Source organism: Grus americana, chromosome 2, assembly GCF_028858705.1.
Source record: "Grus americana isolate bGruAme1 chromosome 2, bGruAme1.mat, whole genome shotgun sequence".
NCBI classification, from domain to species: domain Eukaryota; kingdom Metazoa; phylum Chordata; class Aves; order Gruiformes; family Gruidae; genus Grus; species Grus americana.
The window spans coordinates 91,251,272-91,510,564 of record NC_072853.1 but is presented as its reverse complement, the minus strand read 5'-3'; the positions used below and the strand labels follow the sequence as shown (position 1 = coordinate 91,510,564).

Here is a 259,293-nt window from a genome sequence, read left to right as displayed (position 1 = left end):
GAGATTGTGGCAGTAGTAAAACCACTGCCACGCCATATACCAGAACTGGCCCGGACGCATCTCTTATGCCGCGCAGGGCTCACCACACTCCGTCATGGCTCCTGTGGTCTGGCAGCACAGGAACAGCCCAGCTAAGCCGGTGCTAAATGGAGGCTTTTGCAAACTTCCCCTCTTCCACTTTTCAGGACTAAGCTCCTGCATTCTTCACTGGCAGCAAGTGCAGATCCACCCCCCTGCTAACCCGCAGTGTTGTCGGAAACTCTTTTAACTCAAGGGTGCGGAAAAAGGATGTGCTGGGGGTTGGGGACAGTATACTCATTTCTGAGAAAAGACAGGAATAAGGGGAAGTTTTCGACCTGTGGCATTTGCCACTTTATCACAGGAATCATCGTCCCTGCAATTTCAGAAACGTTGATTTTTGAGGTTGCAGTGCTCAGAACTGCCCTGGGAAATGTAAACACTGTATGATGACAGCTTTAGGTAATGAAAACATCTTCTAACAGGCAAACAGGGCTGCCAGCCTCCAGAAGGGAAACATGTACACAGCCTGGAGAACTACTGCTGCAGCTGTACTGCACCTTCAGGTTGGACAGCCAAGAGAGGTTTGCCTATTTGACTCTTTTATTGTCCTGCTCCTGTCTGTTCTTGCTCAGTTATCATTCACTCTCATTTCCTAGACTTTCTTTCCTCGTATTCCTTGAGAGTGAAATCACTTGATTGATCCCCATAAAAAAGGCAGCCTTCTTTACTATGTAAATAATTACCCCTCTTTATGTGGGTTAATTAACACCCTTATGTGTGTTTTCATATCCTTTTCCTGTAGACATCGTGCATACAAAATTCTCTTTGGAGTCACTTGAGAACTTATGAGGGGCTTCGGGAAGGTTGTCCAGAGAGGTGGTGAAGTCTCCATCCTTGGAGATATCCAAAAGCCATCAGGACATGGTCCTGGGCAACCGGCTGTAGGTGGCCCTGCTTGAGCAGGAGAGGTGGACCAGATGGCCTTCAGAGGTCCCTTCTGACCTCAACTGTTCTGTGAGCTTTTATTTCAAAAATGAATGCAGAAAAAGTCCAGTAAAAAGAGGTCCTAAATAGTGCCCTCCTGTATACATAATTATTGTAATCAACTCCCTTTCTAGAGGTGTCCATGAGAGCAGACTCCTGTCCTTTTCCCTGACTGAATATTCCTACTGTTATTATCATAAAAACCAATGCTACTAATAAAAAACCACACAAAAAGGTCCAGGGCTCATGAAAGGAGTACATGTCACATCATTCTTCCAATCGGTAAGATGACACTTTAGATGTAGGAGTACATCTAAATAAATAACTGAAGACAAAGCTGCATCTAGCATAAGCTTTTTATATAATGCAGAATAGCACAAAGGCAAATTCAGTACACATCACTGGGGAGAAAGTGGTACAGTTATCAGTAAATAGTTATATTTGCTGCAAATAAGTGTCTCCTACTTGGCAGTTGCTACAGGAAAGGGAATATCATGGCCAGGTCTCCACTGTGCAAAGGATTTGCCACAGCTACAGGACGCAGGTAAGGAAAATGTGTCTCTAAAGCACGTCTCTGCTGACCAGGAGCCAGCTGGCCAGGAATCAAAAAATACAGAGCAGGGCTACTCTGTTTTTACTGGCAGTTACTGAAAATTGTTGCAGACAGTTCTCCTCAGACAGCAGCATACCAATTCCACCTTTGCGAAGGCAGGCGGGTGCTGTGCTCTACTACATGGCTGGGCTGGGGAACCGTGAGGAATACGGGAGCATAAGTGGGCATCGAGGAAAGAAAATATTGTTCATATCCAGTGAGGTTAAGGCAAAATTTACTCCTATTCTGGATTCAGATCAATATTTGCAATTCAAGGAGCCTAGCAGCAGAGCATCCAATTGATGGGTTCTAATCTAAACTGCTTGCAGTAATTACTTTGAAATACAAACAGGCTGTCAAAGGATTAAGAATGCATTGGGAAAAAAAATACTATTTCTAATTTTTATCCAGGTGTTTCTCACAATGTTAGAAAATGGCCCCAATACTAAGGTGAGCAGAGTTTGCCAAAGAAAAGAATAGTATTGGTAGGATTGTGCCTAATAAAGAATAAGAAAGGGTGGTCGGCCATAAACACCTCTGTGAGAGGAAGAGATCTCCTCACAATGACAGCTCCTGTACCAGCTGCTGCTATGGTGCCTTCCTCATTGACTTCCACATACGTCTTATGGACAACATTTGACATCACCAGAGATTTGGAAAACGACATTGCAGAAAGATCAGCTTTTGATTCAGTGAAGATGTCGGTCATCCCCATTTCTTGTAATACCTCATTGAGGTCAAAGGTGCCTTCGAGCTTGAATCGGGGGAGGTATACCTCCACTCTTGTCTCAGACATGTGCTCTGAAGAGGCCCACAGCATTAAATTTTCATAGGTCATTGTGCTTTCAATCTAGAAGATGGGGGGAAAAAAGAGCTTAAAAATAGGTGGGCAGCTTTTAAAAGTTTAGATCTTTACCCAGCCTTACTTCAGACAACCAACTTTAAGCCATAGTCCGTGTTATATGCTGCCTTACCTGCTCCAGCCCGCTGGTAGATCCATCAGCCATGTCACCTGGCAGCAGGATGATCATGCTCAGTGACTTCTGAGCGTAAGGGAGTTCAAGGACCTGAGCACCCATCTCCTCAATGTAGCCTAATTTAAACATGCCTTTCTGATACATCATCTGCACAGGTTTTTTCTCATTCTGTTTAAAAGAAAATCATACAGTCACTTAAGTAATACAGCTCTTAACATTTAAACTTACTATAGGTGTAATATCAGCAGTCAGGGTTTCAGCAGTAATTGTTGTTAGGCTAGACATTTTTCTTTATTTTGTTGCATCTACAGTGACACACAAAACATCAGCTTTGCCATGCATAAATAAAGGTGATAATTCTGTGAAAAAAAAACAAAACAAAACAAAACAAACCCCAAACAAACAAACAAAATCCTGCAACTGACCAGATAGTGAAGTTGCTTAAGAGTGTTACACATCCAAACAGGCTGATGCTGCTTGGATTTGCAAGTCATAACTTGGACTGGGATACGGAAGAAATAGCACTGCAAGAATCGGGCTGTCATTTATCAGACTGAATGTTTAGACAGGAAGCAATGAATAGGTTAAGAACAAGATCATACCCTTTGTCGGGCGTGATCTTCTAGGTCTTGTTATCTTGCCTTTTTTGTGATGGGGTTGTTTGAAAGCTGCATAAAGGCTCAAGTTTCCTTTTACAGTTAGCTAACTTCTAAAGCAATGAAAGAAGGATTTTGGTAGATGACATACATTCAGGAAAAAGTCCTGCTAGTATTGATTAGCATATGAAGAAAAAATTATACAGCTTCTCCTTATCTCATAGCTTCTCCTACTGCAGCAGTGCAGCAAATGTTCTCAGCTATAGACCATTGTCAACATCCATATTCAAAGATATATTTAAAGTCACAAATATAAGTACCCAATATGACAGTTTCTTACCAATGTCTTAACGATGGAATGCAACATAATAACTAGAAATATATGTTTTTCTGACATTTTCCTTTGAAATGTGAGAAACACTCAAAAGAGACTTTTTCCCATACAAAGCTCTTCAACTGAAGATCAGACCTACACCTTTTGGGGTTTTTTCTTTTGTTAGGGATGAGATCTAACAGAATATTGGCACAACGTATGCAAAGACGACAAAACTGAATTAAATGAAAGTAAATGTTTTTGATTGTCTCTTTTGATAATATCTGTCAGACTTAAAGGGCACACACAATACTCGGAGGAATGTGCTTGTTAAAGAACTAACTTTGCAACCACGTTGACAATACCTTAGTTAAACAATGAAGGTTTTAGTGATGTCCCTACGGCAGAAGAGAGGGCTAAAAATTAAAATATATGTAAAATAAACTTTCACACATTGCAAATTCTATACATAAACTGAAATAACCTATAAGAATTTCTCCTTTTTCAAATTGCAACTGTAGTTTTGTAGTTTGTTACTATCTGGCCTAGGGGGGTTTTTTGTCCGCTTTAATGTCTCAAACAGGTAGCTAATGTTAAAAATTATTGAACATATAAATACCAGGAGGACTCCTTAGAGCCTATATGAAACGGGATGTTCAGATTCACTTCCATCCATGAGAACTATCTGTAATGGCTACTATGTTCAAAAGCGCTAATTCGGGCTAACACTTGTGCTTTGCCAGTCATCAAAGCAAGACTCTGACCCTTGCACATTTTTTCAGTAAAGATTACGCTTTTCTGTGAAGAACCCTCCTGCCACCTCTTCCCAACAGGAGAGGCAGGTAAAGTTCCCCGCACGCCCGCACCCTGCTCCCAGAGCAGCTGAGCCCTGGGCGTTATGCTTCTGTGATACGCTTGCTGCGATGCCCGCAGTGCCTGGGGTAAATAATGTTAAGATTTACAGAATGCAGATGTACCTGATTCAGTTTAAAATCTCTCTGTACTGTTTTTTTTTCCTCAAACTTGTGTTCCCAGGATGCTTTGAAGTAGATCACATTCGCCAGCACCAGCATTGCGTCTGCGTTGATCACACCAGGAGCGAAGAGTTCCTTGATTTTACCTAAAGGACATTTTGGAATACGCAAGTATTTGTTAATTGTTATTAAGACTGAGATTGATTAATTGTTATTACAGCTGTGGACTGAGACTCAATTGCTTGTCTGTGAACTTAGTTTTGGAGAAACTTAGAAATCCAGTTCTTTGTTTATTCAAAGGACAGGGAAATATAGGCAAACAAACAGCAGATTCCTCTGCACTGTTACCAGCCAGGCAGGACAGGGGGGAGTGAGGTCACCAAATGAGCCAGCTCTGGGCTGTCAGTGACAATACATACGTGCCAGATGACATTAACCACAGGGAAGGAGGCAGCACCATTAATCACGTTTCAGTTTACATAAAGGCATCTTTCCCTTCGCACCAAGCGCAGCAGTTAACCACCAGCTCCACAGCTTTTGACTTCCCCCACTGAGGCTGAAGCAGGAGTTAGCAGGTCCCCAGGCTTCATATGAGCACCCAGAGCAATGATGGCTCCTAACCTTGTGCAAGGTGGCCCCTGAACTGTCAATCCTCTTATTGGGAGCTAACTGGGGGTTAACAGCTCTTTCCCACACCAGTCACTGGCTGCTCTGCCAGTGCAAGGACAGGTTTGGTCAGGAGATGGGCAACTGAGAAATTACAGAAGCCTTCAAATCTATTTGCCTGTTCCCCAGTGAGTTCTGGTTCAGCCAGAAGATTTAGAACATTCTCATCCTGCTGCTACTGCAGCTCTGGCAAGACTGAAGGAAAATGACATATATCACGGTTGAGTCTAATCAGCAAGAGCCAATGGCCCCTGCCAGCCAGTTAAGGGCAGGAGCTGATCAATTGTCACTCCTGATAGTGAGTCTCGCTGGTGGTCACATCTCTCATCTTTGTGGGCATTGCTCTACACATAGCCAGGTCCTCCACAGCCCCCCCCCACCCCGCCCCAGACTGTTCCCAGTCTCACCACGAAGCTCACAGCTTCCATCCCCTGCTGTCCCATATCTGCATTTGTGGCTGTTTGCAGAAGCAATTTGTCTGGTCAAGCCTTACAGGTATTATTGCAGTTATCATGCCAGGCATAAGGGTGGGAATACAAAAGTATTTGACAACAAAGACACCTTCGTTTCAGAAATAATTAAGCTGATAACCTACTTTAATATTTCAAGAGGGAATAGGAAGACAAACTGTCTTTAAACAGCAGAAGACTGAACACCCAGAAACATGAACAAATCTTTGCTTTTCACACCCTCAAATTTCTTTTGTTGAAGCAGTGGAAGAAGGCAGTGACAGTATGGCTATGGGTTTGCTTTGTTTTACCTTGTGTCTCACTTTCAATCCAAGCGTTAATTTTTATCCTGGCTGCTTCAAGAGCACCCTTAAAGTCCACTGTTTGCAGCATTGCTCCATACAGTTCCTTAGTGCACATTAGAAATTGCTATAAAGCAAAATAAAGATTATGAATTGGTTGAATCTCTTAAGAACTTACTACCTTTTGAAAGAAACCAATACTTGGAAAGTGTTTTAGAAATGGTGAGGATCCTGTTGACACCCTAAGGCAAAATTCGGCTTTGGAAACATCAAGTGTTCAAAGTTTATTCAGAGAATCTTTTTAGAAGAGATAATTATTCTATTACATAGGTGAAAAAGTAAATAAGTAAAAAGAAAGCCATAAGAAAGAGTCTTCCCATGGAGAATTGCATACCTGAGGTGAGATAAAAAATAAAAAATAGAGAAGATGCAAGATGTGTTGTTTAATGCTAAAGTATCAACAGAAATAATTGACAGAAAAGCAAAGATGTGACTAGCAAGTTATTCATACTAGGTAATCTAAAGCCCACTCTGTCATTCAGTAAGAAAGGAGCAGGAAGTTCAGCACAGCAGCCCTGCGCACAAAACTATAGAACATCCCGGGTGATAAACCCTCTCCAAGCTTGCTGCTGCCCCAGCCATGCCACTTGCAAGCCCAGAAGTAAGTAGTCTACAGACAGCTTGAATAGGCCATTTTTGGCTGCAGTCGCACCTCTGGCTGAGTGTAGACACATGCCAAAAGTGAACAGACTCCTGGTTTATTTTTGCTCTATAGCCATTGATATCCACAGGGTGGGTTTTTTTAAACAAAAGGATTGAAAGCTGACTCTCTCGTCTCTTTCCCACCAGCCACAGGAGATACGGCTCCAAGAACTACATCAAGTGCCCCAAAATGCACATGAGGGGGGCAACAGCGAGGCTCACAGTTGCAGGGAAGCTTGAGGTCAGGGCCACAGCAGTTAGCAGACACAGGTAACTTACCTGCTGGAGTTCAAATCCTTGTTGTATAAAGAGATTGTTGGCCAGGGTTAAAACATAGCTTTTGCCGAGGTCTTGTAGCTGTAAAAGCAGTGCCTGGAAGGCTTTGTGGTTAAGGTCCCCGTCCTTGTTGCACTAGGAATATTACAAACACAACAATTATAACGATTCCTCCATATAGCTTTGGTTGTCAATTGGCATCCTGATTAGATTACACTATAGGGCTAATTCCTGTTGTAAAGATTTTTAAATCCAGCTAGTCTAAGCCAGACCCTCCTTCAGATGAGATCACTGAAGGCTTTGGTATTGACTTCATGGAAGATTTGGCCCTTAATAAGGCGACACCTTGTATCAGGCATTTCCCAGCGGATCAGGCAGATTCTCTGCGTGTGATCTTGACTCCCTCCAGTGGCAGACTCCAGTGCTTTATACCCAGTAACTCACCGCGCAGTGACGAGAAGTCTCCTGTGCTCCCCACCCAAGGACGTACCTGTGAGGGGGATGGCTGTCTTTCCTGGCTTTGTTTTGGCTCCATTTCTGGGGCTGCAGTCTCAAGCTCAGACCTAAGGCTCATTCTTCCCGCAGCTTTCCTGACATGGAGCACCTGCAGTTGAAGATGCCAAATTGTGGCAACTGTAACTGGGATAAAAACATTTTCCTTGTTTAAAAGATTTGCTATGCTGTCCTGGATAAATGGTGTAAAGTTATGAAAGATATTTTCTCAGTTTCAGTCAGGCTGAAATGGCAGACTTGAAATTGTCAATATATTAATGTTCAAATTCACATTTCTGTATTAGCAAACCAAGACGAACTTGCACTTAACCCCTGAAAATGTTCCTCTCCACTACCTCAAAATGTTGAAATTTATTGCTACAGTTACCTTAAATTTCAAAACAAAAAGTTGCTTCAGTTAAAGAGACAAAAATAGCTTTCTTCGAAAACATCAAAACTGGCTTTTTTAAATCACCCTTAATCTTTGCATCAACTTAGGAAGTATATCAAAACTGCAATGCTCTTAATGGAAATCAGTGCTTGTTTCTAACGTGTAAATATCTCACCGAAAAATTTCCAGCAGCTTCTCCATTGCAATAATGTTGCATCATACATAGACTTAATCTTTTTTACTGAGGATACTGGATCCCCGTTGCTTTCCTAAAATAAGCGAGAGTCCCTGTGCATTGGGTTTATGTGGCAAGGTTATGGTAGTCAGGGGGCTGCAGGGGTGGCCTCTGTGCAAAGAGATTGGGGGGGGGGTGCTGCCCCCATGCCAAACAGAGCTGGTTCCAGCCTACTCCAAAATAAGTCGAGTCTGCTTTGCCGTGACAGTAATTGGTGAGCGATGTCCCTGTCCTCATCTTGACCCACAAGCTTTTTTATCTTATTTTCTCCTTGTTGAAGCGGGGGAATGAGACAGTGGCTGGGTGGCCACCTGGTGAACCCACCACACGCTGGGAACCTTGTGAGGAGGGCAGGTCTACCTCGGCTGCGGGTGACCCAGCAGTGACACTGTGCACATGGCAGTGTTAGGCTACGGCGGATGAAGATCTGCCAGTACAGAGCCAGCTACTGACAAGAACCTCTTCTTTAGGATTATTGGTCTTTTACTGCTCATGGGCACAAACAAGAAAAGAGAAGAAAGATTGTAGAAAGCAGAACTTGCACTGCAGAGAGTAAAGCCGCAGTGATCGGAGGGGTGGCCGCCTTCACCCCCTCCCTGCCCACCTGGGTCCCTGTGAGCTCTGCAGGGAAGACATTTTAACTCTTGAATGTCATAAACGGTAAGTGAGCTGGTGCTTCCAGCCACCAAGGTGCAATCACTTCAGGTTCCTGCAGCTCTTCCCACTGCCCACCCAGACTCACGCTCTCAGGATTCTCGTAGCAGCCACGAGAGGAAGCACCTGCTCATTATTTTGAAACAAACTCTGATATTCTGGCAGCAGGCTGGGGGATATGCAGAGTGCCCTGCTGCGGTGTATCGCCTCCACTCTTTCAGCTCTTCTCCATGCTCCTGAGCCTGCATGGGGGCATGGTGTGACTCACACAAGCATAGAATCATAGAATCATAGAATCACAGAATCATGGTTTGGGTTGGAAGGGACCTCAAAGACCATCTAGTTCCAGCCCCCCCTGCCATGGGCAGGGACACCCTCCACTAGACCAGGTTGCCCAAGCAGATGGCAAGGATCACAGTGCACCACACACGACTGCGAAGGCAGCACCTGTGTTTGTATTCGTGCTTGTTTCCTGTGAGATCCTCACACGCGTGTGGTGCTAGGACACCCAGTGTTTCCATTAAGGGAACAGCAAGCAATGTGGAAGCATCTTGGCATGTTTCATTAATACTTACTTTCTCTATCTGAGCGGCAGTGTTGTTTTTTGCACCTAGATGGACCAGGGCCAGGGCAACAGAGATGCTCATTGGAGAGAAGATGATGTTTGTGTCCTCTGCATTTCTGTTGAGCTTATTGTAGAGATCAAGGCAAAATTCAGTAATTGGTCTAGAAATGGAGCTCATCATGAAGCAGCTGCTGACTGGGAGCACAAAAGAAAGAAGAAATTTAATGCATCTTGTTGCCCTGCTCAATCACACTGTGAAGCATCTGTCTGCCCTGAGACTGTCCCATAGCTGCTAAATAAAAGTTTGTAAATTCTGAGAGTTTGAAACAGCACACATCTGTCGGTCCATACCACACAGCAGGAGCGAGGGCACAGCAGGTCTGGAAAAGGGACCCATGCTCACAAAAATTTTTCTGCCTTATCCCATGGTGTATCTTATTTCAGATGATAGTATTGAAATCAGTCAACTGTAGATTAACATTTTTCTTCTCCAAACTGGTTTGATGTACACTGTTATATCAATTCTTTCCTCTTGTAACAACATATGATTAGTGACAGAAACTTGTTGACAGAAACTACATCCACATATAACCATGTCTGGTAACCAGAGTTGTAGTATGAGGGTTTCAAACAACAGGTTTATAAAAATAAAATCACTATTAATTAAATGTTTTCATATATGAAAAAGGGTCATTAACAGCTATGGAGACTGAACTAAATATGGAAACATGAGCAGTTTGAAATACACTTTTTCCTTTCTCATGAGTTTTCCAGGAGTCACAAATTCAGGCAGGATACACAATTAAAATTTCCAAACAAAGCAATAGATCAACAGCTCTGAAAAGAAGTTTCTAAGTTCCTGCTCAATGATGTGAGATCTGCGTCACTCTTGTACTAGAAACATAACAGTCGGAGACCTTTCCCATGGGTCATTTATATTAAATCCGCTCTGCTAAGAACAAGTTGGGACCAAGTTCCAGCTTGGTCCTTGCAAGCAGGAGGCCATCTGGAAAAAAAAAAAAAGGGGGTTTAGAAACTCCTTTCCTGTCCCATAGGAGAAGAATTGTAACGCTGTTGTGTGGATACCAGTGGGATCACGCAAGCCTTTCTGGAATCATTATACTCAAAAAACCTCACATCACTCTCAGTGTCAAGCAAATGATATTTTAGACAGCATACCAGAAAAATGTGTGAAAAGCAAAGCATACACTCCTGCCTGCTTGCAGACATAGAGATGAGTAGCTGTGGCCTGTGTTCCAGAAAAGTGCTTTATTTAGGGGAAAATACACAGGCACAGTATGGAGAGAAAGCCCTCGCGTCTCCCACAGCACAGATCTGGCTGGCTCTAGCGTCCAGCCTGCATCGGGACAAGGGTGGGTCGGGTCCATAGCAAGCTGCCAGAACCCCTCTCTGTTGAAAAGGCGGGTGAGTGCGCAGCCGGGGGGTTATCGCCCCTGCCCACAGCAAGCCATGGCACAGCAGGTGCTCTTTCTCAGCCCTGTGCCCCCCCACCCCCGGCTGCTGCAGCCTGCAAGGCCAAGTTACGTGAGGAGCTCCAGCCTGTGTCCCCAGAAGGCTAAGGGTGGGAAAAGGCTGGTGCAAAGCTGAACTTGAGGATTTTTCATCAGCAGAGCCCTTTTGCAGCCTGTCCTGGGCTGTCAGCATCCAGAAGCCACTTTGAGAGAGGTCTAGAGCCTTGTTGGGAAGAAGCTGCCTGGTGCCGGGGACCCCCATCCCCTCCCAGCCAATGCTCCCCTGCCACCCCATTCACACACCGAGGCCCCAGATCTTCTACCACAGCCACAGCCCACACGCACAGAGCCTGCTCTTACTCCAAGAACTACTCAAAATGTCTTGCGTTGTCCTCAGGGATGCAGAGCGCACGCTGCCTCTTGCTCAGCCGTGAGCCAGACACAAACTTTGCATGAGAAGCCGCGGCTCGGGCGCCAGAAGTTACCAGGACGTAGAGAGTGGATGCGGCTCGGCTGAGACGCAACATTTGTCTGTGCAAACCATCTTAGCCCGCAGCAAGTGCCAGACAATGGGAATGAGCTCAGCCCGCAGGAAAACAGACTTAGCCTAAGAGAGATTGCTGCAGTGTCTTGGAAGAGCTGAAAAGTCAAGTTGCTGAACATATCAAGGTGCCATGTGTGGCAAATGCAGATGTTTCTTGCATTTTGACTCACTTGGAAAAGCACAGCAATAATCAATGCTTCATCATGTTTCTGACTGATGGTCTGTGGAAAGAACCTGTGATGCTGAAAGGAAAAGCTCATATATGTTTCATATGGAGACGTTTGTTTTACCCTGAAGTCCAGAAGTACTTCACATAAAGACCCAATACAAATGGACAAAACAGAGGAGAAATACCCAAACGGTTCCCCGAACAAATTAAAGATGAGTTATATCTCATTAATTCTGAAAACAGCTGTTCTAGCTCTGCTGTTTGCGTCTTTGTATGCTTGTGTCTTTCATTTTCCTTTTAATAACACAGTCATCTTACCACAAGAAAAAGACATTGCACTCAATAATCATTTCTCTTTTCTTCCACCTTCATTACCTACTATCCAGAACCTTCTGAAAACAAAACTCAGCGCTTCTTTAGTGCTGAAGTTTGTATTGCTCCACTTCCACACCTCTTGAAAGATCTGAAATGGAGCTGTGAAATCATTCACAGTGAATGTAGGTCATAAGGCATATTGTAGGTGTGCCCAAACCTCAGAACAAGTCAAGGAGAAAAAAAGAGTTAATAAACTTCCTCAGAAGGAAGGAGACACCTCCACCCCACCCTGCAGGGACAGGACTGACTGCCAAGCGTGGAGGGAGAACCCAGGAGCTGGGAACAAGTTCTAAAGGCAAGTGCCTGGCGTACTGAGGTGGCCACTCCTTCAGAAAAAGCAGCAGATTGTCCTCAAGGTGACATCCAGGTGCAAACACTATGGCCAACTCCATGGTTTTGTGAGTGGGAACTGCTTAGAGAGCTGCCCTGGAAACACAAAGCAAGGGAGAGGAGGCGTGGGCTGGTGGAGGGACATTCTTACTGCAGAATGAAAGGATTTAGTGAACTTTCCAAATCTAAATTGGGGTGGGCACAAGCATATGAATGATTCCACACCATAAAGCCATGTGAGTAACCTGTATAATCATTCAATCAGTGGGAGTTTTGGAGTTACTGCAAGGACGGTGGAGTTTGGAGAACACCTACATGGTGGACAATGAATGGTAACGTTACTTTTAAAAGCACTTGGAGTGGTAAGGAGAGGAGATATAAGATCAAAAGAAGTGTTCCAGGAGGATCATAGCTGCCGTTCTGCACTAGCCAAAGTATCTGCACTGAACTTTAGCAATAGTGCAGAGACAGCAAGCAGGGTTGGGGCTTTACAGCTGCTGAAGGGAGATGCTTTGCATGGTGGTTCAGCAGCTTTTGACATGGTCCGGCAGATGGAAATTGCTGGTGCTGTTGTATGTGAGCAAGAAGCTACCCAGGAAAAGACCTTCCTTCAGAAGAAACCACTGTACACTACAGACCTTGTAAAGGTGACAAACTTCTTCCATGGCTGTGTGAAATGAAGTACGCTCCTTTTCTATAACTATTCATGATCTCTTCTGTCTTTACAGTTTGTTTTCGGCTAAGGGTAGATGAAATCAAGACAAAAACTCTCAAAGAATAAAAAGTTGTGGTCAAAGCTATCATAATTAATAGGTGTATTAGATTATATTCTGCAGTCAACAGGAGGAGGCAGTAAATAAGGTGGGGAGGCTAAGAGAGCTGTAGCCTTGTTTTTAAGGTAATTCTATATTGAATACAAGGTAAAGCAAGAAGGAACCTGTTTTCCCTGATGCCACATGATAATTCCCACTGCATGTTTTACTTGTTCAATCTGCCTCCCATTAAGGTGCTTTAATGCGCATTCATTTCTCATACACAAAGGAAGACAGAATTGGCAGAAATTATATGTATCTATCCTAGAAAAGGAGTGCGTGCCAGACAATACTGCCTCCTCACATGAGAAATCGATGATTGGTAGAAGTGACTTCCTTGTTTTTCATGACCATTCCTACAAAAAGACTTTTCCAGGTGTTTCTGTGCTGATTTGGACAGAAAGGGACAAACAACCCATAGGAAAAATTGAATTACCTACAACACAGAAATTCTAATCATCCCTATGTGACAGAAAACATTTCCAAAGTAACAGGCTTTAAATTAAAACCCAATACATTTCAGTACAAAATAACTTTTCAAGGGAAATGTTACCAAGTTCATTTCCCAAACAACGTAGCCTCTTAGGCTGCTACTTTTATGCCAGGAAGGGCTTTTTTTCTGAACCGCTTTTATTATTTTGCATCAGCACCTCCACGAGGTACCTTTTCTACCTCTTTCTAGGCCAATTATTCCTGCATAAACAGACACAGCTGTACATTGGCCTGTCAGGGTGGCTGTGACAAGTTATTTGCTATGCTGCGCAGGCTTCTCGGCAAGCTTCTAAACGCCCTTGCCAAACCCAAGAGCTAATATGTTGATAGTGAAAACTAGCATCCCCACTAACAAAACCAAATCCAAACACCACTCCACCCTTCCTATTTTATATAGTCATTGTTTAAGAACATAAACAATCCCCCGGCAACGGGGATCAGGGTACAGAGGAAACGCCTAAGCACCCAGTCAGAAGAATTGCACGCCCTCTCTCTCGTCTTGTGAACATTTCAAGGCTTTTTCTTGTGCCATGGAAACCAGAGTAAAGAAGGGAAATTAACCTGTATCTCCCACTTAGTGGGTGAGTTTGCCCAGGCCATCAGCACCATCACTTCATGTGAAGCCCATTTCTACCAGAGTGGGCAGAGGTGCTCTGAAAGAGCCTGCCGCTCAGCCCTTCTGGGGACAGGGGCAGAAAAGCATCTGCTCTCTGGTATAAGCTGCTGAGCTGATCAGTCTTGTGGCAATTAGAACTTTCTGGATGGGCACAGAGGTCCTGGGGAAATTTCAGATTCAAAAGTCTGTGAAATTTAGGCAAGAATCTTTAGATTCATAGCTTTGGACATGTGTTCCAAAATTCCCCATCTACGTCCCACTGAAGACCAGCTCCTTTTGTGTGAGCTCTTGAGCCACCTTAATTTTAGCAGTGTGTTTTGCTGCCTGCAGCCTGTAAAGGTATCTCCCCCTCTGTCCCATCTGTAAACATGACGTTTACTTTACCAACCTGTTCAATACTTTGGATCTGCCAAAAAAAACCCACAAGTTATTTTGGGGGAAAAAAAAAAAAAAAGAATTGTTTACCTTCTTGCCTGAAGAGGTTAAATGAAGAGCACAACAGCTGAGCTCTGGAGCACGTTCTTGTGAATACTGTATTACAAAAATCTCCCACTCTTGTGGGAAAGTTCAGCCTCTAACCAATTGTTGATGATAGCAGCATGTTGCAAGTTAATGCAAATGTCATCAACATGAAGTTTCCTGCAAAGACTGGGAAACCTATATCTAGCAATATGCTAATAGTATTTCTCTCAAAGCTGCCCAACAAGTTTAGCAGGCAATATCTGCTGGCAGCATCTCCTCATTGCAATGCCAAGCCACCCTCAGCTGGAACAGTGGGCATTAACCCTGGAGATCCATGGCTGTACTGCTGCGTGTGGTCCCTCATGAATTTGGTGGAGTCTTCCTGTGGCACAGGGGTGTGAAGGGTTCATGCCAGGATTCAGAAAAGCCTTGTCTGGAGCTGAGCTTGCTTGCAGAGATAGAGCAAATGAATGGGAAATGCATGAGCTTTATATTGCCTACAGCCATCTCTCTCTCTCAGGTAAGGAGTCGGCTTTAAGCGTATGGAAGGAGCTTAATTAGAGAGGGGAAGAAGTATTTCCTTGAATTGTAACAGGAATCCCCAGCCAGGGGGTATTATTTTAAATTGTTGGAGTTAAGAATAAAAGAAGACCGGGAGTGGCTGATCACATAGGTTATGTCTCCAGCATAAAGTGAGATGGAAGTAAAGAGATGGGAAGCACGGAGCTGCACCAACACGGTGTTCAATCTCCCCTAATCATCACCACCGAGCTCAGGTGCAACACTGGGCTATGGCAGCTGGACTCAGCGGTCAAAATGACGTCCTCTAGGGTTGTATGTGGCTTTGCAGCCCTGAAAATCTTCTGTCTTTCCTTTCTCACTTCTTCTTTCTTCCCACAAAGTATAAAACTGGCTTTGGATTCATAGGATATTTGAGGGATCAGACATGGTGAGGGGAGAAAGGAGGAAAGAGGAAGAAGCTGTCCCAGCACCATCTTGCCCTTTCCACAGTTCCCTTCTAGCGCTGAAGCTGGGCCACCCTCTTCCTCAGGCGCAGCTCCCACCAGCTTTGCTCTTCCCTGCTCCTCTGCCAAGGTCTCAGCCCAACTGCCCAGGCTCCACTGCTCCAGAGCCCATCTGAAAAGAGGGATTCGTAAACAACGCAAGACACAATGATAAAATGAGTGTTCTTGTTGCCCCTATTCTTTTCCTCATTTTTTTGCTTCCATTTGCCATTCACTTCTTTGTTCCTGCTTTTCCTTCCTTCATGTTTCTGTAGTGTTCCTTAGTCCACCTCCTCAATTCTTTCTGTCTCTTTACGTTGTTTTTTTTTAAATTTCTTTCTGCACATTGCCTTATCATGTATCTTTTCTTCTTCTGCCTTTATGAGTCCTAGCCTCTTTTCAGTGACAGTATAAGTATTTTTTAATATCTTTCAAGGCTTTCCTTCTTCCAATCTCTGTGCTTTCTCCCTCCCTCCTGTATTAACATCATTCCTCCACTGATTTATTTTACCGGTTCTGCACATATATTCCCTTAGAACTCCCTTGACATCAGTTTAACTGCTTTGCCTCAGGAAATGTTAATGTATGTGCAAATGCTGTCTTTTCTTGGCCCTTAGGATAGTATACTCAGGATTCAGAACTGTACCACTTATCCAGTGGGGGCAATTGGCTCTACATAGCATTTTTCCAGTTTCAAAACCAAACTGCTCTTCCCCGCAAACAACTTTTGTTACCACAAGGCATTAGGATGTATCACTTCTCTTCTACAAAATGCTGGGAGCAGGAAGTGGGCAATGACTGTGCAGCTGAGCAAGCGATGAGATGACTAGACTCATAACACTGCAGTTTGCAACTGCCTGCAACAGCCAGCCACGGCTTGCTTTTTTCCATCAGGGCTGTCACCCATCACTGGAGAGTAACGCTCTGTTGAAAGGTGAGGTGGAGCAGCTTGGCGATCTGAGCAAGTCCTCAGCTACATTCACTTTCTCCATTGTAACCAACGCCTTTCAGCACGTAAGTGTTCCTATACACAAAGCTCCCACACACGTTTTCCCATGTCCTCCCATGCAATTCCTTGCCCAAGTCCCAGAGGCCAGCATGGGTGGAATCACACAATAGACTGTGACAACATTTCTCACACCAGCAGGAGCCTTACTGATACTTCTCCCTCACATGCCGCAAGATGGATAGGTTTCATACTGGGACTGGTAGAGAGAAGAGGCAGAAGTGAAAAATAAACCTGAGCTTTTCGTGTTTATAAATGACCAATAAATGAGTTTGCCTTCTGTAGACTAAGACAGCTTTGTATCTCTAACATCTGCTTGCCTTGCATCGGCTGGGATACCTTGGCATTAGTCAGGAGGTGGAGAAAGATGCGCCCCACCCTGAGGCAGGGTTTCTGCTCTCATGGGATAACCCTTCCTGGCAAAGCCACGGACAAGGAACCCTTTGAGAAGACACGCTTAGGTAAATTTGCGTGGATGTGCTAAGTGCTCTGATCAGCATTTAAACGGAGTATGAGCTGCATTGAATGAAGACTGGCTCCTGGACTGGATCATTTTCAGAACTTGAACAAACTGAGAACGTGATGTCTGAGCTTTTCTCCTTCAGGAAGTCTCACCCAAGAAAAAAAAGAGGGATGGGGCAATCTGCCAGAGGTTTTCATCAGTCTAGCAGACCAGCACAGATGTAGCAATAAGCATGATGCAGCCTGCACACCTGGAACTACGTGACCAAGAGTCAGTGCCCAAACACAAACGAACCGCACAGACTATAGGCAGCTAGTCCATCCTGCCTATGCATGGACTGCCCGTGCAGCTGCTTAGTCAGACGTCAACCCCATGTGCAATGCCCTGACCCACCTCCTATGGGAGAACCAGGAGAAACCACAGTGATGACAGCTCTGGATAACTCTGACCCCAGCCTTCAAAACAGATCAATGATGGGTGTGTAAAACATTTCCCAGCCATTCAGCCATCACTGAAGTTACTGAGCTGGTAAAGATCTTTGCAGATGATTCCTTCCCGGATAGGATGGGCTGCAAAGTAGTTGTTATATTTTGCATTTTTCTTTTGACTTCTATCCATGTATCAGAACACCTGATGCATATCAGCAAAGACCCCCAGAGGTCTGCAGGGACTCACCTCCCACTGTTTTTGGTGGAAGTTAGTCCCCTCTGTACCTTCAAAGGTATGGGTCAATGACTCCAGTTATCCCTCTAATATCAAACTGTGTTAGAGCCCATTAAAGGTTCACAGAGGGAAAGAAACTGGTAAAACCACTTAATCATTGTGACTAAAGGCTTCTCATGGGTTGGCAAGGTCAAGAATCAAAACAGAACTCCTGTCTCCAAATTCACAATTAACCACCGTGCTGTTCTCTGGCGTTAGAAGTATGCAGATTAGGGGTCGCATGTTCCCGTTTAGAAATCTCTTTCCGGTTTCTTTCAGACCTGAAGCACCAAGACGAATTCTCAAGTAACATGCTCCCATTTTTTGAGGCTATATAACTGAATTCTCTGTATATTGTGACGAGCTAGTAACATAGTCAATACTGGGAAATATCCTCACGCGGTCCAGAAGGGCAATCCAGACATTGATTTAGTTCTTTATTTTGACTTTGTGGCCTAAGTCAATCTGTTCATTTCCATTCCTATCATTTATTGGAGGTCAAGAGTGAACACTGACACTGTCAGTGAACACACGAGTGAACACACAGACGGGCACTGGAGGTAATGCAAACATTTGACACGGGTTTTATAGTGCTTTATTCTGAACAGTAATTAGGTAAACCAGTACTGAACATATGCAGCAGGCAGTCTTTAGATAGAAATGAAATCTGATTATCATGATTTCACGTGGAATTTGCAGACTGGTAATTACAATGTTAATCTCACTCAGGTTGAAGTCCTTATTTCTTTCTCATACCTCAGATGTTAAGTAATTGTGTGGAGTCTCCTTAATGCTGAATCCAGAACTAGAAATGGCAGATAATCTGTGCATGAAAAGTGCAACACTTCCGGTATTAATCCAACTGTTTTCTATCCTAGAACTGCGTAACGTTCTTTTTCTCAGGATATATACAACAGGGCTCCTCATAGCTGCAATGAACTGGTCCCCTCTTCCATGTCTGAAGGGTAATGAGTCAAAAAATCCCACGCAGCAGAGTCCAGCCCCCCCCGCCCCAATCTACAAACTGACGTAGCTGATGCTGAAGAGTCTTCTGGGTATACATTTTGTCACCATGACTATTGCCTCTTGCATCCATAGGTCTCGGTGCAGCTGCTGTTTCACAGATGCAAGCGCTGATGCTAGACTCAATTGTCTAGCTATGCTGCAGAACTTGGGCACTGTTTCACTGGGCAGGGTCCAGCAGGGCAGCGTGGACCACCAGAGTGCAGCCAGGTACGAGGGGAGGGCTATCACACCACATGTCCACATCGTCCCCTTCTTGGCAGGAATCCACAGAGCGTGGGTTACGAGGGAGAGTGGTTTGGCTAGGGGGCAGGAATGTAGCTCTTCCTCCCAGAGCCCTTTCCAGTTCCTGGTCTATCTAAAACAGGCTCTCAGTTCACTTCGTTTTGGGAAAAAGATGTCACAGAGGAAGAAAATATACTTGATGCTGAGGCTGGGATACTTCTCAGTAAAATGTGATGTGTTCTTCACAGTGGGAGTCCTTCAGCTTAAGGGGATGAAACATAAGGAGATAAACTAGTTCTGCTGCATATGTAGAGTACATTGTATTACCCAGTTGATATATGAGCCTCTTAGATTTCCTTTCAAAGGTTATAGTCAGGACGCCAAGCTTTACAGGAACATGCACCACCATAAAAGTAATTGTGCTTTTTCACAATGAATACGCCCTGCTTAAGGGGAACAGAATCGGCCTGAAAGAATCACATTGCGAGTTTTGTTGTGCCTAAACAAAAAGATAAATGGATGGTCAGCTTTGAATTCATCTTTGTGTTGCAGAATCCGATATCCTGGTACCTCTCGGGACTCGCCACCTTGTTCATTTACTTCCAAAGAGACTTTGTGGATGATCTTTGACAAAACCACACCTTTTGTCTCACACATCTCAGAGAAATCTGATGCGGTTTCATTGAAGACATTTGTCATTCCCAGGCTTTCCAGAAGTGGCTTCAGGTCATAATCACCTTCCACACTAAACTTTGGAAGAAATACATTCACTTTGGTGTTGGCCATCATGCTGGGATTGGTCCACTGTAATAATGTCTCGGGGGTGAGGGCCTTTTCCAGCTGAAGACATAAAGGAGCAAAGGAAATTAATGAGCAGTCCAAGGAAAGAGAGAAAAAAAAGAAAAAAGGCCATTTCTGAACTTCCCACTCCTATCAAACCCAAAAAAATAATGTCCAAAAGGCAACCTTTGCTTTTAAATTCATAACTGTAGCATTCAGGGTTGACAAACTGTCAGTTATACTGATGTAATGATTTAACTCATGTGACAGGCCTTTGGAGCAACTCCACTGAATGCACATGCTGTGACTACTATACCCTTACAAGCTTTTGATAGGCAATCACCTCAACAACCATAGGAAGGAACCTGAGAAAGACAGTCCCGACCCAGATTACACCTGGCTGACTGGCGGATCCAAGTCTTGATTCCTGACCTTAGACAGTAATGAAATTGCTGGTAATTGGGACAGAAAAAGACTCCAAATTGAGTGCCTGATCTCAATCCAACATGCAGATGTTTGAGCAATTTTTTAAAAACTGTGGAGTGAGGAGGCAGAATTTGGGGCCACAGCAAATTGGTATCAGGAATGACCTCACTTGCATTTTAAGAAACACATGTTCTGTAATTTACTCCTACATAGAAAAGTACCTTACAGCTGCAAGGGCAGAGTCCTCCTGCACTGAAAATTTAAGGCCAGTTGCAAAAATTACAAAGGAGACTTGCATCATCGTCTGTCTCTTAATTCTTAAATTTTGAAGAGACATGAAAATATATTCTAGAATTTCCATAGAGAAATGACACAAGAAATAGTTGTTCTTTAGGAAATGCCTTATTCTTCTTCAAATTTTTGTGCAATTGTAATAAAAATGGCTCCTTTTCAGACAGCTCTGCTCAAAATTAAAACCTAGAGAAGTGTAAGACCTTAAGCAAAAGAAATCACAGATACATGCCAACTGAAAAAAATGAGGACACCAGTCAGCACTATTGAGTACCCAACAGTATAAGTTTAAGCAACTTACTATAGCAAGAACAAAAAGCTTGAAATTATTTTTTCGGGCCAGATTTTCAAATAAATGCATATTCCTAAAGTGCATCATGGGCACCTTCTGCACTTTACACTGCCTTGTGTGTAGGCCTTATCTAAAACAAAGCCCTGTTCATGACCTCACACTCAGCCACAGTGGAAATGATGATGTCACAAATATGACATCAGGAACAGAGAAGCAGAATGAGAAGATAAATTCACAGGAATTACTTTTTGTTTCCTTCTACATAGCATCTAAATAAGAAAAACCTTCCATAAGCACGTAAAAGGGCTGTTTCAAGAGAAGCATCATACCAATTTTTTTTTTTTTCGCTCACCTGTTCTAAGCCAGTGGTCTCATCTTCAATCTCTTTGGGCAGCAGAATGAGCATGCTTATGTGTTTGTTAAGGCATGGAAGCTCAAGGATGGCAACATTTAATTCTTTTACATAGCCCAGACAAAAAGTAGCTTCCAGATTCATCATTTGCACTGGTTTAGTTTCAGTCTGCAAAACATAGATGAAACAATCTAGCATTGCTTTTAATTCACAACTAAGACAGTGAGAGGGGAAAGTTTGTAAGCTTGCATGTAAGTGGTACATCAAGTTACCATCAGAGAATTTGTTGGCTTTCATAGGTAACGAAGCCAGCTTTAAGAGACCCTTGTAGTGAAAGTTGATGGCTCTCTACAGTGGGCAGCTTTCCAAAGAAAAGTGGAACAGAAGTCTACTTAATACAATAGCAACATATTGGGGATGTGCCTTAAAAGAGAAATTTACCTAATATTGGTGGCCCTTCGTGCCTGTTTCACTGTGTGCTACAATCTATACTGTCTACAGGGCATCGCAGTGCCAGTAAGCGTAAAGCACTGAGCACACCTCAACAGTGAAGGTCAAGCTGTTCATATGAATAACTGATATTTTGGTTCAGGAGCTGAAACAGAATAGGAAGAAATTTCAGGCTTACCTAAAGCCATATGTCTTTGTTTTTCATGAATGAAACAAAACAACACTAAACAAAACTTATTTCATAGGGAAATTTACAAACTGTTCTGTTCAACTGGAAACAAAAATTCAAATTCAGCAGAAAAATGTTACTTCAGAAAAAAAAAAGAGATGTTTTACTCAAAAAATTTTAGTGTCGATTGTAAAATTTTAAAAAATTCTTTAGCCGAAACTGGTGGCTGATGTGGTAATTTATGAGTATTTTCAGTGAACTTGAAGCTCCAACTTTTCTTTCATATATATATACACACATATACATATATATTTTTTGAGTATAATGTCTTTATCTCACAAATGTTGCCCAGCTTTTTATCTTGGTTTAAAACTGACTGTCTGATGACAATGTTCCTCACTGTTCACAGAATCCTGAAGGCAAGAGCCATGGGAGCTGCACCCACTTGGACCTAGTGGCTAAGCAGGGCTGATGCACAGAGGGCTGCAGCCTGACTGGAAAGAGGGAGCTGGATGGGGCGCCATCCTTGGGGAAGGAAGCACAGGGCCAGGCACTGAAGAGGTATACTCAAAGACACCTCATGCACGTAGATGTTTCACTAGCTCTGCCACCATGAGAAATGCAGTATTTTGTGTTTTACGTCCGCTGGTTTTGGGATGCAGCCTCCGGTACAGGGTGCAATCTCTTGGAAGCAGCTGCCCATGAGAATGTGCATCCCCTTGTTGCAGGCAACGGTGGCTTCTGGTCACTTGTACGCAGCTGCTCTTGTCTAAATATACTAACAGGACAGTCTGCTCTCACACTGGGCCTTTGAAAGATGGATGTGAAAGCACCAGCAAAGTTTTAAAACATGACAAGCAAATTGGTTTCGGGACCCTCTCAACAGCATATAAATTTAGATAGAGAACATAAGAATGCCATAGCAATAACAAACATTTCTCATTTTCTCTTGTTGGGATTTCCTTAGGTCAAAGTTTGCATTTTCTTGAGTGGAAACAGTACTTTTTTTTTTTCTTTGATGAACATACCTTGTTGACTTTAAAAGGACATTCTTTGATCTCTGCCTCTGGGAACTTCTTCATCCAGTTTGTGACAAAATAAGCTGCATTAACTAGAAGGATCTGAGTCTGGTCACTCACACTATCTTCATTCAAAACATTCTCCATTTTGCCTATGAACAGGTTTAAGCTGGTTGTTAGTACAATACATTATCAACATATCAATTGCTTCAACTCAATATGGAAACACTTCACTCACTCAAAATATTTGTGTCCTGCACTTCATAGATAGATTTTAATTCTAATGGAAAATTCCAAAAAGAAGCACTTACTTAAATTAAAATTGCAGTTTAATGTTTGAAATGGGATTTGGGATCAAGACAGATCTTCCAAATGACATTTTTTTCTTGGCTTATATAGCATGGAATCAAAAACATCTCCTGCCTTTTTTTAGTTCCTTAAAGAAGGTGCTGAGTTTTCAGTGGAATTCCAGAGGTGTAAGCAAAAAAGCATTTGCCATTTGGAGAGCCAGACTTGAAGATTAGTTCTAGATTAGCTGCTACTCATTTCTGGAGTGATACATGAGAGTACAATAACCAGAATAACAAAAATTACTGTTCTGATTACAGTTCATAACTAAATACTGCCACGGACTTCAAAAAAGAGTATGGAGATGTTGTCCCCCTCCTTGCTCTGTTTTAGACCTGTTCAAGCACTGCCTTAAAAGACGCTGAATTCAGAGCACTGGTGAGGCAACTGCACGAATTGCACGGGCAGGGCAAGGTGCTTCACATGGGCACCTCTGCCAGCCTGGGAAGGACCAGAGGTGACTCACGCACCCATGTTTGCATTTTTGTACCGCACGAGGGCAACAGGCAGCAACCGACCCCAGAGCCGCCTGTGCACAGGCTGCAAATAGGCTCAGTTATGGGTGCTGGCCGGACCTCTGCCCCCGCCACAGCGACTGGGCAGGGTCTGCCCCGAGACCCTCAGGGTCACTGATGTGCATCTCCTGGGACTCGGCCCAGTGGTTGGTGGCTCAGCGGAACTGCGGGAAGTGTCCGCAGCCCCATTTCCAAAGGAAGGCGCCTCCAAATAAGAGCTGCACATCCACGTGTGGCACCCTTGCTGGCGAAAGCAGCAAAGCAGCTGAGCCGAGCCGTGCTATTAATTAACTGCCTGAAATTCAGAGTCCAGCAAATACTTCTCATTAGAGTAAAACTTTTAAAGGAAACCAAGGCCTGGGTTTGATGTATTGATGTCAGGTGTTTGTGAAGCTCGACAGCCAGGAGCTGTCGTTCTCTCAAACTATCTTGCTGCAGTCAAAGCTGTCAGTAGCTTTCCCCAAGGCTAATGCAAGATCAGTCTCACATTTCCACCTTCAGAAATGCTGCAGTAGTAAAGTTAGTGATTTCAAAACAGGCTGACGTGTCTAATCCTCGTGAATCCAAATAATAGGTCTAGTCCTATTGCTTTCACTATGTATTTTCTTCTAAAAGCATTAGTAAAGATGTATCACGAGGACAAAGACCTCTTTCTTCAAAGAGGCAAACATCACCCCCAAGGTTAAGCTGTACTCACCATCAGTTAGCTCTGAAAGAGATTTGTTGATCTTCTGCCGGGTTTCCTCAGTTTTTTCTTTGAACTCCACTAATTCCAGTTCAGATGGAAAAGGCCTCTTTGTGGAGTTGACAAAGTCCTGAAAGACAGAAGGTACCACAGTCATCCTTGGTTAAATGCCATCCACTCAGTGGCTCTTTACACAGCCTGCAACAGCAGCGTCCTGAGCTTCACCATGGGGTAGTTGGGGAGTTCATCATGATGGGCTGCTATCAAATAACAGCAGGCAACAACCAGGATGGACAGTTGCATTCAGTGCATCACTACCAAGGTTGTCTTCAGTCCAATGGTGTTACGTCAGCAGCTAAAGTAACTTTAATATTGCAGGAGTGACCACGTTGCCAGAGCTTGAAAGGATAAAACAACCCTCAGTCCAGGCCTGGGTAAGAGAAAGGACTGAGATAAAGGCCACACACTGCTCACGTCATGTCTGTCCTCACCAGATGAGATGTTTATTGCTGTGGATTGATATGGCCCTTTGCTGTGGCAGAGGCTAACAGCAGGCACTCTGATTATAGCATCATTTAAGCATGCTGAGTTTTCTGAACATCACTTTTAGGCTGATGTTGTCCTTGCTCGGGGCCCTATTCAAAGGCAACTTGGGGAAAAAAAGGAAGGAAAAAAAAACCCCCACCCCACATTTTTCTCAGTTATTTGCAAGGTCCATAAGTTACAAGGCCAAACAACGCCTTCCTCATTTGTGTTGTTTCAATAGCCAGGCTTCTGCCTCCTCAGACAGGTTAAGAAAACTACAGCTTACGCAGTAATTACTTGGGTGTGTGAACTGGACACACACTTGCACCGCCAACTTTTTGTAAAACTCCTTTTCGCTTATACTTACAATGCAAACACCTTGATGTGGCATAGAAGTTATGTTGCATTCAAAACCTGCTAAGCCTACTGACCTAAAGCATATTAATGAAAGAATTAGAAGTGTTGTAATAGTTGCATAGCTTGGGGTCAAGCAGCACACTCATCCTCCTACAAACCTTTATGGCAGCAGAGAATACTATGTTGTTCGTCATCTGAATCGAGTCAAGTAACCGCCAAAAGTGAGATAATTTATTTTAAATAACATTGCAGTCTGACACCATAACCCATCAAGGTGCTGGTCAAGCAATTCATAGCACCAGGGCTTTTCTGCAGTACTTACTGTGGTAGGATTAAGGGACTTGTCCACAAAGAGCCGTTTGACCATTTTCAGTGCAAAGAAAGAACTGAGTTTGGAAACATCTGAAGTTACTGTTTGAAACCCAAAAGAAACATCTTTGACATCTTGTAAATGGAGTACCTGTTAAAAGAACATAATAAAATACTGAGCATCTTTTTTTAGTTTATTATCTAAATATTCCTAACAGCTTAGCAAAAATAAAAGGCTAGTTTGTGACCAGAGCTGTGGCTTTTCATATTTAATCTAGCAACATGGCTTCTTGCAGTTGTTACTCAGAAATCATTTATTTCTTTGACATCCTCACATAAATCTAAAAACCTGATCCTACCGGAACTTTAACCAAACAGATTTCTTCCCTGTGAGCAGTCCAAAGAAATCAATAGACCTGTTCATGCTGGTGATATGGCCTAGTTGATTAAAGCTCTGTAGTATGGAGTCATAATGCTTTCACCAAACTTACAATCCTGTCCAAATACCTGGAGATTTTAAGCCAGATAAATGAGGGTCCCGTTTAGTCTCCTTTCTACGAGTGGGCAACACCTTTAAAAATGCTTAAAAGATCATCAAGTTTTCTCATTGCTGTGACTGATACATGACATCACACAATATTTCAGCAAAAGTTGATCAGATAACTATGTCTGTTTTGGTAGACAAAGTATGAGCCGGAGGTAGGGCTGCTGAGCCACACATGGCCATCTCTCAGCTCCTGGCAATGACAAGTCCAGTTCTAGGAAGTTCTGAGGTGATCTAAGGCTCGCTGCTTTTAGGCACCAGAAGTGAGAGGTTCCTGCTGGTTTTGTTTGAAAATACAAATTGAACTTCCACGCCTGCATATTGCAGGGCCTTCGATGGCGGCTGTTTCATTACAGGCAATTCTTTCTCAAATTCCCGCACAAGGCACAGCAGGCACCAGCGACCTTCTTTTCCCTTTGTCCCTCACTCCTGCTTTCTCCCTGAACACATCATCTTCACAGGCACAACAAATTGCTGCCCTGCCTTAGCCACCCCTCAGTATCCCCCCGGCTCCTTGCTCAGTGGGAGCAGAAGGAAATAAGCTCCCAAGGACAAAGCAACAGTACATGTCTCATAGCCAAACTCCACAGTCATTTCCTCAGAAACAACTTTCTCGACTTACTTCCTTTTCCTCCAACACTTTTACTTCTTAGTTTGTTAACTGCAGAAAACACTTCTGCACCTGGGAACTATGTTTGGGGCGAAAGCTACGCTACTGCAACTTCTCTACCTGGGACAGCTTTTAGCACAAGTTTGTTAGCTGATATTCCAGAGTAAGACTGCCAATCTGGCTCCTTTAGTATCTAGTATTTAAAAGCCAAGCATGAACTCAGGGGCACGCAGAAGCTAGAAGAGACGTGCAAATTAGGAGATATTACATTTAAAAACATACCAAGTTCTCCTTAGTATCTGTCGTCAGCACTTTTTATATACCACTTGAGAAATACGAAACATAAACGCGCTTGTGTAACAGAACTCCATTTGTGGATGTGTACGTTAACTTTTTATGGGATGGTTCAAAGCAAATTGCAGACACAAGTGAAAACAAAATTAAGTGCAGGTTAATATTTTGAGCTCTCCCATTAGAAAGACAGTGCTTGAATTTTGAAGTGGTGAGGAAGTTGCAGGATGACATTTAAATTAAAAAAAACCCTAGAGTTAATTTTTAATTTTTTTAAAAAAACAATTCTGTTTGGAAAAATCTGCAATGCCTAGAAGATCTTCATAGATATATCACTGTGTAGCTCTGTGAATACCACAAGACTCATTGTAATCTGTGGCATGAGTCGGGGCACAGGAGGCTGTGCTCGGGGATATCTTCAGTGAAGGAGGAATTTCCAAAGGAGAGAAAATGTATTCAAATATGTAGAATGTCCTTCAGAGCAAGGTGATAATCAGCATATAAATGCATACTGAATTTGTTTCTCATTCACCTCTAGGTAACTGCAGAAACCGTGGGCACCCTCACTGGAACTATGCAAATCTCTGCTCACACAAAGGCAGCAAAAGAGGCTGCAAGGCTGCCTCTTTGCACCAGAGAGTGAGCTTGGCAAACTGATTGCATCATGACTGCCATGCTGCATCGCGGTGTTGGAAACCCCTTGAACACCATGAGCTGCTTGTAAGGAGAAACATTCACGTTGTGTGCTCTTCTACTGCATTAGCCTCTTCTCAGCAGTGTTGCAGGAGAAAGGGGAAATGTCAGCGACGGAGCTACTAAGCATACTTGTTCTTTACAGACAATGGCAAAATTATTTCCAATTGTATAAAGCTTAGGCATTCTTGAATAATGAAAAAACATCCAGCAAATGCAGTGATCTTAACTATGACTTGCAGCCACAATCAATGCTATGCTAAATGGAGACAACGTTTTAATGCAAATGTTGAGGACTCTGCCATGTCCCCTTCCAACTTGCACATGTTTGAGAAAGCTTTTTCTTTATGCCAGATTTTCAAACTCCTTTGCTGTGTGCAGCCATGGAGTGTGGAACCGTTGAGAAATTTCAGATGGATGGTTTGAAGCCTGGCTTACAAGGGAACCAGACCTCCAGTAGAATATTAACAAGAATAAATAAGAAAGCTACCTCTAAAAGCCATATAATTTTGCAGCCACGGAACAGGATGCTGACAGCTTACCTGTTTCATCTGGTCTGCAGTATCACCTTTCGCAGCTTTATATGCCAGAGCCAGAGACGTTGACGTACACAGTGGGGCAAAAATTATATTGGCTGTTTTGTCCTTCTCACATAGTTTTTTGAACATATCAACTGCAAAGGCAGTGTTTGCTAGTTGCAGAGCATCCATCGTCATCCTGAAACAGAAAAGGGAAAGGAGAGGTGACTCAGAGTGTAATTCTAGCTTCTGCTGTGGTGGGGCTGGGTCAGAGCACTGAAGGAGGCTAGATACCAGTGTGGGGACTGGGCAGCTTGAACCTTGGAGAGGAGAGGAGAGGAGAGGAGAGGAGAGGAGAGGAGAGGAGAGGAGAGGAGAGGAGAGGAGAGGAGAGGAGAGGAGAGGAGAGGAGAGGAGAGGAGAGGAGAGGAGAGGAGAGGAGAGGAGAGGAGAGGAGAGGAGAGGAGAGGCAGACTGAGCACGCTCAGCTTCAGAGCACGTTGGCAGTTCCTGAGGAGCAGGGAAGGTCTCATCCATGTCCAACCAAGGAAATGCGAGTGGTTCAGTAAAAGCCATCATCTTCAAGTGACAACTGGCAATGCCATGTGTTACATGGAGCCAGTATTACCAGAAGCACTTGGGGAAATCTGGGTAGGTCAGGGTAACCCATGCATATTGAGTCAAATTGGATCACATATGAATTTAATCTATTTTTAATTGATACTCTTAAAATGTGCCAACTTATAAGGTACTTTGCCTATGCTCTGGGTTCTCCTGGCTCTCAGACAGGCCTTTAATAGTCTCATAATGTTTCCTGTCTCTTGCTTCATGGTTAATTGTTCATTAAAGCTTTAGCTTTGGTATATGTCCTTCCTCTAAGGGATGATTCCCCATTCTCCCTAGCCTTGCTAGAAGTCTCCAGAAAGCTGTCTGGTCCTGTAGGTTGAGATTGTCCTAGAAACTTAAAGGAGGCCTCCTAAATAAATACTTGCTGTGTGCCCACTCATCACTTGCACTGGCTTAACTGCAAATATTTTCCTAGCTGTTCCTAATAACTGCAATTGCCGCAGGGCTGTTAGATTATCTCTGCAGTCAGGAATGGGATGGGTGGTGCCCAAAGGACAGTTGCTGCAGTCCATGCTCTGGGAAAACCAGGGAGTATTCCCATCTTCCAGACTGCTTTCACATACCTGAAATTGCACTTTGGTGTAAGCACGTTTGTGTAAATTCAAGCTAACAAGAGCAAACCACAGAATTCCAGTCAATAGCACAAGTCTGGCTTTAGACCTGCAAGCACAGAGAAGACGACCCCTTTGGCATAGTGAATTTGACACTGCTCTGCCCTCAATATCACGTATCCCTAAAGAAAAAGGCAATCTGTTAAAATTGGTGTTAAACAGCTCCATCAAAGCCATCGACAGAGACAGAAAGAAAATGGAAAAGATGAATATTGGGGAAGACTTCAAAAGGCATAAGATTTCACACAGAACCTAAAAGGTGTGTCCAACATTTGCTCTCTCCATGAAAAATGGCGAAACAGTGGAATAAATATGGTGTGGAGAGGTGATTTTAAAAGGTGTGTTCTTATCCAGACACATAGCCATCTGCATTTGCATTTCAAGCTCTGACACTGAAGATCTAGGAGTCCTATTTTATCCTATTATGAAAAGGAAAGTCAGTTATTTCTTCCATTGGTAGGAGGTTTGCTAATCTTTTGAGAAACACCTTAAGCATAGGGATTGCTCTCCAATAACGGACTACTAAATACTGCAGTCTCAAACATTTTCTTACCTAGTTTGTATCATTTGCATCCTAGCCAGGAAAGATCTCACTGGGTGAGAGCAGCAAGGTATGAGAAGACAGAAAGGGGGAGAGGGAACACATGGGTGGGGGGGAACTGTCTCCAGTAAGGTACTTTTCTTGACCGTTCACTCTTATCCTGGTTGGGAACAGCATTTTGAATGAGAACAATCTCCTATTTGAGTGCATGTGTCATACTGCCCAAACTTAGCTGAGCATCTGACACCATTGTACAGAGACGCTGTGGAGCAATTGTGGCACTTGACAGTAGTGAATGGCTTCCAAATAGTCTGTGGTATTTATACATTTTTATGGGAGTAACAGAATGGGTGCATAATTTGCCTGTGACACAGTAGAGAAAACATTCGGATTTACTCATAAGGCCTGTATGATTAGAGAAGGCCTTTTACAAAATAAATGTCTTTATTTTTATTTTAATTAATTCGTACATGTTCTTGAATCTATTTGGTAAGGTAAGTGGTTTATTTGGCAACTGGTTTGTTTGGGGCTAAAAGCTGCTGTGTGAAAGGTTACCGAAATGCATTGCACAATCTAAGTAAAAAAAAAAAAAAGATACTGGCATAAAATCAAGGCTTTTTAAATCCATGTTTGAAAAACACACCTAACTAGCACTGCAGTCTCGCAAAATGTTCTGACTGTTGGTATTAGCAACAAACTGTTTGCTAACAAATCCCTTCCCACTGGGGGAAAAAAAATGGAATTTGTCTTCAGGAGGGGAAACATTAAATGTGTATCACTGAGGAAAGTTATCCCCACATAAATATATAGAGAAGTATGCTTTGCATGGGGTCCGGCCGGATTTGTCCATCTTCTTGTAGCCTGGCAGCGCCCAGCAGCTGCTTGGTAAAGAGAGATTGCCCATGTGAGATCCCATTTTACAGTGTCAGCTGGCATCAAGCTGATGTCAGAGTGAGGTTCAGGAAACGCGTCTCAGAGATCTTATGGGTGTAAATGGAGAACTCAGCACCAGCACAACACTGCAACCATCTGTCTCATCTACGTAGTCACAATTTCTCACGCATGAAAGCAACTAATTACCAGAAAAGTCAAGCTTGCCAGAAACCATGGGCTCAGCACACACCTTAAAGGAGGAGAGCTTTAGGCAGAACAGTGGCAAAAGACAGTTAAAACAAATTTGAAGGACTGAGACTGCTGCTGAGGGAGTAATTTGGAACAACAGAGGCAAAGAACAAAAGTAAAATCATCCTTTAAAATGCCTCTCTGCAGTTGCTCATCCCAGATGTGCACCTTTGTGACTGTGCATGTCTTAAATCAACTCCTTTGCATAGGCTACTATCTTATCTTCCCCATTAACTCAACCATTCACATATGAATACACAATACATAATACACTTTGTCTCCTTTTTTTTCTCTCTCTCCCCCTCCAGCTAAAATTTGAAGATTTGGGTCAAGTACCAATTTCCCAGTATTTCCTACTGAGGAGCTGGTGGAAAATTACTCAGAGAATCAAGAATGTGTCATTCGACATCTACCGCCCTCAAGAAGACAAACAATATGGAGAATCTCACAGTGCAGAATGAGGCATGCAGCTCACCTGAAAAAAATCTTATTTGCCAGCGGCGTAGAATATCATTGTTTAGTGCTGGCTGGCCTGATATTATTCTACTTAGGCCTCTGGATCTTCCTTACAGGCTAGAAAGCAATATGCAGTCAAAACCACTTAAAAATACTTCTTGTTCCTTTCAGGCTTAATATTGCAAATGCTGTGCTGTCATCCTAACATTAGTATTTTCAGTTATATTAGCAAACCTAGGGTGATTTTAAGATGTGTATGCACTATCTGTGTTTCACTTCCTTGGGTTGCAAGAGATTCAGGGTAAGGAAATCAAATAGGAAATTTTGCAAAAGTAAATTAAACTCTTCTTCGTTATGCCAGAGAAAAGAGGTACCATGACTTAGAAACTTTTCCTGGTAACTCTGATATTGTTCATGTCGGACTTTCTACAAAGTTTCTATCTTCCTTTCCAGTGAGAAAAACAGGAGGTATTTCATGTTGAACCTTTTATTTACCTTTTGTTCATCCAGTTACTGCTGATACTCTCAAAGCTTCTTTTGTGCTGAGTGAAACTATTTCTGTTAGTGGTAAATCTCTTTCTTTTAGTGCTACTATTGAAATAATGCCTATTCAGGGCACTTTGTTTGAAAAAAAAGTTCGGTTTCACCCTTAACCTTGAATGATGGGCTGGATAGTCAAGAAAAATCTCTATTCCATCATCTTTTTCAACTGCACCTGGTCAGTCAGTCCTTTTCTGCTCCATTTATTAATGATGTTATGATATTTAGGAGCTCATGACATTCATATTCTTGAAAGGAATTTACTGTATTAAATATTACAAAACCTTCAATGTCGTTAAAGCCTTGAGTGTCCCAGGCCTTGTGAGCCCATTAAAGCCAGTTCCAGTCAAGTGAGAAGCGTTTGAGGCTCGCATCAAGAGGAAAGCCTATTAGCTGCCCATTAGCAGTCTTAGAAACCAGACGCAGCTCCTGAGTCAGTAACCACAGGGAACCCTCAAACAGGGAGGAGTCAAAAAATTGAAAATGAAATTTTAAAAAGGCCTGTTGCATGGATTCTTGCTGAGTCCTTCCTTTCCCGGGAAAGCAGTATGTCAGCATTTCCAGAGAGGCCCGCGGCACTGGGGCATCTTCCAAGCACAGGTAGCTTCTGATCCACCCAGCTTTGCTTAAAACTGTGACTCTGCCACAGTGTTATAGCAACACTTTCAGATACAGAAGGGAGCTGAAAGGCTATAGAACCAGTTTAGAAAAGCCTGGTTTAAACTTGTTTATTGGTATAAGACACCGTTTTTGCTTAGACACTCTTGAATGCAACCACAACAAAACAAAAAAAAACCCCAACAGTGAGGCTTTGTGTGCTATCTGCTTACTAAGAGAAAAGCTAAATATAGCTTATCTTTTAAAAATATAATCAGGAGATTCAGCAATGTCTGTGTGGAAATGTCTGAGAAGTCAAGTTAGCTATATGGTAGGAATAATCTGATAAAGCAGAACAAGTAGTTATTTTATTCTTGTCTCGGTTAAGCAGTCCTTCCAGGAGAGCACACGTGTGGCAGATAAAGCACGAGCAGCGCTGGCCATCCAGAGCTGGGGGGATGTATTGGGTTTACAGCTAAGGAGCTCTGAGTGCCAGTGCTGTAGTCTCTCTGGTTCAAACAAATTTCCACCAAGAGGATAAATAACATGAAACAACCCACATGCATGTTTCACAAGTGAGGCATTAATCTTTGAAACTAGCTCAAGTATTTAACATGACCCCACTTCAGCTCTTACTCAGCAAACACAAAAATATAAAGAAAATAAAAGACTTCCGTGAGCCTTTTCTTCTTACTTCTACACAAATGACAACTCTCCACCTGGCAGGCTACCTGGCTATGCAACAAGGACACAATTTCCTCTGAACAAACATTTCTTTGAGGAACGCAAGACATCAGACTGACGTGGGACCAGAGTGTCTCGTACGGTTGGGGAAAAAGTGCTGTCAGTGACATAGCAGGGAAAGTCACTCCAGAAAGGAAAGAGAGAAGCCAGCCACACAATAAGCTTTGTTGTACATCAATAGCCAGTGAACTCTTCAAACTAAATGGTCACACTGAAAATAAATTGGTAATTACTGGACCTAAGTTCCTGCTCTTCACTTTAAACAAGTGCGGATTAGTCACCTGATTAATAAGTCAAAGCAAACAGAGCAGAGCATACACACCGCTGCAGAAAATGCAAGGAATAGTCCTCTGTTAACAGGGACTTACAAAGCAGTCTAAGTCCTACATTGACACATGGAGCACTTTGACAGCATCACACACAACCTGCTTTTTCTAATACAGGGAAAGCCATTTGCAATAAACCATAGGAAGTATAAATATTTTAATAATTCCTAATGCCCTTGCTGTCTCACCTGCCAGATCCTACTCACCACGTCCAATGAATCTTTTCAGGGGAAGAAATGTAGCATGGCAAATGCAGCAATTTGGGGATAAAACAAAAACATTGTAGTTTGGGAAGGCTTTTTTGCTCCTTTAATTTCACATGATATCTTTTTTGCACAAATTTACCCATCTCACTCCCTCTGCGTGATTATGCTTCACAATGGAAATTTGTTAACTATTAGTTAGGTATTAATTAAAGTACGAGAGAAAGAAAAAAAGCTGTACTTACTTTGCAAGGCTATAATCCTGGTAAACGAATCAATGAAATAGGTACAGCACGAACAACTAGCCACCCGTGGTGAAACCCTGCCGAGCAGAAGACTCTGTTACCTTGCCTGCTCATTGACACCACTCCCACTTTCCCAACCTTAATTTGTGCACGCACACACCCCTTCTCACTGTCTCCTTTTTTTTTCCCCCCCTTAATCATTCTTCACGGCAACTCCTACATTGGAGGAGCAAAATGATTCACACCAGAGCTGTCTTTGCCTGCCCAGCTACTGAAGACAACAACAAGCTCTGGCAGGAAAGAGCAGCCTTTGTGCGTTGCCTTCAGCAAGCACAGTACAAAAGGCACCAGACAAGAATGAACGAAGACTCCTGAGGAGAGAATATAGGAATGGATGAGCAATTGAAAGACCTTCTGAGCAAAACCAGTGCTCCAAGTTACATTGGAACTGCTGCTATTTGCACAAAAACTGTAATTGTGAAAAAGATGCCCAGGAAGACAACCAAAACGTATAGGAGTGCATGGCTGGGCACTTTGCATCTGTGTATACATTAAGAGAGTGTCTTAACTCTGTCTTTGTAAGCGGTATATGCGTGCATTTGGTTGCCTTAAAAGCCCCAGGCCAGACTGGAGCTAACGCTCAAGGAAAAATATCTGTCTTTCTCATTGCTGTAAAGCGAGAAGTTCCTCCCGTAGCAGCCAGGTCCTCTGCAGAGGAGCAGCCTTCCTCACTGCTAGCTGTCCCCAGAGGTGGGAGGGGAACAGAAAGTCCCATCCCTTCACCTTCAGGATGGGGACCACTGGGTTCGTGTCATACTGTCCATGTTACTACTGATGATCGTGATGGAGATGGAAGAAGAAAGCAAGAGAGAGGTGATGGTCTATTTTTATTTGAAAGACGTATGCCATCCTTAGCAAGGAAGAGGTGGCCTACCCCTGCTCCACACCATTCCCCCGTCGGGCAGGAAAGCCACCCACAGCGGGGAACACGAGCAAGTACTCCCTGGGAGGCCATGGCTACATTTCAGTCCCCATGAGGAAATGGTGTGCCACACCACAGGCACAGCTCAGGGTCACACCCCCGTAACCCCTGGTGGCCCTGCATACTTTTAGGCTACAAAAGATAAATGCAAGATAATTGAGTTTGCTTTCAAGTTTGCAGTGCTGGCATGCCTGGCTGCCCAAATGAAAGGGCTAGGAAACAAAAGAATGTTTTAACCAACATGGTGCCTCCTTGGTGAGAGTGGGAATCGGGGACCTGTTTTCTCCTTCTGGAACGACACGTTATTTGTGTTGCTTTGAGCATAAATCACACCACGCCACGGTGTCCTGATCAGGTCCTACCCATGTTTCCTTCCAGAAGGCTCCTAAGCTCTTTTTACCCAAAGGAAATTCTATTTTACTTTCTGCTGTGATGCAGATGGGGTTCACCTTCCATCATTACCAGACAGCAAATTTAAAATTTGTATGCTTTGCCATAAGTGAATTCATAACAAAGACAGGGTGTGGATATGTTTAAGCAATTCAAATAAGATACAGGCCAGCTGGCTAAACTGTGCCATCTGAGCCATGTTCTGTACCTAATTATGCCTTCTGTAAGAGAAATTTTGATGAAAATCCACAATCATGTTGGCTGCCAGACTCTTCTCAGATGTCTGTGGGTAACCTAAAGCCAAACATTACCGTCTCTGCAGGAGAAAACTTTCCTTCAGACCCAGGTCTACCAAGCTTCCGGATAAGCTGCAGGGAGGTGGACAGCAACCAGGCTGCCTTAACAGAGACAGCACAACTCACCAGATCCATTTCCTTCCTAGTGACAGGTGGGAAATACAGATAGACGTAGGTGCATCAGTTTCTGGTAAAGGCTGGAGAATGGAGAAGGGAAAGGACTCGACATTGCCAAGCTGAAGGTGTGTAAAAATCACTTACCCTCTACTAGGTAACTGCTCTGTGATAGCTGATGTGATGGCACTACATAGCTGTACAGAATCCTTCAGCCTGACCTAGTTACTGCTGAGAAATTAATTATTTCTGGTCATGGTGCCATGAAACTGATAATCAATGCTGCAATTGCGATGCTACAAATGAAGGAGTCCACACTGGCACTGGTAACAGCGGCTCAGAGGGCAGTCCTGCTTCCCCTGAGAACAGATATTTTGGGCTCATTTGCTGTTGGAGGGAATGTTAAAATAACTATGAATTCCCAGTAGCTTCTTACTCATTTTTATGGGAATTCTTGACATATGACTGATTCTTACTTATAGCCCAACCAGGAAGATGCGGAAAAGCAGAAAATGCTAACCTGAAAAGTAAAAGATGCTTAACCTCAGGTAGTTGAGGTTTGCAAGGGACAAGAAGTGAAGCAGTTCTCCCCAAGTCCAGGAACACTCTTTCTCAGTCTGGCTGAATGACAACTACTTGCATCAGCTTCCCCGTCTCCTGCATTTACCTTTCACTAAATTAGTATTGTTCAGTTTAATCTCACAGTATTTTCAACACATACCTATTATGACCTGTATTTCTGTCACCAAGTTAAAAAAAATAATAGAACCAATAACAGGATTTTTCCTTATAAAAAAATCAAAACTATTTTTAAGCCCCTTGTGAGCTGGACACCTCCTACTGTGATATTATCTCAGAAAATAAGGTAGATAAATAAGGTAGAAACAACGGGGGTGTGACGTGAAACACTTTGAATATTAAAGTCTGAAGCCTTGTAACACATACAAGTTACAGCCTACTGACAAAGAAATAACTGAGCTCTTGTCCTCACTCTTCCAGGTCTTCAGTAGCCCAAGGAAAAACCCCCACTAAGACGTTGCTGGATGCTAGGATCCAGCAGTTACATATGTGTGTCTTCATCTATGACCCGGCAAGCCGGACAGGCTTTGTCGCAGAAGGGGTGAAGCAGCCAGGTGACTCTCCTGTTACTCAGCCTGCTTTTGGCCCTTGCTCCCCCAGCTCCCCCCGGCACTCCCTCTGAACACCTCCTAGGAACGCTACTCCTACACGCTGCTGGAAAGGAAAGAAATACAGCCCCCTTCTCTCTGCTCTTTGAATGAGCTCATTTGCGGGGAGGGAATACTCCTGCTGCTCAACACCGAATGGAGAACTATTTCAACTATTTCAGAGACTCAAAGCATCTACTGTAGTTTTTTGTTTTTTTTTTTAAATTCCCCCAAACTCACTAACACTCAGTGCATGTCTGATTGCAATTAATGCTGTCATGCTTTGGAGACCACATGGGAAATCACCTACAAGTGGGACCAAATAATGAACAGAACAAACTGGTGCGTTCTTTCTGCACTGCCAGGCATGAAAGCTCTTCTAATCAAGTTACAGCTCTCACAGTAAGCTTTGGATGTTGCGAGGGAGCCAATGAGGTCATCTGTGCACTTTTATTTTGATTCAGTTACCTACAATTTTAACAAAACTATAAATATTCAAAGGGTAAGTCTGCAGTGTCTGTAAACAGGTATACACAGCAGAACTTTTCACATTCCTCACTTAACATGAGTCTAGATTGCTATTTAGCAACAGGAATAAGCCATACCCAAAATATTTTTCATTTTCATAAGAAATGCTAGCAAAGATCAGACAGACATTTATAAACCACAGGTTAATTTGAAGTTAAAATAACACAATAATAAAGTGTTATTCTATGGTTCCATTGAGAAAGACACAAACTGAACAGCAACAAGCTCGCTCTCTCTCTCTCTTCTCTTTCTTCCCAAGGCGTTTGCACTGATACGCATAAAGGATGGTGTCATATAGCAACACACTGATTCAACATGTATGGCAGCAATACAGTTTTCTTCAGACATGTCTGCTGACGTAGAAACATTACTCACTGGTGATTACTTCTAATAATGGACAGGAAATTAATTTCTCATATTTACATGTGCTAACTTTTGAGGGTTTTTTTAGTGAGGCTGTTCTGGACTGGGATGTATGTTTCATTGGGGAAAAAATTAAACAGGCAACCAAACAGCTGAGAGCTTTCAGTGAGAACAAAGCCTTTCATCTGGCAAATGGGAAATGAATGATCCCACGTGCTGGAATCAGGTTGTTGAGGATCAGACTATTTTCCCTAAAGACGTTGCTCCCAACACTTAGAACCAGGCATGATGCTTGGTGTAATACAAATAAATCGGCTTAATAAAGAGATAGATTTGACTGACTACTTAGAAGAGCCTGTGAAAATAGCCTCTCAGTATGACTAGGAAGTCAAAATATAAGGGGAAATCCATCTATGTAAAAGAGACAAAAACCCCTGACACATTAATCTGAAACTTTATCTTTTCCCACTGTACAAAGACTAAGATCAACTTCTGTGAAACAAAAGCAGAGAGACAATGCTTTGGATTAATTACTTCTCACTAAAGCATCTGTGATCCACTCCTTCAAGGAAGAAAAGATTTTGAACCCATCCCCATGTGCACTGCTGGCTCAGGGTGCCATCTCATGGGGACACAGACAATATTCACTTTCCTTTGCCACCGATGCCCGGTTACTGCACTAGGTTCCTTTGCCAGGCTGGAACTATGACTCAAAATCACCTGGCTTACGTTTGTCCCAGAAAAAATGCAAATTCACTCACATTTGTCAGGTTTCGTCAGTCTTTTTTTCCCCATTTAGTGATATTTTCAAATCTTTGAAGTGCCACTCCCTAGTATTGTTTTGGTGAATGGATTCACTTTATCGAAACCACCTTACCACAGGAGTAGTGCTACTGAGGATGCTTTCTCTACATATCCACAATTTATTGGGCTTGATTATAGATCTGTGGAGGACCTCAACTAGTGAATTACTGGCAGCGTAATAATCCATCAGTAAATTCCTAACTGAGCATAGGAGCAATTTTAGAATTATCCTCCTTCATCTAGCAAAACAAAATCGCTATGGGGATAGGATTGCTCCTGTGACTAGGTCAATGTGGAAACTCTAAAGAGAAAGGAGATCACATTGACATAAGTTAAGGTAGCAGAAGTACCTTTCCCAGGGGGAGTGAAGGGACCAAGCAGCCCTCTCTCTCAGACACCAAACTAGTTTTAACTCAGAGCTTCAGCAGTTTCTGGAAGGGATTACATGACCTTCGCTGCCCACCGTAGCACACCTGGACCCTGGCACACAGCTTCCCTTCCAGCTCTGTGTTTGTATTACTCCCTAAAGTGTCTCTGTATAATGTACAGGGGAAGGGGGTATGAGAATCAGGGATTTTTTTTCCTCTCTTTCTTTTATCCATTGTCATCAGTAGATGAGTCACTTTCTTCTGTAATCCAAGTAGTTATGTGTCTGCGTGATTCATGTGGGTGAAGGCACACACTTTCCCAGTTGCTTAGTGCAGTTTCACAGCCTGAACATATGTGTATTAAAGGAAAATAAAAGCTTAAAATCAATATTTGCTGCAGATTTCACTGAAAATGGGTGTGCCTTCACAGGCTGAATTTTCTCCTGTTGTGTGTTTTCAGTGGAGGATGGAGTGAAGGCCTTTGTTTATCCTTGAATGCAGCTAAAATTAAGTGTGAACATGTTAATTCTTGCTTCTCCAGTTGGTATTTGGCAGATCTGTTTAAGGCAACCAAATCACAGTGTGCATTCTTACGCACTACCTGAAGGAACACACCCTGAACATTGTCTGTATGATCAGTAAATTACAGAAGTTATACCTGCAAACCTATCTTGACTTCCAGACGTAAAATTTACAAATAATGGTCCAAAACTCCAGCTAATGTAAACTGATTAATGCCTATGAAAGCAAGGGAGCTATTTCTATACTCAGTAGTTGATTCAGCTCATATCGCTGCTAACCCGGGACCACCAGACTTGCATCACAAAATACATAGAAAAGAATATTATATGAGCCTGTAATAGGAAAAGCATAAAAAGATGGGAATTGTAAAAAATGATTCTATATTTTACAAAAGAAAGTGCTAGGACTTGACAATAGAACGCTTCCTTTTCACTTTCCCAATTACACTTACCCAAGGGATAGGTACCCTACTGAGAAGTAGCTTTCTTCAGTCCTTCAGAGATCTAATGGTCCCATTAAGCTCTATGGGGAAACTTCAGAGGATACTGCATGCATATTCCAGCAAGCTAATAAACTTATTAGCACAATAACATTAACATTTATATAACAGGAGTAGGACGTAAAGACATAATTAGGTCTATAAGAATTTGCAGTAATGCAAATACCTATCCATCTGTCTATCCAAGGTCAAGATTCAAAGCCCACTGTGAAGGCACCTACCAACTTCAGCGGGTTTTGTGTAAAATAGGGCAACAGACTTGTTAATGAGAATTGTATTGAAAGGTGTGGAGAAAGTGTAACACATGTGGAAGGATTATAGACAGCTTATGGTAGAATAATAGCCTGGTTCAAAGAGCTTCCTGTTTAAGATGAAAATTATTCTGCTAACTGTGGCTTAGATGGAGAGAAAGTTAAATGACTTCTCTATCCAGTTTCTGCTCCTTTCCATATGAGACCTAATTAAAAGGCTTAGGCATTAATAAAGAGGGATCTAGGAGGGAAATGCTAGCCCAGAAATCTCATGTAGACTAGACTGCAGTAGATGCACAGCCTGCTATTCCTAGTACAGCTGCTGGCCTTTGGTGGTTGTGGGACTTCCTTGTGCTCCCTCAAGCCTGCATCAGTGAGAGGCACAACAGCAAGTGACTTAGCACTGCGGTGTCCATCCCCCAGTACACCACCATTGCATCTTCCGTGCTGCAGAAAGAAGGAACATAGTGGTTGGAAGCCACCTTGGATGGCCTCATTTCTTCCTACCCTCTCATGAATTAAAGAACTGTGAGAGTTCCTCTGTATTTAAGGTCTTCTGCAGTTTTGAAGCAGAGAGCATGTTTAGACCCTTCTAAAAATAGCATTTTGAAGAAAATGACAAGACAAACCACCATTCAGATGAAAAAATATTTGAAGGAGCTGCAGTATGGTCTAGTCCTTGACCAGTTCTCTTCCCTTTATCTCCTTATTCATTCAGACTGCAAGTCCTTCAGTAATATTGTAAACACTGCTCTCTACAGTCACACAGGCAAAACACTTTTAATTTAGCATGAGAATAAAGTCCGCTGGAAGCATCAGAGGTAGCACCTCAGTTTAAAAACTTACTCGTGCAGTGTGACTCTGTTTTGCAACAGCTAAGTTCATTTATTCTGCTGTATATTGGAATGGCAAAAGTTATTCCCCTGTCATCTGTGTAAAGGAGTCTGGTAAGACTTTTAAAAGTACCTACTGGAGCAGAACTGCTTTTCTGCTTCTCATTGCCTAACACAAATTAGGTATCTGGTACTCTGGCAACAGCAACCCTACAGGCTTTCTATTGCACTGGAGAGCAGATTCCCGGAAAGAAAATCTGGGTCAACTCACAGATTTGTGTCTTTTTAAGACAGTGAGACACAAGCTGTGACAACCAGCTGGCTTGAACTCTTGCATAACACAGCCTGTAGAACCTGATCTACCAATTTTATGAGACCCATGATTTCTCTTTGGTTTACAGCATATATTTTTGAAAAATCTGGCAGTGATTAAAAAAGACCCTCAGGTGATGACAGCGTCTACAGTATCCTTAGGAGTTGTTACAAAGATCCTACAGGTCATCAAAATCTTAAATAAAGGCAATGCCAAGCAATCCAAAGTGCACAGTCCAAACCTGAAGATTTCTAAACTTCAAGAAACATTGGCTGGTGAACATTTTTTTACTTTTTTTAACAGTAAAATCTCTGAAGTGAGTAGGGCCGTAAGGCTGTTAAATGCTGTGACTGTGAAGACATTTCAAAGAAAAATGCTGCTACACCAAACTCAACAATGCATAGCACAAAATCCCTCCCTGAACTCATATATGGGTACAAGAGTCGGCAGTTCCAGCTGGCAAAATTGGATAGCTTAAATGAGCATGAGTCAACCAATACAGCCCTGAAGCCACATCTGCTCACTCGTGCATGCAATCATCATCAAAGAGATTTTATTCCATTCAATCTCAACAACTTAGCAAGACCTAAGATATGAAATGCTATGCAGAGAAGACCTAGGTGAAATGTTTGTCCTTGGCCTGTATACAGAATGCCAATATGAGTGTCCCCGTCTGCTGGGTTAATAATGGGGAAAGGCTCAGAAATCCCCAGACTTACGCTATATAGGGCAAATATTACCCTTGAAGAGAACACAGGCAAAGCTAAGAAAAATATTGTTTCAGGTTTCATTTTTGTTCCTGACAATTTCTGCTGGTACTTATGTAACAGTAGAAAAAATCCTGAAATTCACTATGCTAAATGTTGTTTAAAAACATGGAAGTAGTGGACTGTATATTTCACAATTTCAGAAAATAAGCTACATTTTTATTTCTGTGCTTTGTCAAAAGATCAAGTGAACAGCTTCAAAATCTGCCCTCAGTTACATCTGCAGCCATTTTCGCAGCCTATTTTCCTGATGTGCTGCATTAATCTCATTATGAAGTATAGGTGTATACATCTGGTGTCATTCCGTTGCCTAGAATAAAGCAATTTAGTCCAGAAGATAACACATTTCATACATACATTTTTTTCTACAGAAGTAGAGTGAAAATTAACATAACTAAGAAATCCAAAGAGTTTACCTCAAAATATACAAATTTAAATTTTCTTTTCCAGTGGGGCACAACCAGACCCATCACTGTACTATGCCAGGAAATATATTGCCATCATCCACCACAGGCTTTGAATGTCTTTCCAGTGAAATGGATGAGCAAGATCAAGGTCTACCAGCAGGCTTCACGTTCTCTTAAGCCAGACTGTAAAAGCAGGAGACGGAAGAGGAAATGTCAGGTTTTGACTGCCAGTTTTGCAGAAGTAGATGATTCAGCCTCTGAACTTGATTTAAATCAGATTCTTCACAACAACCTGTGACCCCCCGGCCCTGCTCAGCCGGGGCTGTGTCTGACCCCAATTCCCCTCGTGGGGACTGACCCTGACCGCCACCCATGGGCCCTGTCCTGGTTTCAGCTGAGAGGATTAATTTTCTTCATAGTAGCTGGTATGGGGCTATGTTTTGGATTTGTGCTGGAAACAGTGTTGATAATATAGAGATGGTTTTGTTATAAAGACATGTTTTTGTTGTTGTCGAGCAGTGCTTACACAGAGCCAAGGCCTCTTCTGCTTCTTGTACCGCCCCGCCAGCGGGACGGCTGGGGGTGCACAAGGAGTTGGGAGGGGGCACAGCCAGGACAGCTGACCCCAACTGACCACAGGGATATTCCATACCATATGACATCATGCTCACTTTATAAGGATCTTGGGGGAAGAGGAAGGGGGGGGCGCGGCAGCGTTCAGAGTGATGGCTTTTGTATTCCCAAGTACCGTTATGCGTGATGGAGCCCTGCTTCCCTGGAGATGGCTGAACACCTGCCTGCCCATGGGAAGTGGTGAATGAATTCCTTGGTTTGCTTTGCTTGTGCACACGGCTTTTGCTTTACCTATCAAACTGTCTTTATCTCAACCCAGGAGTTTTCTCACTTTAACTTTTCCAATTCTCTCCCCCATCCCAATGCAGGGGAGTGAGCGAGCGGCTGCGTGGTGCTCAGCTGCTGGCTGGGGTAAAACCATGACACCCAGGGAGGTGCCCGATGCCCAGGGCTGGGGCTGCCCTGGTGTCCCCAGCTCCCCTGCTCCTGGCTGGGGCAGTGGGACGGGCCATGATCATGCCCTGACTCACCCGAGGAGCCACCTCAGCTTAGATTTGCTCAAGAACTGATCATTCCCACACAACAAAATCTAAAACCGGTGACCGGTGGCAGCAGCAGTAGGTTGTCCCAGCTGCTAACTGCTGGGTCTGGTGTGCAGGAAGGGGCAGGTGGCATGTGGCCATGATGTGTGACCGGCAACACTCAGGTGGGGGAAGAGCCAGCATGGAGGAAATCCCTGCCCAAAGGCCACTTCTCCCACCTCTGTGCCTATGCCAAGCCTGCAGGCTCTCCTAGAAGGGCTGGGTTTGTCCAGGGAAGCCTCTGCTTCTCCCACTCACTGCTTTTACCTCCACAGACACAGGGGAAGGGGAAGGTGGGAAGGGGACACGTCAAAGTGGGAAGGTTCTGGCTTTCAAAGCAGGGCTCTATTTTCCTTCAGACCAAGGGCTCTGAGAAAAGGATCCCTGGCCTGTGGTGGAGATGCTTGCGCTGACACCTCAGGCCATGGGATGGGATACAGAGTCTGAGGACCACTTACTCCTCAAAATCCAGTGCTTCAAGTCTTGCCCTGAAGCTCACCCTTACCTCTAGTGCCATAGATGTAACATGGCTTTATTTTGGCTTCAGCCTTTCTGGTCCTGAGTACAGCTTTAACTCTTTTTCTCCTGGGCGCCATAGCTACACAACACCCTCTCTACACCCAGAGTCCTGAGTGCATTAGAAATAAGGGCTCTTAGGACACAGCCCTCCTCCACAATGCTGGTGTGGTTTCACTGCTATTAAAAGTGGTTATGGATGGCAGCCATCCACCTGGGAATACTGTAGCAGCAGTATTCCCAAAGGCACTACGTTACAGGCAGACACATTCCCGAGGACAGCTGGTGGCTTGGATCGCTTAGAACAGCAGTGCTCCTGCTTTTTGTCCCGACGTGTTTCCCAGTGCAGAGGAAGAGGCTTGCAGGGCACGTGGCCAGACTGACCCTCTATGCTCAGCACGGCTGCGCTGCACGTCCACGGAAGGTCCAGTCTCAGGTGCATGAGCTCATTGTGTGTACACCAAACTGGATCAAGGTAACATAATGGGATTTAGACAACCTCAATTTTACTTGCTAGTTTTGTTACTTACAGCCTTTGTTACCTAGGTCAGACTGATCTTTCTGTATCATTTCATCAGGTAGAAAAATATAGAAAAATAGAGCTTATATTTTCCTGCCTTTCTTCTCTGCCTTGCCTATCTGCACTGTTGAGTTCTCTAAGGCAGTGATTTTCCTTAACTGCATGGCTCTCATGTCATCTAGTCAATAGCGAAGTCTCACTCTGACACTAACATCAGTTATCCCTAGCTACTTCTCAGCTGCCACAGTAGAGGAAAATCACAGATTCAAGGCCTGGCCATGCCATGGACATGATTTGTTTTATTCATGTATCCATCTATTCTTGGTCCAAGGTGCTCACACAACATACAGTGTGGACCCCTTCCTTCCATACCAAGAGATGGTAGCTGAAGCGTTCTCCATGACATCTTACTCAGCCTTAAGAAACACAGGAGATCATGTGTGCCTGGGCCACCAAATGTCATAGTAATATGAGTAACAATGCCCCAGGCGATTAGGAGATGGGCTTAGCTGAGGCAAATAGGTACCTATATTAACATCTCTAATATGTATGTGATGGGCTGATCCTAGCTGGAGGCCAGGTGCCCCCCAAAGCTGCTCTGTCACTGCCCTCCTCAGCTGGACAGGGGAGAGAAAATATAATGAAAGACTCCTGGGTCGAGATAAGGACAGGGAGAGATCACTCACCAGTTACTGTCACGGGCAAAACAGACTCAACTCAGGAAAATGAATTCAATTTATTACCAATCAAATCAGAGTAGGATAATGAGAAATAAAACCAAGTCTTAAACCACCTTCCCCCCACCCCTCCCTTCTTCCTGAGCTCAACTTTACTCCCAATTTCTCTCCCTCCTCCCCACAGCAGCACAGGGGGACAGGGAATGGGGGTCGTGGTCAGTTCATCACATATTGTCTCTGCTGTTCCTTCCTCCTCAGGGGGAGGACTCCTCACACTCTGCCCCTGCTCCAGCGTGGGGTCCCTCTCAAGGAGACAGTCCTCCACCAACTTCTCCAACGTGAGTTCTTCACAAACTGCTCCAGCGTGGGTCCCTTCCACAGAGTGCAGACCTTCAGAAGCAGACTGCTCCAGCGTGGGTCCCCCACGGGGTCACAAGTCCTGCCAGCAAACCTGCTCTGGTGTGGGCTTCCCACAGGGTCACAGCCTCCTTCGGCTGCCTCCACTGCTCTGGTGTGAAGCCCTCCATGGGCTGCAGGTGGAATCTCTGCTCCCCCATCAACCTCCATGGGCTGCAGGGGGACAGCCTGCTTCACCATGGTCTTCTCCAGGGGCTGCAGGGGAATCTCTGCTCCAGCACCTGGAGCACCTCCACCTCCTCCCCCTCCTTCTGCACTGACCTGGGTGTCTGCAGAGTTGTTCCTCTCATATCTTGTCACTCCTCTCTCCAGCTGCAATTGCTCCTGGTGGTTTTTTTTTCTTTTCCCCTTCTTAACTGTTACCCCAGAGGTGCTACCACCATCGCTGATGGGCTCAGCCTTGGCCAGCAGCAGGTCCATCTTGCAGCCGGCTGGCATTGGCTCTGTTGGGCATGGGGGAAGCTTCTGGCAGCTTCTCACAGAAGCCACCCCTGTAGCCCCCCTGCTACCAAAACCTTGCCACGCAAACCCAATACATTTATTTTCACTACATTTAAGTGTACACAATCATTATGATATGGATTCTTAGAATATGGTAACACAGGAACTTTAGCATTGGGGAGTATTAGATAATATGACTGCACTTATCCCTCCAATTGCAGTAATACCCTTGACGATATTTGATTAGCTTCTCAGGAATTAATCTTGATGTCATTACTCAGCATTCAGCCAGTCTTTTCTCAGGCAAAACTAGCTGCAAAGTCAAATTATAGTAGGAATACTGTTTGAGTAAGACTTAAGCAAGGAGAAGAAGATTTAGCCTGTTATCTGTAAAAACATAAGTGCCATTTCTGATTTTACTATTTTTTTAAATCTCATACACATTTGCAGAAACCAGTTTGTTTTTTCTGGAATTTCAGAAGCCAGCTCAGTGTGACTGGAGAGGTATTTACTACTTACACATCTGTGATGTTATATTTAACTTTTAGACCTAGGTCTAAAACAATAAGTACATTACAGATTTGAAAATCATAGGTACAGATGACATGGCCAGAAATATTAGTGACAGGAATATATCTGAGAACACTCTGTTACACTAATCAGAATCAGAAGATAAAGACAGAAGGGAAATGATATCCGCAGGGGAGTAGTGTGTTTTAAATAAAAAGGAGGTTAAAAGTAGACCAAAGGCTCCATGATGGCAAAACCAACAGTGAAAGGATAAAAAGGATGTTTTTGCCTCATGCTTTGAAGATGGAATAACAATGCAATGGATATATGTGATTTACCACACAGATATTTCTTGAGCACATCACACCATTGATGCTATGCTTGAATCCTGATGACAACACAGCTATAATGTTCCTTTAGAAATCATCAGCTCTCCAGTCACTTGACCAATTCCAGTCGTCCTTTGTGACAAACTCAGTAAACGGCAACTTCTCCACCATCTCTCTTTACCATCTCATTTCCCAAAGCCTGATTACATGACTTAATCTTTGGTACCTCATGTCTTTTCACATTTGCAATCGAGCCAAGGAGAGCAGCTATTACTGACCATGCCTAAAAAGCAACCAAAGCATCCTCCAGCACACGGATATATGAGGACACCTCCCAAAATAACCTGCCAACCAGATGACTTGAGGAAGAGATTACCAGAACCTTCCCAGGTACGGGGGTGACTAGGGGTGTGCTTTTTACCCTCTGCCCAGAACCGGCAGTCTACTGACAGTATCGAACAAGTTCAGTGAACTATTTTATTACAAAAAATCATAAAGTCACACTGAAATTATTAAGTCAAATTTGCATTCTGGTTACTTGGAGGTAGTTGGGAGAATGGGGTTTATGAATCTGGTGAAGTTTCCCAGATAGCCCTTCTGGCCCTAGAGGAATTACAGTAGCACGGGGGAAGGACGTGGCACTAATTTAGCAGACGTCCATGAACCTACGTGGCAACTTTACAAAACTGGTTTATAATTTGCTATGTGTTCTGAGTCGCTTCCTCCTTCGTACCCTGCGGGCACCGCGCGTTACCCGAGTTTTATTACTAACCCGCAGGTGAGCAACACTTGGCTGCTTATGACCGCGTCCGAATTTATGAGGAGCTGGTTCTGTGAACAGAACACGCAGCACTCCCATCAGATTACGCAAACACAGTGCCGCTGAAGGCAACCGAACCTTGGGAAGGGGCAGAGGTGTAAAAAAATGTCTTAAACTTAGCGTGGGGGGGGGGGGAAGAACTTGACCCCAAGCCCTAGCAATGACCCCTTAGCACGTCACAGGGCGACGCAAATCCTCAGCCGCGCCGCTGGAGCCCAACCTGCTCCCGAAGAAGGTGCGCATGCGCAAAGCGCCCTCTGCGGCCGGACGGGGCTCCCCGGCGGGGCGGGGCGCATGGTACTGACGTCAGGCGACGCGCGCTGGGAGGTGTCCGGAAGCGGAAGCGTCGGTGTGCGGAAGTGGAAGCTGCGGCTTCGGTTCTGTGGGCGACGGCAGGGGGAGAGGGGCTCTACCACCGGCAGCCGCGGGCCTACGCTCTCTTCTCCGGTCTCCTTCCTCCCCTCTACCGCTCCGCTATGGCGGGCACCACCGGCAACCTGCAGGTGAAGCGACGCCGGCCCTGCCCGGGGCGGGGCGGAGCCGGCAGGCGGCGGCGGTCGGGGGGCCGCGGGCAGGAGGGAGCGCGGTTGGGGGTGTCCCCGCCGCCTGCCCGCCCGCGGGGTGTCCTGGGCCGGGCCCGCGGGCAGGGCGGCGGGGGGACAGGGAGCGCAAAGGCCTGCTGCTCGCGGGGCCGGGGACACCGGCGGGAGGGCCGCGGGCTGCCTCTGTCGGCAGGCGCAGCCGCAAGGGGGTGTCGGGGGGACTCGGCTTGGGGCTCGGAACTAGCAGAGGCCGCAGGTTAATCCGCTCATCAGCGCTGGCCTCTGCCGGCGCCAGGTTCCACGGGACGGGGACCAGCCGGGCAGGCGGCCCCACTGGCCCTGCGGGACGCTGGAGCAGCGGGGCCCGATGGCCAGCTGGGAAGCGCTGTTGCCTCTTGTGGTCTCGCGCATGGTTTGGCATGGGTTTCTTCTAAGACTACTGACTGGGAAATCCTTGCCTGTTCTGTTTGCATTAACACTCAGTTGGGGCAGTATAATCGGTTCTGCGGCTGGTTGGCAAAACAGATCCAGAAATTACCTGTGTTAAAGATCGTAATTTTTTCTTTAGTTGCTTTGAACTGTGTCAGCTCATTCTGGCTATGTAGTGCTTATACTGGCAAAGTTGGGGGAGATATTGCAGGGCCTAGAATAAGGAGAATGAAACCTGTTTATACCAGTATTCTTCCTGAGAGCCATGTTCATCAAGCTATCAAACCATAGCCTGATACAGTTTGTGCCTTGCAGTCAGTTAGAGCTGGTCATCTGTGCCCTAGTTCATACAACTTTCTAATAAGTTATTTCCTGTTTGATAGCAGTGCTCTTCATCACTGTAACAGGCTAAGATGCCTGCTGATGTCATGAAGTACTAGAGCTGAGAATCTAATACCCAAGTAATAATCTTCTGGGTATTTACAAAAGCAGAGTATACCATAACTAGTCAATACAGGATCTAGACTTTTTTCTATTTCAGAGGAGCAGGGCTGCAACATGCCCTGTTTTCTCACAGTTCTGTTTTAGCAGGTGATCTTTGCTATTTAATCTTTGGGTTTGCTGTCACATGTTACACTGCCTTTGTACTGGATCCAAGAACCATTGGACTGTTCTGTGGTAATTTAAGTCATAAAGGGACTTAAGAACTTTAAGAAGAAAATAAGTTCTTTTTTGGGTTAGTTTTTGCTCTTTTGCTGGATTTGAATGGTGCATAGAGGGGCTTAACAGAGCCATCACAAGGTGAGCAGCAAGGAGGGGACTGCCCATTCTTACGTGGTAAACTGCCTATCAGCTCATGACTTCTCCAAAAAGGAACAACTAAGTTCTGTTCCAAAGAAACAGATGCTTAAATGTTCCAATACTTGCTGCAACAGAGCTGTAGAATCTGCTTTATTGGATCATTGTTTTTAAATAAATTACTCTTTGATTTCAGGTAGATCTGATGAGATAAACTTTGCTTCCAAGGCAGCAACACAAAGCAATAGAATGAGAGATTTTGCTGTTTATTCTTTAATAAGAATAGCTTTGTTTTGCCTGAAACACATCAGAGTGTCTGGATAGAGGCAAGAGAATGTGCACTGGGTTGTCTAATGAAAACTCCCTACTGCAGTTGAAGTTCTCCACCTTGCTTCCTGACATTACCATAATCATCCTGAGCATACTAACAATGCTTAGGGAAAGAAATTGACTGAATGTGGAAAAATATGTGTGGGGGCTATAGAAGATTTAGTTAGTATTGGTTAACTCTGCCTAACCAACTGCCTCTTTTTAAACTTGCATGAATTAGTCACTCTGACTGACAGTTTTAATTGTCCTGAAGTGGTATAGGCATCCCAAGGAGCAAAGTGTAATAAAAGGTAATAAGCACTTAAGAGCAAGGGAATAACGGTGATAGCAACAAATCCACAGGCAATAAGATGGCTTAGACCACAGTCAGTTTTATCTGAAACTAGCTCAACAAACAAATTAAAAATCCATCCATAACTTCTCCTAGAGCTTTTCTTGATGCTTGTGATTTAGGTATGTTTTGTGTCTGGGTTCTTTTTTTTTCTCCCCTCCTATTGGAGTGGTAATTGAAATTTCTCACTTGGATGTCAAAATCTTAAATCCTTCTAGAGAAGTTAAACAAATAGTCTTTGAAGGTGTCTCCCAGCGTAGGATTGGAAGAATGATAGTGCTAGTTTTAGTGCATTGTAATCACATACTTCCTATATTGGCTCTGCTGTTGACAGGATTTACTGATGTCATCAGTCATAGTTCAAAGTGTCTGGGTCTGTGATAAAACGTAGAATGGATTTCCAAATCTTCCCATCATAAATGCAAGAGATTGGTAAAGAAAACTGCATAGGCAAACCAGTAGTAGTTCCAGCTTAGTACACGGAAACTTGCTCTTCTCACTTACACTTTTTTTGTGTGCTAGTAAATTTCATCAGTTTGTTAATCACTGTTCATAAAAGGATAGAAATATTGTGTCATGTACAAAGCACCACCTGAGACTTGCAATCAATTGCCTTCAACTTTTTGAGGTAAATGTTGATGAGCAGAAAAACTGCCCATCAAAACCAGTCAGAGCAACAGCTTAAAGTGTCTCTTTGATTATGCAAAATGCTCTTGTGCAGCACTTAATTATTTGCTTGTGTTAACAGAAAGCAATAGACCTTGCTAGCAAGGCAGCACAAGAAGATAAAGCAGGAAACTATGAGGAAGCCTTCCGCTTGTACCAACATGCTGTGCAGTATTTTCTCCATGTCGTTAAATGTAAGTGTAATGTATTGGATGGTTAAGTAGAAGTTAGTAGTCAAATTGCACAGAGTAGTTTCTTATGTTGACATTGCTATTTAGATTTTTACTTTCATCATCAGCTGATACTTGCTAATTGTAGTATGACTGAGGTCATATATTTTGCAGCTTTTGCCTTTACTGCGTTGTATGCTTGCTCCATTCTCATAAGAAATCAGATTACTTTTTACTTGTGGTTCGGTTTAGGATTTTTAAAGACAGGAGGGCGGGGGTTTGCTGTCTCTTCTCTGGATTTCTGTAGCAATGTTTCAGGCTGGCCACTGCGCATGAGGAAATGTGACAATAAGTACAGAGATCCCTGTATTTCTGTTGTGTTGAAAACAACGTGTTACACAAGAAGTCTTTGTTGTATCTATGGAGTGGTTTTTTGCTCCTTAACTCATGCTGCTTGCCTTTCTACAACCTTTCTGCTGGCATTTTTTGCTCCTTAATGTCATAGTCTTGCTGTTCATCTTGGCCAACAAAATGTATGGGATTTGTATGTTGTAATTTTTCTTCCCTTTCCATATGCTCCTAATTATTATTTTATGCATTTCTTTTCACACTTCTGTGTACCTTGCGTCATGTCCATTGTTTGTATGCAAGGAGAAGGCTTTCTTAATGTAGGTACAGCCCTGATCTAAGTGGGCTAGGGTTGCTCACCTGACATAAGCGCACTTACACATCTCCGTGATTTGAAAAAAACACTATTTATAGTCACTTAGGACCATTTGTGTTTATCACTTACTATCCCTTTATATCTTATGGACTTTATCAGAATATCACTTTCTGTGCTTTTAACAATACTGATGTACTTTTGGAAACTTAACCTATAAACCTAACATTAAATTTTGATTGGTGATTTGAAATACTGTAATAGTGACTAAGAGCAGTGTGGCTGTTGAACCACACCTCACGTTTTCAGATAATTTATGTAAATTTTTCCTTTATGATGTGAACATCTTTTAAAATAGCAGGCTGTGGAAAATTAAAGTATGTTTCTAAATAAAAATTGCTCAGCACAAGCAGCTTTTTGATAAGGTATTTTAGAAGAGGATTTATTAAGACAATGTATAGCAGTTGAAAGGCTCACAGAAAAGCTTCCAGTGCCATTGTCCTTAATCCTTTACAGTCAAATTTTAAGCCGAAGCAGTGTTCAGGTGTATATTTGATTTCTGATAGGTCATAACATCCTTCCTGTCACTTCTTCCCATGGTATAGTGGAAAAATACGTAGTTGCGATGTTTGGTTATGTGGTGAGCCTTGAGAGAGCTATATTGATAAGATATAAAGATGACAGAGATTTAGTCTTTCTTTCTGATTGATTCACATGTGTTTTGCTGTTAACAGAGCATTGTTTCTCTTCAAACTCTTAGATGAAGCACAGGGTGATAAAGCAAAACAGAGCATTAGAACGAAATGTACAGAATACTTGGACAGAGCAGAAAAGCTGAAAGAATATCTGAAAAAGAGAGAAAAAACTGCACCAAAACCAGTTAAAGAGTCTGGTCCCACTGATGGAAAAGGGTATGTTTTTGGAGAAGGTAAAGCAAAATACTTCCTGAACTCAGATTATTCTAAAATTCAACTCTTCAAACATCATTTTAACTAGTGTTTTTGAAATGCTTCAGATGACTACTAATGCTGAAATACAGTGGGCTAATAAAGTAAAATAACATGAGTTAGCATCAGGGGCATTTCTGTGCTTGTTTACTGAAATGTACAAACGTTTGTATAGGAGATTCGCTGACAAATGAAAGCCATTTCAGACTTAACACATGATTATCAGATTTAATGGCTGTGAGCCTGATGACTCTTAAAATTTTCCTACATTTAAATACTTACTAAGTAGAAAATAAATTCAGACTGATGATGGCTGTGGCCTAGTTTTGATATGTCTGACCCTTCATAAGAGGTGCCAAGCTCTATGTAGGGTGAAATTCTGTAAGATGGACCGAATCACTCTAATGCCTTGCTGCTGCCTAGTCTCTCCACTGCTTTCCTTTTTTGCTGTTAGATTTGTTTTTCGTTTTGCATATCAGAGAGCTTGAACAAGCAGAGCTACCTGAACAAGCAGAGTCTCTTTTGCATTTGCTGCTGCCTTTACTGGGATAGGAGCGAGGGATGGTTCAGGATGATGCCTTCTGGTGGGATTGCCCTTTTCAGCAGTCCTGAACAGCTAGAGTTGCTCAGTTGTCTCTTGAAACTTCACTTGATTTTCAGTCTCCTTCATTGTCTACTTGTCTCATCAGTTTTATTTTTTGAGCTGTGCTGTGTTGTGCTGGTTTATAATAGAAGGAATTGGTAATATCACAGAGGCTACATGTATTTTCATGACCTCCACTCCAGTTGTTCACTATCTAGTCTCTTTTTTACCTTCTTTAACTTGCAGTTTCCTTTGTTCTAACAATACAAGGGTGTAGAGTTTCATAGTACTAGATGGAATTGACTGAGTCCTGTTGCAATTCCAGATAGGGGATAAGTGCCAGTGTGTACAAATAAGCCATTTTAGCGCTTTCATGTTGCTAGATACAAGGACTTCTGTTTTCCAGAGGCTGTCTCAAAGCACATAGAAGCGTGTTAAAAGGGCTTAGACTCATAAGAGGAAATTGAGAGGGTGAGGAGGGTGGATTAGAAAGGACGTGGTGTAGAAAAGCGGGGGTACAATGTTGTAAACTTGTAGAGATCTGAAAGCATCTCAAGGTTTCTTCCATTCCTCAGACTAGTCGTTTTTCTGCTTTTTGCATTCTGATTTTTATCCTAAGACAGCAGTCTCTTTTATTGTATTTCAACATTTTTTTTCTTGTTTCCAAATCAGGAATGAGAGTGATGGGGAAGGGGAGTCAGAGGATCCTGAAAAAAAGAAGCTACAGAATCAACTTCAAGGTAATTTTGAAGCATCCTTTCCTTTAAATAGGAGTGACTTCAGTCAAGCAAATTCCTATATTTTTGCCACCTACATTTTATGGATTAACTTACTGTCTGTCAGTGGCTCAACTAGTATGTGCTCTTCACATACAAAAGCATAGTCTTTATGGAAATATGGGTTTGTGTGCCATGAAGCTATATGGTTACTACATTCAAATTTATCTCCTGTACCCTGTCCTTCGTGTTAATATTTCACCATTTATCAGCATAGCATTTTCCAAAGGGAGAAGTTGCAAGATTCCAGGTAGCTATTGGCTGAACTGAATCAGTATTTTTCACTCTTAAATGCATTAGAGTATTGCCTAGAGGCTAAAGTAACAGACATCATACAAACAGTGTAAGCAGGACCATTTTCACAAAAAGCCTTGTGCTCAAGTTCAGGTGTTGAGAACGTGGATTCTTGGCTGTTTATAGTAACCGGCAGCATTTTCTCATATGCAGTGATGATGCTCTTCCAGTTGAGTAACATAATAGTTTGGGGTTTTGAACTCAGATGCTGAATACAGTGATGCAACGTATAGCAGCTACCAGTAGTTTTGTACACAGGAAAAAAGAGCCTTTGTTTGATATTTACTACCCTTTAATGGTGAAGAATTGTTCAGAGCATCCCTGCCAGAAGGAAACTGCATTGTTCTCCCTATTTTTCAGTGTAACAAGTATCAAATTCATTTACCAGATTTCTGCGTGTGTAATTTCAGGAGCTATTATATAATATTTGGAAACTGTGCCATGCTTTTTCTACTTCTCTACACATTTATTTAATCCTATGCACAGTTCTATGGAACAGTTTCCTATATTTTAAAATGACAGAAAAAATGATAGGCATTGGACTCTTACACTGTCTCACTATAAAGACTTCATTTCTTCCCACATGAATCTGACCTTCAGTTCTTACTTCAAGAAATAGTTTCTTGCACCCACCATTTCTTTGATACTTTAATAAAATGACAGCGTTCTTGCTTATACATTTGATTGCTTGAAAGTCTGAGGTGTGAGATCCTTGGTACCTTTAAATGTAACACAGGAGTCTGTTACTCAGATATGACAAGCTCTGGGCAGCCTTCAAATTACTCATCTTCATTTTGCTTCCCAGAACAGCCACAGAAATTTCCTGTATTTAATTTTGCTGCCTTGTTACTCTTAGCTGACTTTGCCTTCTGGAACTTTCATAAATCTATGGGTATTTATCAGGATTTTTAATTACAATAGCAACTTGGTTTATTGTGGGAGAAGTGATCAGTAACATTTAGCCTGGATAGTAGTTGTGGATCTGTTGTCATGTACTCTTGTTTAGAATTTTAAAGGCCTTTTGCACTCTGTTGCTTAATCTTCCAGCTATTAATTTACACCTATAAAATTAGGAAGCCTATGATTTCAGTTCCATTTGTGTCCTGGTACAAGTGGTCTTTTACAGTGCAGTAATTTCAGTCACCATGGTATGTCTGGTGCAGATAACTCTGATATTTCAACTTTGAGATAATCTCATGTTCCTATCTGAACTGTTACCTGTTTTACTAATTATTTTAGTGATGGAGCCCATAGTTCAGTTTACTTTAAGAAAAACTGAATCTAATCAACCTATCAGAATAATTTAATGCATTGAGAATGGGTGGTTGAATTAATTCCAGTATAGATTAGATTGCAAGCTAAGACAGTTTGCAATCAACTTTCTCTACAACGTTTTTAACAACTTCAACAATATGATGTCGCTTTTAGACTCTAAATTCCAAATTGTTAACAATTGCAATTGTTAACAGAAATTGTTCCTTCTGATCTGATGGAGAAGGAATGCAGCAAAGGAAAAAATGTCAAAGGAGATACTTAGAAAGTAAGCGTTATTTGCTTTACTCATTAGCCAGTGAGTAACAGTAAATTTTCAGTCCTGTAGAAGAAAAAAAAAAACCTTTAAATTACCTCAGAGCTCGGAAGGCATAAGTTGAAAGTTTCAGGAAAATAGCTGGTGAAAGCCAATTGTGAAATTATTGAAAGCCCCTTGTAGAGAAATAGGTCAACTGAAACTTTCAGTGTGTTTGAGTACTTAGATAAGCATTGGGTTGGTTGGCATTTGTTCATCTGAGAAAATTTCTCTTACCCTTTGAATTTGCTTTGGCTAGGATTGCAAGAACTAGTAATCACTAGCTCAGATCCAAGTTGTACCATCTAAAAGTAGTCAAAACAAAATCATTTTCGCATGTCAGACTAACCAATCTGAAGTGGAGGCTAAATTACAGCTCCGTTGGCTAAAATCAAGCTGAACTTGTTGATTGAACAAGGTGAGACTTGGTGATAAACTTTGAAAGAACATGGCTAGACTAAGAAGATACTTCTGCAGCTAAGCAGGCTTCATCTAAACTTTCTGATGCTTTCACCATAGCTCTCAAAAGTCATTACCATTAGATGGTCCGACTATTTGCTGCACACCTGGAGATACTCAACAAGTTTCTTCATCTGCTGGAGAATCTTAAAAATCCTGGGCGAGTGCAGCTATGTCCAAATTTTTCAGGAAGTACAATGGTGATTCAGTGAGGAGATGGTGCCTGGGAATCTGTTAGAGAACGTGCTCATCTGTGACTACTAAATGCACATTTGCTGGTCAGTCATGGACTAGCTTTGACGATTGCAGGGCTTCTGTTAACTTTCTAGTAATCTTGTTATCTGTGGTTTATTGTGGTAAAACAACGCGACAGATTTCTGTAGCAATAACATGCATTTGACTAACAGTGTTCAGTGTTTATATCTACTTAGAAATGCCTTGGTTTATTCAGTATGGACATGGGCATAGATTTCTTAACTTTTTTTCTTCCAAAATGGAATTTATCGAAGCTGCGAAAAGATATATGCAGCACTAATTTATACAATCTTTTCTTATAGGAGCAATTGTTATGGAGCGACCAAATGTCAAATGGAGTGATGTTGCTGGCCTCGAAGGTGCCAAAGAAGCACTTAAAGAAGCAGTAATCTTGCCCATTAAATTTCCGCACCTGTTTACAGGTCAGGATTACAGTATTTATTTGCTATTGGCCAGTCAGGACCAGTACTGGGTTCTGAGAAGAGTGTTATACCAATGTATCAGAGACTCAAGCTGAGCTCTTAGCAAAGACATTGTGATCCATCTGATAGAAGTTTCGTGGGTAGATGTGGAAAACCTCTGAGTAAATCAGAGGAGCTTCATCAGAAAAATAGATTCAATCTTTGTACGGTATTTTGAAGACTGCTGGTTTCTCTCTTGCAGGAAAGAGAACACCCTGGAGAGGGATTCTCCTGTTTGGACCACCAGGAACAGGAAAGTCTTATTTAGCAAAAGCTGTGGCAACAGAAGCAAACAACTCCACCTTCTTCTCAGTATCTTCCTCTGACCTTGTCTCAAAGTGGTTAGGTGAAAGTGAAAAGTAAGTTGGAGTTGCCAGAGGTCCAGGAAAACATTGGCAAGAAGAAATTAATATAGAGCTAGATAAGTCGCTGTAAAAAAGTTGAGGGAAGGGTCATGTCTCTCTTTAAAAACAAACTTCAGGTGTTTCTATGCTTCATGCTGCAGTGCCATGTAAGGATATCATCATGTGCCGCATAAAACTAGCTCAGAAAGGCTTCAGGAGCATGATGGAGCTCATTCCCTTTCTGAACTCAGCTGTGATTGCATGCTACGTCAGTGTGAAGTGCCTCTTGGCATCTCCCTGCTCATCTGTCCCAGCAGCTGTGCCGTTCACACGTGGCATTTCTTTGTCCATATGGAGGTGTTTTTATTTTATCCTGATTTCAAACAAAACCTGGAAGGCATAAGACTTGCAAAAATGGGTTGAAGGAGAGGAGCAGCCATGAAAGAAAACTTCATGGTTCTCCATGTTAACTCTTTGTTTGTTACTATGTGATATATGAAGAAGACGAGGAAGCCCGAAGTGACATGTTGGCTGCAGTCTAGAAGTGCAGGAATTTGTTCCTCTAGGCTTCCGATGGAGGTTTCCTGAATTAAGAGAAGACTCTGGGTTTGTTGTACAGAAAGGACTTTCATATGGTGAAAGTCCTTGTTAAAACCATGCTTTAATAGTTAGAAGTGTAGGACAACTGAGCAACACTAAAGTTGATAGGATGAGGAAGAAAGACCATTAGGTAAAGTGTTTGAACTGGGGTTTTTTCCCTGAAAGCTGAAAATCTTAAGCTGCTTTTCTTCTGTTGCAAAAGGAATACAGAACTGGAGTCCAGCTTGGCATTTTTTCTGTCTGACTTCATTTGAGACTATTGCTGGAGATTTAGTGAAGAATTTCCTAGCATGTTCCTATTTATTTTTCTTTTTAACTTAGTAAAATGTGTTAACAAGATACGGCTAGGTCTTTTGGGTTGGTTGGTTTTGGTTTGGGTTGGTTTTTTTTTTTTTTTTTTTGCAAAACAACTTTTCTTGTCATACAAAAAGTACTTAGTAAAGTTGTATAAAGTAAATGTACATGTTATTTCTTACAAAATATCTAGAGTTAATCTGATTAGGTTACAAATATTAAATGAGAGAAAGTAATGTTCTTTTGAATCTGTCTAGAGTGGTGGTTTTGTGTAGTCCAGGCTGTTTTGTGAAATATAAACCAAAAAAGGGCTTTTCTTGCAAAACCATGCGTGGAATACTCCAAAATGTTTCACCTCCCTTTATGCTGGGCTGTCTCACTCAGTATAATGCTGAGTCTTGGAGCTGGAAGAATGTTGTATCTTTGAGTAGCTTTATGTTAATACTTTTTTATATTTTTTTTTTAGCTTTCTGTAAAGGAAGTGACTGTATCATAATCTTAAGTTATGTGTTTTTACGGTTGTAATCATTAAGATAACTGAAGCTGTTTCTTTTTTTAAGATTAGTGAAAAACTTGTTCCAGCTTGCCCGAGAAAACAAACCTTCTATTATCTTCATTGATGAGATAGATTCCCTCTGTGGGTCAAGAAGTGAAAATGAAAGTGAGGCTGCTAGACGGATAAAAACGGAATTTCTAGTCCAGATGCAAGGTAAGTTTACTTGGTTTTCAGAATCGGTCAAAGGAATTGATATGTATTTTAAGTTGCATGAGAACACTAAAAAGATCTGTAGTTCCACCCCATTAAATTTAGATGATAAATACAGACTGTTTTAAAATGTCATCAAAATGAAATGAATGATTTCTGCCCTTATATAGGGGTTGGTGTTGACAATGAAGGAATCTTGGTCCTAGGAGCAACAAACATACCCTGGGTTTTGGATTCTGCTATCAGGAGAAGGTATGATGGCTTTTTTTTTTTTCTTATGGTATGAAATTTGCAACTGTTGTGAGGGTTCAGTCTGAGACTACTTGAGGTAGTAATACAACTCATGTTTGCAGACATAGCCAGTCTTCTACAACTCAGTTCCGTGAGATGGACTGAGCCAAACTAATAGCCCCTTGCCCCTTTAAAGACATAGGTTGTTCACTCTTATATTGAGGTGTTTGATCTTTTGGTTAGCTGATTGTGCCTCAGCAAGCAGAATAGTATTCTGTTTCCTTGTTGGTTGGTTTTCTGTTGGGCTTGGGGTACAATGTACAAAATACGCACCACAGAAGGGCAAGAGGAGGTAGAGCTTTCCTTTTCAGCTGTTAGCTCAAGCTATTCAACAGTGTTATTTCATGGAAAAGTAATGTTATGTTACACAGAAAGACCATGGTTTTCTACTGGTCAGGCGTAATTTGTGATCTTTCAGTGCATGTTTTAACTGCTCTTTTGTAGATAAAGGGCTTCCATACCTGTATCTGATTAGCTGTGTCTTTCTTTGAGCTGCAGAGCAGCAGAGGACAAATACAGCTGTGTGACAAGTATGATTATGTTGTGATGAGGACACAGCTTGAGTAATGGTCGTTTTTGTAGGCTAAAACATTACTTTTTTGTGACTGTCACTGACTTTTAGTTATATACATCATTCAAGCCGGCCATATGTTGATTAGGGGTTGGACCAGGTGACCTCCAGAAGTTGCTTACAACCTGTATGACTGTAGTTTTGTATGAGAGAGATTTAGAGGTGAACGTGTTGCTGAAAATTTCAGGTTATTCTTGAAATTCCAGCTGTGGGGTCCACAGTACAAGACAGGCATGGACCTGATAGAGTGGGTCCAGAAGGGGACCATGAAGATGGTCAGAGGGCTGGAACACCTCTCCTGTGAAAACAGGCTGAGAGTTGGGGTTGTTCAGCCTGGAGAAGGGTCCAGGGAGATGATGTTGTTGCCTTTCAATATATAAAAAGGGCCTACAAGAAAGACAGAGAGATGTTTGGGGTTTTTTTTTACCAAGTCCTGTAGTGATAGGACATGGGGCAATGGTTTTAAACTGAAAGAGGGTAGTTTAGATTGGACACAAGGAAGACATTTTTTTTTTATTATGATGAGGGTGGTGAGGCACTGGAACAGGTTGCCCAGAGAAGCTGTGGATGCCCCCTCCCTGGAAGTGTTCAAGGCCAGGCTGGATGGGGCTTTGGGCAACCTGGTCTAGTGGGGGGTGCCCCTGCCCATGGCAGGGGGGTTGGACTAGATGATCTTTGAGGTCCCTTCCAACCCAAACCATTCTATAATTCCCTGCAGTGGGAAACAGTAGCTCTCTAACTCCTGTCCATAAGACTTAAAGGAACTTGTACAACAAGGGTAGTAATCAAATTAATTTTTCATGGATTTGACCCACATTGTCATGTATATCAAATTAATGGTGTTCTACAGAACTTGGAGTCGGTCTTATTTTGTTGGTGGGAAATAATCCCTGCTGTGAGAACAGATGCTGCTTCAAAGGAAGAACTGCAGTTATCAATGTTTTCTACTGATAACTGTGTTGAGAATATGACTTAAAATTTGCTTCCAACTATATTTTCTTTAATTTAGTTGGACACTGTAGAAAGTGGTTTTGTCAGCTTGTTATCAGGCAAGCTATTCTTTGAGTGTGAAAACTGTTCAAATATACTTCAACACTCAAAGACTTTTTCCCCTCATTTTTTTCTTTTAAAATACAAACTTTGCTGGAGAGAATCTGGAAAAACTTCAGTCTGAAGAGATCTTTTTCATGACAAAGTAGTAGTTTAATTCTGATATTAGCTTATACTAGCTACAGTATTATTTATGAGAACAGGTTGAATATTTGCCTTAGATTTTTTTTTTAAGGTTTATAATACTGAAACTGCTTCTTTCTAATATTGTCAGGAACAATCTATGTACTTATTTTCATAAGCTTCTTTCCACTGTGCACCTGCATGAGCTAGCATCTGTGGAACATTCTGTGCTTACTTTTTTAAACCAGGTTTGAGAAGCGTATTTATATTCCTTTACCTGAAGACCATGCCAGGGCTGCAATGTTCAAACTTCACCTTGGGTCAACTCCAAATCTCCTAACGGAATCAGATTATCGAGAGCTTGGAAAGAAAACTGATGGCTATTCTGGTGCAGATATAAGCATCATTGTACGTGATGCACTGATGCAGCCTGTTAGAAAAGTGCAATCAGCTACTCACTTTAAAAAAGTAAGTAGGAATCAAAAATTTTTTGAGTTTTTTCATCTCTGAGAACTATCTTAATTTAAAAATTCCTTGCAAGTAAACTGAATTTGGCTTTGGGTAATGCTGCATGCTTATGAATGTCCTTTGTATCAACCAGGGGAGAACTTTTTTTTTCCTTCCCCCATCAGTTTTCCTGTAAGTCTGGTGAATCTAGTTTCTGGGTATTCATGCTGTGTAATCCAAGCTCTGATGACTCTTCATGTTTCTAGGTAGTGTTAAAAGCATTCAGTTTGAAGTTTGACTTAAATGGGAATGTTACAGAGGTACTTTTTTCTGGATCAGGTAACATGGTTCTTTGTGTTTTTCTAGCATGTTGAAATAAATGCTTTCCTCATCCATATGGGAACAGGTGGATTATAATTATGCTTACTTGGCCTATTTTTTAAACTGAAAAATTAAGGTTCTTGTGAAGTTCTGGTAAAAACATTGAATCAATGTTACTTGCAACAGTAAAGATGCAAGACAACTGAACAAGGTTTGTGTTTCATTGTTTGGGCAGCATGCAGCATCCTATGGATGCTGCTGTAATGTGAAAACCAGTTTACACTTATTTGGGTGCACTCTAAAGAGACTATTGAAACTATATTGTTTGGCTTATATTGCAGTTACCTCTATATACTATGCACTGACTTAAGAAACATTTATTCTAAATGTTTGGATCTCAAAAACTTACCTGACAAAGAACCAACTAGAGTTCTTTAGCACCAATCTAAATCCATTAAATCTGGGAATGCTTTTCCCCCTTGGGAGAATTTGCACATATGGGTCTTGTTCAATCAAATTAATTCCAAATACATACAATATGTATCAGTTAAATAAAATTATATTTTTCCCATATAGTGTTTTTTTTTAGAGTAGACCCAGACTAAAAGTATTTTTTGTTTACACTTTTACTGCAAACTTTGATTTTACAGAAATATGTGTATCGTGGGTGAGGATGGGTTAAGGTATTCTGCAGAGTTTTTTGCTGCTGTGAAGGGAAACTTTCAATGCTCCTTGAAAGAGTAGGTTTGGGGTTGGCTAAGGCATGAAAAATTTCTGATCGTAAGCTGTCAAGAGATATGTACCATGTAACTTGTGTTAGCAGCAGTTCATGGTCATGTCAGTTACAATTTTTTTTTTACTAGTAACTCAGCCTGACTTAAAAGGGTTAAGGGCCCTAAACTGAACAGCTACAGTTATTTTGACTTGAAGGCAGGCTCTTTTTTCCAATGTAGTTTCTTCCAAGGAACACATTCAGCTTAAGATTTGAAGAGAAAGGGGGCAACTCAGCAGTAACAGTGTGTTGTAAAGCGTATTTGTTTAAAAATCAGCAGTTGTTTTGATACATCAAGGGTTTTCTAGATGCTTCCTTCCCTTAAGCAGTTATGCCTGAAGTATTTATCCATTGTTGACTTTTAAGTGACAATTACATTTCTGGCTATAGGGCTGTTACCTTTTAGCCTTTCGTTCAACTTTGGAAGAATCTGAGGCATGTCTCAAGCTACCATGAAGCAATGAAATAACCTCAGTTATCACAGTTTGCGGAGTAACCCAAAAGCAATTCTTACCTCTTAGCTCCTTTTGCTCCCCCCCCTCCAAGGAAGGGAAAAAACCCCACAACTGCAGTACTTTTGAGGGCTATGACATAAGGCAAGTTGATTCCACTTGTGTTATTGGTACTTCAGTTGGATGTGATTTCCTATTTTTATAAGCAAAATCTTAGCTTTATTAATTATTTGCATCATAACAGACAACTTGCTCCAGTTAAATGGTTATGCCTCAGTTATTACTAATTTATTTTAAACCATTCCTTGCTCTCTGTGATGCTACAGGTTTGTCAGAGTGCATTTTGAGTATTACAATCTGTGCTCTTCAGCATTGTGCTTTAAATGTGGTTTGGAATAGCAAATTCCAGTTCTCTGCTGTTCAAAATAGCCAGTTAGTATGCTGTCTTTTTCAATCTTTGCATATGTTTTGAGTTCCTGTGAATGTGTGATGCTTCAGGTAACAATGAAGGAAAATAAAACTGTGGGTCCCAGATAATGTGTGGCAGACAGTGAACAGAGACACCTGGTGCGGCTTTTTTGGGTCTGTCCGAGTGTCTGGAGGGGGAAAAAAAAAAGATATTTTCTGTTCTCCCACTAGATGGCCCTGTTTTCTATCCAGTGATGCAGAGGCGGTGTCAGGGTGCTCAGAACTTTGTAGTGCGTATGTCAAAGATTAAAAAGCCATCTCTTGCTTCCTGACTTGAGGGGCACTCAAGGATAATTATTGAAAAGATTTTTAGAAAGCTGTTAACCAGTGATGAATGAACTCTCAAAGTGATCAGGGACTAGGAAGGGTGGTCTTCTCCAACCTCTCCTGGCATGTTAGTTTTCCACAGAAATCCTCAACCTTAGGAGGAAGTGGCTCCTGGGATTCGACCTGATGTGAATTTAAGTATCTGACTACAGCTGCATGTTTTCAGAGTGAATGATGTTGGTACATTTATACAATTTCTTTTTCACAGGACATGTGTTCCCAATGGATGGGACACCTGCATAAAATCAAGGAATGATTTTGCTCTAAAGATGCTGTTCAGCTTCTGGTTTTTGTCTTTAAAATTGTAACTCCTGTAAACTGAGTACTTTCTTATTTGTAGGTAAAAGGACCATCAGTGTCTAATCCAAATACAATGGTAGATTTGTTCACCCCTTGCTCTCCAGGCGATCCTGAAGCCATAGAAATGACCTGGATGGAGGTTCCAGGTGATAAGTTACTGGAACCTCAAGTTTCCATGGTAAGTATTCTTCTGTAGAATTTCTTTCTTGCTTTGCAGAACTCTGAAAAGACTTTAAGGTAAAGCCTCTTTTTCAAATGGTTGTGTAAGGCAATCAGATGAGTCGTTTGTTTTCAGAAATGCTGGACATACCAGATAACGCTTGAATTACCAACGTACGGTGCTACAGTGTGGCATGCTTGTGGGAAAAGCCAGCGCTCTATCTCTGATAAGCATTTCTTATTGTTCATGTTGGCTGGCGTGCAGCTGCCAGCTCCTTTCATCCATAGACAGCATCTGGCTCTTCCACTGTTCTTTCACTTGTCTTATGTTAATTTAAAATCTTCAGAATCCCTCTCCCATGATATGTTTCCTTCCCATCACCCTGTAGCATTAGTATTGATACTAGGAAATGGAAAATTAATTCAGTGTAAATTGGTAAGTGTTGTGCTGTGGTAAATATTGCCCATGAAATAAATGCAAGCATAAACAATAAAATGTAAAAAGATGGTGGATGTAATGGTAGTTTTTGTTAAATTTCATCAGAGGTGATACAATCCTTTCAGCTGTTTTCTTTGTGCATGTTAAAATACTTGCTTTGGTCTAGGGAATAAAATATGTCATTTTAAGACAAATGGAAATTTTAGTTCACTGTTTAAAAAAAAAAAAATTGCTGGACACTCATTCTGTATTTTTTTCCCCAAGAGCAACAAAAGAAGATTCTGAATTTAAGTAGTAGTTTGAGGGAAGGACTTGATATCAAATCTGCGCTGTTGTCAGTTCTTGTGTGCAAACACAAGCTGTGATGAATGGAAGAAATCAGTGTATTTCATGGGAATCACAAACCTCTAAAACAGTAGACGCTGCTTTGTAAATATAACCATCGCTATATTTCAGAAAAGAGTATGCATATTTACATACTGAGGAAGCACAAAAGGATGTATGCAGGTGCAGGCTTGCCCTAAAACTTCTGCCTGCATGGTCTAAGTGGATTTTTAATGTATCTTTCTTGAAATTAAACATAACAATTCCTTGTATGCTCCTAATGGTGCCTGGGCTCTGGTGCACTATAGCTGCACAGGGGGTTGTTTCAGTGTCCGAAATCAGTTCTTGTCCTTAAAAAAAATCAGGCATTAATTCTTTTGAGGCAGGGTGTCTCTAGTCTGAGACAAATCTTAGGTCTAGAAAATCATGATGTTAACTTTTGGTTTTAATTTGAATTTTATAATAATATGAGGTGTTGGGCATCTACTTTTTTCAGTTGGCTAGGACTTGATTAGTTTTCTTGCCCCTTCTTATTCAAAGGGTGTATTAACTGCTGCTTTTAAGTTCAGAGGCCTGTGATGTTTCTGAACTCTATTTTCTGGTATCTAAATATTTATCTAGGAAATTGACTGAATTGAAGAGACAGAAATTACCAGTCATGAACAGTAAAATTTTGCTAGAGATGAATCACAAACTACTGTTCTATATTGTTGGACTTTGAAGAGTACATGGGAACATCTGATTATTTTCCACTTTAAACTGCTGTAGTTAAAGATGGGTTGCAAATAGTAGCGGACCAAAAAAAAGGAAGTTCAATTCTTTTCAGTAAAAAGAGATGAATAAAACTCATTGAATGGATGAGTGGCTTAAATCTGAGGTTGTGACTGTGTTATTAGAAACCTCACTGACAACTGTCTGTCTTCGCAGGGTTAAAATGCTGCCTCTGTGCAGAAATGTTTAGGCTTACTTAAAGTTTTGTGTAAATAGGAGTTCCTATGGTCATCTTGTTTTAACAGACTTTTTCATGCATATTTGTCTTGGTAACAAAATTGTTAATAATGGTACTATACTTGTTTCTGAAAACACTTGTTTTCTTTTTTCCTTTTTATTTTTTTTTTCCTGACAGACCGATATGCTCAGGTCGCTAGCTAGCACAAAACCAACAGTTAATGAACAGGACCTGGAGAAGCTAAAGAAGTTTACAGAAGACTTTGGTCAGGAAGGCTAAACCCAAAGATAATGTGGAGCATTAGAACTTTTTTTGCTTTCTTAAGTATTCTTGTGTCTTTATTGATGGCACTTCAAATAAATGCCAATAAAATCACTCCTTTCTTACTTTGCAGAAGGAATAGAAGATACCTTCGCAAAGACCCTTAAGCTTTTATATTGTATTGTTTTCCTCAGATGTCTATTAAATGTCTTCTATTGAAAAATAATATGAAAATACAATTTTAGGGTGAGACAGCAAAGTGATGTGGTAACGTCTATTAAATACTAGAAAACTTTGATTAGTTCAATTTTAGGTATTATATTAGACCTGGGTACAAGTGAGTTTTAAACTCCCAGTAGGCTCAATAAACCCTTTTTTGAGGGGTGGAAGAGAACATACTCGTTGGGTGTTTTCAGTATCAGTCAATCAGCCTACATATTAATTGCTCTCATTTCATTTCGAAAAATGCAACAAAATTTGCTAATCAAGCATACTGCAAGTGTGGTTTCGCTATTAAAGTAAGAAAGAAAACACTGTGAGGATAAGATTACATGGGCCAGTACTTTGTTTAAATACTGATGAAACTGATATTTGGCTTTTTCTGCTTTGCTGTGTTAAAATTTTGCCTTAAACAGCAAGTTTTTTGTTTTAACCCTTTACTAGCTGATACACATGCGTCACTATGCAATTTAGCAAAAGTTTGTTCAGTGCAGGTATCTTGGAAGGTTTTTTGCTGGCTGTTTTTGTTTTTAATCTGGATTTACTTTCTGCAGGAGTTTGACTAAAGTTAGAAAAAAGCATTAGTACTATCCTGTAAGATTCCACATGTCAGGGCTGGCAAGGTATAGGTAGTCTTTGGAGAATGTATGGGAGGTAATTTGGGAAATAGCATACTTTCACATGCGAGGAGAGTAGGACAGATGTTTTAGCCACAGACTTTTCAGTGATAAATTAACTCGGAACCCTACTGATAACTATTGCATATAGGTTACATCAATTTAGTGCTTAAACTTTGAGAAAAAACTGGCACTTTAGTACAGAAGTAGCACTTCCATTGATCTTTTTCTGAAGAACTACAAATTGAGATGTGCCTGAATGTAACTTACAACACTACAGTGTCAGCATTGAGTTTGTGCCTTGTAAGTTTGCACTGGCTGTAGATACAGAATATTGTTAGGATACCAAGAATACTCTATGTTCCATTCTCATTGTACAACTCTATCCTGCATATGCTTTGTTTAACTTGCATTAAAAGAAATTTGCACATTTTGTGTGTATGTTCTATGTACATATACACATATATGATCATCTTTGGGGTTTGGTTTTCTTTATGTACATATTTGTACTTTATAAATCATAGGATGGGTGAAATTTGCTGTACTTAAATGAAGTGTTATAGTACATCATCAGCTGTGTTCTTTGAGTATTTCTTCAATGTTATGTTCAAGAATTTACTGCTTGATTTTTTTTTTTAAACTTTAGTTTCTGTCTAACAGCTAAACAAAATATTTAGTTAAAAATTCTTTGATCTGCAAGGTGCTGAGATTTTGTTTACTAACGTGATGAAACATTCTTTCCAAAATCATTCAGTTACACACAGCTTTACCTTTGTCTTACAATGGAATGTGTAAATGTGAATCGGTGGACTGCAAATCTCTTTCTGGACCTTTGAGGGGATGAAGGGGGGTGGGGGGAGAAATTCCGGTGTAGGTGCAGGCAACTATGGTTAGTAAACTCAATCCTTGTTGCAACAAGATTGCTTTTCCTTAGTTGCCTCTTGTGAACACTTTAGAAGTGAGCTACATACTGGCAGGGCTCTCACTTAGAAGTTGGAAGCTATTCTCTGAACTACTTGTCTCTTGATCTTTTTAAAATGAGAGTCCTTACTGCAGTCTTAAAATTCTCAGGAACTTTTTTTTTTGTGGTAGGCTGATTTGTCCTATGGGTTTCCATAAGCTTAACTGTGTAATCCCTTATCTTTAATGTAGAAGAAAAGTATACTGTATGTTTTAAAACTACATCTTGCTGCTTGCTCAGTTGTGGGATGACATCTGTAACAGAAGCATTAATGTTTGATGTTTAAAGTTGTTTTTAGAAATACATTCCAAATAAACATTGCTGCTTAGAATTGCAGCTACAAAGACAACTTTTTGGTTTGCTGTCTTTGTAAAATGGGAATAAATGAATATATATCATGGAGCTAAGTTATCCCAGAACAGATGATAGCCAAATGGGGGGTGGGGAGTGGGGGGCTGCGAAATCACTTTTTAGTTTTCAGTGTTAATTGAAAATACTCTAAATTAAAGAATTTATGAAAGTTCATGTTTGCTATACATAATCAAAACCTCTGTAAATACTGGATAAATTAGTCGTGCATTTTTCATAAGTCTGATGTATGACTCATCTTTGGCTAGTTAGCTTAAAATCGTTTTTCCTGACTGCTGGTGTTACTGCTTACTCTGACTGCAATATGAAAAAATGTCATTTTCTTTCCTTCCTGTGGGTAAAATAGTTTTTCAATTAAATCAGTCATATATACGCTGCTTGTGTTTTTCACAGATGGTTTCTTCACATTGACATTAAACTTTGGATTTCCTGTCACTTGTTGTATACATCTCAATGCATATACTCATAGGGTTAGAAAAGCTCAGTAAACTGTTGTATTTTATTTTTTCCCCCCATTGCCTGACTGACCTTAAACTCACTCCAGAGTCTTGTTTCTTCCCTGATTTACCTGTCAGCTTTGTTTTGTCATTCTCTAGCACAAGGAAAATGTACAAACCTCCTTTAAGGTGGTTGGTTGGTTTTGTTTTTCAAATTATCTGCTGGTCTTGGAATATACGTTTGTTTTAATTTGCGGAGCAGGACACATGTAGCTGAGGCAGATACTTTTGAATCAGCTTTTGCTCCTGTTCCTGTCTGCCAGGGGTGTCTGGTCATAGTTTGCCCTTTTTGTCAACCAAAGCAGAAAAGCTGCTGAATGTTCTCTGGTCAGATATTTTGATCTACTTTTTGTGTTTATTTAGTCTTCTTCCTAATGATATATTTGGATACTTTTTCATGTTATTTCTGAGGATTATCTTGACAGGAAGCTTTCTAATAGCTCTGAACCTGTTGAAATATGCAGGAACATATTTATTTTGCTGTTTACTCTTCCCTTCCTCCAGAATGACAACCTTGTTTCATGATTAGCTTCCATGCATGGTTTTGGTCTTAACCAGATCCATCCTAGTAATCATGGTTGAATTAAAGCCGTTCCCCTAACTTACGTAAACTATTGCAAGAACTTGGCAGACTGTTTCCTACTGTGCTGTTTTTCCAACAGATATGTAATTCTTATCAAAACATTGTTCCTTTTATTCTTGAGCAGGTAGCTTTTGTTGCAGCTCTTGTGGCATAGCTTCAGTGCTTTCCCCTTTGATTTTTATTAACAATATTTTAATCTAGCTATTCTATTCCACAAATCCTCTGTCATCATAATTAGCTGTGTAAAAACTCTTAATTGTTCGCTCATCCTCTGTCCTGGCATTTGCATACTGACAGCCCGGGTATTAGATAAGCTTGTCCTGTTATTTGTCTTTTGGTCCCTATGACCTAATTACAATTCTTCCTCCGTACCTCTGCGTGTACACACACACCCCCCTTCTGATGGTAGCTTTTTGACTAGGTGGCTGTTTTGTGCCATTTTTTGTATACTCACCTTTGCAGCCTTTATCCTACCTAAGAGGCTCCAACTTGATGAATGAACGCTCAAGGATACTCCTTCCCTTCATCTCATCAGCTCAGTGTTTGGGGACGCTGGAGTCCATCTGTCCGTACCATCTGTGCACGGTACCTGCCATGGGTACAATCTGCTAGTCTTTTGCAGAAATACTTGACGTTTTAGAGCTCATCTATTTGGACTTCTCAACCATCATGGAAACAAAATACCATGTCCTATCTGCATCATAAGCAGGAGGTAAGTTCTCTTGTATAAAAAAGCTTTGGTTGTGTTTTGAGACACCGCCAGGAAATAAGTCACCGACACCTGAGCACAGGCCTGATGTTGATAATGGAGCCAGGGTTTTCTTTCCTGCTCAGTGACCTATTACCAGGCACCGTGCCATGGATTGGCAAGACTTGCTTTTGCCTGCCCTTCCTCCTCCTCTGCTGCCTCAGCTAATTTAAATCTAAGCTATTCAAGGCAGGGACTTTGCTTTCAAACATGCTCAGTGTCACATGTGTTCTGTAAACTATAAACAATAATTTCCTCTGACTCACTCTGACGGCTGATGACTGTCGACAGGTAATTTGTTACAAAAATCTCATCTAGAGTAGTTGTCTTCTGCTACTGCTCTGTCAGTGTCTCTGCAATAACGAGTCAGCTAGGTGAGGAACTGAGAAAGTTGCTATAAATATCACCATCTCATACAGGAAATACAGTGGCAAATGAGGACTGTTACTTAGAGCTGCGTCTTGGGCTCTGGAAAAGTCGAGTGAGTCGTTTGCCCAAGAGAAAGCTAGGAAAAATGAAAATTCAAACTACACAAATTCAAATGATCATTTTTCCTTCCTTCCCTCCTTGCAGGCTGGAGCACAGGCTGCAGCTGGGAGGATCTGACCTGTCAAGGCTTGCCTTTTTTTTTCTTTTCTTTTTTCTTTTTTTGGTAAGATTTTAGAAAATCTGGAAAAGTAGCTGATTGCTGTTTTCAAATGTGCCATTTAAAATACCAGTTGAAATGCGCATGCTCTTGCCTGGCCGAGCTTGAGCTCACTTGGAGTTTTAATGATGTTTTAATGAATTAATCACAGCCATGAATTGCTCTGTACACTACCAAACAACAAAGCCATTACTGGTTTTTTGTTTTGTTTTTTAATCTTTACACCTGTTCTTGTTTTGGTGTGGTCTTGTGTGTTCATGTCTAACCTTGCTCTGTTTCTGTAATTTAAAAATGTTTTCTTTTTTGGTTTGTTTTTACCTGCCTGAAAACCTCGTGTCGGTGATGCAGTATTGGCACCAAGCAGGCAGTTTGTCTGCCTGAGAGCAAACCTTGTGCAGCTGCAGCGTGGCAAGAATTTCAACGGGAGCCACGGGGCCTGCTGACAGAGCCTAAAACCTTCTCTCTGCCCTTGGTCCTCACTGTCCCTTCACCAGCTTCAGCACAGAGAAGGGACGCCCGTGTAAATAGATACCGTCATTGCCTAAATCAGAGGGCTGTGATACACATGCGTAGCCATATACGCGTACATCCAGTGCTCGTAGCTGTGAGGTACCTGCTCGTCCCAGGTTTAGATATGCTCAGTCCAGCGGGGAACAAACTTGTTGGAGCATTTGTGGAGGGTTTTTTCTGGGAGGGCGTAGTGGTGGTGCTTTTCCTGGGCAGCCTGAGGCTCTACAACAGGTAAATGCATCCACCGAGATGTGTGCGGGGTGAGACGCCAGTCTGTGCCTCAGATCTCCTGTAGCTGGCACAGGGTGGCCGCGGACTGGTGAACAAGGACGGTGATGCCGATGCTCCAGGCTCCTATGGGTTTTTGTCCTGGTTTTGTCCTACTTGTCAGCTGCGTAACAGGGTTTCCAACAAGCTTTGCAGCTATTGGGCTTATTCTCTTGGGCCTTCTTTTGTGTAAAGCCTGCTCACTTCACTGCAGTAGATACTGGAAATGTATGATGTTTCTCAGAAGAAGAAAAAGGTTTTGATCAGAACTAACCTTTGATGTGAAAGGTTAATTGGCAATCTATGCCTGCCTCTTTCCTGTTGCTTTTGAGTAGTATGCTCTTTTTTCGCTGTTCTTTCTAATTTTGGTTTCTTCCTTTTTTTTTGTCTGACTTACCCTCTGTCCTTCACACCTTTTTTTCTCAAATGGAAGATGAGGCACCGATTCCTTTCTAAACCCTATTTCAAAGCTCTTTATGTTTCTATTCCTCCAGTGTTTATACCAAAGCAAGCTTATATGCAATAAAGCAAAAGCTGACAGAGTGTCTCTGATTTCCCTTTTTCCCTTCAAAGCAACGGGGCACATTTGTACATGCTGTCCTTTCCCTGCTGACAGAAGGACGGCAATGGGCTGTGCTGTTAGAGGAGACAAACTTAGAGGACTGCAAGCAACTCTGCTGTATTTGATAGCAATGCAAGGGGGAGAAGCAGCTGAAAGTGGAAGTTTCCTTATTTTCAGCAAGCTATTTTGTACTTGTTTCTTGGTTTAGAGGTGGAGAACTGGGCTATGTACAAGAGATCTTCTAAATTTCCATTGCGTAACAGCAGCTTCTCTGCAGCACATGCCAAAGATAATTTATCAGGGGCTGATAACAAGGGCAGATGTTGTGTAACTGCATCCAAGAAATAAACACCAGCCTCTTGCCAGTGCTGTGTATATCCAGTTTGTTACCTGGAACTGGAAACAGACTTAATTTGTGTTAAAAGATTGAGCAAAGTTCTCTGAATTGCTTTGAAAGAGAACCTGACATGAACCTGGAGGAGGTAATTTCAGTTCGTCCAGTATTTTTAAGAGCGCGGCAACACAGCGAAGAGCAATGGGAGAGTACGAAGCTCTCTCAACGCAGCAACGTGGGGAAGGGCAAGAAGCTCTAGACACAAGCAACATTGTCAATGAGAGGCACAAAGATCTGGAGAGCAATGCGGTAGCTTTAAAAGCACAGAAGCTACCCAAGGAGATCCCCTACAAAAGGTAAGGTTGTGAGACACTAGAGGCCTACCAAGACTGTGAATCATTAACTCAACCTTTTGTAATAATCATATTATCATATGAATGTGGCATAATAGGCATGGCTTGACTGAATGACTTGGGGGTGGGATAATGGGTAGCTTAATCCCAAAGCAGAGCAAACTCACGAACGTTTAGGACCTGTCAATCCTCAAAGGTTACCTAGAGGTACGTGTTTCCAAAGGCACGGTATAAAGCACAAAATTATGCCTATTTTGGAAAAACAACAAGAATGGCTTGGGTAGGAGCAACTTCACCACCAAATTGCTGAGCAAAAATCAGGTAAAGTGAAAGAAATAGGCCAGAAGTTGCTGGAAGTACAATCACAAACATGTTCCCTATCTGGCTAGAAAGTGAAACCATTCATGAAAATATGTATCCAGGAAGGTGGTAATGAGAGAAATAGGGAAAGACTGCCTCTGAGGAAAGGCAAAACGTGATGCAAACATAGCTCAAGCAATGTAATAGCTTTAACAGGGATTTCTGAAGGACTTAATTGAAAACAGCCAGGAAAGGCTTCCTCCTTCAGCTGCCCACCTAGAATTGCTACCTGAAAATCTAAAGCCATATAGTGACCAAGGAGCTAATTTCTCCACAGGTGAAATTCTGTATTAAAGCTCTCTTTGTCACTGTATCTGTTGCGTAAAGGGTGTGAGTCTGACGTGTGGCTGAGGGAGGCCCTCCCGTTGAGTCACGAGGTTCAGAAAGGACCCCCTCGCTTTCTAAACTCCTTCTCAGAGAGGAGCCTAGGTCCAGTCTTAGTCCCAGACTTGGTCAATGCTTATGTCTAAAGGATTATAGGTAGCCACATACCAGAGTTAACGTTTGCCTGTCAGAGCCCCCTAAAGGACTGCCACTGAGACAGTTCCGCAAAGTTGGAACAGACAGAAAGTTTATTAAAGCGACAGATAGAAAGAGTTCAGAACTGCCATTGATAAACGCGCTCACTGCGGTAGCGCTAATGTATGATTATAATGCCAGCAAAATGCTATCCCGGGTATTCTCGCCAAGAAGGTGAAGTCACTAGTGCTTACCGAGAAGCCATCTCTGTCTTGGGTGGAGGAGAAGGAGCACAGCCCATCGACTGCCTCTTTGGGGTCTTCAATTTCTTTTCTCCCCCCCCCCCCCCCCCCCCCCCCCCCCCCCCCCGCCACTATCTTTTATACCCCAACCTTAGCTGTCCCCTCCCTGGGGTGATGTTTAACATGATTTGGGTGGAGAGTCAAGTACTGTAGTCACATACATTTAGCATGTACTCCTTTTAGCTCATTAGCATATTTAGGGGTGTCAACTTTACTATTCATTTCATGGATAATGAAGCAAAAGGTCTCACTCTGGGCACCGTGGCCTTCAAGGTTCTCTGTAGAAACCATTTATCTGCTTATTCCACATTCTTTAGCCAAAACAGGACTGTCCTGCCACTGTAAAACTCCCTTGTTTGGCTGCTTCTCCTGCCCGCCTTGCGGATCTCCATCCACAGTGTTTGCACAGGAGATAAGTGGACACCAGCGTTTTCAACCTCTTATGTGCAATTCTCACAGTATTGAACATGAGCTTAGGGATGGTAACTGCAAGCTGCAGCAGCTGCGGATTTCCTAGGCAGGTAGGGAGCACGGGCAGGTGCAACCATAGTCATCTTCACCTTACTTTTCTCAGAAAAAAGAAAAGAAAAAAACCAAACAAAAATCAACAAAATCCAGTATTATGTTACACACATGCACTGCAGGTTTGTTAGACAAGGGGGTAGTGAGGCTTCTTAGGTCTGCGAGACTCTTCCCTTTCTCTCGTTATCCAGTTTCCCAGCAGGAAGTAGGTGCCACTGCCCAGTAAGCACAGCACTGCTGTTGGTATTGGGACCAGCGCTGTTTAACATCTTTATCAGCAACGTGGACAGAGGGATTGAGCACGCCCTCAGCAAGTTTGCCAGTGACACCAAGCTGTGTGGCGCAGTCAACACGTGGGAGGGAACAGATGCCATCTGGAGGGACCTTGAGAGGTGGGCCCGTGCGAGCTACATGAAGTTCAACAAGGCCGAGTGCAAGGTCCTGCACATGGGTTGGGCAATCCCAAGCACAACTGCAGGCTGGGCGGAGAATGGATTGAGAGCAGCCCTGAGGAGAAGGACTTGGGGCTGTTGGTTGATGAGCTCAGCATGAGCCGGCAATGTGCGCTTGCAGCCCAGAAAGCCAACCGTGTCCTGGGTTGCATCAAAAGAGGTGTGACCAGCAGGTTGAGGGAGGTGATCCTGCCCCTCTACTCTGCTCTCGTGAGACCCCACCTGAGGTCCAGCTCTGGGGCCCCCAACGTAAGAAGGACGTGGAGCTGTTGGAGCGAGTCCAGAGGAGGGCTATGAAGATGATCAGAGGGCTGGAGTACTTCTCCTATGAAGACAGGCTGAGAGAGTTGGGGCTGGTCAGCCTGGAGAAGAGAATGCTCCAGGGAGACCTTACAGCAGCCTTTCAGTACCTGAAGGGGGCCTACAGGAGAGGTGGAGAGGGACTGTTTACAAGGGCACGTAGTGATAGGACAAGGGGGAATGGCTTTAAACTGAAAGAGGGTAGATTAAGATTAGATATAAGGAAGAAATTCTTTACTGTGAGGGTGGTGAGGGACTGGAACAGGTTGCCCAGAGAAGCTGTGGCTGCCCCATCCCTGGAAGTGTTCAAGGCCAGGTTGGATGGGGCTTTGGGCAACCTGGTCTAGCAGAGGGTGTCCCTGCCCATGGCAGGGCGGTTGGAACTAGATGATCTTTGAGGTCCCTTCCAACCCAAACCATTCTATGATTCTCCCCTTCTGTCCCCCTGAAGCATAGATTCCCTGTTGAAGCACAACTTCTTTGCTCCTCCCCAGATGGCAGCTCCTTGCTTTATGCACTCAGCAGTTCAGCTCTTCCCTAGTACACCAGGGAAAGGGGGCAGCTGCTACCAGGATGGAGAAAGGAGTGATGGCATCCAAGTTCACTGGCAAAGGAGGGGAGGCTCTACCACAGCGCTGAGAAGTGGAAGGCTACAGGGGGAAGCCATGGAAAGCCAAAGCAACTCCAGAGAAGTCTGACACATCACATCTTGAAATGCAGTTATTGTAAGAATGGCTCTACCAATTTTAGGGTGAAGACCTTCAAAATACAAGGACTAAGCTTTCTGCAGTAAAGACTACAGCCTACCTGCTATTACAAAAACAATCACTTTTTATTAGGAATCAAAACATCCTCGTACCCGGCATTCAAGGTAGAGTAATTAGTGGAGAAAATCATACTTACTACACCTGAGAGGAAGGAGATTTTGGTGGAATTACATTTTCAAACTCACCAGTCTGTTGCTTCTATTTGTATCGTGCGTTTTCCTGTATGTGTTCAATCATGGTGGCCCAGGAGTAGGCTTCCAGAGGCTGGGTGCGATATGGTGGTATAAGCAGTAAGGCGACAGTGGTATTGTACAGCCTGTCGTGGCTTCTGGGTCAGGCAAACACATGCGTCATGTCTCCATGGATTCATCCGGTCAGACAACGGTTGTTATCGATTGTGTTGCATGTGCTGGCTTGTAACATGAGCTTCCATTGCAATCATCTGCTTAAATACAACTTTTGAGGCGATATGAACAATTTGAGCATGGGTGCTCTTATGTTGAGAGACAAAGTGGGTATCCCTGTGTGAAAAGCCCGTGTTCACTTCTTATAGATACTTAAAAGTTTTAGCACTAAGCTTTCTAACGCAAAGGACATCCACAGCCTGTTCCTCCTGTGCCCACTGCTGCCCGCTTTCAGCAGTACTTGCTCCAGTGTGATTTCCTGGCCACCTGAGGAGAGGGAAGCTGCTCAGCCTTCTCCTCCAACCCACGATCCACATCATCGCTAGGAATATTTAGCAAGCTAAACAAGTTGCTTATTTCCAAGTGTGAACAGAAAATTGTTCCAGTGTGAACTCTGGTGTAAGTAGGTGTACCAAATGAAAAGAAACGCAGATACTAAATTAAATACAAGATCATCTCGGTCACAAGTCTAATTTATGCCTTTTTAAATTACACAGTAGAGATTTCCTTTTACTACTGGGTTGTCATTAATTTTATTTCAGTAGATCTATTGCTCAATATGCAAAATATCAGTACAGTTACTTCTTCAGCATAAAATAATAACAGATAATCATTCATAATTTATGAGTGGTTAATTTTGGATACTGTTTTACCTTTTTTTAAAACAGCTATGGCAAACATATTCAATAGTTACATAAGCTTGAAGAACAGTGTGAAGACAAAAAACCTGATTTAAACAGTGCTTTCAGCATTTGCGTTCCAGTGCGCTCATCCCAAAGCAGCTGCAGAAGACCTGGGAAACTAGGCTGGTGGCTGGGCTATATATGTACACATCACCTGCAAACCTGCAACACTGTGTTCAGTTTTGGTCTCCACTATACAAAAAAGATGCAGATAGGCTGGAGAGGGTCCAGAGAAGGGCCACCAGGACAATCACAGGACTGGGAAGCCTGCCATATGAGGAAAGGCTGAGAGAACTGGGTTTGTTCAGCCTTGAGAAAAGAAGGCTTAGGGGAGACTGTATCACCATGTTCCAGTACTTAAAGGGTGGTTACAAAGAAGACAGAGACTGTCTTTTTACAAGGAGTCACATGGAAAAGACGAGGGGTAATGGGTGCAAGTTACTCCTGGGGAGATTCTGACTGGATGCAAGAGGAAAATTTTTCACAATGAGAACAATCAACCATTGGAATAATCTCTCCAGGGAAGGAGTGGATACCCCAACGTTGGACACTTTTAAGATTCAGCTGGACAGGGTACTGGGCCATCTTGTCTAGACAGTGCTTTTGCTAAGAAAGGTTGGACCATATGATCCTTGAGGTCCCTTCCAACTGGGCATTCTAAGATGCTATTAAAAGGACACTTGTAATATCAGCTATTTGTGCCTCAGCATTACCAATTCACAAATTTGTTTCAATGTTTAAACAACTACTACTCTGATTCTTTAATTGCCACACTTTGGTTCATACGGAGTATCGCCACTTACAATATTGTTATTGTAAGTCTGTTGAAAGATTTAAATTAACAAAACTGAGGAAGCAGAAAACCACAGCTGCAACAGCTCTTATAGTTTGGCTGCTTACATCTACTTCTATTGTATTCCCTCTCCTTCTCTAAACACATTGCTATTGTATTGAAGCTTCTTCTAAAGATTAATTAGCAAAGCAATGAGCATGTTTTATCCCTTCTTTTTCCCTCCCAATCCTCAGGGTATACACAGACATTGGTCAGCTTGCTTTTTAAAATTACACACTTTGTGATGTTACTTATGAAGGTCAGATTAATTATTGCTTTAGGTACAAGTGCATTTTGGACTGGAGAGCAATGATGTTTACGTTAGCGTTCAATTTCCAGTTCCACAGTCATTGAGAAAACAGTTCTATAGTAAACAATCCCCTTGTGCCAGGAATGCATTTCCTCTGTGAATGAGGTCACATGAGATGAATACTAATCAGATAACTCGGGGAGGGCAAACTTTAGTTTCCATTGGCATACTTTAAAACAATAAAAAAAAAATCTGCTGGGGGAATTCACTTGTGAATTATATGCAGTTCATAAGGTCTTCACCTTTGATTATACTTTTTGCACAGAAATATGTGACACTACAATCCGGAGAACAAAACAAGAGCAGACATTATCAAAGCTGCATTGTCAACCCCAAGGTTGTAAGGTGGCCTCTTAGCCAAAAGAAAAAAGCAGTATGGTTTTCTCTGTGCAATCTGTTATAAGGGACCTCCACATTAACCTAGAAGGGCTTTTAAAATGTGGTAAGATATGATCATAACTGTGACTGATCAGGGCCATATCATGTGTTCAAGGCTTTTAAAGGCCCCCTACCAATATGTTTAACTTTCATTTTACTAGAAATTTACTGCAGATTATTTCTTGCACCCATGCCCTCACCTCACCTTGATGTTGAGAGTGATACTGTATTGTGAAAGACGGATTTATCTCTGTCTGCTTTGCTTTATCTCCATACTGCTGACATTTGAGCTTTGAAAGTCTCATCGTCTTCTGCGATGGAAGTCTATAAATAGTCTATAGTCACTACCTGATTAATCTCCTCTTTTGTGTTAATTTAATATTGTTGGAAAGATAACACATACAGACTGTCCTATGTGTAAAAGAGGAAATGAACATATTTGCTGCTTTTTCCAGTCCACATTTTATTTTGACTTCTGCTAACAATATAATTAACATACTGCCTTTTCTTAGATGGATCACTAATCAAGTTCCATTGTTGTCACTGCAGCAGCTAGCACGATTTCTTCCTCTCACTTCCTCATACCTCTGTGTCTGCAGCACTGAACTCAAAATGCCACCAAAGACATATTCTGGGTCAATCCCATTTCAGGACTAATTCTTGGTTTCTCATCCTTTTACTACATCAAATTCAGGTTCTTTGTTCTCACCTTGAAAACTGCATAATCCCTGCCCACATCTCTGTTCCCATTTCCGCCTACTCGCTACTTCTAATCTCCTCTCCAATATTATTTTCACACCCTTCTGCACACCCTCTTGCCTAGGGGTTTTTGGTTTGGTTTTTCTTTTGTCAATTATTTTGTACAAGTCAACAACTGCATAATAACTAGTGAGAAAAAGTAATTTATGGGAGTTTTCAGTTACAAATAATTATACGTTAAATTAAAAAGTATCAAATGCAGACATTTATACTGAATAAATATCTAAATATCTAAGTCAAATATATGGAATTATATTATGTGGACTGCTCTGGAAGGGCTTTTTGTTTCTTTAATCTTTGTTCTACTACTATACCTTAAAGCTGAAAACCATGCTTTTATCTTTTTTTCATGCGAATAACACAAAAAACCTGTAGTTTCACCCAGCAGGGAACAACATGCTGGAATAAAAAAAGGATTTAGAACAAGGGAACAGCATTAACTCCAAGTGCAGCCAGCAGAAACCAGTGGAGCTCAACCGCTCTGAAAAACCGAGTCTTGCAGAATCCACGTCTGTTTTTACTGGAGGCGATGATGTAAAATAGACTTTAAAACCCGCCCGTGATAAAAAGTCAGTTAATTATCTTTCATAAAACGTTTATGTTTTCTACCTCACTGGCACACGATGTTTTCCCATACAAGGGAGTACTCTCTGCTTTCGTCCCTTTCCGAGTGTGCGTCGGAGAAACGGTCTGACACCTCTCCACCATTTTAATCACGCCAATTGGTAACCTCAGGCAACGTATTAAAAAGTTTGTGTACAAACAGGTGCTTAATATTCGAGACATTTCTGTAAGCACAGGAGGAAGCCAAGGTAAGTGCTCAAATACTGCCATAGTTAACCAACATGACTTTTTTTCCCCTTCCTCTCCCAAAACTGGCGTTTATTGCCCCGTGGAAGGGGCGTGCAGGGCCAACCCCGAGCACTCCACGGCCAGCTGGCGCACACCGCCCATCTCCTGGCCGACGGCAGCGGCGAGCCCACGGGAAGGGGGACGCCCCCAAACAGGCCTCTCGCTAACAGCCGGTACCTTCACAAGGGACGAGCTTTTCTGACCAAAGCTCTTCCTCGGACACCTCCGGAGAAACCTCCGCTCCGCCCCCGGGGCCGCGGTGCCGGCCAGTGCCCCCGGGTTCCCCCCCGCCTCACGGCTCCGCAGGCCAGGGCACCCCCCCCTGCCCCGCCCCCTTCCTTTCGGCGGGAAGCGGCCGCCCGCCCCACGTGACGGGGCAAGGTCCCCGCCCCTCGGGCAAAGACCCCACGGGGAGGCAGGCGCAGCGCTGCCGCTCCGCCCGTAGGGGGCGCCCGCCCGATCGCTGCCTCCTCGAGAGGAACCCTCTCTTCCCCGCCGCCCTTTGCCTCCAACCATGACCCCGAAAACACCCTCGGGCTCCAATCTCCGAACACCGTCCCGCCCCCCGACCAATCCGCGGGCACCTCCTCCTCCTCGCCGGCCAATCCTAACGCGCTGGCCTGCGCCCGCCTCGGCAGCCAATCATATCGCGGAGTGCCGGCCGGACTCTTCTCGTCCTCCTCCTCGCTCGCCCCGTGGCAGCAGCTTCCCCCTCCCGCCAGGTGCCGCGGCGCAGGCGGGTGGCTGCTGCTGCGCCGGGCTGCGGTCGGCGCCCCCCTCTTCGCAGCAGTAGCTGCCGCCTGACGGGCTTCGCCCCCTGCTCGCCGCGACCCTTCCGCGAGCGCAGCCCGAGCCATGCTGCTCCTGGCGGTCGCCTTCATCGTGGCCTTCGTCCTCCTCCTTTACATGGTGTCGCCGCTCATCAGCCCCAAGCCCCTCAAGCTGCCTGGCGCTCACGTTGTGGTGAGTGAGGCGTCCCGGGGGGGGGGGGCTGGGGGGGAGGTACGCGCTGTGCGAAGAGGGGGTCTCTGTCCCTTTCTGCTCGGCGCCGAGCGAGCGGGCCGTTGGCGGGGCGCCGCCGCTCGGCCTCGGCGCTTTCCCCGCCTCGAAGAGGGGGCTTCCGTGCGAGCCGCCCTCGGCTGTTCTGTCCGTTGGGCCGGGGCGAGGGGAGGCCGCTGCCGCCGAGGTGGGCGCGCAGCGCTGCGGGAAGGAGCGTCCCGCTGCCAGCCAGGCTGGCACCCGGGGGGTATGGCGGCGTTAGGGACCCCCGCGGGGGAGGCCCCGCTCCAGGCGGGGTGAGCGGAGGAAGCCTCTCGATCACGGGAACGGCGGGCTGCAGGCGGCGGGGGAAGGGAGGGGGGGCTCCGGCAGAGCGGGCGGGCGGTAAATCCCTGCAGGCTGGTGGTGTTCGGCGGCCCCCGGAGGCGGGCTGGTGGCAAAGGCCCGCGCTGGGGAGGCTCAGCGTTAGCGGTGCCCGCTGGTGTGCAAGGAATCTTGGCAGCTGGCTGCAGCACCCCAAGCTACCAAAACATGGGAGCCACAAGTCCGAGTGATAAGGAAACGACCTGTACTGATGACTCTGCCAACCGCTGCCTCTCGGTTGGCTTAAGGCGATCTTCTGAGTCACTAAAAATGCAAACTATCTTCAGTCTTAATGTTGACTTTTTGAGACAAGCCTTTTGTACTCTCGAAGTTATCGGTTACCTTGACTTTTGTTTTCTTGTAGCATCTCCCAAGGTATTTAAGTGGGGTGTGCGCTCATAAACAAAACCCGAAATCTAGTTTCCTTGGTCTAAGAAACAAGTCGGATGTGATGAAATGGGAAGACTAATACAAAGGAAGTGGTCAGATGGCACTCATGCACCCTTTTTGTTTTTAAGTAAATAGGTATTGATGTCTATGAGCAATATTTTGACTGTAGTCAAGATGATAGAAGTAAGTCTTTAGAAGAAAGTCTTCAGAAGAACATACTGTTGAAAGAGTTCACGAGCAGTTACACCACTAGAAGGTGTGTGGCTTTGTGAGGGAGGAAGGGGAACAATACCCAGGTGCTTTCAGGTTGATCAAAAAGTGAATTTGGATGCATGAGAGCAAGTGAGTTAAGTAGTTGAAAGAATCAAGATCCTAGAATCAGCTCTTTTAACTTAGCTTTAAATCCTGAAGGTATGTTATATGCAGAGAAGCTGTAGTTTACTGTTTGGTTAAATTTGCTTTTAAGGGGTGGGTAGCACTTGCAGATGCGCTTTATTACAGGGGGAGTTTGGGATAATCCAGAAGTTAGACCTTTTACGTGCAAGTGAATTTTCTTAGCTACTCTAAGTTGGGGGGTTTTTTGAGCTCTGTTTGGTGCCTGTTTTGTTTTGTGTTGGGTTTTTTATTATTATTTTGGAGCTCCTCTTTGGAGGATGGAGCTGTCCCCAGAATAATTTAGACCTGTCCAAGTTGCAACAGTATTCCCAAGTTGCTTTATGCAATAGGTGTTACTTGGATGCTGTAACTGGCTTTACAGCATCATATACTGTGTGAGGTGTGTTCAAGCTTGCGTTAAGGTTCTCTGGTTATGGCTCTTCCCACAGAAGTAATGCTTGTTAAGGAGGAACCCTTCAATAGTATTTTAGGAACCCTTCAATACTGTGTAAAAGCAAAGGTGAAGCAGGCTTAAGGGCCTTCTGTGACTTTTATGCAGAAATAGAATAGCGAACAAATAAAAAGTTTAATGGATTTTATTCCAAAATTTTGTTGGTTTGTGGGTTTTTTTAAATATATATATGTAGTGTTTGTCTCAAGTTTTGTCTGTTCTTTATGTGCTTAAAAGCTACCATGCTGGTTCTTCTAATCAGAATGGTTCATTTAAAAAAGTTCACATTGAAAATTGTGACAATATTCTTGTTGGAGAAACCTCCCTATTACCACTGCTGCTAATTTTATTAGCAGTTTAAGCTCAATTTGATACAAGCAGAAGTTTCACAACCAGTATTTCTGCAAGTCTTATAAAATTAGGAGTCCAGCTAGAGAAGTAACTATATTAATATATTGATGGATGAAAAGACTGTAGATATACTTAACTTGATAATACAAATCAAAATCTACAGGTAAACAGTTTTATTGGTGTCATCAGTGGCAGAACTACTTGTTTTATTTTGACTTTAGTTATGCTCTTAAAGTATTCATGCAAACTAATGAAATATGGAGCAATTGTTTCAGAGTTTGCTACTTCTTATATTTGCATATGCTGTTAATAACATTGGACGCTTGTATATTTGGATTTCAGATTTTCTAGTGTAATACATAAGGAAAAATACTGGTTGATTGTACTGTAAATCAAAAATCTTGTTCAGGGGGGCTTTCCATGTTGTGTGTGTAAAGTGAATTCTTCTGTCATATACTGGGAGTAAGTGTTCTCTGCTATTGAAATGACTGAGAGACTTCATGAAAATATTTAAGGGCTATAACACTATCTAAGGACTTCTTTGAAGTCTTCCACAGAAAAATATCAAAATCTGTTTAAGTGTTCTGCATATGTAAATTCTTTTCTAGTTTATGATTTGATTCAGATAACGCTGTAGATTAACAGTTGGTAATCTGTCAGGCCTCAGTTAAACCCAGTCTCGAAATAAAGAATAAACACCTGCAAATTGCATATTTAGCTGGTTAACCCCCCTCAAGAGGGTAAGTGATTACTACTGCACAGTAAATATAATTTTACAATATATATTTGAATAAATTGTTTTTCTGAAGCAGAAAAAGTCTTACCTAGAAACTCTTCTTTCTGGGGGGCCTGTTGAAAGTGTCATGAAAATATATCTGTTAAATTTCTGAAGGAAGGTCATTGGGCAACTTCAGATGCTATTACATATAAGTTACTGAATTTCAACTTAAATCAACATTCTATTAACTTTTAATCCTTCATAAAAAGTGTTTCTCTGCTCCTAGCAGTTACGGTTAATAGATGTTTGAGTTACAGCTAAGTAACTCACTCTGGCTGCCTTTTGGGATAGAAATTTGAAGCAGAGAACTTCTGGTTATTTTCTGTCTGTCCTCTCCTAGAGTCGTTCGCATGATGGAAGCGGTTGCTGTTAGGTGAGGTGTGCTTTCTGGAGGAATCATGATCATAGGAGTCTCTCTTTCGTAGGAAAGAATAGGACTGCTATTAAGAGTGAGAGTCTACAGAATTCCAAATAACTAATGGTCTAACCTGGTGGGTTTTTTACCCCCTCCTCTTATCTGTTGTGTATTTTGGTGACCCCACTGAGCACCATCAAATAAAAATGACTTCTTTGCTATCCAGTTGGCTCAAGCATCAGGTTTAGCTTATTTAAAACAAAATACTTTTTAGATGTTTAATGTTATTTGCTTTGTTTCTATCATGACTAGGAAAGTGTTCTCAAATAAAGGCTATAAAAATTATTTTTGTGCTCTAGAGCTGCTGCTTCTTGTGCTGAACTTCTCCGTGCTTCAAAGTCCAGAAGATTATTTTATACATCTTTTATTTTGCCATTGGTTTTAACTCCTTTCTTGGGCCTCAGGCTACATATTAGGACGCATCACCTATTCTGTGAGAATAAGCTATTATTTTGGTAGCTGGTTGTAATAGTTAGACAGGAGAATGAAAATAGGATAAGGCAGTCATTGCTGTTCCGTGTGCATCATGCTCACTTACACCACATTTAACTGCTCTTTGTCAGGGATGTTACAACTGCCTGACACATGTTCTCTCTGTTCTTTTTTTCCATTTCTCTACAAAGGTACTTTGCTTGATGAAGCAGAGTGCAACAAAAGATGTTGGGTCAAAAGCAGCCTTCTGTAAATTTCACGAGTGATGTTTAGAAACTGCCTTTGCTGAAATACCAATGCTAACCTTCCCCCCCCTTGTCTCAGCCTGAATCTTTCTAAAACCAAGTTGAAATTTCTGTGAAAAAAACCCAAGATCTAGGTGATATGAATGCAGTTTATCAAAGTTGGTGGACTAACAATGACAGGAAATGTAAAGATGTTCTCTTGGGACTGTCTCCCATTCAGATTGAAAAGGGCCTTTCGCTTGGACATCGTTCAGGATGATCATGCCAAATCCATATCCATAAGGGTCATCTCTAGTCCAGAAGTAGTTTCACTGCTTCTGCACAGAGCCCAACTTGATAACTGTGGTCAACTTTAAGACGGCCAATCTTGGTGTCTCAGCATTGTAGCTCTTGTGTTGGGACTGATGTGATCTGTGGTTTGGATGCATCCGAGTGGTTCGACAAGAGGTCATTTTGAGTCTAGTCAGGCAGACTAACCACTTAGTGATTACAGACATGTTCTGTGTCATTGGAACTAAATACCTTCTGTCAGAGCACTGTCTAAAAGCATGAAGTCAGCTTGCATCCAGTGCTAAGTGAAAGTTAATAAGCTGTGTTGGAGATATACAGTATCAATCAAGTCTTGATTTTGAGCATTACTGATGACAGTTCTGTCAATTTGGAGTTGGACTGTTTCATGAATGGAAGCAAATTTCCACTGTCTCAGATTTGAAAGTCAAACACAGCAATTCTCTGCCTCACCCCAACATTTCCATTTATCAAGGGGGAAATAAACCCTATGATCCTTAGAAGCTGGACTGTGTTATCAAGGATCATAGCTCGAGAAGTTGGAGCCAGGTCTATTTTAGAATAGTTCATTTGGTACCTGTTCTCAAATACAGAAAGAGCTCAATAACATGGCTCAAGGGCTGGTAGTGTTGCATTCTGAACATCTGAATTAATACTAGAATTTAATTGTCTCTTCCTGTCTCTTCAAGAGATTAGTCTGTACTTTGAGTTGCTGTGACCAGATTTTTATTTTTGCTAACTCCTCTGAACCTGGGTTACAGTGAAATTTAAAAACAGAATCAGTGGCAATTCAGATGTCTGGAACTAATGAGATGCAGTAGCACTGTAGAACTATTAGCCACAAGGGTAAGTAACCATGAGAATGTCTTGTTTAATAGAGTAGATGTGTGCTCTTCCTTTAATTCTGAGCATCTGTTAGTAACGTACCTAACAGACTTTGTAGATTTGCTTAGGCTAACTTAATTGTACCACAAAGCAAAGTTTTCACTAGTGTTAGCGATATTTTTTTTTCTATTACATTAGCATTCATGGTGAATGTTCCTGGAAGATGTGCGTATTAGTAACAGCCTCCCACCTAAATGCTAAGGTTCCCTGCTAATTGATATTGCCTTTTGTCACTGACCTATCTGATGTGAGCCTTATCCAGTGTTCTTGGGTGTGACTGTGAATAAAAACTTCCTTTTCCCACTTCTTGCATGACTTCAGACCTTGTCCTTCCGAAATGAATGTTTGTGGCTGACAAGCCAGAGGCTTGGTGCCAGTACCTTCACCTTCAAAGAATTCCTCAAGTACTGTTGTAGTTGACTTGTTTGTGATACTCAGCAGTTTGTGCAGGTAGCAGTCAGCTGTCTCTCTGTGCTATGCCAAAAATTGAAATTGGAGCAATCTTCCACGAAGATGGATTAGTTCATCTGCTGCTGTACCTGCTGCTGTTGAAAATCTGTAGAAGCAGTTCATGAGTGCTGTGGAAGTGAGGTCTGCCTGAATGTTATCAAGCTGAGTCTTTTAATCTTTTCAGAGATGTATTGAAATCTTGCAAGCTATTTTGGGAATAGAGTAAAATTCTTAACTTCTTTCCATCATGAAGCATTAAATTAATTCTGGGGTTCTGCTGGAGTCCCAAATTGTTAACTAACACTCACACTCTTACGGACTTCATTTACTTTGAAAGCAGTCATCCTTGGTTCAGAACACTACAGACCAGGCTTCACATTTCTAGAACAGGACATGCATCTTGGAGTCATCCTCAAAGGTTAGTGTAGTGTGAAGTTAATCTTGCAGAGAGAGTCAGTCAGAAGCTAATCTGAAGCAGCTATCTCCTAATAATAGAGGAAACTTAAAGAGCTGAAATTAGTTTTTGTGAATGCTACACCCATTCTTGGCCCATTTGTGACAGCAGCCAAGCCAGTTAGAAACCATGGACTGTCATGTAAATTTTTGTTTGCTGGGATTATTTGACTTACATGAAGCTATTTTTGAAAGTTAGTGATAAAATACTCATATGAAAGAAGAGTTTAGTGACTCATGGGAATGTACTTCTGGCTTTACTGCCTCCAGGAGCAGAATTTTAAGGATAATGCATTCTGAAAACAAAACTCTGAGGCATTGGCAGATGAGGAGACAGCACAAGGCTTTTGACAGGGTGCGTAGTTAGAGATTGGGGATCTTTGCTCTCCCGCGAATTAGCTCAATGCCTCCATTTTCTCATACTTAAAATGGAGGTGATCTTTTACTTTCTCTGAAGCCTTTTGAAAGGTTTTGATAAAGAACAAAAAATTACGATTTCCTGAACAATTGGAATTGCTTCTTTTTCCAGTTATTAGGAAATCTGTATTTCAGAACTCATTTCATCAACAGATTTATTTTTTTTACAATAATGGTTGCTAGGCATTTTGTTCCAATATCTTCTCAATTATAGCCTCTTAATATGCTGTTAAAAGAAAATTAAAATTATTTGGGTTTATAAGGAAGATACATTGTTTGTTTAAGGACCGAAGGCACGCAGGCTTAAATGAACAAGTCATCTAAAGGCATGTGGCAGACAGGCAGACATTTTTATTTTAGTCAAAAAGAGAAGTCAGGATTGTTGTCTACATAAGTAGGTTTATTGAGGGTAGTGAGAGAGGTGCTAAGGTGACTTTAACCTGTATGTTAGTATCGCTTGGTAGTGTATCCTCCTGCAACATATGATGCAGAGCTGTAGTCATGACCCTGCATTTGTCTATAGATGAACTGTTAATTCCCTGTTTATGTATGAGATTATTCAGTGTTACAGTTTAGAGGAGGAAGAAAAGGTAATGGAAGTTTAGGTGCTGGCATCCCCACAAAACTGGAATTGTGGGATGGCACAGACAGTTCAAAGTCCAGACTGGGGAACTGAGAAATACTGTACAGAGGGCCAACTGTTGAATTAATGGATTTTTTTTTAAATAAGAAAGAAGGTATTTTCCGTTTAGGCTTACATGATGATATCTTCAGCAGGCAATCTACAATTGTTAATTTTACAAATAAATTCTACTGTGACCGGGTATGGAGGGGCAGTATATAATTGTATTATTATGGCTAACATTAATAGTGATTTCATTTCAAACTTTTAACTACTTCTGTGTTTAAAAATAACCTACAGAACTTAGTCAAAAGCATGTGAGAGGAGCCCATGTAGGTCTAAGTGCGCCTGACACAAGAAAATAAGCAAAAAATACCACTGAGGTAAAACTGGTTTTGGATATAAACAAACACTCATTGATCTATTCAGATCTTATTTTTCATTCATACTCAATATGTAAACTAACTTTAGCGTGTCTTCTGTATTCATACCTCATTGGGTGATATTTTAATCCCAGTATGTTTTCTAAATTTTCATTTTATTTTACTCTCATCATATGGGAGAGGGGATACGAATAGTGGACTGACACTGCTGTTTTCAAATAACTTTTAGGTAACTGGAGGCTCCAGTGGAATTGGAAAATGTATTGCTATTGAATGTTATAAGCAAGGTGCTTTCATAACACTTATTGCACGGGATGAGGTAAGTGTATATGTATTTTTAATGGCTAAACTCTGTTCACAGCATCTGTATAGGAGGGGAATAATTTTGGAATTTATGCTTATTCATACTTTCTTCAGTATGTATTTTAAGGGGATCCTAAGCATTTCAAATTAATGTATTTGAAGAGGAGACGTGGCTGCTTTAAGGAGTGTAGCCCAACATGGAATTTGTGATTAGCTTGCCTTAAAACTCTGCCAGTGCTATCGCTTCTGTTAATGGCATTCATTATTTCACTGTCTAGATCTGTAGCAGAGGACAAAACCAGGAAAAACCCTATATTCTTTAAAACTGTAGAATTTCCCTACAGTAAGTGACAACTGGGGGATTAAAAACAACTCTTAAAATTCACAGCATATTTTGGTGTCTAATCAGCATTATATCATACTTTTTGCCAGTGAAAAATTCTTCATCGTGACAGCTTTGGAAGAAAAAGGATTGCTTTGTTCTTTTTTTAACTAAGAGGTATTCAGAATTTAGTTGGAATGACTCTGTTTTCATAATGGCTTGTTATTTTATTTGTAGAGAAAAACCAAATTATTCAGGAAACAAAAGCACTTAACTTTTTTTGGCCTTGGTCCCAGCTGTCTTTGATAATGTACTTACACTTGAGAACTTGTTTTGCATAACCTTGAATGCAGCCAGAATTAACACAATTTTTCTTGAATATGACAGTTTGAGAAAAATTAATATCTGCAGTCTTAGGTGCTCTGTATAGTTATGTGAAATAAAAGTATTAACTCTATTATGGAAGTCATTACTGGCTTTAGAAGATGAAGTGAAAAACAGATAAGCAAGTTCTGGTAGCTGGATGGAGTTCATGTTTTCGTCGTGTGTTCATAAATCTGTAAAATGACAATAGTAAAGTGTTATAACTAGTTGAGGATAACTTTCTGGGGCTTTAGGAAATGTTTTTGAGCCTTACTGAAATACTCAAGACTTACTGCTCTCAACTGCACTGCTTTAGTTGTTCTTGTATCCATTTCAGAACAAGCTGTTGCAGACAAAGAAGGAAATAGAAAAGTATTCTGTTAATGACAAGCAGGTAAGATCACTGCCAACAGTGACTGTTGTGTGTTTTGTTTAAGATAGTCACTACAACATAGTTTAGTAGTCCTGTCTAAAAAAAAAAAAAAAAAACCAAAGCTGTTTTACAAAAATGAGTGACGACTTTGGTATTTTTTAATTCAAATACTATCTGCTTACATGAGATGTTATGAACTCTGCTACATTTGATATTGCCTAGCTAGTGCATTAACCTGCTTTTCTTAGAGAAACAGATCGATGTCTTCAGTTGTAGGTGTAGTATGTTTTTTTGGATAGTTGCAACATACTGTTGCTCGGTAAGCGTTTGCATTCTTCAAAATGAAGTGGAAGAACCAAAGTTTTCAAATCTCTCATTTTGCAATTCATAAATACAGTGATTGTCTTGGGAAAGAACTTTAGGTAGTTGTTTCCAGGTTTAGTTCACTACATCATACTTGTATTCCTTTTCCTGGCAAAGTACTGTAACAGATGCACAAGGTAAATTTGTGAAGTTCTGAGACTTCTAAACACTGAAGCTGCTTTGAGTAGATAGTGCTCTCGTGCATAAAGGCACTGTTTCAGAGCTTGTGAAGGTACTAGCTTAAAATAGGTAAGCTTGCTATGTTCAAAATATGCAATTTCAAGAAGAAATGCTAAAATTATTTTTCACAGTACTAATAATCAAGGGGAGAAGATGAACAGTATTTAGACTGTTAACATCTTTGACTTCTCCTTTCTTGTATTCCAGAACTCTTTTGTTACTTTCATGATTACAAATACAGGCAATTTAATTGTCTGTGAAAAGGGGTTTGACTTGATAAATTGGATATTCTAATGAAAAGAAGCAATGGAAAAAGCCAAATATTTGGAGGCAATAATGTTAGTACAAGCTAATAGAATCTTATCTAATAACCGAAGGTATTAGGAAAATTTTCTGTCTTCACTTCCTTATATTTTTGTCAAATGGCTCAGCTGATTCTTTTTTTCTGTGCATGCTGCCTTACTCAGATCAATTTTATTTGAAAAACTAAGCCATTTGAGGTGAGGAGAAACTATATTTGGCCATCAGAATAAATAAACAAAGTCCGATAACTTTCTTTTAGCTGCTCTAGTAATTTCCCAAGCTTAGCATTAAAGTCAATCTCTTGTCAAACACTGTGTCAGGATGTTCTTATTAAAGTCTGTCCAAGCTTGATAGATGTGAACTTTTTTTAAAAAACATTACTCGGTCCATGTTCGTAAGAGTTTTGGTTAAAGTCTCAGAAGGTACCTTCAAGATTGAGAAAGCTCCAGTGTGGACTGAACAGGACTTCTTTTGCAGAAGCAGTTTTAGACTTGCACTTTTAGTCTATGCTTAACTTAAGCATAGACAGTGGGAGCAATAGGCAGGCTGGCTCTTCTGTAGCTAATGGTGGGCTGTAGGCAAGGTCACAGGGAAGCCTGTCTGATCTAAATGCAAAGAACAGAACTGTAAAAAGTGGGGAGTCTGGGACAGAGTTCACACTGGAACAGCAGATCAGAAGCTGGAAATTGAGGGTAGCTGAACCGAGAGAAGCTGTACAAAAGGGTTGCTGAAAGAGTGTAGTGAAAGATGATGTCTGATATGGATCACGTACACAGAGACTGTTACATTTACTAGATGTCGAGCTAAGAGGCAAAGATTCTCAGGAAAGATTACTTTTTATGTGAGTATTTCTGTCACCATTCAGCTCTTGGATATATGCATGAAACCAGGTTGCATTGACAACCAGCATCTGGCATCTACATACATTTTAGTGTTTCACTAGGCAAATGTTCTTTTAAAGACGTCTGCATGCAATTTAGGGTGCTGACAGTGCAGCCTTTGTGGGTATAGGTGTGCAATGGAACAAAATCCTTGCCCTTAGAGAGTTTTTTGCAATATTTATTTAATACCTTTCCTAATATAGAATATTCTGAGATACTTCACTGGGAGTTGAATTGATCTTTTATTGTGAAAGTTTTATTAATGATCCAACACCATGCAATATTTAGAACAAAAAGTGAGGAACAGGGCTGGGGATATTAGACAATTGCTGGCAGCATAGTCTGTATCCTAGGCATGGATCTATAGTGCATGCTCTGGAGTGAAGGTAATCAGTATATTGTAGCAGAAGAAAGAACATATGATAATAGAAGCAAAGAGGTGAATTGTATAATGTGACAGTAGTCAATAAAAGCTGTGGTAGTTCCTGAGTGTGCTGTTCACAGTATGAATAACTAATCTATGCAATCTGATATATTAACCAGCTGCACCGATTTTGATACAGAACTGTGATTTATTTTTTTTAACCACTGATCTTGCAAAGACATCCGGATAATAAAGCAATGTTGGTTTTGTTCAACTGCTGTTTTGTTCTGAAATTTATGTAAAAGATAAATATTTCAAAAATGTAATAAATGCCCTAAGGGGAGATGCATGCAGATCCACCAATAACTTGCGCCACAAGTTTACTCTGATGTCCAACTACACACAATGCTGGGAGGCAGGAATAGCCAACCTGCTGTACAGGAATGGCAAGCAGATGCTGTTTATGCAGCTAAGAAGTGTTGCATTCTGACCAGAGGCAAAACTGACAAATGACTAGCTGCCAAAGTAGCTAGTTACACTGTGGTAAGCTTTTTTTTTTGGTGTGCATGTGTGTCCAGGTGCTTCATAAGTGATCATGATGATACTTGTTACAATTGTTGATGACTTGGTTTTGTTTCACCTCAAACCGATTTTAAATGAATTGAACAAAGTAACAGAAAGGATAGAAATTGGAACAAGAATACAGGAGTCCCTCCTTTTATTGTGATATCAGATTGCTTCCCCTTTCAAGATGATGAATTGCCTTGAAGCTCTACTGATGGCTCAGCAGACACAGTAGCTTATTTGTGAATACATGGCCAAGCTGGAGTTTGTAGTGATCTTAGAGTTTGTAAGTAGTAACCCAAAGGCGGTGCTTCCTTTGGCCAGAAGTTGATTTGGAGGTGCTTCAAAACATAGATTCCGAGATCATCTTGCTGAAAGTGATTAGTAACTTTCGAGAAAAAACAGGCTCTAACTTTTAGCTGTGACAAAACTTAGGTATCACTGTCATCTGATTTTTTTTTTTTTTTGTTTTCCTGTCCTGTCTGTCCTACCCCACCCTGGCCCAATGCTTATTTTCATTTTTCTGTATCTTTCAAACCAAACCCCGTGATCTCTGGTTTCCAGACAAGGAGTAAACATATACAGCTTACTTCACTTTGTAGATATTTATGACACTGTGCAACTAGTCAGTTTCTCATAGAATTTTTATTTTACTGTTCTCCTTTGCATGTTCCAATTAAACAGTATCCAACTAAGTCTAGTACTACTCTTCAAAAAAACCTTTGAAATAAGTGCTACCACACTTTGGCTCTGGGTAGTGTGCATTGCCAGTGCTAAAGTTAGCAGGTTTTTAACACTTGCTAAACTTTGGAAAAGGGTTTTTTTCTGGGGCTTTTTGGTTTTTAGGGGTTTTTTGTGGGTGGTTTTTTTTTTTTTTTTTTGCATTGCTGATAGTGTTGTTTCAGAGCAACACTCTGCAACTGTGCCTTTCTATGATGTGGAGAAAAAATCTTTTTCCTTAAACATGAGCCTAAGCCTCACAAATGGTTTGACTTGTGTTTAGTGCTGATGAAAGTTAAATGTAGCACTGTAGAATTTTGACTGCCTTAGAACAGTTTTTACTAAACTTTATGTAAATAACTTGGGTCCTAGTGTGTCTTAGTACAGTAAATTAGAAATGATATTTTGCCCATGAGCAGCTGCTTTGAAGATCCTGAAATGCTTATTTGTTCTTAATATCTTTATTATATTAGAATGTGTGTGTGAGGGGGAGGAGCTCAGAGGGGGCAGGGATTGCTTTCTCCAGTGTGGGAGAAGTGCAAAATGTCCTGTCAAAGAGATTTCTTGTTTTTCTGAACATGATATGTCACTGGGTTTTGTTTCATTTTGAAAGGCTTGGAGTCAACAGTTATTGGACTTACTGTGTTGTGAAAATGTTCTTTCACTTTCCTTTTCTAGGTTGTACTATGTATTTCTGTTGATGTATCTAAAGACTACGAACAGGTGGAGAATGTTCTAAAACAGGTGAGGAGGTAACTGATTCACCTATGTATTGTAAGAAGCTTATCTCTATGTGATGTATTTCTAATGGAAATAGTTTCTTATAATGATACTGTGCTATAGGAAGGGGTTTTTCCTGCTAAAGAACATCTTGACCTCTATGCCCTCTTCCAGGCTCAGGAGAAGCTAGGGCCAGTTGACATGCTTGTAAATTGTGCAGGAACATCGGTTACAGGAAAATTTGAGGATATTGAAGTGAATTCTTTTGAAGTAAGTAATCATACTTTTTTATTTTATTACATGATGATTTCTTATTCAACCGTTCTGACAATTAGATTACATTCTCATGTCTTTGCAGACTTTGTATGAATACTGATAACCTTGATTTGTGATACATTCCAATTCTGACAGCTATCTTTAGATTTGCAAGGATTGCTTCTAATTTCTCACCTAACTTATCAATCCATTGATGGATCAGAATAGTGAATTCTCCCTCTGTGACAGAGTCCTCAAGATGGCAGAAAAGCCTGGCATGTATTTTTATAGTTTAATGCACTGTGAAAGGCACTGAATTTCACATGATCTCATTTTTTTTTCTAGTGAAGATTTTTAGATATTTTTAACCTGTTTAAGAAAAATTTGTCTGTTACCAGTGTTAAGCTCTGAGGTGCACAAGTTGTTTGCAGCTTGAGAAGCTGCTGCTCTGATGAAAAGACCAAAAAATTACCCAGACCCTCTGTATTTTGGTCACTTCGTTCCCACAGCCCTCAGGCCCCCAGATAACATTGACTTATTTGAAAATACTAAATAGGCATAATTTTATAATAAATTTGAATCATCCATTCTATTGCTTGTATAGGCTATCAATTATGTTTTAGGTCTTCTAGAGAGGAAAATTAAAGACTTTCCCTTATCCATCAAAGATTAAAATCTCTGAAATGCGTAAATACATAAAATTGTTCCTGTTTCCTGTTTTAGAAAGCTTTTTAAACTTTCCTTTCAGTATGTTTTCATACATAAATGGATTGCTTCCTGGACACTGTTTAGGTTAGATTTTCCCTCAAATGTTATTCTTATTTCCTTGAAGGCCATATGGTTCACAGTATTATCAGTATCCTGGATGCTATTAAGACATGTAGACAGACTGGATTTCTTTTGGCTTGAAGTGAGATTTTTAGTTATAAAACAGTTTATAAAGCTGTAGAATAGAAAACAATTGTTGTTTCTCTTGCCAGCTGATAGAACTACAAGTCTACTGAACTTCATTGTTACAGCAGACTGAAATAGGGATTTTTGATAAATAATACCAAACAGCTGAAGGATTCTGAATCTGTGGCTAAAACACCATATTAATTTTGTTTGTACAGAGACTAATGGCAGTCAATTATCTGGGTAGTGTTTACCCGAGTCGAGCAGTAATTGCTACGATGAAGGAACGACGAATGGGAAGGATTGTGTTTGTCTCATCTCAGGCTGGGCAATTAGGCCTGTTTGGTTATACAGCTTATTCTCCAACAAAGTTTGCTCTTCGAGGATTGGCTGAAGCACTGCAAATGGAGGTACGTGTGCAATAATTTCAGTGTTCTTGATTGTAAACAAAAATATTTTTTTTAATTAGCAGCACAACACATTTTCATTTAAATAGCTCTCTTTTTGTCTTGTGCAGCACTACTGATGTGTGCGGACACTGATGATGCGTGTGCTATGTTGGCCCTTTTTATGGCAGCGGTACAATCCTATTGCTCTGCAGTTAACTAGGCTGATCAATTGCATAAGAGGGAATAGATTGACTCTCTTCCTAGAACTGAAGATGACCCCATGTGCAGACTCTTTTTTAATCTTTTATTTTAACTTAAAGGACTTGGACTTTAAGTCTTTTGAGTAAAAGTCTTTCTCAAGGCTTTAAGTGTAGATTGATATTGAAGATCCTGTGGATGCATGAGGGGCAGGCCCGTGTTTCCCAGCTTGTGAGGCCATGGTAGGTGGTATGTGAGCCATAGGAAACAGTAAAATTTGCAAGCTAGAATTCGAGGATTGTCCACAAAAAAAAAAATCGTGTTGACAGTGGTTCACCCTTCTAAATGTTGGTATCTGTGAGCTTTTTATAGAGTGATGATCTAAGCTTATGCTTAAGTCAAGACTGAAAACCAAACAAACACATTATTCAGTAAAATTACATTGGTAAGTAAATTGTAGTAAGACAGGTAAAATTGATCTGAAAATTACTTCCCTTATTCTTCTGTTAATGTATGTTTTAGTAGTTTAGTGTTTATATATTAAATGTCTATGTTTGGATCTAGACCCTTGAATAGTCCCTGTTGTTACCCTCTTCTGTTCAGTGTAGTTGATCAGGATAAGAATGTGGGGTAACACTGCCTCTAATCACTTCTAGCCTGCCAAATAGAACAATGTGACAGCAGGGTCTTTCTTCAGACTGCTGACAGATACTTTTGTGAAGACTGGATTATTCAAAACTAAAAATAGGGTGTTTATAGACCTGTGATGTGATATTCCAGTAAATGTTTTCAATGTTTCATAATATAAATAAAAATGCTTAGTGCTTTACAACACTTTACCTTAGCTCTCTGAACATTTTCATTAAAAGCTTCTTTATTTGTATTGGAGTGCAGATTTACATTGTAGTTTCTCAATAGTAGAGGAGTAAGATGTGTAATTCTGTGACACATACATACAAATCTATAATGAAGTGCAATCCTTGACGCGAGACCTTCCATTTTTCCTCAAATTTTCTACTTATTTTTTTGTCTCCTTAGACTTTGACCTCTTGCAAGTTAATACTGTGGGTTGAAAAGCCTTGTGACTTGAGTATACCTCTTAAAGATATCAAATTTGAGTTTTACATTTTTGTTGGGTTTTTTCCTCATATTTGTCTAGCAGTGAAAATATGTTGACACAAACAACAACAAAAAAGCATGCTAATAAACATCAGTGAAAGTCTTTTTAGCCTCGTGTTTATGAATGCTGAGTACTGGCGTTTGGCTATGGCTTAGCCTTTTTTTAAAATTGAAATTGGTAAAATTATAGAGCTAAACTACTTTCATATTCCTCCTAAATGTCTTAAATGCTTAGATTCATAATTTACATCAAATGCAAAATTTTTTAGATATTCTTCTTAAAAAAACAACACAACCATGTCTTTAAAATATTTGCTGTTTTGCTTTCTCATTTGACAAAACTCTGAGTCTTGCAAGTGCTGAATATGAGGGTGACAACACTAGAAGCAATTTAAATTCACGCTTGCTGTATTTCTTCAGTACAAGAGAAATTGATGAAGTTGAGGGACATGTAAAGGCTGTCAGTATTAAGATAACACTTACTTTTGTAAAATACAGGTAAAACCTTATAATATCTACGTAACGGTGGCCTACCCTCCAGATACTGACACACCTGGCTTTGCAGAAGAAAGTAAAACAAAGGTAAATTGTCCTTCAGTAATACTGTAATGTTTTTAAAGCTTCACTTTGTAGTAAGCAATGCATTTCAGATTTCATTCACTTCTGTAGTACTTTTGAAATCAGTGCATATTAAGATTTTAAGAAGTAAACACTTCAATTTTATCAACTTAACTAGTCAGAGTTAAATAGGCTCATCTTATGCATTTTATTGTTCTGCTTTAAATGGAAGAACTACCGACCTTTATCTGAAACACTGCAAAGTCTTTCTGCATACAATTGAAATATTGTTGTGGAATGGTAAACTGTAAACCACTATTTGTTTTGATATCAAAGCTTAGAGCCAAAAATAAAATTCCTATTTTGTGTCTTTGATAATATGCCATTGTTCTGATAGATGTGATGGATCAAAATAAACCTTAGTTCCTTCAGTGAAGTCTGCAAATTAACCATGCTGTATGAATTTATGTAAATAATGGTTGATTTCAGCCTGCCTTTTTCTCAACATGTCATTAACTTTAGCTGTTGCTCCTGAACAGCTGCTATATTTTTTCCCAAACTTAGAAGTATTATAATGTTGACAACCTTATATCTCTTTCAGATTTGGTTGATACTGGCCAGTAAGCTCAAAAGTACATAGGGGTTATGAGATGGAGATCTGATGACATAAGCCATGTCACTCTAGGAAAGCATGTAAAAGGTGTCTGTATGAGGTTTCTGCTGGCAAAGACACATTACAACAAGTTGACTTCCAAGCACTCTTTTCTTTCTGATTTAGTGCTGTTTTCTCTTTATCATCAGAACCATCTATCTTAAGGTATTGAGCATTTAAAAAGCTTGCTGTGCAGTTAGCTCCATTATTGCTTTATTTGTTAAAAGGACATGAATGACAAACATGCTTCTAAATAAAGCATATTTTTGCCATTTCTTTTTCTAACAGACCAGATTTGGTGGGATGGGGTTTTTTGGGTTTTGGTTGCTCTCTTTATGAAAGAAATTGTGATTGCTAAAATAACTGCCATAATTGCTTTCTTCAAGTGAGGTAAAGTGACATAAATGCTCTAAAACACAAAGAAATGAAATGCAGTGATGGGTTTTGGTGGATACCAGTGTTTGGAGTTCGAGAATTTTTTTTTTAAATTGTTTTGTAGGATTTCAAAGTATTTCAGGCCTATCTTTTACATCATTTCTGGTAAAAAACCATAAGAAAACTAATACAGGTGTTGAGGAGACATAGTTTAAGCATTTTGATAACTTCTACTGACAATAAAATACTTGGGGAAAACCCCTAACTTTTTCATATTTTATTAGTAGTAAAATATAAAAAAAGTACTACTCAAGGAAAAGTTGGCATTTCCCTTCATAAAATTAGACTGTTATTTATAAAGGTGCTTTTACCTTTTTTTAAATGGATGTTTTACGTGACAGTATGATACCACTTGCTAACAGTGATGTCATCCATGACAAAAGACCCAAAACCAAAATTTGACCTTCATGTTTTTCTCTCCTGTGTATTGTTAGTCAAACTTACATTGGTGTTTTTCTGCTAAAGCCCTTAGAGACAAAGCTAATTTCTGAAACCTCATCTGTTTGCCAAGCAGAACAAGTCGCCAGAGTTATAGTCAAAGATGCCATTGTAAGTAAATTATCTTTTTAAAGTATGTTCTGCATTGGAGGGACTAGGATCACATGCAGTGCTTGTTTAAGACTGTAAGACAACAGCTAAGCTAAATGCAAAATCAATTTACACAAAACAGTACGCTTTGCTGGTTAGTTTGAACAGGAAGTATTTTCTATATTCTTGTTTTGTTGCTGTGCCCACAAATCATTTTATATGATCTCTTGGAACTGAAAAGTATCTGAAGTTGAACATTAGACAGAACAAAATGATGCATTGGTATGATGCAATGTCTCAAAGGCAGATTATGACTGACTTTAAAGCACTACATTCTATTGAATTTTTATGTATCAAATACCATTTGTCTAACCTCAAAAGCTTGTTGGGCTATCTTATTTTTCTTGAAGATGAGATCATATAAAAATAATTTTTCAATAAATGAAGGCAGTCTAACCTTTTTGGCTTTTAATGTCTTAAGTATGTGATTTATGAGTGATTAAAATACATAAAATTGCACTCTTCGTGTTTAAATGTGTATTGCCTTTCTGAGGAGTTTTTTTAAATGTTTTATGCTATGGAATGCTTACATACTTAATAAAGCATCTCAGAATGGAAACAAACATGACAGTTCATGTTCATAAAGCACAGCAATTGAATCCTAAAATCTGTAACTGTTTTACAGTTCCAAATACGCTTGATCTTCAACATGATTTACATCTACAGCAGGTGTTCACTTGTGAAGTTTTGACAATATTTTCACAAATACAGCACATAAACACAAAATTATGTCTGGTTTTGGGGTGGTGAGTTTTGAAAGCAAGTATTATCTGACATAGTATTCTGCTTTGGTGCTTAAGGAAAACTGATCTCTTTAATCTTAAGCATCTGATATTTCTATACCATGCTTTCCAGCACTTTGAATGATATATTAGTTCAGACATGGTCTTCATGCACTCAAGATATCATCTCAGAGACTAAAATAGAAATTAAAAGGTAGCTCTGTACTGTAGGAACTCACAGTCCTCTCAGGTGTGTGTTGGGAAATAACTAAATCTCATCCTCTACTACTTTGCATAGATTCACTCCTAATCCTGATTCAGGAACACCACCTCTTCTGTTCACTTCCCCATTCCATAGATTTAGTCCTGCAATGGTTCAGAAAGTCTGTTTTCCAACGTAAAGTCTGCTGAAAATGAATGGGGGAAGCCTAGGATTCAGAGCTATAGAGCTGCAGTTTTCCTGGTGTCTGTCTCTTCTGCCAGCTGAACTGCTTAGCAGGCTGTGTATCTCATGGTTTTGAGGAGGGCAGATTAAAAATTCTTGATGTAGGTGGAGGAGGACCGCTTACCCAGCATTTGAAATACACTGCCCTGCGAAATCTCAATGCAATAGCAAGCTAATTTTAACAAAGGGCAAGCAGTATTTTATTCTACAGTTATAGCGGTGATAGGTGATGTGACAGAGTTAGGGTGTGACTGTCTCTCATACATTTACCCATGGGGAGACGGTTGTGCATTTTCTCCATCAGTAAGCATGCTTCAATAGGAAATTTAGAAGAAATCTGCAGTAATTTAGCATACCTCTCCCTAAAGAGAGATTAGCTTCCTTCTCCATTTTTAAGTGAATGCCTTTTGGAATGTTGCTGTATAGCACAAAATATTTTAATATTCTTAATTGTGTTAATTTTTTTCTACATAAAAATACTTGTTGTTAGTGACATCAATCAGCAGTATTAATCAAGAATAGCTGTTGAAATAAGACACATGATGATTTGCCACAACTGGGTAAATTACTTTTTTCTCTTCTTAATTGCTGTTTTCCTCTCATCCAGCAAGGGAACTTTAACAGCTCAGTTGGATCAGATGGCTACATGCTATCAATATTGACAAGTGGAATGTCACCAGTCACTTCTATTACTGAAGGTCTTCAGCAGGTAACATTTGGGAAGGCCCTGTAGTCACAATTTCTTATAGGTTAAAATACTTTAAAACGTAGAGCGTTATGCAAACTTCAATTATTTTTTCATCAAATGGCTGTTAACGCTGTGGAGACTTGGGTTTAGGAAACTGAAGGAGTATTTTCAAGTTGAAGGAGCAAGTTGGTGGGAAAGCTAAGATTGCTATTTGCTACTCAGTCCTGAACTGTTACATAGTTATGATGGTTTTCCTGAGTTTGTTTTCTTGAGATGATATAATATACCTGCCTGGAACTCTTTTATTTCACGAGTAAATAATATGCTGCAATCTGAGATCTTAAATGAAATGAAATATGTTTCTCTCTATTTCCAGGTTGTTTGCATGGGCATTTTTCGCATCATTGGCCTGTTTTACCTAGGAAGTTTTGACAGCATAGTTCGTCGCTGCATGATGCAAAGGGAAAAATCTGAAAGTGCAGATAAAACTGAGTAATCTTTACTTTGAATTGAAAGAAGAATGTCAAACAGTCCTGGACAGCTTGCTGCTCAAGTGGGACTCAGTTTTTCTTCTGAAGGATTTAGACTGGAAGTACTTGCATATGTGACAGATGAGTCCCCCTAAGAGCTATGAAAGAAGACAAAAGTACAACTCCAGAAAATGCCAAACTATGCAAAAGTGTGAATGAGGATTAGATATTTTTTGGGGGTGATTTGAGTTGGAGAGAATTTGGGGAACTTGTAAGTGATCTGCAGAGTAGATTTTGAGAATGGACTATGTGTGGTAATTCTGGACAAATGCTTAAGTTTTCTCACTTTGGTGCTTATGGACAAAATAAGTACCATGACAGACTGGGCTGAAGTAGATTGAAGTCCCCTGAACAAGTTGGTACCTTTTGCTAACGTTTTGGGACTGTTTTTAATTTAGAATGTTAACTTTTCCTTTGGCCAATCTACAGATCCTTCTGTCAATGACAGCTTTCCATATTCTATCCAACATGCAACTGTGGAAACCTTAAGATGGCAGATATATTTGTATGATCCAAGCTTTCTCAGTCTGGGAGTAATTAAAAAGTATGGTTTAATATATGCATACTTTCTAAAGGGAGATGAAGAACCCGTTCCCACAGAGAAATGCTAGGAGATGTGACTGGGTCTGTAGCTCTTCTAGCCTTTGAAGTACATTGTGAACAAAAAAAAAAGTATCAAGTGTGTTGATTACAACTTTCAGCATTTTAAGCCATTGAAATAATGTACAATTTTTGCAGATACTTACTTTTCCTTATCTGCCAGCTTTTGCTCTGGAAAGGAAAGTAGCTTAATGCTACTGTTATGCACATTATTTTTCAAAGCTGCAAATGATGAGCCAAACCAGTAGTTGATGATAGAATCAATTGTAATTAAAATGCCAGGCTCTTCCAGTAGCAGGAATGTAGCTTTTTGGGGCAGGGGGTCTGGAGGGAAAGTGGCATGTGTCAGAATGGCATTCCACACTTAATTTTATCGCTACATGGAAAAACTTCCACGTGACAAGAAATTATTTAAAATACTCCGCTTCTATGCCCCACTTCTAATTTGTTTCATTTACATTATATGAAACAAGGCTGCTCAATAACTGCTTCAGAATACACAGAACCCAGTGGTTGTTTCTAATAAATCTTAACACTGAAAAAGCTTGATGAATAACAATGATGTTTTAAAGGGTGCACTATATATACTGTTTATTTAATGGACCACTATAGCAAGTGCCTTGTGAGCTGCTTTTTTTTCTCAAAAGCTGCATATTTTGTATTTGTTAGCACTGCTGTTTTTTCAATGTCACATTTTTCATTTTCAGTCAGTACACTGAATCTAAAATTACTCATAAAACTGGGCACTTTCTTGAAAGTAATATTTCACAACAAAATAGGCGAAATTGATTGCTTTTGTTAAGATATTCTCTACGTCTATTTAAGAAGAGGTATTCAGTTAAACTGAGATGAAAAATACTAGGTTGTTAACTGGAAAACCTTTAAAATGTAATTTATTAAAGCTGTCTGTTCTCCCTTTCTGAATTTGGTTGATCACTTTTCAAATTTTCTTCACATAGACTAAACTTTAATACCTGGTTCACAAACATGTATTTTGGGGAGCGTCACATTGGTACTCTCATTTTACGTGGTTAGAGTTTTGTTAGATGACAGACGTTGAGGCATTGTTGAATTCTTCCCAAAGTCCGTGTTTTAGGTCCTGCCTCCTGATCTTGTTTAGATATGTGAAGTTGTGCATGCCTAGAATATAATACTAATTTTGAGAGTAGAGTGTATTCCTGCATTTTTAAACAGCTAGGCTTCAGTGCAAAGAAATCTAGTGTGCATATGTGTTTCCTGTGCTGCTTAATGAGAATGACATAATGGAGCATTTATCCTATGTCCATTGTCAACGTTGCTGTGTTTCTTAAAGCAACATACCAATGCTATTTGGACCCTATTACCTATGTTAATTCTTATTTTGATGCAAATCAAATACTCCTTTGATCACCTGCAAAAGATACCAAAATAGGTGAATGGGTTGTGCTGTAATTTGAAAGAAATGCTTATGGAAATGACTTGACATCAACACAAGCTTAAAGGTTAGGACTTAAAACCAGTAACACTTTGGATACTTGAATTTTTGGATCTTCAGCTTGGAATGTTAAAGGGTTTGCATTTAAGAAACATGATCCAGAAGGCCAGAGCACACACAAAACACTATGGCAGGTGGGCCTCTTTAAAATATTTCAGGTTGGACATCTTAGGTCCCTAATCACTCATTCTTGACTGAAGAGTCCTCCGAATAATGTCTGATAGAATTCAGCACAAGTGTCTGTGAGGGAGGAATAAGAATACTCATTGAAAGTTACAGCCCTGATCTATAGAGGCTTCAGTTCACACCTAATTTTACATAGTGTAAGTGGTTGTATTGACAGTAAAACTGGAGGGTGAACCGCTCGGCAATTCTGGAAATTGAAATGAGGTAAGTTTTTTCTGAAGAAACAAGGAAAGAATAATCTTTTTCAATGTTCTAGTTTCTGCTGTTGCAATTTAATGCAGTTAACTTTAACTGATACACTTTTCCAACTATTTTATTGTCAAGACATAGTAAAATGTCAACTACAGCAACCTTTGGTGTAAATCTTGTTTTCTTATGCACATTCTCTATCTACCAATGTACTCATTTAAAGGTCCAATATTAAGTGAAGGAGATGCCTTGTAATCTTGTGGAAAAATGTTTAGCAGCTGAAAAAACTATTTTGCCAGTTGAAATGTTACAAAACCTCTGCATTGAAATGTTTTAGCAGTGTATTAGATCTGTGAAGAACTTAAAATAGGCTTTATTACTTTTTGTCAAATTTGACAATAATTTAATCACTTGTGCCATATCAGTTGGTGTCTTGTCTCGTGTTTTCTTGGTCAGTCTTAAAGATTCGATTTTTGGCTTCAATAGTCTTCTCCATTCCATGTAGTTTCTAATGACTGTCTGCTTTAAATTTATCGTAATTTACATATAGTTTACTTCACCAAGGTGTTCATGTGCAATTTAAATAGATTTAATATTTTACTAAGAACAAAGATATAGGTAAATAAACTTTATTTGCTGTGAAAAACTTTAGGCACTTTTAAATGGTATATAGCATTATTTGTAAAAAGAAACCTTGTGCTTATTGCTTCATCATTTTTGTGCCAGAACTGTAAACTAGTTTTCATATTTTATATTTCTCAAAATAAATGGAGAATCAACAAAGCCTGTAACTTCTAAATTCTTTGAGGGGATGAAAAGCAGTGGATAAATTCATTTGCAGGGTTTGGTGTTTCTCTTTTTTTTTTTTTTTTTAAATCTGGGATTAGTTCAGCAGGATCCTCTTGATTTTGTAGGACAGCAGAGGGGGCAATATATTTCTCCATTTTAGCAGCTTAGGGCAGAGGTGTACAGCAGATGAAGGATGTAAAGAATTCAACTGAATATTGTTGGCAGACCCAGCGTCATCAAACCATAATGAAAGTGGGATTAAATTGACCAAATCTGCCTTTGTTGCAGGCAGTGCTGCCAGCGTAACTAGTGCTTGTGCTCTCTGGAAGTGGTTGTGAATCCTGACGAGCCAAGTGATGCTCATTCTTCCTAGAGGAAAACAATAGAAATAGTAATTACAGTAACTGTCTTTCTGTACCACCACTGAGCAGGCAGCTCTATAGAAAATCAGTGTATTATGTTCCAGGAGGTAGGAGGGCTTGACAGGATAGCTTGCTCCAAGGTGACAGCAGGGGAGAAATAGCCCTGAGATAGTTATTCCCAAAGTAAATCCAAAATCACAGAAGTTATATCTTTTAGAAAGACATTAAATTATCAGAGCGCCAAAATCAAAGATGGATTTAGGAAAGTATGTGCTATCTAAAATGTGGTTTAAGGCTGGGGGGCTGCTGTTTATCTTAGAATGTTGGAGAACTAAAAGTTTTGAAATGGAAGAAGGCTATGTTGCAACTGGAGCTGCTGACTTTTCCTGAAAAAGTAGCGGGCCAAAGTAGATTTCTCTTCATTCCTTTCAATAATTGGATTTCAGCTACAAGGCTAAATTATCTGGTAGCTCCATTTTATTTTATTTTATTTTCCTGCCCAGGCAGTACCAAGCACAGTGACGGGTAAGTGCATGTTTGTCTGTCACAGCTGGTAGTAAAACCTCATGAAGTCATTTCCTTTCCTCTCTCACTGAGGGGACTCTCGGGAGAGCCAGAGACCTTTAAATGAGGTGTCTGTCCTGCCTCACCTCCCATCCTCTTCCTCTCCTTTCTTTCAAGCTAGATGCACTGAATTGGTGAAGAAGATGGCCGTGCTAATTTTCTGTTGGTGGTGGTCTGCGGTGGGGGGAAATAATACTGTTAAGCTTTTGGACAGAAAGTTGTACTGAAGGAAGTGGAAACAGCAAATACTTTTTTTTTTTTTAAACCCCAAAGATGCATATCTAATTTGATGGGGGGGGGGGCAAGTGGGGGGAAGCATTTCATAAAGCTAATTGGGAAGGTTTGCTGTGTGGCGAAACCTTGATGAAGGAATATATCCTCAAACCTCCTCTGTCGTAGAATACTACTAAGCCAGTCTGAAATTTTATTTTTCTGAGTTGAAAACAAGTTTGTTTTCAGCTTGGAGGGGAATCCCCGTGTTAATTTTAAACCTTTTGAGTTCTAACTATGAAGTTCATTCTGTAGTAGCGCTGCTAGAGCGATGTAAATAAACAGGAGTGAAAGCCAAACATACATGACTAACACTAAATCACGCTACCAAGCACTGAGAATCAACTCCCTTGGCCAAAATAAGGTGTTAAATCTGTAAAGATACCAGCTGTATAAATTATGCAAAAAGTCTGAAACCAAATTTTAAATGCTCTAGGTAAGTTGCAACTGAGGGGAATATCCTTTTCAAAGGCTAACAGGTGCCTCAGAGAAAGTAGTTAAAATGAGGTGTGTTGGTCTTTATTTCAAAGCATTTACTCAAAAAAATGCTTTCCCCCTTTTTACTTGGGAGAAATTTTAACAGGTGCAGTAAAAGTTTATGGATCAGACAGGGATGTTCCTATTTGTCCCGCAGACTCTTCCCATTTCCTACTCCTCCATGCTGTAACTGTCTCCTTCGCTCTGCTGCTGTTTCAACTGGGAAGCTGGTCTCCGATTCCTTTTTCCGTAGCGCAAAGAAGAAAGAAAGGGCTTAGGCGGCATTGCCCAAATCACAAGAAAATAGGTTGGTAGCTTGCGAAAGGTGGCAAGACAGCTCGGGTACCGTAAAGACAAGACCCTATTGCCAGGTAGCAAAGGAAAGATGTCAAAGAAGGATTTCCAGAGCTGGATGCAGTTGTTTTGCCTCCTTGCAGTCCAAACCATGGGGCCTCTCTAAACAAGAAGTGAAGATGGTTGAGGGATAAGTATGGTAACAGGGGTCTGAAAGTCAGGAGCTGTTTGCGATGTTGGGCCCTAAGGATATTGAGTATCTCATCCAGCTGCCTTTCCTGATGAGCACAATTAAGTCCCATGAAATAAAATTGCAGGCTGAGCATGCTTTAAGCGTTTTACAGTAGCATTCTCTGCTCTGTAAGTGCTTCCAGCCAAAAAGGATCCACTCCCCACCTGTAGCATTTGCAACACCAGCAGGTTAAAAATGAGGCAAATATACATCCAGGCTTCACGGGTGCTACTTTTCCCTATACTTGCGTGCAGAAAACTGTTTCTTAAGGCATTTTATACAATATGCCTCACTGGACATCAGCACCACCAAGCATTTCCAGTGCCATTGGCTGCTAATTTTCATATGTGCAAATTCCCCACCTGTGAGCACAATCTTAGTAGACTCAATAAACCCAGTATTTAAGCTGTGCTAGAACATTGTAAGACAAAGGACTTCTTTGGTGGTTGTAATTGTATTTACCTGTATATACCTCTAAATACCAGTTTTGGTTACTCAAATTTAGGTTTCGGGGTTTGTTTTGTTTTGATTTGTTCTAGGACAGAAAAATCACTGCAGGTTTACGGCAAAAAATGTGGCAATGTCCTTGCTCGCTTTGAGTGCCATCACACGGTGCAAACATACACCCCGCTTGTTTCATGCCTGCTCAGGCAGGGCTTTAAACAATCGCTTGCTTCTCTCCAACTTGCCTGCTCATGAGCCAAGGGAATAAAAGGGGTGGGCAGGTCACCAGGAACCAGGGTTGCTGTTGAAATCCTGTTGATGTTAATAAATAAGGTACAGGGAAAAGGTGTCCGCTTTCAGATTGTCAGGAAGTTTGGCGTTGCCAGGCATTATGAACTTTTCTAGAGCTTTTGTTAATAATGCATCCACTGTACTTCGGGCATCTGGGAAGCCATCAAACAGCAGGGTCTGCAGGATCCTGCCTGTTCAGTCAGTTGCCCAAGCATGGATAAGAAAGCTGTCTCACGAAAATAATCTGCCCTTTACACTGCCAGACCTGACTGATACCTGTTGTCGATGCTCCTGTCTCTAATTGCCAAGGGAGCTTTTTTTTCACGTAAGCTTCTGTTTGCATTCCTAATTGAGTTCCAATCCTTGATACAGCTAATTTTTCTCATTAGTCTGATTAACTTTGGTGGGCCACCTCGCATCAAGGTTAATGTGTGTGCGGAAGTCTTTGCAGGATCAGATCTTTAGTCATCAGCGTGTTATTCTGCTACCTAAAAGCACCGTAATGATTTCTTAGCTGACTTCACGTGTTCATTCCACGTTCCTTAAGAAATCCTGAGCCTCTCTTGCCAGTTTCTTCCATCTAGCCCCAAAAAACATACTGCCTTTATTCTGGATATCTTTTTAACTGCTGTTTTATCCCGCTGAGCGCAAACAAACAAGGTAAAAAGCAGTACTGTGATGCAAACTTGTGACACTTTAATAGATGCTCATCACCCACTCAGGTAGCATTATAATTGGTTTTAAGATGCTGCTCCCTTCAATTACAGCCATAAATGCAGGTCAGATGCAATGTATTTAACACATTAAGTTAAGAACAAGAAAGACTGTTTAAATGCACATCATTTTTTTTTTTCTTTTTTACAGGGTCCAAATTTATCATTCTTCAAGGCACAGTTTTTGTTTCCCATGACTCATCCCTAATACTCTTGCTGAAAGTAAACAGTTCCTAGGATTTTCTCTTAAGTTTTTTATTTTTTTGGTGCAGTCTCAGCTGTGTTTGGTATTAGCAAGCTTTCTTGTGAACCATGAGCACTCTTTTCCTATTAAATTTTTAAAAAGGCTGGGATCTATCATTCCTATAGCCAAGTGCGGAATGTAGAGCTGGTGGGCAAGAAGTTTCATTACTAAATCCATTCCAGAGTATCTCATGAAGTTTTGCTGTACTTGTTTCTATCAGAAATCAGTTATGAATTCTGAAATTTAGTTCACTCATTTTATGCTCTTAGTAGACTGTTTAGTTGGTCTTACTTCCATTTCTGCATACAAAATACATTTAAATACCCTAAGCAAATCTGGTGATATTTTCAATTTTTCCTTACAAAAGCCCACCAAATTTATATGCATCTCTGTTTTCTGCCTCAGTCCCACACTGATTTATCCTGTGGGCTTTAAAACCAACCCTGCTATGACATTGTTGTGCAGCTTACCCAGTTTTTCTGTGTTACTTAACATCTGTGTCTGATGTATGTTGTGGGACCAACTATATTAGATTTAGTCACTAGCACAGTGACAGACTGAATCAGCAGCCTGGCTGGTTATGGCTCTTCTGGTTTTCTGTATCACTTGTTCCATTTAAACCACAGCATGTTACATGGAAAAGTCAGATTACTTTCTGTATTCAGAGGGGACTTTTTTTTTTTTTTTTTTTTCCCTTTCTCTTTTGGTTGCAAGAATATGGAGGTGGTGATTTTACCTGGTTGACAGATCTCTTGTCTACATTTCTGCCACCAGACGCGATCCCTCAGCTCATCACAAACGCCTTACTTTCTGAAGGCTTTTCTACAGGCAGCGATGAGGCGTGTTTGCGCTCCGGCATTTAGCTATGCCGTAAGTTTCACGCACTGCTGGGGTACAGCCCTTAGCCCGTGGCTGCGTAGAGCATCGTCCGTCTGATTTTGACCTCATTTCATCTGCTGAATACGGGGGCAGGGGGGCACCGCGTTACTCCCCTAATTCCCGGGGCGCGCGTGAGGTGGGTGAGCCCTTCGCTCCTGCAGGGACGGGACGGGACGGGACGGGACGGGACTGGGGGGTCCCGGCTGCCGCGGCCGGGGCGAGCAGCGGCCGCTGGGTGGCAACAGCCGCCCGCCGGGGAGGCGCTGCCGGCGGGGGAACGGCGCTGCCGCCCCCGGAGCCTCAGGTCCGTTCGGGATCGGCGTGTGCTCGGCCCCCCCGACGGGGAGGGGAGAGCTGGCAGGGAGGTGGAAAATGTTGTCGCTGGGTATGGTGCCGAGCGCCTTCTCGTGCCCCCCTCTAAATAAGAGATACCAAAACGATTAAACATCCCGAATACCTCTTCGGGTACCAGGAAAGGCGCTGGTTTGTACCCGTTAGAGACAAATTTTCTCGGTGCGGCCTTCAAACAAATCCCTGGATCACACAGGGCACTGGCAAGCTCCCTCAGCACATGGGGAATCCTCCCCGTTTGGATGCCAGTACCTCCCCTTTGTCCGGAGGGACCAAAAGCTGCCCCCCTCTCCCCACTCCCGTGCCTTTTCCTCAAGCAGGGGAGCTGGCAGCCTGCAAGCCACGCGTGATGGGTCAGTGCGTGAAGGAAACGTGATCCTGAGAATGGAGACTTGGAGGGCTGCGTGCATTCAATCCCGATGTCCCCTGTCGAACTCACGTTCACAGCTTAATGCATGCCTTGTCTTCCTTTTAGGTTCGGGGTACGTCATATATGAGATTAACATCCCAGTCACCCTCATATCAACAAAAATTGGCAGAATTTATCAAATTTCCCCCCCTCATATTAAGCAGAGAAAGGTGCCAAGTATCTCTTGCTCCCGTTTCACTGGGCTGTACCCTGGGATGGCTCCCTGTTTCACCTGGGGCTGTCCCAGCACTGCTCACCCCTGCCCTGCTGTTGCTTGTCGGGGTAGTAGGGCATGCTGAGCCATCACTATTTTCCAGCGCTGTGGGTTTAACCTACTTCGAAGGTTAATTCTGCTTCTTTGGTCAAGCCCCAGATTAATCTAATCTCCAAGCACTTCAGTTCCCCCCCTCTTCAATCTAAAAAAAAATTTCAGGCCAGGTGGAGGGACAAGGCAGAGTCCCGTTTTTGCAAAAAGTCCTAAAATCCAATCCCCCGCCTGTCCCACGGGCACGCCTGAAAACCGACCGGGCGGCGTGTGCGGAGCAGGTGTGCAGGACCCCGCACCGCCGGGAGGGCCACCCGCAGAGGCGGCCCGCGGGGCCCGGCCTGTCCCCGGCCCCGCACGGGCTGCTGCCAGGGCAGAGCGCCCCAACCCACCCTCCTGGAACCTCTGGGGCCACTTTTCTTTTTAAAAAGGCGATTGATTTTTTTTTTTTCCTCCTCTCCTTATTTTCTTTTTTCTTTTTTTTTTTTAATTTTTGAAATAAATCCGCGCAGCTGCAGCAGCCCCATCCCTCCCGGTGCAGGCCCGGCGGGGCTGCAGGAGGCGCGGAGCCGGGCGCGCTCCCCCGCGGAGGGCCGGCAGCCCGCAGCCACCCGCCGCGCTGCCTGCCCGCCTGCCCGCCTCCGCCGCCCGCTTCCTCCGCGCCGGCGGGGGCGGCGGCGCGGTCCGCCAGCACCACCCGCGGCCCGAGTGCCGCCCCTCCGCTCCGCTCCACTCCGCCCCGCTGCCGCCGCCCCGCAGCCGGCCCCAGGCCCGCGCCGCGATGGAGGGCGGGCCCGGGCTCCGCGGGGCTGCTCGACTCCCCCCCGCCGCCTTTTTTTTTTTTTTTTTTTTTTTTTTTAGCACCCCCCCCTCCCCATTTCCCCCTTTTCTTGAATGAAGCGTGAGGCGGAGCTCTAGGAAACCACCGCGCCCGGCTGCGCCGCGCGGGGCCGGGGCCGGGGCCGGAGCCTCCCCCTCGGGCTCCGCTCCTCCCCGCCTCTCCCCGCCCCCGCCGCTCCGCTCCGCTCCCCCCCGCCGCCGCTGCCGCCGGGAGAGCTCCCCGCCCGCTCCCGCCGCCGCCGCTCGGAGCCGCCGCCGCCGCCCGGAGCCGCCGCCGCCGCCGCCGGCAGCAGCAGCGCGGAGCGCCCGGAGGAGCCGCCCGGAGCCGGCGGGGTGCGCGGGGCTGCGCGGGCGGGCGGGCGGGCGGGCAGCGGCGCCGCGGCCGCGGTCCCCATCGGCACCAGTCACACCGCACACACGCCCCGTCCGCGCCCCTCCTCGGCAGCGCCAGGGGCTCTTCCTCCTCTGATACAAAGCTGCTCGGGAAATGGCATTTCTCCCTGGAGCCACAGTCAAAAGCAATTTTCCTTCTTTCTTTTTCTTTTTATTTTTATGGGTTTTTTTACGCTCTTTCTTGTGAAAAAGAATTAATTACCTAAATACATTTTTTTTGTTGTTTTTTTTTTTTTTTGGTGTGTGCGTGCGTGTGTGTGGAAGCACCGGGCTCCTGCGATCGGTGTCTGAATGAAACTACGTAAATGCATATGTCTGTACGTTGCACTGGAGGGAAAAACGGAGCACTTCTGCAAGAGCTTGGATTCAAATGTGGTTCATCTGGTCTCCAGGATTTTCCGTCTCTTTGGGGTTGTTCGCCTTCCCGGGCTGCGAGGCGAGATTTTCTGAGCTTTGACACATCTTTGGAGATGTCTGTTAAACAGGAGTCTGGGAAAAAACATTTGAAATCGTAGAGATATTTTTTTTGTCCCTTTCCCATCCCCTTGGTGACTTGAAGCATCAAAGCGGCCAGAACTTAATGTTTCTGAAGACTTGTGATGTTTGGGTTTTGTTGTTGCTATTTTTTTTTTTAGAGGAAACTTGACGGAACATATTTATAGTCCAAGTAAGTACTTTACAGAGGAAATTTAGTTTGTGTAACTTAACAAAAAAAAAGCAGTGTTGAGGTTTCTAGCTTAAAGTGCGTTGGATTAACGTTCATCCAAGGCTGTTTAGCAAATCGTGTTGAATTGCAGTTTTTACGGTGTGTGTTCGTCCGCTCCTTCGTGTCCGTGGTAGTTCAGCACCTAGGGGAAAATGCACCTGATTTTGAATCGGTATAATATTTTTTAAGATGTATTTCAACACCGAGGAGGAAATGGTCCTAAAGTAAATTTATAATAAGTAATAAATGTGCACCTGGAAGTAAAGTATTTACAGCATTTTAATCCCTATTTATACCGTGCATCTCAAACCAAGGAGGAAACACTGAGAAGACAAAAGTACCTCCGAGACCCTGAGAACTCCCCCACACCATCATGAATGAAACCGTGCCCGATACAGTAACTGGATTATAATTTTTGGTGTTATTAATTTTATTATTATTGGCTGCTTTACTTTTTTGGGTTCATCCTGCTCCTCTTCTTCCTCTCTCCCTTCCTCTTGCTGCTTCCTCTTGGGAATTATGGCTCATCCGGGGAGAAGAGGCTACGATAACCGGGAGATAGTGCTGAAGTACATCCACTATAAACTCTCGCAGAGGGGATACGACTGGGCTGCCGGCGAGGACAGGGCACCCCTGCCTCCGGGGCTCTCTCCTCCTGCTGCTGCTGCTGCGGTTGCTGCTGCTGCTGCTGGGACTTCCTCTGATCACACTGGGCTGGTGTCTCTGCACCCCGAGCCCCCCGGCTCGGCTGCTGCTAGCCACGCACCCCCGGCCGAGGGGCTGCACCCCGTGCCCCAAGTCGTCCACCTCGCCCTGCGCCAGGCGGGGGACGAGTTCTCCCGCCGCTACCAGAGGGACTTTGCCCAAATGTCCGGCCAGCTACACCTGACGCCCTTCACTGCCAGGGGCCGCTTCGTGGCGGTGGTGGAGGAGCTCTTCCGAGATGGAGTTAACTGGGGCAGGATCGTGGCCTTCTTTGAGTTCGGCGGCGTGATGTGCGTGGAGAGCGTCAACCGGGAGATGTCTCCCCTTGTGGACAGCATCGCCACCTGGATGACCGAGTACCTGAACCGGCACCTGCACAACTGGATCCAGGACAACGGAGGCTGGGTAGGTCCCCCGATCGCTCGTTGCCTCTCCCGGCTCTGGCCTGGGGCTGGTGAGGTTCCAGGGTGGGCAGTGCCCAGGGGGGGTTGCACTCGTGTTGGGGGGGAGCAAAAGGTTTGCCTGGCTGGGGGCGGTCTGCACTGGCACGTGCCAAAACACCACAGGCCTTTTGCTGCTTGTTGGTTTCACCGCGTCGTGGGGTTACGGTGGAGCGGTTTGGGGCGGGGGGAGGGGGAGCAGCTACGGCTCGGGAGCGAAAAGGATGAGCAAGGCGCCCTCTTCATCAGCCGTCTCTGCTCTCCTACCCCCGTCCACCCTGCTGGCAGCACCAGCCCTGGCCAAGGCAGGGTCCCGCAGCGGGGTGGCAAGGGGCAGCAGAGGTGCCCGTCCAGCTGCCGGGGACAGGCATACTGCGGCAGGTCCCAGGCACGGGTGCAGCAGGGACCACGTGTGTGTGTCCATGCGTGCCGGCATCCCTGCCCATTAGGGGTGACGCGCCAGGCGGGCGCATGACAAACGTGGGATCCCGGTGCTACAGGCGGGCAGGTGGCCGTCAGTGTTGGTGTCTACAGCTGCGGTGGCAACGGGGTTTTACGGTACAGGGTATGCCTAGTGTGAAAAATCTGTCTTTGTCTCGAGACCAAACAAAGGTGCCGGGAGCTGTGTCCGGGGGATTGTTCTGGAAAACGAGTATTTGTTGTGATCCGATGGGTGACTGTTTCTGGGGTAGAGATCACCTCCGGCTGGGGCTGGCTTCAGCATCATCCAGAAAGGGAAGATTTCCACTTTTGGAAAACGGACAGCTTTTACACTGGTGGTTGATTAAAAGCCTTTGCTTTTTTTCTCTCTCTTTCCAAAATAAATAACCGCATTGTAATTGGAAGGGTATTACTCTCCTTTTTTCCTGTATTAATTGATATACTGTAACGAAATGTGGTCCCAGCCACTCTCCCGCAAACCAAACCTGTTGTATGTGTAAAGCTGATGATATTAACGCATTGGAGGAAGAAATGGCAAAAGTTTATGCTGAAGAAGAAACTACGTATCGGCTGAGAGCTGGTGTAAGTCACCTAGAAATGGAGGTCAGCTCAGCAGGACACCGGCAATTTCAGGTCCGGTCCCCTGTGAAGTACAGAGAGCTGACTCAGTTACGCAGCACACCTTTAAGAGATGTATGTGAAGGAATGTAAAATACAGTATATGTTTCCCAGTTAACATGGTTTGCAAGCCTGGTGTTTGTGAAGCATTACCGCATAACATTTTTAACATTGGATCTCTTGCTAAGTCAGCGTTAGGTTAAGTAATGCACCACCCGCCTTGGCCACCTCTGGTAAAAAATGAAGATGCTGCCTTCCCGCTGCTCAACCCGCCTGACTAAAGGGTGTATGTGTCCAGGGATCCAGAGGACACCTACGTGCTGCCCTAACGGAGGGAGTAAGGCTTTGGGGCCCTTTTCTCAGCAGGCACCCACACTGCGCACCTCCCAGAGGAGTGCTGCAGATCCCTGGCTACAAGTCACGGTGGAGGCAGGATCGTTCTCCTGCTCTCCCCTGCTTCCACCAAGAAAAAAACAATTCAAGATTCATGGGGCCAGAAGGGGGAGCAAAAAATGTGTGTGCATGCATGTGTGTGTGTCTGTGTATTTATATACATACGTATATAGAAATATGCAGACATATACAGACTCAGACACATACACATATATATACACACACACTTAAAATTACTCCAACGCTTAGTGGTTGGGACCACACTTGGGAGAGGGAGACCTATCCCCTGATCCCCTATTTCATGGATCGCTAGGGGGTTTGTTGGTGGTTTGTGTTTTTTTTTCTTCACAAAACAGATAACTGGGGGGAAAAAAAATCTGCAAACAGTTCAGGCGTTTGGAGACCTTGGCTGGTTAAAAGACGAGCAGCTAAAGGGTTAGGGATTTTGCGATTGCACTTCTGGGCTGGGATGCCTAACTTGTGCGTAAGTCCCTCCTCAGGCTGGAAGCCCGTTTGCGGAGCTGGGGCCCTCAGTTCGCTCCAGAGCCAGTGAAGTCATTCTGTTGACTCCAGTAAGCTTTGGATCAAATCCGTAAGCATGCTGGAGATGTATTGTCCTGCGGGTGTATTGTGTAAAGAGAAACATAAATAATGAATAAAACCGAGAATGTGAAAAGACAGGTGTTACCAGGCGTGATTGGCCAGATGAGGCGAGTGCTGGAGCTGTTTCTCAACGGTTAGAAATACAAGAAACTCGGACTATAAACACTGACTGCCTTTAAAAGGCAAAGATGCTTCTTATTGATAACCGTTTAGTTGTTTATTGAAGTTTCCTGTAAACAAAAGCTCCAGAGTTTGGATGCATGTGATGCCATTTACTGCCGGGTGTTATTTGTAATGTACACATGGAAGAAGATGTGCAAAATATTACCCCACGGTGGCTTTTGCCTGTCTGTCTGGTAAATGGCTGGTACCTTTGGGCCATGGGATTGTTAAACACAGGCAAAACCTTCTAGCTGGTTACAAAGAGCAAAAGACTAACGTGAAGTTACAAACACAGCTTTTAGGATCCTCTCTTCAGACAGATGAAATCAAGGATGGCATGGGGCGGTGGATTTTTCTTTTCTTTCTTCTTCTAGCTTTCAAGATCTGTCAGTGGAAAAGGCTGCTTTAATAGATGCACTCGGTCTTCAGCTTGGCACTTGCACCATACACCATGTACGAACCTTATTAAAGCGTCGTAAATGGCTTTCCTGAAGTAGCTGATCACCTTGTAGGTGGTGACGCTCTGTAGGAACTCAGCACGGCTGCCTGCAAGATGTCCCTAGCACGCAGGTTGCTGCAACAAGCAGCAGTGCCGGCTGTTGTAGCCTTCTCCTCCTTCATGTTGTGGCTCCCCGGTACGTTGCAGAGTGGTGAATTTATTCAAGGCTGTATAGCAGTAGAGAAGGGAGCATCGGAGTTAGTCACGAGCGTATGTTAGACGGTGAGTAAGTTGGACAGCGCGTGGTTTGAGTCTGTTGTGTGGGCCTGTGTCTTATGCTCGGGTCTGAAGTTTGGTTGAAATGTCTTTCTTATTTATCTGTTTCTTCTGAATTGGTTCTATAAGTTGACAATGTATTTTCAGGACATGAACTTTTTATATTGCAAGGAAAATGAAGGAAAGAAGCATATGGAAGGGCAGGGGATATAGCTGGTGGAGTATAAATTTTAGGCACTAGACATTGCTGTTAGTGGTGTCTGGGGATTGTTAATACCCTTACACTTACAATACACAGCGTCATGAGTTTGTTTGAAACTTAGAAAAAAGCAACAGATGGGGACTGCCTGCACAGAGGCTGTATTATTAGCTTGTGGTTCTGGTGGCAAATAAATGCAGCTTTCAAAGATTTTCACGTAGGCCAGGATACCACAATATTGTACTTTGGCCTGATAACATCTTAATTGTGTTACAAAAGAAATAAGAGGAGAACCAGCTCATCTCTGCAATTTTGTAGCACTTGGTATAATGTATGCTTTCTGATTGACAACTTAATGGCTTCATTTCGGTTTTTAGAGCCTGGTGTTTGAGCTGCAGAAGGACTGGCTTGGCAGCCGGCTGTCGCGCTTGGCGACTTTTGACTCTGCCATAGGGAGCGTTGAAATGATGCAGCCGGTGCGGGGGAAATAAATAACTGTGATTGTCTTGCAGTGATGGGTTCCCTCTTTGTGCACACAACCTAACGTGTGCGGGAGCCGTGCTCAGCTCTGGGCACTTCTAGTCCAACATGCAGCTTCCTCCTCGAGCTGTTCAGGAAAAAGCAAGAGCATGAGAACTATAGAAGGAGACACTGGCACCGTCATATATGTGTAGACAAGTATGTTTTCGATGTAAAGAATGTAAAGAAGCCCAGGTGAGAGAAGCAGCATCATGTTGAAAATTCAGCCAAGAAAGCATCGTTTTAAATGACAATATTTACATTTGAACCAGGAATGCAATGGTTGTGTGTCTTCATCCGATTCTGTTCTTTTATTGCGGTTCTTTATTCTGTTTGAGAGCTAAGGCCAGATATGGGGAAGGATTTAGATGTCTGAAGTTGACCTTAGGTGGAACATCCTCTGAGTGCCTGCCTAGCCAGAACGGTGGCAGAAGTCTCTGGCTTCTTGCTGTTCCTTGCCCGAGCCAGCCAGGAGCTGCTCATGCCTTGAGAGAGGGGAGCTGCTCAGCACACTGTGGGGGACACCGTTCCCAAGAACCTCCATGTCCCGAAGCCGGCAGGCATCCTCTGGCCCAGCTGCTGTCACTCACATGCCGTCCTTGTGCGCAAATGCAGCCAAGGAGAAGCCCCCGCTTTTCTTGGCAGCTCCTTGGTTAAGGCCTCCCCTGAGGTAAAGGTAGGTTTGCCTACGAGACCTTCTCCAGCCTGGCAGGGAGTATACACCCACATGTCCAACATCTCAGGAAGCTTTGCCTGCCAGATAACTGCTGGTTTTGCCGAGGTATCCTCCCCTTTGGCAAGAGGGCTTCTCCTCTTCTGCAGGGGTGAGATTTCATTTGGTGGAGGAGGAAGAACCAGGGTGTCTAATTCCCGCTATCTGATGCATTTTCTCAGGTGGCTGTCTACAGCCAAATGAATAAACGCTTCTTGGACCAGCAACTAGACCCCAGGTTTCCCTTCTCCTGGGTTGCCTGCCTTAATCACTAAGCTTCCTCTTTTTTTTCTTTTTCTTTTTTTTTAATTTGCCTAGTAAATCATTAATTCTTTTTGCTCGGTAGCACACCTTGGAAAGGAAATGTGGAGAGTTGCCATGCCCCACGACGGTCCATAGCCCCATGAAGGTGAGGGATGGCAGATGTGTCTGGACAGTGCTAAAGGTCATGGATATCGGTGTGACACAAGGGCCTTCACGTGCTCATGCGTGGGGCACTGGCCGAAACCTCATCCCTTTCGGGCTCTGGAGCTGCTCTCCCAGCACCTCAGCCAGGCACCTGCATGCGCAGCACGTTGCTTTTCTCCCAGGTCCCGAGCAAAAGCCTGTCGCTCATCCAGTGCGGGACGGTGCCTTGCTCGGAGCCGGATGCCCCGTGCTGGAGCAGAGGCACTTCGAAATACTTTTTTTTTGCCGGCGACATGCGGCCTTGTAACGACTCAATCCCCAGCGGGGCTAACCCCAAGTCACTGTTTGACTGGTAAAAGGAAACTATCTGAAATCCACTCAGTTAAATAAATGAATTGGCAGTTTCAAGTGTTACACCTTTTAGGTCGTTTGCCAGTTTTTGTGGCTTTGTGGGTTTATAATCGAATTCTCAAAATATTATCAAAATATTTTTCTTTTTGCTGTTGCTGAAGAGTGAAGAATTCATTCTGCAGAGGCAAGGAGTAGAAGAGGTAGGGCAGAAAGAGAAAATTATTGTGGTTCTCTAATCCCTTTCATTTATAATAGCTCTCTCCGTAACTTGCAACAGCATGAAGTAGCGTATTTTCTCAGAAGTCTTGTCTCCCTTTCCTTTCCTTTCCTTTCCTTTCCTTTCCTTTCCTTTCCTTTCCTTTCCTTTCCTTTCCTTTCCTTTCCTTTCCTTTCCTTTCCTTTCCTTTCCTTTCCTTTTTTTTTTTTTTAATATATGTATTGACCATGACCTTTCAAATTTCAGAACCAGGGTCTCGGTTATGGAGATGATGTCATTTGCCTTGATCTTGCAAAGAACCATAAAGTTCAAACAGCAATCCTATTAAAAAGTTTTACTTTACTTTCAATATTGAGAAAGAAGTTAGTTCTGTGCCTGCATTAACACAGGCCTCTCTCAAGCTACTGCGTCAGCTCTGCTGGGTAGTAAGTAGCTTAGTTTTTCGAGTGTGTAGCTTGAAATTCGGAGTCGGTAATCCACGAAGAAAATCCAGTTGAATTTTTCTGCCGAGGCGCAGGCATTTCTCCGATGGCAAAGCACGGCTCTAGCAGGAGAATCACAAGACCTATGCAATGATGTGTGAAATTGCATGTGGAGCAGAAGTGTTTTCTCAGCGGCCAGATACCAGGGCCCGGGCTTCCTAAGGCAGCACAAGAACTTTGTGCCGCATTGCTGGCAAACATTAAGCCCTTGTGCCCGACACAGGCGTCCTTGACAAGAGGGTCATCTTTCAGTGGGTTGCACCTGGGAAAGTGGAGGGAGGAGGATGTAGAAACGGGAGCGCTGCTCAGGTGTCGCTCCAATACCTCTGCTGTGGTTTTGGTCTCGCGTGATGGTTTGTGCCGGGCGCACTGACAAGCCAGGCTTGCGCTCTGCTGTCGCCACCGAGGGATGCCAGGCCCGGGGCTTGGGGCAGGTTTGGCTGAAGTGACGACCTCTCCTTACGCTGGTCAGCTCGCTAATGCAAGCTGCCAGCAATCTCGCCGTGTCCTTGCTTTCCCTCTCGCTCCGCAGCCGCCTCGCCGGGTTAGCCCGCACTGTTTTAGCACCACAGTCCTACCCCGGGGCTGCCGGCGGGGCGGCGGGCCCTCGCTCCTGGCCTGGGGTCTGGGTGTCACGACCTGGGTCACCAGCCTTGGCAGTTGAGCAGCCGTAGCTAAAAAACAGCATATGTCTGATTAAATAACAACTCTCCTGTGGCAAAGTGAATTCTTACTTTTTAGCTATTGCATTTCCATCCCTTTTAGCGATCGGGGTTACGGTGAAGGGTGCGGCTGGGCAGGGGTGAGCGCACAGCCGTGCACCCCAAGGCTGGCCAGGCACGCTCCCCGCTCCCGTGGCGCGCACACTTGTATTCGGTGGGTGTCTGGTTCTTTGCCTGTTTTGTCTTTCTGCTTCGTGGAGGGCTGGCGGTGTTCGGCTTTCTGCAGGCCTTTCTGACCGTCCCTTTCCATCACCGCCACTGGCGCTGGGCACTGGGCGCTGCTGCCCGGCCATTGGCCATGGCGTGCGCCAGGTCTGGCCCTTCCCACCTCCCTCCCCAGCCTGTTTTGTTTTCCTTCACACCCTTGGGAGGGTGCAGCCCAGCCCTGTTTGGTTTGTTGCTTTTTTAAAAATAATTTATTTATGAGCACCTCGTGGCTGCTCCCATACCTGCTGATTTAGTAATAATAACAGCAACACTTGTTACTTGGTGGCAGCAAAATACTGATTATTTCTGAGGGCAGTACCGGCCTGTTTTATTTTCCATTTCATATATAATAATAGGATGGATGAAGGTGTGCAGTGCCATAAATCTTCTCTTCCCCAGCAGGATAACATCCAGGCCTTCTTGGCAAACATGAATGCCAATGACAGATTTGAGGGATTTTTATTTTACTCTGGCTTTCAGTCTCATTAACAATGATGGCTTTTTTTTTTCCCTTTTTTTTCCTTTTTTTTCCTTTTTGTTTCCCCCCCTCCCCCCTTTTCTTTTTTCCTGGGCCCTGAAAGACCATGAAACTGGATAACTTTTCCAAGTGCATCTAAAACTCTGGAATTTATTTTCTGTTATTTTATCCTCGTGTTAGTTTGCTGTCATAATTATCGTATATCAATAGACTTTGCTAAATCCCCTTCGCTGGAAAGTTCCTTGCGGATTTCTGGATTTTACAGTTAATGAATAAGAAAGCAAATCTGATTTTAGAATGTGTTGCCATTGACTTCAATAGGAACAGGAAGAGGCACTTAATTGGACAATTGTAGTTATGTTTACTTTGTATATGCAGCAAGAAAAATAAGATCAAATGAAAAAGCCACAGGTTTTCAACTAATAGAGAAAAACAACCTTTTCTGCAATGCATGATTAGTCTTTGGGAGCTGTTTTCATGGGAGAGCTGCGAGTGGAAGTACTAAGTTGCACTCAGGAAAGGTTAGGTATTTATAAGGGTAAGGAAAACATCTATACTTATTTTTGAATAAAATTGCTTGGAAGGGCAGCCATACACCTTGATGAAACAGGGGATAAATTTAACATCAGCTACTGAAATGAGATCACTGGGTGCTGAGGGTAGACCTTTCTCTGGGGAATGCTATTTCAAAATTATCTGTTAACATTGCTTCTCCCCCAGAGCACCTGGTGCTGGTTGGTGACTGGGGGTACTGGGATAGATGCACCGCCGGTCTCATCCAACCAGGGGAAACTTCTTACTTCTGCATGTGTTTTGTAAAAGTAAAGGTAATTTTTAAATGTCGCTAAGAGCACCCACATCTCTGAATTTACTCCCGTGCTGACTAAAGATCTGTTACAAATTGCCACGTTTAGAGTTAGTTAAAAGAAATAGGCAGTACCCTTCAGGGCATACATCATTTTATTGCTCTTTTATTTTATTGGAGCATAAAAAGCATGATTCCGCTTTGTTGACTGAAAAGGCAACTCAGTGGGTTTCAGGGTACTTTCGTGATTAATTTATGTACAGGGGCCAGGTATAATCAAAAAGGAAAGGCCTCGTTTTCCCATATGCTGATTGAAAAAGACTGTCGTGCAGTTGTTCGAGAAAGCAACTGAGAGTCAAAACTTAACTTCCTCTTCTTGTCTCTAGTACTCAGTACTCGATAAGATGTGGGGCAAATCATTAATATCTCTCTTTCTCAGTTAAGCCAGCTATGAAATGGGTATTCTTGCTGGCTCTACAGCACACCAGGTCTGGGAAATGTATGGTTTCCCACCACACTATCATGAGTTGGGCTGATGTTTTTTTAATTAGAAAAACAAAAAGTCATACAAGGTACAATATTAAACAAAATGTCTGTTGTGGTAATTTGGGACTTGGACTAAAATTCGAATCTGTAGCATTATACCTTGTTGTTGCTGGAGCTGGCTAGCCTGGGAAAGAGCAAAGTGAGTCAGAGCATGAAACTACCTGGGGGTAAGATTTGAGTGGAGAGAGGAGGTAGAAGAAAGAAAGAAAAAAAAAATGTTAAATGAAAATTTGGCTTAAGCTTTTTCAACTGTACTGTTCGGATGTGTTTAGCAATGCTTGTGATGGAAACAGATTAAAAAGATCAGTTTCAGGTGTTGATTTCGAGCTTTTATTTAGGAAAAGGGTGAGAGCAGCATGAGAAATGGCAACTGACAATGTTAGTGTTTTCCTTTATGTATCAGCACAGTTCATCGGGTGTTTCATGAAAGAAATTGCCCTTCCCTTTTCATTCCCACCATATGTAAAAGCTGTCTGTGGCACTTCAGGGCAAGGAGCAATAAGCTGTGTTACATGCACCTGTAAAAAGTATCTTCATGCATGCGTATTCTTTTGCTTCCATTCACAAGCTTCATTAAGTGTTCAGATGCAGGCAGAAAAAGCGATTTTAAAACATTTAAAAAAATAAGAAAAAAGTGAGTACTAATCAAGCCTTTGGGCTTGACCAGGAGGTTGAAGTTAGTTTTAACTATCTTGCTGAACTGAGGCTTAGGAGACAAAATTCTTGTTGCATGCTCTGGAGAGACTTGCATGAGTCACTGGAAAGTCAGGATAGGTCCTTGGATGGGAGGCAAGGGAAATGCCTCCCTCTGCGGTATGGGACAGTTCTGTAGCGTGTCTTTGTGACGGAATAACTACTGCCAGCTTTGTCTCTAAAGGAAAGAACTCCTTTCTTAAGAAAACTCATCACATGTTCAGACCATGCATTATAAAACGTAGCAGAGGACCCTATTTCTAATGTTTTTTTCTAAAGAAAAAAGAATTAAAAATAGTTCAAAGACAAATTCAAATACAGTTGTAAATGAGTTGGCATTTCCATTAGCAGAATAAGACGGTCAGTGTTGTAGGTTAGTAAAATCTGTCGAACCTCTCAAGAATGTACGCACAGCTCAAGTAAAAAATGACATTAAAAAACCTAAAGTAAAAACTCCCTCGGTCATAATAGAAGCAAATCCTGCATTGTGCTCCAAGCATCTGCAAATTTTAGTTCAAGTTAGACATATCCAAAGCCCCTCTCCTGAAGTCATCTGGCAGATCACAGTAAATCACGCTGTCTAAATATCTAATCCCCAGTCTGCTGCTGAATGCGAAAGGTCCCGAATATAACCGAGAAGGAGGCCTAATGCCCATATTATTTTCAGGCTCCAGCTTGACCTGTTCCTTTCTCCGTTGCCCAAATCCCCAATAAATAGCAGCGCTGCCATGAAGCCTGGGCGAGGGAAAGGCTTTCCTCCTTGCGGGGCTGGAGTGCGGCGGCGGGGCACACCGGCAAGGGAGGGAATAAAACCGGCTGCTTAAAATGTCAGGTGGCAATCGAGGCTGCAAGGAAATGAGCCGGCCTGGAGTCTGTACAGGCTTCTGCAGTAGCTCACGGCTGTCTGCAAAAAAATTCCTGCTGCAGAAAATTTGCGCATTTGGTTCTGGACTGAATGTATGAAATCCTTGCCCGGTTGGAGTCAATAGCTATTTTTTTCCAGTACGGATGCTAAAACCGGCAGTATCCAGCCTCATATAGCAGTGAGCACGTGGGCAGACCCAAAAAGGGATCTATAAAGCATCCTACAAAGCCTTGGTTGTAGTGGATGGTTGGGCATGTCTGCACAGCGGTGGCAAACTGGCGCGAGGCTGCCTCAGGTTTTGCCTGGAGATTGCTCCTCAGCTTCCCTAGGCGGCGTCGTTCTGAGGGGAACCTGGCCTGGGATGCCACAAACGTCCCTCTGACAGTGCCTGCACGGGCCAGGGGCGGTGGTGGCCCACCAGGCATTCTAGAAATTGGTCCTGTTCAACTTCGGGCGGTACAGTCGCGTCTCATCCCCAGGGGCGAGCTGATGAGCCTCACTGCTGCCTGAGGACCACGAGCGGGGGAGCTCCCCTCTCTGCTCTCCAGCCTGGGTGGCACAAGTGGTGGGGATACCTGTCAAGGCATCTCTTTGTACTTTTTTTCATATCTGTTGAAGTTGATTGTTTCACAAGGGAATAGGGCGTTTATTTTGCAAGCAATTGGAGTTTCTTGCCCTTTTTAAAAATTATTTTATTTTCCCCAACTCGGCAAGAGGGATGTTTGGGGCATGGTAACACATCCTGCAGGCTGGGACATCTGTGGCAGTTTAATGGGCTGAAGGAAGAGGCAGCACTGGCACGCCGTTAGGCTCTGTAAATGGGCTTAGGGTTTGTTTTAGAAAACTTGCTCTCTTTTTTCCCCTCTCTGCTCCCTTCTCTCCCCCCTGCAGACACAAATACATCATTCACACAAATGAAACTGTTTAATTTTAATAACTTGCCTAGAGCTAAAACTGACAGTGGGAGAGGAGCTGTTTGGTTTGCAGTCACTGACAGCTGGAATAAACTACCTGTTCCCTTGGAAGGGATGGACAGCCAGCTTGTTTGGTTTTGAGAACACTTTGATCCCTAAAGGAACTCCCCTCAACAACAAAAGAAAAGAAAAAAGTATTTCTGTATTTCTGGAACTGTGGCAGCTTGGTGTTACTGACTGCTCTTTCTATGTAAGGCTCTAAGTATGATGGAGAAACACTGTGTACAGATATCCCTTGTCTGTAGTTCAGACCCTTCTGATGAGAGCAACTCCTCATTGTGAAAGATCACAGTCTTAGGAGAGACTCGGGGTCCCACTAAAATAAGTTTCCTGTGATCGAAGTCTCTACCAGGCTGGTCTGACAAGAGCTCTTCGGTATAGCTAAATGGCCCAAGTTCTCAAAACACTGCTTTGAAGCGATGAAGGCTGGGTGATTATTTAGATAGTAAATAATTTTGCAATGACTAGTTTTACCTCTGGCTCCGTAAGAAAGTCAACCTTATTTTGCCAGTTCTCAGAAGAAGATGGCAGCACTCCCAATTCCTCTTCTCCTCCTTCAGAGCCTGCCACCCTTTTTATTTTTTTTTTCCTCCCGGGGCCATTAGACAACATGCAAATTATTGTTAATAGGGCCAGAACAATACTGTGTTCCCAGTGGGATCATTAGGGTCAAAGCCACTGCGTGCCAGCCCTTGATGTGATGCTAATTTTGGCCCCACGGTTTGGAGGTCAGGTGGAAGGGGGCTGTGAAGCATGGACCTGAGCAGGACCTGTCTTTGCAGCCCCCCCCGCCCCATCATGGGCTCTGGTCAGGCTGAGTCTGGGGGCTCTCCTGACCCCCCTAGCAAGGCTGATGCTCACCCCTTGCTATCGCTATGAGGCACTGGCTCCTTGCTCTACCTCTCCTGCAGCCTCGTCAGAGGTCCCTCAGAGGGGATGGGTCCTCCCCAGGACAGAGACCTTGCAGAACGCTTCCCTTCCCCTGCTGCTCCAGAGAGGCACCTTCACGCTTGAGAAATAAGAAAGCACTTTGTGGCTCATTTTGGCGTGAGCTCCCACTTGAAATAGGGGATGCCCAGTAGCAAAAGATGCTTGTGGGGCTGGGCTTGCCAGAGGGCAGCTGGCAGCCCTCGTCCACCCTGAGCTTTGGTGCAGAGTCTCCAGAGGACGGGAACACGTTGGGGAACCTGTGGAGAGGATGCTCTCCCCACACATCTCCCTCCTCTCCCTCAGACCTTTCCTCCTGGAAACCCTGAGAGTCCTCCCGCAGAGTGACATGAGGGCAATGAATGTTTTAGCTTTAGCTCTATAAACTACGTGGGCTGCCTGCCACAGCACAGGAGGGAAAGATAGGGCAGCTGCCTTCAGGCCTTGGCCTTGGGCTAGTTTCTGTCTCCGCCTTTGCTTTAAAATCATGGGATTTTGTCAATGGGGTTGTTGGGGAGGGGAATTAGGGCATTTGCAAGGCTCCTTTTGTAACATCTTTTACAGGCAGGCAACTGTAACTATATTTAAAAGTTAATATAGGGGAGGAGAGAGAAATGTACCTCCAGCATCACTGTCTGAAGTAAAAGTAGAGTACGCTGGATGTCTCTGTCAAAAGGGGGGTTGTGTGTTCCCCGTTTCTCTTACTAGACTTGCTGAGGGGCGGTTACCCCTGCTGCAGGGCAGGGGCTGAAATCCCTGCCTCGGTTGCACTTTTGGAAATGGCAAGTCCCTGATGTCATATCTTCCCCCCAGGTTTTGGTGGATGAACCAAATGAAAAAAGGAACTCTTTGGATTTTATAAAATACTTCAAGTAGTGGTTTGGGTCTTTTCCTTTGTTTTTCCTCCTCTTTTTGGCCTTGCCAGGAATTCTGCTGGCTCCCCAATGTTGCGAACCCAGGTGTGCTTACCTTGAAGAGGTAGCAGTAGCCCCGCTGAAATCCCTGACTTCCAGGGAAGCAGGATGAGAGGGCTGAAGCAGAAAGTGAAACTCTCTAAAACCAAAAATGCAACAGAGCAGCCTTCTTTCATTTTCCCAACTGAGCATAATGCAAAAAGTAAACAGTTGGCACAAATGACTAATGCAGGTTTGCCAGGGGGTGGATCAAAAACATGCCGAATTCAGCAGTATGTTTTGCACGAAGTTCAACAGGGTTTTGCATCAGACCCGTAGCAAGGTAGGCAAGAATATTTTTTTGAAAGAAAAATGTCATTTAAAAAAATGTGGAAAATTCTCCTGTTCTACCTCCTACATGTTTCTATTGTCAAACAGTCACTGATCTTATTTTAGACTTGACCTTCGTGTTCTTTCCACAGCACGCAGGCTGAATGACATGTTGTTCAAGTTCTCAGACAATATTATGATATATCTGCTTTTATATTTAGCTGTAACTTTTATTCTCCTTATAAACAAACCCACCTAATGCAACCACCACCTATCCAGGGAAAGTATTTCCATTCCCCTCGGTTTAATTTGGACAAATTTGGCATGACAACATTCAATAGTTCCATAATAACCTTTGCAACAGGATGCCTGCTGTGCTGACATGCAGGTCTAGAGCGACTTGTACCATGTGCCAGGAAATTGCATTCTTAAGAAAAATCTAGACATAAATTCTGAACAATCAACACTTAAATTTTGAAAAGTCTGGCAGCAAGCTGTTATCTGCCTCATGGGTTTTCGCTTTAATAGCTTTTTACTTTCTGAGCTCTACCTCTCTGTCCTTTATGCAGGCTGTACGCCTCTGGCCCAGCTCAGCTGAGCTCTGTAAAGTGGAGAGAGGGGGCAATTAGTTGTTTCTCTCTTCTTGTTGTGTGCCTGTGTGCTCCAGCACTGCACCTTGACACGGCGGGGAGGTGATTTCTTACCAGAAGAAAGCAGAGCTTAGCTGGAAGTTACTTACACAAACAGGCGTTTAGCTCTCAGCAGGCACGCACGCAACAGGAGCTTGCTGGGTCGCCGTGCAGTTCAGCCTTGCCTCCCAGCCTGGAGAGCTGGAAAGGGGATGGGAAGAGATGAGGTACCACCAGACCCAACTGTCCTAGATCAGCCGGGGGTGTCCTTCACCCTGGGACAAGCCAGTCTGCTGAAATATGAGGGGATTAAAGAGTAGACTGACTGCAGGGTGAGAAAAAGTTTTCCCTGCCTTGAGGTCTCTGAGCACTTCGATCTTGCTGCCCATCTTACTGGAAGTGGAGCAAGCAAACAGCATCGTGTGGTTGCCCATCTTCCAGAACTGCTGCCAACATGGCTGGAAGGCTCTGTTACTCTTAAATATTCCTGAAACCTGCATTGCTCCTACTTAAGGGAGCAACATCATGGCTGGATGACCTTTATACAGCTCTCTGCCAAGACCCTCTAGATGTGCGTGGAATGTTACTTCAGCAAAAAAAGGGTGGTTGTAGATGGACACAACTGCATCTGTGAGCTTTGCCACTAGGAGGTTGCAGGAAAAACTGACAATACACGTGCGGCTCCTTGGGAAGGAAAAAAACCTACTGGTTTTTGTGATGAGTTCAGTAAAGCAACCAGCCAATGTAATAGGCAAAACATTAATTGGGATTCTAGGAGGAGGTGGGGACAGGGTGGGGGGGGATGTTCCACGGATATGAACTGGAAGCAAAATGAAAGCCTGCGAAACCGTGTGAACTGAACCCCATCAGGGAAGGCTTACTAAAACTTGAGCCAGGAAAAATTATAGACCTCTATAAATAGCTAAATTGAAAACTGAATGCATTTGTCTGTGTGTGGATGCACACATCTATCTATGAGGTCATGTTTGTAAAAGAAATACAGTAGTACTTCATGTGTTGTATTTTTTTTAAGTAGTGGAAAATGTTTTAATGATTATTTTTTTTTTTATTTTTTCCTAGAGACAGTACATTATGTTCTGTCCTTAGGGCCAAAAACACAAAGTGCCTATTTTCATGAGGAATCCTACAGAAGGAGGAAGGGAAAGTATTATGCAGTGTAGCAAGGGTATAGTAGCCATTCCACAGTGATTACACATCCAAGCAAAGCCTGCACTAGAAAACTCAAAAATATATTGGAAGCGGAAAACAAGATGTGTGAAGTGTTTCCTATTCCCTCCCCACACTTAATGACAACCAAGCAAGCAGGGAGGCGGTCATGGAGTTTAAATTTAACCCCTTGTATTTGCTAATAAGACTGTATTTCAGTGGCAGGCAGCAAGCATGTTATGTACACGCTAGATTGAGGACTTCCTCTGCTTAATAATTTTGTTCCCTCAAAACTTTCAGTTATTTTCAGCATGTTAAAATAGTCCAGACACAAGCCAGAAGTGACTGGAAGCACTAAATAATGCAGTAGACGTTCAGGAATTAAGGTAGCTGAAATGAATCCCAGCCTAAACAGCTCCTTAATTAAAGTACAAAACTGGTTTTAGTTTTATACCAATAATTTGTGATTCAAAGTCTAACCCATCCGTTCGCTTTTAATACCTTTCATTCATTCTGCAATGGTCAAATAATGAATGAAATCAGTCTTCTGGAAAAAAAAAAAAAAAGAGAGAGAGAAAGAAAAAAAAGGCACTTTTTCACAGGAATTCAAGTGAATTAAAGAATCTGTACAGTTGTTCAATTTGACTTAAGAGCAAGATGCAGTCTGGAGTGTAATGCCCTTGTACCACGAGGGAATCAAATTTGTATTCGAGTCTCCTTTGCCAGCTTGTTTAATCGTTTATGATAACATCAGTAGCTTGGTAAATGATGTAATGGGAGTTAAATCAGGATGACCAACATAAACATCTGTCAGTGCATGTGAACATTTGATGTATGACCCCAGGGCCCCATGCAGCAGTCAGTATCTTGGCAAACAGTCCTTGGACGTCAGCATCGCTGGAGGTTGCGGGATCTCACGCTGGAGAGGATACATGTCATCTTACTCTGTGCCGTTAGCCAGTAATTGGGTACGTGATCCGGCTGGTTGGTATCGGGTGTATCGCTTGGCAGCGCGTCCCCTCTGGTGACTCACTGTGAGCAGAACTCACCCCAGCGCTGAGGGTCAGGGCAAGGCATGGGCACTGCGGTGCTTCTCCCCGTGAGCCTCAGCTGCCATCAGGTGATGAGCAGGCTTGCGCTCGTCCTCCGAAGAGCAGGGGAGTTTGACAGAGAGAACTGGTATCATTCTGGATAGCCACATAGACTAAGGTTTGTACCCAAAAAATCAGCCTTAGTGTTTTCTGACCTTAATATCAGAGGAATCATTTCCTAGGCTTGGATTGTACTGGTGTTATTTTCATTCAAAATCATCTTGTCATCATGTTCTTGCATGGATTTGTAGTTCTCTGAAAGCAAGCTGGCTAGTATCTTCATGTTCCTCATTAATCTTTTTTTTTCTTTTTTTTGAATGCGATTTGTATGGGAAGCTAATAGTATTTAATATGGACAAATGTCTAAGTTACTGAACGGGTATGCCCTCCGCAGAAATCGACAGAAGCCTCAGCCTATGCAGCGGCTGGACACAAAAACCATGGTTGGTCCCGTGTGCCCACCCACCCCGAGAGAAGCTTTGCTTTAATGCATGGAGTTAGGGAAAAACTGTTCCCATTCATGCTACATCCTTGCTGTTATAAAAGTGATTGTTTTCACCAAAAAAAAAAAAAAAGGCATATTTAGCTATTTTACTCCTTTTTAATCACTTCAAGGTACTGCACACTTATAATTTACTTCAGAAGAGGTCTTTTATCAGTCTTGCATAAGTACATGAAGTTGCAAAACGTAGACATCTTATTGCCATGACTTTTCAAATGAAAGCTGGCAGTTCTCTTGGGTTTTATTATGAATATAATCTAGAGTCTGTTTGCAACAAGAAGGAATAAGTTATATATTCCAGAGTTATTAGGATTTTTTGGAGATTAAATGCAAGCCACTCAAGAATGCAACTTACGCTCCATTACTTCAAAATAAATGTATAGAAATAAATATAAATGCAAACTAAAATATTTTATCTCTTTAAAGATGCACTACCAACTTTAAACAAAAAAATCATAATTAGCTGGATATGTTAAAATTAAAAGTGCCAGAACAGCACATGGTTATTCTAAATGAAAAGGAAGACTGAAGAAATAAACCATCCCTCCTCGCACGCAGATGTGAGCACGTGCACCACACATGCCAAATTTGTTTTTTACAACATACGCTGTCAAGTGAATACTGTCATGTTCCCTGTTTAATCAGTTTCCTCTTTTATTTGTGTGCTGTTGTATATAAAAGGAAATCTGCTTGTAAAGTCAGGCTTTTTAATAATTCATTCAAAAATGATTAGAGTTCAAGGGGAAAGTTGTTCCTTTAAATGACTGAGCCGAACAGAAAAAAACCCACGGGTATCAGAGGGTGAAATTCACTTCTGCCTGCATTATATATTGTATATTTAAATTCCATGTTCAGACCTAAAAATTAGGCTTAAAGTGGAATGTCAGTAGTTATCATCTCTATCTGGGTCTTCTTTTACCCTCCGTTTGGGTAAATTTTGTTTGTTCTGAATCTTCAAAGATGCTTTCTTACGCAGTAAGAGAAGAAAGATTTTTTTTTTTTTGTCTTTACATATACAGTGTCTTCCCAAAACAGGCTGAAAAATCCCAATTGGAATTTTTTTTGCCAGCAGTGATTTTCATCTTCTCTTTAGGCTGTGCTTTACTATGTAGCCCGGCGGCATCCTTGAGAAATGGTCATTATTTGCAGGTGGATGCTGGGCTGCGCAGAGCGGTGCTGGTGGGGGAAGGACCAGGTGCATCCAGGAGGGTGGAGATGCCGATCAGCTCCCACGCAGTCGCCATTTAAACAAATGGAATGGTGCTGACCAATTTGGCGGTGTGACTTTTGGAGGCTGGCGGAGGGATGGTGCGCGCAAGGCGGTGGGTGGTCAGGGCACGGGACCGGCTGCAGCTCCCCGTGTGCAGCCTGGGGCTGGGCTTCAGCCCTTCGGGTGATTACGCCTGCGCCCTGGGAAAATGCTCACAGTGGCTTTTTCATTTCATGTTTTCCCTCCTTTCTCTTGTGCAACAAAACAACTACCAAGGGCCTGGATTCAACAATGTGTTTAGACTAGAAACTTCCCTTTGAAATCCCTGTCAACGCTTTCCCAACATTCAGCTAAAGCAGTGAAATCAACGGGGCGTGAGGATGTTGAAGCAGAGATTGGAGCCGTGCATTGTACTGACTCTGGTCTCCAGAACTGTCCACGTGGTCTCAGAAAGCCCCTTTCTATTAATGAGAACATTTCCTTCAACTGCTTTGCTTTTCAGAAGCAGCCTAACCAGCTGCGACCTGCATTTCCAGTATTTGCTAGGGTCTGGTTTTGCAAGCGCTGCTCAGAGCTTGCGTGGTGAGATACAAACACCTTTCCATTTTGGGGAGGCTCAGCTGGGGTGGTCTGCACTTCCCCCGTGCAAAGCCGGCACGTTTGCATGTGCTTAGCGTGCGTAGCATCCTTGAGGATGCTGCCCTGCCTTGCGTTTTGTCTTTTGTCTTCCTGAAGCCACTCTTGAATGAGTGGAGCTTCATCATCCAAGTCACTCAAATGTGATGATGCCTCTTAGATGTAACTGAAGCCCGAAAAGTGATAGAGATGTGAAGAGGAAGAAAGGTAGCACGTCAGACGGCACTCTGTGGTCAACAGATCCAAGGATATTTATAGGTCAATATTGCAGGTACAGTCAGGAACGCCTTGGTTATGGGAATACATAAATCCACTTCTTGAGCTGGAACAGCCTTAATCCAAGCCCTCTGTATCATATGAGCTGCTTCATGTCTAAGATCTAGGCATCTCAGCATGGGAAGGAGTTTGGTAAGTCCCAGAAGCGTCATTGGGGTGTATCTGCCACCTGGGAAAGGCTGTTGTTAGTGACAGAGGGACCGGTGGAGTCCATGGTTTTCTTGGAGGAATGGGCAAGTGACAGCTGGCCGTGGCATGCAGGCAAGTAGTTTGGTGCGAGGTGTGGTACCAGTAGATGGTGCTGAGGAATGGATAGCACAGTTCCTGGGTTTTGCAAGGACCCATTAAAACTTCTTGTTTGGGTGCGTTTTACTAGCTCCTTGCACGCTGGTCTCTGTGCAAAGGTCGTATCATCAGCGGGGCACAACCTCGGCCTTGAGGTCTGGACCAAACAGGTTATTGAGTATATTGCAACTTGAGTTTCTCCTGCTAAAGTGAAGGTGTTTCATGTTTCTAAACTGGGCGTGTTGCTAGTATAACATTCCCTCTACTTAGCATGCTCTGAAACTGCTTACTCACTGGCAGTAAACAGCATTATTTTAGCTGCTTATCATAACACCCAACAGCTGCTCATTTTCAGCAAAAGGCCAGTATTTATTGGCCTCCTGCTATTGCCTCTCTGCTCTTGTGTCATGTACTGCTTTTGTCTCAGAGGGTCTGCAGTCCTTGCGGGCGTAATCCCAGTCCCAGGAGACTCTCACTTGACCTTGGTATGCTTTGAGTCAGATCCAAAGCCGTCCTTTTTCACCTCGGGTTGCATCCTACTTGCTACAGGTCAGAAGTGCTGGAGCTCATAACCGAGTAGGTCATTGCTATAGTGTTTTCCATTTGAGGTAGGAAACCATCTGTACAAGAAAAAAAAAAGAATTTGAGATTGTTTCATGAAAAATAGATTCTATATTTTGCAAGTTCAATTATGAGTGATTTTCCATTTTTAGCTTCATATGCTTTTAATGTTGAGTCTAAATTAGGCCACAGGAAAAGGATGGTCTATCTTCAAAGAAACAATTAGGCTGATTGCATTCTTCAGATTCGTGGAAAACAACTGTGGGTGTAGTGGTAAGCTCTCAAGCTTTCTTCCATGCTTGCATACAAGATGTGGGTGCAAGCTGGATGCTTGTGCTGTGTGGGAGTTTGGAGGAGAAGGTTGGTAAAACTGGTTGGTGAAATTACCAACAGAGGTGTAGAGCTGCGTTGGTAGTTTGAGAGGTGCACGAGGCAAGGGAAGCGGACAGGAGGAAAGGCACCCCGCATCCTCCTCATGCAACTATTGAGCCTCACAAGATCTTCATGGACAGAGACCGCGTTGCACAGATGGATGAATACATTCTTTTTTCACTGCTACCTGCCCATTAAGAAAGATTTCTTTAAGTACATTATTATCGTTCCTTTGGTTGAAATGCAGCCCTACCCTTATTAATGCAACTTATGGGAAGCACGTCTTGTGCATTTATTACACATTCACAAACCTTTGCGGGATGTTTTGAAGGGAAGTGGCTATGTGGCTAACACTGCTGAATTAAGAAACATCTTTGGAGAGGCAAGAGTAGAAAAAGAAAGTATTATCTGAAAATATATGAATTATACTTAGCTGCCCAGTATGTCTTCTTGCCATTCCTTTTGCAGTGTACTTTTAGAATTAAATTTATAAAACTTGACACTAGCTTTCATTTACTTGTTTGCATGTTAATTTTCATGCACGAAGACTGAATTTATGTGCAAAGTAAATTGGTTATTTTCAATGTGAGAATACCATTTTGTGTGAAAAGGCATGTTCGTGTTGGATCATGTGTATGCAGTGATGGGCCGTGAAAGTCGCCAGTGATTTGGCTGTACGCAAGCTGGAAGGTAGTACCACGGGGACAGCTCCATGGAAACCCTTTGGGAAACCCCTGGTGGTTCTGCCAGCAGAGACTCCACTCTTTGATCTTTAAAGTTTTGTGGTGACCGTTCTGATTTCCTAACAGCTTTTCATATAGCTGGTCCGGGACAGTTAGCTAACCTCCACAGTTCATATTTGTTACCCAACGACCTCCACGTAGGTGACCAACATTTCACACTAGTCCATTGACATTTTTGGTGACACACATTTCCCAGGTTTTTCTCTACTCGCATGTTGTTCAGAAATAGGTATGGAGGAGCAGCTTTTCCTGAACAAGTCCATGAATCAGTAGTCTTTTCTTTGGAAAGAGGCCATGTTGCTCCTGTATTGCAGCGTTGGTTTTGGCTAGAGAGGACCAAAGCACTCTTACTGCAGAGCAAGAGTGGCAACTCACAGAGGAATTCAGAAATAGCTGCTCTTCAGTAATCTCACGTAAAAATGAGCTCTATTCTTTCAGTGAGCTCTGTGGATGTGCTGCAGGGCTTGGTTTGGGGCTAAACGGTATTTTATTTAGATTGATAGTTGATGCTTTTGATTATTTTTTTCTGAAGACCTATCTTCACAGTTTATGTTACTTAGTGGTTGTCTGAATGGTGACTTCAGAAACATTTAGCTTGGCAGGCAAACTGAACAAGCTTTGTTTAAATAACCAAACAGGTACAGAAGGCTATTTGATGTTGGGAATTGTCAACAAATGATGTTGAGTATATATTTTCAACCAAATCTTTGTAAGTTTCCTTCTGCTTCAAAGTACAAATTCAGAGATCAGGGCTGGTTCGAGGATATTAAATGTACTGGGGTACAAGTGCTCGTATGTGAGGTGCTGCAGTTTGGTTTGGGCAGACAGCTATTTGCTGGCTTGCCAATGGTAACAGACGCAATAGCTGGGCCTCGCAAAAAAATGTGTTTCTCTTCTTCTAAGCGACTGATAGCTCCAGCCCTTTCAGTGAATACAAAAACAAAAATTAACAAAGATCTTGTTTTGGTGGTGGGGATTTCATCGGCACCTAGAAGAGGAATGCAGTTAATAATTTAAAACCTCTCCAGTCTCCCTTCCAGCCCAGGCCAGTTGGTGTTTCTGAAAGAGACTCTCCTCATGTGTGTGTCCTGCAGGTCCAGTAACCTGTCTTCTGTTTTAAAGCTGAAAAATACAAGCAGTCACTCTGAGTGGTATTCATTCTACCTAATTTTCATTGTACCTTCCTTCTGGCCAGGCTGTGATGCCTTTGCAGACGCCGAGGGCTGCTGGGGCTATCGGGGAGCAGCCGCTGAGCCTCCCCAAAGCCGCTTGCTCTGGCCCCGGGCTGCAGCAGTGGTCAGACCCTGCAGGCTGCATTTTTGCCCAAAAAGCCGGGAGTATTTATGTGACCTTTATCTTGCAGCAAATGCCAATATTCCAGTACAGTGCTTTGCATTGCCTTTTTCTTTCTTTGGGTTTGCAAGTTACTGAGACTTAGGAAGCCTTCTTGTTTATTGTTCCCTCTCTCACTTTCACATGATTTTTTATTGAAGGCCTGAGCACTTCTTAGGCAGAGTGTTAGATTCAACATTCTTTTTAAATTAAATGTACTGGGGTGACCTAATCAGATGCTAGCTGGTTGACCACAGGAATGGGAACCATGATACTCTGTAATCTAGTTTAACGTTAAGTCACTCGTTGACCTTAGGCAAACAGCTTAGTTGCTGCAAAATGGGGATGATAATTCCTTTGAAATGTTGACAGAAAATTGAATAAATAAGCAAGTTTTACTCACTGTGGGTCAGGCAGTCTTATTTTTAAAGGGACTTCAGAGCTTCCATTCTTTCAAATGACTTCGGAGTCAAGGGACGTAGCACAGGCTTCTGGGTCACCGAGGACTTAGCGTGTTTTCCAATACTGACCCCCGTACCTCAGCTTTTTCCTATGTGTGTGGGGGGTTCAGGCTGGAGTGAGGGATTCATGCCTTGCCTCCAATGGCCATGCCATTCGCCATCTTACGCCTTGTGCCGTCTAGACACTGGACGGATGGACATCTTACCTGTCCTTCAGGCAGAGATGTGATACTCAGTTCCATGATGTTTCTAGTTTTGAAATAGGGTGCCTTTGTACTGAATAATGACGTTAATGAACTCAACTCTGTAGGGTTAAGTGCAGCAGTGGCTTCATTTGCTGCCAGTGAGTTTGCCTCTCTGGATTTGCCTGAAATTTCCTGCAAAGCCCAAAGCGGTCCACTTGCTGTTTAACATCCTGGTGACAAAACACCTCATGACAGCAGAGCAACCTTTCCAGTTTTTCATTTCTCAACTGTGTTTTTTAAACTTTGAAGTGCCATTTATTTTGACACCTGGTATTTTTCAGGCCACGCTTTTATTTGGTGGGAATAGCATTAACGTGTATTAAAGGCAGAAAAGTCTAGGGAAATGGTTAGAAGTTATTCCCAGAATGTAAATAATTTCCTAAATTTTGAGCTCTACAAATCTGATGTGTTTTAAATGGCCTTCCAAAGTGCAAAATGAAACTCAGCGTGGCATTTAACCAACAGTTTACAGAGGTGCTAGTTATTCCACTTGGCTATATTTAGGAGTCCAGGAAACAACAATGACAAAAAAAATAGCAAAAGATTCTTGCAAAAAAAATTAAAGGAACAGTTTCAGCTGTAAAACTGATGTCTACAGCAAAAAGCCACAGCTGCTAAATGTTACCAAATCATAATAATTGTGACAGAGTTACATCCCAATCTTTCTTTAAGACATCTTTGCCCATGTGAAGGCCTCTTGATTTAAACAGGGCTCTGCAGCGGCAGAGGGGTTTACGTTAGAGGATCCTGGTAAAGCTGGACTGCTCGTGTAAATCAAGGCTTATTTTTGCATTCCAAAGGGTGAAAAAGTCATACGAGGGGAGGGAGACGCAAGACGTGTGAAGAAACCTTTATACAGAGACTCGGCGCTGGTGAAGTCTCAGCTGGATGCTGTGCCCCGCTGCGAATAAAAAAAAGCAGCCGACCAGTCTGAGAGGGAGTCCAGAGGACTCCCCTGTGGCCCGGGGAGCATCGCTCATGGGGAAAACCAGAGCAAACGCTCCTTGTTTGGTCAGTGAAAGAGCGCAGAAGGCTAAGGGATGGCAGGATGCGTCTTCAAATGAGCGAGAAGCAGCCGCAGAGCCCGAAGGGCACAGGACAAGGGCAGAAGCGTCGAAAATTACATAGGCACAGTTGAGGGACCACCTCTAGCTTAATGAAACCTGACTTAGTAAAGATGAGACAGTACAATTAACGTAGGTAAGTGGACACAATCAGTCCCTCTCCAGCAAATAAAGTAGAAAAAGTAAATGAAGCTGGTATTTTGCACTCTGCCTTATGAAGTGATGTAACTTTTACCAACTTTTAAAATACTAATCATGAATGAGTCAGTGTTTCTCAAGGGCTTTGGTCAGCTGTTCCCGTTTACTGGTCTGGAATCTCACTTTTATCATCCAGTCTCCCTGAGCTTCTGCACATGTGTTTAAAACCGAAGTTACCGTCATTATACTGAGATACTGTCATAGTAGCGAGGTCAGAAATTCACTGTGATAGATGCTACTTAAATATACGGGGAGGCAGAGTTACCTGCTTTTGCAGGTCTGTGGTTGAATCGTTTTCCTGCTACAGTACGGTTCATTAGAGCTGTGATTTCTCATCACGGCACTTTTATAACCCTAGCATAAATGCAAGTTTTATCATCAAAAGGGTGGTTTTTGCTGCAAGAAAGTGCTAGAGAGTGTATTGATGCAAGCTTCCTTCCTTAATCCCCACCCTCCCCCAGGACAAACGGCATTTGCACCGCCTGAGCTCGCCTGTGCGATTAAGCTGCCGCAGTTACGCTGGTCAGCTATTGCGAGTGCCGACCCGGCCCCGGCCAGGGCTGCCGAAAGCAGGAGACGCGTTGCAGATTAGCGGGCGCCCGCTTGAATAGGAGCATCAGCGGGCCCGGGCCGGGCACAGACGCTGTATTGTTAGGAAGGGGAGGGAGCTCGTCTCGCAGGGCTAGTCTCAACATCCTCCGGCCGTGCCAAAGGGAGAGCCTGGGAACGACTGTGTTAAAGGGTAGGTTGACATTTAGCTCTCGTGTTTCTCCTCTAAGAGTTTTGCCGCTATCCAACAGTGATTACTCGACGGGCAAAACACCCCCTTTGCCCTCCTCTTGGGCAGGTAGAAAGTCATTTTATAACCAAGCACCTTCTTTCGCCTGTCCTCCCTCCCGCCTCCGGCCCCTTGCCACGAGCAGGTCGACGGCCGTGGTCAGAGGCATCCCTAATGAGGTCCCTAGCTGCTCGCTGGGCTGATTCGGTTGTAGTTTTTAATAATGCGAGGTTATTTTGTTAGCGGCTTTACTTTCCAAGTCTTTTCCCCCTTCCAGCACCCCTAGGTACAGCTCTACTGGATCAGTTACCATCTGCTCCAGTGTTTGCATTTAGCCTGCAGGGCCTGTGATCTCAGAAATATTTCCTGTAAATGGGATCTCTCATGCCAGGCCTGTCACACAATAGATATATAATTGGATAAAAACCTAAACTGAAAACAACAAACAAGAAGAAGAAAACTACATGTTGTGCCATCACAGCGCGTGAGGCTGTCCAGAATGGGATACGCTCCTTGTTTATGTCTGAAGCTGCTCTCGTATATCTTTTTTATTCCCCTTTGCTGTTTAACGAAATCAAATCAATGTAATAACTAAATCCCACGGTGCATTTTTTCCCCACTTAATATCCGACCCGAGCAGCTTGCCGCGCGCAAACAGAGCAGCGTTAGCACCACAACAAACGCTTTTGCTGCATTTTAAGTCTTGATCCTGGTCTCGGATACCAGGTGGAGCCCGCGTGTAGGTCGCAAATCTTTCTCCTTCTCCGTGGGTTGGCCGCGCGCAGCGTTCCTCATTCGACAGCCGGCAGGACGATGCACAGCCCGGGAGCAAGGCTGAGCCCCAGGGGAAACAGCAGGCAAACCACAGGCAGCCAGTCCCTTGGTCAACAAGAGCAAGGGTCAACATGGCAAATGACGTGTCCCTGATCCTTGCAAAGGAAAAAGAAGTGCAACGTGTCTTCAGATCCTTTAAACGCAGTTTGACGGCCTCCTGAGCAGGGGACAGGTTTGCATAAGACGCGTGCTGCCCTCTGTGACAACTTGCCTTTGGGACCTGCCGGCCTTTCTGCAAGAAGGTGGAGGTGACAAAAACCATCTGATGTGATGAATCCACACCTAAACGTAAAAAAAAAAAAAAAAAACCCCAACCGATGAAATAAATCAGAAATCGATCACTATGATTTTCCCCTTGCTCATACTGGGAATTTTCTTCTTCATTGCTGCAAGAACAAACTGTGTGAGTCGTGCCCGTGCTGTTATTCTAGTAGTAATAAGCTTACAAATATATTTTCTGTTTTGTTGAAGGGACTGCAAATGCTGTACACTAGTCATAGCTTGCAAAAGCTGCTCAGAAGTGCACTGCAGAACATCAAAAAAGGAATTGAATTCAGCTTCAGTCAGGACCAGTAATTGGTTTTTATACTTAAAAAAAAAAAAATCCCCAACCAAAAGCTGTTCATCTGTTTCTGAAAGATAAAAAAAAGCCCAGAGTTTGGATTTGAGTGCCCTCCCTTAAGGTAATAACAGTAATCCTAATAAAGGGGCTGATTTGTAAATTTTCCCCAACAGACTGTGCCACGACATTATACTAACTTAGGCTTATTTATGATAAATGTAGTCTAAAGCACCAGAAATATAAACCTTGAATCCTTTTTAATTCCAACATAAAAGGATTACATTTTATCAATATAGCTTATCTCCTAGCACTCTACCTTTTTTCTTGCATCCTTTTTTTAATGCACCTGCAAAATATGGTTGGGTTTTTTTTTTTTACCGTAGCCAGCAATTTCTAAATCAAGAATAAAATCCTAGTGCCATTTTTGGCAATGGGCTATTTTATTGATTTCCACAATGTCAACATTTCATCAATAACAGTTAAATATAGGCCTGTAAATTTACCCTTCCTAAAAGAAAGTAGCCTGGTGTTTCATAGCAACTTCCATTTGCCTTTGACTTGAACTGCAGATTTAGTGGTTCAGAAAAAAAAATGAGGATTGATGAGTCTTAAAGAAACAAATAAACCAAGCCAGAAGCAATCAAAAATACATGTGAGTTCATAAAAAGTGAGCCTTGTTTTCTTTGTCTAGAAGATTAACACTTCCTCAGGAGGGCTGTAATAGGATTGAGCCTTCCCCATGGTACTTCAAAGACATGTACTACTAAAGACTTTTACCGAGTAACTTACGGTATCGTTGGAAGCTTTGCCTTTGCTTTCCTTCCTGGTTTCTTTTAAAACTTGAAGGAAGCTCTGAACTGAGGATCATGTTGCTCCTCCTTCTTATTTTTATCCCCCAAACATTTTCTGTCTTTTGTATGCAAATTTTTATCCTTAAAGAAAAAAAGATGTAAGTTGCGTAACAGTTGGAGATTTTTAAACATAAATATCCATCTCTTTCATGTTACTACTTCAGTACTTCCACGTGCAATTCCATTCATGCATTTAATGCTGTATAATAAAATACATAAAATATTTCTTGAATTCAGAGAGACCCATAGCACGTGTTTTTTGTTACATCCGCAGCGCTGTTGTTCTTTCTCCAGGAGGACACACTGTAAGCTTTGCTTTCCCAGGCACTTTGTACGGGGTAAGGAATTTAGCTCTCGGTGTTCACATGGGGTTGTAACACACCGTCTCCTTTTTTTTTCCATGCTTGGGCTCTTTTTCCCCGCTGAGGAGGACAGTCCCCATTCAGATGGTTAGGTTGCTTTCCTTGGTGGTGGAAACCTCAAAAGCCCTCAGTCTGAGAAAGCCACTCCCTAGGTAAGTTTCCACTGCTGGCCTGGAGATGGCTACTGCTATGTGTTTAGAGGAAAGAAAGCGGCTGTATTACGTGGGAGAAGCTGGTCCTGTGCATGGGTTAGGCATGCTCTACTGGTTTGGCTCCATAGGTAATAGGCCCTACCTGCTTGGGTTGGGCAGCCTCGGAAAAATGAAGTTGCAGTGACCCAGCAAGTTCTTTGGGCTCCAGGGCTACGTGGTGCCGAGCTGGGCTCTCTGGGTCTCGCTGTGGGTCTTACAGAGAGCCGTGCAGCCTGTGTCCTGCTTAAATGCCTGCAGTTCCCTTTTCTGGATCTGGCCGTGAGTTGATGTGCCCAGAGCCGGGCAGGGAGCAGAGAATCAGACCCAGATATGTGCAATCTTTGGCCAGTTGGCTGAATCACAGGATGAACCTCCCTCCGTGTGCCCCTAGGAGACATCAAGGAAAGAACCAGAAAGTCCCCAAGCATTTTGTTCATTTAGTTCTTCTTCTTTCTGCGACAAGTTTTGCTCTCGTACTGGTTGAAATGACTGGGATTAGACGGGGCACACCAGTTATGATTTAATTTTTCACTTCAAATGTGCTGTCAACCTCTGTAATTCTATTCCCAGGATTTCTTATAAAGAATCTTGGTATGTTAGTTAATACATTTAAATCTACTTAAAAAGCCTCTCTCTCGAGAGCAAATGGAGCCCTGCTTAACATTCCTTATTAGCTTGCTTAGGGGGAAAAAAAACGGTTGTCCTTGCCATATTGGCTTACAAAGGGAGTTGCATTCTTACTCTGTGTACTTTGCTAATTTGTAATCTTTCACTCTAACTTGCTTGTTTCCATCTTCTAGCGATTTGGTAATTTTAGTATCTGCCTTGACTAATAATGCGGTGTAGCAGTGCGATTTCGATGACCACAAATAAGCAAGCAAAAGTTGCAGACTAATTCTGGTAGTCGGATGTACCCAAACAGAAATTTCCCGCCCGCCACGCGTCGTTCACCTAAGCCCCAGCGAAGCAGCCCTCTCTGCCTAACTTCTGGGGCCACTTGTCATCTAAGCGATTACCAGGAAACATTAAACAAGCTATGGAAAGTACCCTTTGCTGGCACTTCTCGCGTTACTAAACGGTGCACAGGGGCTCCAGCCGCGGGGTGAATAATCCCAGAGTTTCCCAGCGTGGCTGTGGGGTGGTGGGACTTGGCGCTGGGAGGGCGTTGAGGGCTTTTTGGAGCAGCTGGGTGGGATGGGAACCTCTGCTGGTCCTCACCCAAGGGGAACGGGGTGGTGGGTACCCGGGGTGGCCCTGCTCCGGTCGGTACCCAGCGCTGTGGCTGGTGACATTGTCCAGGTGTGACCCAGCGCGCAGCTATGGCCCGTGTGATGGAAGGGGAACGGGTGCTGTGTCATTGACTTCTTTCGTATTGGGATTGGGCTCCTGGCTTATTGCGATCCCGTAAATTATGCCTTTGCTTGCTATAAATTAACCACCGTATTAAGTGCAAAGTCCAGAAATAAAAGGACATAAATACTTGCGTTTGAAAGCTGTATCATCGTCTGTAGATGTTTAAGTGGGGATTTTATCCTTTAGATTAGAAATACCACTTATCTCATCCTTCTGGTTATTTTCACTACCCTTCTAACTTGGAGATAAATATCCCTTAATGGTTTTTTTATGTGTTTTATTTCTTTTTCCATGATGATCAGATCAGTTCTGACTGAAAACGAAGCCAATTATCAAGAACAATAAATAAAAAAGAAGCGCGTGGTGCTCCTTTTGCACTGGAAGAAAGAACAGTAAGTTGAGACAAAACAAATTTGGTTGCCAAGTCCAAGTACCAAAGGCAGCAAGGAGAACTCGGGCCCCATCCTAATTAAAGAGATCTAAACACAATGAAAACATATTGTACTGATGTCATATGTTAAAATATTTATAATTGCAAAAACCGGAATTGCAGCCTATTGAAAACATTTACAGAGCTCGCCATTTCTGCGAGCTAAAGAGAAGAGTGGCTAAAAAGGACTGGTTTGGCTCAACCATCAAAGTTCGGCTCTTCAGGTTTCTCCTGTGAGGTCCGACATTACGTTGCCACTTTGTCTTATCACTCGCTAAGGTAAATGAAGAGCACTGCTGACGTCATATCTGAAGACAGGAGATGGTATCTGTCAGGAATTGCTGTTTCCCCCAGGCATTGCGTTGCAATCGGCTCTGCTGGAATCATTTCAGCTGCCGGGAAGCCATTTGCAACACGAGGGCCCTTCGTATCAATCCGGCGCGCTGGGTCGCGTATGGGAGGGCCGGGGGGCTCCCAAAAGGAGAAGGGGGTGGCAAAGGAGAGCAAGGCAGGCGCTTTCCTCAAATACGTTCGCCAGGCTCGAGACTCAGTTTGGCAAAGAGAGATACTTTTGCCTGCGTCCTGTGGGGAAATAGCGGGGGGGAACCCATGTGCTGGAAATCACGGTCCCTTTCAGCAAAACCAGAGAGGCGATAGGAAGATCCACAGCCGTATGTATAGAGATCTCAAAAATGCCGGCAAGTCAGGTTGAACCAGTTTCCCAAAGCTGTGTGTAACGGGGAAGTTGGGCAGAAGGCACGGGTGGCTCGGGATGCTCCAGAGTCCGCTGTCTAAACGTGAATCCACCTGTGTACGTTGCGTGAACAATTTCCCGGTATATGTTCCCACAGAAGCTTATTGCAGATGTGCTCACTTAAATACTTTCTGTAGTATAAAAATAGGTTTTTGGCTGCACATCATGTACTCATTGGAGTAGGAACTTTTCAAATCTGGCTTAATTTAATATCTTCCTTGTTTGTATTTATGTTTCTTGGTATTGATTTTCATGTTTTTCTTCCTGAAATGCTGGTGAGATCCTTTTGTAAGTAAGTAAAACTAATACAAGCACCTTTCTAAGTTTCTCTAACATTAAAGAGCTCTGTGGCAATGTGCAGACATACTGAGGTTTCTTATTAACATATTGAAGAAGAGCATTTATTAGTTACTTTTTTAATTAGGAATTTATGTGGCACCAGAAAGGTCATTGGAACTTGAAATATCTAAAGCGTCGTTTTAGGGAAATAAGAGTATCTCTGTTTAGCTAGTTAATGTCTATCTATGATATTTAATTTGAGATGACAAAGCAACTTGTAAATCATGCAACAGAGGAAAAGTGGGGTTACCTCTCTGAAATTATTAATGAGCCAAGAAATGCTATTGCGTTTCTGTACAGCTTTGCTATAATAGGAAAAATTGACACTTCTTGTCAGAAAGAGATTGATAGCTCTGCAGGAGTTCAGGAAAGAACAAAAGCAGGTTAGTGGGGGAGCGCTAAAAAGACATGTATGAAGAAAGGTGCCTGTGTTTTTTCTAAGTGGCTGTGGGTCACAGTGGAGGGATGCAGACAGTCCTGCGCTTGCCCCGCTTGCTTACCCACCAAGGGCAGCTTGATGGTTAGGCCAGTTCCAATCCAAAATCTATGTACGTGAGAGTGCATGAGGCTGTCCCCAAGGTAATGCACTTGCTGAGAAACCGGAGACGGTGGCTGGAGTAAGGTGCCACGCTACGGTGGCTGCGTGGCTTGCCAGTGGCGTGGAGGCAGCTCAGCTCACGGGTGGCCGGAGCGACTGACTCTTGGGAAGCAGGACTGGTGTAATGAGGACTGACAGCAAGAGCTCAGCGGGGGCAGAATGCAAAAAATTTGGCTTAAGTGTCAAGGAAATATTTCTCCCATAGGTTAAGAGCTTTTAGGGTTTGCAGTTGACTCCTGAGGGAAGTGAAAGGTGGCAAACCATTGGCAGAACATGAGCCCGGATAGCTCTCCTAAAGCCAGACAAAAGTGATACCCAGATGAAAAGCCTTCGGAGGCAGGGGAGGGATGGATGACCACTTTATTCTCCAAAGAATACCCTCTGCACCCCTCAGGTCAGTGGTTCCCCACCTGTGGCACGGACATGTCAACGTTACCTGGGTCTGCACCAAGTAGCGTATGACCCTCTCATGGTCAGAAGCAGCCACCAGATTTGGGGATACCTGCTAGCTTTTGTCTTTTTCTCTTGATACCACTAGCAGCAACGGTGCCCGGCCAGAGCCCTGCAGTGGCTTGTTTCTCACTGCTGCCCCACCCAGGTTTTCTAGCCGTGCTTCTGACAGGATGGTGCTGGTGTTTGCTTTCCAAGAGGGCAGCCCGCCGCCCGTGCATGGCTCTTTGCTAGAGCAACGGCGCCGCTTGCCTGACCCATTGAAGCAGACGTTAGCTTGCCCTTCTGCTGCAAAGCTCTGTTCTCTGTTTACTCCAACAACAGCTCAATTAGTTTGATGGAAATGAGATGTCAAAATGCCCCAGGCTTCAGTGACTTACCCAATGTCACTCAGAAGGCTTTGGCAGAGCGCTGCCTCCTGAAATCTGCATGTCCTCTAGCAATGGGCTAGTTCTCCTCCTTACCTTCAGAGGCAGCTAAGGCGAGTGAAAGTCTGAGGCATTCAAAGGACAATTAAACAAAAATCGCTTGTTTATTTAACTTCCTAACAATTTAATCAACATCCTATTATTCTTAGGAAGTTCAGATATGGCCCTACTTTTTTTTTTTTTCTTCTCCTTGCTTTTCCTTAATTCAGCTTGACATATGCACTCCTGAGGTCAGTCCTTTTACACAAAGTTTCAGCTTTGGCAAGATAAATCTAGACTAACAAAGATGAAACATATTTATATGATTTGTTTAATAGAGTATGGACGTATTCCTACAATTCAGTGTTTAGCAATTGAAGCATACTATGAACATAATTTGACTATGGGGAAAAAAACCCCTCACTTATCTTCAAATACTGCATATGAGACCTGCCTAGCTGACAGATTACAGAGCAGGTTTTAAAGTGGACATGAAAAGAATGCCAAATTCAGCTTTCCTGGCAATAACTGACGTAGAAAGAAGCTGGATTAGAGCAGCTGGAACAAAAAGTCAAGCGCTAAAAGAAAAATGCTAATTACTGGTTTCTCTAATCATGCAAAATGAATGTTTTATGACATTTTAATATGATGCTTTTAGCCTTTCCCACTTTGTCAGTGCCAGCGTCCTCTGAGCAGCTCAGGGATGCTATAATTATGTGCTCTAAGCGATCAGCTGCATTGTGCTTTACCTGGCTGATTCAAGCTGAGCTGGAGACGTGATATTCTCACTCAGTACTGTGCAAACCACCACAGAAATGAGGACCCCAAAACAGAAACCCCTAGCACTTACTGTAAGCTTTTGGAAGCGGATGTCTTATGGAAACTGAGGCTTGGGATCTAGAGAAGAGCTTCGCATCTGAAGTGTCTCAGTATGGTATCTGATATAGTTTATTAAAAATATATGGGCTAGTCACAATGGATATAAATTTAGACCTCCACAAAGTTTAAGAGCATTTGGATCTCAGCTTTGGGGCCAACCACGCCCCTTCAGTGAGATTAAAACCCTTTATATATTTATTAAATTAAATTTACTTGCCATCAGCCCCTAACCATCTTCATTTTTGAGAGGGTTGATTATAGATTCATATTTGAAAGGGGAACACTCATCTACCCTTTCCTTTTCTTAAGGCTTAACATTTTCCTAAGGCCGACATTAATTCTCTATTGATGCCTAATTTAGATGGTGAGATATTGGCTTATTTATGAGCTGACTTGGGTGCACTGCTATTGAAATTAAATCTGCAGTTTAATTTCCCTGTTAATCTGTTTCTTTGTCAGAGAGAATCATCATTACTTGGTAAAGCTCTGTAGGAGGAGAAGGCTGCTGTTTCTATGTCAGCATCGCACCTCAGAGGTATACCCCAGGTTTTGGACTTAATGCATCTGTCAGAAGTTGCTAATTTCCTGTATTTATTCAGGTATATGATTTTTAAATAGTATGGGAAAGTAAGGGGAAAATATTCTCATTTCAAGTGGATGATGCAGACCGTATACAACTGTTTTCCACCCTACCCCCCATCAGGACGTGAAACAGCTGCTATGTCTCTCCAGAGACTAATGTGCTGTCTCTAGCTCCATTTTGCCTTCGTAAGCCTCAGGCATTACTCTGTAAGTGCACTCCAGGAATTAAATTAATTTACAAGCTGAGGAATACGCTGTTTCTCCTTACTTACAGGTCTCGGATAGGACTGCTCCTGTATGGTTGGGAGGATAACGCGCACGTTGCCGTCAAGACCAACTGGCATCTTCCCAGGGCAGTCAGCACGTTGGCCGGGGCAAAGGCAGCCTCGCAGCCCGCACCCCTCTGCCCACGTCATTTCAGGTCCCAGTAATGTTAGCTCACTAGTGGGGTTTATTAGGAGATAGTTCAGGCTATGCCTCCCCTTGTCTTAACCTTTATCCCTGCCATGCACGTGTTTCTTGATACGCCAGTTTGGTTCTTCTAAGTCATGTCCATCCGAACTTAAAACCAAATAATTTTAAACTGTCTCCCTGGAAAATGACTCCTGCTGGGACCTAGCTCATGTTTTCCCACGTAGTAAATGCAGCCAGTGTCTGTCTTTGAATCAGTCCAAGCTCGGACCCCAAATACACGCTAGCTGGCCTTAACTAGCTAATGAGAGCAATCCAAAATGGACTGTGTTTTTTTGTTCATGTCAGTAACAGCCGTGTTGGTTGTAGTTGCTGCAGGAGCTCAGTGGTTCCTCCTTTCTCCCCGCTTTGCCCAAGCCCCCCCACCCCGCCAGGGTGTATGTTTAGGTGTGCTGCTGCAGTGCTTCATCCCTGACGGCCCTGGCACCCTCGTCTGCCTTCCCGCATTGAGGTTCATCAACATATGCATTTAGTGCCCACCCTCGTTAGCACTGAAATAAACCAGAACGTTGTTCTTGCCTTCAGCTGGAGCGGGATTCATCTTTGCAGTGAGACCACGATAAGATCTGGTCTTGACAGCCTCATGGAGGCTCTGCACATAGGCGTAACTGGGAAGTAGGGAAGCATCTTGCCTCATGCTGTATTACTCTATTAAAATAAGATTTTTGACACAATTGAGACCTTGTGTTTCAGTGTTCCGCGTACCTTTAATCCCGCTGACATCCTCCATCGGTGGACTCAGCCCTGTTCGGGGCTGTCCTCCTACTGCTTTCCATCATGCAGCCAGCCCAGCAGCTTGTATAATCGATTGAACCCGCCGCATCCAAAGTTTATTTTTCTGTTTCTACGTTTGTTGCTAGGGAGATTCGCTATACCTTGCCTTACGTCCCTTCCAGTGAAATGCCACTCACGGGCGGGTTGTGCGTTATAAACAAAAGCTGTACACCTACACGGAGAGGAAGGGCACCGGCCCTGCTGCATGCCAGTATTGGAAACCCAGCGGTCAAATGGCAGTGTTCGAATTAGAAAAGCCATTTTTAAACATCTTCGAAGCATAATTCATGTCATGGTACAGGAATGCCGGAGGCTTTTTGATCTTCGTCGTCATGGACCTAAAGGTGAAAGACTTTTTTTTTTTTCTGGGTAGTTTCTTAAATCCCCCGAGAAAAGGTAACTATAACAATAAGGGAGCAGATGTGTGGGAGTAAATGCAGCTGTAACTGAATCCAGACGCTCTTCTGTATGTAGGGACATGAAGGGAATGTTCCAATAAAATTCACGTAATAAAAATCTGAGCCTTTTTTTTTTTTCTTCTTGCTTAAACTTGGATTCACATGTGTAGAATTCCTGTGGACTTTGATGTGGATTGACATTAGCACCATACAAAACCGGGCTGGGAGAAAGATTTTTAACAGGCATGGGGTACTGGAAGGTAAATGATCCAAGGAGACCTGCAAATTTCAATAGAAAACCACTTGCCCAATTAAAGAGTTTAGCAAACCAGATATTTAAGTGATGCAGTCACCCTAGTAGGATGAATGAGCTGGTCTAGTAAAGAGTTTCTCAAACTTTCTGAAAGCGCGACTCCCTTCTGGCTCACCTGTTTCCGCGCCACCCTGAGAGCCATGCCGAAGCAGCTCGGCTCCTGGGGGAGAGGAGAGCGGAGGGAGGGTGAGCTGCAGTCGCTGGCTGGAGGTGCTCTCCCTAGCCCAGAGAGCGGAGCTGCTGCTGGCGACTAAAGGAGGTGAGCGGCGCTCTGCCGAAGGTAGAGGCTCCTGGTCTGTAGCTGCTCCCTGTTCACGCTCCTTTGCTCGGAGAAAGAAGTTTCTCCCAGTTGTTGCTGCCCTCTGACACTCGCTCTCCCCTCACCTTCTTTTGAGCTGCCCATGTTCACGACCAACAGTGTGAGCGGCTCTCTTTCTTCTGGGAGAAAGGAAAGAGCAGAGCAGCGGAGTAAGCCATCCATCCACTCCTCCTTGTTTTCCTGTAGTTCCAATAGTTCTGTGCTGAATTAATTTTTTACCAGGCAACTTACATTGCACAGTAGTGTATTTTGTTCTTGCCCCACGCGTGCTTCCGAACGCAGGCAGTACCAGACATTTCAGCGTGGCCAAAAGCGCCTTCCATCTGCCTCACAGCAGCTGAAATCCTCTTTGTATACAAAACCAATTTCATTGAATGCACACAAACCCTATTTGCGCTCGCGCTTTTGTTCCTCTTTGCCGGGATGCAGCGGGAACACTGCGGCGTTGTCCCGGCGGGACATCTGTAGTGCCTGGCCGCTTCCTTCACATGATGTCCTTCCCCATGCCACCCGCACCCCTCTCCCTCGTGCACCGGGGAGGACAGCAGCCTTTCGCCACGAAACATCGGTTAGCTGTTTCTAATCGGCCCGGTGGGTCGGTCCTTACTCACAAAATGTGGGCTCGTTAAGGCGCCAGCGATCAGGAATTGTCTGCAGGGCGCAGCATCAGTTGAGCAGGCAGAACTCGGTGCATTTGCTGAGATGCTGGGAACCCATATAAGGCTATTCTATGAGTCTGTCTCTGACATAAAACTATTTAATTAGTCCAAACTCCATCAAGCATCAGTTTGCATAACAATTTATCAGAGACGTGTTTGGTGATTGGTATGTGAAAAAATGGTGTGCTCTTTAAAGCACTGGCCTTGTCTCTTTGTAGATTTTTCTGAGGGAGGGATACATATTTCCACTCCATATAGCTATTTATTAATTGCTATTATTATGTTCAGTTTTAAGGAGTAATTTTGGGCTTACACAGGCCCTGTTTTACAGCTGTCCTTAGTGGGTGATACCAGGAACTGAGAGAAATATGGTTGTGACTGATTTGTTTGCAATTGTTTGGCCTTCTAACCATTTAAATATTTAGTTGTTATGCTACTTGCAGAGGAAAATTCCAGTTCTTGTCCAAATGTACTTTGGAAGTATATGTACATAGATTATCTCCCTGGTGTCTTAACTGTAAATACATAGCTGTATGAATCTTGCTGTAGCTGGAAGAACTTTGCTGAAAGACCTTTTCACGTAGCAGACTGCAAGTCATTTTCTTCCTTTCTTTGGAAGATGGACACTGGAACTACTGCTGCGTCGCAAGGCTCCTCAGCTTCTGTTTTGCCTTGTCGTGTACGCTCGGTGCCGCTCACTACTCTGTGACAGGGAGATGCGTGTGCCCGGTGGAAACAGGACACAGCGAAGACTAGTTTGCATAGAGCCGCTACGTTGAAAACCGTCTTCCTGCCCGGCACATCACCCTCGGGCACCCCTGGGTGATGTCCTGCAGCGCTGAGCACCCGTCGCACCCGCTGTGGTGCCTTTCCTTAGGCGCTGGGTGAAGCAGCTGAGGATGCTCTAAAACTCAGCATTCGAGGATGCTCTGAAAGTTTTGCCCTTTTCTGCTCTTTGCAAGGAAATCCAGTTCTTTCTGTTGTGTGTTTTGATTGTAAACTTCCCTGCTTTTAGGAAATTCGGACTCGTTTATTTTACTACGCACAGCCTGATTATGCCATTGAAAATTTGCTCAGTGTGCTCGGTAGAAATGTCGACGCTTCATTAGACAGACAATGCCAGCTCTTACGCGGCGGGGGCTGGCACATGCCCACAGCCGGGCTCCGTTTCCCCTGCGCCCGGCACACAAAGGCTGTGATTCAGCCGCCTCCTGAAGCGCGGACGTGGCTTTTATGTACCTAAGGAGGCCCAGGAACCGAGAGCGATTCAAGTCACACGGTTCAATGTCTGGCTGGCAAGGGGTTAAGTTGTTTTACATGCACTTTGCACAGATGGAAATGAGTATGGAAGCCGTAGGAGAGTGCCAAGGGGGAAGCAGTAGACGCAGTATGTACGTTTCTTTTCTTTTATCTCGCCGACCTTAGTGTGGCTACAGCTTTACGCAGGGGCCAAATGGAGAGGAGATGTTAGGACCTGCTTTTTCAAGCCTAGGACTAAGTTTCAAAATCCTCTCCGCCCACAGCTCCCCCTAAGGTCTGGGTTATTTGCTGAATACCCCAGGGAAATGTGGTAACCTCATCTCTGTCTGCGTCCTGGGGTGAGGACATCACCGCCCCCCCGTTGAGTGCAGCAGCGCATTGCTGGCAGCAAAGCTGTGCTTCCCGCTCCCCCCCCGTGGGTACAGGGAGGCAGAGGGATGCAGTCCATCATCTCAAGGACCTTCAGGAAGCAGCCTTCCACCTCAGTGGCCAGTGTCCCACCAGAGGGGACAGTGCCGATGAAGCACGGGAGGGTGGGCCGCCCCACTGGTGTAGCCCACGAGTACCCTACGCTGCCAAAGTGGCCTCATGGGGTGCCACCGCCGCAGCCTGAGCAGTGCAAAAAAAAAAAAAAAAAAGCACGTCCAGAGATCAGCTGTAGATGTTCTTGTGCCCTCTGTGTACCGTACCGAAAAAAGGAAGTGTTGGGTTTTTTTTTTTAAATGAAACAAAAGGGGAAGATTAGGCTATTGAAATCTAATCTGTGCAGAAATTATTTAGTAATAATGATATCATTCATTATGGTTTTATAGCCTTAGTGAGTAATGAAGGGTGACAGGAAAGCATCACGATTGCATCAGGATTTCCTTGCTAACCGACCTTGCTCTACCTGAGACAGGAAGGAACTGAACACTTCAGGGCAGAGAAGAAGGGAGAGAAAAGGAAAAAGGGGAAAAAGTAGAAAGTAAAGGGAAGATAAAGCATGAGATAAAGAAACTGAGAAAGAGACAAGATCAGTACCACGGTCTGTACCAACAAAACTTTAGCAGTGTTTCCCCAACTCTGTGTTTTAGCAATATAAAGCCAGACAGTTTAGTTTTTTGGTTCAGTGTTTGTAGCCACAAAAATGTGTATTATTTCCTTCTTACCCACAGTGTACTCAGAGTCATCCATCCAATACAGAAGTTAATCCCAAATAATCTTGTCACCCAGAATAGGGAAAGTGCCTTTAGTTTTACCACCCTTTATTCATTTTTTCCTTACATATATATCTTAGTAGAACTTGCATTACAATATTTTGGAGTTTATAACCCTCTCCTTGCTGGTTTTTTTTAGACAAAGTACTTCCTTAGCAGTCGGTTATGTTTACTGCCAGTTTTTCTAAAGGTCGTGGCATAGTTCACAAACCTGGCATTGGAACGGACGTGCTGAGAAAGAATTAGTTCATAGTAAGGTAAAATGTAATATAATCTCTTTCCTAGATTTCAGTGCTTAAGTAGAGGAAGACTCGAGCCTTTATTTATATAGAGAAGATATTATAAGGTTAGAGGTTGGTGGAAAGAAGTACTGAGCTATACTCAGGCTCACCCATAACCACTGGCTCTGCCCTTACACCTGGGGAGGCAGTTGTTTCATTGGTATTATCGACAATACAATAATTTGATGCTGTTATCATTTAAATTGTCCCTATAGCTCAATGGGAACGGTTCCCAGAGCTTTGATCTTTTTCTGCTGGTACGTTGGTAGGCTCGAGAAAATATTCACACAAAAGCGTCACATCAGGTTATATTCAGAAGTTGAACATTACTGAACAACATAAGAGCTGGCTGCTTAAAGCAGGGAAGCTGCACTTTGGGACTGGGGGAGAAGCCCTTCTGTGATCTCTGCACATCCACTAAGTCCATTTCTGCTGAGAGGTTTTAAAAGATATTTTTTAGAGAAGCAGACTTTAGAAAGAAAAAAAAAAAGCCCAAACACCTCTGTTCCTTCAGCCCATGAAATCAAAGAACCAATGGTGCAGTAGTGGGAGCGTGCTAAATACCTGCAACTTCATGGGCAGGAGGTCAGCGTTTCCCAGTCGTTAGCTCTAAAACCCTGAAGTTTTCTATGGCAAAGCAGTACCATATGGTGCAGAATGCCCAGGCTTTTAGTTTTAGTCACCGTGTTTTTCATCGTGTAGGCTTTAAAACACTTGAAGAAAAATCCCCAAGCTATGCAGAACTTCCCTAAAACCTGTTGGTAGCAGTTTGGCATGAAACAGGGAGAAATTTTTACCCTGGGGATTACCCCTAAGAGTGAAATCGGTCCTGAAATAGAGACTTATCAGTTTGAATTAGAGGCAGTCTATCTGTTGACTTGCTGTTGTAAGTGCCTTTTGGTATCTCTAAGGCACTTGTCGCTGTGGGAGTGGAGATGCTTTTTGTCTGTCTGTAGTTCTGCTCAGATGGGCCTCTTGGGTTTTGGAGCCCTTTCGGGCTGCCGCGTACGTTGGCAGCATCGCCAAGTCCTACGGGGCTGTCTCACCCTGACTGACATTCTTAAGGCCTCCGCTTCTGGAGCTGGTTGCAGAGCACTTTCTCGGTTGCAGAGAAGTCCTCTGAAAACTCAACACCAGTGCATCCTTAAAGGGTCAAAAACAGAGGCTACACACACCCCCCCACCCCCACCCCAGAACTACATTTTTTCCAAAACCAAACGTGTTATTTTTAATCTGATGGCTTGGAAGGGGTTTGGCTCTCACATGGGAATTCACTGGGGAGTTTTCCTGAGGGGAAACTCTGTCATCTCTGTCATCCTAAAGCAATTAATTCCTACAGCTAGATCTGTACTGAGCTCCACCATCTTCTTTGGGACTAGATGCCAAGAGCAGAGTGAGCAACAGACGCAGGTTTATACAGGCAGGAGAGATTTGTGTCCAGCTGTGCATCAAAGTGGGGTTGACCCAGGAGCTCTCCTCTGTTGCTTCAGGCAAAATTAGGTTTCGCGGCAGCACGTATTCAAGAAAGAACCCATCTAGCGGATGACTGCAGAGAAAACACAAATGTAAATTCAGCCCTTCCTAAAAATATGTAAAAAAAATAGAACTACAGAAAAAGGCACGTTTGCTGCAAAGTTTGATTATGTTTTCCCTTCCTCACTGTCTTGACCAGGAGACTTCGTTTCAATTATGTAGTGTGCCTCACGAAGTAACAGTTTCTTCAAGCATTTTCTGTTTAAATGTAGTGGCTGTTTTGTTTTGTCAGAAGAAATTGCTGAGATTATGAAAATTAAGAACTTGGTATTTTTGTAATTACCATCAAAGAATACTAGATAAAACGCGTACATTACTAGCCTTAGGTTCATTATAGAGTTTAGTAACTATTTAGTAGGTAGAGATGATTGTGCTTTTCTGCATAGGATGGATTTGAGATATCTAAAAACTAGGCATCCAGCAGACAGATGCTTTCAGAAGGTGATTCATCTTATCCTAAAATAGGTAGGGCGAAGTGAGATGATTCATCCAGGGGAAAAAAAATCTACGTGGTTAGCTTAGTCTAGACTTGCAAGTTTTAAGACCACTCAAGCTAGGTAAAATGTATCCTGCCCTACGTTTCTTGACTTCTCTGAGTGACCTGATAGTCCGAGCAGGGAACCGACAGGGAGGGCTCAGCCGGCGGTCGTGCTTTGTCACCAACACGGCGGTGTTTATCCCTGCCTGCGACACGGGCCCGACGCTATTTCCATACCCAGCAGATGACGGATGAGTGACAGAATTCACAAGCACTTAAAAAAAATATCTTTAGATCCTCGGGCAAAATAGATGACATAAAAAGCCAAGAAGGATTACCGTGACCCGGAAGGCTACCTGTGTATCTAACGGCAACAAAAATTATAATGATGGTATTTTTCATCTCTTTCTCCATTGTGGGAGAAAAGGGCTGTAAGATTTTCCTACTTCTCATTCCACTGCTATATTTAAGAATAATTAAAGCCATTCTGGCTAAGGGTGATATAATGCATATATTCAGAAGCAGGCTTTCAGTTTAATTTTTCCAGCTGGTGGGCCTGTTAGCCCATTTATTTGACTAATCTTCACACGTTGACTGAAATAGGTAATTGCTCTGTTCCCCCTGAGACTTTGCTTCCATTTTTTTCAGGCATGAAAGATATTAGGCTGTGTATATTTTAAATTCAAATACACTGTAGGATAGATTTATGTCCTTAAACGCTACGCAGATCTAGCTATAATTCATTTCATATAGAACTGGAAAAATGGATTAAAACAAGAGTGCTAGACAAGAAAATCCAGAGTCTTATCTGATGAGGCTGGAGTCCTTTAATCCTCACTCCTTGAAGTGACAGCAGTAGCTCCCTTCATTTTATGTTCATTTCACATTTTTATCTTAATGGGGTATGCAGGGTCAATTTGTTTGTTTGTTTTTAAATGTTTCGGTGTTTCTTGAACATATTGACGTGGGATCGTGGATAAGGGACTGAAGGAGTGTAAATCAGGACGGCGCTGCCGAACCCGGTGGGGTTGCATCAGGCCTTGCGAGCCCAGCAGTTGTCCTTGCGCGGACCCTCACCTCAAAAACGCACAGGCACCGAATATTTTTAATAGTCAAAGGCTGTGGACTGGCTATATTCGGAGCTGGAGCCGTGCCAGCAAAACGTTGCTAGAGGAGAGAAGCAGCGAGAGTTTTAAGGTCCGATAGCTCATAAATCACCAGGGATAGAAACACATGCCGTATCCCACGGGAACGCCGGGATTATACTGTTGCAACAGTATCCAAACAATGTTGTAGCCCTATACTATCTGAGGATACTAACCTTATATAAATAAAAGTCTTTATTCATGTATATATAGATAATACTTGTCATCTTAATTCAAATTTCAACATGCTTTTGCTGTCCATTGTGTCAGGAACTATTAGACACAACAGCCACCTTCTTCATACAGTCCAGAGACGCAGCATTCAGATGGTACGAAGCAGGGGTTGCTAGTCCGAAGAAATTTTAGCTAGTGGGCTGCTAAAATAATTTTGGATTTCAACAGCAGGCAGGACATGGGAGGATAGGATTCAAGGTGCTATTTAGTATCAAAGGTGACTGAAGCACATGGTTTTTTTCAGATAAAACTCCTGCTTCCAGAATCCGTTAAGTTTCCTGAAATAAAATTGAAGAAAGGGATTGATGTGGCAAGAATTTGTGAATCGATCTGCATAGAATTTCCTAGGTTTATTTGGTTTTCACCAGCTGTTCTTGGATTACTAGTGTTGTATTTTTCAGGACCCAACAAAAAACCAACATTTTCAAGTAAGACAAAAATCTTAGTGCCAGGGTATTGCACAGCATATAATATATATGTGTGTGTGTTTCCCCTAAGACAAGTTTAATGCCTTCTACATTTTTGACAAGCTGCAAACCCCATGAATTCTCTCTCAGTTTATTGTGGTGGAGCATAGTTTTCTGGGTAATAAAATACGGTTGCACTTACATTAAATCCTTTGTTACAGATTATTTATCTTGAACTTTGGAAATGATTGAACTAAACCCAAGTCTTCGTGGTACCTTTAAATGTGTGGGTGTTGCTCAGAAGCCTATTTCTTATTATTACTGCTTAGGTATTTTGCTCTATTATTAGCAAAGATACAATCCAGAAGGATGGTGTGTCATTGTGTATTACGGTTTTCTTTAAAAGTACCTTAAAATTGCTTGGTATTTTGTAGCTTTTTTGAGGAACTGGGTTGGAGTTTTCTTACCTATTTGCAGCTGCAGAAACCCCATTTTGGCTTCTTGCTGTTTGGGAAAACATTCCAATATGTCACCATCTGTGAAAAGCATGAAATGTCGGCTGAGGCCTGGAACCCATTGATTTCATAGATATCTTGTCCTCTGAGTATTTTTCCCATAAACATGAAGTTGCATCACACTTTCTGGTTTTTCCTCCTCCTCCATCCCCCTCCCATCCAAACACTTGCAACTGGGCAATGGATAGCAAAAATTAATTAAACCCCCTTTCTCCCACATACGCTTTGTTTTGGTTACAGAGTTTGATTGGAGTATTTTCTTAAAAGATTAAGGCCACTATTATCATTGATAATGAGTAGATAAAATAGATATGAGAAATTATGAACTACATCTTTTCCAGTGCACTTAATAGTATAGGTTGTCTTAATCCCGTACCCTTCTGGGGTAAGACTTTAAAACTTAATACCAAGAGAAATCATAATCCACAATTTAATATGGCTATTATCTGGTTTTATCTGTCTGTGAAGAAGATTAAATTCCAGATGGTAGAAGTTATAATCCAAGCCTGTTACGATCACCAAAATGAACCAAATAACCAAATGGAAAATGGTCTCACCAGAATTATTTGTTCAGGAAGCTTATCTGCTTTAGCTGCCATAAGAAACACAAAATATCAGAAGTATATTGGAAAGGATTTGGACAACGGTGCCCGCCCAGCAAGCTGAGAGCTGCTGTCAGGCAATGCGCTGGATGCGATGAAAGCCCATTTCCTAGGTCATCACTTCAGACCGGCTTTTCAGTCACCTTGTTACTGTCTACAAGCTGCATGTTCCCTCCTCATGTACATCAGCCTTTGGAGAGGAGGAGGGAAGGGGCGGCGAGAGCAGTACGGGAGAGGATGGGAAATAACTGCCTATGGAGAAGTGCCCTGTGGTGATGCTTGCCTGGTCACACTTCATGGACATGGTCAGGCTCTGCCGGAGGCACCCACGAACACACCAGAAGCAGGGTGAGCTCTACGGCAGTGCTTCCAGCCCTGGTGAGATACGGGGCTCATCCGCCTGCATCGCCCTCAGGCCAGAGCGGGGATGGTCAAAATGCCGTCCATGCCCATGGGCGGTCTTGGTCTCTGTCCCAGTGGCCTCGCAGCCTCACGGAGACTTGAGAGATGTGCTTTCAACTTGCGCTAAGATTTAGGGCTTAACGAAAGCTGCCATCTAATCGGTGGTTCGTGCGCTGCTTCCCTAGAAAATTGGGCTGTGACATCGCTCGGTAATTGCATACGTCAATTGTGCAAAGTACGTAAGAAAAGCAGTTTATATTTTAATGGGCACTACCAGCAGAATTCATGCTGATCTTATTCATTCGGTAACCACGTACGAAATGGGCAGTGCAACGCACTTCTTGGGGGTCACTCAGGGAAAGATCTCCTATAACACAGCTCAGAAGCTGCATTTCAGAGAGATGTTAAAAACGATGCAGCACGAGTATTCACGTATGTGTCAAATATGTGGCTTCCCTGCCTAGAAAAAAGCGTCGTGTGTCTACGTGTAGATAAGCAGTCCTATTTCCATTTTTATTGGGGAAGAAATTGAGTTGTGCGGTGGCAAAGCAACTTATCTATGGTCGCCCTTAATGGGAACTGGACAGGGCACAAAAACAGGTTCCCCTCTTCCCAGCTTATCTCCTACGTGTCCCAGTTTCTCCAGTCATTCCAAAACATTGACTCCCAGTCAGCTGCAGAGATTTCCCAGTAAACAAAGTTACTTCATGTAGTCACATGCAGGATCCCTAAAGGATTTCTTTTTTTAAAGGCTATGATTTATAATAGCCCCTTTGCAAGGACTAGCCGTGCTTAGGTGAGGTTAAACCAGCGATTATTCCGAAGTCCTGTTTTCAGTGCAGGCTCTCCGGATGGTTGCTGATTTTGTTCCATTTAAAGCATTTTGTGGCATGAACTCACTTTGTTTCTGCCCACATCACTGCATTCCTGGGATGTTTTTCACAGGCCTTAGCAAGATCATCTGACAGCAACTAGTGAGGTCAATGAACTTTATACACAATTAAACACTTGAAGCTAGGAGAATTAATTGTTATTTTTTTCCCCTGCAAAGTTAGGGAAGGATACATGGTACGTTATAGTCTGTAACAGAGTCAATGTTATGTGTGGCAATCAAGCTAGTTTCACATGATTTAATGCTGAACAGAGTCAGAAAATGATTGCATCCTTTACATGGGCCTCACAGAGCAGTCACCACCCACACTGTTTATTCAGACTCGGAGCTCTGCCATTCACTGTTTAAGCCAGAGGAGGAAAAAAAATCCCTTCGTGAATGCTCTTGAAGCCATGTATTCTCAGCGCAAAGTGGAGCTGGGGGGGAGGAATCCAAATAAGGTCCTTTCGATTGCTGCAGTTGCAAGGAGGTGCGATTTTCTTCGAACTTCCAGCGGCATGGTAAAGGAAGGATTATTCGGAGTCAGGGATATTGGGGGAATCAAACCAAACATTTGTTGATGCCACTAAAATTTCCAGAAACAGCTGGGTAGCTTTTTTCCTCCCAGCCTTCCCATCTGTTAGTACCTGAACAAAGAGGTAAAATTACCTCCTCCGCTCTGTGCAAAACTGGTACCGTTTGCTGAAAAGGCGTGTGGTGTTGCTGATTTTGCTCAACTTGCCTCTTTAAGGAGTGAAAAGTTTTTGTGCTGTCTTATGCTGTAAGTTTTTTGGTAACAGAAGTGTTTGGGAACCAGTTCTTTGCTCCCTCGTGCCTACCCATCTGTTACAAAGGAAGCTCTAAGCAGAAAAGGTTGCGAGCGAGGATGCAAGACATCTATGACAGCCTAGTAAAATTTTATATGCATCCAGTGATAGTGTTTTTACTCCTTCTGTAGCTAAACTGATCTCATCAGGCAGGCTTTCGCTACACTTCCATTGATACTTTCCCTTTTACAGTTCTTCACGTTTCTTCTGCCTAATCCCTTTCCTTTTAAAAAGGGATTCCTCACTTCCCCAGGCACTTACATTTTAAACTTTCTGCAGATCTAAGCTGCTCTTTTAAATTTATATCCGCAAGTTTCTGAAGTTATAGAAATGCCAAGAGTATATCATCAGCTAGTCTAGAGACATAAACTAGAAAAACCCCCTTAATTTTATGCAGCAATTAAACTTTTCATCTTAGGTGCCGGATAATCCGAGTGGCAAGCACGAACTGGTCGGTCCCTCATCTGAGACTGCTCCCGTGCCGTGCTCTATCCAACACCCAATTTTGGGTCCATGAGTGGGAGATTTTGTTCGTCCTCTCCCCACTTCTTAATTGCTCGTCTGTTTGGTGGGGTTTTCCCTTCTGTTTGGAATAAATGAAACAAGGATTCCTTGCTCAGCAAACTCACAAAACAAAAAAGATTAGTATTCTCCTTCTTATAATAATAATTGTGTAATATACAGTGATGTAGTGTTAGAGTGGTACCTTTGTGTTATCTTAGTGCCTTGAAACATTCCAAGACCCACTCAGTTTGTGTATTCCCTTGACTGGAACAGTTTTATTCCGAGCTCAGGTATCTCATCCGTTTTTCCATTTAAAAACTGATCATGAGATGTGCAATAGCTGCGTCCACGTGCTTTTGTTCTTCTCGCCAGACTCTTGCTTCATAAATTAGAGCTGAGCCATGGTAAACCCAGGGATCTGGAGTGTCCTCCAGGTTGCTGTCTAAAAATACTTAGGGCATTTTTCCAGTCGCCCAATAAGACGGATTTGTTTCATGCTCATTGTAGTTAAACATTATGGGTGAAATTCTTCTTGGAGAAGCATAAACGGGGCTCTCACTGATTTCAGTGGGAGCTGCATGTGCAGAGCAGGGAATAAAACTTGTCCGAAGTGTCTCCCATTAGGAGGTTATGGGGAACGTGAGCTTGCAGAGCACAATGACTATTGCAGTCATTGTTTTCCTTGTTATTCAAAGCACTTACATAAGGCAGTGCCTGGAGGGAAAGCAAGTTAATTATCCCCAAACAGAAACCCCTTTTGATATAGTAAGGGTTACTGAAGCAGCATTTATATTTCCAGCATAATGCTGCTTTCCCACTTGCCTTCAAGATGTGACAGAAATGTTCCTCTCCTCCCGCCAGTGAATACGTTGTTAATACAGAATTCATTGGTACCAGAATTATATTTGTATTTCCACACTGGGTCATCTGAGTACTTTTAATACACATTTGCCTTTTTCCTCAGCAGCCTAGAAATTGCAGTGCGTAGTGTTTTGGCTTGGTCAGCCTTGGTCAAACAACCGATTGTACCTTCAGCCCAGCCCCATGTATTTTGACTCTCCTTGATAACAGGTGCCCCACCAAATCAGCTGGCTTAAGAGGAGGAAAATTATTATTGCTTTGTGAAGTGAGTGAACTTGATGTAGGAGTCTCTGTGGGATTAAATATCTTTATGGATACAAAATAATCATATTTGATATGGAAAAGCAAGGGTTTGGTTTTTTTCCTAGGCGCTGCTGAAGTCTTTCCACTTTCCTCCCAGAGCTGTCAGCCTTATGGGGTCAGAGGGGGGTGCGTGAAATCTTTGCCCAACTCAAGCCTGCGAGGGTAGTAATGAGTAACTACTCAGCTGAGTGGTGCCCAGAGCCTATTTAGATTATGGCACAAACAACTGCAGAGCTGCTGGGGGCTGCGCCTGGAGCCGGCTCTGCCCAGGGGCCGTGGGCAGGCGCTGCCAGGCTGAGCTGGCCCATCCCGCTTTTACACGGCCCTTGTCCTGCCTGTAACCGCATTTTAATTTCTGTCCTCTGTGATCACAGCTCTGTTAGCCCTCTCGAGGGCTCGGGGGGTTGGGAAATGGATTTTTCTATTACTCGGTGCTTTTCACAGGCCCTGCTCCACTGATATTTGGGTGTCCTGCATTACTCTGTACCAATATGATGCAGGCAGTTGTGATTTTACAGCAAATACTGCCCAAAATTGCAAATACATTCAGGGAAGATGTCAGCAATCGCTCTGAAGCTTTGGTACAACCAGAGCATCTCAGTTTTTACTGTTGAACTACTGAGACAGCTTTCAATTCTGCTGGATTTATTGCAGAATCCCGACACTCACCTAACAGTGAAGGCCAGAAACCGGCTGACTGCGGTCACCTGGAGCCTCTTCTGCCAGACAGAGCTTCTTAGACTTCCCTTTGCCAGCTGGAGAACAAAGTCCTTGCAAGCTTGGATTGGGTGTGGGGCTTGTTCATGGTAACATGCAGCCCCTTGACTCCTAAGAAGCCCTGCCAATAAATGTGACATTGAAAGGTGCTCTTTCCCTTCAGCTGCCTTTCCTACGTGACAGCAGGACTAAACCTAGGCTGAATAGAAGGCTTTCCAATCACCTAGAAAGCTCTGTGTTGCTCTTAAAAAATGCTGTAACATGCTAACAGAGCCTCAGGTGAGTCTCTGTACCTTCTGACTCCCACCTTCAAGAGGATGCTTCAGCGATGGCTGAAGGCTGTGCTGGGACAAGACCCGTGTGCCCTTTTCCTCCTCCCGCTGGTTTCCTTGGGAAGGGAACGGGCACGGTGAGCCTGGAGGAGCGCCGGGTGTGCCCCACAGGTCTCTTTCTCCTGTGGACGGTCTGTGTCTCTGGAGCTCGCAGTTGGGTTGCACCGCGCTATGGATTCCTATTTCTTCTTGCCTATCTGAAATAGTGAGAAAAAGCCCGCAAAAGTAATGTTACTGGCAGTTTGTCACATTAGGTGTAGGAAAACATCTCCATGGGTTGTTTTGCTGTCCCGTTTCACAAGCCCTGCCCTCCTCTCCCCCCCAGGACAGAAGCTGCTTTGCCAAATACTTTCTGTAACCGCACAGCTCACGTGGACCCAACTTTGGATACGAGTGCTCTGTAAAGGCTGGTCGTGCTCCTCCGCTGGAAAAAATCAAGTGAACCTGAGGTGGCCCTGCCAACCCAGCAGCGCTGGTGGCAGCACCGGCTGGGGCTGGGCCATAGCACGTATCCCAGGCGAGCCGGAGCTTGCGGAGTTGGCTAGTCCCATAGGTCTCCACGAAGTGTTAAGCAAGGGCATTTGTAAAGTGTGTTTCTGAATCGGGATGCTTGCTTGTTTTGGAGACTGATTTATTTCCTCCTGTACGTTTGGGATCAGAGCACTTGCTTCCTCTGACTCCTGGTGTCTCTGTGGTCTCTTTGGACTGCAGCTCTGCGAGGGAGGGACTCTTACTTTGCTATGAAGCTGGCACGGTAGGGCCTCTTGGCACCACTCTAACCCAGAAGATCAATAATAATAAGTGGTGGAGAGGTTTCAGATGCCTTAAACTAAACAGTCATATGGAAAAAGAGTTTGTATTCCCCATGGCTGTAACGTGGATGCCTAACAGGGTGGGTCAGGAGGTTGTGTTGGGAGTCAAAGTGCTAGATGTGCGTCTGAAAATCCTTGCTTTCGGATGGCAGAAGCTGGAGGGTGGGGGTGGAGGTGGGATTTAAGACCCTTAATTCTATATAAATATAGCTTTGTGGTTTAATGTGCACAGCAGTAGCTCTGTGGTTTATCATTTACTGAGAACTATGCTTTTCTAAGAAAATGCTCTCTTCCTGGTGCATATCTAAGCCAAGGCCTCTGCTGTCATTTCGTTAACTGTAAGGATTACTCTTTAAAATAACTGTTTGGTACTAATAAGGCCAAACAATTGCCCGATTCACACTGCAGGTGAGTTGAACAGAAATTGTGTTGACTAAAGCTACCCTGAGCAAGACATCAATGTTGCATTTGAGTATTTGCCAAGAAAAACCTGAAAGTGCCTAAAACTGGCTACAAGGACAAGGGATTAGCCTGTCCTTCCAAGTCTGTAAATAAGGTCTTCAGACACTTTTTCCACTTGGGAACACGAACGCTGACTGTTTATGTTTTTTAAAGAAAAAATAAAAAAAATCCCATGATTTTGTAGATTGCAGAGTCAGCTTTGCAGTTGCTCAGCTACCAGCATGTGGGTCATTTGATGTTCTTTTCTAATCAGGAATGCATTGTGGAACTGCTGTTCCTTGCAGTGAAAGGTCACTGGATTTTTAATTTCTATTTGCTGGTGGCTTTTTTTTCTGATAAATCACACCCTCTGATAAACCAAATGACTGAAACCACGGAGCAAATGAAACTTCGAAACAAAACCTTTCCTTTGTCACACAATTGGATCCTAGAGTTTGCCTGAATTTCCAAACAAGGTACCTTTTTAATGAAGTAGTTCATTATTGGGATGCAGGCTAGATTAAGAAAATAAAGGGTGTGCACTCTGTATAGCTGTGTCAGTTTGGGCTGCCAGAATATTTTGGTTTGTTTGCAAGCATGGATATTTAGTTTCAGAATTAGTATAGGGCGGCCGAGTAGTTGACAACCCAAGCTGTTATGACTACATTCACAATGCAGAAATATATCTGAGTGCAAGTTCCAAAAAATATAGCCTGATATTTGTGATGCTGATAAAAACTGTCTTCTGCTCTATCTGTTCAGGAAAGACCAAAACCATTGCTTTGCTGCTGGGTTTTATGCAATGCGACTCCCATGAAATGCCTCCATATAATGGATTACCGGTAGAGAGTCCTTTATTCTCTTCTCTTTCCTCTTTCCCTTCCTTAAAAAGAAAAATGATCGGACTTTTATAGCTAAGGGCTTGCTTGTTTTCAAATAATGGGAGTTGAACTGGTGTAAAACTGGAACAGGGCGATACTGAATCAGACTCGGAGTTTCATTTTTTTCTCCGCTGGGACCCACGCTGGGACAGGGCTTGGGTGCGGGAGGGACTGCGGCCAGGCTAGAGCTCCCTGGCTCGGAGCTGCTTGGCTTCGCCTCTCCCTGTCACTCCCTTGCTGCTGAAGAAAATATTTCCATTTGTTCTCTCCAGGTACTTTATGGCAGTGCGACGTGGCCAGAGAACGCAGTCATCCCTCTGCGAGAGGGGCAGGACATGTGTCCTCTATTTCAATCACCCGCTGCTTCTGGTGTTGAGCAGGCAGTCTCAGTTCTGGCATCTCTTACCTTTTGAGTACTTGCCTTTGCAAATTTAGGGCTCTTTTGATTGGAGAGAGTTTTTTGGATGTCCTGTCACTATAACTTATGGATACATTTTTCCCTTAATGAAAAGAAGAAGGAAAGAGAAGACATACGCTTTGTTTTGCAGATTCAAGTGAGAGACAAAGGGGGCCTTGTTCTGGCTCTCCCGGCATGCCGGTAAATTTTTTATGTTGGCAAAAAGGACCTGGACCTCAGAAGTCCTGAGCGCTTCTGGTTTCCCGTGCAAGAGCTGGGGTCTGCAGCATGAACCAGCACAAAGTCTGGGAGCTGTGTCCGGCAGAGCGAGCGGGAGCCAGCAGCCTGCGGCACAGAGCATTTCCCGGGGTGGCAGGGGAGCTTCCCAGCATCGCTTCCTCGCTCTGCTGAAGGCTGCTGGCTCCTGTTAGGCATTAGATAGAGCTCTATAGGAAATATTTGAGTCTCTGCAAGTGCCATTCGCAGGCATCTGACTTTCCCCGCAGTACCTTGTGTACCCACGGCAAGCCGTCCGATTCACCTCGGGTGCTGCAGCGTGAGGCATGGCGCTGCTGAGGTCTGGCCCTAAAGCTGTCGGGAAGATGCCTGGCCCTGGCTTAGTGTCCTGGATGCCATGCACATTTCATGAGCAAGTTTGATGCAGCAGAGAGCGGCCTCTGTGAGCCAGCGGGAAACCTACCTTGGGGCCAGGAATCTCAGCAGCTCTGGGGGTCCCAGCAGCTGAGCACAGCTGTGCTTAGAGCGGCGGGGGCTGAGCGCCCTCACAGCACTGAACCTCAGCTACTAAGGCCTAAGACAGGAGGATCGGACAAAGGCAACCCAGGTACCGTGTTCATTTTCTCCTGGCAGTTGTTTTCTGGCAGCCAAAACGATTCCCTGAAGTAAGAGGTATCCTTTAAAACAGGGCAATGGTGAGCGCACCGGTGCATCGCTTGCGTTCAGACAGCCTCCTACATCTGATGGGCAGAAGAGATTGTAATTCAGATTCACTCTCACAAAGGAAGCGCCCCATCCTCGCTCGGAGGCTTTGCTTCCTTGCTGGGGAAGTGTCAGTTTAAGCTGCTGCCTCGCTCTTCACCTATTCTTCAAGGTTTTGCAGGGAAGAAAACCTTTCCGCAGAAGATGCGCAGCAGAGCTCACTAGCATTTAACCCTGTGTGTCAGCCAGGTACTGCAAGAGAAGAGCAAAGGTTATACTTCCTCTGGTGGGGTGTTTTTGTACACCGCGTGCTTGTTCAGAGGAAAGACTTGCTTTTTAGTTTTCCGTGGAACCAGCCCTTTCACCATGAAGCACTTTGCCTGTAGCATCCATCCCTCCCTCCAGTGTATACCCCTGCACGCCCGGCATTAGGGCTTTGGCTGCAGCAGTGGGGACGCTGCAAGGTTGCCTGGGGACCTGTCCTCTCTCTGCTTTCTGCAGGCACCTACATGAGGACAGCCCTACTTTTGCCTCCCGTGGGAAAGGCTGGCAGGGGCATTGCAGCTGGCGAGGCTGAGGGGGTCTCTGCCTGCCTCCCTGCCCCCGGGGGCCGCTGTGATTCCTGGTCCCTGCCCACCGCCCCAGGAGGGATGGCACAGGCTGGGGCACTTGTGGTCCCCTCTTGCCCCATCTCAGCGGCGGGCAGAGCGTGAGCCCAGCCATAGGTATCTCCATCAAGACGCGGGGCGCTGCTGGGAGCCTGGTGAGGGCTGGGGCGGAGGTAACCATAGATGGCTCTGATTCATTCGGCTTCCTGTCTCTCTCTAAGAAAAGGATGTAAATAGCCAAAAGCTGGGGATTCCAGTGAAAAGAGCAGGCGGGTGCCGTGCTGTGCCGTGCCGTGCTGTCTGCAGCGCCTGGCCTCGTGGAAGGCCGGTAGTGGTGAGAGCTGGGGTTCTCAGAAGCGGGGGAGGCGCTGGCTGGCGCCGCGCCGCATCACCCCATCACATCGGAGAGGCTTCCTGCGGATGGAGGAGACCGTGGAAGGAAAAACCTCTGCAGCGACGGTGACCTTACCCCTGACTGCAGAAGGGGTTCTGTACCCCAAGCCGGTGCCCTTGGAGCCCGGTGAGCACCCCTGTGCCATGCCCAGCCCCCAGAGTGGGAAAGGTCCCAACCGGCTGACAGCTGGAGCTGTGGTGACATTTTTTCTTGGGAGCTTGAGGCTTGAGGCCACTGGCAGGGTAATGAGGGCAAGCTTTGTGTCCATGCTGAATGCTCGTGCTCATGCCCATGGGTGTTGAACAACTCCCTCCTTATAGAAATACAGCCTCTCATCGCCAGTGTTTTCCATGGTCCCAATGCAATAGCAAATTTCAAGGATCATATATAGGGTCGAACACCAGTGCCTCGCGACCATAAGAAGGCCAATGTTACTCTGGCTTCCCCCTCTCTCGAAGGCATTGGCTGGGTGGTCTCCTGAAACCAGCTGTGCTGAAGACACTTGGCAGTGAAGTGGTGACCTCCATCCCCCAGCTCATCTCACGCATCACCTTTGCAGTCGTTTGCCAGCTAAAGACATGCCACCAGCAGTGCCTTCACCTAGGTGTCTCCAAGACCCTTCTACCTCTTGCTGTTTCCCTGCGCTCAAAAGGAGAGCGCTGAGGAGACAATCCAAGTAAAGATGATGCAGAGGGCTGTCAGTTTTGTAGCACGGGCAAGTGTGTGCCTGTAACTGGGATAATGTTGTCAAGGGACATGGGGGGCATTAGGCACCCACTGCTCACTGACAGTCAACAGATGTGGGTGTTCACCTGCCTTGCTTACCTGTGACGGTAATCTCTGTATAAATCTAACACCCCGGTACCTTTTTTGATAAGGAAGCAGGGAGGATGGCTCGCAACGCGGTGCTGGAATCGCCCATTCGGTGTCCAGCTCCACACTCCAGTGGCAGGAAATCAACACACGCTCCTGGTGTGCTTGCCCTTACTGTCTTTAAGGCTGTTACATACCTAAAAAATGCAAAAGCTGGGGGCAGAACTGAGGCTCGAGGTGTTAATGTGGAGCAGAGTTTGAGATTTTTTTTGGAATGCAGCTTTCTGAGACAAGGTCGCAGTGACGGAATTTGTGGCACATTTGGAACCAGAGCATGAAACTGTTCAGTTGGGACGGACTCATTTGATGGCAGCACAGCTCGCTCTGCTTATTTAGAAGTAGCTGCATATTTAGGTGGAGCTCAAAGAACTCATTGCTTTTGTATTTTCTGTACTACAGGCCTAAAAATTTACTTCATCGATGCTGAAGTTGCAGGCAGCAGAAGGTGGGAAATGTAATGCTCTTTACAGGGAGCAGTAACCTAATACAAAATACAGACAAGGCTCTGAAAAAACAGGTGTGGGTGAGGATTAGCTAGCTGTATCTTCTAAGCAAGGGCTGTAGGGATGCTTCCAGGTTACAGACAAAGCTGTTCACCCGTACAGAAATTCTCAATGCAACAGATACTAGCAAAACCCCTCAAAATTTTGCATACAGACTGTTTTAATATTTAGAAATATATTTTCTGGTAGAAGACAAAGTTAATGTACCAGGTTTCACTCTGGAAGAAGCTAGAACCACCGTTACTGACTTCAACGGAAAGGTGATCTGCTTTCCCCACCATCTTCTCTTAATTTCCCTGCCATTGCACTCTTTTCCCTTTCAGGCTGCTCAAAATGGTTTCTGCCGTCTTCCCGTAAGAAATTCAAGCTCCACCTGTGTTTAATTAGATATTGGATAACCTGTGTTGTTGTATTACGAACATCTAGGGCAAGAGTCTAGAAAAACTGATCAGTCCTAGGTCAAAGAGCAATAGTTCCAATTTTAAGCCAAGTGAAGTGATAGGAGGTATAGAGCACGAGACCTAACAAATCCAGAACAATTGTTAAAAAAAAAAAAAATTCGGTGACCCCCGTTGTTCATTTCTACTGGCTCATAATATAATTTTGATTGCATAAAGAAACAAACACATAAAATGATCTTTCTCAAAGACATATGAGAATTATTAATTTTTACAAGAGGTTTTCACACCCTTTAGTTCCTTTACATTCCTCTCTTGCTTCACAGCTTTAGGAATCGGGACTTACATTCGTTCTACAGGAAATTTTAGATACACAAGGTAATTCCTACTTGCAAAAGCAAAGGATAAAGGAATTATTTTCCTTTAAATGCTCATGCCGGCTTTCGAAGAAAGGAAGGAAAGCACAATGTGCACGCCTCTAAAGGAACTACTCCATTAGTAAGGCATTTCTATGGCCTAAGGTACCACGCGAGGAGTGTGGGGATGTGCAGTTTGCTGCCTACCCCAGTGAACGCTGATGCTAGAGGGAGGCAGGGTTTGTAAGCAGAGCTGGTATCTGTATAATGTTCCTGCTGTAGTGGGTGGCAATGGGGAACAGATGCACTTTTGGGCATGCAGCCCTTCTTTGGTGCCATACATGCGGGTTCTCACGTTGTTCCTGGGTGAGGGCATCTGCTGCTGGATCACAGGGCTTGTTCCTCTCTCTGTCTCAATAAATTAGCTGTGAGCTGTGGAAACCCTACAGCAGGAGGGGCTTGCTGCATTTTCACCTCGGGATAACCCACAACGCTGGGTTTGAAACCAAGTGAAATAGCGGGCTGGAATCCCTTTGGGCTGGGTGAGGAATGATCACAGGTCTTCCCATATCCCTGCAGAGTGGGGTGAGCCCAGACCCCCTGGGTTAGATCAGAGAAGTAATTTTGGAAGGAAGAGGAATGTACAGGCCTCTGGGTTATTTTTTTCTTTGAAGGAACGTAAGTGCTTCCAAATGTAACCATCTAAACTCCCTGAGGGTGGAGGCATCGCTCTGCAATCCCGAGTTAACCCCACACTTTGGTCTTGGGGTGAGGCCATGGTTTGTATCCCACATTTTCCCTGGGATAGCTCTTTGCTCAGCCAGCTGATTTCCACTAAGTCGCTTCTAAAATCTTTAAAACTCCCTCTGCTCTGAGCAGGGAAGCCCTGGCACCACACGTGGGGTTGGCCGGACTCTACCCTAATGGCAAGGTGCTCTGGTGGGTAGGCACGTGAAGTGCCAGGGGCTGATCGGAAAGCCTGTGGCTTTGGCACCCTCTGCTTGGATATGTGAAGATGTCCTTAGTTATAAGGAATCTTTCTCAAGATCTCCGTGACACAGGATTTCATTTTTCTAGCTGCAGGCCCAGTGCCACCCATGTCACCTCTACAGCTGATGAACCTTCAAGATCATTGCAGAACTCTTGAGCCTTCAGGTGCTAAAATATATGACTCTTTCCCCCTCCCCACCCCAAAATTTCAGCAGCCCAGTAGCGATACCCTTCTTTCTACAGCATCCACCAGGCTCTTCCTTCTCACCGAAATGCCACTGTTGCTGGCCAACGGCCAAACTCTCTTGCCCTTGATTTTTTTTCTCTGTGGGTGAAAAGGGGCTCAGCTTTGATTACAGAAGCTCTGATGGTAATAAACATCCTCATCTGTTCTCCCAAGAGCTCCCCTGCCACGCATACACTTCTTAAGAGCTTGTGGTCTCCTCTCACTGCAAAGGCTCTGTGAGTCAGCAAAGCTCTCCGGAGTGCTCCCGTACCTTCACACAGACCTCTGTAAACACTGGGCTTTGGTTTTGCAAAACAGCCAAGTAAAACTTACCTGTTTATGATATGATACCTTCCAGCCTTCGTTCATTAGGGCTGGTGCAGGTCCTCTGCCACCAGACTGAACCCAGTGTGGCTTTGCATGACTTCTGCCTTGAGATGAAGAGCATCTCTTGTACTGCCACCTCACACTGGCTGGGAGGGAGCTAACTGGAGAGTAGTTAAATGTGTTTCTGATCTGTGGGAAAGAGTAAGAGTCTCCTTAGGTTCGTAGAGGTCAGGGACACAGTGGCTGTTGACTCGTCTAGCCTACTTGCCTGTGTGTCATGCATAAGTTTCACCCACGTGTTCATTTGCTAAACCTGAAAGATTTTATATTGCAATGTTTCGGACCACAATGAGGAGGGAAAATGAAGTGTCACCAAGTGGGCCCAGAAATATAGGTCAGATGATGGCAGCAGGTAGATGGGTGGCAGTGGTAGGCTTGTCTCCCGGCCCTGGATCATTTTTGTGATTCTCTCTTGAGTTTTCCCATGTCTCTCTGAGCTGTGGGACCTTTCCAAACCATGCCATGCCACTACTGTGTGGGGCAGTGATGTGCAGGCTCGAAGCTAGCTATGGGTCTAGAAACACAAGAGCAAATCAGGACAGAGACAAACATGACATTGCACCGTGCCTCGTTGTCTCCAACAGTCTCACGCGTGGCTCCCAAATGCGGTGCATCCCCTCCGGATAAGCCTCATCCTCCTTTCACTGGGTTGGGACCATGGAAGCAGGCAGTAGGCTTTTCATACCAGGCTCCTATTCTGATTTTTAAATCTGAATTTACGTCTTTCTGTTTTCCCCACCGTCTTTTGTACTTGTATGTTTTATCACTGCTTCTGTATCTCCTTCTTTAGTAGAAATGTCCTATATAGACTAATAGTTTTAGGCTTTTTTTTTTTTTTAAATTTTGAGCTTGCTTGTGGAATTGTGGACATCTTTTAATAAAACAATGTTTTTGTCATTTCTTTCTATTGCTAATGTTTGTTGCCAGTCAGTTATGCTAATACTTCAAGTTTGAGGATACTGACGCATTTAAATTTCTGTTACACATTTCTCTGGTTGATGCTTCATTCTCCTTGATCCTAATATGGTCATCTTTGCACTTAGCCACCTGCTAATTCTTCATTCTGTAAACTCTTTTTCTTTTTTTTTCTTTTTTTTTTTTTGGTCCATCTGAATGAGGTCAGTACTCATCTCAAGTATGTTGGGTGCATGACCGTCTAAGGTATTTTTTGAATGACCACATGAGATCTCCAGCAAATATCTCTGAGGCTGAAGTCACCAGCAGTGGTAATTCCTCTTTCTACACATTACAAACAGATGGTTGAGGAGATGTTCCATTCACTGGTAAAATTTGTTCTGTAACAGATGCCTGCCAGCTGCCATTCCCTGCCCTGCTGCGTGATTTTATAGAGCTAACGAGATTAAGAAACTGTTGAAATTGATTTTTGCTTCTAAATACAGCAGATCTGATTCTGAAAATGCAGGGAGGGCTCTGTCTCAGGTGGTGCAAGCTGGCGCAACTCCAGCAAAAAGTCAGCAGCGCTGACTTCGCATCGGCCACGGCGATGCCTTGGAGAGCAGCTCTCTTAAATGAAAGCGTCAACATTAAGAAATCAACAACAAAAAGAAGTTTCCAGAGTAGAACAGCAATGCAAAAGTGGGAAGAGGGGAAAGTTCGGGACAGTTTAAAAAACTACCCTTCACTCATACCAGCAGTTCAAAACTGCTGATACTTCTTGAAAAATGCCTTTCGTTGGAAACTCCGGTACAATCAGATAGCTTATTGCTCAGCCTGGGTGCCATGGCAGAAGGTTGTTTTGCAGCCTTCAAACTTGCTCGCTAATGAATCAACACTTCCCACCTGTAGCCATTGGGGCTGAAGCCACAAAACCTCCCAGGCTGAAATCCTTCTGCTGATAAAAATCTAGAATGAACTCAGCATGAAGCTGTGGAAAAATGCAGATGTATATTTTGAGAATCCATGGCCGGGCTTTGAACAATCAGATGAGTATTAAGAGAAAAAAAATGCAGTAGTTTAAAAATAACAGATCTACTGCGTGGCAGCCATAAAAGGAGATTTTAAGGAAAGGAACAGAAAATCATGCCAGACAAATGCATTAGGAACAGCCGTTGATACAGCATGTACAAATGACAACATATATATCCCCTTTCTCTCCAAAATACATGTGAGAACATTACAGGAGCAGCCAGAGCCCACTGTTGAAATTCTACTAGTACAGATAACAGAATTCGCCACATCTTTTTATCACAGTAGACTTTTGCTGAATGCTACCGCTGTTGCTTATGTCTCTGGCCAAAATTTAAACTCAGATCAAAGCTTTAGCAATGCTAAATTGAACAAACCAACTTAAAGCATTGCTGGCTGTTTGAAAGCATCTGTGACCCGACAGATTTGAATAGTGAAAAAGGTGACATTCAGCATGACCTTTCCTTCCCCGCTGCTCTCACAGCTCCTTTCTTGCTAGTAGGTGTTTGAATCTCTACCATCTTCCTAGTCTCAGTGCCTGCGATGCTTAGTTCGCTGCCTCTGTCCCACCAGGACCTCTAGTTGCAGAGTCATTTATTCCCTCTCCTCTGTTTTGTAAAGGGAGGAGAAGGCAGTGCCGTGTCTCGGCAGCATCCCCCAGCTAGCCAGACACTGTCACGGGCCTCCCAAACACCCTCATCCCCAGAGAGCAGGACTCTGAGGTCTGTCGTGGTTTGATCCCATGGGCAAAAGAGTTCAGGCTTGCCGCAAATATCCCCCGCCATCACCACCCCACAAGCCCAGCCCGTCTTAAATCACTGTTTGCCTGCTGTCTACATCAAAAGTCCTTTGTGAAGAGCACAGTTGCTCCTCTGTAACTGATCTACACGGAGCAGGTCATCAGCTGCTTATGAGCTTTCCTTTTTTCGTTTTTCGTTTTTTTTTTCTTTTAAAAAAAACATGGTATGAAGTCACGTTAGAAATAAATAGTCTTGTACTTCTCCCCTAATTATAGAAAGAGGAGCTTTGTTTGGCTACATGTGATTTTCAGTGTCAGCTCCTCACCTGGAAGGATGAGTGGGTTTCCATACCGCAGAATAGGTGTCTCTACAAGTTACAGCAATCGGATTTGGCAAAATGTGAAACAAAACGCTTTGTTTTCTCCAAATCCCAAGGATGATCTTTGAATTACCGAGCCTTTCCTCAAGGTGACTTTGAAAGCCATCTCCCTCACCCCAGCAACGAGATCTCTGTGCGTGGCATACAGCTGTGACGGTCCCTGGAGAGTTTTGTCCGAGCCAAGCAACGAAGAGCCCTGTCTAATGGGGTCACCGGCTGCTAATGAAGTTGCACGTTCATAAACTACAGCTACAGCCCTCAAGGGAACCTCCCCGTCATCCCTGCTTCGGGAAGCGCAGTTTGTCTGTGTCATAGCAGCTCATAGGACCTGGGAGAGCTGCTGGAGGCAATCTGCTGTGTGGGCTTTGTTTTTTACCCACCCCCCTCTGATCAGGTTCTTCTTTCATTCCCAAATTGAATTGAGCAGAGTTTTAATTTCGGTGCCTATGTCAATTTGTCAGCGGTAGCCAAACGAGACGAGAGTTATTCAGCTTTTTTCCTCCCATGGAGGATCAAACAACAAATCTGTGTTAGGAATTCCTGGTGGAGAAGCCTAAAAGGAAGATTATGAATTTTCAAAGCCATGGCCTTGTAAACCAAGCGTCTCTTCAGAGTTCAGGGAACAAGAGCTCATTAGGAATAATCATCTAAAACCTGACTGAAATCTCTGTAGCTTTTCTGACTTACACCAGATGAAGATCTGATCCATTCACCTAGTTTTAAGTCCAGACACATGCTCTTGCGGTGTAGACATAATTTCCTCTGCACGCTGTAACCATTGCTTTGCACTGCGACAAGCAAATGTTTATTGGGCTTTGTATGACTCAGCATGAGCTTATAACACATTTCTTTATGGCATTTATTTTGGTATACATGATGTATATTTTGGTGTTTTTGCCAGTACTTTATGTGATGCTCGAGATCACTCATTTCTGAAGCACAAGTGCGACATCTTGGGAAAAACAACTTCCGTTCACTCAGCACTAATCTATCATGTTGACTTTATTTCTGTCGCAGCATACCGAGAGCAAACAATTTCCTACTACTCCGTGCTTCTCAGCTAAATGCCTTTTCCAAACAGCTAGGGAAATGCTTGTGTCATGGAAAAAACAGAATCCAGCTACGCAGAAAATAAAGCAAGGGGTGCAGTGGATCAGGCTTAATTGAGCACTTAACAGGTTCAGACTAGCCTGAGCTTATGTTAACTGAACCACTGAACCCATCCAAGCTGAACAGACGTAGAGCATTTTGGATATGCAGTTAAAATACGCGTTAGTATGGTGTTCTTTATCTGCAAGCAGTAACACATAACCACCTGGGCAGCCGCGCTGAAGATTACTCCGTAGCGTGGGCAGGAGAGAGGGGCTGCTGAGGCAAGTTTGCATCTGCACAAGGCAAGCGGCTGTCGGGATCTCCGAGTAGGATATGCCCCTCTGCCTCTGAAGATGCAGCTAAGGATGCTCCCAGGATCTTGTTCTTTTTTTTTTTTTTTTTCTCAAGTGTTTGTCCTGGGAAACAAGTGTTGGGGGATACTCTCAGGATTTCAGGTGGCTCGGAGGCAGAGGAGCTAATGGATGACTTTGTCCTCTCTGCAAGAGCTTTGCTCTTGCATGCCTCTGACGTCTTGCTAGTGTGATGCTACTTTTTCCTTTTTAAGGGGCCCATATCTCAAAGTCAGTGTGGGGATTGCCCCACAAATCTCCATCTTACTGGAAACAGCGCTTCTAAAGCTAGCTAGGCAGTGTTGCTACCTCCCCTCTCACAGCTGTTGGTCATTCTACAGTACTTTCTGCTAGAGAATGTTGGGGGTTTTTTTGACCTGGGGAAAAAAACCCTGTGCATACTGTTACACTCAGACAGGTGATAATGTGCCTGTCCTAGGTGATCACAAGATAGTTTGTATCATTATAATGTCTGCAGTTAATTTAGGATTCTTTAAAGCAAATGTTTTGCAGAAAAAAGTGCGTGATTGCAGTTTAAGGTCATGGTTATTACAGCATCCCTGGCTCTCGCAGGCAATCAGGAACATTGTAGCTCAGCATTTTCTGGATTGTAGGGATCTATCTGTTGGCTTAGGCTTTGCTAAAATGTAAGTGGTATTTACAATTGCACTTGGCCATGAGCTGCTTCTTTTTGATATAAGTCCAAAGGCTAGGGTTATAATTACTGTGAATGTTGCATCCTGCAATCTGGAAGCATAATCTCAACATGCATTGGGTTGGTCTTCACAAAGAACTTGCTGAGGGCTTCAGTGGCCATCCCTGAGGAATCTTCCCACGGCCCTGCATTACAAAGCAAGCCCTCCTCTATGTCATCTCCTCCTGATGCTGTTTCATTTTGCCTGCAATAACTGTGTTAAGACACCATTGCCGGCTGACTCTGCAGCCCGATGCTGGCCCAGGCATAAGATGTGGGATTCATCTTCTTCTAGTGACTAATTTTAAATACTTAAAACAAAACGGAAAAACTTCAGTACAGGAGAGACCCACTTAAAAATGTATACTCTCTTAGAGTAGTCTTGTAAGTCATCTCGTAGTCCTTGTAGTGAGCAAGGGACCAAGGGGGCTCAAGCAATCAACCTTGGTTCTCCCGAAAAGGGGAGTAGCAGCACGAGGATAATACGAGTCCTATGAGAGGGGTTGCCTAAATTTGGGACTGGCATGCCTAAAGTGACAGCAAAAGGTATGAATCATTTTGTGGGCCTGCCTGTACACTGTTGGGTGTTGAAGGGTTTGGCGCTGCCAGCTGCCAAGAGGTAAGCCTTCCTAAGGGATGAACGATCAACACCTCTCAGGCCAAAACAACACTTGAAATCTACTGGACTCAGTGGATGAAAACTGAAGCTAAAACCACAGCTGTAAGTTTGGGCCAGGCTATAAATAAAGTACCTAAGTAAACTGAGGAGAAATTGTTTTTAAAGGAACCAAGTAGAGGGAGGCACCTGTCCACACGCCTTGCACTTCAGTGTTGGGACGCAGCTTGGTTGAGTTTTTTTCTGGTGGGTAATACAGTGTTTGCTTACAGCAAATACATTTGGACAAACAAGGATGCTACGCAGTGTTGGTGGGGTTATTTTTTCCCCCATAAGCAATTCGATAAGTTTTTCTGCAAAGTTTGATTAGCAACAGCCTTTTTATAATGTGTAATTGGTGAATTTCCTATGCTAAACACTTTGTCGTACAAACGTATAGTTAAAGAAGGGTGAGAGATTCCTATACAAGACACAGGTAAGCTCATAGTCTTAATTTTATCTATAGGGAAAAAAATCCCCTGAAAACTAAACAGGTCTCAAAATACTCTTCTGTAGATTTTGGTTTTGCACTGTATTCTGAATTTGACACAGCAGAAAAATTTTCAGCTAAAGATAGAGGGGATTTTATACAGACAGACTTGCTCTCTGTGTCCTATGTGTGTCTACAGATATATATATATATATATAGTTTAGAGAAGAAAAAGATGAAATGTGCCTTCTTTAGCTTTGTAATATACTCAAAATTAAGTGAAGCCAGAGGAAGACTTTGGCTGTGTACTCAGCCTCTGCAGGTAGAGTCTCATATCCAGTTTGTTCTATAAACAGACTCTTTTCTTCCATTATTTAAAACTGCTCAGCTGCTTCTCTGCAAGAAAACAGCAAAGGCAATTGAACGCAGCCTCGGTCACGTAAGTGGCTCTTGTCTCAAAAGCTAGTTCGTATTCGATGCTGTCCTAGTTTTTCTTCTCACAATCCCATAAAGGTCCTTTTCAGAGTTGAAGAAATTCCAATTAGTGAGCGCTGGAATTGGGGTGTGAACAAAAAAAGTACAGTATATAGCGTACTGCTATAAAATTACATATAAATATTTACATATCCTTTAATGTCACCTCATGTTCAGTTAAGCTGTTGGGGGGTTTTTTGCAGCTTTTCTCTAATCTTCATTTGGCCATTTCAAGCATGACTAACATATTTTGAATTATTTTTAAACTTCCAACATCTTCTCTATAAAAACAGTTTACATGAAGGTGCAGGTGGCTGAGCTGAGTTCAAAGGATTAATTTGCCGAGGAGACCTAGGACTTTCCGACTGTATTTCTGTGCTTGAGTTTCTTAATTAAGCGTCCGCGTTATCCTGAACTTAGGCTAACTCCATGGTTACGGTGGTGTCGATTAACCATAGCGTCAAAGAGAAGAATTCAGTGAAGCAGCCAATACAGGGATTTTTATTTTCCTCTCCTCTTCTCTTTACCAAGCACAGACAAAGAGGCAGGTTGCTACGTATTCTTGTTACACCTTATCTAAATATATTGATCAGTTCCTCCAGACTCTTATCTGTTTGCTTGGCAATGGTTCTGGTTCATTCACACTGGGATTGCAGGGGAGCTGAATGGATACGGCCGTGTGAAAGGTACCGGTGGGTGGTTCAAGCTGGGTGACACCGTGCCTGGCTTCTCTTTTGTTTCTCCTGGCTGGTTGTTTGACATCCGCCAGCCTCTCTGTTCATTAAGCCGGCGTGATGAATTGAAGGCAGTGAGTGTAAATCGGGCAGTTAGGGCCACCTGGTCAGTGAATATAATAAACATCCACTACTGCATCTCTTTCAGCACCGCGTGCGTCAGTGAAGTGCAAACTGGAAAATGTATGATAGTGAATGGAAATCTTAAATCAATGTGAAGATACTAGCAGTTTCCAGAGTCACACTTGCTTCTCTTGCCCCCAGCCTTTTTAAGCCCAATAAAAGAACTTTTTCAAAGGTGAAGTTCCTCCAGTAACAGAGAGATTACATTCACGTAGTATTCTTTTTCATGCAGAAGACATCTGGTTCTGCTAGTTTTTACACCGGGATAACTTTACTGGAGTGGATCCTGCACCGCCCCAAGGGTAGGTGTACCCAGCCACGCGGGGTCAGGCCAGTGCGTACAGTCGGCACGGTAGCTTCTGCGCCATCTGCACACCGCGTGCGCGGCACAGGCGAAGTGCTGGGGAAGGCAGGAGAAGGGCTCTCTTGCACCGCCGGTAGTCCTTGTGCAAAGTGGGGGAGGAAGTTCGGCCCCCAAGAGCCCCAACACAAGCTGATTTTAAACACCAGCCTTGCACTTAACGCTCCCAGCCTGTGCTGGGCTGGGAGCAGAGCTCTGCCAGTCCTGACTTCAGCGGCGTTACCTTGGGCAGGGACGTGGCGTGGGCTCGACCCAGAGCCAGGGGCGCAGCACTTGTGCACAGGACTTGATAATAGTGACTCGTGGATGCAACCCTGGACTCAATGCTGACCGGTGAAGGCAACGCTTACGGTGTATAGGAGCAGCCTTGCGTTGGCCAGTGAGCGTAATGTCTTTAGCAGACTTTACATCATGAAGCGGTTAACGAATTCTTTTGTACTGAAGGGCTGGATTCAATAAAACATTTCTGGGGCAAGTTACCATAGCCTGCCATACTGCAGTGCATCAGGCAGACTCTTTTTTTTTCCTTTTCATTTCTTTTTTCTTCCCCTTTTAATTTTAAATTGAGTGCAGCTGACTGCCTCCAATGCTGTTAACAATGGCACTTCTTTTCCTGGGACAATGTAACATTTAAAACAGATAAAAGCCCATGTGGGGCTAATAAAAGTTTGCCCCCATCCTCATTCCTGTAGGGCAAGTTTCCCCATCGTTAACGTTTTAAGTAACAGGCAACTATGAGTATGAATGTAATTGACTTTTACACACTATTACTCATCAGCGGGTAACTCCGAACAGGCGTCACTGGAGGGATGTGCTGAATCTCAAAGAAACTTTGCGTGGCCCAGCAGCGGGGGAGCAATGCGGAGCTGCATGAGCTGCCTCCGCGGGGACTGCGGAGCCAACGGGCAAACAACTGTGGGGACCAGAGAGCTGGACATGGCAGCCCAGCTGCCCCAGGACAACAGAAGTAGGAAAACGGGAAGGATCCGCAGATGGCACTCGGCCCCCAGTGGGACTCCCATGCGCTCCTTCTGGTGGACAATGGAGAGAGGGAGCAAGTCAGCAGGTTCCCATTCCAATTTTTCCTTCTGAAGTACTTGTACAGCTTGGGTTAGGGGTCTAAATGAAATACTCTGAGCATTGGTCTTTCTGTCCGTATCAGGGAGAGGGCATGTGACTTGCATACTTTCTTGGATGGAGAGTATTTATTGAATCCTTACAATCAACATTACGATTTCCAGGGCACTATAAATGCACTTTGAGGCGACTTCTCTCTGCATGGTATATATGTGCTTTTACATGATTCAGTCTAAATTCTCCTTCAGTCAGCAAACTGACTAGTTTTAAAAGAGTGTGTGTGTGGCAGGGGCATGTGTTTGACTATCCTCCATGCAGAGCTCGATCCAGAACGTCCATTTCTGGAGTCTTCCTTCGCTTTCAGTCGTCTTTGAATTAGTCTCTGCATTGCTTTGCATATCCATGCATCTCTGTTAGGGTTTTTGTGGGTTTGTTTGTTTGTTTGGTTGGTTGGTTTTTGGTTTTCTTTTGTTTTGTTTTTTTCCCCAAAAATGGTTTGAAAGCCTCTATCAGCACTATGATGGGAAGGTGCCTCTGTTCCTTTCCTCCACCTCCTCCCAGTCTCCCTGTTGCTGGACAGCTCTTGGTTCCCCCGCCAGCCGCGGGTGGCTGAAGCTACCAGACCTGCCCGGCTGCACGGGCTGAGCCCCTGCCCTGCCCTTCCCACCGAAAACTCCAGTTAGTAACGGGACCAAAGAGTCGGCACCGTGCGGACTGTTTTTATTTACAAATCTAGAAATATGATTGCTGCCTGCTGGTGTTTACCAACTATACATTCCAGCTGAAGCACAAATGAGTCATTTTTACATTGCTCATAGAAAATAAAAAAAGGTTTAAACACCCACAAAATTTGCTTACTCTTCAGGTGTAGCCCCCGGAAGGGTGAGGACAGCTTCCGCCATATTCTGGTTGGAAATGTCACTCACATGACAACTGGAAAGTCAAACAGTCCCTACCAGTGATAGGTGATGTGCAGAAAATAAGGAATAGGCCATGAGGTCAAATCCCAAGGACAGTTTAAAAAAAAGGCTGGAATGTAAAAAGTGTACCTGACTTTAGCAAGGCCTTTTCACGACACGTAGCCCGACAATGCCACGCAGTGTTCGTAGAATTAAGCTGGTCTTTATCCACACAAATATGAAGTTAGATCTTGCAGTGCACTAGTGGCTATCTGTAAAGTGATACAGAAGGTCGTTTTGTTCAGAACAACAGCCACAAAAGTATCCCAGAGGTGAATCTCAAAATACCCGCATTGCTCTGGTGTGCCGCTCCCTCTCTTTCCATTAATGCAAAATGACTCACTGGCATTGATCAAAAGACCGAAGAGTGATTTACTGGTGCGGGATGGGACAAGATGTTGTTTTAGCCCAACAAACAGTAACTGCATTTAGAGGTGAGTATTGCCAAGGGAGCCCAAGGCGGTGCTTGCTTACTAAATTGGGTAAAATGCAGGGATTTCACCAAATGCAAATGACAATGAACAATATGTATGACTCAATATATCCGCTATGCTTTCAATGTGCAGTCAGAGGGTGGTATAGCTGACCTTTTAAAGTGATGCTTTTCAAACCACATTGTTATGATTGTCAAAGTGTTCATTTTAGAATACAATATTTGGACCCACTCCCGTTAATATTCTCATGTATCGTTTGAAAGCTGTTTCCCCGCTGTTTATAAGAAAGCACTTCCAGGCAGCCCCTAGAGTGTCGTACTTTTATTTCTGCATCTAACCAGGGAATGAAATTTGCCATCAGTTCTCTGAGGCTTGACGCACACCTCTGGAATACTTCGAGTCACGTATGGAATTAGCTAAAATAAGTGTGATGGTGATTTTGCGAGTCCTTCCTGTGTGCCAGAAATAGTCTCCGAGAACAATGCGGGGCGAGAAATATTCTCTGCTCTTTAGCCTCAGTTTCCTTCTATCTAAAAGCCGTCAGTGGCATCGCTGGCAGTGCAGAGCACACCCCAGCACGGCCATGGAGTGACTCCAGTTTTGCAGTACTGTAAGAGAAAGGAAAAGAAAAAAATCGGGCATCGAATTTGTAAATTTAAGTGTAGAAAAGGCAAAAATAAAATAAATTAATTACAGCACAGTGTCTCTGACATGGTCAGCCCAAGGCCAGCAAGCAGATTGGAACGAGGCCCCCACAAGTCCGAAGAGAGGCAGTTTTGCTGGGATGCATTTCCTCCCTGTCCTCCATCAGCCAAGCCAAAAACTTAACAGGAAAAAAAAATAAAAGGGAAGCCGTACAGAGCAATTTGGCTGCACCACGGTACTCATTACAAATAAATAGCCTGGGCCCGGCTCCTCCATGGTGCGGGCACTCAGCACGGTGCTCCAGGGCAAGGCGAGATGCTGCGCTGTGGCCGGTGGTGGCCACCACCCTGGTCCCCACGGCACCCCTCTTCCCCGAGCAGTCACCCCTCTGGCCTGCGAGGGGTCTGGCACAGGCTGGGCCGACCACAGTTAAAGTGCAGCTTTCCTTTAAGCGTGACCTGCGCCGGTCAGATGAAAAGTACTAAAAAAAAATAGCAGAATCTTTTATCGGGTTGAGGATGCCTTATTTTGATCGTGGAGGTCAGACACAGACATGGGAATTCCCCCAAGTTGGTTTATTTGCAGATTTGTTCAGACAGTTTCTTTCTTTTTCTTTTTTTTTTTTTTTTTGACAAATCAGCCTTTTTTTATAATAATCTCATCTTGAAACTTGAGAGGAAGGGAATGTATGGGTGAACAGCTAATATCAGTGAGTTCTGGAAACTCCCTTTTTATGATCGTTCTTGTTTAGCAGCTGTACTGTTTTGATGCTTTCATAGCATTAAAAAGTTATTTGACAGTACTGCCAATAAAGTAACTTCATCTGTTCCAGTAAAATTAGCTTCAGCTCACAGTAAGTTTGAGAAAAGCACAACTAAATAATACTAACATACAGTCAACAGGGCCTTGATCTAATATATCATAAAGAAGAAAAACATCAGAGGTGTTAGGATCAGAGAAGGCAACGCTATTGTCCTTTTTTTCCTTACTGATTATACTCCTGATTCAGATATTATTTTAAGAGTGTCTGTGTAGCATCCAGTGACTGGTAGATGTAAACTTTGGTTTAAAATTAATTTTAAAATATCTCTTTATACAAAGCAATATATTTACTGATTTAAATCATACCCATCTGGACATGTTTATCAAAATCAATCCTTGTCTACTATAAGCCATTTGCTGCCATTGCCACCCACTGGCCAGGGACAAATAACCATCCTGTTACTGACCCAGATCAACAAATATCCTGATTAAACAGACACATCTTGCTACACATCCAATTGCTTCCTATACGGCATCTTGCCTTTAATACAAAATCTGGCCAGCTTTGTACAAAATTTATTTACTGATTTTATCTTAGAAAACAAAAGTCGTAGCCCGAGAGAGGGGCAGGGGGAGGGAACATGTTTTGCAGACCGTGAACTCTGATCTGGTAGTTTCATCCTTCTGTCGTCTCTTTAAATGTACTATGTAAAAACCGAAGGATCTCATCCTTTTATGTTTCTGTAATACAAGACACAGATTTGGCAATATATACTTAAAAAACGAAACTGAATTGCAGACCGTAGGGAGCCATTTTTCTCACACAGGGGTCAGCATGGATGGTAATACTTTGGATTAAGGATGAATTACTACAGGACTGTAATAACTAACCTTATTAATCTCTCCTCATTTTCTTAAGAGTATCACAGAAAGAAATATTACAGCAATCACAGCTTAACATTGGAACCCTTTTCTACTTTAATCACAGTCCTTTACGTACTGTGATTTGGTGTGTTAGTGCGTATCATATAAACAATTCATTTTATTAATCATACCTGTTATTGTTGCTGGTTTACCACTTTTCTTCACCAATGATTTTCAGGCCCAATATTTGGGCCTTTGAAACAAATTCGAAAAACTGATATAAAAATGATTCTTCTTAGGGCAGCTGCTCTTCACTTAGATACCCATAAAGAAAAGGTAAACCAGGCCCTTGCATTTCTCTTCCATGTACCTTTTGGTACTATACCAGGTGCATACCACAAGTGCTGAGATAGCCTTCACTACAAATGGTTAATCAGAAGCAAAGAAAGGCAGTAATGTTTTGTTCTCTGCATCATTAGTAAGGGGGAAGGAGGAGAAGGACTTAGCAGAACAACTGCATCTTTTGTTTTTAAGTTCTTCGGAACAATTCTGCCAGGCAGTGCGTTTTCCCTCTGTTTCATTTGTCTTTGTTATTTTCCTATCTAATTAAAATTCTGCAATGCTGTCATGAAATTGTTGTCCGTTTAAGGTCACAAACAGCTTCTGTCCTAATGAAATATGAATTGCATTAGTTAATTGAATTGTGCACTCATTGTGTCTTGTGAATGGACTGAGCGCACTTATATTCTTAATATATACTGAGCATTTTATCAGCCTAGGGAACGCGTGGACATAGAAAATGCTGCTATCCTTCTTTGCTTTACAATAGGGAGGTTTAATTGACAATAGACGGCGCTAAGAAGTATTTGTGAAGGACAAGAACTGTAAGATCTCACACAGGCATCTGCTAGTTGGGATGAGATCGGCTCTTCAGTGGTCTGGGGTCTGGTCACAGTCCCGAGCGGAAAACTGGAATAAACCTGTATTATGCACGGTGTCTCTGTGATGTCTGTAAAGATAGGAAGAATCAAGGAAGAGTAACGAAACATCTGTGGCCTTCTGCAGCAGCAGGCTTTTTGGATTAAGCGGACCTCCTATTTGAAACCCTCAGTGCATGGTCCAGACCATTCTCTTCCAGGATCTGCCTGGTCTCTGTGCAGATACTGCCCTCATACCCCTGTAACACAACGAGCTTACCTCTGGGGGCTTTCTCACAGATGGGAGATTTTTCTCTGAACTGTGGGAAAGTTCGGTTTAGCACGTTGAGGACCTGACTAAAGTCAAATGAAAGCAGGGGAACTCTTTCTGCTGACCTCAAGGCTGTAGATGAAACAGGCACTTAAAGAAAGTGCAGGCTTTAGCACTCAGACTTTACAATGTCCAAGATGGATATATTGCATCTGCAACCATGCGATGGTCGACTCTACTAATGAACCAGACTATTTTAGAGGATGGTCATTAGCTGGGAAAACAGTAACAGAATACTAAATTTAATTTCTTTACATGGGTCTTGATTTTTTCACTTAGTTGTTCAAACCATTCAGCATTATACATACAGACAGACGTATTGATGTATATGTACACATACATGTAATATACATATATCTCCAATGTTTAGCCTTTAGATTTATTTACAGAGAAAAGTATGTTGGGATTCTGCATCATACTTCTGTAAGATTACAGATCCGAATATAGTACCTTCTCATTACTCTTTAACTTGACAGGTGTGGAGAGGTATCTGTTGTTCTGTCAAATAGTGCCTCCCTTAGCTTGAAATGATATTTCATTCGACAGTAGGCTGAAAGAAAAGATAAGCAATGTTCAGGTTGAAGAGTATTTGAGAAATTTCTTCTCGTTCTCATTTTCCACTGAAAAACTGAAGCGATACGCAAATGCAAATGGCAGTCTTACTGCAGCAAACTAATGCAGGAATATAAAACCACTTAAGATAAACACAGCTAAAATTGACTTGCCATGACACACAATTCCCAAAGGGAAATACCATGACCCTTTCTACAAGAGTAACAGAGAGAAGATATCTATCCTTCAGCTGAGCAGGCATGGACAACCTCTTTGTGTGGGACTTTCCAGCTCTGTGCACATGCAGAGCCACTCATAATTTCCCACCGCAGGAGACCCTCCACAGCTGCTGTAGCACTCACCTTCCAGGAACACTCCTCCACATGCCCCAGTCAAGCACTTCATTACCACCGTCCACAGATGATGCACTGAAATACAGAGGTTAAATGAGGTGTTCTCGCTCGGGTATGTAGGCAAGGACTTTCCCTATATACTCAACAGAGGGGGCGAGGTTTCTCCGGAGGGCGACTTGGGGATAGCCACGTTAGACTGCTTCTTCTCTGAATCACCTTCTGCAAGAGTTTATCTCTCTCTCTCGATCATTGTATTTACTGAACCTAAGGGGACCTGCCTCTGGGTGTAGTTGTTGCATTGCAGAAGTGCTTCAAGCAGATGAGTTTCCTGCACTCCCCAATCCCTCCGAGACAGTCATACCTGCTAAATCTTCTGACTAAGGAATTTCCCACCTGGTGCCTGTATCGCTCAGCTATCTCCTCTCCCTCTTGCTTTGAATTTCTGCATTTACCACAGCACAGCTCTAGCTGAGCTACTGTTAAATACCCCTGCCCGCATGAAAGGGTTCAGGAGGTGAGTAAGAAAGGGTGGGCGTCTGCGATGGTTTGGTGAGGTGCATCCTGAGAAAGTCACGGCAGTGGGCAAATGACTGAGAGCGAAAGTGGTGGGATGGGTCGTGAAGGGTGATTGACAGTGGTTGGTTAGTGGTCTGAAAAGAGGTGAGTGAAAGTACTCAGTGGGGGGGAGGGGAGTTTGGGAAGCATGGCTGACCGTGAGAAAGACACCACTGCGTTACCCGTGGCACACTACAGGCATATATGCCGTATTGTCTTCTGTGAATGCAATTTTAAAAGACTCGGTGCCATTAAAAATATTCACGTACTTCTATCTAAAAATATTTAATATAGTGATGTATAATTTAGGAGGGGAGGAAATGAAAGAGATTCAAGGAAGGATGAAAAATAAAAATAAACTGAGGAGCCCTCTAGGGAGAGTAGAGAAGAAGCAAAGACTGATGCAGCCTTGCAGACTTTGACGTGGCTTTCTTGTCTTCTGCAGCACCGTCACGTGCAGGGAGACAGTCTGGGGCCCTGCTCCAACTGGTGGCCCTCCATGAGGGCACCTGCGCTCAGGCACCCCTCTGCCCCGGGGTCCAGCCACAGGGTCCAGTTGCCCATCTGAGGCTTGATGGAGCCTTATCTGCCCCGGCACCACCAGCCGTACCTCTCGTGGCCTTCCCTCTTCCAGCAGCCGCCCCCAGCCCCGTGCGGCGCAGGGACATCTCTCCAGGTGGCAAAGGATGGTCCTCAGAGCAGGCCTGGGAGGGCCTGCTCCCCAGTTGTAATTAATTAAACTAAAAGAAAACCCACAACTAACCATCACAGTCATCTATAGCTAGACAAAGGAGCGAAGGCAGCCATATGTGAATAGTAGCGTTTTATACCCCAGCACAGGTTTAAATTTGGTGGTGTTAGCAGGTTGCTTAGCTTTATTTTCAGTTAAATGAGGAACATTTTTTTTTAATACAGCCTCTTCCCTACACGTTGCTGTCATTATGTATTTAGTTACTCTTTGGATAACGCACATGGACAAAGGAAAATTTTTATTCTGTTTACTCTCTAGTTTTCATTACATATTTTATGAAAATGTTCCTTATAAGATTGAAGAGCTTGCCCATTTTTAAAATCTGTCTTGAACTTCTGTTCTTATCCTTTTATTATGACTAGCATTTAACTTCCAGCATTTTTTTTTTAATACTAAGTAGTCCCAGTAGTTTTCCAGATAAAAAGACATATTTTTTTCTTAAGTCAAAGGTACTAAGTTGCTCATTTCTAAAAATTTCTATACAAATCTTATTTTTTGGATCCATAGGTTTTGTCTCAATCAAAGTTTTTTTTAGTTAGATCAACACTAAAAAGCTTAGAAAAAAACTTTTTAAGACACTGAAGGACAGAAAACTTCCCTGCTCAGCTAATGCACAAGTATTAAAAATAGCCCTTCCTCACCAAAATCATGATCCATTCAGCACAGACTGTGCCTGTGCTCAGCAACACCTGCTTCAGATGAAGGCGAAGAAATGCCACAAGAGGTGGATAATCTCTTCTCTCTCCCATCCTTCCCCCTGCCCTGCATAGTTCCCATGAAGACCTCACACTAATCCCAAGAATTCAGATATTGATTTAATCCTTTAAGCATAAGGCCGCCATTATTATTATCATTATCATTATCACCATTATTATTACTACTACTATTACTATTACTTTGGAATAATTGTTAACAGCTTTTGTTTACTATAGAAATATTTAATTATTCTTTGAAGCTTGCTAAACTCACTTCTCAGCATCCTGTAGCAATCATCTAATTTAAATAATTTAAATAAGAAAATGGACTAATTGTGGATCCTATGCAAAAGTACATCCTCTTACCAGCTGTGAATTTCCTGTCATTCTTCATGTAATTGAAATCCCTCTATTTCCTGCACGATGAGGGCCAGGAGTGCTGACTCTCCATACCTACATTCTCTCTCCCTGTCACTCATTCTTCAATGGACTCCTTGTTCAGTTGTTTGGTTACTTACTATTATGGCTAGTTCCAGTGCCATCCCTATTGAAAAGTTTTTTTCTATGCTTATAGTCTCATTGCTCCCCTCTGATCCCTGATAAATAAATAGTGCAGAAAATTCAAACACAATTTTCAGAAAAGATTTTTTAAATCCAAGCAATTTTAATTAAGTTATTATCAAGGCATTGATTATTAAGGCGTAATATTAAAATTTTAGAAATGGGATCAGGAATTTAACTTCCCCTGTCCCCATTCAAACTGTAATTTTGTAATGTATTACTTGGCCCACGACTTGGCACCTACCTAACTTCAAACAACCAAGGCAAGAGGGCCCTTCTGTGAAACTCAGTCTGTTCATTTAGATGCCTACTTGTGTGTTTAGGAATCTAACTTGAAAGCATTTTCTTTTTAAGATTTAGGGAAATGGGATACCAGATAGCCAGAATGAGAAAGAACTCCCTTGGGCAATACAATACTGACAGTTATTTGCCCAACCAAAAACCCATCATTTTATTAAAACTTAAGCAAGTACATAAAAAGATAGTAACTCTTATTTTGACTAGGGAACTGGTTAGAATATCTTACCTCCTGTTAAGGACTCTTGATCTTATAAAGCTTCTGCTTCTTTACTTTCAAATGTTTTGAAATCCCACAAATCTCTGTGAGAAACTGGGGAAGCTCAGAAGCTGAAAGGTCATCTGAGCGTCAAAGGGTGGCTCCTAGGTGCAGCCTGGCCAATGCTTTAAGAAGCCAGCCTCCTGATGGAAGAGAGACTTGGTTACTGAGCGGAGGGTCAGATCACCCTTCTCTGGCAGAAAATGCGATTCTTTGCAACTGAAGATGGCTTTTGCCACCGGTCAGGGCAGGACAAATGCCCCCAAGTTGTCCCCAGGAATGCAGTTGTGAGGGACATGAACTCAGCAAGCTGCTTAATTTCAGCCAAAACAATGGATATCATGAGACACTGAATGAGCTTTTCTTACCAGTAAGTGAGACTGCCTGGGAACTAACATCATTTGGCTAGATAAAAAACTCTGGGTCCAAGACAAGGCTTTGACTCAGTTGTTCCCAGTTTCATGCGCAAGCCTGATGAGGCAGTGAGATCTCTGCCAGTTCTGAGTGTGGCCAGAAAAGACTGTGCAAGAAGGTGTATTAGTTTGTTAGATAGAGAGTGAGGAAACCTTCTGGGGATAGGAGAGCCTCGAAAATGGAGAGGATCAGAACAGAAGTAAATCCTGCAAATAAGCCAGAAGTTATGAGGATCTGGGGAACATATTAGTCAGATACGTCTATTAAAGACATCTGTATATATGGCAGCATCTTGTGAATTCAGAGAACGTGATGCCAATTACGACCATCGGAGAGTCGTAATTTTGGTAAATGCATAAAAGGGAATTCAGTAAAACTGGGAAGGCATCAGAAAAAGGAGCTGAATAAGTGTAAGTATTTAGACAAATGTAACAAGCTTAAAAGCAAAAGAACAGAGTGTTTTGCCATGGAGGATGATTTCAATAATAATGGGGGATAGGGAAGTGTAGTGGAACAACATCATTATCTACCTACAAACTGCTCAGGAAAGAAAGACTGGGCAACAGAAGCAGAGGGGATACTGCTGATAGAAGGATAACATGAACATTATTTAGCTGAACTTTAAGTGGGAAGGACTATGCAACTGACTCTCTGAAGACAAATAAATAAATGCTAAACTAGAAATTCCAAAGCATTTTAACAACTTCTGGAAAGTAAAGACATTAGCAGGTCTTTGATGCTAATATCTAGCTTAAGAAAAGGAAATGGAGTAAGCAATGTTGAACTCAAAAGGAATGATAACAAAATTGTGGTAATAGGGACTTTCGCTACTCCCCTATGCTTGGCCAAATAGATCAGGAGGCACACAGATTAGATGAGAGATTTCTTGACACCTGACATGACAGCATCTTGGAAAAGTAACACACAAAAGGAAGAAACTAGTCTTAACTTGGGTATTAATCACAAGCCGATTGTAGCTGACTCACTAAGTCTTAACGTCTAGGTGGACCACAAGGCTAATTCAGTATAGCAGCTCCTATGTTCATGGATCATACCTTTCATCTCTTCAAGGTGATGCTATTTTGTTTTCTTTAAAAATTGTGACATAAGTACGTATTTTAGTATCTAAGAAATTCATCAAAAGAGCAACTTCATATTTCTCCTAAATCTACCCTTAAAAATTGGCCAGAGGAGAAGTACTAAACACAGCTTTATGAGCTGCTCCTCCTCCTGGGAGCCTGAAAGCCTTCAGAGAGCTTCTCGTACAGCTCAGCGGCTACCAGCTTCTTGATAAAACACAGAGATGCGCTGCGCCTTCCACATACTGGGATTCACTGAGCGGTGCTGAACTACAGCTCTACAGTGCCCAGGTATTCCGGCTTTCTGAGCACGGTTTTACGTTGGCTTTGCAGCAAACCAGACACAACCTGTGTTTGTACCAAGCCTTCTTTCAAACACTCCTACCCAACCCTGCTTGCGTCTAGAGGAACACCACTTCAACTTAGGTTTATTTGAGCCACAAAATGGCTATTGGAATCTGACCAGGGCTACTAGGCAGGGCTAGTCCTCGCTGCCAGCTACCACCGTGTCACAACGCAACCTTGAAGAGTCCCCTTGGCACAACGCCCACGGTGACTTGGCAATTGCATCCACCTAGGCTGCTCTCAGCACTGTGGCAGCCAGCTGCAGTTAAAACCTGCTGGGACCACGGCTCAAGCACGATTAGCTGGCACGATGACAGTCGTGTATTTGTCTCCGCTAACTTCAACTCTATAGACAGGAATAAGTGATACACCAGCAAGGAAAGGCGTTAACTTGTGTACGCACAAATGCTTTGCATAAACTGTGCAAGGTAGTACTGGATGCGTGAAAATGTATAGTGAAAACAGAGGTAATGAATGAAAGAAGGTTACACAGCCATAGGACGAAGGAATCACACAAGGAATAGCTGAAGAAACACACATGAGAAGGAAAACGAGTACACGGACAAAGCACGCAAAAAACCCAGGTGAATGAAAGGGAATGGACAAAGATGACAAAATTAGACTAAAACCAATGCACAGGGTGAGGCCAGCATGACGAGAGACTCCCTAACCCTCCCATGGTTGTTACATACATAGGAAGGCCATTTGGATGGGACAGAAAATGTTAGGCAAAAAGGATGCAAAGGAGCAATGTATTTTTTCCAATCAAAAGCCATCTGTAACCTATGCTGAACATGTCTTTTTTCCGCATTTCAAGGATATTAACAGTTTAATATACGATAGTATCGCTGGTGATACTGAGAACATGGGGCTTTAATGAATTAATAGATTTGTTTCATCTTTAACTAATTTGAACCTTTAATCTTCTTGCTTGTGCAAAGTTTTCTTCCTTCAGGTCAAAGTATTAAGTAGGCTCAAGAAGTAAATAAGGAAATAAATACCAGAAACCCCTTGGGGAACATTTAAATTAAAGTTTTCTAATAGTCAAATCAACTTAATGCTGTGATCACAGGCTCGGTTCACTTCTTCCCCTCCCTCCCCCCCCCAACTCTATGGCTAAAGCTGTGGGAATAAATAGCCAAAAAAAAGGAAGGGGCTTTGGCCTTCTTTTAGTTTCTCGATGCTTGTGTTGCTTTAGATTGTTGGGGTTTTGGTTTGGTTTGGTTTAACTGCTCTCATTACAGACATACAGGAACTTCTAAACCAGAAATTTGTAAAAATCAAACACATACCCCAAAACATTGGCCAGCAATTTCTCCCCCATGTTTCATGCCTGGTTTGCACTCTGCTGTACACACATGCTGGTTATGCATCTGACTTTTTTTATGGATATAAATTATACTGGTGCAAGCCCTTATGTAGACAAAATCTTGCTGATATAACTGTCTTCCACCAGCACAACATATTTCAGTTAATGAGTCAGAATACACTTTGATATCAGTATAAATTGTTCCTGCTGGGGGGAGGATTGCTTCTTTACTGTTAAAGTGCAGATAAGTTCTGAACTTTTCTCTTCCCTTACTTGGGCTTAAATCAATCAAACCCATATCTAGTATTTCTCATCCAGAAATAATATAGCTTCTTTTCATCACCTTTTTGACTGCCAGCCCCTTTCTGTGTTCTTGCTTCGGTTGCGCGGTCATCAGAAAAGGGTATATCTAAAATCCTCTTGAAAGCAGAAGTTCTGTTTCAAGCGACAGCAGCTGCAGGATCAAACACCTCCAAGCTTGAAAGAAAAAGAAAGAAAACTGACTCGAAAGTTCGAAGCTAACAAATGGTTTGCAGTTGGTTGAGACACTTGTCTTTAATATTGAGGAAGCAATGACTTTCTGGCCTCCAGTGGAGCATCTCCTAGACAGACAGACAGACAGGCACACAACAAAATGAAGTCTTAATGCCGTGAGCTTCTTGAGAATGCTACAATAACATTCTGGCAGACTGGGCTCCCTTGGCTCCTGTACTCACTTGCAATTTGAACGTCTCTTTCGGTTTAGCGTGATGCTTGGCAAGTTTCCCAACCTCACATTATCTGGGAAAGGAAGACAAGAGAAGCTGGTACGTTCAGGGAGCCTTTGAAGAAGCTTCTTCACAGTTTGCTCATAGCAAAACAGTTGGCTGCGCGTAGGAGCGGTGTCAGGACTGCAGCTTAGACTGCTAGCTTGAAAAGGGTTTAACTGAATTGCATCCAGGCACCAAGATGCTCAGATACCACAGCAATGTGTGTGGTATAAGAACCTAGATAGAAGAAGATTAGATAGCGAATCAGACAGAATTTTGCATGTGATTTCCTGGGTTTGTCTAAACTTATAGCAGCAACAGTTAATTATAGGAGGTGCTGAAGGCAGCTCCAGGGTGGGTTATGTCACTTATACATTAGATTCCAGCCATAAATTGCCGGCTGACAGTTACCCCTGTGGCAGGAAGCTCCTATTGATGCAAAGCTCAGGGGTAGGAGCAGCAGACATTGGTGATGGAAGATCTGGGGGAGAAGCAGCAGATTGACAATAATGGCAGAACTCCAATGAAAAGACCATCAGGGAGGGCACAGGTCATCACCCAGAGACAGACGCAGGAGGTAGTTGCACACAGGAGTTATTTGTGGTCATCCTCTGGATGATGGCTGTACCTACTTCCAGATCTAGTCCCTCTCCTTCTACCACACGTGAATCCCTCAGCTCCTGTAAGCACTTCCTCTGACTCTTACGCAAGGACAGCTCTTTAATTGCAGATTAATGCTTTAATGAAATTCTTGAGGCTACTTGGAAGTGACTGGGCAAGAGAGACCGGCCATTCAGCAGCAGCTGCTGGCGCAAGAGTCACAGCGCACGTTGCTGTACGGGGAAGGAATTGCCGTAAGACTCTCGGTGCACAGCAGGATCCACCATTTTTTTCTCCAGTAGTGCCTCAGGGCACATCTACATGACACAGCACAGCACCGCACGGGGATACTTGAGCTGCCTCTAAACAGTGGTTGTGCTAGTTTCACAGGAGGGATAGTTGCCCCACCAGGAGTACTACCCTAATACACCTATAGCGCTTGCAGCCCTATACTTGCCTCTGAGTTGACTTGTTCAGTGCAAGGTCAGCTCTCTCTGCCTCTCCATAGAACTGCACTCTGCCCTGTGGACCCTCCTGCACTTAGAAGTATTTAAAAAAGTAAATTATAAAGTTTTGGACCTTATATCAATTTTGATCTGCAGTTTCTGATCTGTGGGGTCTTATTTATTTTAGAAAGTGGGAAAGCTTTCAAGCACTGATTTCATAGGTAATGCATTTATTTTTTCTTGGCTGATATTCCCGATTTTGTTTTCTATTCTTTCCTTTAAGTATCTGAAACTTTGCATGGAATTTTTGCACACTTGGAAACACCAACACATGAAGTAATTACCAATCTTTCCTGCCTAAGTTAACGGCCTTCTCCTTCCTCGTGCTGTTAGTTCAAGGTCACAATGATAGTTTTAAATCCTTCATGAATTTTCATCTGACTTGCTGTCCACAGAAATTGTTCATTAAAAGATCCAATTTCCATTGGCATTCTCCCTTTCAAAGGCTGTCAACAGGAAATATAAACGCTCAGCCCTTTGTGAATGATCTGCAAGGACATGCAGGCTTATGAAAAAAAAAAGCAGCAGTTAACCAAATCCTTTAGTTTCTGTTTTGAATGACTGGCCATAGGAATGCAGGCTAAGCTGTATTTCAGCTGTTCCCAAGGATGTGTATGTGTAATTTGTTGATAGTGGTAGGTACTTCAGGCTCCAGTGACAACTATGTGACCACTCTGATGATCATTGTCCTGCAGCAGAACCCACCCCTGCCTTCTCTCCAGAACACCAGGCACGAAAGAAAACAAAGAGGGATCTGTTTTTTTCAGAGGACTGGCACTTGTACCTCCTGCTCTTTACCGAAAAAAGAGAGATCCTAGGTCACCTCAGCTCTCACCCTACGCTCCCAGCAACCATTAGGTTGTAAGGAACTGCATGACTTGCTCCAGCAATTGATGTGAATGTCTGATACCTCGGAGAGCTGAGACTTCTGCCTTACAGGACCTGTAGCGATCTGATTGATAGGAGCAAAACTCAATACGCAAAACACCCGCATACTTCATTGGGAACTAACCATCACCACCAAAAGGAATGGAAAGTCCATCACAGCCTAAAGTTGCAGCATTACGTTTTTAAAATCTTACCGGTGTCCAAGGTATATGTCTTTCACAGTAAAAATTACTTGGAGTGCACTGTGAATGCACAGACACAGATCAGTGCTGAACATCTGGTTAAAATAAATTACAGTCTTATTTTGCAAATAAAAGTTCCTAGGGTCTACATGACAAAGTCTGGCCAGCACAACTATCTCATGGGGAAAAAATCACATCCCTAGCCTACAAAGATAACTATTTTGGCATGATTCCCTTCCCCACTATGTAGACTTACGTAGACTTACACCAAATAGAGGGATCCTTTTGCCAGTATAGCTCACATTGTTTGGGAGGTACCGCAACCATGCTGGCAGACTCCTGCAGCTGGTATAAGCCATGTCTCCATCAAGGCATTTGGCCAGAACAGTGACACTGGGAAAGGCCCTGAAGTACAGAATAACCCTTTTTCTCCTGCTATTAGTCTCTAACTTTTTTTCAGTTTTAAAGCTTCCTGCTGAAAGGAAACACGCAAAATTTGTGCCCTTTCTTGTACCAGCAAGACATTATTTCTTTTTACAGAGGAGTTAAAGTATACATATGGGTAGGAGGTGCGTTGCTTTCAGACATCCCAGTGGTACTTGCTTTTGAATGGGAGAAGATCCCACTTCTCCTGTAGTATGCCTGTTGTTTGTTTTGGTGTTGGTTTTGGAGGTGGAGGGGCAGAGGTGGTTTGTATTTTATTAAGTCTTCATATTTTGCTTTTGCATGGTGGCATTTGAATAAATCTAATGGCCATAGTTAATGGCTTACAACTGTGTATGCAAATGAATTTGAGCTGTTTTGAATAACAAAACAAAGTCCTTCAGTCTGTTTGTGAATTGTATTCTTACACTCTGACTCTTCCTTGTTTTTTCATATGGTCTCTGTTAGCTCTCACCTGATAACATTTGCCGAAGGACTTTCTACATGAACCCAAAAATTCAAGATTTACCAGCCAACCCTAACCTGTGAGCCCCCCATAAGGCAAGGCAACTCATAAAGCTATCTTGGCTTAAAAGTAGGGTTCAGCTTATTGTGGCAACAGGCAGTTTTCACCTGTCTTATTTAGTTCATAAATTCCCACTGGCCTCAGTCTACACAGACTCTCCTTGTTCCTTTCTCTGCTCCTTCACCCTTTTTGTCTCCCAGGTCTTGTGCTTTTGTGCAAGTGATGAACAGGACAGAAAGGACAAGAGGGAGGAGTGGAGGGGACGACCCAAACCAAAACCAATCTCTTTCGAGCAGATGCATACCAGGAACTTCCCCTTATTTTAACTTCCCATTATCACTTAGCTGTGAAATGATGCAAACATGGAGCAAGCCACCAAGAGGCCTCCACTCTTGCATGCACCATGTTGGAAGGGGAGGCTCCATCAGGACATGTCTGCCTCCCCTACAGCTAACACTGGCAGGCAGTACCCAGTGGAGTTCAGCACCCAAGGGCTGACTTAGGAAATGGCAAGAGAAAGCAATGATCAAAAAATGCTGCCTCTTCTCTGCCTCAAATAAGGCTTTTACAGGTGAGCAGAAATGGTTTGGGCTGCTAATGAGGTGTAGGCTGCCAAAGAAAACACATGCGCAAATTCATATTTTCCAGGTGGCTGCTGGTAGAAGTGTAACCGTCCATTGAAGTCTACAGCATAAGCTTTTTTTTGCACTTACTCATTAAATTGCGGATTTATCGTGGGGTTACTTTATCATAACGTTAGCTGTGCTCTCTCACTGGCCCTGTATATCAGCTGATTGTCACAAGATTTAGAAAAACCAAGAGCCTGTTTCGAGTCACGTGAGGAACGGGTGGCACTTCTGCAGAAGGTGCCGGTGGCTCTGCATGACCTGTTGCTGCTGGAGCACCGAGGAGCGCCAAGGCCACCGCTCCGGCTCAGTGCTGCTCTTGCTCAATGCCGAGCGCGAGCTAGTCAAGCCAAAGGGATTTGGATCGGAACTGAGTGTTGAGACAACAAACAGGGGATGGAGTGTTTCCCTGAGGGATGTTAAAACAAGAAGCAGAAAAATGCATGACTGGTCCCTCGTGGTTCAGCCAACGGGACAACCTGCTCAGACCGGTTCGATTTCATCCTCCTCGTTCACACGTGCGCTCTGCCTTTTCTGGCCGAGGTCACCCCGAGCCAGGCCCTCCTCACCAGACGGACAGCCTCGCTGTCTTGCTTTCCCCTCTCTACCTCCGCTAATACCTGTGCCTCGAGCCCGGCGCAGCTGGACGCGCTTGTTAAATAAAACCCTCCCCGGCCTTGATGACAAACGCCGTTCCACGGCACTTTGAGCATTTCTACAAGCAGCTACTTTCGGTTCCCATTTCTCAGGCGGTTACGTGATTTAACTCTTTTGTGGCAGCCCAAGAACGGCACGGGCAGCTGGAGCAGGCAGGGAACACAGACGGGGATGTGTTCACATTTCCCTTTCCTACCAACGTACCCACTGCAGCCAAAGCTTCAGGTTCAGGTTTTTAAATTAGGTAGGCTATTTCCAGTGTAAAGGGAACTCATACTGAAAGTAAGTTACGAGCAAGACAGAGAATTTAGACAAGATTTTGAGAAAAACAGGCCTGCGTTGTCATTTAGACTTGTTTTGTCATTATTTTCATTTTAAAGTCATTCTGAAGATTTAACAGGGGTCCTAATGCATCTAGCTTCTTTTCAGAGGATGCAGGTATAAGAGCAATGTTAAGGGATGAGTCAAGTCCCCCCAGCAACTCTGTGACACTTGTTTTCTCCTCCAAAGTGATGCACAAATCCATAAACAGGTGTTTGCGAAGTTTACTGTTGTATGTGAATGTAAACGCTCTAGAATGGATTTGATAAATTTGAGTAGAAGGCGGCAGCCCAAAACTGAATGGTTCTCGGTGCAACTGAGATTCATGAAAATACGTGCAGGGACACATTTGTTTTCTAGGTACGAGCTACACACAGCTTCTAGCACTCTAGCTAAGTAGGGCAGCTTCGGAAAATAAAACTAAGACTGCTAAATATTGATGCTAACAAACAGCAAATTAGTCGAATAGGACTATCAACCCACAAAAGAAAATTGTGAAGGATTGAGTAGAGCAGTTTTGACCACGTTGTTTGAACGTCGAGGATTTTGTCTAGGCCTTCTTTCTCTCATAATGCTAATATTGCTCCCTCAGAAGCGGCACCCATTAAATACCACCAGCTAGTTTCTGTAGTGACATTACAGCTGTTACGCTGATGCCAGAAATACCTCATTTTAGTGTGGGCCTTTCCAGGAATAAGAAAAAAAGTCAGCCTCCACTAGGTCTGGGCTTTTGCATATTGCAGAGCCACGTCTAAGTGAATTAAGTAGAGATGCCAAGACTAAATTACTGAAACATTTCTCATGCTGACTTGGTTTAACAAGAATGCAGCCTAGTCTGAACATGGCATGGATTTCCATGCAAGCTGGATGATCAACACCTTAGCAGTTCCGTGTTTAAAGAGATGGCTTGACCTTTCTTCAAAGCCTTGTTTTATCCTTCATCTTGCAGAGGTCCAGAGGCAATCTGCCTGCCAGCAGGGTCACTCTCCGGGAATGTGCACAGGAGGAATAGTCATGCCCGTTATTATAACCACCCACATTTTTATATTTCTAAGCATATACATCAGTTTTCCTGAACAAACCTACCCACGGTTAGTCCGGGCTCCTTAGATGCCTCCATCTGAGTGCCATGTTTAGTCAGCCTTATGCAAATAATATTTCCACTGATTTCAATTCACGCAGACTTCAGTGAGAGCCTGGCAAGACTAGGGCCTGCAATATACGCCTCCAAGATCACAGGCTCACCGATGCTAGAATTTATACAAATAGATAGCAAGGATGAGGAACAAAGAAGTTAGGCAAGACCACTATGATGAGAACCAGTTTTGTCCAAAGTCAGAAACCTCAGATATCACTGGAGGAAAAAAAGGTTATGCAGCCAGCAACTAGCACATCAGCTGCAGACCTAAGACTATATTGGACATTGTGGAAACAGAGGATTCGGAGTAGACCCAAAGGTGAGGGAGGAAAAAAAGAAAAATCTGGATGGGGATTTGATCGGGGTGCACGTGCCAAAGCCACTCCCCAGGCAGGTTCCCCACCCGAGGTCAGCAGGGTTTGTGTGGTGACACCTTCTTTTCCTTCCCATTATAATTCGATAACGTGCACCTGGCTGGGCTGCCAGCGTCTTGGCACTCCCAGGCGTAAAAAGATATCGGCCTCTCTGAAGATACCGACCTCATGAAACACCACACCTCAGCACAACACAGTCAAGGTCTGAGCTGTCCTTATTTGCATGCACTCACGACTTAGGCTTGCATAAAAGACCCATAAACTCTTTGGGAAAAGAACAGCTACAGAGTTGTCTATTTTTTGTGTTCCAAGAACTTTTCTCGTTAGCTTCAAGATGACATTTTAATGAGGTTTCACTGCATAGAAAACATGGGATGATTTAACCAGCTCTGTCTGCTCCCTCCCTCCCTCCCCCCCAACGTCTTTCTGAAATGAGTTACCATTTGGGAACGTAAGCTTTTATGACAATTTATGTCGTTTGTATGGAGGCAGGGGTGAGGGAAAAGTCATTCAGCTGCTAAACCTTGGCATCAGAGCTTATGGCATTCCCTCGCCTGCCCCGTACCGGGTGGCAAAGCCACCTCGTTCAGACCCAAGCAGGTTTCTTCAAAAGCCGGGACCTAGCGTGTGTTTGTTTGTTTGTTTTGGAGTCACGGAGAGGGCAGCATAAAATAGCCGCGAGGCAATTCCCGTTCAGTAAAATGGAAGTCTCACTGGCTCTTCATTCAATACAATGTGGCTCAAGAGGATATCCTGCCAACCCAATGATAACGAGGGAAATAAAGTCACTTCCTCACCAGCTGTTTGATTCAGGTAGAAAAAGGAAGCCTTTACTTCCTCGTGTTTGCTCTCCCCACCGCCCCCTCAGTCAGAAATGCCAGGCTGAAACTGCCTGCTCCCTCTCCGTATTTTCAGTAAGGAGCCGTCGGATCCGTAACGCTTCGCTGGGCTCAGCCCATGGGAAGTATGTGCTTCTCTGCGGCCGAGAAGCCATGCCTTGCCTCTCGAGCCGGGGCGAAGGCTGAGCTGCAAAAGGACCGAGACTGAATAAACTCGGCTCAATGCGCAAGCACAGAATGCCTGTGTAATTAAAGATGACATTTGTTTCTTGGATCAGAGCTGTCGAATTTGGGCCAGCAGAAGAGTGGGGTAGTGTGATCCGGACGCTTTGTTTTGAGGCTGCCCTGACTCAGTGCACTATTACGCCTCCTAATCCTCCAAGAGTGACAAACTCCGCTTTTGCTCTGGGCTCCCCGCAAATCCCAGGAACTCCGTCCAGGAGCAGGCATATAGTTCCCTGCATATCGTTCGTCAGGGAAGAGGGCAGCGCGGGGTGCCCTCGGGGCACTCTGCCTCGCCTGCCCAGGTCGGCGAGGCAGGCATCCCGGGTGCTCCGGCGCCAAGAGGAGCTTCGGCACAGCATCTTTCCCTTCCTCGCTGCCACCTTTCTTGCTTCACAGAAACAGTCAACGTAAAGTTGCATAGTAAACCAGCGATGGGCTGATTTGACTTAATAAAAGCTTCTAAAGAAATTACTTTTAACAAAATTTACAGAGCTGAATGAAGAGTTCTTTTCCATATAATTTTTAACTGCCCCGATATAATTTTACATCCAGGATATAACTTCCCACTAAATTTTGAGTAGGTAGGTCTTAAAAGCAAGGCCTACAACATTTTCTTTCCAATTGTGTAAGACTTCCAGAAAGGTTGACCAAGCCAGAACTTGCCTCAGTCTGTTTGCCAAGGTGACCCTCGCTTTCAGTATAAAGAGTGCTTTTCAGAGGACATCAAGTGTTTCAAGCAATTTTCCTAATCTTATTTGTTTTAGCAGAGATTCTTTTATTTTAAACAGACTGGTTTAGGTGACAAAAATCCAGTGACAAATACATGGGTTTACAGAAGGAGACAAACCTTATGAAACAGTTAGGGTTCTGTTTAGGGTTCTCTTTGTGCTAAAATAGTTTTCAGCAATGGGTCATACTTCCCCCCAACTCCCACCCCGCCCCCCTCCTTGTTTTAGTACATAAAATGGACATGTGTTTATTTAAAACAGGTTTGAAACTTAAACAAATAGTGACAGGCTGTTCAAACAAGCTTCGGAAATAGGCCTAATCAGGATGTTTGAGAAGGGGAGGGGGAACGATCATAAAGAGCTACTTGTAATATATAGTGCAGGCACCATTAGGTTGGGTTCATGTTATTGTTGTAATAATCTCCGGTGAAAAAGTACTGCATGCTGCACATTTTTTGTTAACATTCCTCTTCTGAGCCATAGGTTATGCCATATTTTTGCCTTGTCTTCAAGTTTTACTGTAACCCTCAATCCATTTTCCTGCCCAGTACCAGGAGCTCTACCGAATCATTAGAAATGGTCTCCTGGACAAACTGGGAGGAATGTTCCTAAGCTGGGATAGAAGGGAGGCAGAAAATACGCTCATTTTGACATTAATACTGTGTATGCATGGGCTGTCATGAATATACAGAAGTGAGCCCTTGCCCACAGAAAGAAACCGTGGAAATCTTAATGTTAAAATGCTTTCACATGACTTGCATTTCCATGTTTGGTTGTTTTGGTTTTTTTTTCATTTCCTTTCTTTTTCACCCTTAATAATATCACCAAGTGTTGAACTTTACCCTTGTTGTATTTTTATAAGGCCTGATCTTGAACTCCCTATACAGACAAAGCTCCCATGGAAGTCAGTGAGTCTGCACTGGCGACAACAGGATTTAGCCCAGTCTGTAACATTTTAGGATATTGTGTTACTTCATAGCCTTAAGGAGAAATAAAAGCAGCTTTCCAAAGAGCTGCACAGCAAACCGAGTTTGCTTTTTCAGCTCTGCAACAGCACAGCAGAATATTAAGGCCAGAGTTTGCAAATGTCTATTTCAAAAACCAGGCAGCTAAGCAAAAGTTGCCAAATTTTCTCTGGAATTAAGAGTTTGCATTAAAACATTTCCCCCAAAGGTTAAGCTGCTTTCACTTAAGAATATACCTTTGGAAACCCAAGTTTGAAAATGATTGCCTGGAGGAACAAGCATTGAGAAATAGCAGGAGGAAAATGTATTTTCAGGTCAATCTGTTGGCCAAAGCCTATAGCTATTCTGTTATTGACACATCCACTCTTACCTACAGCATGCACCGATATTACTTAACGTAAAGAGGTATTTTGGAAGTAAATACCTGTTATTTATTTGAGTCTGTCTCAGTGTCTAGTGATCGGGAGTCAAAATGGCAAAATATTAAAAAAACCTTACACGCCCTCTCGTGGTAAAACCACAAACATTCTTATTCTGACAATAACCAGAGAAGCCTAATGATGGAGGCTAATATAATGTACAGAATTTATGGAGAATTCACTTGACTGGAAGGTTTCTATTAATAGCAGAGACCTTGCTCTCCTTAATTCCTGCTGTAATCCATAACATATATGCATTTTTAGAAGGCAGGTTACGTCATAGCATAGTAACATTTCAAAACAGCTAAAGGCACTATAACATAAATAGAGAGTGTTTACTTCTACATAAAATGGGAAGCCTAGAGTAAGAGAGGTAGAGATGGAAACCCCTGTGTTAGCTATTTCATGGTTTATCATCTCAGTAGTTTGGGAGCAAACCTCCATTGGCTGCACAGTAAAAGAGTCGTCCTAAATGATGCTATCAGTTTTGTCATATTTTTGAAGTCATTCAGCTTCGCTATTTACTGCTTTCATGCCACATGGTATGATTTACCTATCTCTCAGGCATGCTCTGAAGCTTCATGTTTTCAGGAATTTCAGGTTGAAAGAAAGGCATTATGCGCAGAGTGTCACCAAACTGATCACTAGCCCAGTCAAATCCCACTGTATTTACACGTCACAAAAACTTTATCTTTACTACTTTAGCAGCCTTTCAGTTTGGTGCCTACACACACCTCCAGACTTGCCCGGAGCAGCTTTACCAAACAGCTCTCCATACACGGAGGACTACAGCTCAAAGAAGAAACCCAGGGTGGTTTGGGCTGGGCTGAGGGAGAGGACTTCCCCTACACCTCATGCCAGGTGACTTGTGGGCAGCCACTAGAAGTGGCATCAGCGTATGCTTCCCCTCCTCTTCCTCGAGCTGAATGTCGTGGCTGTAGCCTGGAGGGCAAGTCAGACTGACAAGACGATCCCATGGAAATACATCTCTTTTTTAGGGAGGGCTGGGTTACTCTTCTATCAGATCAGCTAGTTGGCCCAACAGACCCTCCAAGCCAGACCATTGCCACATCCAAGGTATGATTAGCAGGAGCAAAGGACCAAGGTGTCCACCCTTTTGGTGACAATCGTGAAAGATGGTCAAAGGCGTAACACAACCCTAACTGCTTTAGTTCATATGGAAGAAACATCTCTGGCGACTACACGTAGTCTTCTGAACCCATCCCAAGGGAACCAAATAAATACTGTCTTATTTTCAGCGAAGCCAACCAGCCATACGGATGCCCCATGTCCCATTGAAAGGTTTGGAGAATGAAGGTCCATTTACCTCCTTTGCGTATGTTTGTATATAGAACATTCAGGAGCCAAAATGGTGGTACTCTTATTTAAAAATGCTCCCGTATTTTCGGTTAGACTGGGCATGCCGAAAGCAGAAGTCATGACCGTAAGTAATTGTAGCAATATTGGTAAAGAAATAAGCAGGAGAACTTTGTGCTAAGCACCACACAAAAACATAGCTCCCAAATTGCTATTTTAATAGGCCTGTGTGGGGTTTTTTTGTGCTGGTGTGATTGCTGGACAACTATTAGGCGTGAAGAAACTGCCCTCCCTCTCTGAAGAAGTTACTGCGATTCTGATATTCCTTTATTTCCCTTTCTAGGATGCCTTCGTGGAGTTGTATGGCAACAGTATGAGGCCTTTGTTTGATTTCTCCTGGATCTCTCTGAAGACTATCCTGAGTCTAGTTCTGGTGGGAGCTTGCATCACTCTTGGCGCTTATCTCGGACATAAGTAGAGTCACCCAGTTTATCATGGATTACAAAAGTCTTTCAAAACAACAAAATAATATTTTTTTTTCTGTAGCACAATGATATTTTATGAGCAAAACAACTTCCCAGCTAAAGATTAAATCAGCTATTACTGCCAAAGGAAATGTCATTTATTTTTACATTGCAGGAAAATTATTTATTAAAAGATATTTACATTTTAACCTGCCATTTTCAGAAACTCTGCAAGTTGTATCTGTCATCACGTCATGTTGTTATTCTTAACTTTAATGAGCCCCAAAGTCTTTTCTTTTTTTTTTTTTTTTAATTAATGCAGTTGGCTAGATTATTTTATCTCTGAAGAGCAAATATACTGACAAAGACCTACCTGCTTACACTTACAAGGGCAGTTACTTGAGCTGCTAAAGGCTGCGTAATTGTGTTGATTTTCCTTGCATTTTTCTGGATAGCTGTGAGGGATCTGAAAGACAAGGTCAGAATGAACAAAGTTCTCACCCTGTCCTGCTGGCAAGAACTGACGGAGTAAACGATTCAACATGGTACATACTGGGGGAGTCAGGACGGCAGCTTCTTGAAGGACACCTGGCTATCCCTGCAGGAGAACGGTTGGAAATATGATTGCCTACGCCTTGTAAACACGCGTTTTCAAGTTACCAGTTGTGCCATCACGTCATAATCATAATACCTTAATACATGTCAACTCAAATACTTTTTTTTTTTTTTTTTTAAATAGAAGTGTGAAGTTAAAGCTTTGGGGCTTGCAGGAAATTGCCGTTCCAATGATTTTCTCAGCAGTAAAACGTTTTTTGCGGCTACTGACACAGAAACATCAGGAGACCTTAAGTGCCTGCTTCGACAGAGCAGAGCTGGAGTCTGAAGACCTGACCTGTGTCCCACTTCTTTAGTGGGCTCATATCTGCAACTAATCCTGTTTACTTACTGAGTTCCTCCAGGGGGTTGAAACCAATTAGATGTGGTCTCTAAATCCCTGAAAGTTGAAAAAGATCTTAATTTTATTTGGCAAGAAGCAGACCTCAGCTGAGTTACAGATTAGCTCTGACTATCCTTGTTTATCAAACTGGACACCAAAATCAAGTTCATTTTCATAACAGGAAAAGAAAGTGAGCTTTATCCTCCTGCCCCTCGCCCTCAAAATTATTTCATGCTAATAATTTCCTAAGACTGTCTACAGAAGAAAAGCTGATGAAGTAAATCCAAATCCTCTCTCTGGACAGAGACTCTTTGACGCCTCAATCGCGCAGGTGCCTACTGTCGTTCCGAGTGAAAACAGGGTGGAGGAAAAGGGGCGGCGTGAAATCATCTGCTCATGTTACAAAATGCGACTCAAGTAAAGTTAATGCCGAGTACTCAGTATACAGTTTTATAAACAGACCGGTGCTCTGAAACCAGATGTGTCAATGAATTTTAGAGTGGGGCTTTCCATGCGCTCGGAGGGGGCCAGGAGTCCCAACGAAGCCGAAGAGTCCGAAGCGTGTCCCACGGGCTGCCCCGAGGCGTGGAAATGCCCAGCTTCCAATGTTTTAAGTCAAGCTCTACTATATTTTCTATGAAACTTTTGAAATCTGGGATTTGTGGGTAAATGGACATCCAGACATAAAAGGTTGCAAAGCCCTGGCTAAAATGTACCTTACAATACGTAAGTGCTCTAAGAGTGTAAAAAATACAATGAATAAACTGTAGGTTCAACCTCAAGATTTCAGTCGAATAACTTTGTGGCATTATATGCAAAATATCTCCATTAACTTTGGAATGTAATATGTTCAATGTTAAGGCTGTAGTTGATGTTGTGTCTTCAAAGCTGCTTTTTTGTTTGTTCGTTGTTTTTAAGAGTTGTACATCTCAGCATTTTTACTGCTATTTAGTCGTGGCGCCTACACTTTGTATGAGCAAAGATGGACTGAACTTACATTTCAAATTTGAAATTACTTTTAATTTTATAGAAACATAGAAAGGAAATGCTTCTAAGAACACAAAAATGTGATCTAAACTATGCTTGATTAAAGAAAAGTGAAAAATCCCACCATCAAACAAAAAGCACCTGCAATGGTTTTAGAGTGCTTCTGTCGGAAGTGGGCATGCTCGTGTAGGATTCGTCTGAAAAATATCTGAAATGGGAGCAACCGAATATTGTGGATTGAGTGTGGGCTTTGGTTTGGTGATTTGTTTTTTTTTCAGCTTCCAAGCTGATTTTCTCTGCGGCCAATTTCAAAACTGGAATTGGCTGCTATCGACGTAATGTTTCATTTCACAATCAAGTCTTCGTTTCAATTTGTGCCCATACACCCATTGAAGTTCACAAACTATTAGACCTCAAATTGTTTCAATATTGTTTATTTTATTAAAGGTTTACATTGTCAAAAGTAGTAAAAGAGTAACTATCAATTCCAGTGCTGCTATACTACCAGGATAATTTGAATGGGTTTTATTTTTTAATACCTTCCAATGGCAAAAATTTTTTAAAGCTGCTTTAGAAATAATATGAAGAAGACACATGATACACATTTAAATAAATACTGAGGATTTTGTGTTCTGTTGTGTCTACTCACTGGACTTCCCAGTGTATTAGTTAATAGCAAACAAAAAGAAGAGTCATGATGACTGTTGATGATTTTATTTTATTAAAGAGCTAATGGAGTTTTCCCATCCTGACTGCAGAATAGTACAGTATTGTGGCTGCATTAGGCATAATGGTAGTTGATAATACATTTATTAAGAAACATATTAGAAACATTGAATGTATATAAAAGCTTGAACTTCTTTAATAAAATCCTCTCCTCTCACTCCTGCATTTCTTTTGCAATAATTCCTGTCTTTCCTATTCTTCATTACTCTTTCACATAAGATTTTTTTCTCCCACAAAATGCCTTATAGACGTCCATGCTCCAAGACTATGCTTCAGTGAAAATCCATCCTCTGTCACTATGTATGCACACACAGCTGACCACTCCCAGTGCATCCAAGTTGTAAAAGCAAAACATAAAAAAAGAGGGACGCTTTCTGAAAGTGGTTATGTGTGGAAGATCAGGGGACAACAAAGGAAGAGGTCAAGAAGTGGAGGGAAACGGAGATCACTGAAATATCTCCCTGGTTAAAGATGACTGTTACGTGGCATTTGTTCATCTCTCATCCTTTCTTTTGAAAAAGGATGATGTAAGGGCAGAGTAACAGATTACAGAGACCCCCCACAATTATTCTTCACTATAAAACTTTGTTAATTCTGAAGGCAGTCTTTTGCAAAACAGGAAATCCGTGGGAATTTAAGAGAAATACTGGATTTTGCTGTATGCAATTATTTGTCATTAATTTTTTTTCCACTCTCTTTATTAAGAAAATAATGAAGGAAAATATTTTGCTTCTGAAAAAGAATGAATCTGTAAGATCACCTAAGATCTGTTATAGATCAGTAACTTTAGTAACAGATGGAAAAACAAGGAAAAAAAAATGTGCAAATTAAGTATTCTGAAATTGGAGCTGACACAGAGGACATTTCTTAATAGAACAAGCACTGGATCCACCAAAGGAGTAATGGGGCTGTCGAGATAACAGAGAATATACAGATAAGGAGGGGGAGTGGAAGATATGGAGAATGACATTGGTATGTAAGAAAACCTCGAGTTTCATATGATGCAGGAGTTCACCCAAGATGGTCTGAAAATTACTTTTAACTAAAACCAGTTACAAATGTGTGCACTACATGACTACAATTACTAAAAATTTTCAATTACAAAATTTTTAGTAAATTACTATAAAATTATCCCATCACTATATAAGTTCATCAGTTTGCTGTTGCGATTGGGAATTACACAGCCTGAGTAGGGTTGCACTAATAAGGAACAATTATGAAGAAAAAAAAAATATAGATATATGTTTCTCTGAAACCAGATGTGCAAAGAAAACACCAAGGTGATACAGTTCAAAACATACAGGCCGGGTACCCCCAATCCTTGCACGCACACAGTCTCCCCAGCTGAGGCAGTGGGAGTCAGCTATACGTAAGGACCCTGAAGCATGACACTGTGGTTAGCTGTGCACCTGCACTCCACAAACCTAGGTGTCCTACTAAATAAAAGTATAGTGAAGTAGCATGTTTAAAGCCTATCTTTTTTTCCCCTCTATCTATCTTTAAACAAGCTAGCAAAATGATTCATTTGTATTACGAGTTACTGGCTCAGTGCTATACAAAAAATTAAACATCTTTTGATTTATGAGTATAAAAATTCTTTCTCATTGCAAAAGCCCAGCTTTGCTTTTCATGCCTATCTAACTTTCAAACCAGCCTAAATACAAGGAAGACAAAAGAGCCAATTTAATCTGTATTTGTTTTAATTCACACGCGTATACTAAGTTAATGCAGCTTCATCACACAATGAAATATTTTTCAAAAAGTTATACAGCATTAAGAATGCCTCACAAAAACTGTATATTTTTATAATTTAAATAGCATATTTTTTCTTTTTCTTCTGAATATTTGAATTTTAATTATCACCAGCATAAATGTACATAAGCAGATATTGTTTATCCAGTACCTTTGGATGATGTATGTATGGTAATGTAGTTTGTCAGTTTATCATCATTTAATATGATTATGTTGTTCTTTGTCTTTAAAATGTTATAAGAACATGCTGCCATTAAACTTTCCAAGTCTGTCTAGTTAATATTGTGACAAAATAATAAAGCACACTGTGAGTTACCTGTTTTGCATTTGCATTGTTTAGGATTTGTTGATAAATAACTACTCAAACATTTTGAGTGTAATCCCATAAATGAAACATGTTTCCTTCCTCATAGCTCTATTGACATGTTCTGCTCACTATTAACTGCAAGCCACAGTGACACTGCAGAAATATTACTTACCCACGTGATGGATTTTTTTCCTCTGAATCTAAAATATTTGATGATTTTTGTAAAGCTATAGACCCTGGAATTATGGTAATGAAAATTTCCTAAAAAAATACACCAAACAAAACAAACAAAAAACTCCAACAACAAGAACAAAACTTTTCTAAACTTCATGGTGGTAGAGATGCTTTAAAAAACCCTCACATCTTTGAGGTTTATGCAACAGAGGCACATAAAGTTTTACATGTATGATTTTTTTTAATTTTGTGATATTTTTCAAGCTAATATCAACATGCATAAAAGATGTGGGTGGTGACTTGCACTCATACCACATTCCTATTAAACCAAGGGGGCTCTGTGCAAGAACGTATTTATAAAATTCATCTTTGAGGGTCTAACAGATCAGTCTCCACAGGCTGCTCATCAGGCCAGTGTTGAGGTGATACTCAGAGTAGCTGAGGTGGGTTCTTGGTCTGTCTGGACCATGACGACAGAAGGTGGAAGAGTTTGCTCCTTGCTTTGACTGTTAGGAGACTGGTTAATCAGGTGCTTAACATTTCATAGTCTACCTACCTCTCACAGCACCCCATCATGCTCACTACAACTGTCAGAGCTGAAGGTCTGCAAGCAAACACCTCAAGTGAGATTGTTTGAAGACCCTGGTTTAGTCTAAGCGTCTCTTACCACAGCTCCCACTGCCTAGGATCACAGATTTAGTAAGTCCTTCCACTCACATGTCACTCTTCCCAAGTAGGTTCGTTGAGTATTGCGCACTCCAAATGGGAAAAAAATCACTTCTAAGCAGGACTACTACATCCAGTCCTTGGAAGAGGACCAGTAGGAACTTTCTATAAATACAGTGTGAATTAGGCGCTAAAGCCATGCATAAGAAGTATCTGTGCTGCCGGCAGCTAACAAAGGACGGCAAATAGCTTACGTTCAAACACTTACGTTCTGTTACTGCATTTCTTCTTTCTCTGGATCCCGCCAGAAGAGCAGCCAGAATCACGTCTACAGACACAACCCCAAAGAGCTCCACTCTGGATTGGTTCTCTAGAGTGGAAGCCTTCAGAAAAGGCTGCAAAGAACCACTGTTCACGAGCTTTCTTCAAAGGTCTCCGTGCATGGAGATGCAATAACCCAGGTTTGATAAACTGCTGCTGTGTGAAGTACAGTCCACAGGTGTACCTTACGCTTCAGGACCTGAGGACAGTGTCACCTATTCTGCTGTCCCACACGTCTGATGTCTTGTGGAAAGTGCAGCGAGGCTCTTCTATTTATTTGCTAAAACTACTTTTCATCCTAGTAGAAAGGAGCTGGGAAAGCACATTAGCAAGTTTCAGCAGGAGAAAAAGAAGTATTTTTGTTACTGTTGAAGGTTTGTTACAGCTATGATTGGTTTCCGTCAAGTATTTAGGTATTTTGCTTCTTAAAGGCTCATATTAACTGGCTCTCAAATTACAGTTGTTGCCACATACCTTCTGTGGCTTTAGTTCATGTAGAACGTAGCTAAATTAGCTCAGGCAATGAGTGTTTAACTGCCCTAAGAATTTACCCAACTTCTTGAGTGGGTTTTGCAGCCGAGCGTGTGCAGTGTACTGTCATGGATGCACTTGTGAGTGCCCAGAGTTAATAGTTTGATGCCTTTCAAGGACCATTCAGACACACGTACAAAACACGTACCCCTACGTCTGTGTCCCTGAAGGCAGAGAAGGTGGGGGAAGTCAGCCTGAAACTGAAAGAAGCAACAGCAGCGGAACACAACTAATTGACTGTCCTCTGGGCTCTCGATTGAACCAGCCAGCAGAGAACAAGGTTACTGAATCCTTTGCAAGGCAGACGGTAAGAAAATTTGCAGTTCTCCAAGTACTGCCATTCCCCCCCCCGCCCCATTATTCTGTGAGACTGAAAAAAGAAGAAAAGGGTTTGGAGGGAAGTAGCCTCAGCACTGTCTTTTTTTCTGGCTAAGACCTAACAAAAGAAGATGGGATTAAATTTCTCTAGGAGGCAAACTGAGTTCAGCAAAACCAGGTAAATTACTTCAGTGATTCCCCTCTTTCTGCCTGGCCAGATGTCTCCGGTTTCTCTAAAAAGCTAACAGATTAACACCCATGATTAAATGCCTACCTTACCACTGGGACAAAGCAGAACAGAAGAGGTCTGGATAAAGACAAAATGAATGATAGACCTGGTAACTAAGGTGGGTTTTGGCTATCTGAAAATTAGGTAGGAGCACCTTTAAAACAAGTTTTTCTGGGCCAAAATCATAAAGCTCCCTTCTCAAATTATACTCAAATGGTTTCAAGCACTGTAAGTCTCCACAGAAGCTACACTGCTGGCAGTGCGCTGCAGTCCCTCTGCGGCAGCAGGCTCTCCGTCCCGCAGTACCTGTAGCTCCTGCTCTTGTCCCTCTAGCTTTTTAAATATTTAACGAGAGATTGCAAATGATACAAAGTGAAATTTATTCCAGTATGAATGGCCAGATAACAACTGCATGCCATTTAAGTTTCACATAACTCCTGACCCTAAGAGGAGTTAGCTTTCTGCTCGTAACTAACTTTTTGGTATCCAGAACTGCCTCTGAGGAGGTCTTAGGACAAAAGACCAAGTAGACAAGATTTGTACACTGCAAGAAACTGACTCGCACAGGTGGACAACAACGAAACAGCTCTTGAAGCATCCCATCCTAGTTCTTAGTTTACTGCACCTCACTACAATTGAGCATGAGTACTGAAAACATTCAGAATGGCTCTCTAAAACCTCAAAGGGATAAAAACACAAGTCAGTAAAACCCATCAGTATTTAATTTTTTCAGGACTTCTCAAGGTGCAGGCACGCTCCTTGCTATCCTGCCATATACTCAAAAGTGTTTCTGGCTGAGTTTGGCCAGAAGATGCCTTTTCCTCTCCGACAGGGATACCTGCTCTGGTACTGACGTGTGCAACTCATTTAAAATGTATAAAGTTGCCTCTTGGATATCCTAGATAAATGTATTGGTGTGCCCTCTTCTGCATGCATCCTTCAGAACTCCCGTTACAAGCGTGACCACAATAGTGGGAATGCAATGCCTTGATTATAGTGAGGAGCTCTGAAATCAGCACTAACCCAAACAAGGTCCTGGTCGTGCAGTTAAAAATGTGCAACTGGAGCAGAGAGCACTGATGCAAAGCTTTATAAAGCCACAGGTGACAGAAATAAAAGACAGCAAATCTATTTATTTGGAAGTGAAATGGAAAAGGAACCTCCTTCCCTTTCTTTGTCCGCCTGATAAGCTACAGACACTTACCAGCCTACATGGTCAGAGATGGTGTCTAACAGCCTAGTTAGTAATTTTCTTGAGGTCACCTGGAGTTTCAGGCAGGTTTAAATCTCTCCCCACCTGTATATTCCCACTCTGAAAAGATTACTGATCCTCAATATATCCAGTAAGCAAACCTTTCCCTTTCCTACCTGTGCCTTCCAGAATATCTGTCCTCACCTCTCTGGGACCACTAATGACCCTTTGGCAGATAAGGTTTAATATATGTGGATATTAGTGGATTATTAACAATAATGCCCAATGTGCCTACCTCAGGCTATGCTACTGTGATCATAAGCACCATGGTGGTGGCTGCGCTAGTTTCATGCAGATGATGAAGAGACACCTGATGTCATTTCTGTCAAAGCAGCCACAGCCCAAGCTAAGGTGTTTACTCTGGCTGTAGGGGAATGAATGACTCCGGCATCATCTAGTTAGAATGGCACAAACAAGCTTTGTTCCTTTCACCATTCACCTGTGGCAGAAAGTTAACTTACAAGAGGGAAAAAAAATAATTTGGTCAACTTGACCCAGCAGGGGTTACAGTGGAGCAACACTTCGTGTAATGCATTTATGTAAATGCATGCCATGCAACTACTTCATATGCCTTCAAAAACTGCTCTTTCTGTCCAGTATCATGAATCCCAAAATTGGATTTATTGTACCACTGAAATAGAATAAGAAATTTCTCCATGCACAGAGCTTCCAGTCTTATACATTTGAATTGACAAGCACATCTGATGCAAACACATAAAAAGTCAATGCATACAGTCTATTACTGATCACCGACTGAGGCCACAAACTTACTCACACTGGGGTAGCAAGAGCTTTGACAGAGTGTTAATCTTTGTCTTTGCTGGGGCAAGTACATCAGAAATTGTGAAAGGAGAAAATGCTGCGTTCAGCACTAAAACAAACAAAAAACTACCCTGTACATTGTTGCTGCAGTGGAAATAATCATCCATGATTTACTACAAGCTTATATGAAAAAAATGAAAATAACTCACTTGTCAAAAAACCTCTTGCTCTCTTCTGGGGTTCAGCCCTCCAAGACATGTGTGTGACAGCACATACCTCTAGTTGTCTGAGCGTGCTTAGCAACATTCAAACTGTGCAGCATTTCATAGAATCAGAGAATGGTTTGGGTTGGGTGGGACCTTCAAGGATCATCTAGTCCAACCCCCCTGCCATGGGCAGGGACATCTTTCACTAGCCCAGGTTGCCCAAAGCCCCATCCAGCCTGGCCTTAGACACTTCCATGAAAGGGGCATCCACAGCTTCTCTGGGCAACCTGTTCTAGTGCCTCACCACCCTCACCATAAAAAATATCTTCCTTATGTCCAATCTAAACCTACCCTCTTTCAGTTTGAACCATTGCCCCTTGTCCTGTCACAATCTTACATATCTCAAATCTTAACAGCACCTCAGGACCATAAAAGAAAAAATAATTAAAAAAAAATTTGACACTATGGCTCCTGGATAGTTTGGAAAGAAAACAGCAAAAGATTGGAAAGTGAACCCATGAGCCGCATGAGAAACCCTAACAGGCAACAAGGCAGTTTGGAAATGCACTTCATTCGAGACAACATCACAGGAAAAGGCTGAGAGGCATCACGCCTCCATGCCTGTTCATATGTGATCCCACAGCACTGCAAACGGCAAAGCAAAGTGACTTTGGCTAAACAGCCCCTCTTCCTGACCTGCGCCACATCCGCTGCCCCCCTCCCACCAAACCACCGAGGAACCCACCAGCAGGACCCGGCAATGCAAAACACGTCAACCAACCTCAAACGCAAGTTTTGGCAAGCCCACTTTCGTAGCGTAAAGATGCCAGCACCCTGTAATACGCCCGGCAGGCGGGGGAGAAGCCACAGTGCTGCAGTATAATTAATGTTGCTTTTCAGCGGGGAGCCGGGGCGCAGACGTGCTCTGTAATGCTTTCGGCAGAGCCCAGCCAGCAGCCTGTGCCATCTGCTCCACCGCCGGCACGGCGTGGCCTGAAAGGGACCGCTGCCTGCACTGCTCTGTCCTCCAATAATTTCGCTTGAAGCCAAAACTGGCAGCAAACCAAGGTGTTCTCTCATGAGACTGTAAATTAATGTTGCCGAAGGAAACTGGCTAGTAGTTCATGTGGCTGCGGGTTTGCTTTCCATCTGGTGTCGAACTTTGAATTCCCTCTACAGCTAGGAATAAAACAGGTGAGATGCCTGGGCCACTCAGCACCCCCTACACATTACTAATTTCCTTTCATCCAGGCCTTTAAAAAAAAAAAAAAAAATCCCTGATCTTGCTGCAGTTTTGAAATGTTATAGGGGTTTTCTTGCACTTGAAAAAGCAGCTGTTATTTCTCTCGAGGCTCTGCAAACACTCTTCCCATTAAGTAACTCATTTACTGCTAGCAGCAGGCACAGCTTCCTCGAACACACAGTTCTAAAAGAAGCTGATACATTTTACACTTAAAAAACGTGGCCATGGAAAAGAAACAGATGTATTTTAAACAAAGGTGCTCATTTTCAGCTCCTCCTCGCTCCTTCGCCTCACAGACAAGGTATCTAATAAGCCCTTCACTCTAGCCGCTGACCACCTAAACCAGCACGATGAATTGTCCCAGTGTTTTCATTAGGGACATAAAATCAATCTTTAACCAAGGACAAATAGCACTGCTTCCAGTTATATCCAAGTCATAGCTTCCAGTTCTGGAATTAGACATCAATCCTGTTACTTTGCGGCTGCTCCCTTGTTTTCTGCCAAGATGGAGGGGGAAAGGAAGGCCAGTCCAGAGGTCATAAAAGATATTCGAGAAGTATAAAAGGAAGAAAACCCTATACAGCTACCTCCAACAAGAGATGAGACAGCATCTGAGGTTCAGATAGGTCTAGGCTCCTCTTCACATCACACGCTTTCCAAAGCGTGCTACCAACTCGAGAACTACTCCCCTCACCGTCTATCGGGAAACTCCCACTGATACCAACTGGAGCGACACGGAGATATTTTAGTACTCACACTGGAAGTGGAGCCATTGATAGCTGCAGAACAGCTTTAACTGCTACATGAGGTTATTCAACTACCCGAGAAAAGCGTGGTTCTTTCTTAAAATGTCTTTACTTTTCTTAAGTTGAAGTTGATTGTGGTGGGAAGCTTTGCAGCTGGAAAAAGGTCAGAGAGCCATCCCAAGTACTGCTCATCCCTTTTAAGGACAAACCCCCAGCTGTCCCTTTACAATACTTGCAAGCCCCTTTGAAAGCAACACCAAAACCCGTGATACAGTCAGAAAGGTATTAGGCAAATGGAACATGACACACAGCTGCGACATGTATCACAAGTGAGCACAACACGTGCAAACACAGATGTACCCTGGTCTAAGCGGTATCGGTTTCTTTGCTTATTTTCCATGCTTGACAAGTGACATTTTACCTCATATTTTCCCAAGTCTTTCTGGAAGTAATTTCTCTATGCATTTTCAGAATGCCACCAACAAAGACACGATCAAAAAGTCTCCATTCGCTTACCCTAAAATGTTCAAATTCTCTCCTACAGGAGACAATTTAATAAAAAAACCAAACCAAAACCCAAACAAAAAAAACCTACCACCACCACCAACAACAAAAGTCCCTGGTTCAATTCATTTTTTCAATTTAGTAGTTACTTGGAAAGAATTAGCTAGTCAAAAAATATGTCATTTTTGGCAAACAGAAGTATACACACCCATGTAAAAAAAACCCACCTGTCCTTCATTTTCAACTGTATGTCCACTGCCGAATCATCCTTTTCTTTGATTACAGCTGACAATTGCACAGATGTCTCCAACGCAGTTTGCTCATAAAGACACATTCATTGCAATGACATACATGACAGACTTCACACTTAACAGTTGTCAACATAACTTCATTAAATGTGTCTTGAGTATCCATTTGCCCAGCCCCACCCACTTCAAAACCAAAATTAAAACCCGCTTTTATTCTGTCATCACATCCTCCAACAACTATCACCACTCACTCAAGTGTTAAGAAAATAAGTCACTGCTTTTTCCATAATCTCCATCAACTAATGCTACTTCCAACAAAAGCAGTGTACAAACAAATTCAGTCACAAATGAAAGAAGCCATTATCATTTCCCAAAGACCACATCTATTTATCTTGTTGACCCATACAATTAAGTGGTATGATTCACCAATGACTAGCAGCACAAACATACATTTATGTCTTAAATTCTGTCAAAACATTACAAAATTAGACAGCACAGAGCAGCTACCGTTGTAATTTTAATGACATGCCCGTGATGACTGTAGCTGGCAAAACAAATGTTCCAGAGTTATATGAGCCCTCTTAATACATAAAGTATTTCCTATAAAAACAAGCTTGCATACGTAAAAGACAACAGGGTGGTAGAAGTCAATTATAAAAATCGTCTTTACTGGGTAGAAGAGACTTACATGTTCTCACTTATGAATGTCAGGCAAGCTCATCTTATGCACACATGGGGCAGCAGCCCCAAATGGAAACAACAAAAGCTATGAGACGCTAAACAAGAAGAATGCCCGTATTTCATAGTTGTCTAAACAGGAGCTGAGCACATGATGGAACATGTCTACAGATGGAGCCAACTATCTGAAAACAGAAGATGTTAGCAGATTTCATTTTTCGAGTAAAGACTTTTATCAGTCAAAACTACTTATGACTCATGCTGAGATTCAGTTTAATATTAGAACAATCAATTAAACCACCTGTTTGTGTCATCATTGGGAAGACTGGTAATCAGCTTGCACACATGAACTTTGCCGTGAAGGTCTATTGACAGCAATAACCAGGGACTTGGTTACAACGCTGCTCATTTTTCATACTCTCACAGGAACAGAAACAAAAATATTCTGCTCTGGTACCTCTTTATGATTACTTCAACTGAGGGAGGATTATAAGGTAGAGCACATTCAAGCAGGATTCAGTAGGTCCGCCCTACTCATACCGGGCTTTAGATTTTGCAAGATGTTTGCATCTTTAAATCCTAGACGGAGCTAAGGGTGCTGTGAACCTCATAAGGGTCAAGCCTTTGGTGACCTTCAGAGCCAGGAGAGCACTACAACCTGGAGGGAATATCGATGCCAGGAGGTGGGGCACCAGCAGAAGGAAATTTCCCTCCTGATTGGAATTTGGCTTAGGAGGGAGTCCCTTTGAATCCCCCCACTGGTGTCTCACTCTGCTCCTTTGCTGTCTCCCCTCTTCTGCGCTGAAGACGTGCACACATATATAGATGTAACTTAAGACCCCAGCACCCATGAACGTCCTCCTTACTGTCAGACAGGTCTCCCCACCACTGGGCTATACAGAGAGCGCTGACTGCCACAGGTAAGTGCCCTTACGAAACAATGAATGTTGTGAGAAACTTTTTCCCTGAGTTTCCCTCTCTCCTCCAGCCTCCTTGACCTTGTTTGGTGGGAAGATGGAACATGGTAAGGGAAGGAAATCGTACAGCTGGAAGTTCCCCAGGAAACCTTGGAATAGTTCTCCGGTGGAAGAAAAACATCCATGGAAATTATAAAATCACTCCTAAAAGTGATATATCTGTATTGCAGGAAGTACGTGGTGAATCTTTCTTTGTAAATGTGATTTGAATATATGTAAGCAATACAGTAAGACAAATTCAAGTTCTGGCAAATGAAGACTTTCTGTTATTATATATACTCTACTAAGTAGAAATTCAAAATTATACACAAGAATATGTGAAAAAAGCAGTCATGCTCTACAAAAGGGTTTTTTTTAAAAAGTATTTAATTTGCCAAAAATTCCATCTACACGCGAAAGCGTAATGTAATGTTAACTATGGTGCTGCTATTCTACCTGTATAATCAGCTTAATGCTCTGAAGATTTAAAGAATAGTGTAGCAATTATGTGATTGCACCTTAATGCCAGCTTTAAAATGAAGGGAAAAATCACTTCTGTATGCCTCACAGAAACAAGTAATTGCTTTAAATCCATCTTCCTTGAAAGCAAGCTGTAAGCTCTCCAGTTTCAAAACAGACAGATGAATCTTATGCAATTTGTCTGGTTTCTAATTATTAAGATAATTCATAATAAAAAGCTGGAGGGAGGGAGAATTAGGTGCTAGGGAAAGATGTTTGGGCACACATCAACCACCAAAATGGATTGAGATCAGATGAAAAAGAGAGAACAGAACGGCTATTAAACTTCTGCCTAGTCTTCAGTGGGGCTGTTGTTATAAACTTTGAGTACAGCTGCACTTAATGAGTTTGTGTAAAAGCAGACATCATACAAATGGGAGAAGTAGGAACTTCATCCAATTAGATAAGAGAATTGGCCAGCAGCCTCCAACTGAAAAGCTCTTCCAACTTTAGGGAAGAGAGCTAATTATAACTATTTTTGTGTGTGTTTGCGATGCTACTAAATTATTAAGAAATATTGTCCTGTCAAAAAACTATGTCATATGCACTGACTTGATTATTACAGATAGAGTATTTGCCAGAGACAGGGCTGGAAAGTGATTAGCCTTGTTAACAACAGAAGTCATTCTACCATCAAACTTCAGGGTGCAAATGGCTTCCCTTCTTGAGTTTCTCCCAAAACTTGGGCAATGGGGTGGAATGGCAAGAATTTCTATTTCTTCTTCTTGGTAGTGAGGATGCACGGAGGACACGTTGACATGACAGTTGTGTGCCTGTTCAAGAGAGGTAGCTCAAGAGATGTTTACTGTTGAAACTAACACACAAACTGGGCTGGTTTTTTTTTTTTTTTTAACACACAGTAAGACGAAAAATCAGAACGGAGCTAGATATGAATGGGCACAAAGATTCTCACTGTTGCTTGAGAAGTACCTTGTCCGGGGAGTGGACTAAGCTACGGAGGAAGCAAGGAAAAGATGTTCCTCCTCCTCAGTCACCCCCACGCATGCCTCCTTAACACACTACGCTACAACTACTTAGGGTGTGCGACTCCCAGCAGCCATGGCCCAAACAGCCGTTCTTAGCTCTGTGGCCAAGTGGGTGCCCCAGACACCTCCAGGCAACACTGTCCATCAAGTCAGGCAATTTTCAAGAAACAAATGACAATTTATGCAAGGAGAAAAAAGTGTGAGAGGGCACGTGCTCGCTCTGTGAAAGTGCATGCTGAGGGCAGCGGGGAGGGGAAGTGAAATTAGAGAATAGTAGAAAACAGGTTCAAATTCCGGACCCTGCTATTTTGCTTCACTCGTGTCTCCTTTGGAATAAGCGCTGACGACCACTGCCAAATGACTTCACTCCCGATAGCCTAACTCCCAGGTTCTGTGCTCACTGACAACCTGTGCAGACCGTCATGGTGAGTATGAAGCGTAGCTTGGTTTTCTTTTCAGGACAAGGTGGAGCCACTCGGACTCCTTGAAAGAAGCCAGAAAAACAAGACGAAAAAAAATCCAGAGCAGACAGAGCACACCAGAAGGCTGAGGCTGCTGCTAATGGGACAGCTGTAAACACGGATGAAAGACTCAAATACGGGATTAAAAAGGGCAGTGGGAAGAGTCCAGAAGACCTGTGCTTGAATCTATCCAAGCCACCCTTCTGAACTAATATATTTTAATTCAATTATCCTAGAAACAAATAAACTAATTAACTTAGATTTGTATCATCAGTAAGACAACAGAGTGAGCGACATCTCCAGAGACTTACAGCAATCTTTTGAACTTTGAATGAAATCTACCAGTACAGCTCCTAAAACTAATACAGGCGAGAGACAGCTTTAAGGCATCTAAACACAGATTCAGCATGCGAAGTTAGAAACGCTAAATAAAAGCAGTAGTGCCTTAGTAAACGAAAGGCAAATCACCAAGAAATCAGCTTTCAGGGATCAGCTGAACTGCCCCATTGTACTTGCATGGAAAATTACCCAGCAGCTTTTTCTGAACCAAGAAACACAAATCAGTTTTGCTTAGCGAATGCAAGAGCCAAACTCTTCTATTGTGAGGGTTTCAATAGACGCTCAAATAACTTTGACAGCATGGAGGGGGAAGGGTGTCTCTGACCCAGTTTCTATATTACAGCGTCGCTTGGGTGACGGTGGTACGAGTGTTCACAGCAGAACCTCTTTTCTTTAATTCTCCTCTCCTGCTTGCCCACCATTGCTTTGTTTAAATAATCCACAGATGTTATCATGGGCTCAAGAATAAGATTAATTGAGCTTAATGATCGCTGGCAACTTCTTATATGCATTCAGCTGGTGATACCTTCAGCATAGAGGCCCTTCACACAGTGCAAGAGGAAAATTCGCTTTTTTCTTTGGCTGTCTCTTTTCGTATCCATTTTGAAAGAACAGTTCTCATTTCTTTCTGACATCTTTGCCCAAAACCTCTTACCGTGCCAGACCCTCTTCAGCCAGTGAAACCTAATCGAATTTTTACTAGGCTCTCTGCCAAGAAATTTCTTGCTACTTCTCATGCCACTGATTCAGGAGAAGATGCAACTGCTCCTTTTTGCAGAGTGACAAAAGCCTACGCAGGCAGGAAACGGGACTATTGAGCAAAGGGATAAATGACTGAAAGAAAGGCTCCGTGTGCACAGGCAGCAGGGAAACTGGGAGTTCACGTGTGCAGACACGTAAGGGTTGTGTCCCCCTGCCAGGCACCTGGGCGAGGGATGTGACAGATGAACTGGGATGAAAACACCGAAAATCTGAGTAAAAGAGGCAAAATCCAAAGGACGCACATGAAGCTAATATGAGAGGTTCTTTCCACAGCAAGGGATGAAATACACTTACGAGTCTGAACATCCACAATAATAATTTTCTCTTTAAAAAGCCCTCACTGCTAGCCATGCTTCAATCCGGTTTTCAACAGATCTTCAATTATTATGAACCCTCACTTGTCTGCTTTGATATGTCACGAGCCATCACTAACTTGACAGCTCGCTGGCAGACTTTCAAGCATCTTCAAAAATACAAAACCAACCTTGCTTCTAGTGCTTCCCACACTTCCAGCTCCCAACCCAAAATCTAATTCAGGGGCTTGAAAAGAGAAGAATCATAAATAGAGCTCACCAGCGCCCCGATAAAGTTGAGATAAACTAAAAAGTTACACTGCCAAAAGCCATGGAATAAAGGGGAAGAGAAAAGCAGGACCGCTTTTCTGTCAGCCCGCAGGTTGCACAGCGGCGTATGCCGCAGGAGGGGTACCCAGCACCGTAACCCCTGAGAAGCACAGAAATAATTCTGCTATGCATAGACTGGGATTACACCAGGTGACTCCCAGCATGGGTGCACGAATTTGGGAGCTAGTGCGCAATCCAAACCCAAGCAGTGGAGGGAGGTGAGCCAGCAAAAACTGCTAAGGAGATCCCTGTTCAATCCTACCAAACAGTAAAGCAGCCAAAGACCTAAGGAGCTGCTGTTGTCAGCTGCAAGCCCTCTTCCCAATTCTCTCTAACTTTCTTTGGCTAAGGATTGTTGTTCAAAGTGCTAGTGCACCGTTTTTAGGGTTAAGGAGCCTGGTCACTCTTGCACTAGTCAGTTAGAAGACTAAAAGAAAAGACTAAGACTGGGGAGGGGAAAGCCTGAAGATGCAATGTAGGTTTTATTTTTCCATCGACAATACATTTGTACTCTCATTCCATTTGAGAAACCAGGTCCCCTTTTTTGCTTTCCTCCTCAGAAGGTTTTCTTCCTTTTTTTTCCACTGGGGAAAAAAAGATCAATTGGAACATTTACATTTTCAACCTAATTCATTTTGATTTGAATCCAACAAATTTTACTTCACTTTCTCAAAACACAAGCATTTTCTGCGAACATTTTATGTCATTTGAAAACTCATGTGTGTTAAGAAAATAGTGATGGTTAAAACTTTTGACCATTTCTAGTGATTCCTTCGTCATGAGAATTGTGGCACTTCCCGGGAAAATGTTAGCTCGTACGCTAACTTCAGGACTGTTACGTTTGCTCAGGTGACAGAGGCACAATTCCCTCTGCTGCCAGAGACTTCCCTCTTGACTTGGCAGTATTCACTCTGCCTCTGTGCTCCTCCAATCCAGCTGCAAAACAGGCATTATAGCAACTTGTACCTTACAGAAGCACTATGGGCATAAACCCACTAACTATTGTGAAGTTCTTGTATATTGTGGAGGGAAAAGGAATATAAAATAACCGACATGCATTAGGCTTTAGAAAGGTGCTGCAGAGGATGATGGACTTGACTGAACTATGATGTGCAACTGAGCAAAGCAGTGTTATTTCCTGAATGACCAAAGCCTTAAAACACTCTTACCCTTGCAAATAGCACCACAAAATCTCTAATGGATTACAGACATGCAGGACTTCTGTTTTATATCTCAGTCAGAAGACAAGAATCATTCTGCTGCTCAACGGGCTAAAAACATGCAGTGGGTCAAACAGACCAAAAGGGAAGGCAGCCAGTACCATAGAGTCAAGACCTATGGAATAAACGCCGTCATTCCTAAAGCACTTAAATTTTATCTCCAGTGGAAAAGCCAGGCTCGGCCTTGCTTTGCTAATGGCATATGAAGAGTTTGCTGCCTGAGGCAGTATGCCTGTGAGGTTGCTTCAACGCCGGACATTTGTAGCTTCCCTCCTGCAACTTAAAACACGTTTTCTGAACACAGCCTTAGCAAAAATCCTTTCCTGTCAAGAATTGATGTAATTTATTTGTTGGTCTTTGACATCCCTTGTCTAGATGCAGGGCGGTCTATCTGCCTTTCTCTGAAGGCTCCCTCCCTTCACACACCAGAGCTGGGCTGGACGTGGTGAGGCCGATGGCATCCCGGCGCAGACACGTGCTAACGGGGAACAGCCGAAAGCCCGGTGCCCTCCTCCCCTTCCTCCGCAGATTGTCAGCAGTAGCTGGTATCGGAGCTGGTGGGGAAGGGAAAAAAAAAAAAAAAAAGAGAGAAAAACTGAAAAAAGTGAACCAGATGATTAAGGAGCAAAGAATGGCAGATGAAACTAAAAATAGTCCCCTTGGCAGTTGTAAAGGAAATTCGTTTGACAGGAGGCTGCTTCTTTTGTCAAGAGTGGTTTGTTATGCAAGAGACGATACCAACACCGGCTCTTCTTATCTTGGTTGTCAGTTTAACTGACAAAAAGGAGCATGGGTTAACATCACTGGAGCCACAGCCAGTCAAAACATTTGTTTGTTTTCATGCATGTGCGTGTTTTAAGAGGCAGCCCAGGGATTAATACTGGCAAGAAACGGTGGTGCAAGCTCAGTTAAGCAATATCACAAAAATCTTAAGAGTACTCACTCGTTATTAAAGGCAACAGTTAAGCCCCTGCCTGCTGCTGGTTTTGTTCCCCTGTGTCGTGCTTCGGCCTTCCCAAAAAGGGGATCATGGTGGCGACCTTCCCGCACAACAGAAAACTCGATGCTCACAAGTTCTTCCATGCACAAGCGGCAGGGGACAACCTTGACCTTACTCTGCTTTTCCAATTCCCAAGGCAGATGACAAAAAACATGCAGAGCCTTCTGGATACAAGAAAAAGCAAAATCAAAATGAACAAAGTTGTTTCATTTCCCCCACGCTCCTTCCTGATGCTGAGCCTTCAACAGCACTTACACCTCTACGTACGAAGGTAAGAAGTGGGAAGGAAGAGGCTTTAAAAGACACCGCCGTAATATCTCCTCTCTTACAGAAGAGAAGTCACCATAAAACTGGGAGGAGAAGAGGGAAAAATGAGGCCATCAGCAGCCTCCCTGACAATTGCCCACAGGACTGCAGGTGAGCACGTATGTTCCTCATTAATGTGCCTTCTGGCATGCCTGCAAGCTTTTAGAGAGCCTGGTGGTCACGGCTGCCAATATCTGCTGGTGGGGAGGTAAGCAAATCACGGTCGGTCCAAGTTAAACAAGTAAAGGCCAGGACTTCGAAAAACTCAAGAGACACACATAAGCACACACACAGTGTGTGGGAGTGAGCACTCAGGTATGATGTAGGTGCAAGGGAAAACAACTCTTATTAGTCTTCTCTTCGGCGGACTTTCCTGAAACATTCATTTTTAGACCAAGTATGCTGCATGAAACTGTGGGTTAGTTGAAAACAGAACACTCTCAGTCTCTCCTCTATTCCTCTTTTCTGAGGAAATCTTCAGCGGCACAAAGACAGCAACACAGAAGTCCTGTCTCTGTGGTGGGGAACTGAAGTCATCCTCTCTTTCCCAAACACCAAGGTGTTTGGTAGGAAAATAAGCAGCAGAATATAAGATAAGTTGGTGGAAAGCTCCTGCTGAAAAATAGATAGCAGTTTTGTACTTCAGGTTGAAAACGTGCACCGGGTTGAAATGCTATGGATTTCTTTTGTAAACTTACTTAGAGATAATTTGATCCATGTGTGGGAAGACCTCGGTGGCAGATTCTGCCCTACAGCAGACCCACCTGTCATGAACTGTGCAGGCCACAGGATGCCACTGTTGCATTTCTTTTTCAGGAGGTCAAAAGAAACTGCGACAAATCGTTTGCGTGAACTGGACACCTAAATTTAATGCCTCTTTTCCCTTCTTAACGCATAAAATCGCCAAACGTTACAGTCCCAGACAGACTGACTAGATGTAAATAGCTCAGACTTGCACAGTGTTTCGATCAGGAACAAAATGTTTGGATACCTTTTAAGGCTAGATTACTGAACCCACCATCTCTGTGCGTTCATAAATTTTCTATGCACAAGAAATCTTTCCAATGACTGCCAGGAGTGTTGACTCCAGCCCTGATAGTTTTGACCACAAGACAAGTATGCTCTGTTATTGGATTTTATCTATGTCCAGATGAGAAAAGAAAAACACTAGATGGGAGAGTAGATTAAATACGAGAGAAGGCAGACTGCTCGTAATTCCTACCTCTTGTAAAAGAGGCAAGAGCTCCTACCATGTTAATAAAACTTCATAAATATTTTACTAATATAAAATGGAATGCAACGTATTCATGCCAGGAGACAGGGAAGTGGTGTGAGCTCCCAGATAGCTCCTCTTGCTGCAATTTTGTGCAATTTGCAAGCTGGCACCCAGAATCATAAGCCCAGAACTACTGAGACCTCCAGGTCGGTCAAGACAAAGCTCACAAAGGTCCACCAGCGTGAATTTTAGAGCAGGTCAGACTGCAAAGATCTGCACAGGATCTAAATGTCCTCTGAAAGCAAACTTCAGCCCTGAAATATTTTTACATTTAAGTGGCAAATGATTATAGAAAAGTAAGTATGGGATTGCAGATAGTCTCCAGGATTTACTCAGACATGGGTTCCCCCCCAAGTTCAGCACAACACGGAATTTGTGAGAAAGGACTATTAAGAAACGAGGGAGAAATTTTAATGCTAACAGTTTCTCAGATTTCAAAAGCCATTTTGGTTTTGCTCATCATTTTTGAAGGGGAAAAACGGCTTCAGCCTACAACAACTTCGCTTAAGAACAGGGGAAAAGAAAATGAATGATAAGGTTTCAGATACAGCTTGGGTGGCCTGCAACAGCAGGACTCGAGGAAAGTCAGCATGAAAGTGACAGCTGTGGTGATGCAGACCATTACCAAGGCTGGTGTTACAGCTCCATACTTCAAGTTGATATAAATACAAGGGGGCCCACAGATAACAGTTTTTTGGGATTCAAGGCTTCAATAGAAACATCCTCACTGCCTTCAGCCTGTTTTGGATGTGTCCCAGAAGCCGGGCATTCCCCAGCCAGAGTCTAGATTCAGCATGACAAAATCCCGCTTTTCAGAAAACTGTGTTGTAAGATCTTTAAATTAGAACTAGGCAATTGCTCAGAAGATGCTGGGAAGGCATCAGCTTTGGAAAAGAAACAACTACCAACCAACCAAGTCACACGTTACCAAGGACAACAGTAGAAGAAGCCTAAGGATGGTTTCCATTGCTTTTAAAAACAAGTATTTGTAATAGCACACACTAAGGATACAATATTGATATTAAATCAGTCATGATTGCTTACATTTCTTTTGCTGAAGCAGTATTTGATGTTGTGATAGGTTTTTTCCTACTAGGACAGAAAAAAATGACCAACACATAATAAATTGCTTAGTTCCCAAACTCAATTTACCTCCCATTCCAAAGACCGGAGATTTCAAAATCTCTTTAAGGAAAGAAAAAAAAAAAAAAAGAGAAATTAAAAAAAGAAATAAAAGGAAGCCTTCAACCCAAATTATTTTTTTGCTGTTTATAACAATAAACAACAGATTTCATGTAAAAGCAACATCAAGCGGGTAGAAAAAAAAAATGTTCCAAAGCTAATTTTAGTCCTGCTGATCTCAGGAGCTTAGTGTTCCCGTCAGACTGAACAGACTCCAGTGGTGCCCTGCCTCCTTGCTGGCTGGAGAAATCTGTCCCTGGAGGTCTATTTTCGGCACCTTGTACCCTATACCTAGATTGGGTTTTAGAGGGTTTTTGTTTTGTTACTCAGGAGCAAGTCTCCAGGACTGCGTTGATACGAGACACAGATGTGACCTACTCAGGTAAATTACCAGGAAAAAAAAAGGTCACACTTCATTTTCTGCCAATTAGTCCCTCTGGACTTCAGCAGCTAGCCAAAATTCAGTCCCAAAAGTTACTTCTATTGAAAGGAGAAACTGATGACAGAATCAAGTGTATCTTTGATACAAAACTGTGTGCTCACGTACAACACAGAATCCTTTTACCTGACACAAGGTAAGAACAAACGATGAGATCTTTTTCCTTGATGGTTCTTACCAAATTCAGCCAGCACCATATCCAATCCCTCCATGAGCTCTTTATACTTTTTTTTTTCCTTAGAGACATATTCCTGCTGCTACCTCTGGCTGTTTCTCCCTAATGAGCACCATTTTCTGTAGGCTGTTTCACTGGTTCTTATGTCGTATATAGGCAACTCCAGCAATCACTAACTCAACGTCTTGTATTTGCTTTATGAGTTCCCAGGGAAAACCCCCTTGGTGATGTAGTTAAGTTTTTAATGTAGATCTCACCATGTAATTCTGGGTCCGTTGTGACCTCGTTATTTCAGCTGCTTGGTTCCATAATGACTTTAACCACTTTTTACTTACCTTGTCTGGCAGCTTCACTGAATTTTACCCAGTCCATAACCATATCCCCTCACTTCCACCTAGTTTTCCATCAAACCCAAATGGCAACACCCTAACGCTTTCAGCCCAAAAAAGAGAAATGCTTTAACAAAACCACTAGTTAGTACTGTAGACAGTGGCTGTCAAGGTACTTTCATATTTCAGCCTCCCAAAAAAAAGTCTGTTTCCAGCCATGTCTCCTTGTGATTTTTCTGCTGTTTGCATGAAACCTGCCTACCTGAAGGGAGCTGGAACCCCTTATCCCCCCCATCAAGAGCGGACATCCTCTGCTGGGTGCAAGTGAAGAATGGTTTTCCCAAATGTTTATCACCTAGACAGGAGAACAGAATTCATCCAGGCACCCTAATCTTCTTCAGGGTAAAATCTGCCAAACTAGCCTAAACTACCTGTAATTAGAAACAGTAAGAATTTGAAACAAGCAGAACTACGCAGCAGTAAAACACTCCTGCTGTTAGACTGCCTTTGCTAGCAGGATGACAGCCCCAAACTGAGAAGGCATAGCGACTAACAGGTAGCAGTGTCTCAAACTGCAACTTCATGTTAAGACTTTGGTTATATCCACCACTTGATGCTGCCAAGGGAGGTAGCCCTCTCCCCCCATCCCTCCCCCAGTTTCTTCGCTGTGGGACACGCGCTTCTGCCAAGCCCTTGCTCCAGCGCACGTTTGATTGCAGCGCAAAGCCAATTCAAGTCACTAAAACAGCAGAAAGTAAATTGGTTTTGGCTGGAAAGCAAGCTGAATTGGCTTACTACGTGATCAAGCAAGCAGTAAGGTTGGTGCAAGACAGAGAGAAGACGAACCGTACAGCTGAAATTAGGAACAGCAGAGGTCTAAGTGAGATGAGAATGGTAAACAGCAAAAGAAGCTGTTAACACAGCTCAAATAGAGCAGGGAATCACAGTCCTACTGCGTGTCTTAAGTATTCGGTTCCTGTAGGTATCTCCTCATTTCAGGGACAGCAGTTCCTCTGATACCCCCGTGTTAAAGGGGATTTTGGATTTAGCCCCAGCATAGGACTGTACTAACAGTTGTGTATCTTAAGCCCAAATTCCAGAGGCACTGGTACCCCAAGCGTGCTGCTGTGTAAGCCCTGGGAAGGAAAGGGATTTTCTGGTCCCAGCTCTTGAGCAGGGTAGCGCCACAGTGTAGGGAAGCTTTCCAAGACTCAAGATTAGCCAGGCACGGTGCCACATTAACACCACCGTCCTGCTTCTCAGGCATGGATTGGTTTTGTGTGCAGGACTGCACAACAAACAAGTCGTTCGCTGCAGTGGGGGTTCATGGGTCTGCCCCACGGTCTGCACAAAAAGCAGATCTATCCCCAACAGAAAGCATCCCAAGGGGACCAGCGCATCGCTCCTCTGTAAGGGAAACATCACAGGCTGGCAGTGGGGAGACAAAGCCCCCGGAGATCCACCACTGGGAGGGCTTTCGGCAGAGCACCAAGAAACGAGACTGCATGCATTCAGACGGTCAATTATCTAAAATGCAGCTTTACACCAGAGGAGAGTTTAGTTGCTTACCTCCCTTTTCAACCCGTCCAGTGTAACACAACCTGTTCCCACTTACTTGCTTCCTGGGACAAGTTTTGCCCTTTTTTTTTTTGCCTTCTATCCTCTGTACACCCTGTCCTGCAGGGCTTCCTGCCCTGAGCACTGCAAGGCAATGAAGCTGGCTTTTTTTTTTTTTTTAAAAAAAAAGGCAACCGGTGGGACCCTTGAATTTTAACTTTATTAACCTTCAAGTTTTATATCCTCTCAGGGCCCCACTTACCAGATTCTTCCTCAGCACCGTGGTGCACGGGGACCTCATTTTATTAAATTAAACAAAAGCCCAGGTTGTCCCACGCTCCCAGACACCAGCTCTCCCCCACGGCCGGGCAGGAGGCAGCATCCCTCCTCCTTCTCCCCGCAGCGATGGTCCCTCAGGAAGGAGAGAGAACAGACCCCGCCGCCGAGGCGATCCGGCGGGCAGGGCAGCACCTGCGCCGGGGGGGCCGGGCCGCCGCAGGAGGGAGGTGCGGCGGAGGTGGGCGGTCGGGAAAGGGAAGGGCGGACCCGGCTGCTCCGGGAGCTGGTGCTGGGCGGGCCGGAGCTCGGCGTTCCCCTAGGTGAGGGGCGGCAGGGGCGGGGGCCGCTGGCCTTCGCCCCCGGGGCGCCGAGGGACGGGGAGTCCTCAGAGGAGCAGGCGGAGGGGAGGCGCGGGGCCGTTGCTGGCCCGCGGGCGGATGGCGAAGGGCACGACGCTTTCCCCGCGCGGGCGTGGGGAGGTGCCGGCAGCGCCCACGGCCTCAGCTGGGCGGGCGAGCGGGCGGGCTTCAGGCCGGGCCCCCGCCGGCAGGGTCCGTGGGGCTGCGGCTGGCTGCCCTGGCGCTGAGGCGACGGGACCGACACCGGCCCGGGGGAGAGGTGTGGGGCTGCTTCTTGCTAAATGGCTTATGCCCAGAGCAGAGGAGCTGAGCTCCTCCGGGGGATGGCACTGGCTCTTTGTTAACTGTAAACAAATAAAAATTATTTCTTTGGTGACACCCTAAGGAGATGGAAGGGAAGTCCTTAAGCAAGTCCTCAGCTTGATCGGACAAAATTAAATCGACTGTAGGCATGTCTGCAGTAATGCTGAAGGGCTGTAACAAAGGCAAATGAAAATAGATTGACAACATGTTTAAACTGTGTGTTTCCATGTTTTACAGGCTTGGGCTTAAGGGTACCACGCTTGAAAGCGTAAAGACACTTTCAGGAGATAACATCCCTGTAGTATTTAATGATCAAGGAGGTATCTTCCTGCAAACGTATTTTCGGCCCAGCACAGCTTTGTCCATACCTAACGCTTACCCAAATCACAGGTGACGTTTGGTGCTGTGCCTGTTTGCACCCATGGGCGCCCTCCTCTTAGAAACTTGCAGGACAAAGGTCACAGCCTGCGTTGTCAGGTTTGCCCTGCCGCCGCTGGCAGCTGTATCCCGCTCATGGAATGCGCTGGTCTTGGCTGGGTTTAATACTTCATGTAAGAGACAACGTTAGAGAAGCAAAGATTCATGCTCTTAACGGACATCGTGCCTTGTCCTTGCGGCAAAGGTAGGAGAGAAAGAGCAGACCTAGTAAATAAGCCAAGTGCAATAAGTCTTGAATATGGAAACATTACAGTTACTTGATGAATAGGAAAATATAAAGAAAAACTTGCTGCTTTGATGAAAGGAACCCTCTACTTGTAGTTTAAAGGGTTTTACTTCCTTCGCTTCTTAAGGAAGTCTGTACTAAGTCTTGAATCAGCATGAAATGGATGTGAGTGCTGGTCAATGAATAACTTTAAGTAGAGCTATAAAATGAACCAGTTTTATTTCTTTGGCTCAGGAAGTTATTTTAGAAAGAAAGAATACATGTAAGAAACAAGATGTCTCATGCCGGGAGACGATACCAAGATAATCAATACAGGCACCATGAGAGTCATGGATCTGGTAGATATGAAGACAGAAGAGCGAGAAAACCATACCCGTACGATGGAAGGTATGTCTGTTACCTTAAAGAAGCATATCACAGCAAGTCTATAACGTCTGTCATCTGGTTTGATTGCTTTTAAATACCTTCATATTACGGTGATAGAGAAAAAATTTACTCAGTCTTGAAATCATGAAGCGTGAGCATGCGGCATCCGGAATCGGGGAGCTTAGAAACACTTAGAAATTTTACATAATTTTTAACCACCTTCTTTATACTGAGCTTGAGATGGGGGAGAAAGATAGGCTGCGTGGCACAGTCGGAGATGTGAATTTCATGGGGCTATCTGGATCAAGTTGGGTCACAGGTAGGTGAAATGTGACCATGTGTGTTAGTTACAGTTCCTGAAGAGGCTGGTCAGCAGGTGACAGCAAGCCCAAAGCTTGCCAAATATGCATTGCTTAAATGAGAATGTTACGTGACCAGCATAGGGACTTACTGAACTCTCAGGTTGCTCTAGTTCAGCTGTGAACAAGTTTGTATTAATCCAAAACAAAATTCATTTCAATAGTCGCAGTCAATAAATGAGTAGTTGTTTAAGTATCTAAAGCTGTTTGCAGCACTTGATAGTGGGTCAGCCCCTGTCAATACAATAAGCAAGTCAACTAGTAGAAGGTTTGCAGTGACAAATAAACTCTTAGGATCTTACACTTCTTCCCACCTGGCTAGGCTACAGCATAGTGGAAGTGAGCTTATGCTGTTTTGCTTTGAGTGCATGCCAGTGACTGCATTTTAAGAGAGAGGTCTGTGGCTCTAAATAACACTGGCAAATTGGCCATGGCAGTAGGGTGTTCATCACTCCTGTTTAGTCTCTGGGGGCATAACCGTAGGGCAGTTTAAGAATAGAGGCAAAGAAGGAGAGGAAATAAGTATAATTAAGATTATTGAGAAGCTGAAGTACTGAAGTACTCTGTGATAATCTGCATTTTAGCAAGAAAAACAGGATGAGAATAAAAGCAGTAGTGAAGAGCACTGTGTAGACTAGAAGGACTACTTATGGCTAAGTATAAAACATTTGGATGCTGGTAATCCTATTGTATTATGAAAATAGCTAATGAATTTTTCCTCTGTCTCTCTTAAATCATGAAAAATTGGAGAGAAATGGGATCAAAGGTCAGCCTAAGAATCATCCTCAGAGGTTGAATGACTGTCCTTAGTAAAAGCAGAGATCAGGAGGGGATATAGTTAAATTATCTTGAACATATTAGAAGTGAGAGTAGCAAATGACAGGAATGTGTTAACTGCACTGTGGAGAGAAAAAAAAAAGGGCTGGAGCTTTGTTTTGTTTTGTTTTTTCATATATAGTGTAATAAAAGCAATGTGTGAAAGGATAGCTATAAATTAAACCACCGCTTAGTGAAGCGCTTCTCTGGACTTCTTGGTTTTGTTGTTAGTTTTAAATGACTGCACACGTAGACTGAAAATTGGTGGAAGGACTGTAAAGGCCAGCAGACCATCCCCGTATCCGCTGGGGATTAGAGGAAGGGAAGTGGCAGCTACAAATCTGTAATAGCCATGGAGATAATTCTTAGAGTCAGGTGGAGAATCTGGGAGGCACCAGCCCTCACTACAACTAATCGAAGAACTTTTCCATCAGTTGTTTTGGTGTAGTTTGGCTTAACTCTCATGACAGAACCAGCTGCTTTTGTAAGGAAACTTCAGTATTTTGGTGAAGACTTAGGCTGATGAACCAGAAGACCTCCAGATACGACAGTGAAGTAGATGGGAAGAGTTTCATGGGAACTGTTATTTGGGTGCCTAATGCTTTCATCCCTTATGAGTAAGAGTTTCTAGCCTGAGTATTTCTATTTCCAAACGCATTTCTGTCTGAAACTCCTGTAGCAAGCTTCCTGTCCTTGCTGAGGAGAAAGAGTTGCATTATCCTGAACTGGAAAGTCCTGAAGGAAAACAGGAGTAAAGGTGGCCAGAAAAGGCCATTGTGAGAAAAAAAAGCATCTAAAAGAAAGAATTATATTTTTTTTTTTCCTAATTGTACTCTGTTGCTGAAACTTAGGGGGGGGGTTGTTTGGGGGTTTTTTTTTGTTTTGTTTTGTTTTGTTTTCTGGCAAGTAGCAGGATACAATAGAGAGAAGCAGCTGCACCAGAAGTACCAAAGGGATTGCTTTCAAGTTAACTGGAAGTCTTATAAATCACACGGCTTATTTAATTTATGTGACACAGCTGTGCAGGATGCTTTGGTGGTTGCACAAGACACAGGACAAAGGTCAGAAAAATCAGAAATGTTTCAGCCAAATAGAGCTGTTGGCAACTACACATGGAGATGTTAGCATTGGTCTTGTTATTGAATGTCTTAATTAAAATGTAAAAACTACAAAGAACATGATTTAATGTAGATGAATGAGATAATAGTTGTAAGTTGAGTCTGGAATTAGATGAAGATAAACCTTAGTGAAGTGCAGTGATACTAAGAAGCAAAACTACAGTTGAAAATGCTGATCTGTGGATAAGAAATTCAAGATAAAAACTGAATAGGAAGAAGATTTTTAACAATAATAATGCTGACTGAGACTTAAAATACCCTTTAATAACAAAATGATCCAGCTCTACCTTGAAAAAGGCAAGCTCCAATTCTCCTTCAGATGAGGGAGACCATTTAGATTAGACCAGACACTTACAAAACAATTTACAGCCAATGTTTCTTTTAACCTGAGTGTTAGCTCAGTTAAAAAAGAGCAAATTGCACATTTCCTATAGAATAATGTAAATCCCACCAACCGTAAAAATCATCAGGCTTCAGATGTGGAGCTGTATGTCATAGCAGCAAAGTAAACAATTCCATTTTGAAGTATACAAATGAAAAGTCTATTTGGAGACATGAGAAATTAATTTTTTGGGTCAATTTTCCATTCCTCTTGAAATATCATCAGAGACCTCAAAAAAAAAATTAAATAGGCAATTTTTTTCCCCCACTTTGAAATCTTTATCTGTTTCTTTTAACAGCTTTCATTCTTTTAAAAGGCATTTTTGTGAGACACGGTAATTGGAAGTACAAACTTGACAAAATGCTTACCATGAAATAGCTGTACTACTGCACACATTTATTATGTGAAAATATTTCTTATTTTTATTCTCTGGGCTGCTACAGATTAGCTAAAAATGTTTGTTTTTCATGAAAAAGCTGTCACTCATTTTTATGGGAACAGCAAATCTCCCCACACCTTCCTCCTTGCTACCTTTTGGGGGTAAGCTAAACAATTCAGTCAGCCTACTCAGTGAGTACACAGTTTACCAAAATAACAACAATATCAAGTGCAAATATTCTTGTGAACATGGATTTATGCAAGTATGTGGGATATTTGCTTTGAAAACATGCAAGCAAAACAGATCAGATACCTATGAAGCAGGCTGGCTGGTTCCAGTAACAGGAGTGTCTGCCAGTTTCTCATGTCCTAATGTTCAGGGGCGAGCACGATCTAAATAATATACATTAGTTATTTACTCCATTGTAGATCAACAGAAGACATCCGAAGTGACCAGCACTTAAGGACTTCCACTGTTTGCTCAGACCCTTACCTTAAAACCTCAGGAACAGCACAGGAATATTTTGGCCCACCACCAGAATATTATCCTCCCAAGGAGACCTTCTCAATGAAGTGTTCAAAGGTATGCACAACAAGAGGTATGTGAGATTCTTATTGTCTGCCATCCACTCCTCTCCTTCCAAGGACTTCTCTTGGTTTTGGTTTCTGTGTTTAGTAAACACAAAGTAAAGCTAGAGGAATATTTAAAAACAAAACCAAAAGCAAACAGTGAGAGTTAAAGTTAATGAATGGCATAACTGCAGGTTACTAGCACGTTTTAGCCATCTAAAGGCAGGATTTATAGAGATATTTAGATAGCATCTCCACAGTATGCATACGGAGCATCAGAGTGGGTCACATGCATAATCACTCAGATTGTGCAGCAAGAGTTAACCTTTGGGATTTAGGAATAAAATAGATATTTACATCTGTAGGCAATTTAAAGATGGCTGTTAAAGCCTTGATGCTAATTTATTTCTGACACCACCTTCTCAGACTTTTTATCAACTCTGGATTTAATCCAGTCATCACTGATACATCTTTATAAAGCAACATTGTGGGAGACAAAACTATTTTTGGACATGAATCCAATAAAACAGCTCTTGAGAAATAACTTGGGTTTTTTCATAGCTAGAAAGTGACTACAACAAGGAGAGAAATGAGGATTAATGTGGGAGGAAATCAGCCTTAACACTTAGTAAACTCATTCCCGCAAACTGAAGGAAAAAAAAAAGGCGCTAAAATATCGTTACTCCTTTAAAGTTTTCCCTGTTCCAGGACAATGAGCTTTCTCACCTTGTTTGTAGGAAAGGCCCACTGCAGTCTGAGTTTGAACGTGCAGCTAGGTGCAAAGTCTTTGGTCAAAGTCTATAAACAGCCTTTCAGTGTCCTCCAGTAGAGACACAAATAGAAGAGTTTAGTTGTGGGAAGTCAATTACATAATGTTAGATTATTTCCTCACTCTGTGAAGGAAAGTTAAATAACACACTCAATTTGCTCTTAATATTTCTCTTTATGTGAATATGTGAACCATTTTAAGAGTGAGCTGAACTATTTTCTCTTATAAATATGTTCTGTGTATTTGTGTGCAGTTAGTTTTTCATCTTGAGGAGATGTAACTCCAACAGTTAGTAATGTATATGTAATGATACAGACCCATACTGATATTTTATCCCTGATAAAATTCTTTTTCAACAGTACTAAATTATTTTAAGTTGTCCGAGAAACTCTAGAAAACTCCATGCCTTATTTTATCACAGCTTTAGAAAAATGAAGCAGCGAGTTATTTTTAGTTTTCAGTTTCAGTGGTGGTTTAGACTCACGGATAGCTTAATGTGACTTGCTGGGGTTTTTTTGACCTGCATTTGCTTCTCATTATTTCAGTGCATTAAACATCATTAACATTTTCAAAATGTCCTAGTTTTGGATGCATCAGTTGATGATGATGATTTCCCTCCCACCCCTCCCCCAGGTATTGCTCAGTATTTTCCAAAAATGTAATGTCTGAGCTTGCAGTGGAGGAGGGAAAAGAGATCATGTAGAAAATAAACCCTTTTATTAGCAATTTTACTTCAGAAAATGAAAAGATATTGGAGGTTGATAAGATTATGAGAATGTTACTCCCCTGCTTAATTTTTGAAAGTACCAAGATTTAGCAGAATTCCCTAGAACAGTTTTGCAGAATTCCGAATTCCCTGCAGTCGTGGTAAATGTTAAAAATGAAAAGCTACATGAATTGTTTACTAAGAAGTCAGTACATGTGAGCTACAACTTCTTACAACATGAAAAGTTCCTGTAAATGCTTCTTAACCATCTCTTTCTTTTGCCAATGATTCATCAGCACTCTGGTGAAATTCCCCCTTCCTAATCATTATAATTGTAAAATAAACTAGTATCAAACAAGGCCAGGAAATCAAGTAATGTACCATAGTCTTTTCCAAAGCAGCAACTGAAATGTGAACCTTAGTTTCTGATCATGCATCACTCTACTTTCACTATGGTTTTGTTTTTTGTTTTTTTTTTTCCCTTCGCAGCAAATATACTTATGCTCTTTGTGCACATTGACCAGTTTGGCAAACTAGAAAGGAATTCTAAACCACCAGAGCTCTGAAAACTATTTTCTTCACGCAGATACTGCCCTCTTCATCCATGCTTTTCACCACCAACATCCCAAAAAGCTAAAGTTCTGTTTCAGAAACAGACAGCTATTTTTGCAGGGATCATTCGAACATCTTAGCTGCAAGCAGCAGCAGAAAAAAGGACATCATTCTCCTATCTTTGTTATTCCCACCTTCCCTCCGTAATCCTCACCCTCTTTTTTTTCCCCTACAACTGCATTAAGACAATAAACCCAACCCACATATAATGGAAGGAACAACTGATACTGACCCTTTTTGCTCATAGGGCAAAACCATCTAAGATACCATTTTAGATACCATCTAAGAAACTTCAAAACATTCTGCTCCTTTTTATTCCTTTCATCTTGAAAACAAAAGGAGAAAAAAGTCTGTTAAAACGTTTTATGAGCAACACCTATTCAAAGCCATTCAGATAGGAGGATCACGTGGCTAGCAATACTGGATCATACGAGGCACCTGATTACGCATCCTCTCAAACAATGTACTGGAGTGGAAGTTTCAGAGGACTGTCAGAGTTTGGACCAGTAGAGAGTGAGCTGTTCTCTGGAATGCTCTCCAGACTTCAGACTGGTGGAATTTTCTGAACTGGAAAACTGTATATTTGCTCCTATTACGCTTAATACCTCTTTACAGACCTATCAAATTTGTTTAATCCTTTTCTGAATCCCCTTTTGAATATGTTTGTCCTCCATATTATCTTACAACAAAGAGTTCCACAGTTTCTTTGTGCCAATTGAAGAAGTACTGTTTTGTTCCTTAAAACATTTTAAAGAAGGTGTCCCTGATTCTGGTGGTATTCAAAATACCTAATGGTAGTCTCATATATTCACCTTCTCCCTGATATTTATGATTTTAGAGTGACTGAAGTCTTCCCTTTCTCCCTGTCACTGTGCTCGTATCACTTCTTCACAGAGTGAAGAATAGTCAGTTCTGTCCTTATCAAGAGTGAATTCTTTCCACTTCTGGGTAGCCTGTCAGCCCTGTACAGGGTGTACGTGTACCTGAAATGATTTGTTTAGAGCCCATCTGTGTGCTCTGCAGACAAGAGGGTGTTTGAGTACATGCATGAAATGCAAAGTTGCTTATTAAATGCTGATTTAATTAATTTGTTGTTCAAAAGCTTGAACTCTCAAGCAGCCTACCAATTTTACAGATGGCAATCATGGAAGAATTTTGTGTGGTTATTATTAAAACATACTTCACAATCTCACTATTCAGTTTTATCAAATCATTACCCTGTGCATCTACTATAGGTTTTTGTTGTGCACTTTTCAGCTGAAACTCTTTGGAGCTCCCACTTACAGCTTTTTGGGTCATGTTGCAGAGCAGTCTCAGGATGCACAAACTGTATTTCCTTCAGATAAAACTAAATGAGAGGGTGAGCTGTGACTACTAGCAGGCACTCTGTCCTTTGAACCAAACCAGAGCTAGAATAAAGTACTTCTCTAGCCCCAGAAGATGTCTGTCACGTAGCTTGTAGGGCTTGAGCTCCAACTGGTTCGCTCTACAGATCCGCTCCCATTGCACTTGTAACATGGGCATAACTAGTGACAAGCAGCACAAAACAAAGATTTCTCCTTAACTCTGTATGTTTGAAAACCGGTTGTTTCCTCTTAGTCTTTATTTTCTTTCGATCACTACTAACCTGTGAGAGGATCATAGAATGGTTTGGGTTGGAAGTGACCTCAAAGACCATCTAGTTCCAACCCCCCTGCCATGGGCAGGGACACCCTCTGCTAGACCTGGTTGCCCAAAGCCTCATCCAACCTGGCCTTGAACACTTCTGTTTTATCTCACAGGAGCTTGTGTCATTTAAGAGCACTGCCACTTGGATTGCCTTTCTTCATATATCTGCTAATTCTTTCAAATGACTTCCCTCTCAACATCTTTTGCCTCTTCCCTGCTATGCTATCTTTATGTCTAGTTTCCATATGTTTTTTTCATAGAGATGTCACACTTGCAGATCTGCAGATTATAGATTCAAAAGGCAATTGAAACACAGAAGTCTGCCACCTTCTGTTTCTATAGTGGTGAAGGAGACTTAAAGAACAGCTTATAGGCTGGTGTCAAGCCATCTAGATGCTCTGTGTAATTATATGGGAATTGGAAAGAAACCGTTCCTGATAAAGACAAACCTTTCATCAACTAATGTATTACTGCTTGCAATAACCATTTCTTACAACTTATGCACAATAGTGCATGCCATTTAAAGCAGCTGAAACACATTGAAAACAACAAGAGTTTTTGGCCTGGGGATGCTTAGAGCTGGAATTCTTTCAGAAGAAAACATTCAACTTGCTTTTCACAGTGCAGGTAAAATTTCTGTAGTTCTCTCTTCTGTGTAGAAAAACTAAATTAGTAATCATATTTGCTTTTCAAAGGACCCCCCCTCGGGTCCTTTGAAAATATAACAAGATTCAGTGCTTTTGGTTTCTAGAGGGAATGAGCAAAGTGTTCAAGGCTGGCTGCTATGCTGCTTCCTTCACCTTACAGAGAGCAAAATCTGAGTCAAACCCAAGAGTGAATTGCTGATCTTAAATTGGTTGTAGATATTTGGTCACTTGACTTTGAAAACCTTTAATTTCCTTTTTAGTATGTATATTGGTGTGAAAGAGGTGGAGCAACGCAATTCCAGGTTAATGCTTCCTTTAGTTTTACTTAAACAGTGAAGGTAAACTAAGTTTCTCCCATCTTCAGTCAATATGCAACTCAGGAAATACCTGCAGTATTGCCTTGTATAGAATTGTACTGTGCTGGTCATAATTTCTAAGTAATTTTTTTTTTTTTTTAATTCTTCAACCCACTTGGCCTTTAAGGGAGGCAGCACTAAAAAGGTTAGAAAACAGTTTGTGGGGGAGCAAGTATAATTGAATCCCTGTTCTTTGCTGCCATGAATACAGCTTAAAGAGGAACCATGAATAGTGTCAGATTTCTTAAGCATATTGTAGGCGCTTCCAAACAATCGTGCCTTTAGCCTACATTCTAACATCCACAATTGTTAAAACCTTCAGACCAATTTCCTCTCAGAAAAAGACAGCATTATGGTTTGTAACAACATGAAAAGTCTCCGATTTCAGGCATAGCCAGGAGGAAATATCAAACTGAATTTATTTGGAGGAGGAAATAGAATTAGGGAGTAACAATGACTTTCTCCAGGACATATTCATGCATTAGCAAGCCAGCATTAATTCAAATGTAAACATCTATAAGCTTTTGTTTTTAAAAAACACAGTCCAATTTTTTTTTTCCTGTAGCTATGCATGCTGGCAAATACTCATAGACTGGAAAAAATACTGAGATGAAAAGTCACCCTTAAACACAGGGTTCAAACTAGTAGACACTTGGTTTGAGTTATGCCATTGTTCATAACCATTATACTGCTGCTGTTATGTTGTTCTGTTATGTCCTGATACTGTTCTTCCTGGAGTCAGACATGGGAGCAGGAGGGGAGCAATATTTTGCAGAGCACTTGTATCCCTTCCGGTGCTGTGGAGATGTTGGGGGAGGAACAGTGGCCTGCAAGAGGCATTGGGCTGAAGTAAAAGATCTTTTGTGGCTTCAGTTACGTATGTTCAGAAACACTGAAGGGTCATTAAATGTGCATAATGCAGGTAATTCTGTGGATGAAAACAAGCATTTGACAAGTATGTTAGATGTTTGCAGCAGTGGTCAGCAGGATACTTACATTTCTGTGGAGGGACCCAAAACAATTAGAAACTGCGACACTTCGGAGTCGCCATCTTCACATTTTGCCCCTACAGTCTGCCATGCTTAGCTCCTTTAAATTGCGCTCAAAGCTGTCATATACTGTTCCTGTGGCAGTTAATTTCAACATAGTTCTGCTGTAAGAAAGGAGCACTAAGGTCCCCTGTAGTCTCATTTGTAATTAGATGGCTTCACCCTCCTATCTGTTACAAAGTCTACTTTAAATACAGCATGACTAACAGACTGAATTTGCCGTCAAGTTTTTTTTAATCTTGTAATTGCGAAGACAGAGGGTATTAGTAGTGGGAATTGGACAGAGCTGGACTGATTAAAATAATCCCAGTTATTCAAAATGCTTAATTAAAATTGCACAGTAACAAGATACAGTGGCAGAGCTGCAGGTAACCTTCCTGTTCTGAAGTTGAAGTATTGCACTTGGAGGTAAGTCCTGATTGCTGTGAAATACAAATAGCCATGAGCAGTTACCTCTATAAAAACACGCAGGGGAGCTACGCTAATGGCAGATGCCAAATGTTACCTTTAGCAAACTGTTGCCCTGCCAACATATGGGACTTCACTCTGCCCACGTCTTTATAGCAAATTTTTTTCATCCACCTTGTGGCACTGTGCTAACGTGTACACTATTGTTTTTAGAGGGGGGAGAACTACAACTGAGAAGACTCGCCTAAGTTGGCAGGGGAAGTTACTGGCAAAGTTGATGTTAGCTGTTAGGTATGTGTTACATTCTAGTCTGTGCTTCCCTACTGGGAAATCTTAGTTAAGTCTGCCCTCAACTAGTATAGAACAGGAGTTGCACCATCTTTCTTGTAAGACAGCTGGGAACCAAGAAAAAAACCCTCTTTTCTTTAAGAAGAGGCTCTCAAAGCTAATTGATACAGCCGACTGACTACATATTGAATGTAGCTGTATTTCTTGAGCAGGTGATCTTAGCTCAGTTAAAGAAGAAACATCCACCCAGTCAGGAATGTTGCTCACCAGGTGTGACAACCCACAGTTGGTAAAGTGAATGAGAAGCTCGGGTTCACAGGTGGCTCCAACCTGACCTACCTTCAGTCAGACCGTGATTACATAGAGAGCAATAACACCCCAATCTTTGTACTTTGTAAAGGCAGCTCAGTTTCAGTTCAAATGGAGGGAGTGGCTATGGAAAGTTGGCATAACGAACAAGAGTACTTCATTGTTTTCTAAACTCTTTAAAAAAACCAACACCCTCCTGCAAGTTTGTTTCAGTACTAAGATATTTGTTTGCTACTTGAAAGAACTATGGGTACATTAAGAAAAAAAAAAAAAAAGGCTATTTCCTGAAATGCAGAACATGAGGTGACTGTGGAGAGACCTACCAGCGCTACAAATACATGTACAGCCTTTTACAGCTGTTGTATTTAAATCACTATTGCCAAGTGCTACAGTCTAATGCAAGACCTTTTGCTTCCCACCCTTTCCAAAATTGTGGAAGATGACTCACGCTTGGTTAACAGGAGAGAAATCAAGAACATGCTAGAAGTGATGCTCTAAGGAACTACTGGGAACAAGTAAACCAGAGCTGTTGTTCCCAGGCAGGGGCTGGGTTGTACTGAAACTGTGTCTTGATGGCAAATAAATCTTAGTGTCATACAGTGGTGGGAAATGGTATGGGGATAGAGGCTGAGGCAGTAGTTCTACAAATTAAGTCCACCCTTTCCTGTGAAAATTGGACAGCACTGTTTAGAGGATGGGAGGGTATTAAGCAGAAGGAAAAGAGCAGGTGGGACAGTAGTTCTTTAAGGGAAGATGATACACAGGAAAGACAGGACAATACATTTGGATTTGAGCACTCTGATTGTGAACGCAAGGCTTCTCTGAATCGTTAAAAACAAGCCTGGTCATACTTTGAGATTTCCTAACGGGGCGATTATCTTGACTAAAGAGGGACAACTTATTAAAAGATAATAATAATGCTTTTTTCTAGAGCACATAAATCATCTAGTTTTCCCAATTTTTAACTACTTTTCCGTTGATTTCCAGTAAGATGGATACCTCAAATGAGCATAAATGTGTTGGGCGCTTACATGCCATTTAAATACGGTTGGCTCTGTGTATGTAGTTCCCCTGGGTCCTTTGAAAAGCCAAGATTCTGTGAATAACTGTTGGTGTTACATTGCCTAACTCCTGTGTTTTAGGGTTGGGTTGTGGTTTTTTCTGCCTTTGAACATTACTCCATTAGGGAGATTTTAGCATAACTCAGTGAAAGCTCAATCCTACCACTGGCTGAAGAACAGAGACCCACAAAAACAATGGTGGGGTGGGGGCTTGGGGGGATTTGTTTGTTTATGACAAAACTGTGTATTGCCCTGATCCTGCATCAGTGAGGTTGGTTCAGTTCCTCTTACTGGTTTCAGTAAGATCTTGCTTTGTACTGGTATACATAAGGGGAATAATACCGTTAGCAAAATGTTTTAATACTTTGCATCTAGATTTAATATTTTTAATCTGTTGTGACTGCTGTCTCCATTTCATTTCCCTTGTTCAGTTCTCCTCCACTATTTTGGTTCCTCCCTACTTCTGTCACATTTTTATCCCCTTCCAAAAGCAGAACAAACCCCCTCTTTCCTTTGACGTTTTCCTCTCACCACTGACTGAGTTCAGCAGAGAGGTGACCAAAGCTGCGCGTTGAGCTGTGCCTTTACTCTCTGGGGAATGCCAAACCTGCACTGGCAAGAGAAGTTCAGCATTTGAGATCCTTTTCAGGACCGACTGCTGCTTTTGTAAGTCACTATATATGGTCAAAATACTTGTCTGCTCCTTTAGAAAAAAAAAAAAAGTTACCTCTGAGACACAGAAAGCTACCCAAACTGGGAAGAAAACCAAAAAGACAACTTTCAGTGAGAAAGGTTGGGAGAAAGATTTTTAATGCGTGTTTTGCAGACTCTAACTCCTCTCTTCCCTTCTGCTAGAGTGACCCCTAATGGGACGTGACACAGGCGCCACTGACCTGTGCGGCTCCTAGCGCTGCTGCCCTGCTGCTGGGGTCCAGGTGTCTGAGGGGCAGCCAGGCCCCCCCAGGGCACCCAGCTGGGTACCCCTGGTCCCGGTGCTACATGGCCTGCAAAGGAAGCAGAGGGAGAAAGCGAGCCAGAATGGAGAAAGCCAGACGTTAAATATCTTAGAAGTATGCAGCGATGTTAACTCAAGAGGAGGGAAGAACACCAAAAGAGACAGGAGAAAGAGTCCATGTGCAGTCAACAGAGGAAAAAAGATGACTACTGTGCCAAGATGCAGCGGAGGAGACACTTTGTAGGTCTCCTCTATTAGTCAGGCCCTCGTGGGGTCAGAGGGAGTTCAGCAGAAACAGCCAGAACTGACTGTCCTACAGATTGATTCTTGTCAGGTTCAGAAACGTAGGGAACAAACACGGACTGACCATTTCACTTTATGTACACACTGTGATCCCGACACCTGAACACTGGGGCCATCCTGCTGCACTGCCTGAGTGGAAAAGCCTCCTCACAGCTTCCAACGAACGAGACTTGAGCACACAATTGAGTTACTGGGTACCACGCAGTCAGCCACAGTGTGGTTTTATGAGGCAGAGTGTGCAGATTTAACAGCTCACCTCACCTGAAAAGGAGAGTTTCTGGTCCTTCTCCGGTCCTGGCTGTGTTATTTCCCCTGCTAAACTCATGCCAGCACAATTGCTCATCAGATACTCTGTGAGTCACTTCAGGTTGCTAAAGTTGCAGGAAAAAACAGTAGCACACAAGAAAAGAGTTGAATCGTTTCCTGCTATTTCAATTTATTAAAACAGCTCTTGGAAGGGCCCAGTGCTAGGCTGAGTTATTACTGAACAGAGGAGAAAAGTGGTGATTGCCCAGCCACGGGTAGGAGCTGTTAGAGTAAGGTCAGCTGCCTGTAGATCTGCACCCTTACCAGGCCGCCTGGCTGCTTCGCTGGACGTTTGAGCCCACCGTTGGACAGAAGACAAAACCATTGACTAGTGGGTTAATACCACGGCAATAGCCCAGTGTGCACCTGGGATAGAAGGGAAAGAAAAAGTGAATAGTAGATTAATACTATAAATTGGAACGCTGCAGTTTGTTATAGCAGGAAGCCTACTCACAGCAAAAAAGATTGCATTCAAAGTTAACAAGTACGATACATTGAAGTTACTATCCATTGCAGATTTAAATTTTATGGAATGAATGAAACAATTCTCTGGAAAGCTCCGGCAAGACCCACTGTCTTTTAGATTGCAGTCGTTCTCCTCACCTTCAGTGCTGAAAAGCAGCGCAGGACAGAAGCATGGGAAAGGAAGTGGAAATCTGGGAGCCCAGGCTTGAGTCTCATTACTTGCCAGTATGGAGAGGGTTAGTTCCCAAAGCCAACTGTTCACTGTGCTAATTTTAATACAAGTCAGTAGTATTTTAGATAGATCCCAAGATTTTGAACTCGAGAAAGGAATCAAACCAGTGGAGTTCTGAGATTTTCAGACCTCCTGTCATTTTACACCCAAATCTTGCAAGGCATTCATTGTTGCATGAGATTAGGGAATAGGTGAAGAGATAAGTAACTTCCCCGTAGAAAGGCCTTTTGGCAGTCTAGTTTCTGCAGCTGTAACTCTAAGATGATGTAGCTAACCGGCCTGTGAAAGCGGGAATGGCAGCGCAGACTCAGAAGCGTGGCTTTGAGATCAGCCCTTGGCACAGGTCACTGCTAGCGTGTGTGTGTGTGTTAGCATACCTTGACAGAGCTAAGATTCAAAACTTAACTGTCCTGTCATTGCTTATTTCTCAAGTCTATCCTGTTTATACTAGCATAGTAGATTGGGTATCAGCTTGTAACTATTACAGATCAAGGTTGCATGAGGCTTTTGAGGTGCCCAGGTGAAGATCTGAACATACTGTTGGGCTAAATATTTCCATCAAAGCCCTGATGATTGTACAAGGCCTTAGGGATTTCCGGTAATTGTCTGCTACTTTCGCAAACCCTGCTGGCTGTCATCATGGACTTGTAATTCACAGCTTCACTCTATGTACTGCTCATCATTTTAGGATTTTCTTTAATACAGGAGGCTTTGTTACTGCACCTCTTTTTTTTTTTTTTAAAAGTTAATCCACATGTTGCAAATAACTGGTGGAGTAACTGCTAATGAACTTCTCTCCATTGTTTTGTTACTCTAATCAATTCTACAGCAGGCGTGTGTGAAACCCATACAGGTAAATACAAAACCTGTCCAACCTGAATGCCCTGCCTAAGGAAATTTTTCAAGCATACCATTAAAGCATCTACTGCCGCTATTAAAAATACAGGAGACCTACAATGATCGTATTTGTCATCCCATCAACAAAGAGTACTGTGCTACCAGCAATCAGCTCCATGAAGTTAAGGGGTTGCATACAGAATTTGTGTGAATACATAAGAAGTTTTGGAGCAGTGTCACTGAGGATTAGGGTCGGTTATAAATGTGGAGAGGTATGCAGCAGGTGCTGGCTACTTTGACAAGAGAAAATTGCCTTTTCTAAAGCTCAGCGAGGTGATCCTCGGAGGGTCAGAGTGCCTTGCCAGTTATAGGCAAAAAGGAAATTCTGAAGACAGCATTAGAAGAAAGCTGACTGGTCATGAATTCCCAACTTCCAAGTTCCCAAACATAGTTAAAATTTATGTTTCCCTTAATCAAATGGTCTTTCCTCCCTGTAGACTTGTAAGAACTGCTTCCTGATGGAGCATCTATGAAATCAGTAGTCAGCCCTTAAAAAGGGAAGTGGCCTTATGCATTCAACACTGTCCAAGGGCCCTGAGGTCCCAAGTTGACTCCCTCTATTTGGAAAGCATATTGTACAGCTCAGTCTGATCCAGTTCCAATGAATGTCCTGTACAGCTATTACTCTTTCGAAATATTTTGAACAGTCCCAGTAAAGTGATAACTATATACCCATTAAAAACTCTGAGTCTTTTGGCTACACTGTTTGAATTTGGTACAAGGGGTCCTAAATCCTGTCTCATGGACCAAGATGTAAATTTCTGTTTACATTTAGCTTCACAAGCATTTCCTTTGAAATATTTGAAGCCTCCTGAGCAGATTTGGTAACCAGCATGGTTATTGTCCTGCTTCACAGAAACAGTTGTGCAAAAGGGTCAAGGAAAAGGCATGTTGTCGTGCAGAAATCAGCATCACCTCTGAGCAACACATACGTACAACTGCAGCTTAGCTCCTCCTCAGCAAGAACACTTTGTCTTCTTTGCCTGTTCTGCCTAATTCTTTTTAGGATATGAAATCTGTATATGTATGCACTTTGTGTGTGTGTGTGTATATATACACACGTGCACATTACACACACAAACTGGAACACGCTGAGCCTCAGAGTCCCCATTCCCAGATATTACCACCGTTACCACTGCTCCCCCTTGTGCTTCTGGGATGGTTTGCAGGGCCGCAGTGTCAATGGGCTCCGTACCCACCTACACCTGCATTGCCAGAAGTGAGGGGCCCAGGCTGGGTACAGGGGGGAGCAGGAACTCCTGAAGAGGCCAAAGGCCCTTGTCAAACCATCACAAGAACCTTCCAGTGAAGAGCAAGGGGCAGCAGGAAGATGCCCGTTACTTCAGGCCTCTGTGGAGGGAATAGAAGGGGCAGAACAGGAATATCCAATAATCCTTCATGGTGACTGTCACTGGCTTGCTTTGGTTAGAAGCATCTGGCAACACAAGAGAGGAATTTGCCTAATTCCCTTGTGTGCTGCTTCAGCCCTTTCTTTTCAAGCCCATACAGCCTTGACAGCAGCTGAGCCATTGCTCAAGAGGAAAATGCCATGCTGATCAATGTTAGCAGCATACAATGAAAATCTGTACGTGAGCCGGAGATCCTGCCACGTTTTAAAGACAGATAGAGGACCACTGTGTCAAGCATCTTACGTTCTTGGCTGTCAGACTGCAATGGAATAATAAAATTCACAATTCGGTAATTAACTTCAGAAGTAGGGAAGCAACACGCCCGATACACTAGAGGTTTTCGTTTCCCGAATAGGCAACTCTAGCTATGCTACACTTCAACATCCATCATGTTTACTAATCTTAGTCTGACCCCTAGTGAGCTGTCACAGAATAATCAGATTTATCTAACAGATGCTGCACCTTCCTGACAGGCAGCTACCACAAAAAGAGGTAATTTATCTACTTTTTTTTTTCCCCCCTCAAAAAGCTTGATTACCTTTATAAGTAGCATAATATAAGAAAATGAAGAGTCAGCTCAGAAGTCATAAGGCTTTCTTCTGAAGGTGGGGGTGTAGAAGAGAATGCATGACCTGGTATCAAATTAATTTATCTTACCACTGCAGATGAGGTGGGTTTTGCCTCCTTCCCCTCCTCCTTTTTTTTTTGTGCAATTGGGAACTGCTTCTTCACATTTATGAAGAGATTTTTATCCTGAAGGAGATGAAGTAGGAGTTGCGTCTGGTTAGATAATAAGTCTAAATTAACAAACACCTGGAAAGAAAAAAAAAGTGTAAGTTAAAGCAGTAAAGGCATTTTAAAGGACCTGAGTAACTTGCACAATTTTTTAAGCCATTAGAAGCTTCTAGGTTTTTCTCAGCTCTAACCTCAGCATTTTGTTCATACTGGATATTTCTTGCTCAGTGTGTTTATGCCAAGTAGTTACAGGCCAAAATACAATCACTGTGAGCTTGCCTTGGCAATAACACAAGCACAGTAAAATTTTTATGGATTTCTTTCCCTGCATGAAGATCCATTTATCAAGCACACTGACAAATTAAAAAAAGTAATTTGCTCAACCTCCGAAATGTACCCCCGAGAGCTTGCATTTTTTTTTTTTTTTTAAACAGCGCTCTTCTGTAGCCACAGCCAAGAGGACTGTCTGAGTGATAGTACTCTCTGTCTCTGGTTTTGGTGTACTTCTGTCACCCCCAGTTTGCACAAGACATGACTTTGACGCCTATTCCCATCTTTCTGCTCCTTATAGGCATTTTGAAGTTTGTGGAAGTCACGGTTAACCTCCTGGTGCTGATTTGCGTGGGCGCTGCCCAAGCCTCTGTCGCAGGCTTCACCTCCCTTGGCGGCTTCGGCACCGGATCCTTTAGCCTGAATTCGGCCTATAGCCCCTTTGAGGGCACGGAGCTCCAGGAGGTGAGGGATCTGGACATGCAGTTCACCCAGATGAGAGCCCCCTGCGTGTATGGCGGAGTAGCCTTCAGCCTAACAGCAGCAGTACTTACCCTCGTCTTCCTTGTTGTGGGGGCAAAACCCATCCAGCAGCTCAGGATTCGGCTGCTGGCGGGCGAATGTGCCTTCAACCTGCTGGCTGGCGTGGCGTACGTCGTGGCGGTCGGCCTCTACCTGCATTTTGTCAGCCAGGTGAACTCGACGGATGTTTGCAAGAGGCGCGAGAGGCTGTACGCGCGCCGCGGTTACACCTCCATGAACTGCGCGGTCCAGGGCGGTGATGCGGCCGTTGCCCTTTTTGGCGTCGCTGCTGCCTGTTTGTACTTTGCCAGCTTTGTGGTCTGCATCCTTGCTATTCGAACCGTCCGGGCCTTCCAGAGCCACGCGGCCAAGGCTCAGCACAGCCCCAAAAGCAGCGTTAGAGACAGAAGCGTCAGAAACCACCATGCCGTCCACAGGACCTCTGAAAGCTCCCACAACGTGCAGGCTCTTGCCACGTTAGTGTGAAGTCAGCTCTGGGACTGCCCCAGAGAGCTGGAGCTTCAGCAAGGAACAGACACCGAACTTTACATGCTAAACAGGTGAACCAGTCCATAATGTGGTGTCCTACAAGGTGCTGGAAGAGTGTATCAAATCACCATACTGCTATAACATGAGGTAATAAAATTGACATTGAGCAGGTGTTTTAACAAGTTGGGGGTTTTTTGCTTTAGTTTCTCAAGCTGGACTCCTGCACTTAAAATGTGTTTGATTGTAAAGTTTTTATCCTGCACAGAGCAAATCCAAACAGCAATGGGCTGTTTACAGGTTGCAACCTCAGTGCTGCCAAACTCGCGCTAACAACCACTTCCTTTCCGCTCCCATGACGCAGGGAATGGAACGCACAGCTAGGATGGGTCGCCCTCATTGGATCCTGTGCCTGTCGATGCATCCTGTTGCTTTACGCCACACCGCTCACAAAGCAAAGGATGCTCGGGTGCTTTCCTGAATCACAGCCAAAGCTATGCTTGTGACCTGTTTCGCTTGGGCTAGTGAAGCGTTTTATCTTTTGAGCCACGCGGGCTGACACATGCCAATCATGTGCTCCCCAAGGAATGCTGCTGGGAGGAACTAGCTGCAATTTCGAAGGCAGCGGCTGGGTCCTCCTCCCATTCCCTGCTGCGTTTCCCCCACCTCGCTGAGCGCAGATCAGAACCTGAGGGGCAGCGCATTGGTTGGCTGTCGGCTTGGTAAAGGTACCGCTTGCTTCTGTAACCACCTAAATGAGGTTTTGGCTCACCAACTCCACAGCCGGTGGTGGGCACAGCCCAAGTCGGGAACACGCTGACTGCCCTGGATTTTGCCATGGGAACACTCTTAACAATCACAGAAAGTACATGCATCCTTACAATATCTAAACATGCAAAGCATGAGTGAACAGCAGTAATTGTATGCCCCCAGGGTTGAGAAAATAAATTTAAGAACATCTTTCAAGAGTCCTTTGTTTGAGGCAGATGAAATAGATCACTGGTCTTCGTAGATGAGGGAGTGAGAAAAAAAGGCTGCTCTTGAAGTACTTAAGATTTGTCAGCTCGAGAGGAGGGAAGAGGCGATTTTGATTCTGGCTGTGCTCACTCTTTTCAGTTTTGTCTGGCTCGGAGTCATTGCCCAGATGAGGCTCTTTTGAACCACAGTGGAGCTTTTTTATTGTATACTACGTATATATGCGCATAGATCTCAAAGGATGATATTTGCAGTAATATAAGCCAAACAATAAAATGTTACGGTTCTGATTAGAAGTGATTACATGAGCCTTTACAATAAGTATTTGTTATTTATACAATACCTTAACCATCTTTTTAATACTCTGAGCATCAACAAGCTTCATAGCGTTACTATGCTTATGAGGAGACACGAGTGAAGAGTTTGGAAAAACTTGCCGTGAGTCACACTAGTGACAGAGTCATGAAACCGAGACTTTGATTTCTAGCTCTTTGCCCAGACCCAGACCTTCACTGGTATGCCGTGACCGGCGGGAAGGTCTGTCACAGGGGCGTCTGGCATGCAGCTAAAGCCACAGCTAACCACTTGTTAGCCATTTCTGCCTGCACGCTTGTTCTGCGCTACCTCCATGTCTTGCACATTTTGAATGCAGGCTTAGTTACGTGATGACGCACTGTTACTAACTTCTACAAACAGCAAAAAGCAGCACCTTGAAGTTATACATTCGAAAGATTAGAAAAGGCCGCAGGTAAGAATGTATAAATCTTAACTCGGTCCTTATATACACGTGCAATATGAATTTTAATGTCAGGGCTTCCTACTCTGCCCCATTCATTTTTGAATGCTTGCCTGCCAGCACCATGCAACAGCAACAGTCCTCTGTGAGCATCTTTTTTCCTTGTGTGTGTGGTAAAGGCCTCATTTGTTGCAAGGTAGTTCAGTCTTCAGAAAAAAGCGCGCAGGGTTTTCTGGCACGCGTGTAGGACTAAGGCTGCAACAGGCTGTCGTCCCCAGCTGCCGCTGCAGGTGGTCCTACCCTGCGGGGCAGATCAGCCTTCCCGCCTCCTGCTGCCGGTGGCTCTGCTCCTCCGTCAGCTCTCCGCAGCGAGTGCAAGTTAGCACGGGACAATAATCCGCATTTGGAGCCGTAAACAAAAGCAGGGCAAATGGCTTCTACCAGCCCTATCATTTCTTTTAGCCTTTCCCTGCTGCCCGCCCTGTGCGTGCACGCACCTCCTGCGCGCAACCTTCAGGGTCAAGCACTGAAGATAAACTCACTTGTTTTGTCCGTGCTGCTTCAAAGCAGCCCCTGGCAGCCCGGTTTTACCTGCAACCAAAGGACGGCACACCGGTGTCACCCTCAGTCCCTCTTTGGTGTGAGGGCTTCTCGGTGCGTACCCAGCTTGCCCACTGTGACCACTGTCAGCTCATCACTCTGATAGCGAAGGTCAAGTCTGAGAGGCTGTCTTGTGGGTAGAGGGTATGGCCTCTCTCAACCTAAAAGCCTTCCACTGGTGCAGTAGGAAGCCTTCCGGCACGCCAAGCTTATTCTGAACCTTCAAAAAGAGCAATAAAATGGCCACCATCCCGTTCCCTGGCGATGCTAAGGAACGGATGCAGGTTCAGGGTGAACTGGAGCTGCCTGACAGAAGAAAAGTCACTGGTGCGAGGTGCCAGGGTGAGTCGAGTAGCTCATTTTTCTCAGAGTTACTTGTGAGAGTCCCAGCCAGCCCCTTTGGATCTGAACCATCGATTTGCACCTGTCTCCTTCAGCACGGGAGCAAACAGCTTCAGTCACTCCGAGGGCAAAACCTCCAGCTGAGCTCATCAGCCATTAACTGTCCACAAAGGGACCCCCTCCCCACAGAAGAGCCTCGGAGAAAAACAATCTCTCCAACAAAATGTCTCTCCATACCCTAATTCTGAGAGGGAAACAAAGGGCATAAGATATTTTGGAAGACTATATTAAATAAAAGAAAAAAAAAGAAAACAGAAGAAGGAAGAAGAAAACAGAGAAAGATAAAAAGAAAAAAATCCACCCCCCCTGATTCTGCATCCCACTGCTGAGTAAACTGCTATGAAGATTTCATCATGCTGGATTGTGTACCTTTGAGCACCCATTTTCCTGAATATCTCCTTTATCCAAATAATGGTTCATAAAAGTAGTTCAGTCTGGGGGAAAACCTTGTCCAGGACAGAGCAAATCGGCATCCAAAGACGCGGGCGTCTTGTTTCAATGTAAAAGGCAAAATTGTGGGGGGTGAGGCCAGAGAGGAGAGAGGCTATTTACTGCTCCCAATAGGCCTAACGTAACCTTTACATTTACAAATAATTCAGTTATCTGGAACTGTAAATCTGTCGCTGCTGGAAGATCTGCACGTGTTAGGGCATTGCCCTCCTGCTGCTGACCTGCTGTGAGGACGAGGGACCTTTGTACCCATCCACAGAAAGGAAATCTTCAGGTAAGCACAAACAACAAGTTTTCCTATTTTCTTAATGAGTTTAAGAAAACATTCCTAGAATATATTAAATTTTAATCACAATTTAAGCTCTTCCCCTTAGTTCTTCAGAGGAGTTTGAGTGTATCTGATGTGGAGAAGCAACTAGGGACACAAACCGGTTGTGCAACAGCAGAAACTGAATTGAAGGCTTAGCGTTAAGAAAAGCCGGCATCTCAGTTTACATGAGAAATGGCTTTAAAGTGATGAGAATACATACAGGGATTAGAGTACCAAAGAACAGTCTGAATGGAAATTATTCTTTCATAATCCAGGTATTTTAGTCCCAGTGCAGATTTATGTTCATTAAAGTTACTCTGGTAATTTTCCACCACAACTTACATTCACCGTGAGTTAAGCTATAAATACAACGCAGACCTTCGGTAACTCTGAACTCAATTACATTTGCAGAATTTGCGCGTCTCCTTTTCTTTTTCAAGACTCAGGTAAGTCATTGAAGGGGACTATGACCGCGTTGTTTATGACAGCTGTGACAGTTGTCATTGCTCATCTCTTCCTCAACATCCATCTCCAAGAAAAGGTGGCGCTCGGTGTATTGCGGCAGCCTAATGCCAGCACAGCATAAAAAGTGTCACAGATGCTCACCATCATCCATCATAAATAAAACATGAGACTCCTTGCAAGGTCCGCGGGTTGTCAGGGCGTTCGATGTAACTGGTTTTGGCGTGTGACACTGCAAAATGGGCAAGTCACAGGATGCCCTTCATTGCTACAAATGCTCTATTGATTTCCAGCCGTACCGTTCGCACACAGACCTGCACCTGCTCTTGCACTTCCCTAAACTCTCAGGACATGTTGGAGAGCTCAACATGGGAAATGCGTGCGTGCATCTTACAGGTAATTAGCTATTCAAAAGGATGTAGAAAGGCTCATGAGACAGATGCACACAAGTAAGCATCATATATTTTAAACAGGCGTTAGAAAACTCATTTATGGTTCGAATGTATTACTTTCAATACTACAAGAGAAACTGTATAATGGAGGTATTCATCAATGACCTGGGCGAGGGGACAGAGCGTACCCTCAGCAAATTTGCTGATGGTAGAAAACTGGGAGGAGTGGCTGATACACCAGAAGGCTGTGCTGCCATTCAGCGAGATCTGGACAGGCTGGAGAACTGGGTGAAGAGGAACCATATGAAATTCAACAAGGGCAAGTGTAGGGTCCTGCACCTAGGCAGGAATAACTCCAGGTAACCAGCACAGGTTAGGGGTTGACCTGCTGGGAAGCAGCTCTGCGGAGAAGGACCTAGGAGTCGTGGTAGACAGCAAGCTCTCCATGAGCCAGCAGTGTGCCCGTGTGGCCAAGAAGGCCAGTGGTATTCTGGGGTGCATCAAGAAAAACGTGGCCAGAAGGTCGAGGGAGGTTATCCCCCCCTCTAACTCTGCCCTGCTGAGGCCACTTCTGGAATAGTGTCCAGTCTGGGCTCCGCAGTTTAAGAAAGACAGGGAACTACTGGAGACAGTCCAGCGGAGGGCTACAGAGATGATGAGGGGACTGGAGCATCTCTCGTATGAGGAAAGGCTGAGACAGCTGGGTCTGTTTAGCCTGGAGAAGAGAACACTGAGAGGGGAAGGGGATCTCATCAATGCTTGTAAGTATCTGAAGGGTGGATGTCTAGAGGAAGGGGCCAGACTCTTCTCAGTGGCAACAGGCACAAACTGGCAGAGGCTGCCCAGAGAGGTTGTGGAGTCTCCTTCTCTGGAGAGATTCAAAACCTACCTGGACATGATCCTGTGCAACCTGCTCCAAGTGAACCTGCTCTAGCAGGGGGGTTGGACTAGATCATCTCCAGAGGTCCCTTCCAGCCTCTACAATTCTGTGAATCTGTGAGGTGTTTAGGCATTTATAGGTATATGAAAAGTTTGAATTTTGCTATCCTGCACTGACTTCCAAGATAAATATGGATAATGGAAGTGCAGGAGGAAAAAAGGAGGCCTGAATTTGCCCAGCTGTTTAGTGAAAATTAGAATTTCATCAGCTGCGAAGACACTATGTGCGTGTATATACATTACTCACAGGCTTCCCACCATACCCAGATTTATAGACTTAAGCATAGCTCTGTACTATCATCTGCACACCCACACCACTTCTCGCCCACACCTGCAAGCATGAAGGACTTGCCACAGTGACTTCCAAATACTGAGTATTTTAGGGCAGGATTCTCAGCACAGAACAATAGAAGCCATGGGACACTGGAACAGCTGGTGACAGAAAATGAGTTTAAGACTTTCTAAGCGGAGGTTAGCTAGTGTTCCTAGTCACCGGGGGTGGTACAAACACTAAAAAGGGTGTTTTCCTTCCTTCAGATTACAAAAATAACTCCCCAACAGGATGGCCCTATGTCCCTGAGGAACTTAAAGGAGAATTGAATTTCTACACTGTTGTCGATCAGCTCTGATGGTGAAGACTAGGCAATTTATTGGTCTAAATAAATACGGCATGCTCTGATCAAGATCCCATTGCCCTTTCACTAAGTCCGTCTTCTTACCTGGCAGCATTGCAGATGCTCTATTCAGCTGTAGCAGGTCCAGCTTCCCCAGCCCTTGCATCCTCATTTAGACTTGCAGCGGTCACTTCTAAGACTTAAGTGGCTTCAGTCCTTGGCCTGTGCGAAGCCGCTACCTGCTAACGTCAGCGTCGCTGCCCTGTGCTCCGCAGAAGGAAGGCTTCTCCAGGCCACTGGTCTTCCTGCACGATTTTCACACCATGGTGTACAGAAGGGTGTAAGATGCACTCGTTTCACTGGCACCATCCAAGGATGAAGATGCAGCAGTCCTGGGTCCTGTCCTGCGGTAACACGAGGGGGAGCCCTTGCAGTGTTCAAGTAACAGAAACAGCAGCAATACGCCTTTTTCTACCCCAAACAGAAAGGCTCAGCTCCTAATCAGAAAAAAACAGGAGGCCTGAAAGACATTTCTTATCTTCTTCACAAGAGATTGCTTCTGATTCAAAGAAATGCAAGCCACAGATCACTAGGAGAGGGGAAAGTCACTACGGATCCTCTCCCCATGGGAGAGGGGCCAGGATGGACCTCAGCCTCGTTTCTCCATGTTCTCATCTAATTTGTCGTTTCAAGGCACTCCAAGAACGCCGGGGAAAGACTTTGCTGGTACCCGAGCTGATTCTGAATAGCTCTGTGGTCAAATTTTGGCCAACAGAAATGAGAGAATGGGATAATCTCTTCATCCCCCGTTAAATGACTCAGCTGTGGGTGACGTGTCCATAGGGCTCACGAAGCCTGCTTTGGGGCAGCTTTCCTGCTTTCAGGGGGACAGCTTTGGCCACTTCGTAAAGAGTCACCAGTTTTTGCTCTCCCTTGCCACCTGATTTTAAATACATTTGAGTGGAGTACTTCACTGTATATTCTAGGCACTATTTTGTGCATAATATGTCACTGTATATTCTATAATTCTACTTATATATTCTGGTTTTCAGGACCAAGATAAATCCTAACTGCAAGTGCACCTACTGCAAGATTTTTTTTGGTACAAAATGTTGGCATCTCTCCCCTTAGGAGGGATTACAATGCAAAAGCATCTTATTCACAAGTCACTGACTTGCATACTTCTGCTACACCAGCCTTCCTGCATAGTTCTGCGTCCCAATTTTATTTAAAGCATTCAACAGCATACATTTAATTAGCAAAACAATTCCATCTGTTCTGTGAGTCAATACTGACAACTTTACTGTTAAAATACACGTATTTGTCCCGGTGCAGCTGTGCTTAATCTGACAGGGGGGAAAAGAGCCTGCTGTGCTCAGAGCATGGTGTCTAGTGCCCAGGCTCCTATTGCAGGGCTGCAGCCCAGCTGGCACCGGGGGCTCCCAAAGGCCTCCAACAGCCCCATCCCTGGCCAGGGCTGGCCCCTGGGACCCCTAAGTCACCTCTGAAGGCACTTGCCACAGAACCACTGGTAAAAGATCCCTTTTTTTGGTGGTTTTGACAAGTGACAAAGAAGAACAAGCTCAGATGAAAACGCCTGGGGCGCCTGGGGCTGTACTGAGCAACAGGACACTGGAATTGAGACCTTAATGGGGGATAGGGCAGGAAGAACCAGCTAAAGCTCACCCACCAGCAGGTATGACCTCCCAACCGTGGTACTGCCAACTTCATCCTCTTCCCCCAGCCTGAGGTGCAGCAATCCAGGCTCTCTGGTTCTCCTCATCCATTCCTGGGTCTTCCCCCAGGGAACAGACCAGCCCTGCCTGTCCCAGGTCTCTGTCACGTTGCAGTTACTACACGACAGCTTCCTCACTGCCGCAGCGCCGTCAAGGTCCTGACCAGCTCTTGCAGATTAAGCATCTCCCTTCATCTTACAATATTAAGAAAATAGAGAAAGAGATGAGGTAGCGTCTGCCCTGTTCAGATCCTGCCTCACTCATAACCTAGAGGGCAAACTTAGCTCATTGCGGGAAATAAAATGTAGGATAAGGTATCCAAGTCAACCGCAGGTGAATCCCAACTTGTCAGCCTGAGAAAGGATGATCTAAAGGATGAACTGTTGAACTCAACAGGAATAGAATAAATAAATAAAGTCTGGGGAAAAGTAGGGACCAGTCATTTAAGCCAGGGACTTGGGGCAAACAAGGAATTTTTTTCCCCCACTGGTGTCCTAGATAAATGGTATACTGATTCTGACCTGGGTCTGCTGTTAATCCATGAAATATTTAAGGTTTTTCCACCCCCATCTTTTGCTTGAAATGGCTGTGAAAGGTTTTACTTGTTCTCAGGCGGCAGATGAAATTTAACTTTCATCTTTCCATAGAAACAGTAGTCTCGTTAGGTTCGGTGTTTGAACACTTACACCATCAGCGTAGGACGCAGTGTACCCCTCACCAAAACACAGGCCATCAGGAGGAACACATTGGTTCATGCAGCACCCCATGAAATCCTCACTGCAAGCAGCGCAAGCATGCAGGTAACAAATCAGTAAGAAACAAATCAATTAATCCAACAATAGTGCACTAAGTTGGCCCTGAAGCAAGTCAATTGAATTAAAGCAGGACAGTAAAGCAGGTTAACAGAAAAAAGTAACCGTGGAGTCATTTAACAGGCACCAAGATATCCTGGTTCCAGATGAGCCCAAAGGATTATTATTTTTTTTTGGTTACCAACTATCGGCCACACCACTTGCCCTGCAGCCAAAGCTCTGAGGGACGTGACCCTACAGCACTGCGGAGAACTGCTCACTTTAAGACTTGAGGGCACTCTCCTCTTCAAAAAGCTCATCTCTTCACAGAACGGCAGGCAGTGTCCAGGGAAATCAGACTGAGCAGGCTGAAGCTACTGCTCTGTTTGCTCCTTTGAATCCTACTGCGCTGCTTTAATCCATTCAAGCCCTGACTGGTAAGCTGTTCTCTAGGTTATCCCAACCAACCAACCAACATTTGCAAGCCTAGAATCCAAAGGACATCATCCATGACTGGGGCAGATGCAGGTATTACCTCCAAAGGTGTGCATGACACTTCATGAACACCCACCCCCACCTGAATGTGCTTCCAAAGTGGCAAAGTTATACTTAAAAAGATACGTACAGTTTTTTAGAAAGTTACATATACGAGTTGTAAGCACAATGGCTAGTGATCGAGCTGAGATCACTACAAAGAGACTACTTAAAGGGTAATACATGGGGTGCTGCAGTCACAGCACAACGTTCTCCTAGGAGCGAGGGAGCCAACCTGCGTGGACCTAGTTGGCTCGCTCCAAGAGCGGTAAGCCAGAGAAAGGCAATGCCACCACAGCACTGGTTACCAACAAGTGGTGCCACGCGCTGAATGCGCAAGCAGAATGCCAACAGGTTGCTCACGCACAACAAAACGTGTTGTGCCAGAAAGTTATCTATTTAAAGTTATCTTCCAGGAAATAATGTAAATATGTTCATTTTTCTGCCAGCAGCCATCTACCTCCTCCTGTTCATGCATTTCTGCTTGTCTCAGACATGGCTATCAGCAAGTTTCAAAGGACACAAAAGGTTTGGTTATAAAGGTAATAGGGCCCTACATTTTCCCCAGATGAAAGCCTTCCTTTGTTTTTAGCCCCCAATCTTTGCCCAATGCTACAGCCGTGAAGTTCTGCAAGCAAACCCACTTCTCTGAGTCAGATACTTCCTGGTAGATCAAAATTGTGTAAAATACGCCGTGCACATAATCATGAAATCATGTACAATAGTAATGCACCTACATGGAATCAATGACTTCAGTTTCAGTCTTCGCTAGGTAAGAGCACAATAATCCCCTTTTGTGAAAGAGGACAGCGATGTTCAGAAAAGTTACGAGTTGTACCTTGTTTTCCAAGTCCCACTTTAACGCCAGAACAAAATACCCTTTGCCCTTGTTTAATAATAACTGCTAAACTTTCCAAAGGTGCTCCCAGCTATCCAACCTACTGATCTAGTTGAGCATGTTATGGAAAGCGCAGTAGAGGGATGAACAACTCCCTGTGAACGCCTCAATCCTTCGCATTACGACTTAAGACAGGCTATGAACGCAAATGTCTTCTTCAGGCAGACCAGAAAGGCAAAGCTACAGCTCCTCAGCCAAAATCCTGTCACTTCGATGCTACAGAAGCCCTGACTCCAGGATGCCGTCGCCAACTCCACAGAAGGCCCCGTGCTGAAAGCAGCACGCTTTGGTGGGCTGTCAGGCTTGACCGCCTATGATTCAAGGTAAGGGCGTAAGGAGAGAAACCGCATTGATGCCTATAAGCTGCTAATGCCACAGGGGCTGGCAAGGTCTCGGAGTCTCTCCTTCAAATTAAGGGAAGGGAAAGTATTTATGAAGCCCACATGCATATACTCCTGTTCACACGAGAAAAGGGCACAGCAGAGCCCATCAATTCTCAGTGCCAGGCCAAAGTTTAGCTCATGTGAAATGGTTCCTTTTCCACTCCTACTCTGACCGCAGTTTTTCTCTCCGGAGTACTGCACGTACAGCACACCAGAGGCACCTCATCATGAACAGAGACCACACGTGGTGGCAGCAAGATTTCTCCTCCACTAGCTGTGGGTGCTACATGGAAGAGAATTGTCTTCCCCCCCCCCCCCCCC

The 259,293-nt window shown here is 43.2% G+C and overlaps 6 protein-coding genes across 9 annotated transcripts; 4 read left to right on the top strand and 2 right to left on the bottom strand.

The window, feature by feature from the left end:
- Positions 1-1,343: 1,343 nt before the first annotated feature.
- Positions 1,344-14,565, bottom strand: SERPINB12 (serpin family B member 12). 2 transcript variants are annotated; one of them, XM_054818078.1, is made up of 8 exons: positions 14,465-14,565; positions 9,200-9,384; positions 7,343-7,456; positions 6,856-6,987; positions 5,884-6,001; positions 4,461-4,603; positions 2,572-2,742; positions 1,344-2,447 (listed from the first exon to the last, which is right to left on the bottom strand). In XM_054818078.1, exons 2-8 carry the CDS (start codon positions 9,368-9,370, stop codon positions 2,043-2,045), a joined length of 1,254 nt encoding a protein of 417 aa, XP_054674053.1. In that variant the 5' UTR covers positions 9,371-9,384; positions 14,465-14,565; the 3' UTR covers positions 1,344-2,042. The 2 variants fall into 2 exon arrangements, with proteins under 2 accessions (XP_054674053.1, XP_054674052.1); XM_054818077.1 differs by lacking the exon at positions 14,465-14,565 and adding an exon at positions 10,107-10,122.
- Positions 14,566-18,342: 3,777 nt separating this feature from the next.
- SERPINB5 (serpin family B member 5) lies at positions 18,343-34,174 on the bottom strand. Its single transcript, XM_054818080.1, has 7 exons — positions 34,071-34,174; positions 28,083-28,257; positions 25,416-25,553; positions 24,224-24,341; positions 22,673-22,815; positions 21,026-21,193; positions 18,343-19,724 (listed from the first exon to the last, which is right to left on the bottom strand). The coding sequence occupies exons 2-7, from the start codon at positions 28,254-28,256 to the stop codon at positions 19,332-19,334; spliced, it is 1,134 nt and encodes a 377-aa protein (XP_054674055.1). The 5' UTR covers position 28,257; positions 34,071-34,174; the 3' UTR covers positions 18,343-19,331.
- A 14,222-nt stretch (positions 34,175-48,396) lies between these two features.
- On the top strand, positions 48,397-69,065 carry VPS4B (vacuolar protein sorting 4 homolog B). Its single transcript, XM_054816441.1, has 11 exons — positions 48,397-48,560; positions 51,236-51,347; positions 52,745-52,895; positions 54,187-54,254; positions 57,168-57,287; positions 57,529-57,685; positions 59,125-59,273; positions 59,441-59,522; positions 61,554-61,773; positions 64,433-64,570; positions 66,441-69,065. The coding sequence occupies exons 1-11, from the start codon at positions 48,534-48,536 to the stop codon at positions 66,540-66,542; spliced, it is 1,326 nt and encodes a 441-aa protein (XP_054672416.1). The 5' UTR covers positions 48,397-48,533; the 3' UTR covers positions 66,543-69,065.
- A 12,073-nt stretch (positions 69,066-81,138) lies between these two features.
- On the top strand, positions 81,139-105,028 carry KDSR (3-ketodihydrosphingosine reductase). The gene is made up of 10 exons (XM_054815735.1): positions 81,139-81,533; positions 89,097-89,186; positions 90,193-90,249; positions 94,282-94,347; positions 94,498-94,593; positions 95,691-95,882; positions 97,677-97,760; positions 99,289-99,372; positions 101,186-101,287; positions 101,643-105,028. The coding sequence occupies exons 1-10, from the start codon at positions 81,426-81,428 to the stop codon at positions 101,760-101,762; spliced, it is 999 nt and encodes a 332-aa protein (XP_054671710.1). The 5' UTR covers positions 81,139-81,425; the 3' UTR covers positions 101,763-105,028.
- A 6,814-nt stretch (positions 105,029-111,842) lies between these two features.
- Positions 111,843-208,697, top strand: BCL2 (BCL2 apoptosis regulator). Its single transcript, XM_054817671.1, has 2 exons — positions 111,843-113,878; positions 203,866-208,697. Exons 1-2 carry the CDS (start codon positions 113,288-113,290, stop codon positions 203,998-204,000), a joined length of 726 nt encoding a protein of 241 aa, XP_054673646.1. The 5' UTR covers positions 111,843-113,287; the 3' UTR covers positions 204,001-208,697.
- Positions 208,698-229,230: 20,533 nt separating this feature from the next.
- LOC129203403 (MARVEL domain-containing protein 3-like) lies at positions 229,231-250,055 on the top strand. Of its 3 annotated transcripts, none has more exons than XM_054817840.1 (4): positions 229,231-229,302; positions 230,543-230,695; positions 234,157-234,326; positions 248,044-250,055. In XM_054817840.1, exons 2-4 carry the CDS (start codon positions 230,583-230,585, stop codon positions 248,748-248,750), a joined length of 990 nt encoding a protein of 329 aa, XP_054673815.1. In that variant the 5' UTR covers positions 229,231-229,302; positions 230,543-230,582; the 3' UTR covers positions 248,751-250,055. The 3 variants fall into 3 exon arrangements, with proteins under 3 accessions (XP_054673815.1, XP_054673816.1, XP_054673817.1); XM_054817841.1 differs by lacking the exon at positions 229,231-229,302 and adding an exon at positions 229,513-229,600; XM_054817842.1 differs by lacking the exon at positions 229,231-229,302 and adding an exon at positions 230,211-230,266.
- Positions 250,056-259,293: the final 9,238 nt, after the last annotated feature.

Bases quoted from the DNA above. Each gene is read 5' to 3' on its own strand.
- SERPINB5 (XM_054818080.1), bottom strand. From the start codon at position 28,256: ATGACGATGGATGCTCTGCAACTAGCAAACACTGCCTTTGCAGTTGAT. The intron at 22,816-24,223 runs GTGAGTACAGCT...ACCTGTTCATAG, and splicing joins TCTTTCAGAGCTAACTGATG to GCAAAATGGAGAATGTTTTG. The intron at 19,725-21,025 runs GTGAGCGAAAAA...TTATGTCTTCAG, and splicing joins AGACCACTGGCTTAGAACAG to CTGGAAAAGGCCCTCACCCC.
- VPS4B (XM_054816441.1), top strand. From the start codon at position 48,534: ATGGCGGGCACCACCGGCAACCTGCAG. The intron at 48,561-51,235 runs GTGAAGCGACGC...TTGTGTTAACAG, and splicing joins GCACCACCGGCAACCTGCAG to AAAGCAATAGACCTTGCTAG. The intron at 51,348-52,744 runs GTAAGTGTAATG...TCAAACTCTTAG, and splicing joins TTTTCTCCATGTCGTTAAAT to ATGAAGCACAGGGTGATAAA.
- KDSR (XM_054815735.1), top strand. From the start codon at position 81,426: ATGCTGCTCCTGGCGGTCGCCTTCATCGTGGCCTTCGTCCTCCTCCTT. The intron at 89,187-90,192 runs GTAAGTGTATAT...TATCCATTTCAG, and splicing joins CACTTATTGCACGGGATGAG to AACAAGCTGTTGCAGACAAA. The intron at 90,250-94,281 runs GTAAGATCACTG...TTCCTTTTCTAG, and splicing joins ATTCTGTTAATGACAAGCAG to GTTGTACTATGTATTTCTGT.
- SERPINB12 (XM_054818077.1), bottom strand. The intron at 6,988-7,342 runs GTACGTCCTTGG...TAATATTCCTAG, and splicing joins GACAGCCATCCCCCTCACAG to TGCAACAAGGACGGGGACCT. The intron at 2,743-4,460 runs GTACATCTGCAT...TCTTTTAAACAG, and splicing joins GAGATTTTAAACTGAATCAG to AATGAGAAAAAACCTGTGCA.
- LOC129203403 (XM_054817840.1), top strand. From the start codon at position 230,583: ATGTCTCATGCCGGGAGACGATACCAAGATAATCAATACAGGCACCAT. The intron at 230,696-234,156 runs GTATGTCTGTTA...ACTCCATTGTAG, and splicing joins CCATACCCGTACGATGGAAG to ATCAACAGAAGACATCCGAA. The intron at 234,327-248,043 runs GTATGTGAGATT...TGCTCCTTATAG, and splicing joins AAAGGTATGCACAACAAGAG to GCATTTTGAAGTTTGTGGAA.
- BCL2 (XM_054817671.1), top strand. From the start codon at position 113,288: ATGGCTCATCCGGGGAGAAGAGGCTACGATAACCGGGAGATAGTGCTG. The intron at 113,879-203,865 runs GTAGGTCCCCCG...TTCCCTTTCTAG, and splicing joins TCCAGGACAACGGAGGCTGG to GATGCCTTCGTGGAGTTGTA.